At 39.4% G+C, this 267,244-nt stretch overlaps 1 protein-coding gene and 2 pseudogenes across 1 annotated transcript; all 3 read right to left on the bottom strand.

Annotated features, from left to right (window-relative positions):
- Nucleotides 1-15,175: 15,175 nt before the first annotated feature.
- Nucleotides 15,176-16,897, bottom strand: LOC139302507 (galactosylceramide sulfotransferase-like; annotated as a pseudogene).
- Nucleotides 16,898-105,751: 88,854 nt separating this feature from the next.
- Nucleotides 105,752-243,712, bottom strand: LOC139296676 (zeta-sarcoglycan-like). Its single transcript, XM_070919152.1, has 7 exons — nucleotides 243,503-243,712; nucleotides 197,214-197,315; nucleotides 167,905-167,992; nucleotides 146,161-146,283; nucleotides 144,222-144,294; nucleotides 121,703-121,826; nucleotides 105,752-105,958 (listed from the first exon to the last, which is right to left on the bottom strand). The coding sequence occupies exons 1-7, from the start codon at nucleotides 243,710-243,712 to the stop codon at nucleotides 105,752-105,754; spliced, it is 927 nt and encodes a 308-aa protein (XP_070775253.1).
- LOC139281817 (U4 spliceosomal RNA) lies at nucleotides 211,410-211,533 on the bottom strand (annotated as a pseudogene).
- Nucleotides 243,713-267,244: the final 23,532 nt, after the last annotated feature.

The raw sequence follows: 267,244 nt of genomic DNA, 5'->3' as shown, positions 1-267,244 counted from the left end.
TTCCCGAGCCTCCAGAAGAGTAGGCTCTCCAAGTGGAACAAAAGTAGTCGTATTCAGATGACTACTTTTTATATTTTCTACGTATGTATTTTCTTATCTCTACTTTACATTATACGAGACATGCATGAACCTAAAGACAAGCACAGACATGCACACAGAGTTGCTTTACTAGACGTACCCTCTCTTAGTATTTTGGATATCAGTAGATGACAAAAAATGAATGCCCCTCTAACAAAAGGTCACGGCAACATTTCCTAGAATTAAGAAGAATTCATATAACCAGCATTGCAGTATGAGTGTGTTAAAATGCACTCCGTTCTCCACTGTCTTGTTGCCTGCTCGGTGGATGTGTCCCAAAAACTTTTCCACCCCGCTGAGGGCGGCTAAACAATGACAGACTGTCTTCTTGAGCATTTGCCACTGGGTAACTGGACCGCTCTGCTGTCCAACAACATGCTATTTAGGAGCAACCGTAAACAGAGGCATTTTCCCTTCATAATGATAAAGTGGGGGTCAAGACGGAGAGGGAAACATGTCTTGTGTTACACTTTAATGCCTGCTAATCATCACAAAGGTTTGCAGCATGTCATACTCCTCTCCACCATGTTATATTACGGTACCTTATGACCCTGCACTGCATATTGTGGAGAGAAACACCTTTACAAAACATTTAAATCAACACACAGCCAACCCCACACTAGCATAAACTTTTTCGACTGCACTGTTGACAAATCCTCAGAATAAAGAGCAGCATTTCACCTGAACAAAAATCCTATTTGTTACTGGATAGCTTTTGTGGATGTTTGAATAAAGCTGCAGGAGCCTGATGTACAGTCGAGGCTTGCTAATGTTCACAGAACATGACAACCATCTGGCAGCGATTATCTGGCCTGGTGTGCCTCCTCTGTCTTTTATTCTGTTCTCTTTGCTTAAGGGTGCAATTAGTTTAAATATAACACAAGTGACGGTGGACAGCAAAATCCTTCTTTTCCCTTTCCTTTTCCACCTAAATCTGTAGATACCAAGTGGGGATACTTTATAGAAAAAAGGAAAGTGCTTAAATTTAATGCCAATTTAAAAATCCCACCATTTCCACTGTATTGTAGTAGCCTATTTGATATATATTCTCTACATAAACATTTTTCTGCTTTCTGACTTTCCTGAAATTATCTAACAAGAGTATTCACCATTCAAGCGCCATAAAGTACATGTTCTTTGAAACATTGCAACAAGTGTTGACTGAGTAAACCGCAGAATCATTACCCTTTGAAGTTTCAGCTGAGTTAGCTTTAGAAAATAAGTGAACATGATGTCCTCCATATAACTGTGTTTGCTATAGCGAGTCCTGCCAGCTGAAATAAGATGAAACAAAGTCTAGGAAAAGGTAAACTTGGGTTATTTAGAAACCTTTTCTCCTCCACTGTGGATACAGTGGTGCAGTGAGGTCTCTCAGTATGGGGCCTCATTAAAACAGGATCCTCAATCTGAGTGATTCGTCATTTTATCCATCAAAGACGCTCCAGAACTGTCTGCATGGATGAAGATGGATTGTGATAATCCGAGATGACTGATTTATACAATAGCTCATTTTTTTTAATCTGAAGAATTTAGGGTAACTGAGGAAAATTTAAGGTGCTGTCATTTCAAAATGTTGAATTGTACTCATGCCCCACTGAAAATAATGAGTTTGACAAACCAGTTAATGATGTAGAAATGGCTACATATTACACACATTACAGAGACATGAATTAATTCTAATACGAAGACTAGAAAGCTCACAAAGTGTTTAAAGTATGAGTTTATGGCCTTTTCTGAGAGGTTACACAGTTTTGGTTATTTAATAAGGGCCAGACTCGTTCCTATGAAACCTGGAGTTTCTTCGAACAATTATAGACCTCCTCAGAGGTTAAATCTAATCAGCTAGTTAATTGGTTCATTTACAAAGTCATTTACAAAGAGACTGATTAAATCTGCACTTAAATTATTCAATTGAAAAAAAGAATAAAAAGTGATTAAATAATCATCAAATGTTCGTCGTAATATTTTTATTTCATCATGAAAAATCTAAAAAAAACAACTATTAAGATTGAAATCAGAACAATGTAATAATTCATGAGTTTCTTTTTCCTGTCGCCACCTCCTGTCCTTTCAGGGGGTCAGAGGTCACTGTCAGCAGCTCGCTGGAGCTAACAGGCAATCATTGTCTGCTGGGTCCAGGACATTTGAGGACACAAAACTGCAAGAATGAAATTGACCAAAAATCACATGACAGATTTAAAATATTGTGCGCAAGTACAAGGTTTTCCCTTCTGCCCAGTCCGGGACAAAAGTTGGAGACATGGAATGAAGGCAATAATAGTCCATTTTCATCAAATTATACTGAAGGGATGGAGAAAATTGTGTGGCTATAAAGGCTCTTTTTTTGTAGAGAGTTCAGTGGTTCACATCTCATCCATTGTGATTGCGTGTAGTAAACTGTCAAGTGCAGTTATTCCCACTGGCTGGAGAACAATGGTTTGTTATGGCTGGCACAGCGTGAGGTGGCTTACACGCTCGGGACTGATGGGATCACTAGACTGTACCCGCTCAGGATGTTAAAACACTCCGGGGATGCTTTGGAGTTTTGTCTGCAAGAGTATGAAAATGAAGACTGTGGTGTTCAAAATGTCATTTACTTTACTGATACATGAGCACCACGACACAAACTTACAGTATGTTCGAACCAAGTGGGCTGCATGTCTCTTAGAAGAAACAGCTTTTGTATACAAAAAAACACAAAGGAGATTGCAGACTAGGACTGTGACTGCCTAAAGGAAGTTTTTGTGTACTACATAGTGTAATTCGACTGCTTCAAAGGTTCACAGATATAAGGTAATTTGGTTAGGGGACATACAGTAAGTAGGTGGTGAGCCATGAGCCATTATTATCTTTCACCAATAAAGCAGTTGAACACGTTGTGTGGTGTTATGTATCAGTCTAAGAATGAGTCAGACAAGACTTAGAAATATCAACGCAATTACAATTACATTTAAAGGCAGGAATGTTAGATGACTGAGGTGGGATGTGTGCTAATTATCAAGACATCATCAACCATTAACCAGCTTCATGATCTTCACACAACAAACTACATTTTTGTTGTGTATATATTAACGTAATCACAAGATAGAACAATTTAACAATATTGTCATGTGATGATATTGTCATTTTCAGAGATCAAATAGTGTGTTCATGTAATCCAAATTGGATTGTCCTTAATCTAAAGGAATTGACAAAGTCAGTGGACCATGAGATTTTACATTCATAAGCAGCCAAAATACAATGTTATAGTGCACTCGAAAAACGTGATTATAGGAAAACAGATGTGAAAACAATCATGGGCATCCATGGCTGCCTCCAAAATCTTTGAATTATACAGAGAACCATGCAGCTTGGCCAGGAGCTACAAACCAGACATTTAATGTCTGTGGCCGAAGACTAATTGCAGTGATTGAGTCTGCTGCCTTCAGACTTTTTATAATGCAGAGTCATAGCAGTTTCTGAAAGGTAGACATGCAACAAAAGGGCCACTTGGCTTTTCACTTCTATAAGACAAACCTTCATTTTGAACTTAACCACAAGCCCAATCATGCAATCTTTGTGGACCCTGACGTTTTTATAACATTTCTAGGGGGATAAATGACGGTAACAGTAGCACATCTAACATCCTGTAAATTGTTCTTGGAACTGCGTGAGAGTACATTGAGAGCAACGCTGATAAAGCTGATTCTGATTCCTCATTTTACTGGAGGACCGGTTGGAACCAATTCAACGCACCCCTTGAGAATCAGTGACTAACGTATTGAGTCTGCGTACAATCAGAGGAAATGAGAAAATGGTGCACAGTGGGACTTTTTGAGCTGAGAGGATAAGGTGAAGAAGAAGCCTCTAATCTCTTTCTAAGAAACAGGGCTTCTAGGTATCTTATCAATACTGGATCTTTGCCTATTGACAACACAGTTGCAGTTTTGCACTGAAATAACAACCTGTTGATTCACTTCTCTTATTCAGTCTACTGATCACTACAACCTTTATTTTTGTTGCAGGGATGCATTTACTGTGACTCGATTTGGATGCTTGAGTTCGTTTCATTTTTAAAACGGGAGCAATGACGGAAAAATGTGTATCAGCTTCCTCATTTTCACTTTGACCGATAGTAACCGCGGATAGAACTGAGAGTGTGCAACGGTGTTTGTTCTTTGTGGGAATAAATTAAACTGCAACCTGTCTTAGTTTTCCTCTGGTTTTTCCCCCGTTGTCGAGCCCATAAAACTGCGTCCTACATAGATGTATCACCCAAACAACGAAATATAGAGAGGCATGTCTGGATGATGGCAAGCAGGATGAGAGGAAGAAGAGGAGGACGATGGAGGGTTTGTCCGAAGGTAACCCCAGCTGAGAGAGTGAAGGAGGAGGAGAGGTTTGTCCGATAGTAACCCCAGCACAGAGTATGATGAAGGAAAGCAGGATAGGAGGGGGGATGGTGTACGGATTGCCTATATTTATCTCTGCGCTGCAAAAATGTGTCACATCCGTCTGGTATACCGAAAAAAAATGACAGATTGTCCTCGAAATGCATATGTGTCTTAAAACCACTTCCACATCAGCCTCTCACACGAAGCCTGTTTAAAATCTGTGGTTAATGTCGCAGTGAACATCAAATGAACTGAACAAACGATGGGAAATATTTGGCGAAGATGTCATGATACTGATATATGATACACAAAACAAAAACGGTGTTCGATAAACATTGGTTTGTGTCTCTCCTCCTGCTTGCAACGTCGGCACTTGTGTGGCTTTCAGGTACTGTCGGGGATTTTGCTGATGCAAATGAACGACCAGAAATCAAGAAAACAGTGACAGTGATCAGCCTGACTAAAATGACAAAACACTGGTCTTCATTAGAATAGCATCATAACTTACTGGCCCACAGGCTAAGTCTCTTTATTATAATTGTGTGGCATTTTATTTTGACCATTGATGATCACTTTTTGACTTTTGGTTGTCAGGCAGTTTTATTTTCAAATAAATGTAGTACAATAAAATTTCAATGACATGCTTGATGCATCTTCCCCTTTCTTCAGTGGAAGGGCATAGGCACTCAACACAACATACATAGTAAAACTTCCTTTTTTAGTCTATCTGCCTTTTTCATATTTGTAGAATTATCGTAAATCGCTCTTTTCAGCTTACATTAACAAGTTAAAAGACAAGTACTAGCTTTCTCAAGACATAATTAACTGGTTTATAGGTTTTGTTGTTGCACATGGAAGTCAGTGTATTCACCAATACATCACAGTCCAATTCACTTAAGACCTCCCTCTGTGACTTTTTTTCTTAAAATACACTGACATCCACTAAAAAAATGATCTAGTCATGTGATGATTATTTACATTATTTATTCTGAGCAGAATCAATCCAATTTTCTTACAAGTCTTAACCTTACATCTCGGATGTACGAGCTTTTGGGAGAACCCGTGAATGTATCGTGGTTTGACCGCTTGTTACCTCGTGCTGCAGCCTTCAGAGAACTGGGTGAAAGGGGAATGATGTCACTGCCTGGCTGAGGACGACTGAGGAGAACAATGAAAGCTCCGGAGGTACTGGAAGTGGTTACTGGGCAGAAATACAGCAGCGAAGAAGAGGATTACCTTAGGTTTTATTACCAAATAAATGTTTTGTCTATGAACAATGTCTGAATGTTTGCCTCACAAATTCCTTCAGCGAAGTTAAAGGGTGCATTGTACCAGCACCACCAACACTATGAGATTGACAGTTTCTGCAGCTCCTTTTTTTTGTTTTGAATCTGTCATGAGTGATGGATCAGGTCAGCAAGTGGCAGAGTTATCCAGGGACATTGAGGAAGCTGTTTGAATGATTGCCAGCAAGATTTCCAATAAGATTTAGTGACGGATTTCGGAAAAAATGGATTATATTACTCTGTGTAAGGAGGCTTGGGGGACAAGAAATAACTCAGCTGCTGTTAGCTTTAACGTGGCAAGACATTCCCAGAGGTCTGTGGCAGTTCTATGTCAACAAGAAAATATATGGCCTCTACGCATTATCATTTTTTTCTTTTTCTTTTTACATTTTCAAGGAAGAAGTCATCAGATAAGAACATAAGTGACCTTAAAATGCCAATGTACAATCTAATCAGGCCAATGCTTATGTCATTCATTGACTATATCATTCACCGTCACTGTGTGCAGCATTTTGTCGCATGATCTAAGATTTGTGTATGTGCTTTAATTCATGTATGTGGACTATCGGCTATGACATAGACAACTCCTTAATTAGTGACAGAATTATTATAAATGATACAGCTTTTGTCCTATAGCTACACTGTACACATACAGTATGTGTGACCTATGGGCTCATATTGATTCATGATTTCCCCTGTAGTAATGAAGCTCCTTGGCTACTCTGGAAGTGTCCTACTTATGCACTGTTGGTGAATGAGGCCATTGATGCAGCACAGGGTTTCGACGATTTTTTTTCTGTGTATTACTTAAGAAGAATTCATGCTCATAAGTCATGACCGTAACTGCTTTCTGAACTGTTATGTGTGCACTCTGTACTGCTACATTTTTCATTTGTAAATGGGACTTTTGTAGATGAGATGTTTCACTGTTTGTGAGAGTCAACACAAACAGGCCCCTTACAACATTACAGAGTTCACACGCTCAGTTTATGTGGTACACATAATAGCTGTACAACAAATGCTCTTCGTAGTGTAAGTCTTTAATTTTTAAACTTTTGTTTACATTTCGTCAAAGAGGTGTTGAATCAAAGGTAATTTTGAGGCCATAGTTTGTGGTGGCGTGAATGAAAGTTCATAACTGACTTTGGAAACAGTTGTTTAAAAAAAATAAAATTAACTGCATCTCATGGTCGTCCTCAGCGCATGAAAAGACGATATGTCTGGTTCTGCTTCATCGATTTTGAACGTTTTTTTAACTGTCCATTGTGAGTCTGACACTGTTACAGGAGTGCAATGCGAAATAGGTGGAATACTTTTTTAATGGCTGACCTAATTCAAATATCAAACAGATATTGTCTGATCCCATCTGTCTATTACAGGGGCTGTACTTTCGGTCTAAACTGGCGAGAAGAATTCAAACATCAACCTGTCCCGTTTGATAAAAATCTCTTTATTTCTCGATTTTAAAAGCAACATTTAAACAGACAAATAAGTTAAAATATAGAGGCCTATGTCTTCACCTACAAACCTGTGTTGACCTCCAATGGACAATGCTGAGCTGACTTAGCCTGATAGCTGGTCTAGGACGTCCAGGACTGCATGCATTCTTCATATCATGGGTGACTTTGAAGATAATACCTCTAGCAGATCATATTACCCAGGCCTCTATATGTCAGACGATCTCGTTTGGCATGTCTTCAGGGAAAACACTCACAATGTTTTTATAGACATGCTGAATTTTGCATTTGATCAAATTAAATACTTGCATCAGTTCTGCTCCTGACACTGTTGTGATGTGACATGTTGTGCTCTGAACATTTCACTGGCTACATCATCAACACGGCGAGGACAAGGACACAAAGAACCATAGTTATAGTTGTGAAAATAACTGCTCCATATATGTATGTATGTATGTATGTATGTATGTATGATGTAACTGCTGTGTGCTGCTCCTTGTGATCCCAGAGGACATACTAACTGTTGAGCAGCAGTTTAGCACGACCTGTGAACACACTTCAAAGAGATATTAATGTGTTGTGGCCAGCAATTTGTTTCACATTTCTGTGGACACAGTGCAATATATTACCACTCCCTTCATCAAACACACACTCACATGCTACTTTGTATTGACTCATGAGTGTGTGTGTGTGTGTGCAAGCATTTGACCATGTGTGCGTGTGTGTGCATTTAGTCCCCAAGGTGTTGACATCAGCAAACATCCTGTTTCCTCCAACAATATGTGTTGAAGTGCAAAGTCTCTGAGAGAGTCATGTGATGTGGGTTAATGCTGAATTACAGGCCCAAGTGAGCACAGTCAGTCAGGAATGAGGTTAATTGTTTTCTTAAAGGACCAGAAAGTTTTCATTTCATTATCTACAGTGACATCACTTGTGCCTTTTATAGAATTTCAAAGAAACAGTCTGAACTCAAAGGATGATCCTTTAAAATTGTTTCAAGGTGTAAATATCATAATAGTGCCGGATTAATTAAAACATTAATAGACCATTTCAACAGCAGACATTTTGACTTGTCAGGAAAAATATCATTAATGGTGGCTACCAGTGAGTCATCATGCACCAGAGAAGAGCCCTGAAACTGGCAAGACTAAGTGGGATGCAGCCTTTGTTAATGTTATTAAGTATCTGCGTTTTTCCTGCTGTGAAAGATTATCTGCCGTGTAAAAGGTTGTTAATCCCTGCTGGGATTACTGGGTCACTGCATGATACAGCAAAAAAAAAAAATTCATGAGAAAAGTTTTACACATAGTGCGACTGACAATTTAGTCAAACATACTGAACATACTGTACATGAAATAAGATCTAGGGTAACATTATATATTATATACAAATGCATGGTGCTAAGATATTTAAAATGTGTCAAGTGACCAGTGCAAACATAAAAATTTATTAATTTGTGCTCAATAAATCACCAGCTTTCTGCCATTACCTTAAATCTTCTATCAAGGTGAAATTATTTATTTATTAGTTTTATGTGAATGTAGACATTTCTCATTGTTGTGTCACATTTCCAGACTACCAGGAAACAAAGTTGTAAATGTTAATGATGGATTGATGAGTCACGTCATGTCAAAATGAGCAGCCAGTAGAGCTAACGACCCTCAGCTCCTCAGTGGCCTGCAGTAAAGGACCGTGTTTATATGAGGCTAACGTGAAGCCAGCCGGGGCCAACGGGACGTCATAACATGCTCAGCAAGTTTTCAATAAAAACATATTTGTGTTCAGCTCTAAAGAGCATTACCAAAAAAGCTGATCACATGTGTGCTACAGTTGACCTCAAGATGTTTTTTTTAATGAAAAACCCACTTAACATACAAATGAATACGAATGTAAAGACTCAAGGGAAGCGTGTAAGTGCTGCGTATAATGTAGAGTTTAGTGGAGGTGAAAGTTGTGTGTTGAATGCAGTGTGTTGTATAATGTGCTCATACTGTGTTGTCAGTGGGCGGCCATCGTGAACCTACAACTGACCTGACCACTGTGTGTTTGTGTGTGTGTGTATTTGTGTGTATGTGTGTATAGAGCATCTGTTAGTGTTTGTATCTGAGTGCATTTAAGGTTGAATGTGTTTGCATCAACTCACATCTTTGTGTGTACGTGTGAGTTGGTGTTTGCTTTGAGTGTGATTTTATCTGTTTTCTAAATATTGGTGTGTGTTGAGAGGTTAGATAAACATGTTTTTTTAATATCGTTTAATATAAACGATTATTCCCCGATAAAATCTCACTCATCTGTTTAGATAAGCAGGAAATCGCTCCACATGTTCTGTTTTCATTTCGTCTCCATCGTTAACGCTCATCTCATTTTTCACTGCTGAGATGTGCACTTCATTTTTTAGAGACTGCATGTTTTTGTTGATGAAATTCACTGCTCATGCAAACCACACATTTATTCTATTCTTCTTCAAACAAATCGCAAATGTAGAAGAAGTGCATTACTTGTGCATTAGAGTATATTACCTGTGTAAGACCTACCAGATCTTAGTCTGAGCAATGCAAATGTAAAAATATGTCAAATGTAAAAACACAAAGTGGATACAGTGTGTAAAATCTCACTGATTTGTATTTTAAATGTCCTGACTTACAAATGATTTCATGTCAACCATCAGATTGTTTTTTTATTTTGGTCATGTGAGTGTGCTCTCTAGCCTTTCTAAAATGTAGTGTGTGTATGTGTGTGTATCAGTGTGCTGACTAGCCATCTGCCACTCTCTGTTCTACATAATGGTCTATTCATCTCAAACAGCTGGCGGCCACACTGACCTCTGTCTATTCTCTCTCTATCTGTCTGTCTGCTGTTCCTTTCTCAGTCTGATTATTCAGGTCTCCCACTGCTTGTGGAATCCCTGAAATATCACAGGATCTAATCATGTGTTTGCCAGACTTGGAAAGTCACAGGCTTTGGTAGAATATTTGGGGGAGTTCAGAAAATATCACAGTGGTCGTGATTTTCAGTCCAACTGTGCGGGACACAAGAGTTTGATCACTTTATATAAAAACAAGTTCACAACTTTATTTTCTATGTCAAAACGAACTACTAACTACTGTGTTACACAAATACAACCAAACAGGGCATAACATTTTAGCCAACTGTAAAACATCAACATCAGTATTTTGTAACTCATAATAATAATATATCTTGCTGCTCTTCAGTCTGCACATGAATAGCAGTATGAGTTGTTGTTGTGTTTCTCTGACAGTCTTCTTCTGCTGTGTATTTGTGTGTTACAAATACGTGCATATGTGTGTTTTTAGCCAGCAAAAAGACGAGAGAAGCTACATTAAACCGGCGTGAAACAATGTAGGGATGTCGATGATGATGTGGGAAAATTACACAATGCAACAAAAAACAAAACTGAACCAACCCAAACACCAAACAACCCCAAATGATAGCGACAGAGATCAAGAGACTGGCTGACTGACACCAGCTCATGTAATGTAGCAGGTGAACCATATTCTTTCTGATGGCCCTGAACTCTGTCCTCCAGGTCATTACATTGTGTGCGTGTGTGCATACAAGGCCTAAGAGGTAGTTTTAAACTGTATACTGTTGTGTTCTGCGCTACCATTTTGGACCAAATCTGACCCTGAGCAGTGTCTTTGTACAGACTTTGAAAGCATTAAATTGGTCACGTTAATCTGTAATCTGCCTGTCGACTTTCAGCCATTTTAGGAATCTCTGGTCTGTGTTTGGAGAGAGGTAATGCTGCCATGTGTTTGTCCAATTACTCACTCTCTCTCTCTCTCTATTTTCTGACTCTCTTGCCCCACCACCTGGAATAGTTGTCCCATATTTTTCTTTCTCTCTCTTTCTGCTGCCATAGTTGTTTTCTCCTGTCGGGGCCTCTGTCTGATTTGCTGATTAAGCAACATTTTATGGCCTATGCAAGTTATTCATGTACACACACACACACACACGCACACACACACACACACAGGAGGACATGCCATGCTCAGAGATGACTGTCAGCATTTAGGAAATCTAAATGTGATGAAATCAAGTTTCCTAACAGGTTCTAGTTGCAGCTCTTAAACGTCTCCTGCAGTTGTTGAAACTTTGATGGCTTTTGTTTCTCTCTTAACCTCCAAATGTGTAAAAACTTCTCTGGTTGTTGAAACTAAAGCACGGGGCCTTCAACAGAAGAGGAGTCGAGCAGGTTGAACATCGCATTGAAACATGAAATATGAAGGAATAACACATGCACATATATTCATGCTAATGAACACGGCCTCGTCCTTGTAGACATGGAGTGTGGTACACACACGCGTGCACACACACACACACACACACACACACACACACACACACACACACACACACACACACACAGATTATTACAGCAAAGCTCTGCTGTAGTTCCCAAAGGAGAACCCGTGGCTATTTTCAGCCGTGTGGAGGATTTAATACCCAGCAAGAGAGGGAGTTTATAGGAAAGGGATTGAATAACACAGGCGATCCTCTCTAGACTGAAGGAGGACCAGGATTATTGCTGGTATGTTCATGATGACATGGCAAGACAAATCTGAATTTTAAAGGAAGTATTCGACATTTTGGGAAATACGCTTTGCAAGGAGAAAAAAAAAGTGATGAGGAAACAACTAGCCCCGTTCTGTCCAAATGGAAGAAAAATCCACCTATTAGCAAGCTCACTAATTAACACATTTTATCTTGTTTGTATCTGTACAAAAACCGCAGTGGAACAATGACAATAAACAAACGAGATATAACATACAGACACAAGAATTGTATTGATCTGCTCCCCCAACTCTCAACAAGTGTATTTCCCAAAATGTTGCACTTTTCCTTTAAGGTTGGACAAATGAAATTATACTACATAACAGTGCTCTGCTCATGAACATTTGTCCCATTCTGGAAGAAACTTTTAATTGAATAGTTCAAAGCTCTCAGTGATCCTAAGAGCTCCTCTGGAGACAGTGTCCAACTGTCAGAACCAGAACCAGCCTGTGCTTTTGCAAAATAATATGTTTCAGCAGCTTCTGCAATTTTAATGCTAAAATGGCTTCAACTTTAACCAGCAGTGCACTATACAGCTGGATCTATTATTGGACAGTGGTCACGTCGAAAAACCATTTATCTCAGAGATGAAAGGAAGCTCTGGCAATGAGACACATGCATGCACAAAATTAAAGGTGTATGAGTTCTCTGCCAGCGACCTTGAAGGCAACTCAAAAAAGCAGGAAGATGAAAAGAAAAATGATGATGAACAGGATGACAAGCTGAGGAGTGTAGAAAAGGTGAGAAAGGAGAGAAGAAAGATAGGACAGCAGAGCAGAACAGCTGCCCCAGTAAAGAACAGATGAGCCTCTTTTTTCGTTTCCCCTCATGCTGCTCTCGCCGCATACACGTGAGAGAGGAGGGGAAGGAGGGAGGAGGCAGCGAAGTTGGGAGGAGGAAGGGGAAGAGGATCAGGATTGATGAACACCGCTGCATGGCAATTGTGCTCAGTCCTTTAGCCAAAAATCCAGCTTCTTGTTTGGTTAAATATTTAGTTGTAAAATTTAATTTCATTAAAAGCAAGTGAAAGAAATAGAAATTTGTTGTTGTTGTTGTTGTTATTATTATCAGGAGCACTACAGGTATTAAAAAGAATGTTACTGCTATTTGAACATTTTGAATAGACAAAAAAACTTACAATAAGACAAGAAAAAACACAATCAATATCATCATGCATTATCAAGAAATATCATGACAATTGTAGACAACAATGGGATAGGAGGAGACTAATAAGTGTAATCAAATAAAGATGAGTGAGGAAAATATTTAAGAATAAATAAATATTTAGGAGATCAGGTTTGTGTAGTAAAAAGACACAGTAAAGAGGGTTGCAAATGAACACACACACACACACACACACACACACACACACACACACACACACGTGCTTGGACTCAGGCTTGTCTTGAGAACCAGAGTAAGCTGGTTTGGTGATTTTCTTGTCTAATGACTTGGAGACTCAAAATCCGTTATATGACAGTTTTGGCCAGAGGAATGCTGTTCAATCTCAAAAAAAACCTGGATAGATGATTCATCCTTGTGCATCATGAGTCCCTCCACATCTTGGAATTTATAAAAAAAAAAAAAAGGGTGTGAATGTGGATGAAATTCAACATATTGTGTCTAGATTTAGGTATGCGTCTTATTTAGGAATGTGACCCAGACTGAATCCACACGTTTCTCTAATTGGTGATAAAACTTAGTCATGCAAGCAGTTATTTCGTGGGAGGAGGCCTTTTGCTTCAAGGAAATGGCCGATGTCTCATTTGGAAATCTTTTGAGACCTGCCTCAAAAAGAAGAACAATGTTTCAGAAAATTTAAGAAATCCCTCATTCCTTCCTTTTAGTCTGGATGTGAGCCAAGACGTGAATCAGTGGGGTTACCACAGATACTTCTTGGAGAGAAACGTGTTATAGTCAGCTGCTTGTCTCTGCGTGTGTGTGAGTGAGGGAGAGACCTGTATGGGATTTTTCACCATAGTTATTTGTGTATCTGTGTTACCCCCTGCTGTCATTAGCAGTGATCATCACTGGTATTACAAAACTTAACTGAAAAAAACATCCACCTTGTATGTTTTGAAACTATTGATACGTCCTTGTTTGACATAACACATTAATTGCATCTAATAGGCCTTTTTCACTCAACAGTAATGATGGCTCGATTCTATTTAAGTGTCTCAGTGAGACATGACAGTGTGACAGTGAACCGGCATACACAGTACCAGGACCCTGAAACTGAAGCAGCTAAATGTAATTCAGCCATCATTAATGTAATTATTTACATGTGATTTTGGCAGAAATTGCGTCTGTGAGAAAGACTTGTTTGACTTAACGAAATAATGGCTGCTTTTCACTTTACCTGATGATGATGATAATTCACTGATGCATCTCATTACATCAACATACCACCGTATGTGGCTATACCTGCATCATAACTAGAAATGTCTTGAAAAATGTTCATGTTATAATCTATCTATTCTGCATTCATTTAAGATATTGCCACTCTTATTTGAAACTAAATTCTTGACATTATGACTATGACTGGCCAGTCTAATTTGAATGATTTCTTACAGAACAATTTTCTCCTCTTCCTCTTCACCTCCTCTACTTCCCCCTCTCTATCTGCACTGCCCATTCTAACAGCGTCTTATTCCTGGTAATGTTGCGCTGGCTGCGTTTCCCATCATTGCTGTTTATGTATGAAGGCCACATTATCTTCGTATAGGCTGGTCCTATCTGAGCCTTTGCAGTCTCAGAGGGACATTATGTCCTCTCTCTGTGAAGGACAATGTTTCAGTACACGTGGGTTGAGCATGTGTTTAAGTGTGCGTTCTTCTATCTGAGCCATCATTCTGTGTGTCTTTTCTTTTATTTGTGGGTGTACCCAAATATGTTTGTGTGAGTGTGTATATGCCAGTGTCCATGGCTGTTACATAATCACATTTTTACCAAAGTCACTGTGTAGGACTGCATCTGTGGAGGGACTCATCCTCTTCTCCTTGGCTAGCAGCAGCAGCAGCTGCAAAGCTGGACTCTAGCGCCATCTATTGTACTGCCTGTGGAAAAGCACCTCTACAAGACAAAGCACATCTGTTTTTTTGTCATATTACTCATTTTGTCATTTACATATTTGACATTTTACAAATTTATTTTGTGCTTTTTTCCCCACTGCATACACGCCTCCCCATATATCAAAGTTCCCCATATACCTCAAGGTATGATGGGGCAGTTATTATTTAAAGGCCACTTGATTTAAATATGGGAAAATCACAAAAATGGAAATTTGATGCTCTGCCCATTCACTATTACCATTCATATGTTTCTAGATGATAATAAGCTGCTTCAGTTGACATGCTGAGCTGACAGCATGCAGGCTTAAGTGATGCATGGTCAAAATTAGCCAGAATTATAGAAATATTTGCCCTCTTAAACTCTTAATTTTCTGCTTAAAATTTCTCTCAGGTTTCTGTAAATGCAAGTTTCTTCCATAAGCCTCCACCTTTTCCCAGAAGGCCAGATTGAAATGTTTGTAAAGCTTCCAGTCAAAGTCATTCCACTGCAGGGCCTTCGCCCTCAGCTCAGGGGTCAGTTTAGATACAGTCGAGTCTTTACGGGAGTTGAGCTTGAAGAAGACGAGGTCATCCATCTCCCAACAGAGAGCAGGATGAGTGATTCCTCAAAGTGCTCCATTAGCAAAGTGAAAACGCTCAGCAATGACCTTGAAGCTCCCCTCTACACGTGGGTCGTCTGGATCCAGGGTGCTGTCCAGCCCAAAGTCAAAGGACAGCAGGTTCCTCTGGTAGAAGGAGTTAAATCCATTGGGGCAAAGATCTGGCAGGGTTGTGATGTAGACGGTGTCTCTCGGCAGCACTTTGGCCACCTCGGGTGCATTGAATTGCATGTGTTTACACATGATGTTAAAACACATTCCAGATTTGTAGCCGTGAACGTGTGTGTGCTGAAAGGGTGAGGGACAGAAGAAGTCATTTCTGCTGCTAGGGAAGGCAAATTTGAGTTTGTGCTTCTCATCACAGCGGAACAGGATGTTGAGGAAGGTGCTGCAGGCCGTTTTATGGGTCTTCATAAACATGATATCCACTTTGGGAGCACAGATGTTATTGTCTCGCTGCGAGCTGTTTGTGGTCGGCTGGGTGCTCTGTGGTGGCCTGGTTTGGGAGCACAGGAGTGAGGCACTGGATGCCAAGAAAAAGTCAGCATGGGCAGTTATAAAGTGTCATAATTTATCACATTTACAGTTCTGCACTAAAAACTATAATGTGTACTGGTGTTCAACAGATACAATGTGTAATACGTCTTTCCATGTCATAATATTTCTTGTCCTATGCCAAAGCTTACAGTGTGTTGGGAAAGTCTGAAGCTATATAAAACAATCATACTGTCACTAAATTATTATAAAAACCCACAGATAGATCTGTACTTCTTGTTCTGCACCGCATCAGCTGTCACTGCAATAGTACACATGGTGCACTTAAATGCTTTGATACATTTTGTAATTGAGCTAAATGTAATAGAGAATGGCTCAAAAGTGGTAAATACATTATGGTACGTGAAATATAAGAGATATATAGTTTCCACTGTTATTTGTCACTGTTCATTTAGACTTTTAGGCACCATACACAACACATACTGTATCTATGACAGATCTTAAGTAAGTTAAGTAAATGAATATGCTATTTACACTTTCAAATATTAGTAAAGTAAATAGTCAGGTTTCTTGGACTTTGATTTCAAAGTATATGATTCATGGTCAATCATGAGGTAAAATCATTTTTTTAAAGCATATTTTGAAGGTCTACATGTTTCATGTTTGTTGTTTCAGAAAAACTCATTGAGTCAAAGTCAAAAAACTCACTGGGTGTTACATTAGCAAACAAGCAATTAAAATATGAGTAGATAATGCTCAATGTTTAGGTTTAGGCTTTCTGAGACTTACTCTGGTGGATTGAAGTTGATCTTTAATGTTGAAAGAAAGTAGAGCAGAGTCGTACTCATGAGGAGGCAACCCACGTTTGACTGGGAGCTGCCAAAACTCCCTCACACGTTTTCGGAGCAGGGAAGTGAAAAAGATCAGGAAGAATGAAAAGACAAGGGGAAGGACATTATTCATTATTTTATATATAACATTATTTATAACACTTTGTATTAATGGATCAGTAATGGATAATAATAATAATAATCGCTCCAGTATCACGTCAATCAAGCGTCATAGCTGCCTGATCAAATGTCAATTTACAAAGCAGACTCCAAATTCAAAGATAGAATAATCTAGACGTTAACAGGTAAATGCAAGTGTATGAAGAAATATTATGAAACACTTGATCCAGGTGGGGAAAAATATACAATGCAAGAAAAAATGTGGTCCAATCCATACAAAGGTGCCACGTATATGACAAACACATGTAAAATGTTCCTGTAAAAGTAAAGAACATTCAGTTATTAGCCTATTATCAAGAGTGTATTATTTATCTGCTAATTAGCATGCAATCTACTCATTAGCATACGGCCTAATAAAATCCAACTTTGTAGTGATAGAAATTCCCTCATAGCAAATAATGTCGTAAGCCTTACTGGTCACATTTGCTTCTATGATTTTGCCCTGCTTAGAGACACATAAATGCAACATCTTTATGCTGGTCATAAATTAAATTACACTGTACATATCATGTTGTCACAGAAAACTACACAGTCCATTGTATTAACTTATTTCAGATCATTTGAACTGACTAAAAATAATAAATCCATTGTAAACTTTATACACACTAATTGTGTTATTTTATTTCAGCCTCTATTTTAGTTTAATTTTTATGGCTTTCTTCAAGAACATAAAATACAGAACAGCCATGCAAAAAAACTTAAAGAATGAGTGATGTGCTTTGAAAATTTAAATCCACAGATGATAATGAAAACATCACTAGATTTGCAGAGGGAAAAGAGTACACTTACTGTTTATGTGGCATGTCAGTCACTGGGCTCTCACATCGAATTTCTTCCTGCCATGGCCAGTACTTTATATCTTATCTTTTTATGGCCTTGTTTACCTTATTGTTGCCTGGATGATTCTCACCCAAACTTTGTCATCTCCACAGTAACCAAATCAGATAATGTGTTCCAGGTGTGGAGGAGGAAAGCAAAGAAAAAGGCAGGACGCAAGCATCCCAGCTGTCATGCTTAGCTGCAGTATCCTCTCTTCTCAGCAGAGGCCCTCGTCTCCTGGTTCAACAGAGTATTTGACCAAACAGAAGTGATCTCACTCTCACTTAAACGACTCCAAAATGGAAACAGAATCGATTTTATTTCATGAATTTATTTAACAAGACATTTATTCTTAGTCACTTCTCGGTACAGTGAGTGGAGAGGCTGCTTTAAAAATGGATGAGACAATTGTAACAGCAATTGGTTCAGCTCAGTGCAAAGTCTGCCGTGCTGATCTGCACACTCACAATTGTAAAAGGACAACCCTATAATGGAAAAGATGCTTTAAAAAAAAAAAATCTAACTACACTTTACAAAAGCAAAGAAACAAAATCCACAGTTTCCACTTTCACATTTTGCATATAGTGTAGATTTCTATACTTGACTATAAAATAAATCATAAACAAACACATTGGTGTATATATATTACAGTAATTAGCCCCATTTCAAAATATCTGTGTATTCCTGATAAAAATGATTTTTTCTTGTTGTTTACGACATGCAGCTGTTAGTCAATTCAATTTAATTTAATTTAATGACACGGCAGATGGTCATTTTTATCAAGTACTTTGAATAATACAGCACTTCCAAATAACGTTTCTCCTATATGAATAAACTGCATGGGGCGGAAAACTACTTTTCAACAGTGAAGACTTTTTTTCCATCTATTGCATCTCTGTGTGTTCAATGTGTTCAGCAGATATGTGTCAGGGAGGTAACAGTGACCTCTAGTGAAATAATTGTGTAGCAACCTGGTCATGAATGACCAAGGATGGATTTTTGAGTCACTTCAACATGAACAGTTTGGGAAAAGGCAGAGAAGCAAAATGTAGTAGGGGTTACTCTGACTAATGAGGCTACCAAGCCAAGCAACCAATACTTGCAGCTTTCTTTTGCCCAAATCTGGAGAACACTATTAGAAATTCACCAGTCTGAGCTCCATTACTGGAGCCAAAAGTTGGGCTTGGGAATTAGTTTGAGCCACACTGTCAGGACTGTTGTGGTTCCCTCAAAGTCCCGCTGTGCCAGCACTGCTGCTCATTAACTGCAAAGGAACGTGGTGTTCCGGGCTTGTGGATCTGTAAATGTGAAACACCATATTCCTAAAAACAGAATAAACAACCCTTGTCATCTTGGCAACATACTGCTGGATAATTAACAGTTTCAAAAACGAGTCTGTAGCAGGCAGAAGCAGTTTTACAGCCACAATAATTATTTATTTCTTTTAAATAAGAATATAAAGACGGTGTTTATACAACATGTCATTAAATTGAATTCAGTTTCATTTGATGTAAAAGAAATTTGTGGCAAACATTTGTCTGTGGTAATGAATCCACATCGAACGGTAGATCCTTATTCACTGCAGATGTTGTTATTGTTTTGTTATTTCACTGTTGACCATGAACTAATTTCAGGAAGAATAAACAGCATGACGTGTTTCATGATGGGTGCGTAAAAATTAGGAACATGCTTTGAAACACACAAAACTGCCAACTGCACTATCTATATACAGATATTGTTACACTGTCTTTGTCCAGACATGGATTGTCCCTTCACACCTCAGATATTGTGAGCCAGAAGACTCGATGTTCCTTTTAGACAGTATCCATCCCTTATTACTGCATCTCATCCAATTTACTCATGATGTTGTGATGTGTGGCGTTTTTGTTCTCCATGCTGCTGAAAGGGCAACAACACTGCCCACTGCGGACTTGAAGTTTCAGTAGCTTCTTCTTTGGATACAAACCATGTTGATGCTTTTTAGGATTTATGGACCCCCTCCCCCTGCAGGCATAACCTGTTCCCAGGGCAAAAAAAATCGTTTAGCTTACAAGTTCATTAAATGCACATTTATTTAAGACTCTGCACCATGTGAACATAATATCAACTGAAAAAAACACATTTAAAACTAATGAAAAAGAGAAAACACACTTTTTGCACAGTGGTTAACTACAGAATGAGCGTACAGTCAGAAAGAATAAACCACACGTGTTGGTGGTGACTACAAATGAGCAGAAATTGTGCTGCTAATATTCTTAAAAAATATCCTTTATCATATATTTCTATGTACTAAAATGTATCAGTGATCTGATCAAAATATATTGTTATATACTGAAAGTAGATTTTGGCACAGGGCCCCTCAACAAACCTTCAGGATAAGGTTAAATTGCAGGAGCCACCTTGAGGGGAATTACCACAAACTACCACACAGTGAACCACAAGTGTCTGGCACTCTGTGACAGCTTTTGGTAATCCAGCCTTGAGGAAGCAGTAGTAATGATGTTTGACAGCAAGTCATGCTTTTTTTTTAATGGCTGAAGCATTACAGCGTGTATTTGTTGTGTTTTTGTGATGTTTTGAGGGCAAGGTAGTGGTTTGAATAAAAGATGATTGATTCTGAAATTGCCCTCTATATACAAGGCCAGTGTATACCAGTGTATTACAGCCATCTTTTTACAGCTCCACAAAATGCATTCAATTTCAATCTAGTTTGTGCAGCATAAGCTGTGTTTTATGGACAAACAACTGCCCTGAGGGTCCAGCAGGCCAATATTTACCTCAGTATCTCCTGTGCTCTGGTGGCCTGCAAACCAACAGCAGCCGGCATTCACTAAAGCACTGTAGAAAGCTGAGACGGAGTTACGAGTCAAAAAGGTTTATTTGTTGGTCCCATAAAATTTCAGTCAAGCTTTGGCAGATATGGAGCTAAGTAGATAAGATATTTGAAGTATAGTGAGAGACATATATTCTCTAGGGCTTCCTGTATCTGCATTACGCTGTATCGAAAAAGAAAATATTGCACCTAAGGTCTGTGTATAAGGTGCATGCGTTTCCTGTTATGGTGGCGGCATTGCAGCAGACTCCACTGGGTGCTGTGGGGAATGAATGAGGAGATAAGATAGAGGGAGGATGGGTGATAAACTCCTACTTGGATGAATGCTGCAAATCTCACCCCACACAGCAACAGAAAAGGAAAAATAATCTCTCACTAGCAAACCAAACACCAACTTTGCATATGAATAGTGAGAATATTAGAAATCATAGCCATCGCTTTTTAATAACTACATCTGGAACATGAATTATTCAAGAGGTATACATCCCATACAACGAGGCCTGTGTGTGTCTCTGAGGGAGCGAGAACATTGTGGCCCGTATGTGATATCTCCTTGCCTCCTCTTCTGTTTTCTCATTAAGCAGATGGATGAGGAACATTATCAAAATCTTAAAAAGTGTTATTTTTTGGCAACACTCAGTTGTTTCCTCTTGCTGTCTATTCACTCTAAAATGGGCTGTTGGCATGGGTAGAGAGAGAAACAAACAGGCTGTTTTTTGGTTGAAGGTGCAGCAGTCGTGATGACAACGCGGGCTGACGTTTACTCATCTTGGGAATGAAAGACTCCTGACTTTGCAAAGGATTTAGAAGTTAGACAAGCATGTCCAAACACACATACACACACACACACACACACACACACACAGACAAATAAAGTCGCCTCTATTTCTTCTCTTGCCTGTCTCTCCTTCTGCCACTTTCTCCTTAATTAGTTCGCCTCCCCTTGTTGTTCCCATCTCTCACCACTAGTTTTTCCTCACCCCCTCGCTGCCTGTCCTGCTTTCAAGGCAACATTTCACTTTGCAACAATGAGATTTCACTTAGTTTGAAAAGGGGGACATTTGAGTGCTCAAATTACTAAGACAAGAAACAAGTTGTTTGTCCCAGAAGCTCTGCATGATAGAGCTTTGAGATTTATCAGAGTATGTTCAGGGTGATCGGCCCGCTGTGTCCACACAGAGATGTTTTTATCTTTAAATCCATTCAGAGTCTGCTGCCCAGCTATTTGTTTTTATATATCTCAATCACATGGTGGAAATTATTGTGATAGTTTCAGGAATTGTTTTTTTAATCTGTCCCTGAGGTCCGAACCGATTGAGGCAAAGTTACCTTTATGGATTGTACTTGCTGCAACATGATTGAAAGCTGAAAATTATGTTTGTTTAAAATGATAAAGAAGGAAATCGTAATGGATGACTTAATTAGTGCATTTACTTTTAGATTGAAATAGGTTTTGACCCTGTGAACCCGCTGGCTTTTACCTGGTGGGCTGAATTTGAGATATCTCATTCAGTTTTAGTTGTACAGTCTTGTACTCTCTCTTCATGTGGTTTTGTTTGTGATACTCTATTCCTCTGAAATAGAATTTTCTTGTTCAGGTGCATAAAGGGGACCTAAGTTGCCCACAATTTATTGCCAGTCTGATTGCACAAGGAAATTTAATAGGGGGTTGATAGGAATATTGATCGATATTGAATTTGCACTGGCTTGTATTCCACTAATGAGCTCAATTATGATAAAATGACTCCTGCAAACCCTGTTGATCAGAATAAATTCATTCAGAGACAAATCGTTCCAGTTGAAAGGGCTGGCTTCAAACTTTTACAATCAATTCAAATGAGAAGAAAATCACATATTTTTTTCTTATATTTATGTACACATGCTTCACTGGGAGGATGCACCTCTCTCCTTTCCGATCCTTGTCATTTACGATTGCTCTTTTTATTGAGTGGTGCATTTTTCTCAGGAGAACTATTATTGAAGAGCTGACGTGTTTAGTTTCTGGGAAACTTTGTAGGCCTGCTTCAGTACAAAAACACAGCAGTAAAACAGGAATTGTATTAAATGATATGCTTGTACTTGATGAGGGTCCATATTTTTCAGAAGAATTCCTGATTTGCTGTATTGGACACTGTTAGATTGCTTAATGTAAAGTCTGTGAACAGGACACCTCATCTGGATGTCTCCTTCGTCCTTATGAAAATATTACATAGTTGAAAATTGCACTAACTACAACTACTGTTGCGCTAACTCACCTGAGGCACAACATGTCAAGCTGCAAATGAGATTTGTGTATTTGTAAAAAGTAGCAGTAGCTCAGTCTCATGCTTTGCACTAGTTCTTATGAATGTTGCCACCCGATAGAGGAGTGACCGCCCGTCACCCTAAAACAGTTGTGCCATACATTCTGTTGAATAAATGACAGCTTGTGTTGTAAATATAATGCTCATTTTTTTAAATGTAATTTTAATTTTATTCTATTCATCCAAAACACGTTTTTTCCTGCAAGAGGACATCTCAGAAAATGCTTCCAGTAATAGTAGCAAGCAAGTGAGCTGCTGATTATGAGCCACTCTGAGTCTATAAACAGGCAAAGCTATAATTACTGGTAAACTTCAGAATCTCTTTTTAAAAAATAAAATAAAAACCAAAAATAATCAGATGGTAACTATATACTCAAGCCTAACACTTAGACTAAAGCAATCCAACTTATTTTAGCTATTGGTATTGGTATACTTTTCAATAAAAATCTAGCCTTATAATCATACTGAATTTCCATTTTGTGTTTCACCTCATTCTTCAGCGATTTTCATTGATGATTCACTATTCACTTTGCTGAAAGAAATGGAAGATGTGAGTAGCAATTTTGAGGTCTGGAACTATAAAGCTCAACTTGATTCAATTATATTTTTGAAATGAATCATTATTTTTTGGTAAGTAAGTTAGTGAGTAAGTCTAACTCAGTCAAAACTTTTGAGAAAGTTCAAAAGAAATGAGAGCAAATGGAATAAATAGATCATTATATCACACAAATAGCATCATCATCATTATCACCACCGTCATCATTATCATCTCCATCATCATTGACTTTCAGACCTGATTTGGGAGGATCTGAAATATTCATAGCATCCCAACAGGTAATCAGAGCTGTAATCAGGTTATAGGCAACACACACACACACACACACACACACACACACACACACACACACACACACACACACACACACACACACACACACACACACACACACACACACACACACACACACACACACACACACACACACACACACACACACACACACACAGGTTAACAGCTGCTGAACACAGGGCTGTTAAATATTTTAGGGGGTACATGCGTTCTCTCACCAGCCCGCCTCCTCTGCCGGCGTACTGGGAGGTGTTATGCCCAAAAAGCATGTCCATGACTTATTAATGCCACAGAGAAGCACGTCGAACGATGGAAGGAAATAAGAATTTGCGCTCATTGAATTTGAATCATGTGTGTGTTTGTTCCAGTTTGCTCATTAAGACGAGTTAACTCAGTTCCTCAAGTTACTTCATTAAACAGCAGTAAACTTCACTCAGGAATTCAGGTCTTTCTTACAGAGTTCATCTCTTGTGTCTCTTTCCCAATATTTCTTTCATGCATCATTTCTACAGATTTTTATTTGTTTTATTTCCCATTTGTGTTTAAATCTGTCCTATTTAGATAAAAGAATGCTCAATTAAGGAGATTTCTTAGGATCATTTTTATCTTAACGATTCACTTGTATACAACCTTTCCCCACAGCTCTGACTTAAAATTTCCAGGACATTTCAGACTCCTTCCTGATTATAGAATTTAAACTGCCTGTAGGTGTGACTGTGAGAGATTGTCTGTCTATAATATAGACTGAAGTCCGTGGTGTAGATGGTGAAGAGGAAGGGGGAGAGGACAGTCCCCTGCGGGGCCCCGGTGTTGCTGACCACTCTGTCTGACACACAGTGTTGTAAGCGCACATACTGTGGTCTGCCAGTCAGGTAGTTGACAATCTAGGACACGAGGGGGGCATCCACCTGCATCTCCATCAGCTTCTCACCCAGTAGAGCCGGACGGATGGTGTTGAACGCACTGGAGAAGTCAAAGAACATGACTCTCACAGTGCTCGCCGGCTTATCCAGGTGGGCGTAGACGCAGTTGAGCAGGTAGATGATGGCATCCTCCACTCCACTCCGTCTCTCCAGGGTCTTCATGATGTGGGAGGTCAGTGCCACGGGTCTGTAGTCCTTGGAGCCACTGGGTCGCGGCGTCTTCGGCACAGGAACGAGGCAGGATGTCTTCCACAGCACGGGGACCCTCTGAAGACTCAGGCTCATGTTGAAGACGTGGTGAAGTACTCCACATAGCTGGGGGGCACAGGCTTTAAGCACCCTGGGGCTGACACCATCAGGGCCTGCAGCCTTGCTGGAGTGGAGTCTCATCAGCTGTCTTCTAACATGGTCGGCAAAATGCAGTCCTCTGATGTTACCTTGTCGATTTTTTCTCAACGGCTCTTTGGTACAAACAAAGGGAACTGAGTCGTATTTGTCATACGTGGAAAAGGGATCTGTATATTAAAATGATTGACCTACAATTTACAGTATAGCTTCTGGAGCTGCTTGAATGGTGGTCATTTTTATTCCAGTGCAGTACTTCCACTTGTAACAAAAAGGCTGCTATAAGTTTTACTTACTTGGGCTCCCATTTCCTCAGTTGTGGGGGTCTTGAAGACCTCGCTTTGTGGCCAGATAGATTGACAGAGAGAATTGAAATTGTGAAAAAAAGATTTAACAAAAAACGCTATACAAATAAGGAAGTTCCCAAAAAATACAGATGACCCCAAGAAGGTTTACAAAAGAAAACTACGAGATAACAAAGAAAAACAAGGAGAAAATAGGAAGAGGCTAATGTATGTAAACAAAGCAGAGTAGACCAAAAGAGTAAAACACAACAGAGCGGAGTAGTTATAAAGAGCATTGTACATCTGAACAGAACAAAATAGAATAAGACAGAAGAGAAAAGTAGGGCAGACGAAACATCACACCAGAACAAAACAGGAGACTATAACAGAAGAGAGTAAAGTGGAACAGAGCTGAATAGAAAAGCAGAACTTATTATAAACAGAACCACAGAAAAAGGAAGCTTGAATAGAACAGAGCAGCACAGAATAACAACGCGAGTAGAATAGGAACGAGCAACCAGTAGAACAGAAAAAGGGTCGAAAAGCCTACAACACAGCAGGAAAGAGGAGAATAGTATGACTAGTACCACCTGACAGGGTAAAGTAGTTTTAGATTTCAAATGTTTCTAATTATTCACTGAGATCCCTCTCCTCCTGATGTTATTTACCTGCATCTTTCTCTTTGTCTCTGTCTCCCTCTTCCAATTTCTCTCTCCAGTTTGTTGCAATGGGAGAACAGACTTGAGCTAGATGGGAAGATAGAACAATGTCAACATCCAGACCTCCATGACCCTCCAGCCACCCCACTGACCTGCTGCTGTGATGTTTACTGAGGTCACTTTTGGAGACATTACATGGACTTACATTAACTTCCCTACCCCCTATTTGTCCAACCCTAACCACTAACCCAAAAATCTACTTTTTCCCAATTGAGGACACCTCTTTTGTCCCCAATTGGACAAGCCGTCCCCAATTGACCGGTCTTCAGTCTGAAATGTGTCCCCGAAGGTAGCCCAAGTCAGAAACAGAAACACACACTTCTGACTTTTACCTAGATAATAGTGGATGTTGAAAGAATTAACAATTATATATATATAATTTTTGTTGACTAGTTATGATTGCATTAAACAAAAAGGAGAAGGGCCTCACACTGGTCTCACCCTTGTCTATAACCTTTCCTCTTGCACCATCATCAGGTCAAAGTTTTCATTTGTCTCATACCTTATGAACAAATACCTGAGAACTGCTATTCAGCAAATTTTAGCATGCTAACATGCTTAACTACAGATGATGAGCATGCCAACCATTATACCTGCTAAACGTCAGCATTGTCATTGTGAGCAAGTTGCCATGCTGGTATTAGCATTCAGCTCAAAGCAGCACTGCACCTGCAGTAAGTACAGCCTCACAGAGCCATTAGAATAGCATTAGACTTTTTGATTTGGTGAAAAGTTCCATTTTGTAGTTTAAAGCCACCGTTGTTTATTAATAAAGTGCTTAAGAGACAGTTTCTGAGGCCACATTGAAAAGTGACCTTTTTTTTTTTATCTAAAAAAGGTACAGAGGTGCTAATAGAGTGCATGACTGAACATACTTTAATGGCACGCTATTGAAAATTAAAAATGATCTGGGTTGAGCTTCTCTTCGAGATTCTGTCCATCATTCAGTTTCCCTCGCTGACCTTTAATTTTCAAGCCCATTGGCAAGTGAGAATTTATAACTCGGAACCCAAATAGAGTGAATATAGCCTGTCACCCGATGGAAGTTTCATTCCAAAAAACACACTCTTCATTTGGAGACTCACCAGAAAACCACCTGACTCCACGACTATAAAACAACTCATTTTCGGTCTCCCGAGGAGAAAGAGAGACGGTGTACAGACAAAAACTATTATAGACTGAACAAATGTTGACTGCATTTTTACCCTAAGTAAAAGCAGCTGTTTGCTACTGTGGCTAGTTTGGGAAAACATCCAAAATAGAATTTGTTTAATGTTATCTGGATGATTACATCTTTAATTAGATCTTTGTTGTCGCTTGTTCCTCAGACTCAGTCTATTCCTGTTGTTATGTTATGTTGTCGTCAGTGTTAAATGCCAGCATCAGCTCAGACTAATAAATGAGTCTCACATAATATTAGCTGACACTGTGTGGTCATTTGTCTGCCTGGTTCGCTCTGAAGAATACATATCGTCACAGCTGGAGGGGCAAAGTAGCAGGACGCATGGGGAAGAGGACCTAAATGCAGACACAGGGGAGCTTGATGCAGGTAAAACGTTTATTAGCTAAACCAGTGGGACAAAGACTTACTGAATGGTGAGGCAGGCAGTGGTCAAAAGCAGGAAAGCAGTCCAAACAGACAAACAGAACAGACAAGGAGCAGGCAAGAATCAGAGTCCAAAAAACAATCAAAAAATAAGTCCAAAAACACTGGAAACACTGGGAACACTGGGAACGCAGGGGAAACACGGAGCCAAGACAGGTAACACACAGCAATAATATACAACGAACTGGCACTGGAGAGAAGGAAACACACAGACTAAATACAGAAGCCAGGTGGGGATAATGAGGGGCAGGTGCAGACAATCACACAGGCGGGAAACACAACAAGGCAGGAAGTGAAGTAGTCCGAAACGAGAGGAGAGGTAAGAAACAAAATAAAACAGGAAACATGAAACATAAATGACTGAACTAACACACATAGGAGGCACTGTGACACATATTTCATATCGACCCAGTCACAGTGAGAGGAGAACATACATGCGGAGCGCGCAGTCATGGCCACAGTCCACTAGACGTGTTTCTGATATGTTCAACTCCTAAGAGGCATCAAGAGAAACAAGTAACGTCATGAGCCAGTTGTAGTTCAACTCAGTCTGTGAAAAGCCACGTAGCTCTAAAGACACATCTGTATTCCTGCTGCTGTCCACACTAACTGATTAGGTTGGTTTGTTACGTTGTGCTAAATGTCAGCATCAGACCAGACAACTGGTTATCTACCTGACTAATGAATGACCAGCACCTTCCCGCTCGTTGTTGGACATGGTGTCACAATTGGTATGTGTGTGTATGAGTGGGAGAGCGTGTGTGTCTACAAAGTGGGGAAGTAGAGAATATACTGTATCTGTGTAGGCGATAAGCCAAACGCTCCATGATTTCTGATTTCCTCTTACTTAGAGCTCACAAAACTCTAGTTATTAATGGTGAATGGCAACATTTACACATGGCTTTCTCTTACTACTTAAAATGTTGTGCTTCGACATATGCCAAAAAACAAAAATAATTTCCCGTCAGCTAAATGAATTACAAATAGGTGTATCTTTCATATCCTCATTAGCTCACTGATTTAACTCATCAGACTAATAGCAAATAACGTGTTATCTATGTTGTTAGCTGGGTTGGTTTTGTTTGTTTGCCAGCTTGTTGGGTTCAAATGTCCCCAAAAGAGTAGAAAATAGCAAAATATCTAGCTTGTAGGACAGTTCTGATTTATGTATGTTGGGTCAAAGTATGACAGAGATGATAAACAACACTGCAGGAGCTGCACCAAGGAGCCATTGGTAAAACACACACACACACACATACAGTTCCATGTACATGTATTGTGGTGTGAGGACTGCAGGTTGTATAAACAGCAGGATTCAGTTTGTGCATCACGGGTGGGCTACACACACACACACACACACACACACACACACACACACACACACACACACACACACACACACACACACACACACTCTCTCTATTGCTCTCTCTCTCTGTGTCTCACCTATTGTCTCTCTGATAAAAGGAAAAGGGTCTGCTTTATTTTCCTGTAAGAGTTTGAAATCCTTTCTACTGTGAAATGTGTTTTTTTTTTTTTTCTATGTGGAAGATATGCTCTTTTCTTGCTGATTTCTGTGCTTTTTGTTTTCAGCAAATGAGATAATTATTCAGTTTGACAAAAGGTCTTAGCAAATAAAATCCTTAATTAAACTTTAGACTAATAACACAGTGCAAGCTCTGGCTGCAACTGGGACAACTTAAACAAAAAAACTCCTTTTGGCTCAGGAAGGTGCACAAGATAAAAGCCAACAGACTACAGATAAGATATTTAATTTGTGGCTACAAGCTGGTGGAGTGAAATCTTGTAAACTGCCGCTGACAGACCAGCACACTAAAGGTGGATTTATGCCTCTGTGTCAGTTGGTTATGTCGACCCTGCTGTATGTACCTTTCGGAGTGAGAATTGATTTATATTTCACTGTAAGTTGGTTGAAGATAAACCATAGTCTATGGACACAAAACACGTGTAGCATTATTGAATGGGAAGACTACAGAGCCTTCCATAAACTCACTTGATGTTGTCTATCAACAATCTCTACTAGCACTGAAAGCATTGTAGGAGAAAATATTTGGTAATATTTGAAAGGATGTAGTCCTCTATAGGACTGTATATTATATATCAAACAGACAACAGAATAAATAGATACCATAAAAAATCTGAATTGAAGCAGTGCTATACTGTCTGCTTCTGTATCCATGTCAACCGTACAGTCATAGGAGGCCAGCTGTCTGCCCGACATCCTTTCCTCTCCTGTGCTCTGTGTACATCTGTCTGCTCATGTGGTTCAGTGTGAACAGCTGAAGGGGAGAAGTGAAAGTCAGGCTGAGATTGAGACGGGCAGAGATGTCACACAGATAAACTCAAAGTTTCGCTCTGGAAGAGGCAGAAAGGGAAACAAACACTGTCAGCAAGGCCAGTGACAGTGATCCATATTGAAGATTCTGCACCTCGCAACTCGCGTCATCATCTCGCCAACATTAGTGCCAATGCATGAAAGCAAGCACATAAGGCAATCTGTAGTTCTGCAGAATCGTCCAACATCGTCGTTCTTGTCTGGTGGTAGGATTGATGAGACACAAGTTATACAAAACTCCAGTATTTTCTTTAAACTTTTCACAAGGTTTTCATAACCTTTCAAGCTAGATGGCTTAACTGACAATATCTCAACACACACCTGGTCTTCTGAGGAGGCTGTGAATGAGGCAGGGTGGTCTACCTGGATGTTGATTTATGAGATGCAACACACTGGAAATATAAGTAACACAGGTGTTGGTGGAGGACGGCAGTGTTGGATAGATATCGGAAGACATACAATTTCAGAATTGCATCAAATGTATTTAAGGACAAACAACATTTTTTTTGGAAAGCAGCAACTCTCCAAGTGAAATCAATCTCAGGGAGACAACTATAAGGTGTAGCTTATAATGTGATGGACTTTTAATTTGGACACATGGTACATTGAATCCACAACATAAATGATAGGGTGGGCTGGCCTTGCAGAGAATGAGAGCTGGTGGGAAGAAACCCAAGAAGTTATTTTAAGCTGTGTGTTGGTGGAACAGAGCAACATGACCACTGCTTCCAGGCCATTCTCAACAGCTTCTTCCGTCCTTGTTGGTGATGTAGGAAAATCATTTTCTCCTCAGTGGTGGTGGTCGGAGTAAATTATTAATAGGTTCCACACTGCTGGAAGTTCTCAAAGCAGCAGGAGAGGCAGGACCAAGTGGGAAAAAGAGAATACAACAGAAAAACACCAAACCACTCATCACCAGGGTTCACTCTCCACACTTTCCACACAAGCAGTCCTCTAATGTGAGAAGAAGTTGGTTTAATCAGAGCCCAAGTAAAGCGAAGTTTTGCATGATAATGTTTCTAAAGAAATCTTATCAAAGTGTAAAACTGACTTAATTCAAGTGAAAGTTCAAATCAGAAACATCATTCGTTTCTTCATCTTAAAACCCTGACTGGGCAATCTCTCACTTACTTAACAGATCAATTATTAGACATGCCGATTAAACTTCTATTCATTTATGTTTTTAATGTGAAGTTGCGATGAAATTTTATTCTGATTTAAACTCATGTTTTCAATGCCACTAATGTTGCTCACCACTTTTTAAGATTTTATCTTTTTACTATGACAAGTGTCTAGTTTATATTGTTAATTTTCATATTTTGGGGATTCTTTTTATCCATAAACAGATTTATTTTGTTTCCCAACCTTTTCCTCTGTCTTTGACTTTACTTCTTTCTTTTGCTATTAAAAACAAGAACAGATTTTTAAACATGACTTGTAGAAATCCATGTAAACAAATGAATTTCCTCTCTCTAATGTTTGTATTGTGACTAAATGTACCAGCTGTAAACCATAACCATGTTTCACAACTGGAATTTCAGTGTCACTACTTTTGATTCTACTAATATTCTTTGTGATGTCCTCTTTTACCATGTTTTCATCTGCATTGTATTCACACTTGGGCCTTTCACACACAAATCAGCATACTTTTGCATGAAACATTTAGACACTGCCAGTGACTCAGGGTGAAGCCTGCCCTAGAAAATACACAGTGTGATGCAGCATCAGCCATCATTTATTTAACACAACCCCCAAACCCCAAATATCCCTTTACAGGAAGATCTATTCAGAGCTACAGTCAACTCAAACATAATCAACAGAACTCATCAAACAGCTAAAAATCATTTCATTTTCCTCCCTAAACCAGGCAAAACTATTTGACAACATACTTATTTTGATAAGGGTGGGTTTGTGCAACTCAATGAAGACTTTTAAAGACAGATGATACAATTTCCAATGAGGCTGCCCCCAAATCCAGGTGGAACTGCATTTGTCATAGATTGATTGAAAGATAATCTCTAGGAGACAGGGTTGCTATACTTAAAAACCCTGAGATATCCTCTTGTTATGGCAGTGGCACAGCATTAGCATTCATCTTTTAAATCAACGTGAAACTGATCATCTTGAGGCAGACTCTCTGACATGAAACTGCAGGGCCTGCTTTGCATTTTCTCATTATACCAGTAAGTTGACTGAAGATGGATTTGACTAAAAAAACAGTAGACTTAAGTTCAAACGAGGTGTCAAAGTTAAAGCTTTGACAAAGAAAGTATTTCTTATCAATCTGAGCATTAAAGACAACACTTCTTGTGCTGGATACATCATGAAGGTTTAGTGAGCACTTGTGTATAATACTTATTCTACAGGCTCAGATTTAAAACTAATTCATGTTTAGTCTCAAACATCTGGGTATTTCCAGTTCTATATACAAATAATGTCCTTTGATGTACTGTCCAAATAATAATAAGACCACACTGTCACGCTGTCAGTGTGTATGTCTGGGTTTTAATGCATCATATGAGTTCAAATGAGATGTAAGAGGGCAGAAATGAAAAACAGCTTCTGTATCTGTCACGCCCACATCCTCAAATGGATCTGATTGAAAAAGCTGGATATGAAAGGAAAGTGGTGGATGTATAGTGTAAATACATAATGTGCGTATATGTGGGTTTATAATGGTCACAGTACCTTCTAGAAAATGTTTTTTTTCCGAGAAAAATAGAAAAATACCAAAGTCAGGCAATTTAAAAAATCTTGTACCAAAGAATTGATGTATCAAAGATTCAGCCTGTTTGATCTAAATGTACTGCAAGCCTAAATGACATGGACCAGCATGCAAAGCATTTGGTGAAAGTCGCAGTGCTTATTTTATCACTGCTGATGCAGTGGAGTTGTCAGATGTACCTGATGGTGAAGCAATCTACATTTTAACCCACTCAGTCATCTGATTTGCTTGCCTACATTTTTATTTCAATGTGCTTCTGATATTCACAGACATACTGAACCTAAAGCTGCGCTTGTTAAATCTCTGCTCGCTGTGAGAGTTTGAACAAATGTTGCAACAAGTTGTTCTGTCAAAGTTACAGGTACACACAACACGACCCTTTGAGTATATGGTACAGTGCAAGTCAGAGTTACATGCTGTGCAATGAGATCGACACTTTGAGGGAGAAGTGTGAGATCTCAGTCTTATAGTTGACTGTCAAAAGAAGGCTGTCTTGTAGTGGTCTCAGAGGACAAGTAACAGTTTCTAAACCACTTCTCAGGAGGGGAAACAAGGCCAAACGTTTGGGGTGGGCTAAAACATACCAGCATTTTACTGTGGATGACTGGAAAAAGTCCTATTTACTGATCAATCCAAGTTTGAGATGTATGGCAGTAACAGAAGGGTGTACGTAAGGAGACGAGCAGGAGAGAGAATGATACCGCAGCGTATTAAACCAACAGTGAAACATGGTGGTTTCTCAGCTCTTTGAAACATTGTCAAATCATGCAGGTATAACATGGGTCACCATCAGGTTTTTACTAAGATACTCTAAAATTCATGTAAACTTTTCAAATATTCAACTTGTTCAAATTGTTGTGCTGATATAAGTGGTCTGTGATCTATAGCGGCCACAGACTTTTGGACCCCACTGTATATCAATATGTGTAGTTGTAATGAAACAGTGTCTTGCACACATCGGTATATGAAAATAATCCTGATCATAATCCACCCCTCACATGGTGACATGATAAAATCTGCAGTGAATGACGAGTGTGATGGTAGCAGTCCCACAGATGGTGTTTCTCCTCTAAAACAGCGAGAATCCACACAAATAGGTGGAGATTCACAAATATATTTCCATTTGTGCATTGTGTTTTACGGGTTACCTAACCTGACATTTGTTTGCAAATACTATTGAGACTGTTTTAAACCCATACTGTGGGTGTGTAGTCAACGACCAGAAGTGTGAAAGAATAAAGTTTTTGTCTTGTCAGCAGGATTCTTGTCACTCTAGTGAGGGTCAGGGCAGCTGTTAAAACACTTAAGCTGGCAATAAAACATACTGAATGTAGTTTTGGACAGAGGAGTGGCTGTAGGAGATGGGGAGTTATCACAGTGCCAGAGCTGATGGAGTTTGAGCATGAAGAAAATGTTTCATCTTGTTCTACATGATTTTTAAAGGGTTTGAAAGACTTTAATTTAACCTAAAGAGATGACAAAAGAAGGAAAAAGAAGGGCTGAAGGAGGTAGCAGTATTACACAAGTTATATACAGGAATTTGTCTCTATAAAAAAGGGCATCCTGTGTGTGAAGGATTAGGAGCTGGATGCACAAGGCTGTATGTCGGTTTTCTCTGCTCCATTCCCTCTTCGTCCCTGTTCCTTCCATCTCCTTCTTTCTCTTCCATCTCCTTTCTCTTTCTTACCCCATCTTCACTCCCTCTTTTATTGTCTTATTTCCTCTTGTTGCACTCCTACAGTATGCAGTACCTCCCTCTTCTTCCTCTCTCCTAAACTTCCCCCTCTCTTTATCTCCCCCATTATCCTTCCTGACTATCCACCTCTTCTTCTCTCTTTTTCTTTTTACTCCAGTTTCCCTTGTTGCTCCTCATTTTTTCTTCTTCTCTTCTTCTTCTCTTTCTCCCTCCAGCTCTGTTTCCCACGTTCGTTCCTAATTTTCCTCTCTGGATCTTGCCCCCCACCTCCTTGCTGTAACTCTTCCACAACCTTCTTCCCTGTTCTTCCTCTCCTATGGGCCATGGTGATTATGGTGTTTATGTCACTGTTGGTATCTAGCAACTGTCCACAGGTTTTGCTTGGGCGTTTACCCACAATGCTCTCTAGTACAAAATAAATAAATAAATAAATTTCGTCTTCTTCTTAGAAATCCAGATGAAGTAACCTGGATGCTTCTTTTGGATTTGTTTGAAAAAAAGATGCTGCTTTAAAGATATACTCTTCTGTGAAAGTGTGTGTGTGTGGCGGTACACAATTAAATAAGCAGCATTAGTAGTACCAGCATACTGTAAAAAGAACTCTGCTTAACCCATTCATTTAAATAGAGCTAATTAGAGGAGCTGTCTGGGGAGAAGGCCCTCGCTGGGCCATATGTGTGTGTGTGGCAGGTTTTTCACAAGATAAATGAATGCTGCTTAACAGCACAGTAAATACAGAGGTCTCACAAGGGTATTACTACTCTCGCTCTCTTTATTTTATGTGTAACTCTCTCTCTCTGACACACACGCTTACATTTGGTCTACCACACCCTCTCACTTATTAATCCTTTAACTCTTGCTCGCTCTCTTGTTTCAGCATGTCAGTTAAAAAGTTCAAGAATTTTAGTCCTTTTTAATATTCAACTATTTACAGTAATTTCTCATTGAATTGGCTAATGGAAATTCAGAAACTAAAAAGGAGATTAATTATTAGGAGGTGTGATTAGTGTTTATTGATGCAGATACTGCTTATGTTGCACCTGTTTTCTTTAATCGAAGAGCAGCCATGAAGCGGAAAGAACAGTTAGCTCAGTGGAAAAAAATAAGACCCCTAATAACTGTACTGAAAAGAGGTAATATTTTTAAAGCACAGCGATTTATCTTAGTATCTTAGCTCTAACACATACTTTGCATTTTTTGTTACTCTTTTCTGTCTTTGTGACTGCCTCTTATTGTTTTTTTTTCAGAGCCATTCTTTCTTCCCTTTGTCTAACATTACCTTAGTTTTTCTCTCTCTCTGTCTGCGTCTCCTGTTTGGTCTGTTCATTTATCTTTTAACGATATATCGTCATCATCCATCACTGTGGATGGTGCTAGTAGTGAATTGTGAATGTGGCATATGAGCATACTTCAAAAAGATATAGTAAAGTGGAGTGATAAAACAATATCAACCATTATTGATGATGAGAACTTGGATGTTTAGAAAGAAAGCGAAACTTTACTGACAGCACAAGTGCAGAAATGAAGCGATTAATCAGTCCGGTATGGTGAGTGCATGCATTCATTTCAGTCTGCCACTTCAAAAGCTGCCACGGTTGAAAAAAAAAGGATTGTGTGAAAATAAACAGCAGCGTCAAGATGAGATGAATCGCCGAAGACAGGTAGAGTGAATATGAAAAAAAAGAGGAAAGATGTGAGGAGGAAAATGTGACTTTATTCTTCAATCAAAGTGGCAGGCCGTTTGGTTTTTTAATGCAGGGAACAATTTCAACTCAATTTAGCTTCCCATTAAAAATGTAATTGCTCCACCGGATGAGAAAGTGATTCAATCAAAACTTCAAAATCAAAACTAAAATGATACGAAAGAAATTATAGCCTGTTCTTTGCAATGGATATGGAGAGTGGCTGGGTGTTTTATACTTGTAGCTAGAAATCATTTTCATGCCAATCCAGGAACCCTAACTCACCCTCTCTGAGCTCATTTGTTATCATTTTCTTTAGCTGCCACTGCAATCAATATTTTCATCATTTTGTATCGACAGGCACATGACAGACATTTTTTAATCATATCTTATGGTGTATCAGAGCAAAATTGGTTGAACAGACAGAAATAGCTTTGGTTACAGCTTACAGCTCCCACTTCTTTTCTTGAGTTTGTTAAAAGTTACAGAGCTTACTTTGTTTCAGCATGTTCACACCTGGTAGCTGCAATCGCCACCAGTGGCAGCTCGGTAAAATCATCACTTCCGAAGTTGTTCAGCAAGAAGGTTACCTAATATCTGTAATATTCCTTCATTTATCAGTGATTGAGTGAAGTGTGGCTGATCAATGTCAGTCACTCTTCTGTTAGTGGCTGCTGAGATTTCAAGCTGTCTGTATTAGCTGAAAATACTCAAATCTGCCCTAAACTAACAATGGCTTGCTCTACACTTTGGTTTGTTTCTCCAAAATCTGAGTAAACATGCTAGCAGCATTTGAAAGATGGAGGAAGCTGCAGACTTTGAATATCTCATATCACATTATAAATACGTCCTCCTTTTTACAATTAATTAGTTATTACCCATTGCTTTATATCGTAATGAATAAAATGCATTTACATTTTAGTTGTGTTACACAAAACAAGCAAATATTACTGTCACATCCCTCGTCATGACTCTGAAAATACCTTCAACACTGCAGGAAAAAAGGATGATTAGCTCTGTGACTTGAATGTAATGATAATATGTATATGAGAGGCACAAGCTGGGGCTACCTATATTGCAGCTTATGATAGCCACATGAGCTAGCTAGCTAATATTTTAAGCCTTCATTGGAATGGTAGAGTAAAGAGTAGACAGAAAATTAAGGGGGACCGAGATGGAGGACGACCTGCAGCAAAGTTTCTTTGTCGTAGTTCCCAACAGCTACCACTAGGTGTTACTAAAGAGCCATATTTTACTGAGAGCACTTCCAATCCCAAAGTCTTCCCAGCCTGTACTGTGAATCGAACTTGTGACCTTCCAATCACAAGCCGGCTTTTCCAATCTCCCGACTACAAACAACCCAGTCTGGCCCTCACTGTGAGCCACATGACTTGTGGATAAATATAGATACTACATGCCATGGTGCAGTGTTTGCAAGTGAATTGATTGTAACAACATGAGACAGCTCCTGGTGGACTCAGCGGTCAGACGGTAAAGCAGACAGAGCTGGACAGCAGCATGCGGTAAACATTTCTTGAACCTTGCTTTGATTTGATGCTGAGGATACAGGGAATTATTATATTATTATTATCATTTGTTTGGGGAATCCAGCCCGACACACTTATGTTACATTCATTTCAGGTCACTGTTGCTACGTTACAAACAGAATTGGAGATTCAGTGAGCAACCATTGCAGTGATGCTTGAAGTAGACTGTTATGTAAAAATACACTCATCTAATCAGCCCAAATCACGAAGTGGGGCTTCACACAGAAATAAAGCATCTCATTCCTGCTAATTGAGACACTGCAGAGTCCTATTTAACCAAATGAAACTCTGATATGGAGCAATGTCATTAACAAACAATGTTCTTTGCGCACAAAAAAAGAAAGTGATGAAATGAAACCGTTTCCTCAGTAGCAACAAAAGCTGCACCTTCATCAGTGGCACACTGTGAGGAAGTCATTTAATGTACTGACATCATGTTTTAGGTTTTCTTGGTAGTGATGATGACCTTCTAAACTTCCAACCAGTTGTCACTTGGGACGTCCGAAGTGCAAACCATGATGTCAAGGGAGCTGTGTAAGAGGCAGACAGTTAAAAGTGTAGGCCAGTCAACGATAGGCAGGGAAACAGAAGCCTATGGGAGAGTTTTTCAGGAGGAGGAGAGAGGAGAGAGGGAGAGAGGGGAGGAAAATGAAGAAAGGAAGGATGCAAAGATTGCACTACAGAAGCTGTTAAATGTCTGCATTTGCCCATCACTCATCCCCCGCGGTGTGTGTGTATGCCTGTGTGTCTCGTCCATTAGTCACTGAGAGCTTCCTTAACGAGGTGCTCTTAATTGCCGAACTCTGCTGGGAGTTACTTTTCTCTTTGTATCTCTCCCCCACTTCCCCCCTCTCTGTCTCTTCTTTTTATTGCTCTCTCTTTCTTTCCCGTCGTTTGTCTTTGTCTCAGATTTTGTTCATTTTCAGTCTTTGCTTTCTCTTTTGCTTCACAGCATCTTGAGGTTGTTTTTACCCTGTGTGTGTGTGTGTGTGTTTCTACAGCTGCACTGACCCACAGGGGGAGCAGAAAATATGTTTGGTCTAATGTATGTGTGCATTTGTATTAATATCAGTGTTGGGCAGTAAAGTGTTACTCACAGCACTACAGCAATATGATAACCTTTTCAATAATGTGTAGTGTAAGGGATTACTTGAAATTCAGTAATTACATAACAGTTACCAGGGCTGTTTTTCATTATATGCATTATAAGCGACTGCCCCGTGTGGTGGTGTTTTTTTGTTTTTTTTAGGGGCATTTGCTTTTTAAGGGATAAGCTCAACTCTATATTGTGCTTTATTTGTTAATTGAAAGCTTTACTGATAATAAAGTATGCCTTGTCATTCATTTTCATTCAGGTATATTAAAATGACAGCGGGCCTTGAAGCCTTAGCCAGAGGGGTGGTGGTGGTTTAGGTTTGGAAGAGCCCCAGTGTAAGATGTCGCTTAGGGCCTCAAAATGTTCCGAAGCGGCCCTGACAGTTACTAATCCCAGCGACTCTACGTTACTTCAACAATTTTGGGGGTCGTCTTGTTGCTGATTGCTGATTATCTGGAGTTGGGAGGAGAGTTGATATCAGTTTGGTCTCCATGTGTTCATGTGTTCGCTTGGCGCAGAGGCTCAAGGTGTGGGCAGGTGGTTCGCCCCTACCAAAAGAGAAAGAAATGTGAATGCTGATAACTCCAAAGTTGTCTTGTTTACATAAAGGTTCTTCTTAACTGGCTCAGTTGGCTGCATGATAAATCTGAATTCATTTTCTATTTCTACATGTATTTCCTTGTCTCTGCATTTCTGGATCCATCCGTTGTTTCCTGTTGCAGGCAGATAAACCAGGAGTGTGTGTACCGTATATGTGCATGGCTCACCTTCTTAACTAGCCAAAGCCAAAGGTCACCGACTGCCTGTCTGCCGTGATAGCACTCCTGTATGTGCATTTCTATGCCATAAGTATGTGTGTGTATATCTGAGCATGACTATGGGTGCACCTGTGTGTGTGTGTGTTTGTGTTACTGTATGGGTGTAGAGAAAGTGTAGAGAGTAGATGGCTACATTGTGTTATTGGTCTGCCTGGCTGACATTCAGATTGTCTGGAGATATCCTGAAGCTGCTGCAGAGAAATGTAACCTGAGTCACTGCATAGGACCTGGATATAATGTCGATTACGAGAGGGGGAGAGAGAGAGAGAGAGGTTGCCTCTGGGTTGAGCTGTCAAAGGGACCTTTAGAGGGAAAGGTTTTGAATATTTTTTCTTGCCTTATCTCACCACTACTGTCTTCTCGCCTCTCTCCTGCAGAAATATGCAGGGCTCGTCCATCCTGCATCGTTCCTACATTCCCACTGCAATATTCTACAAACTTGGGGGTGAATGAATGGTGCAATATGGCATAAAAAAGAGCAACTAACATGGTAATATATCATTAATCAGTAGCTATCTAGATAGCAGATAGTACCTGTGGAAGATTGAAAATGCCTAAATTATAACAGATCAAACAAAGCATTGATTAGACAGTTGGTTGTCTTTCATTTTCTATTGCATTTCTATAGTTTATTTAGTTGTTTTCTGTGATGTGATTTGATTTTAATGTGACATGGAAAATTCACGTCATAATGAAAAACAATTTCTTCGGTTATTAAAGACTAAAAGCTAAATAATTGTTCTTTTTAGCAAATGTTTTATTTAATCATAACACAGTAAATTCACATAAAAGTGAAATATAACAATGTGTATTGTATTTCACTTTATTTCTTTTAAGTTGGATTTGGGCATTTTAAATATCCCATAGCACCTGCTAATTAAGTGATGAACCCTGCTTCAAAGGTCCCCTGCTGGACTGGGAAAATAAACTATCAATTACAACTGTTTTTTAGTCTTGACCACAGTCTTGATCAGATATTTCCTAAAAAAACAGATTGTTGGTTCATATTTGTTTTCCTGTTTTCTAATGTTAATGCTGGGGAAGGCAGTTTTCTGGAAGAGGCACAAAGAACGCTAGAATTTGAAAATGCAGCTCTCCCCTCCACACAAGCTTGTTCTTGGCTACAGGCAACCGCCAGCGAGCCAGCCCAGGAGTTAGTTGGGTCAACCGGTTGCTTTTTACGTAGCTATAAAGTTACCTTCAACTGCCATGCCAACTTTTCCTGCTGTATTTTCTGCCATTGTATCAGACCTTCTGAACGGCCATGCACATCAGGGACAACAAACTTCAGATTCCCAGTTCTATTCACCACATAAGATGAAGCATATTCTCAACAGCTACCTTATATAAATTACATGCTGCAATGCCATCTGCTATTCAAACACTGGAGAATGCCAACAACTGCTATGATAAACACGTTTCAATTTCATCTAGGTTTCAGCTGGGAGGGGACCTGAAGTCACATAGGCTCTCCGCCATGTTTTGATAACTTTACCCTAGAGATACCACACACAAATGAGCAGGTGCACATTGTCAGTACCAACAGTCTCTTGGACAATATTGAAATATCTCAGGTTCCCTATTCAGGTTTCTCCTAAGAGCATATCTGGTTTACTTTAATAGGTTTTTGAAAATTGACGCTTTCCTGCGATTGCCGGTTTCTTCCCTGTGGCAGCTTCATTGATGCTGCTCAATTCAGATTAGTTGCCATTTCAAAATCAGTGTTCAGGATGGAACTTGATCAACTTGAGGGTTGGACTGACAATACACTTCCCTGCTCAAGGCTAAAAACTGCACACTTTGAATATTAGTATGCATGTGTGCATGAGTCTTCAGATGCTGACGACTGATTTGTTTTGCACACTATTGTGTTTGTCAGGGTCTGGAAACCCAATCATCTTGCCCCAGGAGCTGATCACTTGGATAAAGTGCCTTGCTGAAGGGCTCTTTGCCCTGACTGAAACCTTTGTAATAGTAAGTTCTTCTTCCCTCAAGGCTTCTCTTGCTTCATGGTAATCTTGGTGACCCCTAACTTGACTTTTTACTTTCAAAGCAATGGTGGGACTCTCATTCTTCCATATCTCCCTCTCTCTGTCTCTGTCTCCCTGATGGAGCATAAATCCTAAGCCAGCATCACTGTATGTTTTTAATTATAATAAATGACATAGCAATGGTAACTCTTGAAACTCTCACTGGGGGGGGGACTTCAGATGGAGCCAACATTCAAATTACTCTTGTTCCTGCAGCAAGAAAATGTTGCTCTCTCGCTCGTCCCCAAGTGCAGTTGTTTTGGGAAAATAATTTTAATCTTCCTCTCATTTGTCAGAAGTAGAAATGTAATGGGAATTACAATGTGGGTGAATCATAATAAGCATTTGGGATTCGTCATGAGGGAAGAATCCTCCAACAGAAGCCAAGTTAAATGTGCTGTTTTCTCCTACCCACTATATATATGTATTATTTCCATTAAGATTTCTGACTGACCAGAAAGGTGCTGTAAATCAATATCTGGATGACCTGATTTACATGGACTTCACCCGGACATGGCTGGCCCAGTCAGTTACTTCACAACATTTTAAAATGCAGCCCACAATGAGTAGCGATCACTGGTCACAGCAGTGGAAAACATAATGCACATAAACAACACTAAATTTAGCACCATCATTTTCATATTCACACCCTGAGAATATTCTTCCTTTAATATGCATGGTTCCATATGGCTCGAGAATACTCGAGTGGATGGCGTATAGAGAAGATGAGTCTTAGCAGCATAAATAAAAGACACTGGAAAACAACATCATTATCATTAGGACTTCATCTCTATTTCACAGTCTTCATATTGTCATTCCTCTCTTTAATGTTTTGTTGTTACATTTCCCTTTTCTGTACAGCACATTGAACATAAACATGGATTTATTTAAGATCCTTTCTCTTTCTGCCTGCACACACACATTTATTGTTGTTTAATATTAACTTTGATCCCTTGGTCAGACAAAACAACATAATAGGACAGAAAAAGTCATACAGTACTATTGTCAAAGCAATCAATTTATAATATGACCAGAAACTATCACCTATATTTTTAATTGAACCTTTGCCCCTCGAAAAGGCCTGTGCACGTCGCTGACAGAGACAGACTGTGAGACAAGTTGTAAACAGCACAGAGGTCAGCTACAGTTCATTTAGCTTTGCTGTTGAAGTGGATGATGTAAACAACAAAGGGACTCATGGAGGTTTTTATTTGCCAGCGGCATTTTAAAATGCATGCCAGAGGGGAATGTCTCAAATGAAGACTGGAGGGGGAGGAGGGCAAACATACCACCGAGAGCTTTCTTGCGTACAGCTGCTTTATTATATGACACAAAGAATTGAAGGATGCTATAATCTCACAGTAATTCTACACACAGGGGACACAACACTTGTCAAAGGACAATATTTGTGATTACTTTATATTGAGAAAATTAATAAAACACTGTCACACTGTAACTTTCTCTCTGCTATACATTGATAAATTAATAATGAAGGACGAGATATTCTGATATCAATAATGGACAAGGTGACACAATTTCCTTAACTTCTTTGGCTAATTATCTCTGATACAACCTTTAGTTAGTTTTACGGCCTCTGTAACATACCCTAAAGCATAAATATTGTTGCCATGGTTACTTGCAGTCAAATGCAGTATATTATCCATGAGCATCAGTTTAGAACAGTGATAGATCTGTTGCTCACAAACATGTTTGAGAGGTTCAGATATACAGTTTTAATGACTACAGAAAAACAAGTATTTGTTGTTCTTTGGCTATGTCCCCACGCACCAACCATTATTTCTCCCTGTTGTCAGCGGGGTTAACACTGTTGTACAGATATACATTTAAATGGCCCAGAGGCTAATACATTAGCTTTTAAATTACATTTTTAATCTAAATTAAACAAAAAGTAACAGTTAATGCAAGTCTAATCTGACAAAAGTGTCTCAAACTATCTTCAACCTAACTTTTACAGAACAGTTTATTTCAAATTTGATGTTAGGAACATTTCCATTAGACTGAGTCTAAATTGTGTCAGTTTGTGGCAACCTTTAAAAGCCATTATCGCACCTCTGTCTGACTTCTTTTTCTCTGACTCCGACTTTTCTCGTAATTTAATTGACTACAGCTAATTGGACATTTGACAAAAAATGTATTTTGGGAGCTATGACATATAACAACCTGACAGTATATGCTGATGACATTTAGCAACCTAATTGTGAATTTGTTGCACATTCAGAACTTTTCCAAGAAAACAGTCCCAAGACCAATTTTTGTCAGTGTTGTCATTCTCCAGAGTGGAAAGCTGCATCACAAAGGTCCGGTGGTCCAGTTTCTACAGCGCATGTGTGAAACCTGAAACATCTTTCCTTCACCCTTTTCCTGAACCCTGACACTGAGAAACACCTTGCAGAATTTGATACTTTGGAGGGATTTCTTCATTTTTCTAACCTTGTGAGGCCATTTGGAGCTTATAAAGACACCACAGGAAGACACACACACACACACACACACACACACACTTGCACCTAATCTATCTCAGTCTCTTAATTGTTTTTTCCTCCCCCCTGCACTCTCTCTTCTTCCAATCACTCTCTCACACTCTCCAACACTACATCTACTTTAGACAATTAGTGCTGACTGCAGTGCTGTAAAGAGCAGTCCAGTAAAACTCTGTTAGCGTACACACACACAGGCAGGCACACACACACAGGCAGGCACACACACACACACACACACCGGTGTTGGTGGGGGGGGGCAGTGGGGAGGACAACAGCATCAGCTATCTGCCAACCCCCCGAGAGGCACAGTAAACTTCACCTCTCTCCCATATACTATATGTAGGTAATTGCCACAGAGTGCAGGCATCTACAGTCTACTATAATGAACTCCTAACCCCCCACACTTCCCTCTCTTCCCCTTACCTCCTCATCCATCTTTCCCTTTTTACCCTCTCCGTTCTATCTCTCATCTCTCTTTGCCCCTTTTCTTATACATTGTCTCACTCCTGCTCCTTCATCTCCTCTGTCTTCCCTTCAGACTTCCTTTCTTCTTCCCTCTCCCTCATCTCCTTGTCCCTCAGCTCCCTATTTATCTTCCTCCCTTCTCTTCTTAATCTGTGTTCTCCCTCCCCTGTACCTCCTCTTTTTCAAACTTATCTGCTCCTTCTTTTCCTTTTCTCACTTTTCCTTCCTTTCTTTGCTCCCTGTCTCCACCATCTCTAACAACATATCGTTTTTTAACTAGCCCACAGGGCTAATAGTCTCTGATTACATTGATCGCTTGTGACTCTATTATATATTAGAACACTCACTCTTTCTGTGCCTGTCTATTTCTAAGTTAGCAAATTCAGCTATTTAAAATGCTGAATAAACTGAACAATTTATGGAGTTAACTCAGCAGTTGCATATACTGTGGTGTCAAAATGAAATACAAAATGCATGTGTATCAAGATGGCTTCATCAAGGTGACATTTGCAGAGTTGAGTTGAATGTGGCTCGAGGCCAAAGTTAGAATTGGTCCTGTGTCCTGGATTTGGTAATGTGTCTAAATAGTTAGTACAGGATCATTTATCTCAATAAAGACACCCCTCCAAAGACGTTCTTGCCCTGAGACACAAGACGAGGGGGGATATTTCTGGCATATTCTTTGTGGAGTGAAATGACAATCAATAATTGATTAGGTTGGTAATTAGCTTTTTAAATTACCAACGAGATGCAAAAGGTGGTTAAGTGGAACTTGGAGTGGTGGAGTGATCACTGTCCAGGGAGGAAATATGATAATGTAATTGTGTGTGTGTGTGCACGCACCTGTGTACTATGATACGTGCTTGAAATGCCATGATATCCACGGGGAAGCCAGAACAAATGTAACTGTCCTACACACTCTCTCTCTCTCTCTCTCTCTCTCACACACACACACACACACACACACACACACACACACACACACACACACACACACACACATTCCAATCTATATCAGTACTTTGTGCTGAATCAGAACATCAGAGCCTTTTTCCAAAATATCCAACTGTCTGCTTGATGTGTTTCTATATAAAGAAATGAAAGTGAACTTTTCCACCAACACTCCCACGCAAACAGAGGCACACACAAACACAGTGTGACAAACACAGTCTGAAGGCAAAACTAATTATTCATTGCAGGCGGCAAACATATTCACATGGAGAACACACAAATAGAGGGACATCACTGGTGTGTGTGTGTGTGGGCTGACAGGCATGGGGCGTCGGTGGCTGGTTATGAACAGTGAAAGAGGAACACAAAGTGAAAAAAACTGAAAATGAAGATACTTTGAGTGCAAGTTCAGGAGTTTTTTTTATATATATATTCTAGTTTCAAACACTGGAATCACAAAATCGTTACAAGATCACAAAGGCAGAGGATTTGAGGGGCTCAGCAAATATTCATCACACACGGCTAACATTGATCACACATAAAGACCTTGTCAATTGTCACCCTGTGTATGTGGGGGCAAAACCTAGTCTGTCAATCATTTCAGACAGGCCTTTTGATTATTTCTGAACATCAATCAGCAGACTGTATATATTAACTCAACTCCCCCTCTCCTAAAAGCAAAGAGTTTAACCTTGATTGCAATATAAAAAGCAGGTTTTCTCCTTGATCTTGTCCATTATGAACGCTGTCCATCACGCCCCAGTTTACAGCCAAGCTGTCGTCCTTTTGGCCAGGGTCTCTTCTCCTTTGTGTTTTCAGTCGGGCCAATTTTACAGACCACCTGACATACATACATGACATTACATACATTTTTTTTTCTTTCTTTGCTTTTTGTGTGGCTATTGAATAGACGTGACTGTGTAGAGATAAGAGAAAATCATCCAACAAGAGAGTGAATTAAATTCCTTTAAGGTTTTATTATCTCAGTGTCAACACATTGCCTACCAAACTGTCACAGCAGAGATTGAATCAGCAGGAGGCAGAAGGACAAATACATCAGTATTAAGAGTCAAAGTCACACTGAGTACTTTATCATACAGAAGGACAATGACTTGGTGAGCCTGGTGCTCCTCCACGGTAATAAAATTGCAGGTTTATGCAATAATTAAGGACTCAAAGGACATGGAGCACCTTAGAGTCTAACCCCACTTTGACGGTCTATCCATCTAGTTTGCCTAGTGTGTGTGTGTGTGTGTGTGTGTGTGTGCTATTTTACGAAGCGCAGGGGCATTAGCTGTCCCACCTTTGAGCTAAAAGGCTGTGACTGTCCATTTATTATGAGTGTCTCTATGACATTAATCTTTAAAAAAAATCAAGGTGGAGTTTTAGTTCAGCAAACATTTATACGAGGAAGGAACTGTTCCAGATGCAAAAATGAGCTAATTGGTTGAGTAAACCTCAATGGCAGTTCAGTGGCTAAGTAACATAAAGTTACAGAGCGATAGGAAGCATCAGTGGATGCATCTCTTTTGATTCGCAGTGTATCAAGTCGGTTCTTCACTGTAAGTATTACAAACAGCAGACAGCAGACAGAGAAAGTTTCTGCAGGATTGAGAGAAGGTGTTGAAAATCTGCAAGCGTAGCAGTGGGAAAGAAGTGTTAAAAGTGGAGTTTGAGTTAACATTATGCAAATTTCAAGCGTCTGGATCAAATGTTCACAAAATTTAGCGTCTGTTTGATTGACATCTCCTCATAAATCATCCCCGTCCAACTTTCATCTGCTTCATCAGACGAGGGAGACATCAGAAGGAAACATAATGGAGGAGAAACTGATCCTCTCCAGGTTTTCTATCTCCAATGGATCTCCTTTTAGCTCGGAGAAAATGTAAAAGATGCAGCAGAAATTGTGGGGGTAGAAAGTGGAGGAATGAACATTAGAGCAGTGCTTGTAATGCTGGCAAATGTGACATCAATTTAGTAAATGGAAGAACTGTCCATCCTTGATGGGTCCAGAATTAGTCACTGTAAGTCAAATGTAAGGACCTTTGTGAGTGGTAATTCTATTTTTTTCTTTTTATTTATCAATCACTGCTAGTGCTAACTTGAAAGTCCCATTCCACTCTAAAATATATTTTTTTCTTATCATTACTTCACTTGGATGTTTGAGCTTCGCTGTGATGTATGTGCAGTTTGACACCAGAAGGCTGTTTTCACATTCATCTTCTGAAGGGAAAAATGCTCTCAATGCTCACTTGAAATCTGAGTTCAAGGCGTAAACGTACGAGATGTTTTTCACACAACTAGTTTGGAAGCCAGCTGTGGTTCAATACGCAGATTATACAAGTGTGATGCGGGATCCTCCGGTGCACATACACTGAGAATTGACTTGACAGTGAAGTAGGAGACAATTCAGCAATTAAACTTTTGAAAACAAACAATATTTGCATAGTCATATATGCTGGATTTTCCAATGAGGTAGAAGGAATAGATGTGCTTTTAAAAGCTGGTTACTAGTTAATTTAACTATTTTTGCGGACAACCACAGCAAACACAAGTTATTATTCAAAGCTTTTCCGTATATCTTACAACATGTCTGCAGGGGATCTTTAACCCATTTTATGGCTTATTTTTAAAATCCTAAATGATCCCAATGTTTTTACTCCTTTGCACTTGACAAGAAAAGCAAAAGCAAACAACAAAGCTCTGCTAAGCTGGTCTTCATCTCTATTAAGCCCAGGACAAATGGAAATCCAAGAAGAAGAGTCTATTTAGTTGCTACAGTAAACTTGCAGTTGGCTCTGCTACTGTAAACATTATGGTAGAAAGCTTGAATTATTATTACATTTTTGTTATTATTACAATTAATTGTACAACCTGGTAAAGACAATACCTCAGTCCCATTTGATCAACCTGAGGTTTCACCAAAGTGGCTGTTTTCTTTGTTTTTCTGGTGGTGGTTTTACAGAGGCAGAACAGTTGCAGAACTCTTTGGAGGATTTCAGTGCTTGTTTCTGCATAATTCTAACTAAAAATCCAGTGGGTACAGTTTGGCCAGTTCACAGTTCAGCCCCACCAACAACAACAGCAGCAGTGCTTCTCTGTCTCCTAAAGTGATTTGGGTGATGAGAGCGCTTGTTACTGTGTTCTGAGCCCATTATTTTCTGCCCTCATTTCCAGTCACAAATAGCCCAAATGCCCGTGACGCATTTGCATTGTCATGTTGTTTTACCCATTGTGGCCATGAGGTGGCAACACGAACCCAGATATCAAGCTTCAGCATCTTATCAGGGCCGCTTTGTCCAACCTTCTCCTGTCTTCCCCTCTCCCTCATCTGTATCTCCCTCTGACACCGACCAAAGATTAATTTTTACTTTAGCAAAACCCAATCAGCTGTACTGGCATGTATGTAACACCAGTATGATCATTACATTTGAGAATATCACATCAATCCAAGCATGCTCATTATTAAAATCACATGAAATCACAGAAGTGAACTCCAAATTCAGCAAAAGAAATAAAACATTACAGGACAAGAATGAATCTGATATAAAGAATTTAAACTTTATAAATACATGAATGTGTTTAATCCAATAAACAAAAACACAACAGAAGCACATAATCATAGAGATTCAGGTTAAAGAAAATAACAGTCTTCCTCTGGCTTTTGCAGATGACATTGCAGATGTGTTCAGTTCCATGTGACCACTGACACCAAATCTACCAGGGCCATCCACTCTTTGGAGCCAGTTGCTAAGATATTTTGCCAGCTTGAGTTGAGCAGCAGGGGAGGTAATGGCACTGAAACTTTCCATGAGCTGCCGTGTCAGCTCTACACTTGGTCTATTAGGCATCTGTGGAACACCACCGACAACCAGTGTACACCCTATCAAATCTACAGTGAAGGCGTACACTCCTCACAAATTGCCCGATGTTTGTTTCATAAGAATTAGTATTTTATGTGCTTGTTTTTTTTTCCTGCCTGCAGCTTTAATTTCAGTATGTAAATTTGAGGAATATTTTGATTGACAGCTCTTTAGTGAATTTCGCCTGCACAGTCCCACATGTGTTTTGCAAACAATCATACCTGACAAACCAAATATGTATTATTCAGAGCCGCATGGAGGCGGAATAAAAAGTAACTTTTACTTGAGAGGGCTTTTAACTTCAGACATAGATTTTTTTTAAATCTAACACGATGTGGCTGAAAACCGCTTGCTAGCTATAGAGAATTTCATCATCCTGTCCTGCTGGCTGTATTTCACTTTCAATTTTCACTTTGAGCATCTTCTGCAGTCTTCCTTTTCATTTCAGAGGCGCTCCTGAGGACTACGCACTGACCTATAGAAAGTGAACATGTGCTTTGCTTCTACTGTACCTACAAACACATGATCAGACCCCCACAGGAGTTTTCACTTAATCTGCCTGATTAGACTCCTCCGGACTGTGTGGGCACGTTCAGACTGTGCTTGATGGACATCTCCATGACCCCCCTGCTGACCCTACCTTTTTTATTCCCATTGGTCCATTGTGTTTGGTGACATCACACAATTCTTGGCATAGCTCTTGATTAGCAGAGGTCTAATCAGCCAGAATAACTGAAAACGCCTCTGTGGGTGTGCGGTGCCTGTAAAAAACACTGACTTAACCATTGCAGACATATTTACAAATGCCATTGCCAACAGTGATACAGTGCAACAGACCCTTTTCATGCCAGACATAGCAGGGAAGGCACAGGTGTAACTGATGGCTGTGTTTCATTTATGTGTCCCATTAAGCCATACCAGTGAGCCAGGATGCACAACAACAGGGCCCTGGAACTGGAACACCTAAATGGGCCGCAGTCATTATTAATGTTATTAATTACACCTGTGCTTTTACTGCTATGAGGTGTCCAAACATCTGCTGTAATGAAGGTCTAAGGAGTGAAGTTGAGATGAACAGTACATCTATGGGCTTTATCTGCAGACACAAACAACAAAACAATATGTTTGTGTAATGGTTGTTGTTATTAATTACTACATTAATGATGGATCTGCTCCATTTAGGTGTCCCAGTAGTGAGCTAGCACGTATAATACAAGAGCTCTGTAACTGGAACACCTAAACAGACTGTAGCCATCATTAATGTCGTTAATGCTCCAGCTGACATGTCAAAAATGCCTGCCATTAAAAAAAGCAATAATAGTGAAGGTTTTGCTGCCTTAGCAGGTGTAACAAAACCAGCAGGGTGGCAGGGGGGGTGGGATAGGGAAATGTCAGTCAATCGGGTCACAGGAAGAGGTCTAATCAGGCAAAATAAGTGAACAACACCTGTGCGGGTATATTGAGGCTGTATTTGGGCTTAAAATCAGAAAATGAAATGTCAAAAAAAAAATTTAAGTGGTTCCCATTTCCACAGCTTGACTACTGGTATGTCAGTAAAGCATATTATTGGTTAGTGCTGACATGGTTATTGTAGAGCATAATAATTTGGCATCTTTCAGTTCTTTAAAGAATGAAAACTCAGGATCCTTAAGCAGCGAGGGAACAGCGCCTCCCCTTTTTTTCTGCTCAGCTGTGTAATAGTAGGCGTTAAAAAATAGGAACATGTTAAATTCAACTTTCAGACAAAAGGGAGCGAAACACACCACAGGGTGGAGATGCAATGGAGGGTAAGCTTTGTCCCTCCTTAGGGAAGTTGTATCCTTGTGAAAAGTGTGGTTGAAACGTTGGTTATACAATATATGTCATTGCAGCATATAAACTGAGGTGAGCATTCACCAGAAACCTCATGTACGGTATAACTGGCAGACATCTCTGACTTCATCATAATCCATTTGCTTGTTACAGTAGCAATCCTTCGCTGTGTAGATATTGATTTAAACATGTCAGTGATTCTTGCTTAATATGTGTGGTTCTCATATCATTTTTCTCAGCGGGTTGAATCTCCTGAAGGACACTTGCATTCATGAAGCTCAAACGTCCAGTCTGCTTTCAAAATACTTCCTTATGGCTGGAATGTAACTATCTCTGGTGGTCATGAAACATAAATGTAAATTGTGTAACACCTAAGGCAGCATACACACACGCACGCACACTTGCATGTACCAGCACAATTGGCACAGTGGACAAGTGATAGCAGGGTGGCCTTCAATGAAGCATGCTGGTTCATTAATGTAACATTACAAGTGTGTCGAAGGGCGCATAATGAGCCCTGTGCTTTGTGGAGCCATTGATAATGCTGTGGTTTTCATACTGCCAATAATATGATCAATACACTGAGCCCCTATTATCACATGTAGCTTCTCAAGTTGTTTAATTAATCATTTAAAGCTATGAGAGAGGGAAGGCTTAGCAGTCTATACGTTTTTATCAGGTTGCTAATAGGCCTTTTGCACAGCAGAGTCTATATATATATAGACTTTGATAACATTAGCGATGGCTCTGTTCTATTCAAGTGTCTCAGTAAGCCATGAAAGTGAGCCAGCATGCAAAATACCAGGACCCTGAAACTGAAGCAGCTAAATGGAATTCAGCCATTATTTCACATTTTATTATTCACACCTGTGTGTTTCCTACTGTGACATGTCAAAATATCATCTGTGAAAAGGGTATCCGCTACTGTCATATGAAATGAAATCGTACTTTTTACAGTTTACACTATGTCTATGGGAGGTCTTGTAATAATCAAAGTGTCGTGGTGCAATGTGGAATGATAGACACGCATGTGCACATCAATTATTAGATCGCACAGCAAAGTCTTCTATAGGAAATGTTTATGAAAAGCTGAAAAATGTGTCACCCGGGGACCACAAATAAAAAAGACAGTGTGTATGGTCTTTATTTTAGCTCGAAATCAATTCTTATTTCACCAACTGCCTCTTGCCCCCCCCCTCCCCCTCAGAGGCACTGTGTGCACATTCATGTTCCCTTCATTACAAATCTCAGCAGGAGCGAAACACCTTTTTGATCATTTTTCCTGCAGAGCATGTGTTTAATGTGTGTGTGTGTTAGCAACATTCAAATATGGTATGTGCTTATGTGCACTTGTTTATGTGTGAAAGATTGTTCTGTTAATGCAGCTCTGTGCGTTGGGGGTCACACCGAGGCTGATGAAATGAATGAAAACTGTTTCTCTCTCCGTGTGTGTGTGTGTGTGTGTGTGTGAGATGTAGTCTCATTACCGCACTTTTAAGAATGGTTTTAAAAACTTTTAGCTGATTTAGCTTGTTGGTTATTAAACTGAAAACACTCCCCTGACCTCTCTGAGAACTCCACTTGTGTTGTTTGCATGTGTATTGCTAGCATGTGAAAGTTTGCATATGTATACATTCATATTGTGTGTGTGGATGAATGCATTTGCATTACTAATAAAAAATGTCTATGGATGTGTGTGTTTGTATGCTTGAGTGCTGTACGTGCTAGGATAAAAACACAAACAGGTTTATTTGTGATTGTACGTTGTGTGTCAGTGAGTGCCAATTATTTCCATTTTGCATTGCCAGTGTGTCTTTAAGTGAATAATTTAAGTGCGGTGTGTGTATTTCAAGTGAACGCATGCTTGTGTGCTGTCACATTTGTGTGTGAACAGAGTGAGGGGGATAAGAGAGATAAATAGAAAAGGGAGCGAGAGATGTAGAAGGATAAAAATGACAAGTGCCAAATGTCTTCATTAAATTCTCATTTCTGGATTGTGTCATTCAACTTTTAATAGCATCCAATGAGTCTCTGCGTCTTTGTCTGTGTGCCAGCCTCTCCCATATTCTCCAACTGTGTCTCCGCTGTATTTTCCCGACTTTCTTAACTTTGTTTCTGTGTGTTTCTTTCTGGTCACACTGACATGCCGCTCTTTTCCAGACCTTTCTCCATACTTTATTTTCACTGTGCCACTGCAACAAAATAACCAGGTTGAAAGCACTGTAGAGTTCAGATGGTGCAGAAAATATTTTTCTTTCGATTACCAAGCAACCCATCATGATGACGATGAAGTTGTTATGGAATCGTATTAAAAGACTATAGAGCCTTTAAGCTATCATCTGAACAAATCATAGATTGCACATTCTTGTTCCTGTGGTACCTGCACACATAGGAACAGATCGTATCACTGAGCAAAACAAGGTTACATCTGATGCCAGGAGGACAAAATGATGACCCTTGTACTAACAATGAGTGCTGCTGCCTTTTTCTTCAAATCAAAATGTTCTCTTTCTTATACAGAAATATAAAGGGTGTCATGTTTAATATCATAGATGGAAGGCACAAACCAGGTCGCTATTTCATAGGTATGGTTATATAAAAAGTAATCATCTAATATTGGAAATCGAGACTGTCCTAACAAGAAAATCCACAGCATTTGTTTTTTCTTCAGATGCCTAGAACAACCTGTGTTTACGCTTACCCAATAAGTACCTCTCGAGGCCATCTAGTAGGGAGAAGGTCACAGTGGATGGATGGGTCAACAAAGTCTGTGACTTGGACATGTAAAACCATTGTTTGTTTCCGCATTTTCTACCGACAGCCAACTCTTTCTTTTAACCATGGTCGCGACTTGTAACCCAAACTACAACTCTTTTCTAACCTTAACCAAATAGTTTTTGTGCTTAAACCCAACCAAACCATAATGGTGGCTGGTGAGAAAATGGTTGCAACAGTCATGTTTGTCATGGATTTGTATACATTTTGGACAGTACTGACAAACAATTGGCATCAGATCAGAAAACGCTCATATGTGTTGTTTTCGAAGGCAATCACAAACAACATATTTGGTTGTTCATAGTGCATTGACATCATATGGGATGGATGGCAGAGATGTGAAAGATTCCCATATTAACAGTTTGCAAGTGTTCACATCATCGAGACTGTTGTATGATTAGAGTTGGTTGTGTGAGGATGGAAATCCTGTGGATTGACATTATAACACCAATTTTGTTTAAATATATTTGTTTTTATTACATTGAACAATGGTCTGTGGCTGATGTGAGGGATCCATATTTGTTAGGCTTTTAGGCACTTCTGTTCTAATATGTTAGCACTGATCCTTGGCCTCAGCCGTAAGGCGTATTTGCACATAAAATTTGATTTGTAATGTTTTAGGTTTTCACAGGATTCTGCTGACAGACAAGCAAACAACAGTGATGAGACATGACCTCCTTGAGAAGTTAATAAACCAGTCTTATTTCTCCAAAACAGAGAAACAGCTTACTTTAAGTTCAGTATTTGAATCACTGATCCAAAAGGGTTGATTGAGATATCAGGGTAAGAACTGAAGTCTGAGCAAACAGCCAGAAGCTGTCAGTCACTTTCTCTCTACACTGGTTAACCACGTAGCTAAATAGAGAAAGGCAGGCTGAGAGGGAAAAGCAGGCTAATGTGATATATACTCACCTCCCACTCCTAGATCCGATCAAAGTGTATATTTTAAGGCTGAGCAAAAATCTAAACCTATATTTAAGCAATAAGCCACTCGACACAGTGTTGTAAACTGATTCAAGAAGAGCAAAGACACGTTATTGTAGAGCACACAGAATAAATGTGTAAAAGCTTGGCCTTGAATGGATTATTGCTCTTAAAAAGGCAGTAAAACGCCCTGGTTTGAAAACAGAGAGAACATAAATGTTGAATACATATTTATTTTTAATGAGTGATATCAAAAATGGTCGCTAAGCAACACAATCTGACATTGCCAGTATGCTTCCAGAAAAATTTGCATCTCAATTATTTCTTTGCCCTTTTCCTTTTCTGTTTTCCTTTTCTACTTCAAAAGTGTAATACATAAAACATCACACTCTTAAGTACATGAGCGACGAGTCTCATTCTCAATTATTTTAAACTTTTAAGTAATCCAAACAGAACTTTTCCTTTTGAATGTGTGTTTCCCTGTCATGGTGTTGGGTGCTCAAACTGAACAAATGTTACGGATATCTGAAAAGCATCTGTAAAATCTTTGTGTCTAAATCCTTCTGGTTCAAGTGAATAAAGTGGCAGAGGAGAATGTGCGTATTGAAAAAGGGAGTCGAATCTACCAGGTAAGTAACGTAATGCCTATATATATATATATATATATATATATTTATATTACAAGTAAAAGTAAAAGACCTGCTTTCAAAAAGTAAAAGTGTTCATTATGCAGAATGGGTGCTTTCAGATTGTTTTATTATTGCAGAATATTATATTATGGTATTGGGTATTATTTCTAGTTAATACATGGAAGCAGAAATTTAATGTTGTAGTCCTTCCATGTGGAGTAAATTCTAGGTGCTTTATATCCTACTGAGTAGTTCAATAAAATAGCACTGAATTCTATTCTATAAACTCTGAATCTGAAAAGTAACTCCAAGCGTCAAGTAAATGAACTGTAGTTGAGTAAAAAGTACTATACTTACCTCTGAAATGTAGTGGAGTAGAAGTATAAAGTAGCATAAAATGAAAATACTCAAGTAAAACACCTCAGAATAGTACAGTACAGTAGTAAATGTGCTTAGTTACATTTCACCACTAAGAACTCTTTTGACAAATAATATGGAGTTGTGTCAGGCTTTGCAGTGCCTTCCATCACTTTGGCTTTCCAGTTTACAAGGGTAAATCCCTGTGAAAACAGCCACCAGAGAAGACTACCATACAAGCAATCTTGCTTCAAATGATTTAAAGTATTCTAATCTGATGTTCTTTTTAGATGATGATGATGCTGTCATTTCCAGCATGACAGAGCGGGGGAAGATTTTCAGTCAGCAAATAAGCCTTGCAGGCAAACACTTCATTTCCCCTTCTTCAGAAATTCTGTCAGCGGCTTGTTGAGGTTAATTCTTATGCAACCATCCCATCTTAATGGGTGCAAAGGTAATTTCATGTCTCTGATTTGTTTGGGGTTTGGTAATTCTCAATATGTTGGCGAATTTCAAAATGAAGTGACTATTTTGTGGGGCGGCGGTGACTCGGCAGGTAGAACGGGGTCAACGGTTTGATCCCCAGCTCCTCCTGTCCACTGGACCCCAAACTGCTCTCACTAGTTTACATTGTGTGTGTGAATAGGCGAATGAGAGGCAACTTGTGCATTTTAGTCCATTTTAAAATTTATTGAATGAATGAATTTATGCTGCTGTTTGCTGCAAAACCACACTCACCAGTACACTTGTGCACACCCACAAATGCATGCAGACACACTGAACTCACTAAACTATTTCTACATTGTCCCTGCATACACTTTTTTTATTCTATTCTATGTAAGTCAAAAGTTGTTTATTAGATGTCACCCCTTCTGCATAGACAAACACACAAAAAGCAAACACACACACACGCAGTCTGGCTGATTGACAGACCATAGTGACAGACACACACTCGCCTCTTTGTCAACGATCAATACACTAAATTAAACAGCAATCCGGGGGATTAGATGAAGAGAGGAGAGATGTGAAGGGCACACACACACGCACACACACACACACACACACACATGCAATGAAGATTTCCACACAGCAACAAACATACCCACTACCCATTTTCCAACTCCTACTCTGTCACGCTCACACAAACACACACTTGCATACATGTGTGCATACTTTGGTCGATGTAAGACAGGAGGTGATGTAACAACCAGGAGAGGCTATTTCAGCTGCAGGCAACACACACACACACACACACACACACACACACAGACAGAAGGAATAACGGCAGATGTACACACAGACCAGCACGTTTTTGTTCCCCCTGTCTTTCAGGCACACACACACACACACACACACTCTAATGGCCTAGTTTCAAACTGCTGAATTAAGGACTTTAGTGACTTACAGTCTCTTTGTGTTTTCTGAGAGACAGCTGTGGGAGAGCAGACAGCAGCAGACAATCATCATTCTTCACACCATCCAACACACACACACACACACACACACACACACACACACACACATACACGCCACAAAAATATCCCTTCTCTTCCCTTTCAGTCTGACGGTCCCAGTCTGTTTGTTAGATAGAGAGAGAGAAATAAGATCAGGCTTATTTTTAACCTCGCTGATGTCAAACAAGGCTGCCCTAATTTGGCTTTACACCTTCCAAATGATTTCAGAGAGTGTGAAGACATCCTTTATTTGGTGAGTTTCAGTGTAATTACACCGTAACTGTATCTCTGCAGGGATTTTGAGAATACCTACAATGGGATCTAAAAAGTATCTTGAAGATAAAAGACCCACTCGATCCATGTGTCAAAAACTTCTTAGTGGATGGCAAAGACCACATTTTTATCCACTCAGTTGTAAATGAGTGCAAAAGACAGATGGAGGTGGCAAAGCATTTTTCAATGGTGGAAGCGGATGTAGAAAAATAATGGAATCCATGTCTCGTTGTGCATCATCTTAAGGAAGACCTAAGGGGTAAGAGAATCAGATATGTTGCTGCCGAATGTACAGAGAGGGTTGAGAAATATACATCTTTTATACATGGTATTTAATATATGGTAAAAAGAGGAAAGGGGGTGGTTAAGAACTCTAACACAAGAATAAAGTAAACTGCCAGTAAAGCAGCTTAGTGTTCACAGTATCTACAGGGCACATATACACTGCAACCCATTCATTTTATACCTACTTGTAAGGCTTTAAAAGCAATCATAAAACATCAGTTTTTTTGACTGACTTCTATGTAAATTCTACACACTACACTTACGCTTCTGTTCCAGTTATTTTAGTTTAGGAATTATTTTTAAAGTCATTATTGATTTATTTGTGCTTTCCTAAACTATAGGATTATATTATATATAGGACTGAGATCATTAGAGGAGGGCAGGAATCAAATGTTACGCTGAGATCATGCCGCCTACATGGCCGCCAGGATGTCTCCAGATCTGCTGTTAAATCTCAGAGAAACGTGTTGTTTCTGCTGGTGTGAAATGGGCCCTGTTTGCCCTATCCTTCACCAGATTAATTGGATCCTGTATCTCTTCGCCTTTTTTGTATGTTTGAGTGAGCCTTTGTATTCCTGCACAGGGCCAACCTGAGGTAGTTGAGGTAGTGGATTTCAAAAGAGATGCCATTATGGTTTTGTCCTTTCTTTGAAAATGATCTATTACAGTTTGGGTCTGTTGTGTTCCTGAGAATAGCATTTCTAAGGGTGCCTTCTCCTGAGGCACTCTGAAGTGCTTTATTCAAACTGGTAGTTTTACTCTGCTGGTTTGGTTTGTTTGGGCAGAGGAGATCGATGCTACAGTATACAGACGAGGCACCAAATCAACACACTAAGATGCTTGAAAATGCAAGTCGCCATTTGAAGTAAGAATTCCACCCACACCATCAGGAAATAGACCAAATATACAATATTGTATGGGAATGTTGTCATGTTTCAACCGATTGTGCTGATCTGTGGCTGCTTCACATTGTTTTCTATTGATTGCTTGCATTGTACATGTTCGACTTTGCATGTCTCCCATCTTACTCCGTTTAGCTTTTTATCTTCTGTTTATGTGCTTCATGTTTTGCTGATTTTCTTCTGTTCTGATTTTACCTGTTATTTGTATTGTTGTTTTAATAGCTAATAGACGAAAATTAGCCTGGCACTGGCACATTTACAGTGATGTTGATTAATGTGTATTTTCCTTGTTAAAAAAAATACACAGACACATAATCAATGTCTGGACCACAGTGTATTTCTTATTTTATTTTTGACTGCTACACCTGAGAAGAGTCTGTCGTGCCTAGCTAAACTTAAATCTGTACTTGAACCTTGAGAGCAAATATAAAATCTGTAAGTCGGAAGTATGGTGTCCAGAGTCCATGTGACATGTCTGTAATAACCCTTGTTTAAAATAGGGTTGTTTGGAACTGAACACACAAAATATAACAATTCAACAAAGTAAAGATGTGATTTCATCCTATCATGTTGGAAACTCTCCTTTTCCCTCATTCATGCATCTTCTTTGATACAGGGCAGCCAGCAGCAAACGACCCTCTCAGCCTTTCAAATGACACTCCGTAGTGTAACCCTGGAGGAGGCAGAGCCATCAAAGACTGTGAAGCATGATGGGAAGGAGTTCTCAGTGATGGATCTGGATCAGGATATAGTGTGACACATTGTGCAGAGCAGCTGACACAGGGATCCCATTCCTTGTCGCGCACACATACAACATACACATGCATGTATACATGGATACACACATCGAGGATGACAAATTCAACTCATTGTCTCATCTCTCTGTCTGGCTGTGCTTTTTCAAGTGTGTCTGCAAGAGAAAGAAAATGCAGAATAATCTCTATAAATGTGTGTGTGTGTGTGTGTGTGTGTGTGTGTGTTTCTCTGCATATATGTGCACACCTGCAGACTTGCATGTGTGTTTGAGTGTCTCCTGTGTCCAATCTCACGTCATCAGGTTGTAACATCATCTCCCACTTTAGGGAACACAACTGTCAGCTTCACAATAAAAGCCCCCTTCTGCCTTTTTGATTTGTTTGGATACCATCTGAGCCTGTTATATAAAGCTCTCCTGGCGTTCTTTCTTTTCAGCCTCTGTCTTTTCAGTCCCGCCTGCAGGTATTTCTGAAGGAGCTTCCTCAAACAAAGAACAATGCTGAATGTAGAGGGAATAACCACATCAGAAAGCTTTTGTTTCTGTTTCTTTAAGCAAAAGAAAACAGAAAAAGGGAAGTGAAAGTCAAAAAAAAGGAAAAAAAAACTTTGGGGGAGGTTTGCTTGATCTACCTTGCCATCTACATTGGGGAGGAGTGGAACAACCCCAAGGGTAAACTCCATCTCTTAGGAAAGATGAATTAAGCACACCTCCGTTCATCTCTCAAAATCAGCGAAACGTGTTTCAACCTGAGCTTTCTGTATATGTCTTTTACTTTTAGTATGAATATCCTGAATGTCAATTTCAAAGAATAAGGCTGGCAATTTTCAATATGTTTCTCATTTTTAATAAACCCCAAGCAAAGAGCAAAACCAGCTGGCTGACCAAAACAATGAATTAATGCTACTGACAAGTGTTGTCTTTGTAACCAAAGCCTGATACAACATATTCCTGTGTGTCATAGACGTTCATAGTTGTCCAAAAACTTTTTAAAATCACATCAAGGAACCACACTGTTGCAGTGGGTGACATATTCCTTTATTTACCATGAACATGGCAACCACAGTTTAATTTAAATCATTCTCCCAAATACTTTCCTGCAGCTGTAAATACTACCATAGTGTATTAATCCGCCACTGAAAATAGTCTCCAACAAATGCACTATTTCCATCCGTTTGAGTAATGTTTGCTGAAATGTCCAGCTGTTTTAGTAAATTACCTTTTTGAATATGAAACAAGGCTATATACTTAGAAATCCTTTTTAAAAATGTATGTCTTCAGTAGAAACCAGTGAGTTTGGGGCCACAGGCAGGGCAGGGAAGTCAGAAAGTATTAAGAGACCGTCATGGGATTTGTTGACAAAAACAAAAACACGAGAATAACGCCTGGCTTATTCAGCCATCTGAACCTTAACATGCTGGTTCCATCTTTCCAAAGATTTCTTTGGCCTGCTGTCATGTCACTGGCCCCTGGGAACACACACAGAAAAATAGAGGAGAAGAAGATATGATAGAAATAGAAAAAGGGGACTGTGCATTGTTGGACTGGCCATCGGTAGCACCAGGAGTTTTCCCGGTGGGCCGCTTGACAATTGGGGCAGATGAAATGCAAAATATAGATATTTTTTAAATAACCCCAGGCAAAAATAACAAAGTGGGCATTACATATGTCAGCCTCTCTCTCCCAGCCAATTACTTTTGGTTCTGTCCATATTAACTTTACCTTTACTTTCCATCTCTGTCAATTACATTTGCATAAAGTGGAGTGAAGCAAGATGGACAAACAAAAAGAGAAAAAAAATGTGGTGCTGAAAAGCTGAGAGAGAAGAGGTTGAAGCCCCTTGAGGCTGAAGCAGCCAAATGTTTTAAAATAACAAATTATTAATTTGGCCCCATTACCAGTCAATCATCTCAGCCTAGTGAGCCTGAAGGCACTGGCAGCACAGAGGAGAGAGAGTAGAGAGACAAGTCCTCTGAGCCCAGCAAGACCAGTTCAACTGTCAGTCAAGGTTTTGCAGCTGAAGTGGTAAGACAGAACAATAGGGATGAGACAAGCAAGGTTCGAGTTTGGCTTGCTGGATATTGAGCTATATCAGGTGCCTTTTGTTGAAACATGTTCAACTTTTCATAAAGTGGATGTGCTCGTCACTTTTTGTGAACCAACTAATCATAGCCTGGATGGGGCAGGACACAAAAAAAGGTTGAAGTGCTACAGTAAACTTTCGATGTGCTCCTTCAAGAACAGCCTGTTCCCAAGAGCAACACGTTCTCTATTTTATTAAAGTTATAGTTATAAATATGGTTCAGTAATTTTGTTTACTGTTTAAGTGTGGATTGTGTTGTGTGTGTGGTGGAGTATGACTGAATATGTGGCTGCAACTAAAAGTAGTTTACATCACATCTGGGATTTTCTGTGGTATACTACTTCTACGGGGGTTGTCTTTTCTTGGTATGTAAAGATCAAAATTTAACGAAGGCCAATGCTGATGTTGAAGCAAGTGTCAGAGCACATGCCAGCAGAAATTCTATCATCAAGCAGGTTTACAAAGAGATTGGACTTAATGTTGGTCTAACAAATCAAAAATCAATCAGAGACAAAAAGGTTGCATTATAGGTATGCAACAAATACAAACACAAATCGACCAAGCACGTTGCAAAGCCTGTCTTTGTTGTCTTGGGTGAGAGAAGTCAGAGATCCCAATAAGCATTAAAGTGGATGCTGACATAAAGATCAGAGTTTTTCTTAAGTGAAAATGAACACTTTGCTGGAATCTTTGCACCACTTTGTTTATCTTACTCGAGCTTAGTCAAACTTGCACACTGCAAGCAGATTACTCTGAAGATACCTGAATGATGACTGGTACGCACACAGTGTGTAATATCTGAGACAATATTCAAATTAAAACAAATCTTGATGGCTAATCTTATCCTGTAATTACTTGTGATAATAATAATAATGTCTTGGCGTTTAGACCTTCAAGCTGGCCGCCCTGGTAACTATCTACCTTGGAGTTCAGGACGCAGTGAGACGTTCGTTGGTTGTACTATAACTCAACCCTGACTCCTAGAAATTACATTTGCATACTACTAATTTGCTACAGCAAATACGTTTTGGTAAAAATGTAATTCCGACCAGATCAATTTTTATTGACATTATACGGAAATGTAGTTGATGAATGTATCTGCCAAGTCGCAAAATGCTGATACTGAATATATGTGGTAAATCTTCATCGGCAACATATTTCATTCGTTTTCCCTACAATATCCACTCTTGCAATATCTGCTTGTAGCAACTAAAGCATGGTTTAACTTTTTTATGGTTATCGTTTAGGCACTCACAGCACCTGATTAATTTAAAGATAGTGGTGTTTTTTCAATATTAAAAAAGTCCACAGTGACTTGAAGCAACAGACAAGGAGAGTTGACTAACATGTAAACCATCCACCCCAACTTCCTCCTTATGACTTGGGTGCACTACAAAAACGTAGCATCCCCTTCACTAGAATGAAAACATGTTGCCAGTGAATGTAATTCAGGCAGGAATAATGTTTCCCATCAACAAATTAGTAGTAGTAGTAATAGTAGTAGTAGTAGTAACAGGGTTGTATACAGTGCATCCGGAAAGTATTCACGGCGCTTCACTTTTTCCACATTTTGTTATGTTACACCCTTATTCCAAAATGGATTAAATTAATTTTTTTCCTCAAAATTCTACACACAACACCCCATAATGACAATGTGAAAAAAGTTTTTTTGAAATTTTTGCAAATTTATTAAAAATAAAAAACTAAGAAATCACATGTACATAAGTATTCACAGCCTTTGCCATGAAGCTCAAAATTGAGCTCAGGTGCATCCTGTTTCCACTGATCATCCTTGAGATGTTTCTGCAGCTTAATTGGAGTCCACCTGTGGTAAATTCAGTTGATTGGACATGATTTGGAAAGGCACACACCTGTCTATATAAGATCCCACAGTTGACAGTGCATGTCAGAGCACAAACCAAGCATGAAGTCAAAGGAATTGTCTGTAGACCTCCGAGACAGGATTGTCTCGAGGCACAAATCTGGGGAAGGTTACAGAAAAATTTCTGCTGCTTTGAAGGTCCCAATGAGCACAGTGGCCTCCATCATCCGTAAGTGGAAGAAGTTCGGAACCACCAGGACTCTTCCTAGAGCTGGCCGGCCATCTAAACTGAGTAATCGGGGGAGAAGGGCCTTAGTCAGGGAGGTGACCAAGAACCCGATGGTCACTCTGTCAGAGCTCCAGAGTTCCTCTGTGGAGAGAGGAGAACCTTCCAGAAGGACAACCATCTCTGCAGCAATCCACCTATCAGGCCTGTATGGTAGAGTGGCCAGACGGAAGCCACTCCTTAGTAAAAGGCACATAGCAGCCCGCCTGGAGTTTGCCAAAAGGCACCTGAAGGACTCTCAGACCATGAGAAACAAAATTCTCTGGTCTGATGAGACAAAGATTGAACTCTTTGGTGTGAATGCCAGGCGTCACGTTTGGAGGAAACCAGGCACCGCTCATCACCAGGCCAATACCATCCCTACAGTGAAGCATGGTGGTGGCAGCATCATGTTGTGGGGATGTTTTTCAGCGGCAGGAACTGGGAGACTAGTCAGGATAGAGGGAAAGATGAATGCAGCAAAGTACAGAGACATCCTGGATGAAAACCTGCTCCAGAGCGCTCTTGACCTCAGACTGGGGCGACGGTTTATCTTTCAGCAGGACAACGACCCTAAGCACACAGCCAAGATATCAAAGGAGTGGCTTCAGGACAACTCTGTGAATGTCCTTGAGTGGCCCAGCCAGAGCCCAGACTTGAATCCGATTGAACATCTCTGGAGAGATCTGAAAATGGCTGTGCACCGACGCTTCCCATCCAACCTGATGGAGCTTGAGAGGTGCTGCAAAGAGGAATGGGTGAAACTGCCCAAAGATAGGTGTGCCAAGCTTGTGGCATCATATTCAAAAAGACTTGAGGCTGTAATTGCTGCCAAAGGTGCATCAACAAAGTATTGAGCAAAGGCTGTGAATACTTATGTACATGTGATTTCTCAGGTTTTTTATTTTTAATAAATTTGCAAAAATCTCAAAAAAACTTTTTTCACGTTGTCATTATGGGGTGTTGTGTGTAGAATTTTGAGGAAAAAAATGAATTTAATCCATTTTGGTATAAGGCTGCAACATAACAAAATGTGGAAAAAGTGAAGCGCTGTGAATACTTTCCGGATGCACTGTAATTTACTCTAGGTACCAATATTTAAGTTGTACTGTTTATTTGAAGTCTTGCTGTTTCTTAAATCCTAGTCTCAAACCAAGAATGGGATTTGATGGAGTGGACTGTAATCAATCAGAGGTAAATACAGTATTTGATTTGTTTCCTTACTGATTGGAAAGTAAGTTGGGCCACAAAAGGCTTCTCTACTGGCTTGGAGGAACTAGCAGTTTAAATTAGTAAGGCCTTAAATCAAGTTTGGTGTAAGACCCTGCCATGGTAAGGCAGATTCTGTAGTTACAAACACAGAGCCTAATGTTCACTTTCAAGGATTACCAAAGGACACAAAACAATGGAGGTTTCAGTATCAGGCAGTGCAATTAGTGTCAAGAAATTTCAAGAAAAAGAGATTAGTGTCTTCAACCATAGCACATATTAATTTCTGCTCACTCTGTTATGAAAGATTCTTTCAAATAAACCAAGGGCAAAAGATAAAATTCCTCTAATCATATTATGTGACAAAACTATTTGGCTTTCAGAATAAAAATGATGCCCATGGATTCTTTCTTTGCCTCCATCAGTTGCAAAGTACATAGAAAAACTTTTTATCTTTGTGCCTTTAAATGCTTGTCAGGACCTATGGACAAGAATTTCTCTCAGTATTTATTATACACATTTAATACACACTGTGTTTGTGTATTCATGTGCCAAAATGTTTGTGTGTGCCCTTGTGTATGCGTGTCCTCATGTCTCTTGCTTTGCAAATAGGGGCGAAATTTGCTTTTTGTGTGTCTGTGTTTACTCCAGTGCAAACAGGGAGTGTTTGTTTGTTTTCTTATCTACAGTGTGTGTGTGTGTGTGTGTGTGTGTGTGTGTGTGTGTGTGTGCCCACAAACCATATAGTGTGTGTGTGTCTGTGCATGTGTGAACAAGGTTGTAATTAAACCCAAATCCACTACATTACAGTGGGGAGGTTTTCAGGGGGATTCATCTCCACAAAAGCGCCGCTTACACCTCCTCCTCCAATCCTTTTTAATTTGACTGATATGTTTATCCATTTTTGTGATAAATTGCAGACAATACATCCCTGGCGCTGGCACAAATGAAAACTGTAATTAAAATTGACGCAGTGGGTTTTGACTATTCATAAAGCCATCGTTGCATTTTGTTCCTCATATACATACGTGAGTCATAGTTGACAGAATGCATATGTGTCAAAAACATCACAAAAAATATTTTGCTTCTACTTGTCTGACCTTTATGCATAACCAAGACAGATTATAACGTATCAGATAGACATGAGACAACATGCTTACAAGGAGACTGTGCTTTCACAGACTTTTAAGGTTGCAACAGGGATGTAGAGGTAAATTAAATGCTGAGTAAGCCATGAATTCCAAATAATAATCAACAGCAACATAAACAAGTACAGTACATACACTACATGAACTAGAATCTGCGGTTATATGTCTCTGGCAACCAGTCAAGTTGCAGTTTACATCCATGTCTGTACAGATACATATAAGATATGTAGTGAATACTTGGAAGGAATTGAATAAAAGGTATAAAGTGTATTTCCTCGCCGAATGGAAGTTATCATCATATTGATGATATATATGTATTATTCCAGTGAATATACAAATGATCAATGAAGGATTATCATAGATGTTTTGGCTAAACAGGTCCACGTGTACTTATATGTGTACGATTATTACGTAAAGACGGATTCTTATAGAGTATAGCTACTTTTGTTTTCTCCTGGCATTTCACAGGATCACGATTACCTTGGCGCGCTCCAATACCAAATACTAATTACTAAAACTAAACTACTAGTTTGCAGTCACGTGTTTCTGATGATGCTCAAAATTCAGAATGTGGCAGGAAGTGAAAGGCAGAATGGACGAGATGGAGGAAAGCCCTTACTGTGCTACTTATTGTTTATTCATTGTGCCGTCCCAGTCAACATCTGTGTGAAATCTGGAATCGCCCAATTCATTCTTACATTACAGCTAAAAACCTATTTTGACGTCACAATGACCTGTGACCTTTGATCTCCCCTTCTGTTCCTGAGGTGTTGAACCTCAAAAAAAGGGTTTTTCCAGGACAAAAGATGTCACAGAGTTGACCTTTGACCTTTTGGGTAAAGAATTGTTGTATTGCATTGTTGTATCCCATTAAACATGTTTTGTCAAATGTTGTCATAATTGAGTTATGACAAAAATGTGTTTGTCAGCGTCATTTTGAGGTCACAATGACCTTTGACCTATGAGTCAAAAGTGTCACCAATTCATTGTTCGACCGACTGTGAAATATGGTCATCAGTTCTTGTGTACTAATTCAAGGCGTTCCTTGTGCAGACCAGATTATGTTTTCAAGTCACAAAAATGTTGATGCAGAATGTATCAGTAAAATGTTCACTGACAACGTATGTAATTTGTTTTCCACCAAAATATCTGATCTTACAATACAATATCCACTTATAGTGACTGCAGCATTATCAAAAGTGTTCATGTTATGTTTAGGCACTAAAAGCACTTGGTTAAGGAAAGGTCACAGTCTGGTTTAATATAGACAAAGTCAGCAGTGACATTTAACCAAAACCCTGATCTTCCCCCAACCTTAACCAAAGTGCTTTTGTTGTCTAAACCTAACCACAGACCAGAGTCTGGATGTTAAAGTCCACCCTGACCTCCTCCTTGTGACTCTGGTTCATAAATGTAGCGTTTCATTCACTCAAAAAAACATTGCCTCTGAACATAAACCTGGCAAAAATTAAAATTTACTTAAACTTAACTGAAAAAACAATTTAAACATAATTTCTAGGAGGATGATTTAAAAGTGTATTACTAATTACTATGATGGAAACTATGAATGTAGGTGCTGAACATTTACATGTACGACAGCCCCTAGATATGGATAATATTTATCCTGGAAAGAAAACCATGTAATTTCACCTTTAGTGGAATATATAGAGGCAACAGGGGAAAGACAAGTATGAAGGGTATGACATGTAACTTAAGTCCTTAACTGGAATCGAATCAGGAGGTTTGTTATATATAGTGTACGGTAGGCGGTATAAAGGAGTATGCATGCCCCATGACAAACATCACACATTACACATTATTCTCTGGTACTGGTACCCTTAAAATGACTCATTTTAAAAATCACAGTCATAAGCATAATAAAAGTAATTCATCACGCCTTCCTACACAAAGTGTGAAGTGCTTTACAAAAAGATGGCAGGAGTTAATTCAGTGATAAAAACAGAGAGGTGATAAAGACAAAAAAGCTTCACACGAAAGAGATTGAGACATTGAAAGCAACAAAACATTTTCTCAGACAGCAACACAAAAATCATGTAGCTTTGGATTTCTTTTTGCTGGGACCAGTTCAGCTGTTTAGATTCACACGTCAAAGCTGCAGAAGACAAAGGAAACATGACACACTGGGATTTAACTAGAAAATGTACTGGTTTTCCACTCCGACACCATAAAGAGTTGTTTTAGAAATGAGGACCAACTCTAAGAGAGGGTTATCATTATTATTATTATGATTATCACTAATAACATTAGTATTAGAAGTAGTTGTATGTTATGGTATTGCATCTTTGCAACTACCCCAGTCCTCTGCCATAATCCATCTTTAAAATTGTTCTCATCCATTTTATTTCAAGCAGGATGCAATGTCTATTTCAAAAAAGAAATCTTGTGGAAAAAGGAAATCAAAAACTGAAGTAAAAATGCACCTCTAACTGAGTGCCCTGTTGAAACTGTTGTGTTTTCTAGCATACATTTCTTATTATTCATCTTTGCTACTGCAGTAATCTATCCTTGTTATGTCTGCCTGTGGTACTGTGAAAACAATATGCCAGATGCTCTCTCTCTCTTTCTCTCTCTCTCTCTCACACACACAGATTGCTCTGTACCCAAATATACACCTTTAGCTTTGTAACCTAAAGAAAAAAAACAAGAAATAGAAAAAAGAAAAGAAAAAACCCACAAAGAAATCATTTGTCGAACACAGGCAAGTTTCAAACCTTAATAAGAAAGTTTTGCAGCGGCAGCAGGAAATGTGGAAGGGTTGACATGGCCTTCGGCTGCGCTAAGATTAATTATTGCTATTTTTCTTCGAGGGGACGAGGTAACTCTTGTTTCCTTTTCTTGAGCTAGAAAGAGCGGAAAGACAGATCTACAACAACATAAAGTTCAAACCAGGCAAGTCAAGGCTCCATTATCATTTCAATTCAAATCCAGGCCTGTATAACATTAGCACCAACCTGTAGATCCTAGTACACAATGCGCAAGTCAAGGTGATGGAAAGAAATGAAGGCCTGTGCATGTAAGGATGATGAGAGGAACGCCTATTCTGGTCTTTGAAGAGTCTGTTTGCTTTACTTCTATACACCGATGGCAGCTTGATATACCTGTATGTTCTACATCTGTATGTACATTTGTACTTTTGTTTGCCAATGTTGATGTATACAGAAGGTATTTCAGGGGAAAACATATGTTTCATAGTCAGTCTAAGTCAATCCTTCTAAATTCTGAGCTCTAATTGGAGAAACAGTTTTTCCCAAATAAACTGGGATGAAGCCAAAGTGGCTATTTCTGTGACATAATTTTTCAGCCTTACCACTGAGAATGATTTAGGAGATTGAGGGAATGAGGGGTGAACAACAAGAACATGCAAAGTGTATGTCACATCTGGAAGCTAAGCTAACTTGAGCAACAATGCTGAAAGTGACCTCACCGCTGCGGCCAAAATGTCACGAAGTACAGAATAAAGATGAAATATTCTGACATGAGACTGTTTTAAGCATTCCTGGTTTGCAAGAATTACAAAGAAGTCTCAATGAGAGTAATTTAGGTGTTTCTTTGTACAATTTATTTGCACATCGACCCCAACTTAAGTTGGTAAACTAAATGAGGAATCAGAATTGGTGATGGTACTAGCTTGCACCCTTCACATTTAGACAACAACAAGCATCAACATACAATCAGCACAATTGAGTTTCCAGCTAGAAATGACTGGAATGTCCTCCATCTCCATTTGCTTTCATTTTATATCTCCAGTCATTTTATTTAGCTTTTGAAGTGGGGTTTTCGTCTATTATAATTCATTATCCACGAAACGGTAGCCAGTTATTGCTTAATATAAATAGGGACACAGGTATTATTCAAAAGGACATAAAACAAGACAAGAGTGCACAGCTCTGAAGCTATACTCAGCAGCACTTTGAGTTAAATGCTAACATCAGAATGCTAAGATGCCCAAAATGACAATGCTATCACGCTGATGCTTAGCAGATATAATTTTTACCATGTTCACTATCTTAGCTTAGTTTGTTAGCATGCTAACATGTGCTAGATAGCACTAAACACAAAGTACAACTGAGGCTGATGATAACATTAGCTACCAGAGTTCCTTTGGTATTTGGTCTTAAACCAAAGTGTTGGACAAATTAAAATTTCAACCTGCTGATGGCACTAGATGAAATGTCAAGGGATCACACAAGTCATTAGGACTCATCCTCTAGGAACCATGAATATCTGTACCAAATGTCATGGAAATTCATCCAATAGTTAATGAGATATTTTAGTCCTACCCAAAGTGGTGGAGCGACCAAAGACATTGCCATCCATTGAGCCACGCTGCAGGGGCTAAAACGATATAGAAAGAGATGGTGGATCTGTGTAGTTAGTGTGGGAAATAGCTTATTATACATGTCTCATCCACCCATCTGCAGAATATACTACACTGTATTGAACAATGAGCAGCACATCTGTATAGAAATGTTTGACAAATGAATATAGGTGAGGCTAATCTCTGGAGAAAACTTCAGAATCAGAATCAGAAACTGTTTATTGCCAAGTAACATACATTACAAGGAATGTGCCATGGTCTGATGGTGCTATTGTTTTGACAACAAACATGTAAATATAAAGGTAAAAAAAAATAAAAAATAAGATAAGATAAATAACAAACAGTGCAGTGACCAAATAAAGTGTCAAGTAGGGGGCGGGTGCATTAATGTAACGCAGGGGGGACAGGGGCGGTGTACGTTAATATAACGTATAACTTGTGTTTGTGTTGGGGGGGGGGCTGTGCAAGTCTTTGGCCATGTTCGTCAGGTTGACTGCAGAGGGGAAGGAACTGTGTTTGTGGTGGGAGGTTTTGGTCCTGATGGACCGCAGCCTCCTTGGGTAGACTAAACAATTTACTAAACTTGTATAAATGGAGGTAGTATCTAAATTATCCTGCGATTAAAGCTTACCTTTGACATCATCATCAGACAGCACACCATAGTGGTGGTGACATGGATTGTGGTTTAATTACTTGTCCTCTCCTGCAATGACAGCAATATCGTCCAGCAGAATCTCAAACACACATACTATACCACATGTGCCGCTGTATGCCTCTTGTGAGGAACAGATTGAAACAGTCTTGGGTGCACCTTCACGTGGATTTTGTGCTCATGTCTTCATTCATATCCATCAAACTGATTATCTATGGAGGGGTCAAAACACAGGGCCACCTACAGTTTGAGATTAAGGGCTCAAGTATCGGTAGGCAGTATACACAACAAAAAAAATCAGTACAACATTAGTCATACAATTACAAGCCAACAGGGCTCTAGAGATCAAACTGGAAACCAGCAAACAAGCACATGTAATCCTGCTACCTCTCCTCCTCCAGACGAGCCAGAAGAACGGCCTAAACCAGGATTATGAACCAACTGATTTCCTGTATGAATCACATTCAGCACCACTCACATGTAGCACAAGGCTCAATGGACTAAAGGACATTCTGCATAGTTACTGACAAAATTTAGCATTTCTACATTTTTGAAACTCTTTCTTTTTTGTCTTTGCTGTTCAATGCTATTCAACATGACTCAACATAATAAGATACATTTCCATCACTTGTTTTGTACTTTTTTCCCCTATATTTAGCATAATAAAACCTGTGTGGAAAGGCCAACACTTGGTTAAATTGGCAATGCTGGAATAGCAATAACAAGAAAATGCATCAAAGGCTGACAGGAAAATTAATTTTCAAATAAACAATGATGTTGCAGTAATTGCCCCTGCTTCTGCTGTAGACAAAGAACCCAGTGTCCTGCTGCCACTCACTGCATACCCAAAAAAGGATGCAATATATAAAGAGTCTGGGCATGAAGAAACACAGTGCTCTAGGACATATAGTGCTTAACTGCCATATACCATTGTGGCTGAGGATCCTTGTTGGTTATCAGTCCCCTATTTATCCACACAGCAGCTGATAAAAACACCACACTGTATTTTTAAAAGTTTTACAACAGCGATAAACAACAACTACCAGTACTGTTGCAGCAATCCACATATTTATCAGATCATGTAAGTTATTCAGTGTTATCATCTGATCGAAAGTACTACATGGCGGTTGGGTCTGCAGAGCAAGAGCGGTGTTGAATGGAAGGAGGATGAAAAAGTTGAAGTATAGACAGAAAAGTATGAGAGAGAGAGAGAGAGAGAGAGAGAGAGAGAGAGAGAGAAAGATGGTAAGAGCGGAAAAGTAGGTCTTATCATCCTTCTCCAGCAGCTGACTGTCAATCATTTGCACTGATAATGAGTGGAGGTGTATATATATACACACCCAGACAAATACACACAAACACACACATCCACAATGCAGATAGTGTCAATAAGAGGCAGACAATATTGAAATCTTGTAATACCAAACTTGCTTTATCTCTGCACATTCCCTTGCTAATGTGCAGTTCTGTCCTCAATTCTTAACTGTTTTCAGCCTTCAGCTTTCATAGCTGAAAGTCTCTGCCTTTGTTTTGTCGTACGTTATACAGTGGACATGTGCACGGACAGTAATCACTGTTGAACTAGGATCTAATGTTATTTGCTGTAGGCCAGGCTGGCCTGTAAGGACTAGCTTTTAGCTAAGGATTGCCCGCTAGCTTAGCTACCACAAAGGTATTAGCCCAAATGACAGCTGTGTATGAAGGGTGGCATCTACCAGTGGTGAACCAGTTTAGATTGGCAGCCCGTGGTACGGTGGAAAGCAGTGTCAAGCCAGGAATTCATCAGACTCTCCCGTGTGCCAATTTCCATTTTGTGGACATTTCTTTCATGTCCTCCCGAAGAGAGTACTGTAATTGAAAGGCTCTTCGTCTGCTCTCTGTCTCTGTGCTTCCTCCCCGAAAACTCTCTGTCTCCACCTCTTCTCCTCTCCTTAACTTATTTGCCACCAGTTCTTCCTCCAATACTCTTCCTCTTCTTGGCTGAAGACCTTACGTAACTCCATCAAAAGAGAGAGGGAGACGTGTGAATAAATCATGCATACAAGTGAACTCAACTACCAGCATGAATCTGATTACATTTTACATTATTTAACATTGACTGACTCTCTTTGTCTAAGTACTGGATGTGTGTGTGTGTGTGTGTGTGTGTGTGTGTGTGTGCGTGTGTGTGTGTCAATCACAGCCAGGTCCCCTGATGCAGAGAATTAGAGGATGGTGACAATATAGCCTTTGAAACAAGTATCGTTTTGTGTGACTGCATTACAAAGTAGGAAAGTTGAATATATCTGCTACTTGAAAGTTTTGCCAAATTATATCGTTGCCATGGTAACACATTGGCTTTCTGAGCTGTACAGTATTTAATCCTATAAGTAATTACAACCCTGTAAACTGCTGGTTAAGGCCTAAGACAGTTACATGTACACACATGTCTGTGTACATGTACTTCCTTTTTCGGTATATAGTCTGTTATCTAGCTAGCCAGATAGATTAAAAAAAACTCAAATTTATTGGTCAAACCTTTATCTTATTACATTTATTTATTGGAAAAAGATGACAATGCATTCAAACATTTAGATGGTGAAAAATATGTTATATATTTAGGCATAAATGTCCAAACTGCTGTGCTGTGACCACTGTAGTAATCGCAATAACTTGCCTTCACAGCCCCTGCTGACAGTGTTAGGGAATGTTAACAGAGGATTATGGGAGTACGAAGTGTGCCGACATTGGGGAAATTGGTGCGTGACGAGGCCAAATTCTCTACTGCTGTTGTTTGTTGTGCCATTTTGCCAACACATATAAAAAGATACGCTGGCACACACACCCTTAGATACACAATATACACTTTAATTCTCTCTCCCTCACACACACACACACACACACACACACACACACACATATAGATAAGTGCGCAAATGTCTCACAAAAAGAGATACACACACTAATACACAAAGACAAACCCATCGAGAACAAACTTAGCAAGGTAAACATATGCACATCATTGCACATGCAGTTTGAAATGCATATGCACACACACACACACACAGAGTCCCTCCACAGCCCAAATCCTCTCTGGCTTGTTTAGAAAACCCACTGCTTTCCAGTAAATCCTGAATAAGCTAATCCCGGAACATCAACAAATGCAATTTTCAGCTTAGCATAAAACACATGCAAATGTAAGGCAACCTCTCTTCGCCCTCAATATGAGAATGTGTGTGAGCATGTGGATGTGTGTGTTTCATAACGCTGGAGGTATAGTCAGGTAGAAATGCAGGAGAGTAGATGAGGAGGCGGATGAGGTTAAGAAGGTCAGTCATGCTAGTTTCAAAGGGTTGAGAACAATACATTGCCTGGCTTGAATAACATAGACGGATGATGTGTGTGCTCTCTGTGTCAGTCTATGAGGTCAATTTTTAGCACTGCTAACCTGTTACAAAATACTTAAGCAAAGATCATGACAAAGGCATATGCTGAGGTGTGAATAGAAAGAAAATGTCCTTTTGAGGGAAATATCAAGTAGGTAGTGTTACAAAAAGCACACTTCAGAGAATGCCAATAACTGGGGGCTGAATCAGAAATGTAAAGAGGTTGTTTATTTGCTCACTGAGTGCGCTCCATATTTACACTGTATATAAAGGAAAAAAACACATTTTTATCTCTTTTAGGCTGGACACTGGACTCCCCAGTTTGACGAAAATCACAGACTAAACCCTTGATTTTGTACACCTCTATGCTATTCATTCATTCCTTTTCAAACTGCAAAGGGTACTGGAGCCTTTCCCAGCATATGTTCATGGGAGGGCGGCCTTGAATGGCTGCCAGTCGTCACATTGCTAACTATCACAATCCCATTCCCAAGTACGGGATAATTAGAGTCTCTTGTCCACCTCACTCTTCTTTAGTCTGTGGGAGGAAACCAAGGTGAAGGCAGAAACAAAAAGCAAACTCTGTACAGGAATCAAACTGTGTTTGTTGGCTGTGGAGAATGTGATGTGGTACTAGCTCAAAATGTGCAGGATAAAAACTCCTGGAGTGACTGCTGGTATAATCAAAGATATTTTAAAATGTGGCGAATAACCCCAGACTTTTCCTTCGACAGCGTGTTCCAGCCTACAGTACATCAATACAGAATGGCTCAGTACGACGTATTTTTACATTATTTTCTCAGTCAGCATTTTGCTCAACAACATAAAATGAAATGAAATCACATTTCAGATGGACTGATGTTTACTAGACCCTGCAGGTGTAAGGGAATTTGTGTATATTTGTGTCCATGAACGTGTGTATGTACCAGGGTATGAGCTTCACTGTCTGCTAGGGTTATATCTGTGTGTGTGTGTGTGTGCGTGTGTGTGTGTGTGTGTCTGTGTGCGAACATTAATCACCAGATAAACATTAATCATTAGCCTCACCATATGGTGTCCACGTTGATCAAACTCCCCAGACAGGCAGGGCACCTTACTCCGGAAAGAGAACACACACGTCCAGGTTAAAGCCCCCCCAACCACCACACACACAAACACACACACACACACACACACACACATAGGTGAACTCACAGAATCCTAAAGCCCAACAAGAAACTCAATCTGTAACACAAATTCCCCTTCCTGCCACCTTTGGGTTCGCGTTTGCCAACAGTTGTAAACAAGAAAAGGAATAAACTAGAGTTATTATATTTCTTTTTCTCGTTGAAAACTGTGTTTGTGTTTTCTGCCACACTCGACATTTGATGCAGATAAAAAATTACAGATATATATATGTTAGGCAGGAACATATATTTCATAATGTTATATGAAATTTTCAACATTGTAAGGAAATCCCCAAGAAATCTGTATTTGAAAGAAACAAAGTAAGAAAGAAAATATATATTCAATGAATTGTCCATAAATAAAAGAAAGCGAATACTCTATAGTGTAATAGTAACATAATAACATTATGATAAAAATGTTAGACATGATACATCTTCTTAGTCTTCCATTTTAACCAGCTCAGCTGTCTAGCAGCCGTGTCACAGCTGGTACTTGACTCATGCTTTATGCACATAACTGCAACTCGAAACATCTTCATTCAGTAGCTTCAAGTCCATGTGTTATCCACTTAAGCGCACAACCAAATGTATTTGTCCTATTCAGCCACAGCAGTGCAGCCACTGATGGTGGAGGAAGGTGGATGATAGAGGACTGCAGCTACCTCTATTTGGCTGCTGGTGTAGAAAAAGTGTGCTTGCCAATGCAAACAGGAGCTTGATGGCCAACACTACATGCTGGAAGAACACAGGCAGAAAATAATTTTTCCCTTTCATTTCCAAGTTATGTCTCTGTCAGACCATCTTTCCTCACACAAACACACACACACACACAAAGAGGTATTTCTGTTGATTTACCAGCAGCGCCACTGCTTGTGTTGTACCATTAGGCACACAGATTATTACATTTAATCACACAAAACTGGAAGCACACTCACATATTTCAAGAGCAATATTTCAAGGGATTTTCTGTGATGCAACCATTTCACATATCCAATCTGGGACAAACACACACGCATGCACAAACTCACATGAACAATGCATGACGATCTCTCTTATTCAGCCTATTTATTTGAATAGTAGCCATACCAATTGTTGAATAGCGTTAATTTACCATTTCTCATAACTGCTTTAATTACTAACGTTAAATGTAGATAAATCAGTGGTGAGCCGTCAGGGCCAGCAAGGCCTTCTCTGCTGGCCTAAACATCATCAGAACATAAATTTCATTTTAATATTTTTTTTCATAAATATGTATTAAATTATTCCTCATTTCTTTTCCCTTCATTTCATAGCTTTCCTCTTGGTTGCGCTGCTTCCAGCATTGTATATTTATGTTAGAGCTTTCATCCAATCATATTTCAGCTGTCATGTGTTGCCAGGCTCCAAGAAATCTTCCCGAGGCCTTCAGAATTAACAGTGGGGGCGCCTGTACACTTAAATGAACTGAAACAGACAGATTGTGATAACCAATCAGATTTCGAGTTGGCGACATCAGGGCCAGCTAGCAGGTATCACGTTGAACGTGACACGTTCACGTTCTCTGATTGGATACGCACTAGTGAGAGGCAGCGCTATTAGAGTGCAGTTAACCAAATGGAAGCTGGTGTCCCGTTAGCGACTCGAACGAGCTAAAACTACTTAATTCGCGTTAATTTCGCTGTTTTTTTTCAACCCACAATGGCTGAAGGAGGAGAAGAAAACTGCTTTGCGGGTGCGACAATGTGCTGTTTAGTGGACTTAAAGCTTTGTAGACTGATTGCCTTTTATTTTTAAGTTGTGACAGTATCCAAGCGAACATATAACTTTTACTTTACTACTCTTAATTGTTAATACGGGTGTATTGATTTTAAATGCTCCGGAAATAAAGTAGTTGTACTCGACTATGTTTGGTTGTATGGTTTCGAGAGCCATGGCGTCATAATGATGGTATTAAGAGGTGGATTCATTCAGTGTAGGACATCACTGAAGGCCTAGGTGTGAAATGCACGGCTCGCCACTGAGATAAATAGACCTACCAACAATACAGAGTGGCACTAAACAAATGTACTATAAAGCATCCATTATTTAAATGTTCAAAAAGAAATTTTACCTCCAAAAATAGGCTACATACAAAAGAAAATAATGCACATTCAAAAACACTTGTCAAACAGTTGGTTAGAACTTAGGTTGGCAGATCGCCAATCATAGTTCAATCAGGAGAGACTTAACTGAGTGACCAATTATTTATTGACATGCCCATAATAAAAATAAGACATGTGAAAGTCCTTGGCAATTAGACCCCATCATGACGCCATCATAATTTAAGGGGGTATTGAAGCCTTAGTATAGGATACTCCCTGATGGAGTCTAGACACTGGTGGTGGTGGTGGTGAAGGGATGGCTGAAGATCTGAATGTGATGAGGAGTGGTCTTCTGATGAGCTCAACCCGGACACTGAATGTGATGACTGGGGGTGAGTGGGGTGGAGGAGGGTCGCAGCGATTCCACACTGAAATGACAGCTGAAAGCAAGCAAGTGGAGAACAGCTTTAAGTTTTGGCAGCAGCAATATGATTGGCTGATGGAGATGGTGGCAAAATCTGGTTGGCTAGTGAGAGAGCCCATGATCAGCTGATTAGAGAGGAACGAGAGAGAGGAATGTGAATGAACAAGCAAAAAATGGTCTTCTTGATTGAACTTATGCTGAGCTTCATTTTAGGATAATGGGGTGGCTAATCACATTTCAGTGGTGGTTAATATATATTTTGATATATATTTTTTCATTTGGGTCTCAAATTTTTCCTCTTAATTAATTAAAAAACACGATGTTTTATTAAGTTAATTAACTGACAGGAATCTCAGCCTTTCAGACTCACCTGTGTTGTTGCTCTTTGTTTGTCCGACCTCAGGTTTACCCAGGCTGTTACCTCTTTTCTCAATTTCGATATTCAGACTCCAGTAATTGACGAAGATGGAGGTAAGCAGTAAATCCAAATCCACACTTCAAAATATCTCTCCTTTAGGTTTCTTCAAACATATTCCCTTATGTTAAAGTTACGATTAACAGTGCACTTATTTCATCTGGAGGAATTTGTTGTCTTTGTGTTCTTCATGCAAATAGTTGGGATGACAAACCATTGTTACCATGTTTGCAGCTGACAAAAAGCAAACAGGTGCCATAATGAATAATTTGAAGGTGTCTGATGCAGAAGATGTCACATATTCATTCCAGTTTTCCTTTAACAAAATACAAACCCGTACATTATATTCATCTGCCAAAGCCTTGCACTGACCCCCCCCCCCCCCCCCCCCCAAACCCAAATTATACGTTATATTAACGCACACACCCCCTACTGGACACTTTATCTGGACACTTTATTTTGGTCACTGCACTGTTTGCTATTTATCTTATCTTATTCTTTTACCTTTATATTTTTACATGCTTGTTGTCTGTCAGATTATATGTTAAAAAAAATGTTGCACCATCAGACCACGGCAAATTCCTTGTAATGTATGTTACTTGGCAATAAACAGTTTCTGATTCTGATTCTGATTCTGATCTGTTGTATTAAACACAATGCTTTCAGGTCTGAGTGCGTGTGCACCTAAATGTGTGTTATTGCACATGTGTGTGTTCCGATACATGGGTGTAATAGTAAGTGTATCGTTATCTAAATGGATATGCACCTGTGTGTGTGTGTGTATGTGTGTGTGTGTGTGTGTGTGTGTGTGTGTGTGTGACCCGGGCCTAGTTAAACAGAAATAGCTACAAGAGCAATAACATCCCCAGCTAAGCAGCAAGGGATTCAATTCCCGAGTCATTTTACAAAAGCGTGGTGTGATTGAGTCGGTCTGCCCATTGAATTCCGTATTTAATTTCCTCATGGTCCCATGAGCCGTGTCTCTGTTTCCAATTTCTCCTCCTCATGAGATCAGGATGGGGGGCTAAATGGAGGGCTTTCTCTTTCTTTTTCTTCCCTTTTTCAGTCCAGCGTTTACCTTCATTGTAAAATGCTGAATGCTCATGTTGGATAGGAGGGGACAGGTTAATGAGTGTTCTTCATTTCTATGTCACCTCTTGCCTCTGTTACAGCCTTTATCAGCTTGAATCCTTGTTTCTTTTTCTCCTGCCATCTCTCACCTCATGCTGTCACTCTCTCTCTGCTCTCACACATCTCCTATGAATACTGATTTCATTTTTGTTATTTTTGCATGCTATAACATGCAAACAAAAGATGAGACAAAAGATGAGCCAGACAGCTAAACAATGAAACCCACTATAAGGCTCTATGTGGAACTGCAGATTCAGGCAATAATTCTCTGTACGTTCATCACTATAGAGCAAACCCTTTCACACTGTTACATTGTTTTAACATTGTCATTTGATATATTATTATAAAATTATTGATTATAGCTGCTTTAATTAAAATGACAGTTTCAAAGGGTCCAGCGTAGACAAAGGAATTCCCCCCATCCCAGAAAAAAATAATATAGCCATACAGGTAAAATTTGATAATGAAACGATGACTGAATCATACCACTACAGTGTAGAGCAGCACAAATATAAGACAAAAAATATTAATGGTCTCCTTTAACTTGCCCCAAAATTAAATTGATTTGTCCAAACACCTTCTGCAGCACAAGCATTTAAAATCACTGTTTGCTCTTCCTAGAATTTCTTTGAGTAATGAAGAGGCTTCTTGGGATCACAGTAGCCAACTCACTGAGTTTGGAGAGTGAAGTGTGTTAAAACCTGAACAACCTACATTCACCATCTACATAATTAACCAAAACAGAAGATTAGTTCATAAAATTACTCATGCACGTCAAGAAAGCATTGAAGAAAGCAGTGGTACATCTACTCAAGTGCGTTGCCGAGAGTAGGTGTAACTATTTAGCAAGATTCTTTGGGAGTGTGATCCCATTTTCTGGCTCAGGAATGTTGTCACTGCTAAAGAGGTAATCTCATTTGTGTTTGAAATTCAAAACAAAGCAAATATGACTGGTCAAACAAGTTGTTCACTAATGTATTGTCTCTGCAGAGTCCAGCAGAGACTCTAATACTCCTGGTGGACACAGTTGCTTGTTTTTAAAAAGATAAAAACAATCTGACCCCATCGTTTTATGCTAAGGACTTCTGCCTCTTAAAGCATGCTTTACAGAATAAAGGATGCACAAAGACAAAGACAAACATTTTTCTCTTTATTGCAGAGGATGTTCTCTGTGTGCCTCTGGTCGATATTATTGACCGAAAGCCAGATGACTGCTAATGAACCAAAGATGAAAACACAAATGGCTATTCAATCACCAGAGGATGTACTTGCAATGCATCACAAACCCTGTTACATAGCCGGCAAAATTGATTCATACTCCGCAGGATATACCTTAAAGTCATTACCCATCTATACACATGCACAGATAATTGGTATTCCATTGCAATAGGTAGTAACTGGGTTACAAGTGCCACAGAGCCAGTTGTAACTGTATTAAAACCCACGAACAGAAACACAAACAAACCCCATGGAAGGTGAGTAATTGAATAAGAAGAAACTGTTTTAATATCACCTTTATTCTTCTGTTGCTTTGATACCTGAGACAAAGGGACTAACCCCCCCCCCCCCAAAAAAAAAGCAAAAAAGGCACCCTGCGGGCTGTTTGCTTCACAAACACTCCCTATTTTGTCTTTTATATGACCTCCTGGAGAGAGAAATTATGAAAGGGGGAGATGTGAAGGTTTGGTATCACAATTTACCCTGCGACCCCCCGGGGTGAGTCACGGGGTGAGCCCAGCACCAAGTCTCTGCAGGAAAGTGGCAACTTGGTGGCGGAGTGGAGTGGACAGGTAATTCAATTTTCCCACCAACACGACATTTTACCATGGGGGGTTGATGGTTTTAACAGAATAAATTCGAATAATGCATCAAAGAATCAAAGCAAAAGAAAGCAAAACATGGGGTGCGTCCCATGAGCTATATTGCATTATGTCTATTTTCGTTTTTTCCTGTTCTCTTCTTGATGAGCAAAGTGCTGCAAGTAACAATGTGTATAACTGTAGTTTGTGCAAAAGAGCACAAATGTTCAGCACAACAGCCATGATGTAGTTGCCATGTATTGTATGTAATGAATTTGTAGGTATGACCTTTATAACCTTTATCATTCATTGCATGGGCAGCAGCTCAGTGTGATTAGTTAGCTGCCTCAGCATTTTTATTACAAGTATGAACTGTGTTCATGACTGTTACGAAATGAACAGTATACTGTAGGCCTTGAAAATCTCATTAAAAATACAATCAGAATCAGAATCAGAAATACTTTATTGATCCCCCGGGGGGAAATTACACAAAAAAAGTCAAACAAAACAAAAGTTTGCTGAAAGCCATTGTAAAAATTCCCATCATGTATCAATTCTGCAATTGTGCTGCATAGGAGGTGACATAGATTGTTTTCTTGCTGAGGCTAGTTGGGCCCAAAGAATACGCGAGGATGTTTGAAAGTACAGAACACACAAACAATAATGGTCACTTGTTTATATGCCTGAACCTAACCAAGCCAGATTTATTTTTCAGCAGTTCAGTTTTGGTTATGTGTCGTTCTAGAGGGCATGGGCAAACAACATATTTTATCAATTCATTTTGGGGACTTGGGTGAAACTGAAAAATGAAACCACAAAATAAACTACACAGATCACATCTCAATAAACATGCAACACAGCATCAGACTCCGGCCAGGAGTACTGCTCATACCAGCTCTGAATGAAGTGTCTTTGCTTGTTGTGGTGTTTTTGCAGGGGGTACTTTTTCATGACTGGGCACCGGGGTCCCTCCACTGGCTGACGATCGGCAGCAGAGGAGCTACTGTAATTGTCACTGGTGGTCTTCCCTTGCAGTTCTAACTTGTGTTGCAGGAACAATTCAGTACAACACATACAATTAAGAAGCAACAGTCCAAGTCATTAAAAGTTAAATAAAGCCCCATGAGTTTCCCATCCTTTATTGATCAAACTAACTATCAGCTGTTCATACAGTTTCTTTCACTATTAGCATTCACAGACACCAACTTAGCTTATTAGTTTTAGGTTTGTGATTTTTTACCTTTAAAATCAACCCAAGTCTGTGAGATAAAAAAATGTGTATGTATGTAAAACACAACCATCATTCACAAATACTCCAGCAGTGCACTCTCTCTAGTGCATTTTCTCAGTACATTTATTTTGTAGACAAGCTTTAGAGAAACCCCCGCTGTTTTCTTTGATATCTCAGTGCTTTTCTGTCAGCATTTTTTATCCACCAGTAGAAGCTTTTCTGTGAGTCATCATTTCAGTAACAGCCACACATGAGCTGGAAGAGGTAACTACTGACTTGTAAAAAAGTTCTGTTCTGACAGTGACAAAATAAAATGCACTCATATTATAATGATTGTTGATAGAATAGTTCTATGTATTCTGTGAAGGACCTTCGGCTGCTTCTTTGCATGAAAGCTGCTATACAAATACAGTCCTTTATTAAATAATAACATTATTGTATAGCGAATATATGACAATACTTTTGAAGCAGGGCAGGCATGTTGCTTGAAAAAATATAGCCAAAGAATCAGTGTGCTCATTACAATTCATAATAATTTATCTTGATCTCTTATTATAATGAAACATCTAACTGATGTGTCAAAGCTCATTACATCTCTTCATCACAGAAGGATTAAGTGAAAAAAAGCAGAAATTAGATACTCAATATTCATCAAGTACAAACCATAGATTAGGTATATACTGTACATAGGAAAGCAGAACAATTGATGACAAATTATAACTTTTTCATAGTGAAATATTAATTTTTAATTACACCAGTGCTGAAGTTGACCTGTACAGGGTTTAGCCTGGTGTGCAAGACTCGCAAAAGACTGCACAGGAAAGGAGGTTCTCTTTTCTATAAGACATCATAAAATTGTAAAAACAAACCATTCTGCATGTGTTTCTTGATTCACCATGCACCAAAATCCAGATTTGCATATTATCTAAGGTCATAAAAGAATGCAAGACGGCAGTCTCAAATTTGTGACTCCATGTTCAAGGTGCCACTAATATGCTAAATTAACACAAGAATCCATTGGACGAATCTGCACCTCACAATTTATTTCCAATGCCAAAGTTTAGGCAGAGGCAGAAAGAAAAGGTGTGGAGGTCAGGTGACCGTAGTTTGCATCCCATCAAAGACCTGCCATTAATGTTCACCCATTTGGTAACCATAACTGTGACCTTTCCCTAACCTTAACCAAGTGTTTTAGCTGCCCAGCCTTAACCATATCTTAAATATTTTGCATTTATTTGCCATAACTACAATATTTCCCTAAAGTTAACCATACCATAATTGCCATGCACAGATGTTGTATGAAACATTAGCATTGGACATGAAATACTCAAAACATTTCAGGGTTTTGCAGAAATGTCCAATATTGATGTTCTTGTCTAGAAATACGGTTGGTTAAGACATAAAGCTGAAGTCACACTAAGGTTTGAAGGTTTTTAAAAGAAGAAAAACTTTACAGAACATTAAAACTTCATTCATAAGAGCGAACTCAATGTCATAACTAGGACATTGACTGTGGGTTGTTGAAGTTATTGTCCAATCTACCATTCCAACCACAACACTATTCCTTTTAAACTCTGCGGAGTTAATGTTAAACAACGATCTGTTTGAGGACATGGTGGTCATTTCACAGAGTTCATGAGATCAGGCAGTTCATTTAATGAATCCAACACAGACATGAGGAACTTCAAACTCTGAAACTCTCTCCATTACTACTCCAGACACCTGAAAGCTTATGCAGCGCCCCGAGCAGCCATCTCTGTCTTATCATTATCTTGCTCAAGTGAAGGTGAGTTTAAAGTGCCCTAGTATCAAGAGAGAGAAGGCGCACAGGGGCGAGTTGGAGGAAACCACATTGGGCTTTGATAGCTGCTAATAACAGGGTTTGAACTTTGAGAGAGTGATGTGTTTTCATGATGTCGATTCGAATTTTCAAGGATCTGCTTGCGTGTGCCAGAGAAACCCATTGTGTGAGATGTATAATTGGCTAATGGGTCTGCAGAATCCAGGGTGGCAAAGGAAAGGTAATTGGATGATTTGACTTTGAAAATAGCTGTAATTGGCTAACATCAGAAGTGCAACTCAGGGCGGCCAGATTGTAATTGTTAGCTTTGACTTTAGAGGCATGGTCAGGGGGTAGAAACTAATTAGTTTAAGGCACTTTAGAACCCTAGGTATGCTCATAACCTGGTCAATTTGATTTCAGAGCAGAAATTGGAAAGGTTTTTAATTGGCTAAAGTCCTATTCCATCTGACGTACAGTATGGGAACATCCAGAATGATAGGAACCTTTCTTGTCCACGATTACATCGATAGTGTGTTGTGCGACTCAATGGGTTTGCCAATCCCACACAGTCTTAGTTTCAGAGGAGGGTCGTCCTGTCATTGGCCCTAATTGTGTTCCATGCAAATGTTGACCAAGGTAAACAAATGGCAGTTTTATGACTGAATAAAAGATAACTGTAAAAATCAGTACTCTCACTGATAGAAAAAGAAAAGTGTGTCTGTTTAGCATGTTGTTTTTGATTAATTCAAAATGAAAGAAAATTGTTTAATACAACTTCGGTTTTAATTATGTAGCACCAACCATCAGTTCTATTGGTTATGATAGCAATGTACTCACAAAGTTAATTTCTGAGATCTCGGAACACGGCAACAGTGCAAAAAATAAGTACAACAGGGCAAAAAACACAAATGGTCAGACGGTCCTGTGGGTTGTAAACAAGCTGACAGTTTAGCCAGATTATATAAACCAGGTGAAACCGGAAGGGAGCACACATGTTGCCCAAAATCCGTAATTGCACAGGAAAACAGTGAGTGAGCACAACTAGTGTGATGGATTTCTAAAATGGACAGTTTTGGTAATAAGTTTATCATGAATTTGTCCTTCCAAATTAATCTCACTCATTTGGATAGTTTGGTTTGTTTAGTTGATTGCTGACAACCTATCAATCACGCACAAGAGACAGCACCAATAACTGGAGAAATAAAAATAAAACCCAGACTGTAATAAACCGTAGTTTTCCTTAACATTACATTTTGCTCATGCCCATCAACTTTAGTAGCTCAAACTCGTAGACTGCCTGCATTTAAAGACACATGCACTTGCATACCAACAGTGCTACCACTTCATATATTTAAGACTGTTAAACAAACTTTCCCCACAGAGTTGTGAACTGTTTGAGTTAGGAGGATCTTAATACCTTACTCTAAATTCTACACCGTGCTCCACCATAGCAAAGCTATGGCCTCCTGATGAGCATGATGATCTCCCTTAGGCTGTGTATCAACTGGGCTTTATTACTTTAGAAAAGCAAGCCGGGGATTCATACTGTGCGATGTTGGGGAGGGGTTGTGTACGAGTTGTGTTCTTCCAAAATGAATTCTCCCAACTCACAATATGTTATGTTATATGAGCAACAACACAAGCCCAGTTTCAATTAATCAAACAGATATAATTAGTTATGAAGTAATAAAGACAAGCATACTGCAAATGTCTGTGGTAACAAAATCAAAGATAGTTTTTCCTCCTCACAAGTGCTGTGCTTGTGAGCATTACATTTGCTGCTACAACCAGAGTTCGACAGAAAGACTGCAATTTGTTTTGTGCAATTGCTTTAATATAACTAAACATGAAATATACACCCTTGAACTGCATCCGTTGATACATTATATGAAAATATAATCTATATAGCAAAACAGACAGAGTGTAAAAAGTCATCATTACAGAAAAATGCCAATAGAAACACGTGGATACTAAGATGCTTTCTGAAAATGTGTCCTGACTTATACTGTGAGTGAGGCTTTTTCAAAGCCAAGGAGCAACAACGCCAAAGTCTTTTTACGGTGACAAATCCAGCAACAGAGAGAATCTTCTCCTTCTATATTCCTCACACCTCCCTACACAGAAGTCGGCGAGCCCCCGTGCCCTGAGGTCTAACTAGCTAATGAAAGAACCTCTCAATCACACATCAAACGCACCGCTCAGGGAAGAGCAATATTTCATTTTCGGTATGACAGAATTTGTCCGTCTGTGACCAGTGTGCAGGAAATAAACACCTGGGAAGCACTGGCATTTCAAGATGTTGACCACAAAGCCACCAATACAGTTAGCACATTTTTAGTGATTTTGAGCGTTGACTCCTATGTCTTTGATCTTTGATGTAGTATTTCATGAAGCATTTTCAACTAAAATCAGACCCTATATTTGTAAATGTTTAGGAACAGTCAAATGGGCTCAAAAGCCATGAAAGCCCCTACACACTTATACACCCAGACATTTCCCTCACTCTCCTGTCAATGTTGTTGGACCTGTTAGGAAGGGACAACTTACATCTTTACAGTTGTCACAGTTCCAGTTACCCAGCATAGCTACACTCAATATCGACATTAACAGAGGTCTAATTAGCTGCAATAAGTGAAAACACCTGTGAAGGTGTGCAGGACCTTTAACAAATAGGCCCAGTAGTGGCTACTGTCATCTGCCTGTAATCAAGTCAATGTTTTGGAAAGATTTAATGGCACTGAGGTCATCAAAAAGCTGTGAAATGGCTATAGTTTCACAGTTAAGAATTAGACACAATGTCTATCCTATCCCTCTATCCCAAACCTTGCCCACAAGCTGTTTCCATCTCACTCTCTCCATCATTTGTTCGATTTGCCATGTACTACACTTCAACGTCAAGTTTTAAAAACAAGCAAAACCAGTGAAGTGAATGTATTTGTGTGTGTGTGTGTGTGTGTGTGTGTGTGTGTGAGTGTGTGTGTGTGAGTGTGTGAGAGAGAGGCAGAAACACAGAGAGAGAGAGAGAGAGAGAGTTGGCTAATCCTTTTCACTTAGCAGCAGAGTGTCATTGACTGTCATTGACAACAGAGAAGACACCCCAGGCCACCGCACTCTTCCCCTGGTGGCCGATATACACAACAACAGTAACAACAATAACAACGACATCAAGCTGCTCTTGCTCTCTGAGCCTGACAAGAAAAGCTACTGGAGGGCATTCCCGCTGCCAAGGTGACTTCTGCTGGCTGAGTGTGTGTGAGTGCGTGTGTGTGTGACAAATTTTAAAAAGAGAACGTGGAAAGAGAGAGTGAAAAAGACAGATACTGATATAAAAACACACCAGAAATTCAAACATTTGCGCATTACCTCAACATTAATCATTTTCTTGAATTGTTTCATTACTTATTCATTTATGACTTGCTGCAATGCTCTTATTTATTTTTTCCTACAGCCATCAAGCCATTAGTCTGTTAACCACGCATGTATTTTGATAATTGTTCACATTTAGCTAAATGTGTCAAACTGCAAGGTACTGTTGCCATAATTACCTATGACTAATGTAATGACTAATGGCATGAATAGCTTTATAAATGATGGTGCTTTCACTTAGTAGTGAATTTCATTATTATGTGTTAAACTTCTGCTCTCTAACTATTTTCAGTCACCCAAAGTAACGTATTTATCACATAGCAGCCAAGGGCCTAGCAGGGACCCAGCAGGGATCAGCCACGGATCAGCCATGGATCAGCTTGGGCACTATCATGGCCCAGCCGGCCATTTTAGATAGCTACTACTGTACCATATCAAATGTAACACAATACAACATGCTTTAAATGCAAAGACAGGAAGGTCAAGGTAGGTCAACATTCTGGAAATTTTCCAGAGCCTTCAGCTACATCCCCTGACCCTCATCAGTGGACTGTGTTTGCTCGGTTGTCATTGAAATAATTCAGTTGTTATTATGTTCAAGGTTCGAATACAGGGTAGCTCCAGAGAGCTCGGCTTCCCTGAAAGACACACAAGCTCCCCAGAAAGCCTAATTTTAGAAATTTAGGGGGAGCTCTAACGTATCGTAATTTTTAGTATCACTTTTTTTCCGTATAAATGTATGTTTTCCTCTGTATTTTGGTTCCTGAAATAAATAATAGGCTAATAGTTAAACACTTCTCAACATGTGTGTTTATTCACGCATAACAATTTCCGATCATTTGTGTCTAATAAAGAGTGATAAACACGAGTGATAAAATGTTGTATACAGTCTCTTAGTTTTATCACGTATATGGGCAAGAATGTATGAATTTATATGTATTGATAGTATGTTTTTGCACGAAGATGGGCGCATTTATGTATGCACGTGCATGTGAAGAGCAGGCTACCTTCCCACCCCCAAAAATAGGGCTCTCAAAACCCACAATGTAATCGAGCACAGATTACGTCATCACAGTTGTTATGAGGTCATGTGATAATAGGTGGTCATGCGAGATCATGCCGCAGTGTATCTTTTAAAACTACCACCTGATAGCAACTGGTGGTGCAAGTGGCCAAAAACTAATGGCAGCTTTACTTGCCAAAATAATCTATTATAGTACAGTACCAAAAGAAAGAAAAATCTGCAGTGTTTGTTGCTACTGAAAGTTTTGATTAAATGTTTTCGGTGGTACATGTATGGAGCATGAACAAGGGTGAGATAACATTTCTGTGGAATGATGCAGTCAGGCTGAAGGCTGCAGCAGCCCAAAAAGGCACGATAGCAGGGCAGGAGCCTTCTACTCCTCACAGGACAAGGAGGGTTTCATGGCCTTCTCTGCGTCTAATGACTACAAATGTACATCTGCTGAGCGAAAGAAAACTTCACACTGACTTAGATTTAGTTTGTCCCACACTACAGTAAACAAGTACTGTTAACAATGGCAAGCTACGCTAAGGATGATAACTACTTATAGCTAACTGTGAGGGGTAGTGATGGGAAGTTTGGCTCTTTTCAGAGAGCCGGCTCTTTTGGCTCAGCTCCCAAAGAAGAGCCGGCTCTTTCGACTCCTGAACGGCTCTTAATTTAGGATTTTTTGTCGGCCTTTATTTTACCATAACTTTGCAAAAATTAATGGTTTGTGTGTTGAAAACCCTTTCATGTTCAGTGTTTTTATGAGAAGCCTTATAATTGCATTTATTCTGTTACAAAACCATTCTTTTGTTTAATATTTTAATCAAACATTGTATTGCACAAATTAATAACACTCCACTGCAAGTTAGACACTGTCTAGCGCCCCCCTCTCTGTTTTCAAATAATGGTATGATCCTATATCCTCACATCTGATTGGCTGCGATGCTGACCAATCAAAACAAAGTTAAAAAACTGGGAGCCGGCTCTCACTCGATGCTAGCTGGCTCTTCTGATTCACTACAAAGCATCGGCTCTCAGAGCCGCATCTTTTGCGCATGACACATCACTAGCGAGGGGCATCATAAAGTTTTCACACTTTCACTTTGTAGGAGTTTAACTGTGAACCAACACCAGTTGAAGCTGGATTAACTGTCTGTACACACTGACTGTGGGCAGAGTTTGCCCTGATGTGAAGTGTTTTTGGATCATCTGTTCTGTTGTCAGGAACATCAGAGAAAATCCTGAGCTGTCCCCTTATCTGTAATGTCCACTGAGATGGAAAATATGACATTGACAGTGCTTCAAATGATAGGTTCATCCAAATAACATCTGACAAGTAGATGTCCTCTGTCCGCCGCAGGCTTGGTCTGGAAAGCCGAACCACTCCTCATCCTGCCCCTACAAGGGCTCCCTAACAGCATTTACAAAACTGAATTAAGACACACCACATCTACTAAAAACGTTGGTGTGATCCTGTTAACATCTTCTGTGTCCTGCGAGACCATGATCCTGCGTATTAGTTTAAGTCTTCTGGTTCAGACTCTTGTCATCTCGAGGCTTGTCAACTGTAACTCCCTGATTTCGGTCTTCACTCTAAGCCCAGGAAAATACTCTAAACTAAATTGAACATGAGTGCTCTCCGACTGCTACTTGAACACTGTACTATGAGCAAATACCACAGTAGCCTACTATTCTCACTACGACTAAAGGTCTGTTCGTTCAGCATCTATGACAGATGAAGAGAGTCACAACGAAAACGCAGGAAGCAAAGTACACTAAAACTACGACAACATTGTTCAAGTAAACTAAACAAGAACCAATCACATGGCTGCTAGTATGTAATTACAGTGATATGTTGTTATTATTCAGTTCATTATTATTATTGTTATTATTCATTGTTCAGTATGTTTCTACAGTCTACCTGTTTCCCATTGCTTTCTTGATACGAAGCATGACAGTGGATAACAGTACAAAACTCAGATCAACTCTCAGATTTAATGATTATACAACTTAAATCAAAATGTTCATCAAATATAAAAAGAGATGCAAACCAAAGTGTTTCACAACAAAGGATTGAAAACAAAGGATAGAACTACTTTTAGTTTCATATGTATACCACTGATATGTATGCAGTATTCTGCATGTCAACAAAGCTCATCATGTAATACAACGTTTGTTCTCAAAAAGAGCTTAATAAAATAAGTGTACCGTATTATGTGACTGTAATAAATAATGAAATAAAAAGACAGCAGTTTACGAATGGGCCAACTCGTGTAGAAGTAAAAGTTTACAACAAGACACAAATAACTTTAAATTTATGTTAGAATACAGCTGAGGATTATTGATATTAAAAAGAGAAACACAGGTGGGCTGAAAGTGCCTCACATTTCAATAGTAATAGATTTGCATTTAGCGGTCCGGTGTGAGTTGTGAAAGTAGAACAGTTGTGGGCTGTATAATGTGGCTTTGGGGAAGCAAGCCTTCTTCTGAGTGTCCTGATATAGAAGAAGCTCCATCGCTGTTCTACTTGACACGTGACAGCAGCAAAGGCAGATACACCAGAAGTATTGCTGGATGGCTGCATCAATTTCCTGTTGACTCTAATAAAAGCATGACTCACTGTCAAGCTTTCCTTTTGGTGTGTTTAGCTTTGTGTCTGCAAGTGAAAGCAGCCTAAGACACATTAAACAAGGGAAGTAGACAGAAAGAAAAAAAAAATGTGCTGCTGTGTATAATTTGCTGGAGATGTAAAGCACTTGTGAGGAAAAATATTCCAAGGTCAACTGCACAGTGTAGAGGATATTTAATTTCATAAAACATCTTCAAGCTTTATACTGAAAACTATATCTCCAGCAGTGTCAAAGGCACTGTGACTGAGCTTCATAAACAATATTTCAGTGAGAATGAGTTTTTGTGCACTGTTTTGTCTGGGTGCCTGTAGCTAACATGATGCCAATTTCATAAAGTAATGTAAAATTAAAAGAAAGTTTCAATCACAGTAGCCATATTCAGGTGGCCTGTGTTAGCTGGGCCAGGGAATACAGAGAGTCATCTTCGTTGCTTTCAGATTGATTTGGGTCAGATTGCCCAATGGGTTCAATTGGCTCTTTGGGGAGTTCAGCAACAGAATACACCATGTCAAATTGGGGATCTGTGACTCTGCTCTCTGCACATGGCCCCCTTGAACTGACCCCAGAGCTGGAACCTGAATTTAAATAAACATTTGAACAGTTATCACCACTCTCAGCTGCTAATTCAGTGTCTTGGTGGTAGGAATAATTAGCATAGAGACTGTCTGGTTCAAAGTCAGCGTTGGTTGCAGAGACGTAGACGGTAGAAACCACTGCAGGTTGGCTCACACTTTGCTGGTTGTCATATACAACATCCTTGAAATAGAAACCAGCGAGAAACACTGATTTAAATAACACAGAAACAAGCACATAAAAAGGTTGAACAGTGAAGCATTAAAAACATTAACACCAGTAAAATTGAGACACAATTAAAAATCTTATGTTGTTAAAATAAGTCACACACAGCAAATTAAAGATAACTTTAACACTTATTATTGAAGGTTCTAGTCTGATCTCTTCAGGAGGTGATACTTGAGCTGTAGAGCCTTTAAAGTAATTCACCGTAATTACACATTGTTGATATCATCTTCTTATTGAAGATGGCGGCAAGATTTCGGCTGTTTCTGAAGTGATATTGGAAGACATGGAGACAAGGTTTATTCTGAGTGCCTGCAGTGTCTGGGCCCATACTGATAACTTCTGATGTGTCTGAATTCGACATCCAGTTTTGGATGTCAGGGAGACAGTTGTGTGGGTTATCAAGATGGACGGTCTTGTTAAGATCAATAGAGGGATACAGCTGTTTGTCACCACCATGGCGATGAAACCCAATATTGTATGTCAATTGAGTGTGGAAACGAAAGACCTTGATCTTCTCCTAAACCTAACTAAAGGCTTTCTAACACGTGGTCAACATTGTGAAACGGTCGCAGTGTGGTTAGGTTCCACCCCGGATGCAAATAGCACTGTTTGTAGCCACAAATTTGCCTTGAAATGGCAGACAAAGTGTATACCAGCGGCAAACTTGGACTTGAATTTTACTTCAACACATGATGCTGCTGGAATAACCAAATTATAAACTGTGTTAAGTGCTGAAAACAGACCCGGCAAAGCACCTCTACTCCACTTTTTAATATGCAGGGCATGAAAATCTCAAATTTTGATTTCCAAGATTGGCTGTTTGTGTGTGACCACAGAATTTATGTTTAGCTTTGTAGAGATAAAATTTGTGATTTATGATACACACCTTCAGATAATCATCTGCAAACTTTGTGTAAAAAGAAGAAGAAGAAGAAGAAGTGGAAGAAGACGAATTCAAAAGTTAGGTCCTGTGCAAATATTAGAGTAATAATATTAGCTTGTACTCACCTCTTTAATAAATTAAACATAAAGTTAACCCTTTCCAACTTTGCCTAAAATAATTTTACTTTGATATTGAACATACTCTCTAGCAAAATCTCCTCAAATTTAATTTGGGATATTGTAGCCTTGAGTCCGATCAATGACACAATCAGACTGCCTCTGTCAAAGTGATGACTAGTGGCTGCTGGGGTTGGATGAAAAATGGGTTTTTAGAGTCGGACCTCAATGGCTTGTCTGGTAATCCTAAATTAGTCTAGGTGTTCTTTGTGTTTATTAGCTGTGAGCATTGTAATGGAGTCTAAACGGCATTAAAGTAAGAAATGAGAAAAAAATGCCAGAGCTGGAAGAGAAAATGAGAGTCTCACACAAGCTGAGGGAAGGCATGTGTAAGTATTTCAAGCAAGCTGTTTCTGTGGGAGGGCCAACAGAAAGCAACAGCCCTCCACATGGTTTCAGAATCAAAATAAACAAAACTCACCTCTCGTGTGTCTTCTTGTGGCGTTTCAGCATATGACACAACTTCTGAAAACATAGGACAACATTTGTTATTGTGTTTGGTGGAGGCTCATATATGCCGAGGGTGTGGTGGTTTGTGAGTCTTACTCAGTTGTTTCTTCATCATTTTCCTCATAAACTTCATCAGGACAATCAGTGCGGTTATTATGACAATGACACCTATAATCAAATATGGTACACTTCCTGCCCAAAGAAAGAGAAAGTGGAAGAAAAGCATTATCACACTTCATCGTACACATACCTCACATTCTCTTTGCTATAATTTAATCTTTTCATGATCTGAAACTTGATTTTCACAGGACACTTGAATACTGACACTTCAAAAATTTGAAGAAATGTCAAAAGGTCTGAAAACAGTTATTGTATTATTATTTCAGCAAATTTACAGAGACAATTTGGTTATTCCTTCAAAACCTGTAAGCAGGATACTGTCCTAATGTATATTTGTTCATTTGCTATTACTGCAATTTACAGGTTAAATATATATATTTTCATTTATCAATAAACCATGCATGTTTTCATTGTGTAATATTTCACCACCTCATACTTCATAAGTGTAACGTCAATTAACATCATTAAAATGTATCCGTCAATAAATGAGTCATATATATATTAACAAATGTTAAGTTCAGATGACTGCACTTCATACCAGCTCGCTGTGTTGCTGACGCCGTAGATGTTGTTGTAGAATGGATGATGTATGATGTAGACATATCATTAATAATATCTGAGCTGCTTGAAGACATAGAGGAGCTGTTTGTAACAGCAGAAGTGAGTTTTGAAGCAACAACAACGGTTTTTGGAGTTGTCTTGGGACTGGAGGCTGACTCAGCTGAAAATAACAAACACTGAAAATTTATCTGTTAACAATGTGGACAGTTATTACGTTTTGACAAAGGAGTTTAAAAAAAATGACGAGCCTAAACTTACCATCTGCAACTTTAAGCTTCACCTCTATGAATGCATCAGGGCCAAATCTGTCCACTCCGCAATAATATCTCTTAGAGTCTGACTTTTGGAGATAAGTGAAGGTCACAAATAAACTTTCTCCATTGTTAGTTAACTCTATTCGCTTATTATGTTTGGTCTCTCCAGATGCTGCTCTGAGGATGATGTGTTTATCTTCTGAGCATGGACTTTCACAAAAGTACTTAACATTAGATTTTACACTGATCCAAATGTTCCAGGCTGAGCATTGAAATGTCACATTTTCCCCGACATGTCTGTTTATGTCGAGAGGCTTCACCTCCACAAAACTCAGATCTGCAAGTGGAAACAAAGGAAACATTTTTTTATCATTACCATAGTGTCAATGCATGAAGGAATTCCGGTATACACAGTTCTTTTAATATTGATCCATTATATTAAGGATGATGGAAAAACCTTTAAAAAGTACGACTTGATGACACATTTAAACAAACCAAAAAACGGCACATCAACCAGCTGCAGCGTTTATACACAAGTGGAGCAAACACAGAAAATACAAAACAAATAAACTCACCAGAAAGAAGACAAGAGAACGTATAGATTTGGATCATTGTGAAAATGACAGGGAAAGAACAAACAAGACAGTGAACATGAATTATCAGGTCAGTCCAACCTTCTTAACTTCCCCTTCCCCTTCCTCTTAACACGTCAAAGGCTGAAGCTCCTCCTTGTTCCTTTACACACAAACACACTCTCGGCATAATGTCTAAGACTGTGTTAGTGTGTACAAAACAGCAAACCATATACATAAAATGGCAAAACATTACTTATTCAGAATTTGAACAGATAGCGAAGCAACATGCTATAATCAAACGTAAAGGATGTGTATGGGCCCAAATTTGACACTAAAAACCCACAGTGGCACAATGTAAAGAGTGCTTCACCACATGCAAGTGAAGCCTGTCAAGATGCACCAACATAAAAAGCATTCACAGCGTTCTCATCTCAAGTTTACCATCTTTTTTTGTGATATGCAATTCAATTTCAAAGCAAATAACAAATATGACAGCCACCTTCAGTCTTTAGAATTATTACTGCATTATCAGAGTAAAAAGAATCACTTTCATACAAGCAAGTAATGGATTTAAAATAAATCTGACCTCTTTGTGAAAAACATCACACATGCCATGCTTAAGTCCAACCCTAACCTTAGCAAAAATCTATTCTTCATCCTTTAATTGAATAATTTCCACCTGTTCCAGTCCAGCGCCAGATCTGTCAGGGGTTCCGGTGGAATACCACGACTTCGGTGAGGTTTTCAGCAAGGCCAAGGCGACCTCCTTTCCTCCTCATCGACCGTACGATTGCGCCATCGACCTCAAGCCCGGCACGGCTCCTCCCAGGGGCCGTCTATACTCTCTGTCCGCCCCTGAGAGAGACGCCATGGAGACGTACATCAACGACTCCTTGGCTGCTGGCATCATCCGTCCGTGATTCAAATGCATCATCTGCATTTGAATCAACATCTGTCTTTTGAGATACCATTTCTTTTCTTTTTTTCAGCTCAGTGAGTGTGGTAGTTCATGACAAATTGTAAAAAAAAAATTGGACTATAATTACATTTGTGTATTCCACTAAATTCATGTGTTGCTTAGATGTATTCTTATGGCGTGGTTGACAATTTTAGCCTTAGTCTTTCAGCTGCAAATGGACTTGAGAGCAAATAAAAACTAAATATAAAAACATAATTCAAAGCAGTGAGTAGGCTTACTTTCATATAGTACAACAAGTACAAGGCTTTAGTGCTATGAAATGTACGCATAACTCATTCCCTCCGACCAGAATCTACATCTCTGCCCTCCTAAGAGACCCTCTCACGATCCGTGCCCCAAGCTCCACGGGATCGTCTATGATTGGTGATGCCGTTTTCCAAGAGAGAGAGATTGGTCAGTATCCGCTGCGTATAAAAACACAATACATCTATGCAACACATTAAATTAATGGAATACACAAAGGTAATTGTAGTCCGATCTCCTCATGTCCTAATAATGGGGCAGTAATATTATAAGGTTTGCAGCATGAGTTACCATGGCGATTTAGCCCCGTAAGAAATGAACCACTGTCGTAACCCTGAAAACCCAGGGTTAACCCTGAAGTTACCTCACTAACCTCAAATCCTGCTTCGTAGTACAGGCCTAAGGATAGGCACCAAAACATTTCCTGTCCTATTGTTCAGTTACATCAGTTTCATAACACAGCTTCCTCATTCCAGTGAAGGTGACATTTACGTTCACTTCTCTTTCTATTTTACTTAGATGTGATGATGAATCATTCGTTTCCTAAACAGTTTTCCCATAAAGGAAATAAAGGAATGTCTTGTGTCTACAACCCAGAGGAGAAATGTGCAGCTCACAATTGCTGTTTCTTTGTTCCCTTGAGAAGTAAGAGAAATATGAAGCAATGGCAGCAAAGATATAATATTCTACTTAGATCTAATTTTATCTGACCTACGTGAGTCTAATATATGTCTTCTGGTCTCTAAATGAATGAATATTTCAAATTATATGCAGAGAAAACCAAATACACTTTTTTTTTATTAGTGCAAGTATGATCCTCTATAATCAGTTCTACCATAACCTTTCAGTGCACTTGACTCTTGAATAACAGGTTGTGTGGCCCAGGTCCTACCAATGTCTGGTGGTGCCTGGAAGTAGCCAGACGTTTTCATGGACCAATATTTGATATGTTTACACTCTCTTTCTCAGTAGTGTCATTTTTCTATTCTTACTATTGTTGATAGATATTTCACACAGTTTCTGAGTTTATAGACTGCACATCAGCACAAGTACAGCACATGGACTGTAACATCCTGTGGACGCAGTAGTAGATCACACAGATCATCAGGACATTTTAAACTTTTATTTCCTCTCCACATCGCTGAACTCCCTCAGGACCACCATACTTCACTTTGTACTATCCTCATCTACAAGGCCAGGTTCCTGGAGCCACAACAACAAGATTTGATTTTTTATAACCAAAATTCAGATTTACATAAATCTCTCTCTCTTGGATCAAACTAAGTACAAAATCACTGCTCCAGTCATGTAAACGGCTTTATTTCGGGAAGTCATCAGTTTATGCATTCATAAACAGATTATTTCTCTTTTCCTATTAGTACCATTATTGTAGCGTTATTGCATGCTTGCTAACATCAAAGACCAAACTTAATCAAACATAAATAAGCAGAAATGTAACTGAGTTGTTTGTGCATGTCATTGCATAGAGAGAAGATGGCTTACGGGGTGTTTTCACCTTATAAAAGGACCATAAGCAGCCATGTCACGTTTGGGAATCCATACAATCGCACCTGTTTTCTTTGTATTTCCCAGACCACATTAGGACACTTTTTCCTTCATCTCTTAGGTTTGCCAGTTTGGACAGGATGAGTGAAACTGATTAAAGTAGCCATGACCGACGCAAGCCCTCACACACACACACACACACACACACACACTAACTGATGATTCAGTGCTCCCACTTCAACCTATTTCACATTTGTGCCTCTGGTTATGAAATGACCAAAAATCTGTTGGCCATTCACAGAAACAGAGCACCTTATCTCACCTCCACCTCTCCACCGTCATTCCTCCTCTTTCCATTTCATGTCCCCTCCCCTCCTTTCTTCTCTCATACATAGTGATTAACCAAACCATTCTCCTCTGCTCTGTAATGTGTCTCAACGTGCAAGGAAATGAGAGAATATTATCTCTGTCTTCTGCTGGCTTTGACACTGCTTGTCAGTCAAATACACACTTTCGTCATCCACAGACAAAGCTGGGCCTCTGTTTTGTGTGTGTGCTTATGTGCAGTAGTGTCGTAGATAAGGAGAGGTTTTTCAGGGCAGCTCAGTTAATGCTGCCACTTGACACCACAACACAATGAATCAACCACTGCCATACTATCATAGTAAAGTGGACAATGTGTCTATTCATCAATAATGTCTTATTTATACTGTATACCTCCCGGGTGTTGTTCACACTAAGAGTAGAAAAATCAACAAGGCACATTTTTTGATGACACAGCTCAGCGACCAAGTGAACCAGTTTACAGATTAAGGCTGCATTCTGACCGAATCCGGCGGTTATGGCGGCAGTGTGGGAGTGACACTACGTGGCCCATTTGTGTGACGTTATGTTGTTAACTTTAACACCCAATCCAGAGGGTGGAAGTAATGCACTTTGCCAAACAACAAAAGCTAACTTTAGCAACTTTAACCCCTGACCTGGGCTGCTAGTAAGCCGGCTTGCACAAGTGGTCGTCTGTCTCCATCAACAGATTAAAAACACACATTTACTTTCAGTAAAAGTTAAGGTAAGGTACTTTTAGTGAGCGTTTTCCGATCTGATTGGCAGCCTAAGTGATTGGCCACTGCAGTGTGACGTCAGGTTGCGTTGAATCCGTCTCAACTTTTCTGTATTTTTCAGGGCCCCCACGCGGTTACCACAGCCTAAACGCACTACCCTCATTTACAATGAATGGGAGGACTAACTTCCGCTGGATTTGGTCTGAATGCTGCCTAACAAAAGTTGGCAGCAGCTCGGCTGCTTGTCCAAACACCAGCCAATCAGAACTATGTGCTTCCCTGTTTCTCTGCAATTTGCAATTTCATGAGCAGTGATTTCACCTGGCAAATGGAAAATGGATGAGAACTTAATTTTAAGCTGCTCAAAACATTTCCAATTTAATCACCATTCCCCTGATCATTTTCTTAATTGTTTAATCACTGACAATCTCCCAGCTTACTATTGTAATGTTTGATGGCTGTCAACATCATAGCTTATAGCCCATAGCTCTTCATATGAGAAACAAAGATAAATGTTTCTTTTACCTTGTTGAGCGAATTTAACATGAAATGCTTTAGAAATGTCACATGCTGTCCTACAGATTCGTCATCCTTGATGAAGACCAGTCAATCTGACTATTCTTGGTCATATATTAAAATATTAGCTATCCTTCTTTACTAATGCTCTTCATTCTGCTGGCTCTGGGTCTCGCCCATCTTCTTCAAATCAACTTCTGTGCTCAGAATTGATTTCCACATCATCTTTCCGCTTCTGACATGTCCTTCTCTTCCATATCACTAGCTGTCTCAATCTCTCGTATTATTAGCCGGGAGGTCCTCTGAGCACACAGCCTTTTGCTCACGTTGCTGGATTCCACGGACTGTGTGAATGTGAAGATGATGCTGGTGGCTGCTCCACTATGTGTCAGTTAGAAGAGAAAAGAGATTAGTGTAGTGTCACAAAAGGTTTCATCACATTGCTGTCTGTTTTCACACCGCCTCCACCCTTTCCTTGTACTTAAGGTAATCTGACACAAAGAATAAAGACTATGATTCATGTTAAAAATAATCATATGAAATTTTCCATAAATTAAAAATGAGACAAGGTAATTTTGTATCTGCATCTGGTCATGCAGACACTTCTGGTTTAACCTGTCCAGGTTTTGAGGCATCTGTGTCTGAGAGCCGCCACCTCATTACCACTGAACACCCAGTCTGGTTCACAGCATTGTCTGAGAAATAGGAAATAACTAACATTAACCAACATTGACATAACCGCCTAGGACAGTACTTAAAATATAGGAAGGAAAATGTTAGCTATTGTAATGAGCCATCCCACTTTTTTCTGTTAGGCAGTTTAATTCTCGCTAGCTACCTCCTCACTGCTAACCTTCCTGCCACTCAAGTGGCTTTTAAAAAAGCTATAAACATGTGTTAATACAGTAAATTATTATAGCTTCATTGTCCACCTAGCTAACTAAAAAAATTGGCGGTATCTTTGCTGGTTGAGTCTCATTTGTTTGAGATGACATGATAGATGGGCTCTCTATGTGTTTTGCAGTGAAAACCTTTCAGCTATTACAAATGAATGCCATGCTTCTTATACAATTTGCCAATTCATTGGTTTTAAAATTTGCAAGATTGAATGTGCAAATTAGAGTGTCCATGGATACAATTAATATTGTCAAGCAAGAGAAATTCAATGGGTTTTACTTTATGTCATGTCAGTAGGCAAGACTGACTTTTGGCCAAGACTAATAAGGAATACAGGGACATCACCACAATAGCACTGATGCAAAACCTACAGAACTACATGCATTTTGGTCCATGCCCCCAACACCCATTCTTTGTGTGTGGATTTTGAATACCAACACTTGTGTCCAGCAAGTAGGTGTTATTCTGTATTAGCCTGTGATTGGTTGGCTCTGTCTATCTCTATGGTTCTGCCCAATAAGCCCTTTTCACAGCAGACATTTGAAACTCGTCTTAGTTGGTGAGATATTGTCCATTTTGTCACTCAGGATGCTCAGCATGTAACTGAGTATATTTTGTAGTTTGATGAACACTGATGTTCTATATGCAGCACACTTTTTCCACATGTGCACCTCAAAAGCAAATAATACTTTAAGACAACAGGTTTTTTTCCCCTTATATCTATCTATATCTACATCTCAACATAATTTGTGTGGTAAAAGCTGTCAAACTAATTTAAATGGCTCCGCCTGGAAATAGATAGAAGAGATCATAATTTTAGGAAAGTGTAGGAAAAATAAGTTTAAACACTATAAAGCAAAATTATGTAAAATTAAATGGGGACGGGTGCTGAGGACAGAGAAGGTCTGCATGTTACAGTAAAGGGGGGAAAATACAGCTAGCGCTCACTTTTATAAAGTTATCACATTTCAGTCAACAGGCTTATGGGTCAATGGGCAGATTTAAAATGACAATACAAGAAAGTGCTGGCCAGTGAATGAAAGGAGAGAGAGAAACAGAGGAATTCGTGTTATTGAAGAATGAGAAGCGGCGAAAGCTAGAGGCAGAAAGAGAAAAGCGAGATATTGAGAAAACATGCAAAGAAGAGAGATGGATTAATACTTATCTAAACCTCTGTGACATTATCTCAAGTAGATAATAAAGAATACCAAAAGGTAGAGTGACAATAAAAGGCAGGGAGAAACAAAGAAAGAAAAAGTCCTGTGTGAAGAGTTCTGATCGACATTCCAAAGTTACAAGAAAAGAGAAACAGCGAGAGGGAAGGTGGGAGGTTGTGTGCTGTAAATCATCGCTGTTTTGTTATTTTCCACCAAGTCAAGACTTTTGCAGCCCATAATAACAACATAACAATAGGCTGAGTTGAAACCTATTATATGTGCAATCTGTTGTATCTGTAGGTCATGGAAATCAATCAATACATTCTGGGCTTTTATAGTGGCAGGTTGTTGTTCATACAATAGTTGATGGCGGCTGCTTTGTGTTTGTGGAGCCGCAGATACATGTGATATAGTTGGGTACACTTCACTACAGAGTTTTGAAACTGTAAAGGAAATCAAAGGAAAGAAGCAAAGAAAAGGCAGGGGCTAATAATAATGTTAAGGAGGGGTAGAAATGAATGTTGGGTGGTGACCAATTAAGTTAACAAATGAAACTTGAGGGACTGTCACTGTCTGACACTGTATCAACCAACCCTGTCACCCTGTAATTACATTTCAGGAAAGAATAATAAAAAGTATTGACATAGTGCACAATAATAAGTTGAAGAAAATGAAGAGTCCTGGTGATTACACCCCACCATGACGTCATATTATAAGAGGGTAGTGATGCCGTGAGCTGTGCAGGAATATCCCCCGGTGGAGTCTGGACATTGTTGGTGGTGAAGGGCTGAAGAGCAATGGCTGAAGGTCTGAATGGACGAAATGTGGAGCGGGACTTCTGGAGCAGACAACTGGGTTGTGGTGAAAACCGGAGGTGAGTGGGGTGGAGGAGGGTCGCATCGATCTGACACTGAAATGACAGCTGACAGCAGCAGAGAAAGGAACAGCTTCAAACTTTGACAGCAACGAGATGATTGGCTCACAAGAGGGTGTACAGTCTTCTGATTGAGTTGTTATTAGATGATTGCAGTTTTTATTGGTTTGGTTTAGGCATTCAAAGCATTTGGTTAAAGTCAGGGAAAGATTTTGGTCTAAATGGTTTGGTTAAATATTAAAGACACTGCCTTGCCTTTTAATGGTCTATTAACAAAGACTGCAGCATATTTCCTCTGTGAACTTAAAGTAACAACTTTGTTTATGTAAGTGGGGCAATTACCTCCCCCACAATTGCACACATCATAGAAAGAACACAAGGAAAATGGCAAATATCAAATGATCTAGAACAGCTTTAATAGTATATCTAATTTCCTCAGATATTCTTGTTCTTTTAGTAAAAGTTTGAGAATTTAGAATGTTTTGTCTGTAAATTGAAATTGTGTCAGGACACCTCTGAAGCCAACAAAATATTAAAAGTGAAATGAAATCATGTGAAATAATGTGGAGTTGTCAGCAACGTATGAAGTTATTTAGGTTGTAATAATCAGGGAAGCATTGTAATTTCTCTTGGGAACACACAGTTTAAAGAAAATGGACTCCAGTTAGAAACAGAAAAGCAATAATTACAAATTTCACAACACTGAAGACTCCAGAGATTCTCTTTAAAAACAATATTATTTTATTTTGTATTTTATAGGTATTGTTATATACATGGCATAATTTGTGCTTTTTTATTATCAAGAATAAAACCATAAGGGAACACATCAGAAAATTAAACTTTAAACCAGGATTGAATTGTTCTTTTTTCAGCTGAATATACTGAGAGTTCTACAAAACCAGGAGAGAAGGGGAGGAAAAGACAGAAAACTAAATAGATAGATAGGTAGATTGATAAATAGATCATTTTTCCAGAGACACTTGCAGATGGTCCACTGAGGGTAGTGTGAACGTTCAGACTGTGATGTGCTTTTACCAACAGCAGCAAAGGCACCTGTGTATCACTTTGTTTTAAAAAAGAAAGTACGCCTCAGGGCCTTAATCGAGTTGAGTCCATACACATACAACCAAATCCTTCCATAATTTCCTCCTGGGGGATTTCTGCCATACAAATTTGCTGGTTTCCAACGATTTCCAGCCATTGCAGAGGTTGCCAACTTGAAGCCATTCACACTGATCCCCCCCTTCTGAGACTGATTGAATATATAAAAAATAACCCCCAAAATAATATTTTGGACCTTCTTGACTTTTGATAGGTTGCTGTTGGTTTGAAAGGGGGCATAGTGTGGGGACATGTTTCCTGATATTTGAGTTTGGGATGGCCAAAGGAGATAAAAGAGTGAGGAAACAACAAATAAGATGTGGATCAAGATATCAAGATGTGTCATTTGGTGCGTGATGGGTAAGAGACGAAAGACAAGATAAAAAGATAAGACAAAATCTCGAAATTTAACTGCTGGAAAGAAAATAGAGAGTGAGGAGGAGGCTGAGCAAAGAGTGATGAGATGAGAGGTAAAAATGCTTCAGTAAAAGGAGGAACAAACAGGAGAGTTAGAGCAAAGAGCAGAAATGTCTCAATGACACTGAAAACAGACATGACTGAGAAGCAAGGGCTTGGCAAGAAGAGCAGAAAGGTCATGCAAAAATAGTGAAAACAAAAAGAGTCTGACACACAAGGAACACATGATAAAGATGTATAATGTACTCCATAACAAGACTAAATTTGGTCTGGCCATCACCGAGTGCTGCCTCTGCCTGACTGGAGGTTTGGCCCCACACTCTAAAATGGTTGGTCTGTGATAGCACCCACCTGAGCCTTAATTTAATGTGAGACTTAACTCACTTTCCTCTTTTTTTTTTTAGTCCATTGGCTTTCTGTCTTTGACAAAAAAAGCATCATATGCCCAAACAGAATGGCTCCCGAGAGACGGAAACCAAAAGATGAGGGAACAGACTGTGAGGGGGAGAGACCCTGCATCTTGTACAGCTGTGATGGTTAGTATAAAAAAAAACAGTCCAGTGGAAGAAAGACGACAGAACAATGCTTTCAGGTTTTTTTAACCAGACCAGGGGAAGAAAGTGGATAGGCAGAATAATGTTTTCTTTACCAGTCCGGTGCAAGTAGATGCATAGACAGACCAAAATAACTAGAGCACAGAGCAAAGAGAGCAGCAGCAAAATATGGAAAGATAAACGATTACAGAGATGTTAAAGGGGAAAAGAACAGGATACCAAGATATAACAAGTAGAAATTTGATTTGAAGAAAAGAGAACTAAAATAAAATAAAAGCAGATGTGAAAATCTGGTGAATGCAAGGTTGTAGCACAATTATTTGCATTAGTTATCCTATGAAAAGTGGGGTCGGAGAACATTTCCACTATCAGGTGTAGATTAATGCGAAAGGGTCACACGTCAACGTTTGGGTTGAAAGACTAGAGGGGGAGGAGGGGGAAGGCCTTTCTGGTATAGATTGGTCCGTTAGCTAGCCTCAGCTTCCCACTTAGACTAAACCATTGTCTGATTTACTTGTTAGCTACCCGCAGGGCTAAACCAAGGTCCACACTGATGTCTGTTAGCCAACTGAGTCTTTGTCCATGTCCCTGCTGGCAAGTTTGCAGTCCATCAGAATATCTGTTTATCCTAACAAAAGCAGGAGCAGGACATTTTGGTCATACACTGAACACACAACTCACTTTTATTGTAAGAGAGTTTGCTGTTCTCAGGAAACCCTCAAATGTAATCCTTGTGACTTTCAGAAACCGTCATGGCAGCAATTCAACAATGGCAAAGACAGCCAACGAGAGCCCCAGAGTGAGGCTGTCCATCCATGTCCATGAGTGGTCATAGCATCATACCCACCAGCTAACCTTGTTGGCTTTTGCCTCCCGCCAAGTCATCCATCCTCTTGACTAGCATTAGCTACTGACCAATCCATATTAATTTGGTCGGCGAGCTGGCATTAGCTTCACACCAAGCCACAGTCCATGTTGATTTGGTCTGTTAGCAAGCATTAGCTTCTTGCCAAGCTGTAATCCATATAATTCGATTGGTTAACGGACATGAACTTCTTGCCATGCTACAATCCATGTTGATTCGGTCTGTTAGCTGGCGTTAGCTTCCCAACAAGCTATAATCCACGTTGATTCAGTCTGTTGGCTAGCATTAGCTTCAAACTCTAATAGTCCATATGTCCCGGCTGTTTGTCAACCTGCCACTTTCAGCTCCAGAGACAAAAGTTACTGGTGGTTTGGCAGGTAGAGCCCTTCTCAGCCGGGGACAGGTAGAGCTTGCCGTTAGCGCAGGCACAAAGCTCGTACACAGTCTGTTTGGTGTAGGTGGTACCTGCTGGTGCCCCCTCCAGGGGGTCCACAGCACTGCCGAGGGGAATGTTGCCCAGCCTGATGGTGTTGGCGTCTAGAAAGATCTGTAGAGATAAAAGAGAGATGATTTAGAAAAACTTGGATTTGAGAGCAATGGATGGAGAACAAAAAAAACAACAAACAAAAAGAAAGGAAAGAAGTCAATAAAATAATATATGAGACATGAAAATGGATACACAGAAGTTGATGTTACAGCTGTAGGGGACTGAGCTCTCATGGATTGTCTTGGTGCCTAAAATAACACAGAAAAACAGAAGGGGAGAAAGTTATGTTTTTCAAAAAACGAATGAAAAAAAACTGGGGTAGAGAAAGAGAGAGCACATTGCCATAGGGGATGACTATACTCTCTGTGGTCGGCTGGGGTTGTCATCAAGAAAGATCTACGGAGACAGAGAGGGAATTTCTATTTAGAACGGGTCTCTTTTGATGAAGAGGCAGAGTGGGAGTGAACGAGGCAGAGGGCAAGACAGGTGAAGAGAAAAGCTAGGGAATCAGTTGGAGAGGAGTAAGGGGAAGACGAAGAGAGAGGGAAACACAGACACAAGGGAGAGCATGCAGAAAGAAGTGATACACACTGCAAACCAAGCCAACTTTTACACCCGCTAATCCGATACAATATCACATTTATCATGTTTTCCTCAAAACCAGTAAAAAACTGCCAAACGGATGAGATCACTCAACAAATTTTAAAAAGCTTTTTCAATTTTTTGGGATCATTTCTTAGAAACAAGTGGCTATATTTAAGTAAAAAGCCAAGAAGAAGACATCATCCTCTACATAAAATCAAGCAGCTTATTAGTATTATAAAAACACTTAATTCAAGACATTTCTTTAGTTTATCTGCGTAGACAAATAAATTTAACTCTTTGGTCATTTTTGCAGTGTTTGGACTTATATATGAGTGCAGTTTTAGCTAACGTGATTTTCAACTAGATCTTCAAGGCACTTGGAGGAGTTCCAATCAGTTTGGACTGAAGGGCGGGTCAAGGGGGTTTAAATTTTGATTGCGGCCAATGGATTTGATGTGCCCAGTCAAGTTTATCTTAAATTATTGCGGTAAAACAGACAATGCCCAAACAAACAATGACAAAAGGCCTAAAAATACTGTTTTAAGACCTTTATTATTTCAGTTATGTCAGATATTGTTCTTAAAAGGTACACATTCCTAAATAAATGTGTGTTTAATCACATTACCACAAATCCATTTGACACAATGCAAACCTCGGGGGTAAAATATAATACATCTGGCACGTATAGTCTCTTGTGTGCACAGTATTTGATAGGCACACAAAGGCAACTTTATTTAGACTATATTTTAATTTTGTTTAACCAGGAATTCTCTTTAGATACATATCTTTTTCCAGGAAGACCTGGCCAAAAATGGAAGACCACAGACTAGTTACCACATAACTGGTTCAATTTTTGCCAAGGGCCCTCTGTTGGGTTTATCTAGTCATGGGAAGATGAGAATAATAAGCAGAGACAGGTACAGTACATCTGTTCCAGCGAGGAAGGAGAGCAAACTAAAATTACGCTGAGTTACTTTTTAACATTGAGACAACTGTCAATGAGAATGAGAGACTGTCCGATAAAAAGATGGACAACTTAATGAAAGAGAGAGACGAGGAAAGATACGGACAGAGCCTGAGAGACAGAAGTGATTTTCTTGTTCTTCAAAGACCTGCACTTTTCCTCTCACTCCCAATCATCTCTCTTCCTTTCCTCCATTTCTACCCCCCACTGGCCTCCATCCCTCCTGACCCTTACTTCTCCCTGCATTCCTTCAGTCCACTCATCTTCAGATTGATACAAGCTGAGTTTCAAATGAGAATCATTACACAATCTTGGTTTCTATTGACTGCTTCGCCTGCTTATTTATTTACTCTTCAATCTTCAATGTTCAAGAAAGCTCTGCTGTCTTGCTTTCCCTCTCTCTCTCACACACACCCCAAGGCCGAACAATAATCTGTATCCCTATTATTCATCTTCCTCATTTTAGAAATGAGGAGACGGGCAGTGAAAAAAATGGAGAATAGCAATGAGTGCAAAAAGACAGAAGAAAAAGAGGAAAAGAAAGAAAGAGAGACAGAGGAATGAGAGGGAGTCAGATGAAAGGATGAGAGAAGGATGACAGAGAAAAAAATGTCAAATCAAAAGTGGTTGGAAGAGGAAGGGGACATAAAGGGAGGGAGATAAGATGAACGAAAGAAAAAAGGAGAGGAGAGGAATGAGGGATTCCAACAACGAGGAACCAATTAGTATAACTAATGATTTCACATTGGCTGACGGGGCACATCTCGATCTGTATAAACAACATCCACACATACAGTACACACACACACACACACACACACACACACACACACAGAAACTCTCTTTCTGCATGATGGAGCAGAGCAGAGGTATGCTCATGTTGCCTTTAAATATCTGTGCCGCTAAAAGCAGTACGTCAATTAGCCATTACCTTACCCTGGAGATAGATAGGAAGGTAACCAGAGCAGTTATAGACTGAGGTAACCTTAAAGATGGTGTCATCCCTAATAGCCCAGAGGTCCTCACTCCGTGAGACACTCAAACTCTACAAGGTCTCATTGGTGTTCTAAATATATTATCCATTATTGTCCATTAATTAATTGGATGATTGATGGAAATCTAGCGAATCTAGTTGTACACTGTGCAACCAAGGAGGCTGACTTTGGGAGGGGGGGGGATTGACAGCAGGTGTTAATCCAATGTTTTGAATTTTGGTGTCTACATACACTCCCCAGACAGGATTAACATCACCAAACAGAGCATGCAGTATTGAAATCACTAGACCTCCCCTTTGGAAATAAATCTTATTCAAAACATCTTTTGTCTTAAAGACATAATATTTGGTGGAAAGCACAATAGCCCAAGTACTAAAAAAACAACAACCTGTATTTTCAGTCTACTACAAAACTAGTGATGTGTTTCAGCTGGATGAGTGAAATGATTTTTATAAAAATAGGGTTTGTAAAGCTCTAGGAGGCACACGCTACTCTCCCCAATTTAAGCTGTTTTGTTGGAGGCCACATTTCCTGACTCTCAACAGCAGAGGTGGTAGGTGCATAGTCAGCATGACCAATAGTCCGTTTGGCCACGATTACAAAAGAAAAATATCAAAAATACAAAAATTTTCCTTTAAGCTAATTAGCCATACATTTGTTAGCCATACCTTTTACCCTACACATGAATGAAGTTAAGATAATCCTTTAGTCCATATACGAATATTAAAATAATTTTGGAGCTGTCCGCTGATAATTTTAGATGCCACAGAGCTCATGTTACTCTAGATATAAAAAAGCTGACTACTTGTGCATTATCTTCATAACAGTCCTGTCTCCACACAAGATTCAGACACAAGAAGGGTTGTGTTTCAGAGTTATTAAAAAAAATGACCCACACAAAAAACAAAAGAGGCAGCATAGTGTGCCTCTTTGAAGCTACTGTGTACAGCTATCTCATTAGCCCACCATGTCCATTGGTTTTAATAAGACATAGTAACATTGACAACAAGACACTTTAAGAGGTAGTGAAAAACAAATATGTGCGCCTCTCTCCCCAGGTGCTGGGCAAAGGAAAATACCACACAACATCTCTAAATGTCAAGGTATGCCGTTAACAGGTCCCTGGTGCACACCTGTCATCTTCCCTTTGGCTCCCCAATAAAAGCTGCCAGGGCTCAGTTATAGCTTTACAGAGGAAAGGACTCAGTCACAGTTGGCAACATAACCCTAATCTAATTCCAACAGCCTGCTTGCCATAGCAACGAAAACCTAAAATGAACTTGGGCATGGCAATGGGATATGAGCATGAGGAGAGATGGCTGCATGTTTATGAAAGGAAATGGCAATGAAATTACTGGTTTCTCTTCCATAACATTGGAAACATCATGGCAACAAACTGAGGGAAAGGGAACAGAGGGGGGAGGGAGGGAAGAAAATAGAGTAAAGATGGAGGTAGAGGAGGTGGAGAGTAGGGATGGATGGAGAGACAAACAAGGAGGCAGGGAGAGGATGCTGATTATGAGATTGGAAAGAGGAGAAGGCGATTAGTAGGTAGACATGATGGTTTACAAAGAGGGATAGAGTGAGGAAGAGATCAATAGAATAGAAGCTAGGTAGCAGGCAATAAGCACAGTAGAGGAGAGGTGGTGGATGGATGGACGGATGGAAAGAGGGAAGGGAAGAAGACGAAGGGGAGAGGAAGTCATTTGTTGTAGCTTAAAGTTGGATTAGCGCTGACATTCATCCCAAATGAAAGTGTCTGTAAGTATTAGGTTGGCCTGATGTTAGCAGTATGTGAGGGTCTCTACACGGGAATGTGTGTGTTCGAGAGCGAGTCTGTGTGTAAGGACATGTGCCTGTGAATATAATAGTGTTTGTGAATAGGCATGAAGGAGTGCTTCTGTGAAAGAGTTCATACACGTATTCAACGACACACCTGTAATGTATCTGCATGATCGTGTGCATATGTTTGTATGTGTTCTACTTTATCTCTCAAGTCTAAAGGCAACACAATTGTTTGCCTTTACATTACGTCTCTTGAGATCCTTTATAGCGCTACCAGCCAGGAGCAAAAACCCACTGAATGCAAATATAGGGTGAGCACTTTTCTTCTCATATTTTTATTTTCATTACATCATTAGCAGCAGTCCACCACACTCATGGATGTTCTGGGCTCCTCCTCAGCATGTTAACCTGGTGTCTGGGAAGGCCAGGAAGGCAGCCTGAAACGTGTGTAGCAGACTCTTGCTAATAATTTACTAAAAAGAAAAAACTTCTGTCAGATATCCATCAACTGTCTGTTTTAGAGGATTTAAGAAAAAGAGCCTTGTTCTCAGCCTTACATGATAATACATTTTATCAGATTGGTTTTGAAAGGCTTTTAAAAACCAGAAGAGATGTCAAAAAAATTCCTCAAAACACAGAGAAATGTAATCTTTCATTTAAAATGAAATCCTAAAAGTCATCCTTTCTATTGATTTTCATTCCACATGTGTATATATGCCAACTGCCATTTTTGATCTATTGTACCACTATTACTACTACTCTACTGTAAATGTGCATATACATGTCGCAATGTGTCCGTGTACATTTAGAAAGATACAGGCCGCGTACAAAATCATAGGAACACCTTTCAATATAAAAACACTGTAAAGTTCTCCATAGAGTTGAATCTAAACCTCTGTGACACAGTCCCAAGATGTGTGTGCCTGCCTGTGCCTTATATGCCTGTCTCTATGTGCATGTGTCCATTATGCTTTTAGCATAAAAGTACAAGTTTGCGCGAGTGGCTGGGTGTGTTGATACAGTATGAGCGTATGTATGTGTGTCTGAGCCCATCTCTCTCCGACATCAGTTTAGCAAGCATGTGGCTCTGGCATTACGGAGGTGGAAAACATGCGGGAAGCTGCAATTACGGAGGGTCAAAACATTTTTCATGGATGATTTCCTTTGGCACAGCTGAGGAACAGGCGAAAGAGGGTGGGAGGTGAATGAGCTGCGAAAGAGGAGGAGAAGGAGGCAATGAAAGGATGAGCTTTTCCTGGGAGGAAAGGAGGAGGGAAAAAGACTGCAGAGGAGATAAGAGGGTTAAAGTGTCTTTGGGGGGAGATCAAGAGAGGAAGAACAAGTGTTGGGAGTGTGTTGAGGAGTTGTTTAAGAGGAGAGAGCAGTGTATGAATGTGTTTAGGAGGAGATCGGGAAGGGGAGGGAGTTTAGTCTGGGAGGACAGAGAGGAAGAGAGGTGATAATGAAGGATAAAGGGGGTGCAGAATCCAGTACACACATTTTTAGCATTATTTGCTGTAACATAAGTCAATGTAACGGTGTCATCTAACTTTTCCAAACTTATATATATATTTATACTTTATACCCAAAAGACACTTCAGCTTAAGCTTTCACATTACTGCATCTTTCTTTCTCACATGTAAATCTGCAGCACTGTGCAACCAAATCGTGGGTCAATATGTGGTAAAACAGTGTATAAATAAACTTTTTGTAACCAAAGCTCGCTCTTGTATGCCTGTGTAAGCTGCAGTTGAATTGTATGGGATGTTGAATGAATGGACGCCATTTTTAATTTCATAATTGAACTTTCTCAGCTTGCATTAGGTATCTCCATGAGTTTTCCTGGACTCAATTACTGTTTTAGAAGTAGAAAATGTAAATGTGATGTATGTCCAGTTAACTTCCAAATTACGTTCCTTGTGGAGGAGTAGACTTTCTTTCTTCATTCTTTTATTTATTTTTATTTTGTTTGAAGAAATACCCAAGAGTGCATGAATACAGTGTGTATTAAAATGCTGCCTAAAGCGGTCAGTATGGCTGCCTCCATGCTAAAACAAGGAAAAGCACAATCTCAAACATGATGAAACCACATTCAAGTTGGTCTCTTATGATTGCCTGACAAATAATGCAGCCTGTGTCCCTCATGTTATCAGACTCTTCTTCCAGTCGTGTAGGGTCCAATCAAAACTTTGCACAAATTTAAATTATCCTGACCTGCAACCAAAGTGGACAAGAAAGTGTCAACTTTAAAGTCTTTGACTAAGAGGATGGAGGAGTAGAGGGGTGATAGGAGTAAGTTGTGACAGAGGTTGAAAGGACAATAACAGTACAATCTCACCAGCACACACACACTCGATAACACACAGAATTCTGCACACACAGTTCAACCTCTGTGTTCGCCTACTTCACGCTCACCTTGCCTCCCATTCTCCTTTTCTTTCTCTCTCTTGCTCCCCCTGCATTCACACATGGAACACACACACACACACACACACTCCAACAACACAAATAGGTGGGAGGTTGTGAAGCTATCTGAGTGTATTACACAGACCATTAGGCGTGTTGAATGGACATAAGCTGGAATGGGAGCTGACAATGGACTAAATGACAGAGGCTGGAGAGAGACTGAGAGTGTAGCAACCCAAATGTAGCGGGCACATAAAGCGATATCAGTATACTCTACTGTACCATACACACACACACACACACACATAATACACACAACTGCAGACACCAGCAACAAGGTGGACAGGAATAGAATAATTGCAGAATAACATGCACACACGCTGTTACAAACGGTAACACAAATAAGAGAGAGAGACAACAGACAAAACTCCCACACACACCGAACGACTGAGACAGAGTTACATCAGACTGACGGAAACACAAACACACAAACACGTCTGTGACGATCGCCTCGGGCAGTGTGAAGTATAAGCTAATGAATTTTCTGACGTTAATCACACCTTTTGAAAAGCATCCATTTCTCCCAGCTATTGGCAGGTATCTGTTAATCTGTTATCTCTCTCTCTTATAAACACTCACACACACTCACGTAGATGCAGACTCTCAAAGAGTGGAGCTGGACGATGACGTTTTGAAGTTTTGGAAGTAAACACAGAGGCTCTAGAGACTGAGAGAGGAGGGGACAGCTGTGGCAATGTGCTGTGAGTGCACTGTGTGTGTGTGTGTGTGTGTGTACACCTGCGTATATACACACACATATGTGTGTTCTCATGTGTCATTTTTAGGTGTTTGAGTTGTTATGTGGGTGCATGTGGCTGGATGCTTGTATGTATACATCCAGTGTGTGAGTAGGTGAGCCCATACTTTTGCTGTTCTACCACTTTTTGAGTCATTATTTTGTGTGTGTTTTGCATATATGTATGTGCGTTTATATATTTGCAAGACTTCCACAGCATCAGCGTGTACGACAGGGAGTTACCCCCTGCCAGCATTCTAATTCACTCACCATCCTGCCTTACCCGCAGGTAAAACAACAAGCAGTGAGAAAAAAAAAAAAGCCAATCCCAGTGTACCAGCCCAATAACACCTCCAGGCTACAGCGTCTTAATAAACCCCAGCATTGTGTCAACAAACAATAAAACTCCATGGTAAAAGTTTCTGTAGTTAACCTGATTTCACCTTGCAGCAGTCAGCAGCAGAATAAAGGGAACTCAAATGTTTTTTTTGTGCATATCATTATGAACACATAGATCCAAAAGTGCCATGCAGAGCAAGAGTTTAAAGTAATGATGACACTTTGCCAAACAAGCTTTTGCTAACATAAAATCTCGTGTCAAAAAACAAAAGCTCTTGATTGACTATTGTTTTTTAATGAGGCTGACTTTGGTGTGTTGTCTATTTCTTCTGCGTGGAAACTACATATCAGCTTCCAACCCCATGAAGGATATGCTACTGTCCTGTTTTCATGCCTTTGTCATCTCAGAAATGCTGCATTATATTTAGACTCACTGCTTTGATTGGCACATCCTGACTACTGTATCGTCCATTCTTCTCTTGTGAGGTGATCACATATCTTCATCTGTAACTTCTGTTCTGAGGTGAGAAATTCCCAGGTAAAATAAAACTAAAAAAATCACGCATATCTGCTATATATAATATAATACTGTTGATGTGCAGCACCACTTCCTGTTGATGGAGGTGGTGTCAAGCGACCATGACCAGGTTCTGAGGTTTGTATATAGTATAAATGTATTGTCCTCACTTCTGTGTTTGTTAAATACAGAAAATTAATTGTTAATTGCTAATTGTTTTGGAAGAATTTAAAGACCTTTCTACACCCTCTACAAAATGTTATATGTTCTATATGGCGAAAGGGAAAGTCACCAAAAAATCTGCACATTTGCATTTAGGGAGAACACATTACATATGACATGATAAATAATGCTCTACATAGAAAAGTTTTCAACGTGATGTTGCTCAGTCAGCAGTGGATTTTCGCCTCCACTACCAAACTTCTCCAGACATATACCATCATCAGAAAGTGACCGAATCATGTCTGACTGGCATAAATACTGATTTACATTCACACGTAGGAGATTCCCAGTTAAACCACAAACTACAGAACTACTGTTACTCTATTAAGGAAGAGAATATTTGATTTCTTACTCTATGACAAGGATACTATTTCACAGCTGGAAAGATGGTCTTTTCATAAAACTGGGCTATCTATGCAGTAGAAAGACAAATATTTTTTAAATTGGTCCTACATGACCAGAAAAAACAGCCTTTTGCTCTATCGCAGCAGCACCACCAGTTGTCCCTGGCATGGGGAAGCTCCAAGCCACTATCCTTGCCGGCTGGCGGTTCTCAACTCTCGGCTGTGGCGGCCTCTTCCTCCTCCATACACTGTAATTCCTCCGCACTGTACTGCGGCTCACATAAGTTGGCCCGAATGTCTGATTCCAGCATTACACTACTACAATAGTTTTCTTCCATATCTACAGGAACATTGCACCAGATGGTGTGGAGCTCTGGGTGCAGGCAACACAGAGGGAAGTTAAACATTGTTCATTTGCGTAATACTACCCACATTGTAATGATATAAAGCTGGCTGAAAATTGGCAAAGTTTCCTTTTAAGGCTATAACCCAGCACATACTCCGTCAGTGTAAATAAAAGTTTACTTTGGTCAGCCAACTTTCAAAATCTTTGAAACCAATTTCTCTGACTTTCTATGGCTGACAACTGGCGATGATAGAAACATGACTGATTTTCACCAAATGTAGGTTCCATGTTTCAGTTTTCGAGAAGGTCGATTCTCTAAAGAGTTGTCTGTTAAAACGAACGGCGAGTGAGGCGAAACAGCTTCTCAAATACAAAGACAGAAAGAGGATGAGAATGAGTGATGCACAAAAGTTGCTGAAAAGAGGTGTGGGTGCATAAAGCGTAAATGATGAGAAGAGTAGAGGAAGGGATGTATTAATGAAAAGTAAAAATGATCAACAAAGAGATGAGTGCAGAGGCAGTGAGAGAGTGACCAAACTTGGAGAGAGAAGAAAGTTGATGGACAAGAAAGAAAGAAGAGTGAATGAATGTAGAATAGAGAGTGAGACGGGGAGAGAAGGAGAGAGAAAGGGAGTTGATAAAAAAAAAAAAAGCCAGGAGGACTGCAGGAATCCTGAGCGGATCTGTCAGCTCTCGTTGGCTTTGATTTTAATGGAAGCCAGCGCTCCCTACCTCTAACCCATTTGGCCCTAATTCTAGCGCTGCTTTCCAAACTTTTTAAACTTTAATGGCCCCTTCTTAAGTGCCAGCTGCTGACAACATTGATTTGGCTTTAAGCCTCGCTGTCCCGCACGCCTTTATTTTCTCCTGCAAAATCGACAGAAACATCTATTTTCTGCCATCCTCCTCCACCTCCTACTCATCCGATCCTCCTTCTATCCTCCCTTCATCCGCTCTCCTCTGTTCATTTGATGGTGTCAGCGGTTGGGGGAAAGCTTGTATGAGAATGGATGAAAAGGAAACGCTATTTGGATAAGCTGTTCTTTTTAGGGTTGTATGTAGGTTTTTTTTCCCCATTTATTATAAACAGGCTGGGTTGGCAGACAGAGAGGTGACACTTCCTTTTGCAGACTGTGGGTGAGAGGTTTTTTGGTGACATGCTACACGTAAATGCAATTACATGGTGTTGTGGTGTGATGTTCAACAACAAGAGTATGTAAGCAGTGTTACTAAGTGTTCATTGCTGTGCTGAGTTATTGCACTTTACAAAGATAATATCTAAACTAAATAGATATCCTGTCTCGTCTGTACCTCTGGACTTCCTATTGATTAAATTGTAGAAAATACAAAAAGAATACAAAAATACTTTGTTAAGACGAGTTTATGACCTACCAATTCAACATATTAATTGTCCTACTCATTTTTGACTTTGACTAGCCAAAAAAGTCCAACCCTGCAGTGCACATACTGTATTTTCCCTTGCTGGGAATGTTATTTGTCTTTTGGTCACTTTGAGGAAAGCTTAAGCGTTAGCAGTGGGAATCATGCACAAGCTTAAGCAGATCGACAAAGGCAAGTGTCATTGGATAGCTCCCACAACCCTGATCATGCTAACCTTGGACAGTAGTCACAACAGACATTATAAATAATCCACTTGAGCTGGACAGGTAAGCAGGAAGGTGCTTTAGACGGTAGAAAGATCAATCAATAGTTTTAAACCTATACCAGCTGAAATGTTATTTGTTATCTCTGCAACAGCTTGAAATTGGACAAGAGACAACAGATTTCATTTTGTTGTGCTTTAGAAAAGTGAAAGTGACCATTATGTGATAAAGTACACTGTGGGTTAATTTCCCTATGCTATTCAAGTCATAGTCTTGACAAATCTTTATGTTTGCAAGGGGCACATTAGCTGGATGGCTGCAGGTGGGGATGTGAAAAGCAAAAGCTTCCTTGAACTGTCTGTAATGAATCACGGATGCGTTACATCAAGCAGTCAGAGGGTATCAAAATTATATGAAAAAATAAATCTGAAAATGTCAGATTATTATAATAATTTTCATAAATGTCAGAAAAAATGCTGCAGAGTTGAATCTGTCACCTCGGCAGCAATCAAATGTGTGCCTCTGAGCTCGAGGATAACACGTGTCCTCATATAAAATGGACCCTTATGAAATGGATTGCCTGATGAGGAGACTGTGCTAGACATTGCGTCATTGGGCACTCCTGTCTTAAAATGGTTTAGGGCTATAGTGTGATCTCTAGAGAAGAGCCAGCACAGGGCTAAGTCATGTAGACAGATAGAGAAAATGTACGAGAAAATAAAATAGTAGAAACATAATACAATAGTTGCAGTGATGTATATCTGGCTGCAGTGGGTACTTTTCTGCCTGAATGCCAGTTTCTGTTTGTTGAACTGATTTATCTGGCCTTCAGGTTGCTTCTCCTGCTGTCTCTTCATGTCTGTTTGTATCTGTCTGTCTCTTTACCTGTCTGACTGTTTTTGCCTTCCTGTCTCCATGCAGTGTCTTTACAGATGTCCCTCAGGAAAATCAGCTTTTCAAATGGCTGAATTGGACATTTTTTACAGACAAACGGCAACAATTGTCGAGATAATGATCTGCACCCAAAGTGCAAAATGACATGCAGACGCATAATGCGCAAATAATGTAACCTGGATCTGTTCTTTGTGTGGTGCCAGCATCTTTTTGGTATTTCAGAATTCAACTATATGCCCATGAATAAGCATATGAATAAGAATAGTTACACAATAGAAGTGAAGGATTAAAGTGTGTTAAAAGTGTCTTTCCCTCCCAAGGACGACTTTCACATTGGTCAGATATAGTCATGAAAAAGGCGAGAAGCAAATTCATTTACAATGCAAAAAGTTAATGTTATGACATCAGATATTGTCTGCTTTTATTTACTGACAAACAAAGTGAGAGAGCAAAGTGACCTTTAAAGTGTAAGAGAAGAGGTTCTGGTATTAATGTGCAATTCTACAAAAAAACAGACTGTTCAGTTAAGGACTGTTTGAATTTCAGATGGTATTTTGTTGGATACTGGAGTGCCTGAAGGATTAATAAAAAGAGAGAATAAACCAAAAAGATGGGATTCCCCCTATTCCTCCCATTTTAGTAATTAGTCTGTTTTACTGTATAATCATATATTTTGCCCTTGACCCTTTCCATTCATTCATTAATTCATTCACTGTATTAAAGTATTAGGAAAAGTGCTCTACAACTGAAGTTTATCGCATTAATGTACACATGCTGATAAAGCATCATGGAATTTATAAAGCTGTGCCTTAGTGAGAGAGAGAGGGTGACAGAGCGAGAGAGAGAGAGAGAGTGAACAGGAGAGAGAGGGAGATAATGGATGAACAATGAACAGAAAGAGACAAAAGAATACATGAAACTGAGAGAAAGAAAGAAAGAGATGACAGAGAAGAGGTAAAAATCATAATCCTCCCTCCCCTCCCCTTTCCCAGGGAAGTGACATCCACAGTGATGTATAACCCTGGCAGTGGAAAGTTAATTAGATAGGCTGTGTTACTTAGAGATGAAGGACTGAGAGGCTGAGAGGGAGAGGAGGGAGGAGGACGATGAGAAGAACATGTAGAAGAAGAAAGTTAGAAAAAAACAAACAAAAAAAAACAAAAGAGAAGAAGGTGGAAACTAGGGGAACAAGGGAGAGAGATCGGACAGAGAAAAGAAACTAGAGAAGGAGGGACATGGGGTAGAGGGGAACTTTAAATAAGAGGCAAAGGGCCTTGTTAAAATTATTCTTGCCTTTACATTTAATTCAACTGTAAAATGATACAATCATAACAATATGAAACACAAGCACCACAATGTAAGAAGTACTGTGGGTGCAACCAACAACATAAATTATTACAACAGCCTCAGTCTCTCTCTGGCAATGGCACCCACTGTGCTTGGCTCAAGGACACACTTTAACATGTCATGTGCACTGCTGAGCAGGTGATTGGATGTCTGCCCTCCATCAGGGAAGTGCATGACGTAAACCAAAAGAATAGGATAAAAACAATTTCCATCAGACCTGCACACTCAGGCAACTATCTGCGCCCAAAAATGTTTCACCGGAAGACAATACCCATTCACTGGAACCAAGACTAGCCTTGGGATATCAGTGCCTCTAGACTCTCTTTAACCTCCTGTCCAACTACCAGTAAACCCGCTATGGTTGCCACAGAGCCTGTAGATGTCACAGGGAAAAAACTCCCCCAAAGACGTAATTTGTACCTTTAAATCATAAATTCATCCATCCATTTATCCATGTGTCCGTTTTGTAGACAAAGTATCTTGTTCAGAGTTACAATGAGCAGGAGTCTATCCCAGCATGCACTAGGTTTGAGGCATGTCAACAATCTATCACAAGGCAACACATACAAACAAACTGTCACATTCACACCTACATGCATGTGTGAAGATACCAGAGCACCCGGAGGAAACCCACCCAACCACATGGAAAACTATAGAGAAAGGGCCAAACTGGCCAGCAGCTAGACCCACAATTACAACACAACACACGTTGTGTGCCTAAATACTTACTTTGTTCCTTCAAGTAATTGCTCTCTCAAATGTATCGTTTTATTCTCTTTGTCATTGACAGTCTTTGACAGACTGCTTTGATTGCAGTTGTATTTTGATCTTGGACTGATATATAGCATCCATAGACCTTTTGGCTGTCTTTGACATCCCTCAAAAGTATTTTATGGGATAAGAAATTGTTTTGGTGTAAAAACCTTGATACTGTGGATATCATCCTGTTCATAAAACCACAGCTTCAAGGTCCTGGGGTTCTTCGTGGCTTTAGATGGAGCTTGTTACTGTCGTCAATCATTCTGCTTATACTCAACTGCCAAGAAGGTTTTGCATCAGACATTAAGGTAATAGTAAATAACATCTGCATAAGACTTTAACAAGCATATGGGACTAAGGTTTGCTAACAGTAAAATACATTGACTGTTTCCTTGTAGCTTAGTTACAAAATCTATCGATCCACATGTATTTTTGGTGTCTGATGGTGTTTCTGTGACTATTGTACTGTACTGCAAGTTTTGACAACTACAACACTTTCTTTGAATACAATTGTGCAGTTCAAAATTTACTCCTTTATAACATTTAACTATGCATTAAACACAAGTTGGAATTCAGAAAAATAAAAGTACTTTTACTTGAGGAAGACATTCTCTTTTATAATTTCTCATATCTCATAATTTGTGTTCCGTATTTAATTAGTTTAGTACAACTACCTCACTGGGTCCAACATTGCTCTCGACACACCTCTCCACAGCTGTAATACACTGTATGCCACTCTGCCTGGCTGCACATGATAATTATATATTTGAAAAGTCCACCATCTATTGAAAATCTGACATTCTCCCTTATTATTTTGTTACCAATATACCAGAGCTGTCCCAAGAGTTTGGTGACCTCTGTGCTTAATTTAACTTCTACTGTCTGGTCATATGGATGAAGTTGTTTACTTTTCAAAAGTAAGGCCCAGTGGACAGAAACAAGATAAGGAAATGAGAGGGAAGAAGAAGGGAGGAGAAAAGAAAAGAGAAGGAGAAGAGAAGAGGAGAAAAAAAAAGATGTGATAGAGGAGAGGAAATGAGAAATGAGTTTAGAAGAGGAGCATCAAACTTTTACTGTTGTTTTCAGAGACTTCTGTTATCTATGTGTGTGTGTGTTGGCGTGCAAGTGTTTGTGTGTGTGATTGCGGGTGCACGTGGGGCTGTGTATGAGTCAGTGAAGACAGTGTGTGTGTGTGTGTGTGTGTGTGTGTGTGTGTGTGAGAGAGACTGACAATGACAGTGAATGCGACGAACGAGAGGGGGCCATTCTTCTGTTAATTACTGAGTTAATGACACACTATGCTCCAGCGGACATGCAACATGGCAGGCTGATGCACACACACACACCCAAGGATAATGGCTGCTTCAGTGCTCACGTAACGTGGCAGGCTGCTATGCAAAGAGCTTGACAGTGAGATAGCAGGCTAACAATGATACACACACACATACAAAAACACACACAGAAGCAGCAGCAACTGACAGGGAACCTCATCAAACCAGCTTTAATGAAGTCACTTCTCCCAAACAGAAGAGGGGAAGAAAGGGGGGATGAGAGGAGGAGGGGAGAAAAGGAGGACAAGGTCGCCTGGATTGATGACGCTCATTAGCCTAATAAGGTACTTTAATGAAGCGGGCCCAACACTATAGAGTGCCACAGAGACACACACACACCTACCTCACTGTTTTTTCTACTTTGTGTTGTCCCTTGTATTTACACAAGAACATAGCTATTTTTGTCGGTTTCTCTCTTCTGTCCCCCACACACACCACAACACAGAGACATGCACACATACATGAATTATATACTCAGACATGTGAAGATATACTGATCACTTCATTCTCACAGACACTTTCACACACAAACACACACACAAAAAAAGTAACAGATGGAAATACACTCACCTCTCCTTCTGAGGATTGCAAGAGGAGGTCTTTCCTACAGGACGCTGTAAAGTCTCCCACTCCAGCATTGACCTCCACCCCTCTGGGGGCCTCCAGGGTCAGGGTCCGAGTCGGGGACTCCAGCCTGAGAACCATAAACACACTTTAGGCTGTGGAAACACATGTGAAACGCGCTGTATGAACAGACAGGGTGGTTTTAGGCTGATGCTTTAGCTACCAAACAGGGTCAATAATGAGTTGACTGTGAACAAGGTTCTCAATCTCCCAGCTGCTCCATCAAAAGCAGCAGAAGACAATGGTTGTACAGGTAAAGCTAATATAACAAAGTAAAAATCCACACTTGGTAATTCAACGTTTAGTCTGTTTAGTGGAGTACAACTTCCTGGAGTTACCTCTTGAATACACAACTTGAAGCTAAAGAGATGAGCACATTTGTAAAAACTGTCTGTCACGATTACTGCCTCTTAAAATGACGTACATATAATCGTGCAATTGAAATGTTGGATAGAAAGCCAGTAAGATATCAATGTCATGTTCTTAAGAAGTTTAATACATTTTGATAACAGCATTAAACTTGTTGACTTGTTAGACCATAAATGCCTAAATAATCAGATTCCTAAGGGGCTCAGTGACATGATGAAACCTCTCAGGGTTTCTGGCTCAGCAACACAAAGTAGTTTGTTGAACTGGTCGGGGCCCTTTTAAAAAAGCTTGTTTGAACAGACTTCTTTCTGTGTTCTGGAGATCAATACATTGAACTCCTTACACAGAGAATTCAAAATGGATCATGAATGGGAATAATTACGTTTTTATGGCATCACAAACTAGCGTAGGCTATACATTTTTTCCAGAATTGCCTAGTTTTTGTTTAATTTCTAATAGTTTTACTGTGTAGTAACCCTTTCCTGTCTTTTGAAAACCTACGAGAATGAATATGAAGAATGAGGAATTGTTATACTGCACTGCTCCAAAGTGCTCTGGCCATGGTTGGCATCACTCCCCTTGGAGCTTGAAGGGTCAGTAGCTAAGTCTGTAACTCATTAAACAGCTTGGTGTTGTTAGATAAGCACAGCGCTTCGCTCAAGGGCATGTTGGCAAGTGAAATTAAATAAAGAGCGCTTTCGGCAAAGCAGACAGAATTACAATTTATGAAGTGGGAATATAACACATTAAACAGCACACTCACAACAAAGATCATATAAGGAAAATTGCTTTGCCAGGGCAGTTTCCCAGACAAGCTTTGCTCAAGGGCACTTCAGATGGTTGGTTTCCCAATTCCTACTGAGAGGTCGAAGGGATAAAGCATTCAAGCCAAAGGGTAGATTAACTGAACTCATGACGTGCGTCCAGTCTGTGGCCAAACAACACAGACACATAAACAAGCATCAGTGCCTTGGCCAAAGGCACTTTGGCTGGGAGTGATCGTACCATGCTTCCTCTGTTAATGTCCCACCCTTCACTAGAGTCCCCAGGATGCAGAAAATGTATATTCTCCTCACAGGCCCTTTGGTGAGGAATAATTCCACATTTCATGGTTTCAATCTGAAGAACTAAACATTAGCAGACAGCAAAAAGCTCCCTTGGCAGTGGTTTTCTATGTGTGGTTGCACCCGAGTAATGAACATGCACTTTAAAAGATATTTCTGTCTCAACATTGCTCCATTTCTGCTGCTTTTATTTTCAGGGTGTTTATGCTTTATTAGTTGGTTCCTTTATTTTATTGCTGTTCACCTTGAGAAGCTATTTAGTGTTGCGTTTTAAAATACGTCTTTTTAGACCAAATAAAAAACATCCACTAATTGACTGAGTTAATTCTATTAATTTCAAATACAGATTCATTGGATTTTAGACTTTTCCTTCATTACATTGAAATAGACTTAAGTAGAGCAGATCACTAGTGTCGAGATAATGTCACTTGATTTAAGAAAAAGGCTGGTTTGCATCAGTTAAGTCATCTCACCCCACTAATTTGATACTCTTATTTGAATGAAAATGGGAGTTCATGAGTCCATATATTAATTACTTAAAATGTGCTGTTTACTTTGTTAATGGAAAGCTACATTAGAAAAACCTGTCAGCGTTTCAACAATGCCTGCTACAGTTTTATCTGGCTTTTACTAGCATTTAAATGTCATCAGATTTGTGAGAAAAGCTTCAACATATTGAATTTTTCAATACATGTATGGTTTATTATTACAGTTTATTAAAACCTTTACAAATCAAACAATTTCCTCTGTCAACATGTCTGAGTTTGCTGCTTGCTGTCAGAGCTAACTGTGGTATTTATTCTGGGTTGAAGGTAAAGGAATTGGAGGTGTAGCGGAGTCGTGAGGTGGATTAAAGGTGAGGGAAGGTTTTCTACCGTGCAGTGCTGAGCATCCAAGTGATATAATAAGTGTTGGAAGCAGACACTTCACATTGGGCCTGACTTATTGATCTGTAAAAACAGAGTGTATGCTGCAGCAGTCGGAGGTTAAGAAGAAGAGAAACAAAGAGAGGGACAGACAGACAACCGAACAGACAGATAGACAAGAGATTAAAAGAGGGTTTGTTTTATTCATTATCCTAACGTTTTGCATGTGCATTGGGAGAGAGAGAGAGAGAGAGAGAGAGAGAGAGAGAGAGAGAGAGGCCTAGTCAACAGCAGTGATGTGAGGATCTTCGGCTGGTTTGACAGCTGAGGCAATTACAGTGACGCTGCTGCAAGCTTAAACCAGCTCTGATGGGCAGGCACAGACATACATACTGACTATCTATCACTCTATGTCTCTCGCCCTCTTCCTCCATCTCAACACAGCACTCCCTGTTTGCTTTCGCCTCTGTTTTAACTCACCTGTCTATTCCCTTCACAAACATGCCATCTATCACTTCCTTTACCTCAGTTTTTCTTCATTTTTAAATTGCCCATATAGAGACCTAATGTAGCATATCTGCACATTTGTCAGGTGCAAAGCTCATATCTCCAGCACGTCAACTCTTCTGTTACTCAGGTTGACCAACATAAACTTTTGAAAATGTTATTATAAATGCATATGGTTGCACAACATTTTTGACACTGAAAATGTAATGTGAGCAGCTTGAGGAGCCGGAGGGAAATGGAGGAGTGTCCGAGCGAGAGATGCTGTAAGTTGTATGATAATTTGTTAAATTCTTAAACCACAAGAACAAATCAATTCTGTCACTGTCAGTAGTTGGCAACAGAAAACCCCAGAAAAAAGTATGACCAGGATGGATGGGTTTCATAATAAAATTGCCATGAACATCGATTACCAGCTGAAAAATTGGATTTGAGGTTTCATAGAAGTTTCAACTTGATTAACTTTGTATAATTTATGCGTTGGAGGATAGTCTGGAGGCCAGTGTTAATGCTGTGTATTTTATTGCAGTTCTTTGAATGATGATGTTCTTAATTTAAGAGTGTGTCTTGTGCTCATGTACTTAAGGTATCAGCATTCTCACATGGGCCTCGGAATTACTTATTAAATTGTGAATTTGAGGAAAATAATCTCTTAAAAATGTTCCGACAAAGAATGGATGGCCATGAAAGTTATTTTCAGGAATTTGCTTAATTTAGGAGTCAGTAATGATGACAAACCTGTAATGGAAATTTGTGTTAATACTATACTATTTATAAAACAAATCCCCAGGATTCATGTACATCGTTGTTGATAATATAACCTGACCAATGACTATTTCTAGCCATGCTAGTGGCTTGGCTCTTTGCTCAGCATTGTTGGTCAGTCCATCACTTTGGTCCCGACTGAAACATCTCAGCTATTGGATTGCCATGGAGTGATATGGCATTCATGGTCCCCAGAGGATGAATTACAGTGACTTTGGCATCAGTATGTTAACATTGCCATTTTGAGCATGTAAGCATGTTGATGTTAGCATTTAGCTCAAAGTGGAATCCCACAGAGCCGTGAGCATGGCTGTAGTCTCTTAGTCTTGTTAAACTTTCACATACACACACACACACACACACACACACACACACACACATGCCCGTATCTTCATGGTCCTTCACGGCACTGAGGATCATATCTCGTGACTATCAACTATCAAAGTAAAACACATGATTCATCAAATCAATTGCTCAGTCTCATGTCTACAGCCTGTCTAAGTCCCTCAGTAACACACATAGACCAACCCATGTAAGGTTCTGGTCAGGCCCCCATGTGGCTGTGTTTTTTCATGGTGCAGATAGCAGGAGTCTGCAGCTAAGCTGTTATCTTTGCAATTCATTATTATTAGAGAAAACTGCCTTCCCTCCCTCTCTGCTTCCAATTCTTACATTATTTCTCCCTTTCTCTCTCTTACATTATTTCTCCCTTTCTCTCTCTTTCTCTCACACCAACCCCCCCCCCCCCCCCCCCCCCCCCCCCCGACTCATAGATCTATTTTGACCTTCAGTCGAGACAAGGCCATTTTGAACAGCATCCATATTTGTCCAACCTGACAAGATAAGGACAGGACAGAAATACATCAACATGGAATGGTTTTTATCTTAATTCATTTGTGGGGGAAAACAGAGGAAGAAAGGGGAGGGGAGGGTCTTAGATATTCAAAAAGAAAGACAGAAGAAGAAGACACACAGTTTTACATATTTTAAGAAAAATTATATCTATCTAGTACTAATCTTCACTGAATGTATTCCTAATTTCAAACCCCCTGGATCACATTTTCTAGACTGTCCGACACATCCACTTGATGCTGTTATGGGTGCATACAACTTCAATACATATCAGCATTTCAGTGACATCAGGAATGTTTAATTTCATGCTGAGAGTTCATAATTACTAAATGTGGAAGAAAAGAAACAGAAAACACACACATCAGCTGTGCATGAAGGTTGACTTGAAGGAATTTCCCTTGAGGTCATAGATCTTACAATCTTGGTACTCTTGCTATAGGATGAAAATGCACTCTGTCAAGAGAAATGACTTCATGCGGTGTATGTTTGAAAGCAGTGTGGGGGGAAATCTTGCTGGAAATGTTGAAATTGGGGCTTTTTAGTGTGATTTATATTTCCCAGAAGACTTGGCTGACATTCATCCTGCCCTTTACCTCTTCAGATCCATTGAAAGCCACACCACCTTATCGCCACCTTGCCATTTGGGACGCAAACCTTTAACCTTTTCACGCTAAATGCCCCGTCATCTGCCTCAGTGCCCCTGCCGCCACCATCCAACCCCATCCAAGAAGCACTTTAAAAACGTTTTAAATTTTAAAAAATGGTGCTAAGTGATGCATTGAGACAAGACTGAAGACAGGAAAAGCGACAGCCTTTGACTTTTAGAGAGTTAAATCGAGACAGAATGCAGAAATATGGCATTTCTAAAGCCTCCTGACTTTTGCAGTGAGCCTGTGTCTGGGTGAGGGAGGGTGAGGCAGCGTGTTTAAATCGCCCCATGAATCCTGCAGGTGTAAAAAGAAAAAAAGTGAAAAGAGAAAGCCTTGGGCTGTTTTAAAAAGTTATAAAAGTCCCCACTGAATTACTGAGGTGGGACAGGAGAGTGTCAAGGTACATTAGAGGTTTGTCTTTGTGGAAAGAATGTGTGTGTATGTTTGTGTGTGCCAGAAAGAGCAGGAGACAGAAGTGTGTGTGTGTGTGTGTGTGTGTGTGTGTGCAGGTGTTAAAGAGGAGGTTATGACCACTGAAGAGTAAATGTTATACTTCAGCAACTCTGGATGCTTAAATTTGAATTTCAACCAAGAAGTCTGTCTGTGTGTGCAAGTGTGTGCGTGTCTGCTGTATATATGTGTGCATGCATCATAGTGTGTGTATATGCACAAAGATTGAGCCTTAGATGCTAGAGTATGATCACCAGCAGTCACTTTATTGCACACTTCTCAACAGTTTGCGTGTTTGCACAGTTGTCTTGTCATGACGTTCAATGTCCCGTACATCTGGCCACCTTCACACAACACACTGCTTGACAAATCCTTGAGTTACTCCAAAACGACTTTCAGAGGCTCTCGCTGTCCTCCTCGCTGTGAAATGTAGCCGAGGAAATGGCTAATGGCAGAGTGCGTAAGGAGAAAAAATGTCAAGCAATTTCATGCCTTTGTGCCTCCGATGGGGCGCCAAGCTGATAATTTAATCAGTAGTGAAAGACTAGCTTCACTCCTCCGCTACTTCAGCCATTCCATCCATTGTTCATTGACTTGTTTTTGCTAGAAAGGAGACAGAGTTGGAGACAGAAATTTACATAGAAAAAAAGAGAGTAAGGAAAAGAAAGAAAGGGGTGGGTAGATAATGGACGGGCGAGAGGAAAATGTGTACTCCAGTGGTGAATATGGTGAATAAATGGTACACTTTGTTCTGACCAGCACATTGTTCTGTTGTCTGTGTCTGGATTCATGAAACAATGGCTCTTACAGCACGTTTTGACAATAACTTCCTTTACTTCCTTTTACAATATTATTTCAAAGGTACATCACCAGAAACCATGATGAGGTTTGATAGTGTCACTTCTGCCTGATGGATCTAATTTCTACCTCATGATGTCCATGTAAATATTTAACTTAAAATGTATGGAATGTACAAAATGGGAACAATAAACCTAAAACACCTCCATATAACTCTGTGCATTATCCATTATCTCTCACTCCGACAAAACTTTTAACAATGAAGCAAAACTTACTTTTCTTGTGTAACTGTTGCAGTCCTACATCTTCATCTTTTGAAGGCCATAAACTAATTTGCCCCATGAGGAAAATAGATACACTGCTGAACTATTTCAACACCAAGACACCAGAGTTGCTTGCTGCTTTCAAACAGAAGAAGAGAAACACAAAGGGGTCAGAACAGAAAAAAAAGTTTCCTGTTTTTCTTGATGCTCTACCGCATGAACAAATAGAGACAAATAGAGAAAGGTATATATGTGTATTTGCTTTGCTCCCAATTGTAGAAACGAGGTCAGAAAAACAGCGGGACAGTCTATGCTTTGCTTCATTAGCATTGTCTCAGCATTCCATACAGCAGAGCCTGGCAGAAAACACATCTGAGTAGAGAAACATTAGCGCTCCGTCACGAAGACAATAAAAAGACTACAGTGCATTTAGTCTGTGTAGTGTGTACGTTGTCTTTACCCATCTGCGGTTCACGCCTTTGGTACATAGCTGTTTTTAATGGTGTGATAAGGAGAAGGAAGTCTTCGGAAAGCTGAAAACTCACCTTTTTCAGGTGTAAGAAGTCAGATATGAAGATTGTGATTTGATAGAAATAATGTTCAGCTAACTCAAAGGTACAATTTTGAAGCAGTTCAGTTGTTTGCATAGTGATCAATCACGTTGGCAGACTTGAGGCTCAGTGTGACACTGGAAAGAGACATCATCTTTAGAGGCAGCTACAGGCCCTTGCCGCATTAATGACATCTGTAGCAATTGTATTACACTCCTTGTTATTTAATATGCCTTGTAAATGGTGATATCTTGTATTTTTCTAAAGATTGGATGAAACTTTAATGATCCCTGTGGGGAAGTTGGGTATTTGCCGCAGCATAGAGAAGGCTATAGATAAGAATAGAACAAATAGAGAGTGCTGAAGATAATTCGATAAGTAATTGCCACAGCAGAACATACCGGGATTAACACAACAGATAAAAAATAAGAAGACACTGTGTCCTCACCGACAGATTTACAGGTTAGAGGCGTATCTGCAAGTGTGCAACTTTAGCTGTTCACATTATTGGTTATACAGATGGAAGAACATATGTTGGGAAATGAGATTGTGAATGTCACTCTGCTCCCATAAAAACTGATAAAGTGCCCCTGGGAAAGGCACCTAACCTCACTGTTCAACTTTTATGTACAGAAACCACTGCCTCGACTGCATTTTGTGCTGATTATATGAAAAGAAGATGGGGCACGAAGTGTAAAAAGAATAAAATAAAACAAAGGTAGCAAAACTCAACAACATAGTGCGTGTACTGCGTGTTGCATTCAACACAGGTTAAGGTATTTCCTATTGATTTTCTTATTTTGTGACCATGGCAAATAGAATACTCTGCCAGGCCTTTTGCCATTATCTGTGGCTTAGAATGCATGAAACCTCTTAGTGCCGGTAAGTCAAATAAAAAAGCTGACACTTTCCTTGAGAAAGACAGCTGCTTTGCTTAAAGCAGTAACTTGTAAATCACTCGTCACTGACTTTTATTGTGTGTAAAAAAGGGTTGTCACTTTAAACAAGCACACATGAATACAGTCCAGCAAATACATTTTAAATCTGTTAAGTAACAATGCAAATGTATTTGTGAGCAATGTTGTTTAGTTTTTACTTTTTGGACCGTCTACCTGTATAGGTTGAGCCTGCAAATTAATACATCTGTGATTTTTTTTAGGGTAAGTGAGTACGGACCCAAGTTCAATTAGTGAGGAGATAGTGTGTTTCAAGAAATTGAACCTTCATCTTCTACATCTGTCAAACATGAAGTGCAGGGAGATGTGACTGGCTTTAATTTAACTTTAGTGAATATCAGTGGAAAGATGCATCATTATTTTAGGTTTTATTCAAAGCTGATCAAAGACAGATATTATGTGTGATACACAGATGGACAAATGCAGGAACCGAAGAATCCACATTCCTGAAACATGTATATAATACTGTAGACCACTTGAGAGAAGGGAGAAAAGAAAGCGAACCATAGGTAGATACATAGATAGGTAATATATGGTAGTTCATACCCTCTAGTGGACAGAAAGAGAAGAAAGGAAAGACAAAATGCATGAAATGACAGAACAAGGGATTGGGAGAGAGAGCATGTGGAAAAAAAGAGAAAAACGGGGAAGCAGAAAGAGTGTGTTGAGAGTAGGAAAACAAAGCCTAAGCAGAGACAAAGACAATCATAAGATCAACTCTGTGCTTTTCTCTCTTTCTGTGCCTCATTGCCTGCCCTCCTACAGTGTTTCTCTCGCCTCCCGGCTGTGCTCGCGCTTTCTCTCGCAGCTGAAAAACGTACAAACAGAGAAGTCGTGGTGGTAAAAACACCTCCCCAACTATTTCTCTTCCTCCTCTCTAATCTTTTGTTTTCTTTTTCATCCCCCTTTCAGTCTCTTTCTTCTCATTCCCTGTCATATTTGACTACAGCTATGTTTTAGTCTACTCCTCTCAATTTCACTCGTTCTTTAGCTCTCTCAACTCTCTCCGTGTGTCATCTCATCACTACAAAAATATGACCTTTGACAAGATTGGTTAAATATTGAATTCTAGAGATTTCTTAAATGAAGTCTATCATCTATCATTCTCTTTCCAAATGAAGATAACAGAGTGACGGTGGCCTTTTCGAGTAACAATACCAAGGCTGGTCTTTGTCAATGTGTTCTACTGCATTCTCTGGATGTTTTTTTTTATTACTTTATTGCCTTGAATTGGTACCATGAAGTCAGATGTTGCCATAATAGTCTGCAGTACAATACAGCTGCTTGTTGCTGTGTTTGGATTAGGAGCATGTGTGTGTATGCATACAAGGTGTTTGAATATCTGTGAGTGTGTCTGTGTATTTATGTGTGTGTGTGTGAGTTCTGTGTTTTCTAATGTTATTTGTCTGCTGTGATTTCAGTGTCTAGCCAAAACAGCCTCTAGCCATTTGTAATAGTCTTTATCCACAGTGGAACATTTGGCTCTGTTGCAAAATCTGATATTAACAGCCGTCTATCTTTGCAACCCACACACAGAAACACACAACAGCTGAGCTCACATACACACACACACACACACAGACTCACACACACTGAAATTCACACGAGGAACAGATGCGTGGCAATATGGTGCGACTGTTGAATATTTACTGGGTGTTGTTTTCACATATTCCCCCTCAAGATGTGCACAACAGCATTCAATGATAAACAGCAGTTGATAAACAATAACTAACAAAGATAAACAACAATCAACAAAGACAAACAATGACACAACAACAATGTATATACCGTTTACTGAAGCGGTGTTCCAAAGCTCTGTGAGCTAATTAAAAAATCACTCTAATAGGAAGCAATGACTTGTTTGTTCCAGAGGAAAGGATTTGTCCATAGTAACATGGTAAGGGCTGCACATTTACTATAACACCCTTAATTCCACTGTTGGTGTTACATTTTAGACCTTTGGCTGACCCCAATCATCAGAGCAACTTACACCAACAACTGTGTGGAACCTGCATGAGGATTCCCTCTGCAGTGCATGTGTGATAACACTGTGCTAAGGTTAGAGAAAGATGGTTGGTTTTGGTTAAATGTAGAAAAAGTCAACCAAAACCGAAATCTTTCCTAAACTTAACTAAGGAGCATAAACATAGCTCAAAAGGGACTTAAAATGCAAATCCCAATCTCTGGCATCAAAGTCCTGCGCTTTGTAAGCCCACCATCCACCCTGACCACCTACCTGGGACTTGCTTACTGTACAAAAATGTAGCCTTTCCTACACTGGAAAAAAGACGTTGCCCCTGAACATAATCCAGGCAACAATTATGTTTCTCTCAAAACATAATTTGGCAAAACAAATTGGTAGTACATAAATTGATTTCTAGGAGACATGGTGGGTACATCCATAGGACAGAAACATAATGGAAAAGCCGTCGCTAATCTTAATATTGGAAGTTTGAGGTGTGCCCGAACTGTAAAAAGCTTCTGTTTAGTACCTCTTCATCTTACCACCAAGTGTGGCTGCTTCTTTTTCTTCTTTTTGCTCACAAACAAAAACAGAAATGCGTAACCATAGCTCTCCTTTGCAGTGTGATTTTTAATCCAGTTACTAAAACTTTCATGATAAGATATAATTCTAGTCCTCACTAGTTTCTTTGTGCTTTGTCTGAGATGCAAACAGTTTCGTCCTTGCAATGTTTTAAAACGAAGTCACTACCGAAAGTTCCTTACGATTATGATAATTTAAAAACGCTGAGATGAAGGCTATGCAGATATTAAATTGTCAAGTATATTTTACCTCAATTGGATTGACCCAACTATGTACGGCACAGCTGTATTATATAAGAAAATATAAATATCAGATTGGTTTGACAAGTAGTAAACGACTACTGACATGACAGGGAACAAAATATTTGATCCGGACATCCCCACCAGCCATATTATTATCACATCAGCTTGTCTCCTTAAAATTTAGGACACTTATTTCCAAACGTCATCATCTGGGAAAATAGTACTGCTTCAATTTGTAGAACACGACTTTCTAACAAATACACAAAAACACACACAGAAATTCAGATACATTATGGATCGTTCCCATAACCGGGTCCGCTTGTTATTCGGCTTGCCTTCCCTCTCTCTTTGTTCTCAATGATTTCCCTGTGTGTCTAATCAATAAGAGACAGAACAGAGCAGGGAAAAGCTGATTGTCCTTGTTGTACCAAGGAAAAGGGAGGTCTTAGATGCATCCAAAATCCAATCGCAGGACAGCAAATTGTAGGAAAATGTCTGTGCTTCTTTAAGGAGCTCAAATGTGGTTTGGGTTTAACCTGATTGCTGACAACTCCGGTGTTTGACAGAAAAGTTGCATGTATATTGGATAAATAGTGAATTTAACATTTTATCTACAATCAGCACCACAACCGTGGGAGACAAATGGTACTCTCTGAATTTCCCTAAAGACAACACTGCTTGTGGTGATCACTGTTGAAAGCATGAAAGGAATGAATGAGAGAGACACAGGATGAGGACGAAGCCCAAAGGTTTTTTTTCTGCCAAACTTGCAATTGATTCCTGTATCAAATTGACCCTAAGCATAAAAAACAGGCATTGTTCAAAAACCATCATGCCAGTGAACTGCTATTCTTTAATGGGAACTCTAGTGTGAAGAGAAGCTTTTCCCAAAGGCACAGTTCAAAGAGAATGCGGCTCATCCTAAATTTTAATGATTTCCAATTACTTTGACACAAACCCCAACTTTTTAATCAAAAAACAGCTAGGGGCGGGCTTACTCTCTGAGTTCTTTTTGGAGCTAATTAGGTGGTGTACTTTGCCATCCCACACCATGCTCCTCCATCTGGCTGCTTATAGGAAAAGCTGGTTAAATCAACTCTGCTCTGAGACTCCTTCAAAATTTGCGTGGGAGGTGGGCCTAATTCATATGACATTGTTGTTTCTACTAGGCATTTGAGGATTGTAACCTCAATTAAAACGTAAATGTGAAGCGCACTTCTCTAAGGTGAAGGTTCGAGACACTCTGGATTATTTGTTAAACCTCTGACTTTGGGCCATTTAAGTATTCAAGATAATGAGTGTGCCACAGCCTTAGAATCCCATATTCTTTTACTCTTCCTGTCCGTATCAACTTGTTTTTAGTCTATTCAATAAAAATATTTTTTTCATAAAAACAAGTAAATTTGGTAATTAAAGATATTTGCTGACCTAAACATCAACTTTAGTTGGAAACTCAGAGATGAGTGAACTGTTGGATGTGTGGGTGAGGGAGGAGAGATAAATGGAGGCCACAGGGTGAATAATTTCCCCAATCCCTACTTCAAGGACTCGTAAAATCTTACAGTCTGTAATTGGGTTAAACTGGTACCCCTAGGACCCAGGGCCAATAAGTCCTGTTAGTACTCTTGTCATTTAGAAACCTACTACAGAGAAACATGTAAAACAACTTTTGGTCAAAACTTTGAATCATAAAACTACAGTTGTGTATTCACAATATGGAAGGTTATGAAGAAGACAGTGTTCAGTACGCTGGAAGAAATGGATGAGCACAGCTCTCTCTAAATGCTTTAATCTACACACAGAGGTCAGTCTTTTACTTGCTAGGATGGAGAGATGAATGGCAGAAACGAGGGCAGAGCAGGATGCCCTTAATTTTGTTTAAAGCAATGGATCTCTCTCTCCGTTTCCAGGACTCAGAGCCCTGCTGGCTATCATTCTTGCTGTTCAGTCCGCTGCTGTTTTACACCTGGGACACCAGGTGAATGCAATTAACAGCAATTACCTGCCCACTCAGAAAAAACAGCTGCACTCCTGAGGACCGGGATTAAAAACCACTGGATTAGACATTGAGAAGGGCAGAACAATGGGACAAAGACAAACCGATTCACTCCACCAAAGCTATTTTCAGGGGTTGACCTCAACATGGGATATGGTTTAATTTGGATGGAAACATACTGTAGAGGGATGGACACAAGGAAAGAGAAAAAGAACAAATTCACAAAAGCCTGCAGTTGTTGCCGATGTTCTCTGTGTCTCTGGGGCGCAGCTGCAGAATCTGTTGGCAGCAGCGCCATCATTTGACGTGAACAGTGATGTAGTTGGAGGCAAGGAAGAAGTACAGGCTTGCTGGCTTGTATTGCAAACTAACTACGTTTCCAACAGCGAAAATGGCATCCCAAAGTATGAGTACAGAGGATGCTATGGACGAGGATATATCTGACAGTGTATTGGCCGACACGGATATTAAGTTGTGTAAATATAAGTCAGAGTATACGGCCGAAGAAATGCAGCAGAGGGATGCCGAGGTAGCGGCTGCAGGAGGATATGGCCGGCGGGGACAATCCAGAGCCTGCACTGCAGAGAGCAAACAGCGACTGGTGGTGCTTTTGCTCACATTGCCCTCCGATGCCAACAGAAGCTGCATCAGTTTTTGGATGGATTTGGGGGTTGGGCGTCGCAATGCATCCTGGTACGTTTAGGCACTGCTTTCGGTCAATATAGTACACACTGAGGAATTCATTTCTTCAGTTGACTATATTTACCATCAACACTGATTAGACATCCACAAAAAATGTGTCAGAATTTCCCTTTTAAGAGTAACACCCTGAGGGAGTACTTGTTGAGGGGAGGGAGGGTTAAACACATGCTTAGTCTTATAAATTACTCTCATTGCTCTGTGTTGGGTGTTTTCCACTTGGGAGAGAATGGACGGATGAAGCAGTTCTCCCCAGCCAGTTATGGGGGTTGATCTAGTGGTTCACAAACTGGGGTTTAGGGACACTCAGTGCTTCAACCGTGGTTCCCTAAACCCCAAAGAAATTAGAGACCGTTTTTGTTACACTAATGTTTGAAGCAATTTTTTGTTTTCTCTTACCCTGCAGAATACGATGTATAGTTGACAGGTTAGACAACTCAAGATCAAAGACAAAAATCGCTTCTATGACCTTCCTTAAACTTGACCTTGTCAGACAGGTGTTGTGGTGTAATGGGCAAATTTGTGGAAATTCATTTCAGAATTTTGAGGGGCAGAGGCATAAAACCTTGCGTGGACTCTATTAAAAATTCTTGTAGACACACTGTGTGTTTAACCTTGCCTGGATATATACAAAACATCAATCCTCTCCTTAAACTGCAGTCAGAACAAAAACAGGAGTGTTTAGTGTGGAGTATTGTAAACATAAACTGCAGAAGCTAGCGTGGCTAGTGGGGTAACAACAGCAGTCCACAAAGTTGTGAATTCTACAGTGTTTTATCAACAACTTACAGTCATCAACCTCTGTCACTGTCAACTCACTGCCACCAAGCAGCATCCTCTCTTCTCTGATACTTGTTAAATTCGCAGTGCAATTATAAAACAAGAATATAAGCCATCAATATTTCCTGCATCAGAGGTCAATCCCACCACCTTTCTCAAAACCAACTGGACTGGTTTGGACTGAACTCTGGAGCAAAGGACGTGGGACAATTTGGGAAGCAAATGTGTCTGGCTTGTTCCACATAGAAATGACTGGGAACTAAATCTCTTGTATCAGTAACATTCTCTAACATCTTCAGCACCAGAACCAGAAGATGATGTATCACAATAATAAAGTAATTCTCGTATGAAACTTTATTCAGACCTAATATGAAAGTAAAGTTAATGAAAAGGACTGATATTCCAAATGAAATGTCCCCTTTTAATGAGATTTTCCCTTTCTTTGCCACATTTCTAATAGCAATCTGTAGTGTAAATCATGTAGAGATATGTACACTGCACTTTGTGTGGAAAATGGCGTGTGCTCCATATCTGAGGAACTTACTGTCCTAAGCCCACTTTTCAAACTGTTACCCTACAGTATTCTACCCTTTTCTAAATAAAATCCTTTCCCATGCCCCTGAGTCTGATAGGGCTCTGAGTTCCCTCTGCAGTCCTCTTTAACTTTCTCGGATGGAAGGATAGATAGATACATGGAAATAGAGAGAGGGAAAGGGGGAAGGGGGCACAGAGCACAAATCCTTCTCCGATGCCCTTGCCTGTGTCAGGGCTAACTCTCCCTAGAGAGCCTTCTCATGACCCCCGGACTTGGATAGAGGAGAAGAAGGCACAGAGGGAGGGATAAGAGGATGAAAGTGTGGATAGAAACAGGGAGATATTGACTGTGCAGCAGCTTGTTTCTCTCTGCTGTGGGGCCAAGCATCAGATGAAGTTAGAGACCTGAGGTAACCCAATGTCCGCTGGCGTCAGCGCGGTGTTGCTGTGTGAGACTCCTCAAACTTTTTTGGTCAGTTAATTGTCGATTGATTTTTGTGTCTCTGTCAAAGTAGTGCTTTTCCTGCAGTTGTTTTGTTGCAGTGGTGCTGCCCTTAAGATGCAGGCACAGACCAAAGTCGCCTGCTGGATTATGCACCCTTGTGCATGCTGTGATCAAGGTGACTGCTGTATTGTGAACTCAAAGACTCCTTTTGACTATATATCTGTTCTGCTCCATTCAGTTTCATTATTTAACCTGCTACTGTGTGATATTCTATCATTTGCTATTCCTGTACTGCCCATTCAGCACCTATATTTGCCCTGGAGGACTGTTTCTTCTTCTGTGGTCTACCCAAGACATCTCCAATTTTCCCCCTCACTTAACTTCTTTGGAAGGTTTTACTTACTGCCCAGTTGAGGGATGTGTCATATTGTCCCTTTATTTGATGTCATCCTGTGGAGCTCCTTTGAGCCAGTAACTGTCCTTAAGGCCAACACAGATAAACTTGACTCCTTTTCTTATTTGATCTTTCTGTTTCTGAACTTTTGGTGACCTACGCATACGGTAAGATGAGATACATGCTGTGAAACGTGAAGGTTGCTGCATTTTAAAGGAAAAGGATGCAGTAGGGAGTTTATATATCTGTGTATAGGTAATGTTGGTGTGAAAATACAGATGTACAAATATTGTAATTTTTGCCAGTGCTTTTCTCCAGAGAAGGGAACAACATACAAAACTTAAAACTTCATCAGCAGGAATAACTGTCATTACTGCCCATACTGCTTGATGGACAAGTGATTTCTGGGAAATGCAGAGCCAAAACATCAGAGCTTAACACCAAAGATGGACACAAAAAAAGAGAACCTTGGGGATTAGGACGTAGATAGTAAAAGTAAAAAAAAGGATTTAAATTAAAAGAATGCAGATTACAGCTCCGTCAAGGACGTCTGGCAGCCTGACTGTCAATCTAGCTTTCCAACCACTCATCTGTCTGTTTTGCTGTCATTAGTTTTTTATAGGCTGATTGAAGTTCTTCCCTCTTTACCTCAATCTCTGTCTACACATTTCAGGACTCATGTCACTCAGTTTTCACAAACATTTGTATTTGACACTAACACATTTACACTCCTTTTCCTACCACATCTCAAGTGCATTTCAGTGTGACCATTTTTTCTCCTGTCTGTAGCCTCTCTATCTCAACTCAAAATTTGGGGACAAAAAGTGACGTCCACCTTACCAACAATGATAAGAACAAACAAAGTTTGACGTTGTCATCAAATCAAAGCATAGGATATGAAACTGTCAAATGTATGAAAAGAAGACGAAACAACGGATATGAAATAATGTGGTTCATGAAAAAGTGTGAAAATGTTTAAATGCTGTCGATCAATCAACCGATGTCATGAGTGAGTTGCATGAGAAAGAAGCAAAGGCGGTTAGAGAGCAAGAATGTTAGGATGAGAGAGAAAAAAAGTGTTCAAAAACAAGAATTGTGAAAAAACACAAGATACAGCATGAATCGAGGTTTTTTCTGAGCTAAGAAAACAATATTGAAAAAGGATACACACACACACACACACACACAATCATGGCGGAAACATCAAAGGTTACACAGTACCTCAAAGATAACAGACAAAATTTGTGAAGGTCTGTTTATGGCTCGATTTGTCTTTGATTTGGTCAAAATGCACCAGTTGGTGTTGATTGATGTCAGTTAGGCCTGAGTGCTGGTTTGATTAAAGCTTTGTTCAGACCAACAATAGCACTGCATGGAAAAACACATGCCCCTCATTCAATTCAAACAGACATCTGTTTCAATCAGCCCTACCTCAAATGATTAGAAACTACTATGCAATTTATTCGTATCTGAAAAGTCTTCTGGAAAACCTCCTGGTTTTTACTTTGATCTTCCACCAGTATCCTGAAGCCAGATTCCCTTTGCATTATTTTGCTCAGGGCCTACTCTATGTCTAAATGCAAAATCATTAACTGACAATGATTTACAGACCTCACTGATGTGTGATATATCAGGATGTATAATGAGGTAAGAATTCTGTAATTACTTTGCTCATTTACCAAATTATAAATGGCTGCTATCATTTAATTGAACCAAGACACTGGTTAAAGTAACATTTAGAAAAGCTTCACGGAGAAAAAAGAAGAAAAAAAAAGAAGCAAAGTCATGATGTTTTCTGTCTTGTAACCTTCATCAGATACAACACTGAATAGATAAAAACAATGTAAATACTAAAAATCTAGACTGAAGTTCATCTTACAGTACTAGCTGTTTCTGTAAAGTCCCTGAGTATAAACAGATGAAATAGGAATAAAGCAGAGGAGGGGTGAAATTATGGATAAAATCTTCTATCACATTAAGAAATTCTATATCACTCAAACTCATGTTGTGGTAAATCATCTGTGTAATTATAGATATTGATTAATTCATGTAAAGATAAAATAACCAACTGGTGATATGTTTTTTTTTACTAATTCATAGTCATAGCCCCCAAAACTGACTGAGACTGAAAACTGACAAGTTATCTTCTTAGACAACCTGTCTCTCTTTATCCCTTTTATATGTCATCCTTGCATTTGGGAACTTTTCCTGTCTACCTATGGTTGCATTCACACTGTTGTGGTTTTTGCAGTTAAAGCGCTGCCTCAGCCACATGTTGTGCTGATAATGAAAAGCAGTTTTGTTATCACAGTGACTTGCTGGAGTCACCGCTTCTATCAGTAAACTGTACCAGGCTGCAACTCTTAAAAATTAAGAAACTCACAGCCAGTGTGCTCCCGTAAGAGAAACATCCGCTACCATCTTTTCTACAGCTACTTCCTCCATTTTCAGTCTGTTTGTTGTTGTTGTTGGCTGCCTACGTATTGTCAATCTTTTTCATGTTATTTAGTCAGTCACTGTCATGAATGCTTCTCTAAGATATTGAACTGTGCTGCTTAAAAAGATGCCAGGCACAGCACTTTTTCCAAAGTGACTGCTTTCTGTCTGCCTCCCGGCCGCTCCCCGTACACTTTCAAGTGGAAAAGCAGTTTGAAAAAAAAGCAGAATGGTGTGAACACGGCTTACAGTGGTGATCACACCAGAGGCTTTGAAAACGCATGTCATAGCGTTCCTGGAGTGTTCTCTGGAAAGCAGACTGCTGAGCATTTTATTTCTGTGTTACTAGCATAACCCAGTTCTTGCACTGTGTTGTGCATTCATGTCTCTTTAGCTTAAGTCACATCTGCTATCCACGGCCTGAAGCATTTTAAACGACAGATAGAAATCTTCACTGCATCCCCCACTGGTCACTGTGATTGGCATATTACATGACCTCAGGCCGGCCTATAGTTGCTTCTTCTTTAGCTCAGTCACACCGAGGTGATGCAATTACAAATGCTTCCATGTTTGTTTTTGCTGCAGTTTGTGGTGGTGCAAGTGCTCTCATCTTTACAAGATTGTGTTTAACTACAGGACTGGAGAAGTGTTTGATTCTTTAGTGCTTCTTCCCCACATTCCACTTGCCATCAAGTTCATGTTTGCCCAAATATAACTTGATGTTGAGTATCTGATCCAATCGTTCATCTTTCTTACTCTTTTCAGTCTTCTGTCCCCTACATACAATGAAGCAGAATACTTACAACTATGTGAAAATATTAGCTAATGACTGCAGTATGTAAGATGCAGATTAACTATGCACTATCTTTCTTGATAGGATTTTCTTGACCTGTACTTTATCATATAAAGTGTGTACCATCTATCTTTGTTTCCCTCTCTCCCTCGCACACTGTTTAACTGTAAGATAGATCATTAGCTTTAAATGGACTTCAATCCGCTCATTACATGTCCCATTTACCTTCACTGCATAACGCTCTACTTTTCATAACGAGGCAGAAAAAGAGGGGGAGATTGAGGCAGAAAGATTGCACATGTGGGAAGATCTAGACAGAATGAGAACAAGAAAGACAAAAGTGCGTATGTGAATAAGAGAGTGAGTCAACTGGAGAGAGTTAGGAAGCAGAGAGATGAGGACAAAGATATCATGAGGAAAAGACAGATAGAAAGATAGAACGTTCCAACCAGAAACGCATTCAAATCTTGGATGAAAAAAATTGTCTGTGAATTCAGAAAAGAGAAGAGAACCTGCACTTTATTTTCATGTTAACACAATCCCTACTTGTAGTGTGAAATATATGCATAATGAATGCACCTCAATTAAAAACTGAAAAAAATCATCATGATAATGACTACACTCCAGTCTGTTGTTTCTTTCCCTACCATTTAACAGCTAATGACTGATGACAGAGAGGGGGAAGTTATTTGAAGCATGTAATCGCCGTTTTATCAATTTTATTTTTCCATGGTTTTCATTAACCCTGCAGTAGGTGATGCAGTGGAGAGGTCAGTGCAATGTGTGTGAGTGTCTGTGAAGGTTTCACTTTATGCATGTCACTTCCTGTTCTTGATGTAGTCATGTGGTTGCATTGAATGCTATGTATGGGGTGAAAAGTGGTTTCACTTCATGTATGACGTACGTTTGTGTTTTAATTCATAAAATTGTTTGTGTGTTTCCATGTGTGTCTGTGTTTGTGCACTTTAATTGGTGGGTTGTACTTAATTCGTACTAGGTGTGTCAGTTTGTTTATGTTGCATTGACTTGTATTTGTTTCACTTTATGTGTATTGATGCAAGTGTTTGTAGATGTATGCATGTTTATGTGGGTGTATTTTGTGAGCATGCATGGTTGAATGTGTGTCATATTTGTTTTCTATGTCCACATATTCATACTGCCAAGTGGTGACAGTCTTGTTAGGGATGATGCTGACATGGTAAATTCAGGCTAAACTGATGTATTAAGTGCTTTTTAACAGCAATAATTAGTTTTTGGGCACTCCACAGATGAGATAATGACATATAATCTAATGAAACTGATGCAATACAACAAAACTTCCCAAATGGATTTGCCGTGTGAATTTCTAACAACAGTCTCTGGAGTGCTTCCTTTTCTCTTTCTTCACCTTAGGCCTTCACCACAGGTTTCATCGCCTTGCTTATCTGCACTGACCCGTCCATTGACCTAATGTTCTCGCTCCTCCTTCTCTCTGTATCTTTTCATCCCCACCTAACCTTACACCTCCCTCTTTCACTTCTCGGTTTCTTTCAACTAATCTAACTCCCACTAGTTCACCCACTCCTCAAAATGCCTCCTCCCTCTCCTCTCCTTTGATCCCTCAGCATGTATGGGGTCCTATTTCCTCTACTATCCGTTTTGCTTTCAACCATTCTTTTGTCTCTCTCTCTGTCACGTAATTTCAATTTCTCTCTTCTCTGTTTCTGAACCTATTTTATGTCTTACACATTTTTCTTTTCTTTTTTCATCAAAGCTTATTGCGTGGAATTATACAGTGAGAAGAGAAAGGGGAATAGTGGGTAAAGAGACTGAAGACAAACCCAGGATTCGGCAACCAGGGCATCCCTTAGTTACTTACTTCCCATATACTAGTTGGACTCTACATTGCTACATACAAAACACAGGGAATGAGATTCAAGGTAGTGTGAATACATGCAAACTAAAAGAATGGCACACCTAGAAGGAGACAGCCTTGGTTCAGGCAATGCTAACTAAAACAAGCAACCACTTGAGTGAGCTATATTCAGCATCAATTTGAGCAAGCGATAGTCAATGCAATAAAGTCAAAAGAATATTAGCTTCAACCAGGACTCTACTGAGGTGTCTGTAAATGTTTTAGACAAAGAAGCCATTGATGGTGCAGCTGCCAAGCTTGTGTGCAAAGTGATTAAATAAAAGATATTAAATACTTAAGAAGAGTATCAAGCAACCAGCACTGTCTTACAATTCCTCACGTTTAAACATTCAGAATGGCTGACATGTCATGTGGTGTCACCAGCACACAAAAGCACACAAATAACTTTTTTAGATAACAACTAGTCTCATAGTTTGATTAAATGTTTTACACTCATCTCAAAAGAAAGGAGCTGTGGCTATTTTGCACACCCTGAATGCATTCATATTTTGCTGTATCCCATTATCTGCTACTGCTATGACTCAATCTCCCTGCAGGAGCCGGTTCAATTTAATGTATTCTTCTAGACACTAACTTTCATGCCCTCCTCCTGAACTTTTTTTCCTCTGTCACCCTCCTCTGCCCTTTGTCTTCTTTGTCTTCTATCTTTTGATTGTCCTCTTCATCACCCATACCCCTGCCCTGCTTCTTCTCCCTCTGTCCAGTCAATCTCTTCCTTCCTTCTCCACTTTTTCCCTTTTACAGATCTTTTTTCACTTCACCAACTTCCCCTCTGTTTCTCTCTCTGCCTCCATGTCTTTCCATTCATCTCTCTCTGTTTGTGTTGTCCTCCCTGGCCAAAAGCCATTTTAGCTAAACACTCTAATAAACCCCAAATGAGGCTGAGACGTAAGCAATAAAGGAACTTCATATGCGCCAGAAAGACACCCACAACACACTTCAGGAGAGGGGACGAGGAGACAAATACACACATTTAGCTGGTGTGGCCCATTCAAATGCAGTGACAGGAGATCCAGCAGTCTGAACTGTTGTTATTGGATGCAACATTAGATCACACTGAGCTGAGGAATGTGAAAGCATTATTGAGGAGCAATTTTTTTCTACCCTATTTGTAAAAATAAAAGATAAACCATAACCTTCCATTAGTTATCATCTTGAAAAGACTCTGACCTCATCAGTTTGAAACAACTTGGTCTGATGCAAACTGTGCCTTCATATAATTCAGGTAACAGTTAAAAAGGTAATCAACTCTCTAAATGCAAATAAGAGAAACTGAGCAAAGACCCTGCACTACATATGATGGTAAGTCATGAGCACACTGTACCATGTGGCTAGCTAGTTTGCTAACTCAGCAGTTTAAACTTTTACAGAACACATTTTTCCCTAAATTGTTATTTGTGGTGTTACTATCTTAGTAATTATTCACAAGAACATGCACTTTATAAATATTACTACTACTACAACTGAAATATTAACAACAAATGGAACTTGTGAAGTGAACCAAAACCAGGCTGCTTGTCTGACACACACACACACACACACACACACACACACACACACACACCCATGCATACTCACAAAACAATCAGAGTACTTACTTTAAGTCCTGGAAGGGTTCTGCCCTCACATGTGATGTCTCTACAGAATGGCTGAACACCACGCCTTCATTCCCTGTAGAGAGGGTAAGAGGGGATGAAAGGAAGGAAAATAAAACACATACATCTTTTGTGTGAAAGCCTGCACAATATTGCATCATACATCAGTTCTTGGAGGCAGACACTTAAAATGCTTGACACAGTGCTCAGATCTTTCATGTGTCGTTAAAATTATGTTCAAATAAGACAATATTCCCAGTGGCAATACATACATTTACCGGTAACGTGTAGTACAAATGTTGTGAGTAGTATGAAAATGGGGAGGATGGGGAGCTGGGTGGTGCAAGTGTTTGACCTCAATATTGGAAACAGGGGTTTATATCCTGTCTCACGTGGAACTCAGTGTTGACTTAAATATTTAATCAAAAGTCTAATCTTTCCCTAGCCTTAACACACTCATTTAAAGCAGTTAATCATACCTCAATCATCCATCCACTGTTTTTTTTTGATATGTTGATAAAAATGTCACCCAGGTGGAGTTATATTCCCCCAAAAACACATTTTGCTAATGCAAAATAGTTGCATGCAGTATGAACACAAAGGCTGGCTCTGATATAATGCAGTGTTTAACCCGTCGTGTACAGCAAGCACCTCTGCAGCCCTGAGCAGATGCTTGGGGGAAGTCCTGGTTATTGGGACCGTAGAAAGCATGTTGGAAACTCAACACTGCTACTAATAATTTAAAACAGGACAAGGCAACTTTGCTCACTGGCAGGCCCACAGATAACAAAAAGTTATTTGAATTGTTGTTTGAAACTGAAGCAGCACATGCCAAGTTTAATTTAAGGAGGACCTGGAGGGGGGGGGGTGAGGACCACAGCTCCAAAAAGGTGCAGTTGTACTTCCAAAGGACCTGCATTTGGAGGGTACTATTGCATTTTTCAGCATTCTTTCTGTTTCTCTGTTTTCTACTGTATCGCTCTCTTCTTCTAACCTTTCCTTTTTCAATTCAGTAAAAACTGCTCTGTTAGCTGACCCAAGTCTTGTTTGGCTGCACTCATCAAGAGCACTCTGCATGTACTGTAATCTCAGAACGTCCTCAAGTAACCTCGTTACTCAACACAAATTAGTCCACCACAGTATCAGCCCCTTCATGAATCATGACAATTTCATGACTGCAGAAAAGAGCGTGGGAGTTTGTCAAAACTGCCACCTCTACAATGATCTATACTTTATATGTATGTGGAATGATTTACATTCATTTATAGCTTCACTATGATACACTGTGATATGATTGATACTGTCCTTTTAATTACAATTCAGACAGCAGCAAGTAATGATGATGTCATTATTATAATTATATGTCAGATATCTGGATGCAAAATTACTTTCAGTGTCAGACAATGAACACGTGTCACTTACGAACCAATGAATCTGTACTGCACAAAATGTTAGGGATATAAAAACTGCATTCAGTGTTACTCACCAAAATGCACTGAGTGTAGCTTAAGCTCTGAGGACTGTGTTGAGTGTATTTCCTTCCTCATTAAACATTTGTAAACTTTAAAGTAGTTTAAATACAAAGTTGTATACATTCATGTTTATTTGCTAGTAGTTTTCTTTTTCCCTGCTTTTCTCTGGAGCATTGCTGCACATCTTGGCGTGTTACCGCCACCTGTTGATCAGTAATATGTGTGTGTGAAACCATTGGCAGGACTTTGTACTGTGCAACACACATGCACACATGCTAGCATGAGCTTCCTCGTGCATGAGATAAAGAAAAAAGGGACCCAATCATAGAAAAGCTGCTCCACAGCGCTGCTAGAGGTAAAACTACTACATGGTACCTTTAAAGAAAAAAAACCTGCACTATAAAACCACATTTCTCATTTTGCGTATATATAGTACAGTATGTGTTATAGTCTTTGTGCGTACCCCCTACCTGTGACTCTAAGTTTCTCTGTGCCGATGCTGATCTCCTCTTCATCTGCAGAGAACAGAACTCTCTCTCCATCTGTACTCCTCACCTCAAACCTCTGACACTGAGCCTCTACCATTTCTGAACCTGAGAGAGAGAGAGAGAGAGAGAGGGAGGGGGGGGGGGGGGGGGGGGCGCACCGGGTTAAAATTTATAGCAGAAGAAGAACATTAATACATAAAACACCATCTGGTAGATGTTTTTAACCAAAGCTCTTTATAGGACCATTCGAGCATGAAGGTTTATTTTTCAATGCTTTTAGGGCCACACACTTAATTCCATTCATTTGAGTTGTACTGCTCTGGCAACATACATGTCAGAGGGAAGATCTAAAATCCTTAGCATACAAAACCATAATCTGCATGGCTCAAAACTACTATAAGTAAGACAAATTTCTTTTTGTAACTTAGGTGAAGCAACCGTTTTAAGCAGCTTTCATGAGTTGGTTATGTAAAATCTAGGATACTAGGAAATAGCCTTTAAATAATATGAAAATGTTGCAGATTATTATTCCATACATTAATTTTAATTTTCTATGGAAGAGTGTGTGGGTAGGTGGTATGCATATACCCACATTGCCACAGTAAAGATGAATTGTAAGCTGGGACTTCAGAAGTGAAATGTTACATACAAAACAGCCAAAAAGGACTGCATTGTGTTTAGAGTTTGTAAAGTCCCTGTACTAATATTTAATTACATTTCCCTTTATGACTTTACATTGAGGACAAAAAAAGCCTTTGAAGAGAAATGCAGGCTGTGTCAAAGCAAATTTGTTGTGTTATGTTGTGTAATATTTTGAACAAATGACTCAGTCTCAGTTTTGTACGTACTCATTTCAGAAATTCCCTTTTCACAGTAATAAACACATCTCCATTCTATTTACACATGGTGAACAGTGTGAAAAGTACATTTTCAAAGAAGTGCAATACATAAACAATGAAAATGAAGTAGACAAAGAGTGAAAACAGGGAGGGAAACGACTCTGTATTAAAGAAAAGAGAAAAAAGGGTGCATTCAAACCGCATCTTCCTTAAAAAAGTTGAAGGGAAATCAGTTCTCTTCAGAATATTCACATACACTGGATGAGATGCTCACTGAGACCAACAGATTAAGGTCACATTTTCCCAAGAACTTCAGTTGAAATTATTTATTTGATAGTTGAGTCCACAAGGAAGAGAGTGCTTTGGTAACCTGCAGGAAACGCTGTGTTAGTGCCACAAAATGACAAAAACAAAATGGAGGATCTATGCTGGTGTAAAAAAAATTTCTGAAACCAAAAAATTGAAGAACTCGAAAACAAGCTAACATGTTTTGACTGACATGTTAACAAACAAACTGCTTTCTTACACAGCACACAGAGCAACACTACCATCCCACTGGAGCCATGTACTGTAAGTAAGCAGTAGTAGTAGTAGTAGTACTGCTAATAGTAGTAAGTAAGAAACACATGAAGAAATACTTGAATATTGGTCTAGGCCAATTTTAGTTACAATTTCAATTTCAAATAGGTTGAATCTCCAGAATTTGCATAGAAATATATATATCATTCCCATTGTTAGAGGAGCTACGTGGCTATTGTCTATTAATCAGCCATCTAATAGCTAGTATTGTAACACGCATCAGCATCGTCTATTATTCATTGCCAATTTCTACAACAGACAAAACACTGACAGTGCTCCAAATAGTTGGAAAACTCAGTAGATTTCTTGTTGGTGCCTTTTCAAGAAAAGGTTGGCAGTGAGGTCTGAAAAGTAGATAAATCTACTGACAAAGTTGCCAAATTACCAACAGTGGTCACAATGGCAGTTTGCCTTCTGTTCATTTTGTTCATCCACGTTTTCCTTCACGTTGTGATTTGGACTGTGATGTGCTGCTATTCCAACTCTGCTGAGCTCAAAGAAAAGTCTCTCTCTCACTATCCCCTTCCTCCACTGACTGGACTCCCAGGCTATTACAAGTGTCAATTAGAAACCCAGAGTGCCTTGTCAGTAATGATCAAACTTTATTAGCAGCCATCAATCTGGGATTAAGTTCTTTTTGTCATCTCTCTCTTGCTGTCTTTATCCTGTCTATCTCCCTCCTTAAGCCTCTCACTCCTTCACCGACTGTGTGAAAAAGCAATCGAGATTTGTGTTGTGAAAGGCTCACCCTAGAGCAAGGTGTGTGTGTATGTGTGTTTCAAATGTATGCAAAGACTTAGGAGATGGAGTGGGGGCTGGTTAGAGATGGGAGAAGTATGGCAAGAAGGAAATGAATGAAAGAAAGAAAAAAAGAGTGTTTAAGTTGGGGAAGGAGAGATAAAGAGAAAGTGAGGCTGGTTTAAATTGGAGTTGTGCTGCGCTTGTTGCTGTCTCAGACATCTAGCCAGTTCTTTTTGGCTGTTCAGCTCTTGCAATAATACAGCTCGTAGTGCAGATTTCCAAAGATTTGTGTTTTATTCACAGAAATGTGTCTTCTTGTCTCAGTGGGGGTGTAACAAAAGATCCTAAAACAGCAGACAATGGGCAGCTGCAATGATAGTGAAAACTTCTTGTGTACCAGACACATTTCAGACATATTGAAGAAGAGCAGTAGCATCCTATAGAGGACAATTTAATGCATATTTACAGCTAGGAGACAACAGCTGTTAACAAATATCTAGGCCAATGTCAGGCTTTCCTCAAAATAATACAAATCTTAAAATGATCTGGTCTTTAGCTACAGTATTATGACTCAATCTTCTCTATGTAATGTGGCTATAATGTGTGATTGCATCAGAATTGTGCCTTTGCCTTTAATGCTAAATTGAAATGTAAGAAAACAATGTTTATGGACTGAACACAAAGCAATGTGGTGCTCTACATGCATGTGCTCACACCAGCAGGAACAACATGAGATAAAGTGGCCAGAAGTTCTTTTCAAACGATCGCTTGGAGGAAAAAACTGACAGACAGTGGAAGCATCTCCGACGAGCAGTTTTACTTCATGCAAATGAACAGGGATGCAGTGTTGCAATGAAAAATTTAATGGTAGATGTGTTCCCTTTATGTTTTTTTTATGCTGCAAAACTTCTTTTGAGTTTAGTTCTAATTGATGTGTCAGTCAGTAATCCTCTAAACTGCAAAATGGAAGAAAGGCTTATTATAGCTGTAGTCACTTCCAAAATGTTTGTTCTGAATGTCTGTTAACACTGACAACAGTGGGTAGAATAAAGCATAAAAACAGCAGCAAACCTAATACAATTTTGACACTCTGAAATTACATAACTTCATTGCGTTACATGTCTCCTGTAATTGTACACATTTGACACATTTAGTTGTCAACAACATGAGTTTGTCCAATAATAACTATCTGATCTTTTTGGTTCATCTTGTTAGCAATCTGCAGGTAGATAATGTTAATTCTGTGTAAATGATGTGCTTTTGGTCAATTCATTTGCTCTTGCAAATGTCTCTCCCACTGATAACACAAAGTAATTCTGCTGTCACCAACAACAACAGGACTCCTCGTTAGGAAGACATGTTAATTGATGCACTGATTTAAATAATCACTTCCTGACAGGATCTCCTCTGTTGTCACAAGGGCCTCCCTCAGCAGGATCCTTCAGTAATAATAAAGCTTGTAGAATATCTCACTGATGAAGAGAGGTGCTTGAGAAAGAAACTGTGAAAAAAAAGAAGCACTGACTGAGGTCCGGAAATTTTGAACTTTTTAACATCTCAACATGTGACATGAGCGTCAGTCTGCTGAGCAATTAGGGCCCCCTGCAGATAACACATGCATTTTAATGTTTTAACCCTGCAGCTGTAGCATTGTGTTTGGTTCATTACCACTTTCAAATACAAACACTGCATTTAATTTGGAATAATGGATGCATGATAAACTCACTTTTGCCTTTTCATACCAGCCTGCGGTCATAGACTAATTTCTGGTTGTCATGGTTCACACAAAAACAACATTTGTTGATGTTGAGGTCATTAACAATAGTTTCTGAAATATTTGTGAAATATTTGTGTTTACTTTAAAGCTCCTCTAATCAATATTTTTATATATTATACAACAACAGGTCACATGACTCTTTGTAATGCGAAAGAGGTCGTTCATAGTTCACAGCTACTGCCATCAGCTTCCAGATGGAGCCAGCTGTTTTTAGTGAAAAAGGTAAATCCACTGGATGCACCAAATGCCAGACAGGCGAAGTTAGCAACTGGCTGTTGAACAGAGTGGAGCATTTAGGAACTATGAAGCCAAGTTAATCCACAATAAATTGGTGGAAACCAATACATACAGTGGCCAGAAACATTACTTCAAAAGGATGCTCATGTTACTTTGTGTCTGCTGGATGTGTAAAAAGGTAATTGTTTGGATCGGTGGTGATAAAAGATGGAAGTAGGTCTCCACACTAGAGCTGCAAGGAATTGGCTATTACAGCCTTGTACTATTGGGCCTGTGAAAGCTCCAGTGGATCAACAGAGGTTTCCATTACATGTTCAAGGGCACATCAACGTCAGTTTGGATGCTGAGGCTGGAGAAAGTGCTTCTAATTCACCAACTCAGTGTTACCCACCAGAAGCATGATTCTCTAAACTAGGCTGCCCCTGAAGGTCACGTTATGCATTTATAGGTCCCTTTCATCACAACTTTCAATTAACTCTGTCCTTCTAGGATAAAAACAAAAGAAATTATTGATTAAACTTTTCCTATACTTCAATGCAATTCTGAGTTCTCCAATTTGTATTCTGTAATTAATGAAAAGAGGACATTAAAATGGTCCCTGCGTAACTTTTTTACTACTGCACATTAAAGCATTGAGGCCATAATAAAGTTATATGGGTTTGCTATCCTGGATTTTTAATTCAAAGCTTTAAATTAGGGCTTCTAGCAATGATGGGATATGACGCAAGACGACACCGTAAAAGGAATGGGGGATAGGTACAAGGGAAGAGTGTGGCTAGGCCAAGTAAACACTGCACGCATGGTTGATTTTCCCAAACAGGTCAAGATGAATTTTTAATTAAAATCAGCTTCAATGTGCTTTGTGATTATGGCTCCACACCACCTTTCTCTCAGTATCCTTCCTTCTCTCACACTCCCGGAGATGAGAGATCACAGGAGTGGGTGAAACAGTATGTGACATTCATGTAATTATTTGTTCCCTATGTGTGTGTGTCTGGTCTTGAATAGTTTTTGCATGGCTATGCATGTGAATGCTAATATATTCTTCAGCCAAGAAATACTTCAAAAATTAGGCAGGTTTTGTCCTTTGTATATGTAGAGAAAGTCCATCATATTTTTTGTCTCTTTTAAATCACTCTATAGTTCTCCTTAGGTCATTCTGGCAACATGCTAAATGCAGCATTAAGGCTCTTAAGTAAAAGATGAGGTTATATAATTCAAACTTTAGCGTCCTTGCACTGGTTAAATGTGGATTTTATGGCTGTTTTTAAGATTTCTCTTGATGCTTTTAATGCTTGGCTGGGTCTGGCCATTGGCTAAATCACTTTTCACCTTTTATGAATTGAAGTACATCCCGGGATCTCCAGGCAGGGCCAATTCAACAGCTACACAGTCTAGACTAAAGGTTAGGGGGACTTCAGGCCTCTTCAGCAGGAGCATCAGCAAAACCTACTTTGCAAGGGCGTCTTTAAAACTTTACATTTACCCCTGCAAAGAAATGTGTGCCTGTGACATACTCCTTACTGTCCTTTATGGTGATTCTAGTGAGAAATTATCATTTTCATACAGACTTATTAAAACTTATATTAAAACTTAAAAATATATGCAACTTGTGAACTACTGATAAATGTTAAGCTATGAAGACCTTGTCTTTGGATATGCACATTGTGTTGATTGTTCACTGTGTGTACAAACAGAAAAATAGAGACAATATTTAATAGTTTTTTTACATTATTTACATGTGTGTATGTGTGTGTGCTTCTGAGAGTTGGATGGCAGCATGTGGTGAGTGCTATAGACATGAGTTGTTTAACAGACACTGTGCTACAGCATCCAGAGATGCAACTGCCGGTGTCTGTGCCCACACATTCACAGTAGCCCACAAACATGCACAAGCTGGATATATATTAGCTCTTAGGAACACACACATATGCACACTCTTGCACAAACCCAAAAGTTTCCTGACACCAAATCAGACACTAAAAGACTTCAGGCAGGCACAAATCTGTGTTTGTTTCCTGAAAAAAAAACTTTGCTAACAGTGTTTTTGTAATTTCTGTCAACTCAACACTTGCAGCAAACTCGTAGATGATATTGGCATTAAGCCTCCCTTTGGCTATGCTCCAATGATTATCAACCCGCGCATACACACACACACACACACACACAAACACACTTGCCAAATTAACTCTCCTTCTTAGGGCTGTGACCACAAGGAAGGTTTCTTATTCATGTATACATGTATTACATTTCACTGTGATTGTATCTTATATGATTACATGTGACAAATAAAGTTGAATGATAGAAACTATTGAATGTGCATGTTCACATTATTAATAATCATGCCGACAAAGAGCAATAAACCAGAGAAAGCAGAAATACTATTACAGCTACTGTATGCTATACAACATGTGAGGTATGGACAGAAAAAATATAAATAGTGATTACAATATACAACAACATGGATAGTATGAAAAGAGGAGACAATGTGTGTCATTTTGTTTTATATCTACAGTTAAAATGTTCAAACAACTCAAAACAACTTTGTGTCAGGTGAATCATTTTGGCTTTGACTGGATTTCACTCACTAAACTTCCTGATTAGTTATTCAAACATGGCAAGGCTTATCAGTGGATTAAGATGAGCATTCTGTTGAGTGAGTCGGGCTGATATGCTTGTCAGTTCTCCTCCTGTCTAGAATGTCAAATTTAATGAATATTCAAACGCCCAGTGGGCTCTTTTGTGTGTTCTGCGAGGAAAAATGTTCCTAAGGGAGGATTTGTGCAAACCACCTTACGCAATGCGCGGCACATGTGTAGAAATATTTAATCAAATGTTGAGGAAAATTTTCTTTTTGGAAATAATAACGCTTCATTCACACTGAGCAAATGACTGGGTGTATTTGATTCCATGTAAGCAAGGAAATAACAGCACGGGATCAACTGAAGCTGGAACTAAACAGCCATCACGACCGATTAACAAAGTATCGCTTTACCTGTTTCAAGAAGGAGAACGTCCAGAAGCAAACATCTAATGTGCAATGTACAAAATGTAAAATTATGTTCAGTCCTATGGAACCTTTCCCCTTTTGCTAGATGCACAAATGAACCATTGCGTTTTATTGTATTGGTTTTTTACTTGTTATGGGCCCCAAAATGTCTCTTGAAACCTCAAATGTTCCAGACAGCATGGACTCCACACAGGCTTTGGTTTTGAAGGTGAGACTTTTCCTACCTCCTTCTACACTTCCGAAATTGAGCAAATAATAATACAATATAATAAGTAATGAATAAAGCAAAACATGGTGTGGGATACAAAGGTTGAGGTCTGGGTGGCTGATGAAACAAGATTATTCATCTGCTGTTAACTTGATAAAAGATCACTTTCCAGTCACAACACATTTTACTCAAAAGTGGTAATAAAAGGTAGCTCATACACCAGAATTAAAAGCAGCCTACAGAATATTGTACACTTTGATGAATGTTTTCATTTTTTTTTTGTTGCCATTTCTGCCCTTATTTGATATACGACAGTTTGCAGATAGACAGGAAACATGGGCGAGAGAGCGAGGGGTATGACATGCAACAAAATCCCTGGCTGGAATTGGAACAGGGATGTTGTGGTTGTATGGTATGCCAAAACTTGTGTTTGATTAATGAGCAGTGTCAACCCAAAACAACTAAACACACAAAAAAACTATATCCCTCCATATACACTAAGCAGCAGCCCTGCACTCCTATAATACTTGTTGCACGCCAATCTTTTATAAATGCTGGTATTTGCTTCTCCCTGGGACTCATTTTATACACCAGAGATCACCTGATGAGCCATACTGTAGTTCCCTCAAAGTGTCTTTGCTGGCACTTTTTGTCAGTTAAGTCCTATCTAATTGAATGTTACTGCTGTTCAGCTGAGTAAGGTATCTCATTATCTCTTTCTCTTAATGAAAATGTCTGCTTTTTACTCCTTTATGACATACAATGTAAGTTGACCTTACTTTTATCTGTGTTATTTCTTCAATAAGTATGTTGAAATTTATATTTTAAGACGTTTTCATACTGTTATTTGTTAAATGCTTAGGCTATGATCATGCTGAGTTATATATATTTATATATATTGAGTAAGTTAAGTAAGCACAGTACAACAGCTCTGCAATAAATCCGACCTTAATGAAGCTTATGTTGTTCAGTTGTGTTGAACCGGAAATATGTTGATTCAGTTAATAGTAGCGTTGCATTATATTGAGAGTTGTTTCTATTATTCTGCCCCCCGTGTGTTTGTACATGGGGATGGACAGAAATATAATGAAGTCCAATACAATACCACCTCTAAAATGACCATAAACTTGAATCAGGCCGTGTGTGTGTGTGTGTGTGTGTGTGTGTGTGTGTGTGTGTGTGTTGGAGGGGGGGGGGGGGGGTTCTTATGCATGAGGTAGGAGGGTTCCAACAAGGACTGTGGATCTATCTATTTTTTTTTGGTGTCTGTGTTGTCTTTTCACCAAAGATATAAACACAAACACCAAAAAAAAAATAGATAGATCCACAGTCCTTGTTGGAACCCTCCTACCTCATGCATAAGAAACACTACAAACACACAGTTAGGGGTCAAGTTCCTCTCTGTAACTTTGAGAGATGAGTGCGACACCGCACTGTATGAGGAGCAAGACGATAAAAGAGGGAGAGAAGGGGACAAAGGAGAAAGCAACAGTATTATTGTGGCCCTTTGAAAGTAAACAGCATGCAACAAGGCCATGATGCAACAGCAGGAAACAAGATGGTGACCACATCGCTGTGCTTCTACCAGTCAAAGAGACAGACAGGCCCTCTGCTGCGCCACAGCACACCTTTAATCTCTTCAAGGTGTCTCTCAAAAGAAACAGACAAAGATAAATGAGGACAAAGATGTGAAAGGGAGGAGAGGGAAATAGTGGAAGAAACTGCATTGCAAAGCACTTTTTAATTCAACTTTTGAATTTGCCACAGGTGGGAGGATGAGATTCATGCACTGAGGGACACAAATTATTTATTTAGAGTTGATTACAGTCATTAATATAGTAAGGGAGGAGAGAAAGAGACAGAGGGAGAGATAAATGAGTGCCGTTTGTCATCTACATTAATCAACCTGATCTCGGGAGTCAGGGCTGTGGGATGGAGGGAAGATGAAATGGTGGAAGGTGCAGATGAAAAGACAGGAAAGGTTGAGCCACACAGCTCTACATATTCCTATGGAATTTAAAGCCCCTAACACAACCAAACAACTTCTTTCAGCATTAACACAATTATTAATATTGCTAGCTTTGAGAATACTTCTACAGAAAACCTTACTTAGTAAACTAAATGTGATTTGATTTAATTATCTTTCCCTACTTAGCTTAAGATCGACTGAAGATTTTCCTTTAAAGGGAATCTTATAAATGTCATAGTTTGCTTCATATGTGTGTTTAGTTCAGTCATTTATGTTTTCATGTTTCCTGTTTTGTTAATTTACTCTCCTCTTGTTTCGGTCTACTTCCTGTGCATGACTTCCTGTCTTTGAGTGTTTCCTGTCTGTGTGATTGTCTTCACCTGTCCTGATAAGTTTCACCTGCCCCTCATTATCCCCACCTGGCCTCTGTATTTAGTCTGTGTGTTTCCTTCTCTCCAGTGCCAGTTTGTTGTATGTCATTGCTGTGTTATTTGTCTTGGCTCCCTGTGTTCCCTGACCATCCTGTCGGTCTTTGTCCCCCTGGTTTTGCAATAAACCTGTTTTACCTGCATCAGTTCTGCTCCTGTGTCTGCATTTGGGTCCTGTTCCCCGTCTTCCTTCCTGCCGTGCTCCACCAGTCATGACAACAAATTCAAATCAGTCCTGTATTGTGCACCCCATGCATAAGTTTTCAATGTGTGTATTGTTCCTTTGTCTAGACCATAATGATGTGCAGCACAGCCATCACAGTGAGTATGTCTACATGCAGACTACTGTTGTGATTATGATCAGGTTCTTGGAGCATCTGTGTATGTGTTTGCTCAGGTAAATTTCATAACCTGGTGACAGAAACCAGGAAATTATTTTGTTAAGGTTTTGTTTTATAAAGGAGGATGAGAAAAGGAGAGCTCTTGATTAAATTAAGTCTGGTCTATTAATTTTTTGATCTATTAATTCACAATTGAGGACATACAGTGAGAGCCTTCAAACAATCATCTTGGGTTCAAGTTTTCCATCAATAATATACTCACGTAGCGAAGAGCATTTAAAAGCACAAATGTTAACTACTGTGAATATTGTGCACATACTGTACTTAGCCTGCTGAGCTCTGTATTTTACGTGGGAAATAACCGCAGTCTGTGTCACATTGATACATTTGAGCTGCAGTTGTGTGCTTCACATTACACAAATATGAAGGACTGCTAGAAGGAAAGGAAACGTTGCATTATGTTGCTAACTGACCAGCTTAGCTCAAGATGAGGGAAAGCCTGAAAACAAACCTGGCTATAGGATCAGGGTTGTCTGGAGAGACGCATGGAAACTTAAGTTGAACTAAAAAAATGCTTTATGTAACATATTTTCACTTATATGAAAATAGGCCTTATTTAAGGAAGTTGAACTAAACTGGTAAAACATCCTTCATGACAAACTACTCACTTCAGGTTCTAGCGCTGCCTGATGCCACAGGTGACACAGTAATCAGTCATAAGAACATACAGAAAATACAATGACAAAATAATATACTAATCTATCTGTTGGTATGAAACAAAAATGTAGAGTAGACAATCTGGAGTTGTTTTTTCCTGTTGGAAAAGTTGCACTCGTGGCCTAGGGTATATCTGATCTTTATGGCTTTCTAGTGACTTACATGCCCCTGTGAACATAATTACATTAATATCCTGAAGTCATGGCAAATGCAAGCTGCAAGAGATAATAATCTTTCATTTAAATATGCGTTAGTGAGCCTTAACTGAGACATTTTATTAATTGACCTTTTACATTTGCAATAAAAGCCTAGTGCCAACTTACAGCACCTGCTTGTAGGCAGCGTGGTGCTCACATTAAATGGTTTTTGCAGAGCATAGATGATGTCTGACTTAACTTACGACATGAATGTTCCTCACACTTTTATGACTCTGTAAGTCGCAATTACAAAGATTTATTAAACATATTCCACTATTTGCAGTTAGAAAGTCCTCCCCTGGATAATAGCATCAGCCTAGTGTCTAAAATGTAAACGTAATGGGCAATGGTGCCTAAGGGGATGTAGTGGTGTTCAAAATTGAATGCAAGTCTAGCAGGGAGCTTGGGCATTCTATCTTTTTATTTAAAATGCACACAGTTATAAATGTTTGTTTTCCAAACATGCCTAAAGGACAACTGAGTCATTGCTTTGACCTTGTGGCAGATTCTTTAACCATGGGACCCTGAATTATTCATGTTACAAAACAGACAGTGCAGAAAAAGAAAATGCTATTCGACATTATAAGTGTGTCCCAAAGAAAACTTTTGGTCAGCTTGCACTATTGTTGGTTGTAAACTTCTGTTTGGTTATCAAGCTTGACTTTAACACTGTATCACAGCTAGGGAATACTAACCAACTAACGTTTTTAGTTGAATGATTGCAAATTCAAGTTTGCATGGACAGTAATGGCATTATTAAACTACTTTTCTCAGTTCCTGTTGAAGTGATTTTGTGCAGATGTGAAGCTGGGTGGTAAGACAGAGAGTGACAGTATATTGTTGCTTTATGGCAAACAATAAAAGGGACGTTTTCTGCTGTTCTTGCAATAAATATTACACGCTCATAAACACACATAAAGTCTTCCTTGTTGTCTGAAGGTGACAGTATTCTTATTTGACTTGCATCACAGAGCGCCGTTTTTCTGATGTTTTAATGTCCTTTTTATTAAACACAGAAAAAGCAGATGGTTATTGTTGATGGTCATATAATTATATAAATATAATAATAAACAGTAAAATAATCTTGTAGCTTTGCCATGTCCTATTCAAGACATATTTAATCAACGGGTGGCCAAATGTGATGCAGCTGCAGACAGTGGACAGAATTAATAAAGGTACATCTTACAATATAATTCAATCCAATAAAACAACATCACAAACTATCACATCAGAAGTTACTACAAACTACAGTTTATAAAGAAAAACAAACATTGTAAGCTTTTTGAAGTGTTTATTTAGTGCAAATCTACTATATTCAATTGCCCTATATTGTCAAATTTGTCTGTTATCAAGTGTGTGAACTGGGTTGTTAGAGGAACGGAGACTATGTGAGATATCATTAGAGCACTTCCAATGGTGGACGCTTGTAAGGTAGCTGAAAGTGGTTTGATTACTAAGCTGCTTTATTAAAAAGGGGGAAAAAAATGGAAATAGTGTCTTGTATTTATTATACTAAAAACATTCGCAACCCATTCCACACATCTTCTATTGTTTCTGCCTGCAATACCAGAGGCAAGGGAGTGCTATCATGCTTGAAGCGCTATGTATCTGTCATTTTATTATTGTATCCAACCACCAGCAAACACTGTGAAGCCTATAGTTCACTGGTGCAGAAGGATGACTTCATATGGTCCATTAAATACATTCCTCATGACAAACATGCCCACACATATGAACAAGTGATGAAAACAATATTTGCCATATTGCAGCCAAAACAGTATGCAGACAATTAGCCTTTGTGCAATTAAAGTGCAATCATAAGGATAAAGGATAAATGACAACAATGGCAGTAAATCCATGCCTTTATTGAGTCCTTGATGGCCCCTTAAGTGTATTCCAGTTTGTTAATGCTCAGCTCTATGTATTTTTAATTGCCTCATTAAAACCATTGATTTGATCATAGAGAGGCAGTATAAAATGACTAAGACGTGCTGTCTGAACTTCGCTGATTGGATGAGGGAGACCGATAAAATTAGACTACTTAGTATCTCTGTGTTTCTCAGCCAGCCAAATCAAGCCAGAAAGATCTCACTCTAGCTGAAAATGTGATCACTGCGAAATATGATTGTTATGTACATCATTTGTTTCTCAGAGGGGGATTTGCAAAGATGTAGATTCATAATTAGACTGTGTGTAATGGAACAATTGAATTTTATGCAAGGCTTTGCAAGTGCTCACTCCGCACACTAATCAGAAACCAATTTTAGCTGACATTCAACTGTTTAACTGCTAGAGCAACGCCATGTTTCTGAGAATGAGTGAAAACAAAATATGATCAAATTTTATATATTTTTTAATTTCTACAGCTATAAATTCACCACTTTTACCACAAATCATTAACCATCTATTACTCTTTATGGCCTTTGCCTTTCAGTCCCCTAGTTTTGCGGCTTTGATAATCCACTTTTTGAGATACATCAGCTGAATGCACGAGAAATGAGGTGAGTGATTCCACCTGATAAAAGGGAACATAATTAGTGTAGGAGGGTAAAGATAATGAAGTGATAAATGTAAGCCAGAGTTAAGGAGAAGGTAACAAGGTCAGCAGGGAATTCATTGGTTTAATAAGAGGTGAGGTCCATACATGATTAAAAAAGGGGGAGTGAAAGGTAAAAATAACACAACAGAGTAGAAGAAGAGAGGGATGAGAAAGGGAGCAAAGAGGAAAGAGAAGGAAAAGGGCAAGATAAAGACAGAGGGAAAGTGCGTGTTGAATGAAGGATGAAAAAGGGACACAAGGAAAAATTGTGCACTGAAAGTCACTTTTAAAGTTGGAATCCTCAAGATTTCAGACGTGGTTGAGTTGGCGACACCTGTGGTTATTAGTGGTAGGTCTAACAGCAAACTATGATTTAATACTACAGCTCACAGAATTCTGGGGGCAGCAAAACAAGCTATTGTCGTTTAAACAAAGAAGTCAGGCAATAATTGGCCTTTTTTCATAATTTTGTGAGCAACCGAGATCTGATTTTATGCTGCACACTGCATGAGTCTGCGAACAGCAGGGCACAGTGAAAGGAGGTGGTTAGCTCACTGAGAAGTTGGAGGTGTGCAGCCTGTCACCTGCAGCTCCATTTCCACCATCATTCCCTGCAATATTTCAAACTGATCCGCTGTCAGAAAATGACGCATTTTTGATAGGAAGTGTTTGGTTTGCATTGGCAGTAACTTAATTGAGCATTTTTTTCAAGGTAATGTTACCACAGACCAGTTCGTAATACTGCAAATGCAGTATGGCTTTCATATGCTTTCATCAGTGGGCCAAAGGCTCAATCACCATTTCACAGACATTTAACAGACATTTATTTGAATGAAAATCTTCGAGATTATTACTTTAAAGTTGAAGGGGTTGTTTTTATGGCAGGTACTTTATGAATGACCCTCTCTCTGTCCAAAGCACAGTCTCAGACACACACTAACACACACTCTCACTTCCCAAAATCAAACCTTTCGAACACACATGCAGATACATCCACATTTGTCCTTACTCTTCCCAAAATGCATTTGGCTTCTGTGGCTACACTTTTTTTAAAATGCCCCCGGTTAAAATAACCCCCACATATGCAAGGGTAATGAGTGCTACCAATACCTCTGCTGCTTGGAGAGAAAGAGCATTCATTATCAGCACTTAGAAAAATGAAAAGTCAATAAGACAGCCAGAACATAAACACACACTCATGGAGGCTGTAATGACTGCCAGCTTTGCCAAAAGACAGACACACAGGTAAAGACACTGGGAATGGAGAATAAACAGGGAACAATAATTGAGCTGGCCAGTTTAAGCACTTGTAAATATTGTGCTCTGTGGTCTTCCAAGAACGCAGTTTCACTCAAGTTTAAACCAACATAAAACTATATTCATAATCTTTAGTGTTTGTGAAAGAGGCATTTAAGGCTTTACTAACAGTGGCTTTATAACACACAGTGTTTCTGACATCAACCTGAAACATTGAGAAAGCATTTTGTGTGCAAAATCCAGTCATTAGTAGGGAAAAAAGATTAATCTATACAATTTACTAATACCACCGCAAATCACTGTAATTTTATTTCTGAATGATTTCCAAGATTGGTAGTCCAACACATTTGTACTATATATTGCAAAACACAGCAGTTAGTGTTTTCTTGACTTTTTAAAGGAGAAGACAACTATAACTAGCAGTCTGACGTGTGGTTATAAGGTTTGTGTCATTTTATATGAATATTTTACATTTTTTTAAGTTGCTCAGCCAATCAGAAGTGAAAGAGGAACATCTCTGTTCCGTTCATGATGATAACCCCACCGCTTGCTGTATCTTCCTCCAGCGGATGCCGTTTCGACGCCACTGCACTGCCTCTAATTCTGAGACATCATCACCGAGGCGGGCAAAAGGGTATGGCTTCAAAACTCCAAGTTCACTCATCATCTTTATGGTGGGCCATTCAGAAGACAAAGATGACAGGCTCTCACTCACATTAACGAGCTGACAGCGACAGAGAGGAAGAGAAGGGATGGAGGGATGAAAGAAAGAGAAAGAACAATAAAACTGAGATGGGAAGCTCAAGGCCAACACAGAGACCCTCTCTATCGAAAGATGGGCCCACAGGAAGACACAAGGTGTATGTGTATGTGTGTTTTTCTATCTATTTATTTAATGATATTAAATTGAGTGTGGCAGTATGTGAGCACTCAACAAGTCCTTTTTATCGTCACAATGGAGACCAAAAAGATCAAAATACAAATTTGCTATCCTTTCGTGTGTTTTTCATAGGCACCGCAGACTGACCAGGTTGGAGACCAGGGGAATGCTCTGAGTAGTTTATTGACATCACCCTGCAGGATTTCTGGCTCTCACAGTGATAAAAATTCAACATTCATCAGTCACCTCTTGATGCTGACCTGCATAAGCAATCTCAAGCACCAAACAACAAAAACAAAATCTATTCAAAGCGCATTTAGGACTAATGTTCCACCCACACTGATATTTTGGTGACCTATGTGTAATAATTCATAGTGATCAATAAATCATATTGACCTCATAAAAAAGAAAAAAGATAGTATCTTGACAGTTGTTCTTTAATTTTGTCCTCAGACACAATGGTTTTACCACAGCACTGGGATCTATCTCTCCTTCCTTTACTCCATTGCTGCGCAGCTCAAATTAGTTCCTATTTTACCTGTGTCTTAAATATGTTAATGTACTAGTCCAAACGTTTGTGGGCATTTCACCTTTCCATACCACTGACCGTGATGACCCGTACCCTGTTGTACAAGCTAGAGCGAGCTGTTCCCGCACTAATAAGGGGATTACTGAGGTGGAACTTTTCTGTTTCCGATGTGGCAAGTGTCTGGTGAGGAGAAGTAACTGTCTTACTTTCAGGATTTCTGAGTATCCTCATGAGGATAATGAAGAAAGAGAGAGGAGGAGAGTGTTTGTGTGTGTTTGTTTGTGTGTGTGTGTGTGTGTGTATGTGTTAAAAGTGCTGCTGAGTCAGCACAGAGGCAACAGGAGGCATTGGCGGGAGGAGACCAAGGGATTTCCGGAGCCCAAAAGAAGATGCTCCTCAGGGGGATCCATTCTGTCTCATTCCATCCCATCAGCCCGCCGCTGAGGTCTTTAGTGTGTGTGTATATATGTGTGTGTTTGTATGTCACAGAGTGGTTATCGATGGAACTCCTGCTGGCTTGGCAGGTTTCCCTGTGTCTGGGGAATCTTAGCCCAAAGTTGTAGCTGCTGTGTAGGTGTACGAGTGTCTGACAGAAAGTAAGGGTTTGTGTGTAATTTGTGTTTCTGTGACACAAAGAGCGTATCAATAAGAGAATTCAGTATTTATGTGCAAGTGCATGTTCACCTTGTGTGCACTCGACGTCCATAACCACGTCCAGACTGCACAAGTTAGGTCGCACAACACTCTTCATGTTGTCGTGTAGCAGCCTGACCTAAGTTGGCTGCAGTAGGCTGTCTAGCTGTCTAGTTTTAAAACAGACTGATTCTGCTGACTGCAAGATAGACACGCAGACACACTCTCACTCAGACACACATAAGCATTAAAGTGCTTTTCTTGGTGAAGAAAGCAGCTTTAGAGAGTTTTAACAGCAGGAGGTGAGCTGTCAGGGATTTCAAACCTTCCAAGTGTCAGAAAGGGAAAGACTGTGTGTATAAAGACACTAGAAGTGCCTGGCCAGCCTACAGGAGATGCATATCTATATGCTGCATTCAGATCAAACAAGAAAGACAGTGGAGAGGAGCCTTTCTACCTGAAAATGCCATTTACCTCACCTGTTGTAAATGCTACTTGGCAATGATCTTCTTCCTCTGAAACATCCTGAATTCTGATGTCACCACTTTGTGATGGCAACTTGTATACATCCTCTAATGTTAGGTAATATGAAAAAATATGACCCTAACCCATAAATGACCATTCCAACCATGATGACAGATTTGTTCCACTGTTTGTTGTTGGTGATCCAAAGTCCTTTAGTTTTTTCAACATAAATGTCTGCTTCCTTGAGTATTCAAGACGTCAGGTTCCCGCCTGATTAAATAATTAATTCTGAATTTGCAAATGTTTTCAGTAAGAAAGCAATGAAAGGCTGAAATACACCGAGAGGTAATTTGATGCGTGTCATGTTTAATTTCCTAATGCAACCACATTTTCCACTAGCCAGGCACACACTGGTAATATTTTGTGGCTCATCAAATCACACGCTGAATGTGAAACTGTTTCTGACGGCATCAATAAGCAGCCAGATTTCAACAGCAGTTTCATCCAAACTAAACAGACGTAATCACAGACAAAAAAGACTAACCACTTCATTTTTAGGGGCTAAAAATGCCATGAAGTGGAGTTAAGTCCCTGCAAACGCACTATAGGCCAATATTAAGATGACAGTGACACAAAACATAATGAAAGTCTGCAAATACCTCATGACATAATTTAAGTACTGGGCAATTATGTGACAAGCATTTATGTGCCAGATAAAAAAAAGCAGCTAAGCGGCAGGAATTCCAATCATATCGGATTTGTCCTTTAAAAAGTCACAGCAGTACAAACTTTGTGGATCTTTCATTTGCGGTTAACATTACAGTGTTTTGTTTTCCTTAAAGACATGAACTTAAATAACTGAGTGCGCAGTATGAAAAAGCTAATCAGAAGTAATTAAAGCCAACAAAAATTGTCAATGGTCATGGTTAGGGCTGCCCCCTAAAAGTCGAAGATTTGAATCATCAGCCGGACACCCCTCAGATGACTGAGATTCTTCAAATCGAGCTGTCGTTTTTTCTCTTTGTCAGAAGTACTTGTAGAGTGAGCACTCCTCACTTTCACGCTACTCTCTGGGGTAAAATCATTCCACAACGTGTACAGGCAGCTACGGCCCCGGACCCAGGGTGAGCCTGTGTGAGACGATCAGTGCCCGTTCAGGCTCCGAGATAACGTAATCTTGTGCCTTTTGCTTAGAAGTGGTGAATTTACATCTCACAGCAACTTAATACGATATAGTCATTAATGTAGTTAGCACACATTAGCTTGTGGAACGTCGCTGTCACCCTGAACATCCCGCCGAATCCCGTTCAAAACTCTGGCAGTTCAATAAAGCGTTGCTTGATAAATAAATTGATGAAATAAGGAATAAGGAACGAATAGTCGAATATTCGTATTGAACAACCAAATCGGCACAGCCCTAGTCATGGTTTCCAACTGGTTCAAAAGAACAAACACTTCTCAAGGCAATCATGAGGTTGTACAAACCATGTGACAGTTTTTCCCATATCATGTGAGTATAACGGCACTCTCCTCTAACGTACCTCACAACTGTTTGCAGTTCTGTAACGATACAGACAGGAATCCACCATAGAACAGGAAAACATACCTACAATATCTCTACAGTCCAGAATGAATTCAAAGCAAGACATGAACATCAACTCTCACTCACACTTTCTTCTATCGCTTTCCCAAACTACATATAGTAAGTATAGTAGTAAGTCCAGTCCTATTCTGAGGGAGCTAATTAAATTGCAGCATGACTACTACAAGGCCCTCACTGTGACACTTGTGAGCCTAAAAAAATCTTTGTGCTTTCTCTTTGTGTTCCAACCCGAGGAAATGTTCAGAGGGCTTTTTAGTGCTGACCAATGGCTAATGAACTTTTGTAATGAAGAGACAAAAAAAAAAGACAACATTAAATCCCAGCTTTTTACAGCTATCTACATTTTACATTTTACATTTAACCTGCTCTGAACTCCAACCATTGCCCAATCTCCGCAACACACCTCATTGAGATGCATCAACTGCAACTTAATTTTTGTCCCTGGGGGGCAATTGGTTTTTCAGCAAGGCATAGTACAATACATAAAAGAACACAGGCATACAGTGAAATAAGGGGGAGGGGAGGTGCCCTGAATACAGTGGGCTAGAAGTCCAACAAAAGTAGTCACTGGTGCACAACCTTTGCAGTATACTAAATAAAATATAACATCTAAATATTACGAGACAAATTAAATAAGTAGAATGCAGAATATGACCATATACATACACAAGGAGGGTAAAGTAAAGTGCATACTGACCAGGCACGTTGATTACATAATCAAAATCTCTGCCATCATAACACAATCGCCATCATCTACGACATCGACATGACATGTCGTCAACACCACTGCTCACTTTCTAGTACACACTGCACACATCATTACATCTGTACCTGTTCTCTATAACATGATTCATTCTAACTTGCTTTCAAACAGCACAAGTGTGGTTTTATTAAAATTTATTTCATTTACATCTAAATCCTTCAACGTCTTATAATCAACCATGATTTTTGTGTTTTACGGCATTGTGAAACATAGCACAAATTGGAGAATTATTGTCATTATATGCCACTGGTATTTATTGTCTCCTGGGGCTCCATGCTAGAATTTTATCAGAGTTTCTGTCGGAACTGGTAACACAAACTTGCAATACTGTAATTATAGGGGGGTTTTAATATTCATGAGAATAATGTATCAAACCCACTTAACAGGGCCTCATTAATTGATTTTGTTCAATTTGTTCATGACCCTACCAACTGGCTTTTCATCCTCGGCTTAACTATCTCTTCAGGTCCATCCCTGAAAGTCACCACTCGATTATCCTGCTACAAGTGAGATTACGTCTTTCTCATGTTTCCAATGACAACTACACCAGCCAGCATATTAATACCTCCACCATCACCACCATCACCTCTCTCACTGAGCAGCTGCTGATCAATCTTTCCCTTGACAGTATTACCAGTGATTTAATATCCTGTCCAGTACAAGTGACTTAATAGCTCATCTAAAAACCAAAAGACTCTTCCACAACAAATCTGTGCCATAGTTGTTGAAGACTGAACCACAACTGACACACCCAAAGTAGCAGCACATTGTGACGCTTACGATGCCAACTTTACAAAAAGTAACTGTTAACAGAAGCTTGAATCCTCATTGATCACATTAAATCCAAATCAATAAGACCAACCCTTGCTTCTTTTTCACAAAGTTGCTCAACTTTCCAATAACTAACCACTCACTTGTTTCCAGTGAGCTGATTTCTTAAACCTCATATAAGTGCATTCTCCGATTACCGCAGTAGCCTGGTTTCTCTGAGTATTCGGTGTACTTAAGTGCATGTAAGCACACTGCATACTTACTTCATATTACCACTTATCAGTAAATAGTGTTCATTTTAGTGTTACTGTAGGCTAACAGTTGTACGTGTCAATTGAACCAGTGTGTCATAAGCCTTCTAAAATGTCAAGCTTGCCTATCTGATGTTAAAAACTTAAACTTAAACACTGATAAAACAGAGCTACATATTACTCAACCAAAACAGCTTTACTGAAGGCTTTTTTAATAGCCTATGCTTTGATGGTGGTACATTCGTAAGAGCTCTACAGTTGAGTTAAGACAGCTTTTTACCACCTCAACACTATAACCAGAGGCCAGCTACTCCCTGTTTTCTAAATTACTGATATTCTGACACTCCACATTATTTCCCTCCAGATTTGGTTATTGTAATTTTCCCTTCTCTTTCATCAAAAACCTGAAACTTGTTGAGAACACTGCTGCTATAATCATAAGCAGAACCAAGAGATTTTAACACACTGACCCTGATCTCTCCCCACTGGTCAACCATAGAAAGATAAACATGACAAATATTCATAAAGCCATAATGTACACACATATTTTCATCACTCATTCTTCACTAAGAATTTCCATGAGCAAATCTTACAATATCTGATTTGTTAAAAATCTTTTCATTCATGTTCTTGAACATTGTTTTGTTATTATTGAGCCCTACAAGAATATGTCATATTATATATGTCACATGTCCTCTGAGTGACATCTTCCGTAAGGCACTGGGCCCTCACTAATCCAATAAGAGCTTGGAAAAATGATTTAGTCGGGAAAACGGCATGGCTGCCAGCCACAGTGAGATACACTAATGGAAACAGATAGCATTTAGTTTGGTAAACAGAAGGAGGTAAAATGCATTTAGGAATTCAAGCACAAACAAAGCAATATAACTGACTGTCTTGAAGAAATGATCTGGTTTGGAGGTTGTTTTGAAAGAAAACGTTTACTGCCAATATAGTACGTGTGGACGTGTGTGTGTGTGTGTGTGTCTTACCCACGGTTAGCTGACCGGTCAGTTGTCCCTGATCATTCCTAGCATTGACAGTCACATTTCTGTCTGACTGGAGGATCAATGGACTGTCCTAAAAAGAGAGAAAAAAGGAGGAAGATGATTAAGACATTAGTAAATTGTATATTTCTCACACAAAACAAATCCATGTATACTGATGCTATACCTTCAGTTTCCATACCCACACATCTCCCCTGTAGCCCCTGCCCTCACCCCTCCGGGCACCAGTCAATACTGCATTAACCTGTATAACCAATACTGCCTCAGCCTGTATCAACCTTCACAGTTCACACTTGACTCCCTCACTTCTGCCAGTCTAACACACTCTGCATTTAATTTGCATAATCTATTCAAAACAGCATCCTGTCTGTGAGTGTGTGAACGTGTCAGACAATTGTGTCTGTGTGTGTGTGTGTGTATGCGTGCAAAAAAAGGCAATTATTCTCAACCTAAATGAGCTAAATGCAACTGTGACCCTGACCTCTGCTCTCCTCTTTAAAGTCTGATTGAGCCACACGCTGTCCACATTAGTTTACATTCAGTGGATGTGTGTTGCAATGAATGCAAACCCTATGTCTACCATTTTCATTAAGTTCCAAACTGAATCGAACATCCCACTGTCTCTCTCTCTGGCCCCTCCTCTTACTCCGTCTTTCTACTGTGCAGTAGTCTGGAAAATCATCCTACTCAGATTCTTAACCAACTTTTCCTTCCCTCTTTCACTGTATCTCTGCACTTACATAATTTTCCTTTTATTCTCTTTCCCTTTACTCCTCTCCCTCTCTCTTTTAAATTGCTTATTTGTTTTGGCAGCGTGAAATGAATAGCTCACAGGTGACCCAATTTCTCTGTTGATTTCCCCAAATTAATATCTTGCTGCATTCCAGTCTGAATTCCAAATGAGAATTGTGTTAAAATTGGAAAGTCGTTGATCCGTTGAAATGGAAAAATCCTCTTTTTTTCCCCTTTTCACTCTCAATCTCCCTCTCTCGCCCCTCTCTCTCTCTGTTTTGCTATTTGTTATGGATGGATATTCATTGTTTTGTGGTCTGCTTACGCGAGTCGAGACCAAATTTCTAATGTGTCACACCTGTCTGTGCTCTGTTTTGGAGCGTCCAGAGACTCCCGGGACGGGCTGATCACAAACACAAACACGAACTGACGCACAAGCGTGAGGGACAAATACAAGTTATGGATGCACAGAAAACACACACAAAAAAGCATGCACAAACACAACACAAGCAGTGACAAACAGGACTTGTGTGACTACAAGTGGGTAACACACACACCTTACACGCTAACATCCAAATGAGTGCTTAGGTGTGAGTTCATACACATCCCAGCCTCTGTGCACGCACACACAGACACACACCACCCACTCATACAGAGTCAGGTAACAAATTTGCCAAACAACAAATGAGTGCTCCACACGGTTTATTGTGCATTGCCTCTCTCATCTGTTTCCTAACGCATGTGTGCTGGATTAATTATTTTCAACGGGGCGTGTGATAGGCTTCACTATATTATCTTTCCACCCTGTTTAAAGCGATGGGCATTTGTAAAGCATGACAGATGTAATGTGCTTTGAATCATTCCAGCTCAATGGGCAGTGTGCATGAACAGGCCGGATCCTATTCACTTAGTGCAGGACTCTGTCATTTAGAAGTATGACCATAGATGGAAAATCTTATTTGATTAAGCACTCATATGCAAATGCATGGAAATAAGGGCTATAAATAATTGCTGCATATTAAACAGCTGCTAATTTCTATTTGCACAACAGCTGAATGAAGCCAAACGATCTGATTGGTGGTGCTTGCGTGAAACGTTGGAGAAGGTAACAATAATGGCTAGTCCCTCTTAATAAGAAAATCGTCAATTCTACCCAGAGGCAATCAACAATAATCATAGTTCACACCGTCAAGTGCAAAATGAAAAGCTCCCTATCACCTTGGTTACCAATGTCAAGTAGCATAATGTATTCAGAATATACGTCTTCACACAAAACTGTTGAAGAATGAACAGTGTCTGTGCTTGCTTACACTCATGTTGGCACGCACTACCCTGATGAAACCCATTAAGACGTCGCACATACTGTTGGCAACTCGCTTGTAAAATCCATAATGTGCAGTCTTCACTATGATTGCGGGAAGTGATGTGAAGAGCTCTTCATACAATGCTGGGCGCTATGTGATTACTTCAGGATTTGTTCACACAGTTAGAAGAATGGGCCATGGACACTAGCTTCATATGATTAAAAACCGATGTACATCTACAATACAGAAATACATATTTTTGAAAAACCGACTTATAAAGAGCTGCTGCTTATAAATACCGATTAGGTCATTTTCAGTAAAGCTATTGCATAACCCCCCCCCAAAAAAAAAATTAATTAATTATTGATAAAATTGAATATACCTTGTTTAGTTTGACAAACATACACATTCTTCCCATTTATAATGGCTAGGTCTTCCTCGGTGCCTCTCCAATGCGGCCCTGTTTTTTAAAAAACACACTCCAGCTACTACTTAAGCCACTCAACCTGGGCTACAGGCAGGGGGAGGTGAGGCTTGTGCTGACAGACTCACCTGACCCACTCGTACAGAAAACCAAGGTGCTAGTTCGTACAGGGCGCAAGCGGAGGGCCGAACAAGCAGTTGACCAGGCTATCAGCCAGCTGAAACACCATGTTCCCAAGATGTGGTCCAAAGCCACAAAGAAGGAGAGGAAGGAGTTGGTGGTCTCGGAAGTGACCAGAATGGAGAAATTATCAAAGCTGTAAGTCAACAGCAACAAGGGAGATTCAATTGGAAGCAGTCACCAACAGGGCCATAACGTGGGCCGGCATGTGGAAGATCCCTCAAGCAAGGCTGAGCTTCCTCATTAGGTCCACATACGACACCCTCCCAAGTCACACGCCTTTGGTATGGCTCCGAAGAGAACTGCCACCTCTGTGATGTCCAGAACACATCCTGTCGGGCTGCAAGTCAGCTTTGACCCAGGGCTGGTATGGATGGTGCCACGACCAGGTCCTGCAAAAACTGGCAGAGGTTTTGGAGGCACGCAGTCACTGTCCCGTGGGAGGAAGGTATGGAGGCAGCCTTCCAGAGAAAGAAGCAGAAGTACAACGAGCTGTCTGCGGCATGCACAGAAGCAGGGTGGAAGGCATCCACCTACCCTGTGGAAGCTGGCTGCAGTGGCTTCATTGGAAAATCCACCCAATGATTCCTGAAGGCTCTTGGAAGTACAGGGTCCAGGCAGAAGAAGGCACTCAGGGAACTGGCTCAGAAGGAAAGATGCAAAGTGGGGTAAATATGCATCTTAGGGTCAGCTGCAGGGAGGTCTCCCTACCGCTGCCCCACTGTCTTGAGATGTTCTGTGAAGGGTGGCTCCCAGGTGATGACCCTGCAGCTGGCCCGTTGGCACCGGCGGAGGTGCAACAGGCAACAATGCCCAGCAGGTAGTAAATACCTGTGCTTCCATCCAGGTTCCTTTTTGTTAGTTTAGTTCAATTAAGCCTTTATCTGGATATAAATGCTACACAAACAACATTACTAAGGCATTGAAATAAACTTGACCACAATATATTGCTGTATATCAGCTGGTTTTCTGTGACATTAAAGGTTCCAGGAAAGTACTTCTGATCTTCAGTGAGGTTTGCATGATGTTTGATGATGGTTTGATGTTTTCACATTTCAATGTTAGTTTGATGTTGGTTGTGCTTTTGGAGTTATACTGAAAGGGTTATTGCACTGCAGAATGGTAATCGTTTCATTTCTTAGATATTAATCCATTGGGTGATGCATACATCATCTTTAACATTGTTTGATGTTAGCAATCCAATCTGTGTTTGAATTATACGACACTCTGGGCTGTGTGCGTGTGTGTGTGTGTGTGGGCAAAATGTGTACATATCTATTTTCTTGCCATTTGCATTGACATTTACATATACTACTGATACATGACCATATGGCACTGCTACATCTTCATACCAGTTGCAGACTATAGCTGCCCTACATGGCCATGATGAACACATACACATACACACACTCTTATAGTGCCAACAAATCTTGCTGTGGCCAATTGACAGCAGCCTCACAATGATTACAGATTCCCCCCTCAGATACGTCTCAACACCATCCAACGCCATGTTCACAAACAATAATTATGCATAAGCTCACTGATTAAACAATACAATATGAAAGCGCCCTACAGCATTTCCACATAAAACACATCACACATTTCTACATTAGCTAGCCTGTGTTATAAGCATTATTGTAATATAATTCAAGTCTACAGACAGAAATATCCTCGGGCAGCCACAGGGAGACGAGTGTGTAGAGTCACATATTTAAAACAAGCTCATTTTGAAATATATAGAAAACAATGGAATTACAATGAGCAACAGTACATTATATTCAAAACTATTTATTTTGGGACAATCAGGGTAATTGGCAAGATATGTGATACAACTAGATTAGACTAGATTAGTACACCGAATTGTCTGTAGTAGCAGAGAGAGAGATTTAAGGCAGGATCATGCTCAAAAAGATGTAGTTTCTATGACTTTGGAAGTGTTCCCAGTATATATATATATATATATGTATAAATATGAGGATAACAGCACACACTTTTGCACAATCTTTCCAGGAGGGTTTTCACGGCGTTGCGCTTGGTTGTACACATAAAAAGTGACAAAAATAAAGTAAATAATGAAAAAGCTCCTTTCTCACCTCTGCACAGCTCGCCAATTACCATCCAGAGAAATTTACCTGACAAATCAAATCCTTGGATACATAAAATGCATACGTTAAAGGCAGTGGTACTGATAGCACCAATAGATAACAAAAAATGTCAAAATATGGTTTGGTGAGCCCTTGTAGCATTTCCTCACATGTACCATACATCATATGTGATGTCTACTTTATGCTCAGTTCACTTCTCTGTTTATCTTACTCTCCCGCTCTCTGCATTGTCCCTCTGGCTTTTTTGTTTAGTGTCTCGCTCATCAATCTCCCCTCATTGTGTGAAATGTGCACATGCTCATACTCTCTCTTCTGAGCTGACACAACATACACCACACCACCATTAATTCAGTTAATAGTTTAATTTCACTGATTATAAGTACAGGCATAGGGCTGCCAGCCTGAGGTAGCCAGTGTAATTAGTCAGGTAATAATAAGCTGTGGACTGGTGGCTCATCATCACAGCCTCCAGCCACCAGTACAGATGGGTCCTAATAACAGCTTTCAGCTCGCCTGTCGCACTGGCTGTCTCACTAACTGACGCCTGTCTGTCAGCCTAAAAAGCTCTGGACTGAATGTTCATAAGTGATATGATTGGTTATTTGTGTTTAGTCATCGCTCTGATAACAGCTTTCAGCTGTTACGTTTGTCTCTTATGGTCTGTCTCACTAGCTGTCTGACTTCATACAGTATCCATCTCAACAGGAATGTACACAAGCCTCATACAAGATACATTTGGTTGATTCACCTCTGCAATAAGCTTTTCGCTCTCCTGACTATATCTCTGGTATTGCCTGTCTCACTGACTTTCTATCTTTTTAGGCAATGGACATGCACTTAACAAGAGATACTTTTAGCTGTCAATTTAACAAAAAGCTTTCAGCTATTCTGTTGCTGGTCTGTCATTCTCTTCCTGTCTCTCTGAATGTCCAAAAAGCCACCACCTCTTCAGCCAATCTGCCTGTCTATTGGGCACTCAATCTGACTCTGTGACTGACTCATATACTGTACGTTTTTAAACTATGTAATAAAGACATTTTTTAAGCCTTCTCAACACCCACATAATAAAGAGTAAGGTGATTAAATGTTGATTACCCATCTCTGAAATGTTTTTTTTTTTTTTTTTTTTTTTTTACATATACAGCAGTTTTGTAGCAACATTATCAATCATGTGAAGTTGTGTTTCTAGTCACCTGGCAAATGTAAGTCCAATATTCACCTTCTATTTTCTATAGTGTCTGTCTGCTGTTTGAACAGGTAGTTTTCACTGAAAACTGAAGCTGAAAACTGAAAAAAATGACATTATTAGAGCGGTGAGAGTGAATCAAAACAGTATAGATGCGGGATGCACAGATAAACAATGAGCTGAAACTCACTTTAAAGCTCCATAAAAGCTGATTGGAGCTGCAGATTCAGTACGAGCGACATCTTTCACACTGTCACATTGTTTTCACATTGTTATTGATACAATATTATAAAAACATCAATTACATCCACTGTAACTTTCTACAAGCTGATTTTCATACCATACAAACATGAGGAGGCACTGTCGGCTACCTGAAAAGAGGGGAATCAAGACTTTGTAGTCCAAGCTTTTATACTGCATACTATGAACAAATTATTCATATCTGCCTATTGAGAGACAATAAAAATCTTAATTTAAATGAGCAGTAGACCTTCAGATACCTACCTATATACAGTATCTGATTATTTTTAGTCGGTATGTCTTTTTTTCTGTGTTAACCTGTGAAGAATCCCACTGTTATAAATTACTAGCTGTTACTAGGAATGTGCGATGAACATCAACGGCAAGACAGAGATGATAGAGCAATAGTGATAAGACATGTTGTAGAGAAAAATGGTGAATTAATTAAAGTGTGGGGGAGTGAAGGCAGACAGGGAAAGTTGTTTAAATGTATCAGTAAAGACAAGTTCATAGTATATAGTCAAAGCAAAAATAGAATACCAATCAAACAGTGGGTGATAAAGTGCCTGCGGTGTCCCTCCATTCCTCTTTCAACTTTAATTCAGCTAATTAGCAAGGACTGTTAAATAAGTGATGTGTTTGTTGGTGTGCGGTGCTAATTTGTTGTTTTCAGTCCCCACGGCCATGTAACAACACAAAATAAACTAGGGTTGCTCACAAGCTTGCTCTCCAGGTACTTGGATTTAATATGTTCAAGGGTATTCATGTGCATTCAGGGGCCTTATCGTCTATTTAACATATCATCAGTGTCCTGTGCAAGCCTTGTGTGAACAGTTTTGAGATCAGTTTAATCCATTCAAATCTCAATGTGACAGCTGGCATGAGACTGGGCCAGTCAAGACATGCCAGTTCATGTGTCTGCGTGTGTGTGGTCCTCTGTAAATTACTGCAATTATTTTAGACCTCTATGTCAGAAACATTAAACAATCATGGTACTGCTTGATTGAATTGCTGAATATCAAGTCTATTCACAGTTTCTTTATATATCATTTGAAATGGAGTTGTACTGAGCTATGTTAAATTACACAATTGATATCATCATTTGAAAGGCAGATTTACAGCAAAGCTACAATCAAATTGTCTAATATTGCTGTCACAGTGAGTATAAAACCTTTTCTAAAATTGAATTCAATATTTTCAAACGAGGTTGCAAATGGAATATTATCTGTTGATAGTGCCATAAATAATGTGCCATAGATCTACCAGTCCTACTCTTCAAAGTATAGCTTATATCCCTAATTGAAAACCACAGCATGTGATGTTCAGCAGGGTTCCATGTTAACCATGCAGAGAGTAAAACATATTTCTGATGAATATTTACCACAGAATGATTGAACTAAGCATGATATCCATCTTAATCAATCAAATCCTTTTGGGGGGGGGGGGGGCAGACCCCCTGACCCCCCGCTTTGTTGTGTGCCTCCCACTTCTCAAACCAATGTTACGCCCTAATAAGTTACAGAAATAAATAGGACTTGATATCGAACTTCAGTAGCCTGCTTTTTGAGCACCGGCCCTTGACAGATCATTAACCAATCCAAAATGTCATAAAGCCTTGGTGATGAATTTCAAATGATAACCAGCCATAGAAATAAACAGTCATTTGTCACAAGCTTTGTTTTTCATCTTTTTGCTCCATCTTGGTATGCAATTTAAACGTTAAACGTTGAATCAGACAGCTGGGGTGTGATGTGGGGTAACCAATCAAAATCCTAGGCAGACATGAAGAAAGAGTAGCACTCCAAAAAGATTTTCTGAACCATCAAGTTGGATGTATAAATGGACTGCTGACTTAACACTGACTTTATGGCTGCATTACGGTCAAGAATATTAAGGTCAGGAGGGATGTTACTTTGGAAGGAGTTGTCTCAGGGCTCTGCTGAGGTCTGGCGCCAGATAAAAGTGTAAGAGAACATGTCTGCATTATCTGCAGTAAAACCGAGATGTCACTCATTGTTGCACTGACGTAAAAGTACTATTGTAGCTCCACCTGCTGCTTTTACTCATGTTTCATTCAACGTGTTTTAATAAACATTTTTGACAACTAGCTAACAGAAACTCTGATAATTGTAACATTTTCCTCTTGGCAGTTTTTTGGCAACAAGGTTAAGTATTGTCCTTCCAAAACTCAAAACATCTCAGATAATCAGAGGTGTGCTAAGTCTGCCTTCAGGCATATTCAGACGTAACTAAAATAATGATCACATTCATTTTCTTGTGACACAGATGTCAGTTATACACAGCAGTTTCAGTTGAACAGGGATCGAAACACTAATGTAACCACCAACAGTGCTCCATTTAAATAAATTAGACAACAAAGTGTTACAAGATGTGCGTCTGGTGCCTCTAAAAACAGATTTAATTATTTTTATATTTACATTTACAGTGCAGTAAGCTTCTATTTCACCACAACAAACACAGGTGTGTGCTATTTGCAAGTCTCCAGACACCAACCTAAAGCAACTGAAACCATTAATCCAGCTCTAATGCTAGATGAAGTTTCAGACAATCTCTTCATGATCCATCTAAAATAACCTTGCACTGTAGCATTGTAAAATACTGCAGAGACCTGCTATCTCAAATTTTTTATTTTACTGTAGTCCAATAGCATTTCCAGTGAAAGGAAACAATATCTCTATTCTGCAGCCAAACCACTTAAATAAACCACACAATGTTAAGATTTTATGTGACATTGTAAATTGCTGCTTTTGTTCCTATTTCTGAGAAGTGTACAAAAAGTGTCTTTGTAAGACACTGACAAATGTTTTAATGGGTGTTCTAGTAGCGTTTCTGGGGTATAGGCTCCACTGTGAGACCAACGGCCATTGCTCTTTCTGCCAGACAGATACCCAAAGAATAGATTGTTTAATACCAAAGAAGGAAATTGTGGAAACGGATACAGAAAGGCAGAAAGGGTGAGAGAGACGCAGGGGTGGGAGTGGTTGGCTTGGGGTATGTATGTAGGAAAAGGAGCACAGAAAGAGAGAGTGGGAGGGTGGGAACGAGAGGTAAAGGTAAGCAGGGACCTCCCGGCTTCAGGCTTGCAGAGCGATAAATCTCGAAACTAGCAGAGAGGAAAAAAGGAGGGAGAGCGAGATAGAGATGGGAGGCAGAGAAGGGTAAACCACAGAGCATTTGTTTTGGAGATAGACACACCAAATAGATCTATAAACAGAAGCCGCTACGTCAGCCCTCTACTTTCCGCTTCTCCACGATAATGGATGGTACTTCAGGGACCAGTCAACAAAGTCACACAGGAATAAGGAAAAAATGCCAGCTAAAGAAATACTAGAGGAGATTGAAGTTAGAGGAACCACTGTGATTTGTGCATCACAAATCTGAGGTTGTTTATGTCAAATATTTATTACTATGTGTAATTCAGGTTGTCCTGGAAAAAACATTGACATATATACAGAACATATGTATACTTTTCCTGTGTTCATCAGCTACCCTTGCTAAATCTGTGATTTGCTCATGGTTGCCTGGAACAGAGGGAGGCTACTCTCGCCAAATAATTTGACTTGCCTTGTTCTCCCCAAGATCTGAACATTTCCGAATAAATATAAATGTAAGTATATTAATGAGATTCTTTAAATACATTTAATCTATGGTGACAGCATTTTGCTGTAGCCTCTGGTAAAAAAAAATGCTTGGAGTTTCTACCCATGTATTCCATATTCCAGAGATTTGCAAAAACTATCCTGCAAGTGAGGTTTTACAGACGATACCTTCCAACCTGAGGGCTTAGAGATAAAATACATCTGAGGGATTCTTACATAACATTTCAGATTAGAGCTTTGGAATACATTTTCATATAATGGTCTTAAGCACACAATCCGAGGATACTGTTACTTCTTTTGTGGCATTAGTCAAATATTTTTGCTAGAGTTTCTGCAGAGGCTGAACTGCCTCAGGACATGATAAGAACTATGAGAAAAAAATAGGGAGAGACAACTATGTGCATGCTATCAACTGCATACAACTTTCTTTAACTTCCACCTGGGAGTCATTTCCCACATTAATGCATATTGGACTGGTATTGTTTGGTGTTCACAGAAGGACAGCTGCAGTATTTGTTAGGATGCTTGTGTTTTATCCAAAATCTAGAATTATATTTATCTTTTCATTCTTGTGTAGACAATTTGGGAACACAAACAAATATATGACATGGCAAAAGTCAGGAAGCCTAAACTAATGAAATGCAAGGATATAAATAATATAATCTTAAATATTTAGCAATTTTAAAACAAGTACCGTCTTTAAATATGATATTACCAAGCATCCATTCATATTCTATATCCTCTCATTCTATGCATTGGTGGAAGGTGGGCATCACAGGGTTAAAGCACAACAAGCACACATTCACATTTGTGGACAGTTTATTAAGGGCAGTTCTGCACCTGGAAGAAACCCACACAGGGGGAGCATGAACACTTCACATGGAAAGGATCCAGCTGACTAGCAGGTTCAAATCTCTTACTGTGAGGCAGCAGTGCTCACCACTGAGCCACTGACCACCATCTTAACACACATATTATATCAAAACATAGTAACATAATTCTCTTTTCAGTCAAGGCAGGTCAGCTTCAATGCTTGTCTGAGGGTACTTCCCTCATCAGAAACACCAGCTTTCGTATGCACACTTTGCTGAAGCCCATATTTTAGTATAACCCCCTGCACACGCAGTGAAAATTCAGCAATGGCAAGAGGCAGCAGATCTATGTGTCTCACTGGGTACAGTGTAAATGCACATCATGAACATCATGCCATGTCTGCTGTGTGTCTGTTTTAAACATGCATGGAGGCAAAGTGAAATCAACTGTGTTGTTATGGCAATGAAGCAGGGAGATATTGAATCATGATCCTGCACTGTGGGACTACAATAAGAACCAGCAGAACTAATCCATGATGTAAAAAACATGTATGCAGGCATGTACGCTCACACACAAAATACTACATCCACTGGTCTGCTGAACACATGTACTCACACTCAAGGTCATTATACTTAGACATTCAACATTATTAAGTATGCAGTTCACGCTCACACATTAACAAGCTTAGGGAACTAGATTCAGAAATCTCACTTAAGCACACACACACAAAGTACCGAAGAACCATATCAACATGGACAAACGTCTATAGCTACATCAGGCCATATTTGTCTCTATAAAAGCAAATTTTCCCTCAAGTCCTGTGTCCTGTGGCATGGTTGAGGAAAGGATAAGAGACAAGATAAGTGGAGAGTACGGAGGAGGAGAGCAGAGCAGAGCAGATAAAGTTGCAATGCTCCATTTGCCATGAAATATTCCCCTGTGGTACAAATACTTGAGGTGAAAGACAAATAAGTTAACTCTGGAGAAGTTTGTGTGCCTGAAAGAGATAGCTTATGTGTGTGTGTGTGGAAGGAGACTGCCCTGTGTCTGAGGCAATGTGTGTATGTAATGTATGTGTACAATTGTGACAGTAGTTGACCTTGTTCACCTGTGTGTGTCTAAATGTATAAGTGCTTGTGAGTGTGTGTTTGTGTGGGTGTATCAATGCCTGCCCACGCAGACATGTCTTGCTACTAATAGACTATTGATCAGGGTCAGTTTCTGAGACCTGTACTGGCTGACACACACACACACACACACACACACACACACACACACACAAACACTGACTTGAAGTCAGTCCTGAATACTATAACTGAAAACAACTACTCACAAAATGTGTTTTTGTTTCTTTCTGTTTAACATGACATTGGCACATTGGCTTTGGGACGGTGCTGCGGAGTCATGGATTCCAAATAGCAATCTTTGGAATGATATCATGTATTTAAAAATTCATTTAACATCTGATGCTATTCCTTATATATGTTTTATTGCTCTGCCCCTCTGTCTCTGTCTCCCCCTGTAGTTTCCTTGCTGTGTCTGTTCCATCCAATTCCCCAGGGGATCATAACAGATCCTTTTTCATTTGTACTGAACCCACGGGTATGTGGGTGCTTGTGTGTGTATGTGTGTGTCTAAAGCCCATTTTTCCTTTAATGGCTATACAGACTCTTCTCTTTAACCCTGTCACCTCTACAAAGTTGGGACAATCCATTCCATCAAAGCAAGACAGATCAGATAGCTATCATAGCTGGCAGAGATAAATAACACTTACATTACTGGTCTATTACTAGCCTAAAGGCTGCCCGTTCCAGCACTAATCTAGATCACAGTTATCATTGCTAGGGGAAATGTAACACAAGAATGCACTGGCTTATCCTTTGCCTCAAGGTTATCAGTTTCAAACCTGATCTACATCACAGACAGTGCAGTTGTAGTTAAAAGAAATGAAACAAAGTGAAAGAGGGAAGACACCAGAATTGACAAGGATACAGTTATTGATGTACAGCGAAGAGAGAGTATGACATGCTGAGTACCTAAATGCATCAACATATGTTGTGTTCAGTGACCAGTCAATTAAATATACATATCTCTCTCCTCTCCACACTTACTTGTGTCTTTTTATCCAGCTCAGCCTCACCAGCTTGTTATCCCATAGTCATAGCTATTGAATAATGTATGCTGGGCCTCTCTCTCCCCCCAAAGGAGCAGTATTGGAAGGGATGTGGCTGCTTCAAACTGAATACTCTGATTCACTGGGGGCTTGAGGCTGGTGGGAGTTTTCATGTTCTTATTTCCTATAAAGACCCAATCCTGTTAAATAGTACAAGAACAAAAATGTTGTGTAATTCTTTGTCTGCTTAGAAACACTTTGAAGAGGGAATTGGGCAGATATTTCTGAACTTTTTCAGATGGACAAAAAGTTTTAGTGTTTGTCTTACTGGATTCTTGAGAATTCATGCTATGCCAAAAACCAATCAAGTGCAACAATTAGCTGTCTAAGTGTGAAATGATAAATCACTAAGCTTGTTTAGCCGTGAACATTTCATGCAATTTTATCACTCTTTGCATGAAGACAATCATACAAGGAAAATAATTGTTTTTTCAAACCTCATCTTTAACATTCTTTAGTGGGGCAACCTTTGTGTTTGCATTTGGTTTCCGAACTGAGGGTTTCGTTAAAGCTCCTCTGGGCTTTTTGGCTCATTTTCTAGCGTTTCAGTATGTCTTGTGGTTTGTTAGTGTCTCATTGCTGTGACAGGGATTTCCTGATGTTGGCATCTCTGCAGAGCTCTCAGCCATGTGATGAAATCCCCAAGCTGCCTCCATAATTACTGGGACTGGTTTACAAGGGCGGGACATTAGAAAGATGAAGTGGATTCTCTTGATGGTGAAACATTGCATAAAATAGGGCTTAGGCTGACAAAGATGAGAAGAGAGTGTGAGAAGGACAACTGGGAATTGGTCTAAGGGATAGGACATGATGGAGATAGAAGAGACAGAGAATGGTTCCAACACATGAAGCTAAATGAACCTGTTGGAATGTAATATTTTTATATGATATGCAGTGAACATGGTGCCATTATTTGCTAGCATGAAAAGGTTGGCCACATCTGAATTTCATACAGGTATCACACATCAGCAGCCAAGGGACTAGAGAGATGATGATGATTATTTGTTCCTGATGATGGGTTTTAGTGGTACATGTGAAAGACATTACATTGATATATACCAGGTTCTGAGTCTGCATACACACATAGTGAAACTACAACTTACAATAAGCAAGAGAACTTACAATAAGAAATTTACTCTTTCTCCAAATGACAAAGCAAATGATTCAAAACAGATCACACATGACCTTAAACCTGCAATAACTGATTTTTCTGGCCACTTGAAGGCAGCATAAAACCACACCATCAAAATATCATCACTTTTACGTTAATATGTTATACTTAGCAAACAGTTGCTTATTTACACATCCAGCAGTTACGGAGCAACATTATCTTTCATTTGCAGTCCTGTTTCATCAAATGAATGTAAGTCCAATATTAACTTCTTTAAGCTCTGTTTTTGGTGTCTATACCAAGTCCACAGCGAAATATCTGGCTCTTTAGCTGCTAAATGCTACACTATGTTCACCAGTTAGCCGCTAACTTTGTCTGTCTGCTGCCTGGTGCTGAGCAGGTAGTGTACAGTCAGTTTTTAGAGCTTTCTCGCTGAAAACCGCAGCTAGAAATGATGCCATAGCAGAGCAGCGAGAGTCAACCAAAACAGTAAAGGACAATGAACTCTCGAGGGGAGCTCGAAATATTTCTCTCTAATTTCATCACGAGCGGCCCCTTTCACTTTGTCACATTGTTTTCACGTGGTCATTTGAAACATTGCTATTATAAAAATATTGATTATGGCCACTTGGGTGGTTAAAATTTGAAGTACATACCACATATGCTACCATAAGGAGCGTGCACAACTACTGATACAATCACAGTGAACTTTAAGTACTTAAGCACATAGCTGTTGACTATTTATCTGCCATCGAGTCTCAAGAGTTCACTTGAGATATAAAAGTAAGCACTTCAGACTGTGCACAGATTTCCTCAAGGGGAGGTGCTGAAGGTGAGGGCATATTAAAACAATTAATGAATAGGGAATGGCAGGGTGGTGATTACTGGTTCCCAATGTTGGAACAAGGAAGAAAGTTGAAGGCAGGACCAAGTAAAATTATTCTTAACAAAGATGTAAAACACTTGTCTACAAGAAGTAAACAGTGTCCAAGGATGGGACCAGGGTGGGACAGGAAAAGCATGTGCACACATCATTTTCTCTAAGAATAACGTACAAAACCACGCTTCTTTCATTTCTCTTTTTCAGTCATTTTTCTTTTTACTTTTTCCTTGATCTCTCATTCAAGTGTCTTCTCTTCAATTAATTTCCAGCACAAAGTTTTTCAGGCAACTGAAGATCCCCCTGTTATTTACATTCTTATTATATCAGGCTTTGATCTCCATCCAGAGATTGGTCTTTAATCTTAGTTACCTCTGCTGTGTTACGTACCTTATTGTACTTTACTTTTCTATACCTGTACTCCCTCTGAAAGATCTGCACGGGCTGTCATTCAGTATTTCTGAATGTGCCTTTCAGTTACAGAGAAGTCCAACTGAGGTGCTCCTTTCAGTTACTTTACAGTTGTGTATGTATCTTGTAATCCTGTATATTTACTTTGCAATTCTACTTCTGTTCATGAAGATCTTTTGCATATCTGTCCTGAATGAGGGTCTTGTATGCTGTGCATATAGAAAAACCCTCTGCAACAGATTTGTGATTTGAGGCTTTATAAATTAACTTGATTTGACTTGAATTGATATAACTACCAGGTTGGGAAGAGCACCACTGGTGCATTTGTCCCAGATGTGACTGGTACCTGTTACTGTAATACCCAAACCGACCATCAAGAATTGTTGTAGAGGAGTTACAGTTTGAATTTGCTACCTGCCTTGCAGGCTTTTACATCTCTGGCTCTGGATTTACAGTTTCAAGAGACCTTTTCAATTATTCTCCTGTATGTTGTGATTTCAAAATACTGGTTTAAAATAATGTATGTTCCTGCATATGGCAGGACCAATTACCTCAGCAACTGCTTACCAGTTTCAACTTAGGCAGGGGCCTGTTGGCTGGAACGCTGGATTTCCCAGATGTCATCTTTGGAGCAGAGTATCCTAGAAGCTTCCCATTGTTAGTATGATAATTGGCATGCTGTTGTACAGTTGTGCCAGGCTCCAACATCTTAAGGGAAAAGAGGATCTTCAATTATCACCTCAACTATGCCAGGATGACATTTCAATACAGCACTGGGAATCTCTCAGTGGCAGATCTGTTGCTATATCATTGTGTGGCCCCTGAGATAGTGGACCTCTATGTCAAGGCAACCTTAATCATGGTAAAATCATGATTTTACAAGGAACAACAACAAGACTTTACAGCTAAAACTTAGGAAGAGGCAAGCCTGATCACTAACTCTCTCCCTGTTTTTAATGAAGGGAAGCAGCTTCTTGAATTCTGGCAAAACACGTTAAGAAATTGGACTGGGGTTGGCAGGGTGGATTTTTCTACCATTTGAATGCGTCCCTCACGCTCTAATGGTTTCTGCAGCTTTCTTCTGATAAAAGCAGAAATTAGTAATGGTTGAATTCATCAAGACTACTACTTTTGTGGACAATATGGTTGGATAGGGTTAGATATGTGTCCACTCCACCTGTCCCACAGACTACAAGCAAGGTAAGCTGCACACACGCTGCTTCATCTGCCAACTGTTTGTACAGAAAAATGGCTACAACCCAACACTCCCGACACAGCAGTTTCACTGTTTTGGCAGGTTCAGTAGAAAGGAGCCACATGTAAGCCACCACCAGAGTGCTGCCGCTGTGCTACTTAATCAACAAATCTGGTGCACTGATGTCACAGTACTTTCCTCACTAGACCTGGAGCACTTAACTATTAGGTGATGTCCCTTCAATTTACCTCAGCTCTACAATTATAAATGTATGAGAATAATCATCCTTCATATCTGCTGTGAATCCCAACTGACTCCAGCTGCCGTCCTTTGTGAAGGAACTAACTATTCTAGTGCCACCTTTTGAGCCAACAGGGGTTGAGCGTCTTACACTCAAAACACAGGTGTTTGGTGGAATATTCCTTTAGGGAAAGTTTCAGTAGAGACAATTATTGCAACTGTGAAGGCTCGCCTTTAGAGCTGAGTTAGCATAAGACGTAAGAATTGCCGTCATGTGGATGTTACACCAGAGCAGCAGAAAATGAAACCTGCTTACTTTGCACTCACGTTCATGTGACTGAAATGCAACTGATCCACTTACTGTCTCTTTTTTGTCATGCACGTCCTCTCATACACACACACATAGAGAGGAACAGTACAATATGTAATTAAGGCTGAACCACATTGTACCAATGATATGCACGCTGGTAATTAAATCTAATCTGTGTGTGTCTTCTCAGTGCAAGCGTGTGTCTTTGCGTGCGTGTGAGTGTGTGTTTAATGTCATAAGGCCAGAGCAGTGTAATGCCACACTCCCGTCCAGTTAATTAATTCAAATGTCCACCCTTAATTAATTTCACACAGTGGATTGTGACCGTTCCCCTGGAAACAACCTGTGAATACATAATACCGGCAGGGACAAAGTGTGTGCTGGGGTGTGTATAAATGCACTGTCAATGTCAGTTTGGTGTATTTTTGGGTGTAAGTGGGAGCGTGTGTTCAGCATGAGCACGTCAAAATGTATTTTGCTTTTATGCATGTCAAATGAATATGTATATTTGTTTAAGCACATAGGAGGAATATTTGTGTGTTCATGTGCGTACGCAAGAGACAGAAGTAACTGTGCAGTACACAAGGTGTTTTTTCTGTGAGTGCATCTGGTCAACAGCATGTCTAAATGTCAGCTGGTGTGTAGGCAGATATTTGCTTATAAATGTGTCTGTACATTTGTGTAAAGGGAGGTGTATATTGACAAAGTGAGCTGTTAAATTTGTTATATTCATTTACATATAACATTGTACTGTCATTCAAAGTTGTGTGTGTATATGCTGTAAGTGTATTCATAATTATGTGCCGTATATGCAAATTCTCTCCAGCCCCTGTAACAATGCCGTCATGTCCCATGGCTTCACTTTAGTCACAGTAGAGTGATTTGACTAGATGAGCTGAACAAGGAATTGCCACCACTTAATCTCTACCTACAGCATGAGGAGGAGGTTAGAAAATTGTTATATAAAAGAAGAGATGCCATGTGAGAGGAGAGACGAGGAGGAGAGATTTATGAAGGAGCATTAGCACCACTGTTAGGGGAAGAAAAAAAAAGAGAATATAGTTGAAATATTTTCAGAGAAAAGATGTAATAGTACGAGATTACATATTTTGAAAATGCAGTTTTAAATTTTACGGGGGAAAAAAGTTGTAATTGCAATTTTAATATAGATAAGAGCAGTCTGTCAGCTTCTACATGAGTAATGAGTAATGTTCTTGATGACCTGAAGCTACAGGTTTCACCAATAAGTAACTTATTATCAGAGATTTTAGGATATTGATCTGAAGATGAGCAGTTACATGATGTATGAGTCAATAACTCAGCTGTTTTGAAGTGTCTGGAGCACAGCAGAGACAGACAGCTGAGACAAAGAGCGCAGTCATGGCATTGAAAAGTGATTAAGGTCAGTGGGATTTATGAAAATTATATGAAAGGCAGCTAGAATGTACCTATATATAGTATGTTGTGCATTATGTTATGCTCTACGCTCACCTAGCCTCATTTGAGACTGTCTCTGAAGGAACCCAGCTGTGTGCTGCTCTTCATCAGAGGTGGAGAAGTTAACAAGATGTACATCCATTAAGCCTCTTGTCTTGGAAAACTAAAGCAAACTGTTTGAAAACACTTCTGATGAGGTATAAATCTCACCTTTGTGTGGCTATTGTCCACACAAATGTTAACCCCCCCTCACTTCCGTTAAAGAGCAGCACACAGCTGCTTCACTAAGCTTTTCAATGGGAAGCCTCCTGGACTTTGAGAGACAGTCCCAAAAGACGTGTCTGTCTTCAGGTGGTGACTGTCCCGGGCAACTGTGGAAAAGCCAAGCAGGGGGGGAACCTGAGAGGTGACATAAAAACATGAACCAGAACTGTATAGGCGACAGTTTGGACAATCAGGAAGTGCAAAAACATGTAATCCTAATCTAAGCATAACTTGACATTTTGCACTCGAAGCAACCTATTTAATTCTATTATGACTTTTTTTTCTGAAAATACTCAGAGTTCTTCTCGAAATATTCATGGCAAATTCAGATTTTATACTCGCAAATGTTTTTTTGTTTTTTCGTGGCCCCAACAGAGGCATTTATACTGCATCGTAAAGGGCACAGGGCAGAATTTCCATTCCAAAGCAAGATATTGATTTGTCACTTAAAAAGCGGTACCAGCATGTTTTGCAAGGTAAACCCTTTATCCAATCATTGCTCTAGGTCTTAATTTTAAAAGGTCATGTGTAGTCTTTTTTCAAATAAACATACTGTATCCAGTTATTGTGCAGCAGTTAGTTCAAAATGTTAGACTCATAAATTTGAATATGATAAAATGCAATAGCTATATTATATGAATCTCAATTTGATAACTACAACATATTATATGGTGAAATATAAATGTTAGTAGCAGACAGGACAGTAGGAGGTATATATGCAAATTATAGTTTATGCTAGACCAGCATTGGTCATTTAAACTTATATTCACTTATATACTCATCAAGCTGTGATTCATGTTATGAGTTTGAGCCAGTGTGGTTAACATGAATCCCTCTCATGTTGGAGCACACATTCTACACACTTAATTTGACATGGTAATTACACTGAACAGATGCTTTAACATACTTCAGTAAATGCATAGCCCTGGCTGTGGAATGAAACATCTTTGTCTTGACTGTCCCTTTACCTAATATAGGCTAATATTACCTAATTTTCCCACTGATGCTATCATTGAAACTAGCTGTGGGCTAAAAGATAAATTTGTCTGTATAAAGCTATCTGATCATTATGCCAATTACTGCTACAAAAACTAGCGTGGGGGGATTGAGTGGGGGAGGGGGGTATTCAAACTTGAATATACAGAGAAACCTCAGCTCTACACACTTCAAAGCGAAGCATCACAATTCTTCTTTCTGCTTTAAATTGTGGCTGTCATATCATAGCTGAGGCCATGGTTGTTACAGAGGGATAGGGCAAACACAGTGCTATATAGAGCTGAAAGTATAGAGTAACTTTGGGTTTAGGTAATAAAGTCTAAAATAAAACTGCACTCAAGAAGAAACCCAGCCAACTATCAATGACCCTGAGTGTGTGTAGTTCACTAAATCAAATGTTAAAGTGCTGGCACACAGCTGATGGCCTTGTGCTCAATGGTTACTACTGTCTTTATGCCAGCAATGCGGCATTTATGGATGTGGAGGGATATGCTGCCTAGAGCCAGGATTAGTTACAAGGAAGGGAAGATGTTCAAGAGCAGGTATTGCTTTTAAAAAAATTTGTTTATTAAGAAAGGCATATCATCTCATGGGCATCCCCACAGGGTGGTGTTAGAAAAGAGGAGAAAACGTATTTTCTGTTAGTACAGGTTTAAATAATAGAACCCAAATAACATAAAGCAAAAAAAACTCACTATACAAGTGTTAAGTAATGAATTACGTATTTTCTTTTTCATGAAATTCATCCTGACGGCTTCTGTAGTTGAGAAAACAGCCCAAGTATAAAATATTACGTCCTGTTAGAAAAGAGTGCACAGTGCAGTGTTCTGCATTGGAGAATTGCATATAGTATGTTGCACTGATGACACATGAGCTGAAGGGGTTTCATTTACTCTGAGGCTGTCAACACTAAAAGTATGTATGGAGACACATTAGGACGGTCCAGCACTGTTATGTTGGCAAATGCTTATACTTGGAGGGGTTTCAGTTTGGTGCCTGAAACTCTCAAAGAGTGAGGTACAATTGGGCTTGACAAGGAAATGGCAAGCATATTTCGATGGACTTTGGGTGAAGCAATATCCATTTTAATGACAGCATTATCAAAATTCTTAGATTTAACATGGTACGGCATGCCTGATGTGCCCTTTTTCTTCAGTCAAGTTTTGTGATGAGGGGATTTGTTGTGGCTTTTGGGTGACGTGGCCTCTGAGACAGAAGCTGGAGGGTGGGATGGAATGATCTTTTGGAGCAAGGGATTAATATTCTTATTCATTTTGTCTCGTTTCCTCTCTCCCCTCTGGGGCCAATGTGACTTTCATTCTCCTGACATTCTGAAAAATGCTGTTAAATGTTAATGGAGACTATTTTTACATGGGTCGCGACCATGTCTGGCACACACGTACATGGCGGACGCTCACACATCAGAATTTTGGACATTTGCCCACGCAGACAATCAAATATGCAGACAGTCGCACACACATACACTCCCACATGCTCAACACACCAATCTAAGCTCAGTCTTGAATTAAAAAAATTATGACCGTATTCTTGCTTTTGGAAAAATGGTCAAATAATCCCCACTTCCCCTGGCCTCACTAACCTCTGCAAACCTCTCTCAGTCAAACTTTTCTTTCGTCTTTTGTCTATTATCTCCAATTCAACTTCAGTGGTAGCACTGACTTCTCATTTGATATCTTTTTTAATGTTGTGGGGGACACGGAAAAAGCTTAGACATCTGACAAGCACTCTGCATGTGTCTGCTTGGTGGAGCTCTCATCTTCTGACGTCGACATTTATTATCACAGACAGCGTGTCTAAGTCATTCCTTTCCGCAGGCTGAAGGCTGGAGAAATTCTCATGTAGACAGTGCCACCCGCTAAAGGTGACATGCTGTTTAAATCAAATAAACTTTACATTTGTTGGACTTGGAGATGCCACACGTTGAGTGTTCTTTTATGGTAGACTGGTGAGTTACACTATAGGACAGGGAAATAATGAAATATAGAAATAGAAAGCAGCAGCTCACTTTGTCTTGAAGCATTTTAAGCTGGTGGATAGAAGCTGGGAGCGATCATGTAATAAGCATCACAAGTCAAGGCTAGCTCTAGCTCAACAAACACTAAGAACTCAGTCCTGATCCAATTCTGTAGTGTCAGCCTTGACAGATGTGTTTTTATAATACTGTAATGAATCATTGTACAATAAGTCAAACATTCCTCTCTTCCTGTAACCCACTGCATTATATTAGAGCTATTTGCATGTTCACAAGAGAGGCTAAAGACAAATTCCCTAAAACGCAAAGGCATGGTGGTTTACTCGCTTTGTTTTGAACAGACTTTATTGGCATTATCGACCGGGACAAGTGCCACCAAACGTGCCAAGCAACATTTCTTTTTATCCATAGCAATTGTCATCTCAATAGTACAGAGAATGTTTTTTTTGTAGAAGATAATTCACCACACATACTGATACGCTGACAGTATGTAATATCACTTAAATTGCACCTCACTGCTAGAGACCCTTCATGTGGCACATCACAGCCACCGAGGATGACATGTAATTCGAATCAAATGTTTTCTAGCAGTTGGACTTCCTGTTGACAGTGTGTCCGGATTTTTTTTACATGAGAGGCATCACCTTCACTAAGATGAAGAGCTGTGGACATAAAAACATGCCACTCTCTATCCTAGACATGACCACAAACAAAGGAAAATAACATTAAAAAAGGCTATTATTCTGAGAAGACACCCACTAGCATCACGCACACCATGCGACACACAATTAAAATCAAGTGTGCTTGACAGTTGGACTTTGTGGCATTCTTTTCTTTATCACAAACAAAAGGCATGAATACAAAGTCAAACAAACAAACATTACCTGCTGTTATTCTTTAGAGAAAGTTGCAAGCGCAAGCCACCCCAAGTAGCATGCCATTAAAGTCAAACAAAACCACACTGTAACAGTTAGAGTTGCCACAGCGCAACAGTTCCGCAGCAATAGCCCAGGAATTATAGCCTATACCAAGGTCTGCATCCGTTCAGTTACATTTACCCCAGATTGTTTACAATGCTGCAAAGTCAAAATCAATAGGGCCTGCCAAGACGGGAACAGCCTAATGTTCCATTAGAACTCTCTGCTATTCAATTACAGCTCCAGAGTTGGAGAAGTTTCAGCTAGCTCAGATCCCCAGAGGAGAAGCACAGAGAAAGTATGAGACAGAGAGAGGGAGTAATAAATCTAAAACTGACAAACAGCAAAAATAAAGTTATGGCATCCTCCCACCTTCACCCACCCCCCCATATTTTTCAGTCTTCCTTGAAGCTGCAGTACAGGATATGGATGAGAGGAGTTCTTCAATTATTGTTGCTTTTAACTTTTTCATTATGTTTCATTCATTATTGTTTTTCAATTTCACTCATCTCTTTTGTAGTTTTAATTATCCTTTTACTGGCCACATGCCTTCTTTTATACTTTACCTCTCTCCCGTTACATGCATAAATCCACACTCTCCATCTATTCAGTACATCCAGAGATTTCTTTTTACACCCCAGGAAGTGAAGCCCTTATCCAGGCAGTCTCCTGCACATAACTAGGCCTGTCTCTGGGGAGCCAGTATCACTACAGGGGTGAGAGAGAAAGACGGAACAGAAACAACATAGAAAGAAGAAGAAAGAAGACAAAGAAATGTCATAGACAGGGGGTAGGGGAAGAAAAGGCCTAATAACAGGGAAAAGAGCCACATAAAAAGAAAAGTCAAATCAAAAAAATAGAGAGGGACAGCAAGAGAGCAGAATAAATGAAGTTTTCTTTGTGCCTCCTGTGGTGGTGATAGGTCGTCATGGGGTCCCTATGGGGACAATTATAGGGCCTAGTGGCAAGAGTCAGTGTTTGTGTGTGTGTGTATGTGCATGCGTGCTTCACTAAAGACAGGCCTTTGTGGGAACAGAGCAGAGAGGGCGAGACATAGAGGGAACATTGCATCCACGGTGTGCCTTTTAAAATACACCAATACAAAACCCTACAAAACCTGCTGCTCTGAAGATAATCCCACAGCCTCTGGTTTACAATAGAATCATCCTTCAAGTAAATGCATACTATTACATACAGTACATATACTATGTTAATTCCCCATATACAAAGAAAACACAAAACATGCGGAAAATCATGCACAACAAGAGCCCCTAAACGACATATGTTTATGCTCAAGTGAGAAAGCCCTCTAGCGGCCATAGTAATTATGACTGGAGCAAAGGAGAAAGTATGGTGATGTTGTTATACAGCCACAAAGTCCACGTAGGGAGGAGGTCAGGGTGACTGGATGGGTCAACAAATCATGAACAAAGTTGTCATTTTAACCCAAACCATGATCTTAATCTCCCTTAATAATCATGTCCTTTTTGTGACTAAACCTAGCCAAACCTTAACCATAGCATAGATTATAAGAGAGCTGTGTAACGGTTTTCAGAGGAACAGACAAACTATGCGTCGTTCTAGAGGGTGTGGACAAACAATGTATTTTGACATTTGATTTGGAGGACTTATGCCAAAGTGTAGGCTCTCTTGCTTACTTGCTCCTGCACCTTTTACCTGCCTGAACCTGTGCTGACTGCCTGTATCTTATCCTGCCAAATCCCTTTGTTCATCCGATTCAGGCTTGCCTGCCTGTAAGATCAATCAGCAAAGCGTCTTTTGCCCAGCCTGTTATGTCTGCATCCACACATTTTAGTTGATCTCCGCCACATTTGTTACAATATGATCTGTCCACAATGGGTGCCCTGGATTTCCCATAGTAAATGCGACTGAGCTGTCCTTTGCCATGTGGCTCTACACATATTGTCAGAACGCATGTAGTGTGCTGTGTATGGTATCTTCCAAGCGCTGGCTTGTGATGTGGCTCCCAGGGCTGGCAGAGATTTTGGCTGCTTATCAGCTTTATTGTGTGGCCACACAGTCATTGCTCCAGGTCCTGTGTCTCTCAAAGCTTCCCTGGTGCCATCAAATGCCTGCCGAGTACTTTGCTGAGCTTCTCCAGTGCCTTCCAGTTCCTGCCTGGTGCCTTAGAGGACTTCCTTGCCAGATCATCCACGTTGCTCAAGCTACTCCTGCCTGCTACCTGTTATGTGTTTGCTTGATGCAAGCCTGAAACATGTCTCTTCATATATTTTTCTGATGTTCTGCCTGATGACTGATTTTGTGTTTGTTTATTTGACTCAGACCCACCCCCTAACAGTGACACCACTAGTGCTTGTCAAAAATGATAAAATGTATATTTTGTACTGGTTCCTTTTAAGCTTGGTGTGTACTAGTAACACCCTACAAGAGGTAAACAGGGAGATGTACAGTGCCTTACTTGAGCAAGGGGATGGTGTTGTGATTGTGCCAGTAATGCTGTTTTTCTTTTCTGTTTTTCTCTCTATATGGGAGGGTATTTATCCGTCGGCTATGCATACTGAAGAATCAAGAGAAATATTTTTTTGATAACAACTTGCAGGCACACACACAGGTAACATGAATCACCCCAAAAAAAATCTCAGAACTTCCTTCAAAAACAAATCCAAACATGTTTGGGGCAAGGCTTGTTCTGCCAAAATTACTGGCAATGTTGATATATTTGACCTCACACTCAAACGACACGGTAATCTATTTACCTGCAAGGCAAGTAAAACTAAACAAACAAAACAAGACCATAATTAAACCATCTGACCCTTCCAGCAGATATGGAAATTAAGTCCACCATGTAAAAAATGTGAAACGCAATAATGACTCTTAACAACATTAAAAATTTTCATTTTCAAAATTTGCCAAAATTTGCAGAACATGTTGGGGTGTTTAACCTGTCTTTATTCTACCACTTTATTCTACACCAGTTTCTCTCATCCTTCTTCTTTCCTTTGTTTCTCTTTTCTCTCCCTTATCTTGTATTCATACCTTTTCTCCCATCTCTTTAGGTCTGCCTCCCTCTGACTTCTTACTTCCTTCCAACCTCCTCCTCCTCTCTTTTTTCCCTTCCCTTTCTCTCCACAGTTATCGTTCTCTCTCCTGCACCCTGTCTATTTCCCTCCCACCCAGGCAATCAAATTTCTCACTGTGTTGTTGTTGTTGTTAGCGTGTGGTTTATATGCAATGTTCTGTATTTAGCTCTCTCTGGGAGTCACAATGTTCCATTTACCTTTCCCACAATGCATTGCTGGGGGATGGCCTCGATTATGCAAAATGCGCATGTGTGTGCATGTGATGTTTTTGAATAAGGCATAATACAGCTGCGTGGGAGGGATGTCATCTTCATACTCTCATCCATTCTCCTACATCTCTTTATATCCTAAAATGTATTTTCTCAAAATGTAAATCTAAAAGAGCTTAAATATTTTTCATCCTTATTTTTGTAATTTCAAGTGCACTTATACACTTTAATACTTTTAACTTTACCAGTTTTTGGAAATCTTAACAACAAATCATACTTCATACATAGTGACATGAAACTGAGGTAAGTGTGAGGTAAGACTTGCAGGGCCGCAGCAATATCTCCTTTCTCGAAATGAAGGCCCAACAGAAATAATTTGGGAACTATGGCTTTATGACAACAAACTTTAAGATGTCGTTTACCAATGTTTTTGTTTAGCACTACATCACTTGTCTCAACTTATTTATTGAAAAAATGTGGGTTTAAATGTCTGAAAACCAAATTTAACCTCTATCTCCTCTTTACTGCATTATGCTTTGAATCCTCACAATTTAGCTTGTCATACCTACTGTAGGTATGTGTTGTTTGAGTAGGATTCTGGCATAATACTCTAAACGTCTTAATAATGGTAAGATTTCAGATGATTTACACTTAATGTTAAGCATATATAAGGTGTAAAAGCCTGACTTATACTGATGTTTGTGGGTGAATTCAATTAAACGGCATGGGGCCTATATAAAATCCAAGGAGATAAATATTCTTCTTTGAATATGGTCTGGATTGCTAGTCCGCCTCTCTGCAACAAGGATCTCGGTCCTGAACTGTTGTCGCTCTATGGTTCGGTCTTTTGTCTCCTCTTCTCTCTATAGTATGTCTCTTCACAATACAAGCAGTAGACTGTTGTGTCCTCAGGGAGTTTAGTGGATACTTCTGATTCTGCATGCTCCCCACAATGCAACCACACTTTACAGTAAAGGCACAGTGACTGTCAATATCAAAATAAGGGCATACCTGCTGTTTGGAAAATGTGAGGACGACCTGCTGTCTGCTTTCATGTAAGAAGATAAGTGCTGCCTCATACACACACTCAAATACACACAAACATGCACATATACACAAATTGGCTCCATCACAGGCACAAAATATCTGCTCGAAATAAAGTAAAAAATAAAGTTTTGAAAGCAAAAAATTTCAATAGATACTTAGGCTGGCGCATGCAACCCTCACACACTTTATCACACATTCATGAACACAATGGTTGACACACTTGCAGAATACACACATACAGTATACAGATCAAACAAGCTGTTATCACACAGTGTGAAGGTTTAAAGGAAATAAAACCACAATGTGAAAAAAAATACACAGTGTAGTTTCTCATCTTTTTGTGTCATTCTCCCATGTCTTTATTTTCCTTGTTTTGGCTCTGATATTTTGTTTTTATTGATGACATAGAGAGTTACAGTATATAAAAGAATAGAAAATGAATATGTTGTGTCGTTGTGTGCAGTATTACTGTAACTAGACCTTTAGACCTACGCAGGGGTTTCTATCCAGATTTAAAAAGACAGCATCATTTGTAAAAGGTTGATCAAACATTCATGCTCACATCTGTCTTTGATGAGTTTAAGCCATTTTATTGACACATATTCTTAAATTTGATTTAAGCAATGGTTTGATTCTGTTCACTATTCAGGTGAGCAGGGCAGAGATGATTCACATGAAATAAAAGTTTAAGTTTTTGAAGACAGTTTGTGGTGATCAGACCCACACATTCGCACAATCCCGGTGATTTGTCACGTTGTTCTCAGTTAAATAACTCCAAGGTTAAAAGTCGGCAGTGGTATATTATTTACTGCCAGTTTGGAAGCAATACACTCATGTTTAATCATGTTGTTGTGAGAGTGTTTCTGCATACACACATATATATATATATAAAATTGACTTTTAAGTTGACAATGCCATTTTATCATCACAATATGACATATATTCAAATGCACAGTGAGCTGGTGTGTAAAGTTTTTAGTATGCATAATATGAGTAATTATGAATACGAATAAGTCTAAAATCATGGCATTTGGCAATATTAGACATGCATCACAGAGACTTTCAAGACTGAACCAAAATATGAGAGTTTCTCAATTATCTATTCCACTCATGATCTACACAAGTGTTTGTTGATAGTCCTTTTATCTCCTCTTACAACCCTCTTTCTGCTTTTCCTCTTGCCTCTCTTCTCTTCCCTAATTACTTTTTCCTCCTCATCAGCCTTCACTCGTTCCACAACACCTCTCATCTCACTTCATTCCATCTTCTCACTGTCATTCTTCACTGGTCATCATCTCTCTCCACTCTTATCCCCAATTCTCTCACATCTTTTGTATCTGGTCATGCTTTCTTTCTCTTATTTTGTTTTTATCTTCACCATCCTCCTGTCCTGTTATACCATGCATGTAAATATTAGCACATCCTTTCCCGGCGCTCCTCATTTCTCCTAGTCACAACAGCAATAAGCTATGTTGTGAGCGTAAAAGCTTATGCTGTGGGTAATGCTTCTGTGCACTTCTCATCAAAATTACTTGCAAACCATACACGTCAGTGCAAATGGTGTTTCAGGTTCCTCTAGATGCTTTACAAAAATAGAAAGTGGTAGAGGAAGCAAATGCTAAAGTAGTATTAGATAAGACAGACGGGGTCGTAAGAAGAAGAATTAGCCTTATTAAGGGAATAGAAGCTATAAGTACTGCAGGAATTTGGTATTATACAAATACACATTTAGCTTCGCTGTAATGAAAAACAACACCACAGCTGTATAGAGTATTACATCTTTCATACATTTCCTGTCTTTCTATTCTACTCCATCACACCATTAATCTCTTGCTTTTCAATTGAATCCCCCCCCCTTCCCCCGCACACACACACACACACACACACAGTGACAGCATGACACTATTGAAGTCAATCCCCCCCGCTTACTATTCATTCATATGAACGCACACACACACGCTCAAGCACACATACACACAGTGTCACCAGGATTGTCCCATACAGAGTGACATAGTGTCCATGTTGCCTCAGCTGACGGGATCGATGGTAATTCTGGGTGTGATGAATGGAGATAGAGGAGTGCAGGATCATATGCAGCGCTATAATGTGTCACATACATGATAAATAGACCCTGACTGCTGGGAACAACATCTGATTTCTGCCCATTATAGGGGTTGGAACATAAGGGCATATACACACACACACGTACATCCTCACCACATAACTTAACAAAGGACACATGAAATATAATATTCAGTACAACATATATGAAAAAAATATGAAAGCAGTTGAACCTGAAAAGATTGAACTGACTGAAGCATGGCTACATTTGCATGAAAACACACAAACTCACAGTGAATAGTCAAACAGTGCATAGGTTTTTGTTCTATAACACAGCTATATAGGAACACACACACACACACTCACACAGACATGTGGTCTTACCCTTCGAGACTGGATCTCTTTGACGTATAAAGGCAATAAGAATTCGGACACTCCCTCCAATCTGACACCTTCTTTGGTCACCTGCAGATTCCCCATACCATCCTAAAAAGACGGAGATACATACAGAGAGAGATAGAGAGAAATTCAGTGGTTATTCAGAGAACATATAAATAAATAAATAAATTTGTGCACATATAGTTTCCTCATCTCTGGTTACTCCAGTTACTACAGCGGTCGAATAAATAGTGAAACAAAAAGCACAATATTTTCCTCTGAAACGTAGTAGAGTAGAATTACAACGTATCATAAAATAGAAATACTCAAGTAAAATACAAGTACCACAGTACCTCAACACTGCACTTAAGTACAGTATTTGAGTAAATGCACTTGGTTACTTTCCAGCACTGATGAAGACACAAAGTTGACAAGACTTTACCCATCAGAGTATTTACCCATCAAAAGTGGCTTAACTTCAGAAAATACAATTTGGGAACAATTTACCTGCTGTCAGTCCTGTTCACACATTATATTTATGAAAATACAAAATTGATACGTATATAATATATTTACACTATTGAAGGTCTTAGGTTTAAACTATTTACAGCAGCAGTCTTCAGTTATCTACAGATACCCAGAAGTACTTAGTATTAAAATCATTCATACAATCAGTCATTGATGAGCAGTGTTGTATTGATGTGAGACAAGAATATCATGTATTCACACAGGTCTGCTTCATCTACAGTCAGATCCTGTTTTACAGAGAACATTCTTCACAGTCTATTAAGAATATATTGTTACTCATTACTAATTACTAATACATACAGTCAACATCAAAGAGCATCATACAATAACCATTATACCTGAAAAACACAGAAAGGAAGGGCAACGTGAGGGGAAATGATAAGTTACATTCCATGTACATGTTGCGCTGACATTGTTAGCATTCGGCAACATATCCCAGGAGTCTTAGCCATTGGCACACTGTCAAAGCCTCATGAGAGCTGTAGTTTTGAATAGCTGTTTTATCTTTCACCATTTAGCTTACAATGCAGACCGAAAACCCCAGGAACACATTTCAGCTTGTCAGACAGATGAAAGAAACCCCTGCTGAGAAAACCCATTGAGTTTTGAAAGCGAAAGCAGAGAGGTTAGCTAGAGAAAGGTGGAGGAGTTTGGCTCTCCATGGGGAGCCTCTTCAACAAAGGTCAATGCACTAAAATCACACATTACACATTTTAAGATAAAAATCCTACTTACATCAGAATTATCTGAAGCTTTGACAGGTTTACATTTTCCTTTATTTTTTAGACCTGCAGTTTGCTGTGTTCAAAACAACTCTATTTCTTTCTTTATATTCTTATTAATCAACACTACAGTTAACCAAAAAGAAAGGGTTTGATGACGAGGACTCTCTCAGCCTCATGGGATCATCAAATGGTCAAAAATGTTTATATTAAAAAACTTTGGATCCGACTAAAGATATCCCTAACTAATGTTGCTGGTGTTGTAATGCAAAACAATATTTTAATAAAAGTGATGATGAGATTGCTGCATATATAAATTTACTCCACTGCTCTGACAAGGACTGCAGTCTTTTTTACAATTTCAGAAAAACTAAGAAAAAGACTATGAGCTAAGAACTAAGAAAAAGACTATGAGCCTTGCAAAGTTGTGTAAAACACATATTTACAGTAAGTTGTGTGCTTTACATCACAGCACTTCTGATCAGCTGGCCAGCTGTCTGTGATAAAAAAAAATGGCTTTGTGCCGGTTTGTGATCAGTCGAGCCACATTTTACCAATTCCACATGAGTGAATGCTTGAAAGATTGTTGGATCAGACTTACATGGTAAGACTAAATTCCTTTCAACCAGCCATGCAGGGTATTAGGAGAGTAGGGGCTTTTACAGCGCAAAGAGGCGGCTACTGTACCATGTCAAATCGGAGCTTAGGAGAGTGACAGTGGAGGAAGTGCAACAGTGCAAGAGCTGCTCTGACCATGTGCTTGGTCAGAGTTTGGTGAGGATTCTGGGTATTGTAGTATGTTTCATGGTAACACAAGTCTGTTGATAAAGCAAATTTTTAAGATAAAACTTTCATAGACACTGATATCATCGCCTTGTTTATATAATCAGCCAAGCTGATAAGAGATCAGTTGTAATCATCAATAGAATGGAGTTGGTTGTTTGACATTTCAAGGAAAAACCATAGCAGCAGATAAGGCAGTTTTATGGCCAAGATTTTACAAAAAAAGAGTCCTAGAATATAGGTTAGGGAATTGTAAACAAAGTAAGCCTGGTTGTCCGATTTATATAGGCAATGTTATTTTCTTATTTTCGTTTTTCTTTTTGTTATTAAGAAAATGTTAATGAAAACAAGAATGACAAGTGTTTTCCTGGTTATTTTGAAACAAATCTCCTCAGGGCAAACCTTTTCAGGCTCAAAAACATGTTACTAGTGTAAAATAAAGTTCTTTTGGGGGGTAAATTGGAACTTCCACAGAATGTGTCGCTCGATGACAACAAATTAGTCTTGCTTCCCTGGTTCCCAGCTTTCTTTTCATGTTCACAAATATTGATGAAACTGTCCATGACGATAGGAATTCTATTCGGAGTGCTGCAGCAAATTATCATTAATTGTTAGGTGCAACAAACCAACAAAACCTTTCAAATTAGAAATGTGCTCAAGGCATGAGAGAGAGAAAAGAAAGGGAGAGACATTGGGAGGATAAGACAATGAGGAGAGCAGGAAAGGAGATGGATGAGGAGGAAAATAAGTAAAACTGGGGAAATAAAAAACCAAGAGGAATAAATCATATGGAAAGAGAAGAAAATTGGAGCAAAATGATACTAAAAACAGGCAGAGTCAAGCTCATCTACTGAGATGAAAATGCCTGTAGCATTGGGCAGTGGAGGTGAGCTGGGGGAATGGAGGAATGTGGGGGTGGACCAGCCAGCTCCACATCAGAAGAAAAAATAGCAAAGCTCTGTATTTTAATTAAAATGATGTAATAGTTTATTACTTTTAGACAATATTAAAGTCGAAGCAGTGAAGAAGATATTGCAGGAACAGGAGAAATAGCATACTAAAACATAAGCTCATGTATTTTTCCTTCTGCTGCTGCTGATGGTTGCATTGCACTTATATTATATGTGTTTAGTATACTTTTGTATTTCACCAATTTTCTTTTTTTGAGAACTGTTGTAGTAAACATTGTGTAAATAATGTGTTCTGGCAGTATGCAGGCGTTTCCTACCTTCTTTTGCATAACTCCTAAATTGAACACCTTTACATGCATGGATTAAAAGCAAACAACAACTACATCTTAGTTATTAATGTTTAGCATATGTATGAATACTACAAGCTAAACTTGCTGAATGTAAAGCAAGTTAATTGGAAATGTATTTTTTTTCTGACAGGACAACCAGAGTTTAAGACATTGACAGTTCAACATTAAAAATGTATATAGACCACGGTGTAAGAAGGAGCGCTTTAACTGCTCATAAATCTGCACAATTTGTACATAATTTATATTTTTCCGTGTATATATTTATATTTGTCCCTCATATTTTTTATATCTGTAATTATTATTTGTATATTGTTTTTTTTTTTTTTTAAATACTTCTAATTCTTATTAACACAGTGCTTGTCTGCTGTGCGTTTCTGGACCTTTCTGTCTTTGCTGCTGTGACGTGTAAATTTCCCCGCTGTGGGATTAATAAAAGTCTAAATCTAGAGGGTACTGCTACTTTAATGGAAAATAATGACCCTCATTCATGGAAATGTATGTGAAAACTAAACAAAAGTTTGGATTAGAATTTGTTCAGGGTAATGGTTTCCCACAGATGATCAGCATTGATCCATTTTATTACATCTTTATTATAAATCTGTAATCAAACAAATCTCATCAGAGGCGGGCACCTCGACAGTCTGATGCATGATTTTTAACAAAAAAACAATCTTAATCCCATATATTGGTCTATATGTAATCCACACACACACAAACACACACACTTACAAATGGGAGCATAGCAAAGCGATAAGAGTGTGTCAGATCGATAAGTTAAACCAGCCAGAGGTTTTCAGTGTTGTTGTTAGATCTATAGTCATTACACTGAATATATAGTGGAGCATGGAATTTATTCAATAAGCCATAACACAACAGGCCTGGGGAATCAAACTCGCTCACTCCCTGAGATACAACAGGAAGTTCATATATAGAAACACAGATACTGCCATAGAACATGCGCGCACACACACACACACACGGCATACATACAGAATTATCTCAGTTTGAACAAATTCACACTCGCTACATTCCCTGCAATGCCTCTCTAATCCTCTCTCTCTCTCAGTCACACTCAGTCTCTCAATTCCAAAAACATGAAGACGATGATGTTAAAATTAATCAGGTGGTTTTATTCTACCTCACTGCTCCACTGTCCAACACTGAAGCCTCACTCTGATTGAACATGACAGCTCTCCGTCTTTCTCTGTATCGCACACACTGCTCGTCTTTTTGTTTCGTTTTCAATCCAGTATGCATCATTGGCATGGATGGTACATGAACAATATTGCCAAAGCCTAGAATACAATGGGAATTCATCAACAAACAGAGGAAAATGAGTAAATCTTTCCATTCATTAATTTATCTCTCATTGTTCAACTCTCTCTCTCTCTCCCTGAATCTGTTTGTCGAGGCTTTTCTTCGTCCTACTTCTCTCCATCCCTCTCTTCATCCGTCTCTCTCTTTCTCAATGTTAAATTAGTTTTGGAAAACAGATCAGAGGTTGTAATGCGCTTTTTAGCAGGGCTGGGTTCTTCTTGAATTAAGAGCACACTCTGGTAATCATATGAGAGGCAAGAAGTGGTAATAAACCTTTTGATTATTCATAATTAAAAGTTACAAATTGACCTCAGTTCATTTCAGCCACCTGGATGTCAGGGTGAGTAAAGGATAAAATAAATACAACAGGGTTTTTAAGTGTATGTCGTTTTAATATGTTCAATCTGCAGATGTGGTAACTGTGGTTATACATAGCCAAGGTAAGAAGCCAACTGGCCGTTTGAGCAAGACATTGTGTGTGATGCTGCAAAAAACTTGACCAAGACCACTTGGGACACAGATAACCCCTATGGTTTCAAATCTGTACCAATGTAATAAATAATGGCTTAACAAAAGAAAATACTGCTTATACTTTGCCGTGTATCTGTCATTACTTATTTTATTTATATTAATTGTATCAGGCTCATTTTCATTTCTGATTTGCAGTTTTTTTTTAATTACATTGTTCATTTATTTTCTGTGAAAGCAGTTGTTTTTACTTTTGTGTGTGCTTCTTGAGATCTTCCAAATATTGATTTTCGATCTTGAATCACAGACTTACTCTCTATCTCTATCCAGGCTTTTCCCATTTAATTGTCAGCAGTTGTTTTATCTTACTAAGCTCATTACTGTTTTACCTCCTGTGTAAACTGCTGCAGCCTAGCAGGCTTGTGGTCAGTCCGCATTTGTGCCCGTATCTGGCTACTTGGTTTGTTGTTGTGACTGTCTGTCTCATCTCATCTTATCATCTGTTGGAGACTACTTGTGGTTGGTTATTTTCTGGGGATACTGGTCTATTGTGGCGTGAATCTTTTTGCAAAAATGTCTCATGCTGTCCTTGTGAATATATACAATAGCCTAAATTCTACTGAACGGATTTTGTATCTTATCTTTTTTATGATAAATAGAAGATTTGGAGCTCCCACAATTCACAAATAATTACAATTACCAGCTTCCTCAATATCTTAACATGTACTTCATTGCCCCTTAGTTCCTTGTTTGAGGTGTTTAGCCTTTCTACTCTGAACAGCACAACAGTCAGTCATGATCTTTCATTAACTATTAGGCAGCCTTTAATTTAGAAATGTTCACTGCCATTAAAGTACAGAAAGCAACTGACAGGTCTTAACAATCCCGAGCCTTACTTATTAAATCAGCAGGTAATGCTATTGCACCTCCACTGACATATCGCTTTTAATTTATCTTTGGCCTCAAATGACATTCCTCTTATCTGGAAGTCACTTTTTGTCCCTCCAATGACTACAAGCTAGTGACTCCACATTGTTGAATCATCATTGGTACATTTCCAAAATGCCATACCCGTCTACAATCTCAAATCCTTTTTACATGAGCAACTAAACTTTTTTTTATCCACTATTAATCTTTTATCTGGTTTTCAATATATAGGTTCACCATTTAGACTTTAGGCATCACTGAGCAGCTTTTGACTTCTGACACAGTAACCATGCAATCATGAAAGAGATACTGCTGGTTTGTGGCATAAATCCGTCGTTGATTTCAAAACTTATCAGGCAGAGTGCATACAAACTGACAGTATCACCAATGACACTAACTATTGGAGGAGTCAATCCTAGGATTCTGCTGTGTTTACTGAAACTGTCTAGGTCAAACTGTGACTGATGCAAATGTTCACTTTTATGCTGATGATACTCTTAATTATCCGTCTTCTCTACACAAATGCAGACTCTCTTTCTGCTTCATCATGCCTTTAATTTTCCAACATTTTAAGAGAAGCTACTGAAATCTATTGTTAAGTTGAGTGTTATTCTTCATAGAAACTACCTCCATATTGTCCATGACTACTCTCTTTCTTTCCAGTCTGAAATTAAGTAAAATAAATAAAGTAAAGAAATTATTTTATTTAAGAAAGGCTTGCATCTCTGCTATGGGGGGGATGTGTAGTACCCCCCAATAACACCACTATGCTACTATATGTATGTACACTGTGCATAAAAAATATATATACACAATATATATATATATGAAATACAATACAGGATACAGAACAGCCACACACACTCTCTCTTTCTTTTTTTCCTCTGCCTTTTCTCTTTTGCCATTTCAGTTTGGCAACAATAGCTGAACTGAGTACATATTTCTGGCAATAAAGAAAAATCAACAAATAAAAATAATCAACATAATAGCAGGCTAATCAGTCAATTTGGCAACAATAACAACTAATCAGAGAACAAACTACCCTCTGCTTGGCTTTGTCTGCATGTCTGTTTTTCTTCCTCTGCCAATTGAAATGGGCTTCATTGGTTTGAAAAAGAAAAATCAAAAACTCCCAGGACAATGATAATGACTATAAACACAATAGTTCATCATCAGTGTATAAATATATTTTGTGTCCATGTCACTCATTTGTGTGTCACAGTGAGTGTCACACTCTTGAGTATGTTTATGATAAAAAGACATCTGTCAAATGTGAATAGAATTTGGGTGAACAAGACAAACATTGCAACATACAAGCTGCACAACTTGTATATAGAAGTGGGACATTTACACTGTATGCTGCTGGAACAATGCAAATTTCCCCTCTGAGGGATTAATAAAAGATTATCTTATTTCATCTTAAATAACCTTTTTCTTTTTCTGTAAATCTACCACAATAAATTATTCTATTTTGTTTCACCTTTTTTCCATTTTGTGATGTGCGTGCACACAGTCAGAAGTGTGTTTAAATTGATGCTGCATTACAATTGTAACGGAATTTAAAGTCTTACTACATTATCATTGATAGGTTCATACTGTATATCCCAGTTGTGCTAACTTCAAGATTGGTTTACACACATGCATTATTTGTTTGTACGCAATGTTAGAAAATAAAGGAAGGCCCTGTCTGGTGTAATGTATGTGGGCACACAGAAAAATACACCCAAGAAAATAACTCTAATGCACACAGTAACACATATACACTCACACATATGTACAGTGAGCATGCAGATACAGTATGATCCCCCTCACCCCCTCACAGAAACTGCAGATAGCTGCAGAAAAAACGAATTGACTGGAATAAATCCATGTGGCCTAAATTATGAACCATGTTCCTTTTTCTCCATAGGTGGTATTCCTTTTCTCTTAAACCCTAATTCATTCTACCTTGCTCGCCCACATCTCTCAGCCCATATTGAAAGGCACCTGAGGGAGGTTTTCAGAATTACTAAACCCTCAAATACAAAGGCCCTCAGGGTTAAGTTGGAACAAACCAATACTACTTACTTTGGAGCAAGAAAGAGAGCGGTGAAAGGCAAATGGACAGACAGTACAATAAGTACTACCGCAGACGAACTCTTCCTGATAGATCACACACACTCTTGACAAAGCAATAGCTGTGGTTTGGAATAAAAACTTCTTGTAAAATAGGAACACTCATGATTAACAGGTTACCTGGTGGCAACAACATTGCTTTCAATAATGAAAAAGACCATCTCATTGGTGCAAAAAGAAACAAGTAGTCATTCATTAAAAGCATGACCGAGACTTCACACCATGCAAAAAAGTGTGTTTCCAGAAACAATTTCCGGAAAATAAGCAAGATGAGGTCTTTATAATATCAATTTAAAAGATTTAAATATTATGACCAGGAATTGACCTGTGCTGCAAACTGCAATATGGTGAGTGAAATGCCATTTATACTATAAATCTAACGCAATCACAGACAGCACACATCTTAATGCCAGCAATAAAAAGGGGCCTGTGAGTGTGTTAGCTTTGTATGTGCAAGGTCAACAGAGTGTGAGAGTGTGTGGACGTCCTCTTCGATGCCGTAGTTTTAGAGATAATGATGGATTCCCTCATCATGGCGAGGTTAACTGGCAAACTGTACCATTAGGTGAAAGTATACCATATGCAAGGTTATACACACAGAACACCCACACCAATCATATACAAAGTACCGGCAGGTTGATCGCCATGACTTGTAAGTGTCCATACACACATGCATACACATAAGAAGACACACACAAACACGATAAACCCATGTGTCCCTGTGGTGATGGATAGGATGGGGAAGTATTTTGCAGGCACTTCTAATATTCAGGACTGTTGTAATTTTTCACACAACCTTTTATGTCAGCCAGTAGACCCAAAGTGAAGAGAGAGAAAGAGAGAGAGAGAGAAAGAGAGAGAGCAGTGTCACCTTTGCCTAGGGAAAACAGCTGTAGAAATGGCTGAAGGGATGTACAAATTAGGAAACAGAGAAAGTCCTTTGGTCGTCCTTTGCCTTTTTGACCATTTGGAGACTTTAGAGGGTCCTGGTTGAGAAAATGACTTTGGGTAGTTTTTTTTTGTAACGTTTCCTTGTGCTAGTGGATTTAGGTTGGTCCTTGAGAGCACTTTTATGTTGAATTATTAGTGGATGACAGTACAGCAATGAACAACATTTCTATGAACAATTAGTTAACAATTAATTTCTACGAAATATAAAAAAACAGTTAAACTTATGTAACCTTACAAGCAAATCACACCTTCTGACAATAGATGCATAGCCATTTATTCATTTTAAAAGGAATGACTGTACTTGAGCTAGAGTGATTGTCATTTGAACTATTCACTCAGTGATAACTATGAAGGGGAAGATCATGATTATAGAATGATATTGGAATGAAAAAAATATATCACTTCACAAGTTCCATTTTCATACACTAACTTACTCTCTTGTTGCTACAACATATTTTCAAACACAAGGTTTGCTGCATCACATACCATTCAGAATTGAGTGTAATGTAGGATGGGGAGAGTCTTGAATTAACTCCTTCTGGAAATTTCAACCTCATACTGGTAGTCTCCAAAATCTATTTTAGAGGCAACCACCTTATTGACAGCTTCACAGGAGGTAGTTTGCTCAGAAAGTCAAACTAGCTTAACAGTTCCCTCAGGGATGATGTATGCCAGCAGCTAGTGGATGCATAGCATGTTTTTTCTTCATCTTTCTCCTTTCCCTCTTCCACTACAGTTCTTATCTTTCCTCCTTGCTCTTTCCTCAAATTGCACAACTTCCTCGATCTCATGGTGCTCTGGCATGGCACCGACACTGCCAGAGTTGGATTAAGGGATGGATTCTAACTCGGTTAAACCATGTTTAAAATTAAAGCAGGCATGGTATGCCGTGCCATGTTATGTAGCCAAAGTAATTTCCTGTACTGAAAGTTTAAGGCGGGTTTAAAAAAAGATTTCTGAGCTCGAATTAAGCAAGAGTAAAGCTGTAATACCTTAAATTCTCAAATACTGCCCAGGTAGTGAATCAGGCTTATTTATCTCTTATTAGAGACATGCCTTTATGTGTAGTTCCCTCTGTTTAAAAAGTAGACACTGTGGATCTGCTCCCATATGCTGTGTTAATTTGCTGTTGCTGCCATTTGCTGTTAATGCAAACGCAGCGCTTCGTCCATCTGTTTCACATTAAAACACTTCCAGCAGTTCAGGGGGTAGATTTCCTTCACCTCCCAATAAGGCCTTTTTTTGTGAAGCATCAACAGGAAGTTTTTTGCTTTTTTTACTTATGGTTCTTTGATCATGTGTGTTCATGCATGTCTTAACCCTTATTTTGGCATTTCAAAGTATAAACTATCTGATGTAGGTGTGTTATTTTGCTTAGACCAGCAGTGAGCTACTAACGACTGAATGAAATGAGCTAGAAAAACAGGAGCAACAGCGATGGTAGAAAGCAGAAAGAAACAAGACTAAGACAGGAAAACAAAATTTACAAGTTACAAATAGGGCCAATAGAGGTGCACAGATCTGTGATCGAAGTCTATTTCCTTAAACATTGGATCAAATAAGATAAGACTCATCAAGATGACTGACTGAGAAAACTTGACCCACTGTAGTCTCGCATAGTCAGACCTGTCCCCACACTTCATTTTGGGAGAAAGGTCTGGCTCAACCCATTACCATTTTTGGGATAGGGGAAAAAACTTTTTGGCGTGTTTGTATTTCTGTTAACTAATCACAATCATCTTGGGCGACCCTAAGCACAGGATGCAGCAACTATGACCTTGCAAAACGGTAACATGTAGATAGAGGAAGAGGAGGAGAATACTGACTGAAATAGTCAGCCAATGGCAGACTTAACCCAATAGCCAACATCCGGTGAGTCAGACTAGTAGTGATGGGAATTCCGGCTCTTTTATATGAGCCGGATCATTTGGCTCAGCTCACCAAGAAGAGCCGGCTCTTTCGGCTCCCAAACGGCTCTTCATTTTACCACTTATACCTTTCATAATTCAGCCAAATTTAGTGCTGTTTTGACTTATGATTTGTATGTGTACACATATATCACTTAAATTATTCAATACATCCTTTGTACTCAAGTATTCAAAAGTAAAAATTACATTTTCTAATATTGTAGGAAAGCGCCACTGGTTAGGAAATTTGCAAACAATATGGGGTGTCTTGTCAGGACACGGGAGGCAGGGATATGCTTTATATGGTTTATTTCTGAAGCAGGCACTTTAAAGGCAGATGCACAGGCACTTAATAGAAATCGCTACAGTAGGTGTGGTTTTGCTGTCACTGACGCACACGAACTGTGTTAAACGAGCTCAATCAGCTGTTTTGCCGTCTCCGTGGATCACGAGTGAGAAGTGGGAAAACGAAACTTAACTGTGCCTGCAGACTGGTGCGAGCTGTGTGCAGAGGGCGTTGCCTAACAACGAGGTAAGCATCATTGTCCGAGCCTTTGGCACAAATATCAATAATCGTCATATCATTCTGCCTTGTATTACTTTACAAAAAAACCCCGGCTCGGTCGCGGACGGGAGCCGGCTCCCATCGTTCACTTAAAAGAGCCGGCTCGTTCGCGACCGACACATCACTACAGACTAGACCCGCTGCACATCTGCTGTGTAGAGGGGTAAATGGGCATATCATAGCTTTAAATATATTGTAGTTTGAGTAGTCTGTAAAGACACCTGACTCATCCGTACTTCATTCACTCATCAAAAATGCGTGTTAGTGACGACTATGACCTTGAGTTTCTGCCATTAGGATGCAGGATATTAGTCCTTCAACTGAAAACTATATGAGTAATCTACTGACTACAACAGCATGTACTGATGTTTGTTATAGCAGTGAAACCTACTGCAATATCACATTGTTTTTCTGTGATGTGTGAAAAGTGTCCCCGCTGTTGACATTTGCTTGCTCTGTCCTGTGCTAAACATATTGGCCAGTTGGCTTGATTTGTTTTGACTCACATTCAATTGTTATTTCTTCTTCCTCCAGGAATGTGTTCTTGCAATGATAGTAAAAGTAAGAACAGACAACAATGTGCTTTGCCATCAGTCACTTTTACATGGTACCTCCATCTGGAGCTCTTTGTAAAAGGACAGCTACAGTTGCAAGACAAATCAAATTATTAGATTAGGATAATAGTAATTTTCTATACACTAAGACAGATACTGTAGATATTTAATACATTTAATTAATAAAATTACATGAATACATTTCAGAATATTCTGAGTTAAGTTAGCTTGTATGATCCTGTTCTATTTCTATACATGAAAAAAATCCCAATAAGTAAAAATACAAACAATTCTAACTATATTAGTGATCAGAAAGTTAGTTACACTAATTAAAACGAAGGATATACAAACTACGTTTGTGACCATATTCAATTATTAAAATGCCATTGTTAATATAAATGATGAAAGAAACCTTTTATTCTTAGTGACCTGCAGGGCTCAAGTTACAGTCCACAATTTATCACCCCATTCTGTGCTGGTTTGTTATCATTGTGAGGAGGAAAAGAGTGAGACAGATATATAACTGAGGCCTCTAGCTGTGCATATAAGGCCCTGTTCAGACCTGGTATCAACATACGTCCTGGGTGATCTGATCACAAGTGGACAGCTCCAATACCAGGTGTGAATGCACCCAAGATGCACTGAGATCCAATCCCTGAGACCACATTCGGAGGTGTGTGTTCTGTCGGAGTTTCGTGGTTGACAGATATCTTTACTTGTTCTTAAAGTAACCGCTAACTGTAGCTGTTGTTAGTTGGCTGTGCAGCTAACACTCCGCTGCCCGGACTGTGACCTCAGAGCACCAGCTAACTGAGCTAATGGAAGCTACAGTTTGCAGCTACTTTAACAACAAGTAAAGTTTCACCAAAAGTAGTGAATAAAGTTATAAAGTTGTAGTTTTGTACAGTAATCAGTGAGGCACAGCCCCAAGAAACACTCTGGGCATGTATTATTTTCCAACGTATTTGGTCTTTGCAAACAGAAGTTATGTACGTGTTTATTTGCATATAGAGCGGGGAAGTGAGATCCGATCACAAGTGGTCACTCGAGACGCATGTGGAGACGCATGTTAATGCCAGGTGTGACGTACTTGGAGCTGTCCACTTGTGATCGGATCACCAGGACGCATGTTAATACCAGGTCTGAACAGCCTCTAAGAGAGGGTGTGGGAAGGACATCTTTAGAGCCAAAGGATGGAGCTGGACTGCAGATGCAGTTGAAACAGAGCACTAAAAATGATACTTAACACGAGCAGTACTAATCTTCCACCTACACAGCACATGGAAAATAAAGTTCTGCATGATACCTCAAGGCTCCAGATCAATACTCAGCATTAAAACAGATAGTGCCAACAATGCTTTCCAGTTATGAAGAGCTAACAACAGTTAGACTAGCTTGTACCTGAACGTTTGTTGTCAAATAATCAAGCAAAAGACTTATGTGACAAATTGTCTCATTTAGGATTTTTTAAATAATTTTAATCTGAAAGTGTATTTCCAACTTCTGTGAACAGCTAAAAGGGGCGAGAACAGATTTTCTCAGTGATGTCTCTATTTGTAAGTGTAAGTTTCAGTGAAAATGATGAAGCTACACGGGAGAGACTACATGATGTGTCAGCTATCCCAGGAGGACGGATATTAACCTTTCCAAAGTACTGGGCTGTGCTTTGTGTTTGACGGCTATACATGAAGGGACAGCCCTCAGTGTCCACAAACGGAGCACTCACTTGTCTCCAATGTATGAGCCAGCGACTGCGTCCCGAATCACCTCTGACTGACAAATGACAGCGGAGAGTTTCCTGCTGCTTTGCTCGCTCCACACAAACCACTCACCCACACAAATCGCACACAAAATCACGAAGGAACGACTTGACAAGTGCAGTTAACATCACCTTGCTTTCACCAACAGCTGTGTCCCACTTCACCTCAGCAGCCCGAGAGACAGTCTGAATGACAAATGACAGCAAAGGTCTAATGCCTCTTCCCACTTGTGTTTGTCTGCTTGCTTCACCGCCGTCACGCCAGTCTTGTCGTAAAAAATAAAATCAATCTCAAATGTCAGGTCAATGGGGAGAGTATGGAAGTAATTCTGCAAGGCTCAATACAAGTACTTACTTCAGAATCAGAATCAGAAATACTTTATTGATCCCCGGGGGGAAATTACACAAGTTTTCAACTAGCAATAATCGCGCCTCGGATCGACCTCATTGGCTGCCACTGCGCAAAGATACTTGTACAAATAATTTAAAAACTTTCCAGTGACTTTCATGATGTTGGGAGGAAATACTCAAGCACTTAAAACTGCTTCAAACTGAGGCCACACATATATTGTTTTGTCAAGTCTAGAAATCCTGTTATTGTATTTTTTAAACTGCTACTATTTACTCCATATATTTAATGTCCTTAATGTGTCTTTGGAAGTTCAACGCTGACTAAGGTTTCAGTTTCGACTTTGCAACAAGATACCTTTAATTTGTTTTTAATTCAGATGTGTAAAACACATTTATCTAATCTTGATGTCCATTGTTTCATTCACTGAGAAAAGATTATTGCCCACAGTATGTTGTTGACTTAATTCTTTGCAGAGTTTTGGATGTCCGCCGCATATTTGTGCTGTAAGTGAATGTAAGAGTGACAGACTCAGAAAATAGTGACAGGTTTTCTGTCAGTATCTCTCTGTCTACTCGCTTCAGTGCGTCCTCTTCAACTCGTTCTGAGCTGCAAAACATGTTCTAAGGCACAATGGGAAACAGGTTGAAACACTGATGTCAGAAGGAGAACCAGAACAGTTTTATGTCTGTTGGATCAAACTTACACTCTGCCCTCAATACTTTGAAAAGTAGATTCTAGTATGCTTACTAATGTTGAGCAGTTTGGTGATTATAGTATAAAGAGTATAAAGGTAAACCTCTGCAATGTACTCATATTGTACACTCATAACCCATATTGTGGGTTAGTGTCAGATTTACAGTTGAATGGCTCAAGCTGAGTGATGCCAAAATTAAAAGAAAGATTCCTTTGTGTTACTTTGCATTAAAAGTAATACCCTAATATTTTAAGCACTTCTCAAGTGGAGGAGTGTACTGGCTGCTGACTGACAGTGTCATTGATTTCTGCCATTATTGCAGCCGTGCTGTTTTGTCACCTGGTGTTGTCAAAAAGATAACTGCAGAAGTGGCAGTGGCACGTATTGTCTGAATCCACAGCGACTCTTCTACAGGTTCAAGGGTATACATTACGAAAGCAACACACAAACCCCAACAGCAATCCAGCCCACACATTCATGTTCTGCATTAGCAGAACAGTCTGAACAGGGACAATTTAAAAGGTGACAAGTGAGAGTGCTAATATTGACTTGCTGATATTCAGTACGGCTGCAGTCATTTATTTGCTTTCCTAACAGGAGGATCACATTTAATCCATAATGCATCCGCGTTGCTGAATATTGCGTACAAATGTGTTACACAAGGATTCTGCAGCACAAGCATATTAATAATTAACTCACATGAAACATTTTTATGGTATTACTATATGAAATCTGTCTCAGGTCAAATGTTTTCACTGCAAAAAAGTATGCATTGAATTTGTTCAATGCACTATCACTGTAAAATGTAAAGTCAAATGCATACTTCTCTATGTCACAACAATGCATCAGCAACAAACAATGTGAAATGTGCAACAGTGATGAATTTTCATTGGAAAAAAAGAACTTTATTTCAAGAGTAATATATTCACCGCAACTGTGATTCAGTGCTGGCGGCCAGACATCTCTGACTTTTATTCAACAATTTCAGGGACCTAAATTGCTACAGTAACGGGTTTCTGGCACTGCTTACAAATTGCCCCTAAGTGATACATAAAGCATTTTCAAACTGAGCTGAGTGAGCAAGGGTCTGCCTTGCTTGCTTTCTTTCATTTCAACAACTGGACACTGATCTCCTCTTAGTCTTATTCAAGAGTGCAATCTTCAATGATGGGGCCAGGCAGGGGCGAAGTCTACTCCCGAATCTGCTGCCATGACACCAATTCCTCTCCACCATCACCTGTGGAGACTAATGATATTTTCAGCAGGGTTTTCCCAAGAGAAGATACCCAAGGTCCAAAATACTGTAGTGAATGCTTGTCAAAATCCCAAAATGAACAACATGACCACAAACCAGTTGGACTTAGGGTTAAAGCACATCAATTTACAGTTTAAATTTAAGGCCTGCCTGAGCAAAACATCAGGTAAGTCTTCAGTACTACTACTACTACTACTACTACAAATATACAGATTCCACCTGTGTATAAACAAACAAAGCAAATTACTTACAAACTAAGTTCTCTAAAATAATAAGGATTTCTGCTATGTATCAACAGAGGCCAACAAGTCTTATCCACTTTACCCCATCACATCATCTATGTAGGTGATTTCAACACCAACAACCAAGACTGGGGATACCACACTCAGTGGTCAGTCAGACTGATCTTCAATGAGTTTCAATCATGGCCCAAAACAAGGAGGGACATTCCATTAGATGAGGTGTAAAGAAATATCTGTGCTGATTAGCTCCTGACTATTTTGCGGTAATTCTTTATGACCTCCTTCTAAAGTCCTGCACTGACTTGAAATTTCTGTCCTCGCCCGACCTGACCTGACACGTTGTTGGCTGTTCATATGAAAGACTTTGCCCAGCCTGGCCTAACAGCTAACCACATTTTCACATTTAATAAGCTGATAGCAGATCCTAAAATCGATTAACCAGTAAGCAACTTCTTAATAAATTGAAACTCATTCACTGCTTTGTCATGATGTAAGAAGAAAATCAGGACAAAATGTAAGTCCTTTTTCACTTGCCAGCTAAATCCTCAAATGCAGACTTCCCTAACTGTTTTCCTTTAACTGCTTTAAGCTTTATATAGTCTAGCATCACCATCTCCACACTTCGGAGAAAGGTCTGGCTCATCCATCATCATTCAGGGATAAGGGAAAAAACGCTCTGGCTTGTTTGTTTTTCTTTAATCCAATCACAATTGTCGTGGGCGGCGCTAAACCCAGGATGCAGCGACCATGCCCTTGCAAAACGGTAACACGTAGATAGAGGAAGAGGAGTGCCAGTGGCAGTTTTATCCCAACAGCCTACATCCTGTGAGCCAGACTACTCTTTAGATGGCCGTGACTAACCATTCAATATAGAGTCAAAGTTGACTAGGTAGCAACTGAGTTGTTTGTATTAAAATAAAAAATAAACAATAAGCAAGTACTGCATTATATCTGCCTCAACACTTTGAACGTATCATTAGGAACTGACATGTCATGATGTCTGACTTATGCACCCAGAGCCAGAGTGTCTGTCTGCATCGCTCATGCACACAGTAGAAAAAATAAACCGAGTGACCCAGCATCTATCTCATCCCTGCTACCAGATATGTGACTGGTATAATGGGTTTTGGGTGACAGATCATCATTGCTGGATCCTGTGTCCACCAGCTCCCCTGTCTGCCAATCACTTGCCTCCGAAGAGCACCCACACAGAGAGTATGTCTTCTCCCACTATTGGGATTGTGCCTGAGTGACAAGCATAACAAAAATACATGTTTTCATCAATAGGGTCTATATTGATCCATTGCTCGCAAACAGGAAGAAAATAAAGCAACAAAGTTAAGTCTTTTTAAGTATCTGTGATGCTTCAAATTTTTGAGTGCCAGATAGAGCGACAAAACATGTCTGGCTTCACCCATCATGTATTCATTTTTCCCTGTCTGTCTGGGAAGTTGAAAATGCACACTGTCACCTCTTATCCAGGTGTAATAAGTATAAAAAAAAGTATAACAAAAAATAAACAAAGAGCACCTGAAAACAGAAGAATTTGTGTGTTGTATAATTTATACATTTGTGAACAAATCCTAGCCCTTACTATTTCCCTGATGTTGATACATTATGACTAATATAATATGTGACAGTGGTTTTCTTGAGGGACAAGTGAGTGACTGCTTATGTGGTTTAAATCTCATGCCAACTACTTGGTCACTTGTCTGGTTGGAACTGATATGACCTGAATACCAAACAGGGTGGAAAATATCATGACTGGCTACACTGCTGATGGACAACTTATGATAGATGTTTGTGCGTGCCTGTCCACATGCATGTGTCCTTCATCTTCTGTTATGGACAGACGAGGACCCACCTAAAGTGACAATATTTTGTGGAAGTATGTCCTTGTTCAGGGATACAGATATGGTCAAGATGGCCAACTCTGTGTCCTAGAAATTACATGCATTTACAACTAAATTGCAACAGCAAATGCATTTTCAAGGAAACATAATACTGGAATTGAGAAATATTATTATTTAACATATCTGGCAAGTCACAGAAATGTTGATACTGAAGGTATCTGTAAAATGTTCCGTGACAATGTAATTTATTTGTTTTCTGCCAAAATATCCAATGTTGCAATACAAGATCCTTGCATTATTACATTTGTGTATGGTTATGTTTAGGCACTGGCAGCATTTGGTTAAAGTTAAGAAAAGGACACGGTCTGGATTAATACAGAAAAAGTCAGCAGTGACTTGAAACACAACGTGTTTATTGAGATTTAAACCGAAACCTTGATCTCTCCCTAACCTCAACCAAAATAAAATAGAAATAAAATACTCAAAAGTGATATATAAAATAGCAGAACATTTAAATAAACGAAGACATTTTGGAAGTAAAATGGTGTGCTTTGCATTAATAAAAGCTTTTTTTGATGTGATTTGTCACTGATGCTGCAAGTCACAGATCTTGAAGCATGGAGTTCCAAAGCTGCCACATAATCCAGGCAACGATAACATTTGTCACCACAACATAATTGGGAAGATTTTGTAAAATATAAATGTAATTTCTAGGACACAGGGATGAGATCAAGGACAAGACAAGTTTTAAGATATCACTACAGTTAATATGTGGTGACTGCGAAGGCCAGAGCATCATTTTCATATTCTGTGTTCATCATTTGGTGACACACAGGTGATGCACTGGATGTATGGATGCATCTGGATCCTTTATGCTTCTCAACTCATTTATTCAGGCTTTTATTTTAATTTGTCTTCTGTTTTTTTATATGGATGAAAGACAATTGATAGTGTCTATTTGGCAGACTAGGTTCAAAACAAATATATATTGATATGTATTCATATTAATATTACTGTAAAAGAAGAGAAAGAGTCAAAGTTAGACCTGGTGTAATTTGTTCATTACTCCTGGATTTTTCTGTTTGTGAGACATTTAAAATAGATTTCAGGAATGAACTGAAGCTTTTGAGTGTCTGTCATAACATTAGATTTAATCTTTTGGTCACTAACACATATTGTATCACAGTGCGGCGTTTTTGAATGACCAATTTTCAGATATCATTTGGCAGCAGAAACAAATGAACTACGATGACCTCTTAAGCAAGTTAAGCCTTGGAACAAGATAAGCTGAGGTTTTAGACGTGCAGCACAAATGGTTAACAATAAGAAGTAGACAAGTGCAGTAAAGTGTGTGTGTGTGTGTGTTTTTGTGTAAAAAACCTTGTCTGTTGAGCATTGAGTGACATCAGGTGATGAGGTTATCAGATCCATGTCTTTCCATCAGCACAAGTGTATGTGGCAGCGCTATGTGCAGATAGGGAAAGTGTGTGTGTGTGTGCGTGTGTTGCGTATTTGTGGGTGTGAGTTTGTTTATGTGTGTGAATGCCTCTGGCCAATCAGTGCAGTGTATACATTGCAGCGTGTAGACAGATGTGGAAATGTGTGTGTGTGTGTGCAGTGTATGTCTGTCTGTGAAAAAGCATTTGTCAATGCACAGCACTGACGTGGCGCGTGTATTTAATTCTACATGAGAATTTAAGTGTGTGTGGGTGCCTTTGTGTGTGCAAATTTCCTATATGACGTGTATAATCATCTTTCGAAGTGAGACTATAAGTGTGTGTGTGTGTGTGTGTGTGCCTGTGCGTGTGTGTGTGTACGCCTCTAGCCTACAACCCAAGAGTCTTGTTTGTATGCTGTCAGTCACTGCAGACAGCCATTGGCTAAACAACACGAGACAGAGGAATTGAGAGAGATGGAGATAGAAGTGGTAGGAAGGAAGAAGAGATGAAAGACAACAGGGAGATATACACATGGGAGATAGAAGGAAAAAAGCAAGACAAAGGAAGTTGAAGACAGATAGGGAGAGCTGCAGGGAGAGAGAGAAAGAAGGGGCAACAATGGCAGAGAGCAAGAGCAGAAACTGAAAAAAATAGAGAGAGACATAAGGAGTGTGTGTGTGTGTGTGTGTGTGTGTGTGTGTGTTGGGGGGGGGGGGGGGTTCTCAGGGGTGCATGCTCCATACAGTATGAAGGACGATGAATCATGAGTATTGAAGACGCATGCACATACACACATACACACAAACACATAATATCTATATATATATATAGAGAGAGAGAGAGAGAGAGAGTCACCTTGGCGCTATCAGCCTCTTTCCCCAAGGTCTACTTGTCTCTTTACAAGAGGTGTGCTTCAGTGTAAAGCTGTCACATAAGCTGGTACAAGTCAGCCAGTGGAAGAGAAAATAGTGCACCAAATTCAAGGCTTTTGCACAATATGAACCAAAACTAAACAAAATGGTATCATGGTATCACCATCTAAATAGAGCCTATGAACATAAACCAGTCATAAATTTAAAACAAAAGTGATTTCAGAGAGTGCAGATCGTCTCATGCTCTTAAATGTTTTCCTTTAAAATGAAAAATGTCACAACTTCGATGGAAGAAAGTGAGAATTTACACAGAGTAAATGCACAGATTGATATCAAAAATCCTGCTTGATCCTGGTGGATTTGAGCAAATACTTATTGAATGTTTGAGCAGAACGCAGATTCCACATGTTCTATAGGTAAGAAAAAGTAAAGTTTAACTTGCACAGTTGAAATTTTATAGGATTTTTCCATTGGCCCATTTTGGTCCGCTTTAGTCACATCATGCCGTGCTCACAGCAGATGATCGCTGCACCGCACTACTGTGGTCCTGCTTGGTACCAGCCAACCCTTAGCTGTGTCCTCAGCGGCTAAACTTTGTGTGTCTGTGCTGGGGACTAGAGAGAAAGCTCTGTACAAAAGTCAGTAGTTTAGTTACTAGTTCGTTTGCAGATTCAGATTGATAATACAAAATATCAGAACAAATCAATAATGATGTATTATTATAGGTTAAAACAAGATAAAACTTAATTGATCCCTGGGGGGAATTCACAAGCTACCCAGTAGTGTATAAGGTTACTGAAATTAGCCCCACATTTCCCAGCATCATCGTGAAATCTTTTAACTTTAAAAATTAAGAGGGCCACGCCTCTTTAAATCAAACACCACTTACTTAAATACCAACCCCAAGAAATCTTGTCTCAAGTGTCATCAAACAATCAATAGCAGTTTGACCAATCTATATCTCTCTCTGGTGTGGATAGTTTCAATATTGTTTATACTAGCTTGTGCAATTTTGTTCACCTTTCATGGCACACAGTATGCCACCTCCCACAAAAGGTGCTGATGTTGTCTCATAGCTGGAATCTTTACTTACTTTCACATACAAACAAATCATACACATCTCATCTCCTGTTCACAAATTGTCTACTTGCTGACAACAAAAATCAATTACATTACTTGTCACAGAGAAAACAAAACTCATCTTTTGTCCACTCGTTAGGCACAGATGGCAATAAAACGAATACTGTAGAATGAGTAAATCTATTGGAACACGGTCTTGTGGACATTTAAAAGAGATTCCTCTGACAAATGGGAAACAATTGGTGGATGGTATTAAATTTCTAGCTGTATCTATTTTGTCCCTCAGTGTGATTGTAAAACAAAACAGCGGCGGCATGTAATTTTGCTCTTGGAGGCGGTGGGTGGTGTAATCCAGCCTGGAGTCTGTTCCAGTGACAATGAACGAACAAAACAACCAGAAAGACCTTTACAGCAATAATGAGGAGGTTGTTCATAGAGGAGGCAAGAGATGTCACATTCTCTCTCTCTTTCTCTCTCACTATATCTCTCGCCTTTACACACACACAAGCTTACATACACATGCAGATTGAGTGATGGCTGTTATCAGCATACTTTGGGCAGAAGTATAAGCTCCATCTGACCTTAACATGTTCAATTAACCTGCAGTAATCCCCAGAGACTGATGGAACAGGCTGAAGGCTGGTTGTCTATTATTGTAAATGGGGAGATTACCATTGCAGTCTATGTTTGTGTGAAAACTAGATTCACAGTGTCCTGTGACTCAGCAGGACAAAAAAAACAAAAAACAAATAATGTTTGTGACTCATGAAAAGGAATTTCACATCTAAAGCATCATAATCATAATATCTTGTTTAGGTTGGATGCCAATTAGCAACATTTCATCAGCAGGTCATCAGCTATGACCAAGACAATCAGCACTGTGACAAGTGAGCTTTCAGAGGAACATAAGTACCATTTTCGCCAGAGATACTGAGAGACATTAAACTCTTACCAGAACTTTATTCTGTGCTTATTTTGTGTAATATATTTTCTGTAGTTTAGCTAGATTGGTTTCAGACCTCTGAATCACTGCCCACACCATACATTTGTTCAGTGATTCTAGTCGGTCTGATGTTAAGTCAATTGATGGCTTTATCCACCAGTTGGAGAAACAGTCGACCAATCAGAGCTTTGTAAATGGGAGGAAGAAGGGTGATGTCATCTTTCTTCATGCTAGCTAGCTACCTAGCTACATTCATGAAAAATACTATATAATGTTAACTGCTCCAAGCAACCACTAATGCAACATATGTATTGAACGAAAATGATGTTGATGGGACACATACGTACGTCACTTGCCACAGATGTATGACAAAAAAGTCAGCTAACATTAAGACAACGCCAGGCTGACTGGAACAAGATGGCAATTCAGCCTGGTTATAAGGATATGGTTTAGCAGTGATGTGGTTAACATGTCACAAAGGTTTCACACGAATGGGGTCAAACACTGATTGAACTGATTCAGTAAAGGTCACATTAGATGTGTTTTCTACAGTATATGAAAGCTTTATGAAAGGGCTCCAAAGAAGTCATGTATCTAAATGCATCACTCAAAAAACTACCAAGTCATTCACAGAATGATAACATCATGAGAACATCTGCCAAACACAGAAAAACTGCATCAACATAAGGCTATAGAAGGCAAAAGACATACATACATTATGTAGATTGACACAAACTGCTAAATGAAAAGGTGATTGGTGCTTGCAATAGTGTTTTAGACACGTCAGTGTTATGTTCTTATTCATAAACTACTTTGTAAGCTAACCTTTGATTTAACCTCTAACTATAGCATGGAATTGTAGCTGGCAAATCAGGTATCATTTACTCTCAATGTTAGATGCAAAAGCTAAAGGAGCTGTTCTCAACAGTAAACTATATAAATCCAGTGCCCCACCTCAGACTTAATAAATTGAGGTTGTTTCTATCAAAAACCAGCTCTTCATTAACTGAGAGTTAAGTTTTCAAGGAAATAGTTTTGACATACTAGTCGTGTAACTTCCAGATTAGTCTGATGATTGCAATCACTGCAAAAAAATAAATAAATAAACATACTGAATTGATGAAATGCTGGTTATAATGTGTGCTGTGTAAAAACGTGCAGCCTTGCAGGCTTAGCAGAATGTGCTGCCAGACTGAGCAGGATGACTTTTTTCGATTCTGCTGCTGTGACTTCCCTAAAAGGCACATAATACAGATTGATGACACCAAAGTTTATAAAGCGGTTCATGACTTCTGCAGCATAACATCCCTCCTTTCACACTTTTCCTGTCACTCTTCACTGGCTACTGAAGAATGGCTGTGAAAATAAAATGATACCATGAAGATTCATATTCAAACCCGACATAAAGAACTATGTGGCCAATGGAGATATCTAGGCTCCCCTCTTGTGGGCCAAAACTGGCTTTTGCTTAATTCCTGGCCTTTATATTTAAGTTATAACCTAACGCTGTTTGTTGTTTTCAGTGGGGATTCTCTCCAAGGTACTGATGATATTCAACTGTGACTCTGCCCACATAAGCAAATAACAGGTGTCTGACATATAAATACCTAACAGAAGGTGTCAGTAAGGCAGGTGTTCAGAACAACAGCCACTATCAAGGGACACAGAATATGGCAGTATGCAGTACACCTGGAAAGAAAGCCAAGTATACCAACTCATGCAGAACTACTGTTATTTCGCAGATTATTTACTAAAGTACAAATAGCTCCTGTAAGAACAGTGACAGTAGTTTGTTACCTCAACCTATATAGTAGGAAGATTTCCCGGGTTGTTATATGCAGTTTACTTGATAAACAGAAGGTATGTAAGATACTGTACCATAGTCAAGGTTGGCTCCCTTACACAGGAACTCTGGGGATACATGTACAGAGGCCTCCTGCTGGGACTGTTGCAAAGGTTTTTTTCTGTCTGACCTTGCAAAGATTGTGTCGATCCCTGTCTTTTTTTATCCATAACCTCTTTCAATCCCTCACTCAGTAGTCAGTATCCCTTTCTATCTGACGTAAAAGAAAATATATATGATGCCAGCAGGTGTCAAGAAGGATCCTCCTTCCTCTCTCTCTCTGTCTGAAATGGTAAGAAATTGGATGGCAAGATGCTCCCTGTTGGGTGTCACAGGGGAGTATTTTTATCATCTGTATCTGTCAAATGAAAATGCCTGGTCTCCAAGGTCCTTTCCAAATGGCAAATATGCTGTTTGCCCTATACTGTATTGTTTTGCAGCAAAGTCAGACCGGCACAGGCCATTTTAGAAGCAGGGGCAGCTCAAAAACTTTAATCACTGGAAGTTACCATGTTGGAGAATCCTGTTTCAGTGGGGCTGAAATGCTGGGACATCAACAGTCACTCAGGCTTTATTGCACTAGGAAAAACTTGATTTCCACTACAGGGCCAAGCAGGGCTAACCTGGTTTGGACCACACAAGCAAGATAAGCAAGCCTCTTTTCCAACACAGATCCAAAGAGAACTAGCCTGGTTTCCACTTCAACACACAGGTTTAGCCATGTCTCCTTTACAGAGTTTTAAGCCCAGTAATCTGTAATCACTGTGCTACAGAATTGTGCAGCACTAAACCCAGTCAGATGTGTAAGAACATGGCTGGAGCAAAAACAGCAGGACAGGTGTCACTTGAGGACAGGGTTAACAAGTGCTGCACTGCAGAATTAAACAGGGCAACTCCTTGCCTGGTTTCCAGAGGGGATGAAAAACACCAGCCCAATTTCGATTATGTAACCAAGAAGGGCTCATCTTTTTCCAATACAAGACCATACTAGAATAGATTGGTCCCCAATATCAGATCAAAAATAAAGACTACTCATTAGGCTGGTTTATATTTCCCATTTCCATTTCACAGAAGGCCATTTGGCCTCATTATTGTGATTTTCCAGTATTGTCTCTACAGTGCTTTCAAGGTCCATTGTACTAAGTTTGCATTGTAATATAAGATCAATTCTCCCTTTGAACGTTACCATCCAGCCTTTGTGACAATGCGAAACTAAGATAAATTAGAGACAGAGAGAGGAGGATTCCTCTGATGACACAAGCAGCTCCCCTGTAAACAGTAATTTTATCAACTTAACCTTCCGCATCCAGCGTCACTTAACACGTTTGACAGTAACAGATTTATAAACACACATTTAACGTTTGTTATACAACAGGTGGTTCCACCCAAGCAATCTGATTGGTGACAAACATTGGTTCCAATCACTAATAATTCACAGTACATACAGTTTTATGTCTGCATTGGTTGCTATGCCATCCAGTCATGTTGTGTCTTTATGATTTGTCTCTACATACTGTATGTGCTACATCACCATCATATCCTTAAACAAATAATGTCATTCTGACTCATTAAATGACAGTCATTTTCTTGTTATGTAAGGATCTCTGAGGAACATGCCTCAAAACTTAGGAATGAAGGAGACTGGGTTATTACCTGAAATGGAATAAATAAGAAGATTGGATGATTAATGTGCTCACATATGGTCCATGGGGCATAACCTCCCTTCTCTTTATGTCACAGCAACTGTGATTGAATACAGCTTCCCAACAAATGTAGGGAATCCCCATTAGGCAGCAATAGACAATAAATGTCAACCTACCCTTCTATACAAAGACAAAAGAAGAGGTGGAATTCCCCATGATGACACCATCCCTTCATTCTTTTAGCCATCTATCATCAGTATCTAGAAATCACCTGTCTTCTGCAATTAAAGTGTTTTTCTTCTTTCTTACTTTTAAATGTTACAAATGAATCAGTGGTAAGGAGATCAATTCACTAACTTCTAAACAATGGCAAAGTCCCTGCATCTGTCTCGCAAGACAGTATTACTGTTTGGTCATAGTGCTACATTTTTATGTGTACTAGTTATCAAATTAACCCAGAGGAAGCATACGTACAAACACACACACACACACACACATTTTTTTCATTATATTAGTGGCTTAAGTTTAGACAAGGTTTTGTGAGTTTCACACCGTCATTGAGAAATCAAGTATTCTTTTTCTTCTGTTTGTGGGCTTCTTTGTGGGATTTTTTGTTCATACTGTAGCTGAAGTGTAAATTAAAAACATGCATATGCACAGAGGATCTTCTGGTTGGCAATAGTTTTATGGATTTATCCATGTTGGCCTGCTACATTCAAGAGCCACGTGATGAACAAATAGAGTAGCTGCAAAGTGCTGCATATGAGGAGATTATGCTAATGCATATATTGCATAATATCAATCAGTATGCTGGACAATAATTGTAATAATAATATTGCAATTATTATTTTTTGGTAAAAGGTATGTTCTAAAAAAGGCTAAAGCCCAAATTTTAAAGGTAGACCCTGCAGGGCAAAACTCTCTGCACAGCAGAGGCAGGTGTGTATTTTGTGAGCAAAACAAAGGAAGCACAGAGGAAATTGACTACAGAGCCAGTTGAAATCAAATGCTTTGTAATCTTTTCTCAGGGTTTGTTCCATTGATACAATAGATGCAATCAGATCATCACTTTTATAACTTTTCATCTTCCCTCATCATTTCATCTTATATTGTCTCTCCATCTTCTCTCTTTTCCCCTCATCCACCAATTATCATTAGTTCTCTTCACTTCCTCCATTCTGTATTTCTTTAGTCCTCTCTTTCCTGTCCCTCATCGTCTCTTCTATTCCTCACCCCTCTCCCCCTACTTCCTCTGTTCTCTAAAATGGCTCCTTTCTCTTTTCCTTTAATTTTGTCTTATACATCACCTCATCACCTATGTCCCCTCATCTTCCAGTCTTCTCCTCCACCAGAAGAGGGCATATCACATATAACTCTCCCCTCTCCTCCTCTTCTTCCTTGCAGAGAACGGAGGAGGAAAAACAGGAGGAGGACCGGGAAATGTTATATTTTGATTTTCAGGCAGGAAGTCTGGCAATCTACCCTACACACACACACACACATATTTTTCCACAGAGGATGGGTAGCCTCCAAAGACAAGAACGTCGAGGGGAGAAAAAGCAGAACGATGAGGGATAAAAGACAAGAAAAGATTAAGCATGAAAGGAAGAAGAGGGGAATCTACCATGGGGCCCTAGAAGGGAAGAGGAAAGAGGGAAGAAAAGAGGAGTAAGGAGAGGAAGGGGGGGGGGGGGGGGGTGGTGAGGCAGAAGTGAGGGGGGATTAAAGTTGCTGGGTGAGAGAGGAGAGATGAAGAATGCAATAGGAAGATAAAAGACAGCAGATGGCAAAAGCATATCATGAAACTCAATATAAAATGATCATGACCACAGCAGATGCTTTGGCTTACACATGGAAGAGAAAAACATCTTTGTCCCAGTGCTTGTGTGTGTTTCTGTATACACTTTCATTTAAATATAAACATGGTTGTTATCCCACGCTGGCAACAGCCTTTTTTTTGCAGAGCAACAATGTCACGGCAAGCTCTATTGTGCAGAGCTAGATTAACTACTGTGGGAGCTGTGTTTAAAATCAGTACTGTGCATCTTTACAACCAAGTCACCCACTTAGCCATGCCTCTAATTATATTTTGTCAGCCATGGCTTCTCGAGAATAGAAAGGTTTTGAGAGGGAAACTCTTTGCACTGTTGTGGACTTAAACTTAAGGTGCTATTTCCCTTAATTTTTGTTTGGTGTCCTCCAAAATATCAGAACTACAGTACAATAATGAAAAATATGACAATGTGTTTTATTAACTTTTGTCTGCTTCTTGAAGGTGCGTCAAAAATAATGAATCACTCTGCCTCAGTGTTTTTTGTATAAAAGCTAATTGTCAACAAAACCTTGGATTTGAGGCTTCTTATTCATCTTAAATTTGGGTGAAATTTTAAATTCACACTAAATTCAAGGCACCAAGTGAGGTTTTAAACTGGGGTTTCTAAACTGTATCTGACGGTATCTTGTTCATGATGTTCCTTCCAACTTTAACAACAGTTACACATCACCATAGTATAGACTGCATGTCAAAACTATGCACATGATAGGGCTGCAACTAGTGATTTGTTTTATTATTGATAAATCAGCTGATTGATGCTCATCACATTTTCCAGAGTCTAAGAGGACTTTTTCTAATTGCTTGCTTTGACAGACCAAACCCAAGATATTCGATTCACGATCATAGAAGACTAAAAAAAACAGTAAATATTCAATTTGACAACCTGGAACCAGTAATGTTTGGCATTCATGCCTAACAAATTATTTAAAATGACATGATTAAATATCAAAATAGCAAAGTAATTGGTGATAAATTTTTGACCATTGCCTTGGTCATAGCGTTAACATCATATCACATAAACAATATTTCAATCGCTGTTTACAGTAAAATGATTGCTGTGAAAGGTTTAAAGGTTTTATGTGAACCTATTTGAACTGTATAGAATCGTTTGGAAAGGGGAAACCCACTGCTGAAATATTGGACCCTGGCAGAATGTAGAGGACTGTTAAGTTACTTTCTATCTTAAGACCCTTGCTTTGTAATGGCTCCTGGGAGAACACAATTCCCACCTCGATGAAATGTTGGAAAAAGAACATCAGGTGATATTTTTTCAAAAATGGATGCACCGCATTTTGAATGAAGTTCTTCAATTACTTTTGACATAAATATTGCTGGACTCTGGACAACAGCTCTGCTGCATGAAGAGCAGAGACACTGCAGCTGTGAGTTAAGTGCTGCACACACACACACACACACATTGGATGAGAGGAGTAAGGGCAGGGCAGTAGACTGTCAGCTGTGTGTGAGACAACCTTGGTGGTCCTTATGTGTGTGTGCTTGCGATAGACATACACAGATGGATATGCACACATTGTCTTTAAAATGGCACAACAATGTACACATCAACCCAGTGCCTTCTATCCACACACATTTCAGAGCAGTGGGGCGTGAATCAACACCAGTTGAGACCATCAGGCCTGAGACTGAACTGGACCGACAGGCCATCACTCACAGAGACAACTGCTGTATGTGTGTGTTGTGCGTGTATGTGGCTGTGAGTGTGCGGGGGTGCACAAATATCAGTGTTTTGTGGCTGTATGTCTGTGTATGGGTGACTTTGTGTGTTTGGATGTGCTTTTGTGATCATTGTTGTGTACATTTGCAAGATTTTGTGAGTCGGTGTGTGTCATGTGAATGGGTGTGTGGGGTGGGGGGGTGGGGGGGCTTATTAGTCAAGTAAGAGTGTGGTGGGATTCCCTTGACACTGACCCACATCTACTACCCCCAATACGCCCCCTACTTCTCCTATAGGGCAACGACCTACCGCCTTGTACAGAGGCCTCCACAAACAGCCAGGAGGCAAGCTGGACTTCATGTCCTTATTCCTGTTTTGGTAAGTAGTAGAATGAACACGATGCAAAAGATTTATCAAATTTGACATCAAGTCCTTGTCACCCACAGTCTGTCTTCAGCTGTGTCACAAATTTTAGATTGTCAGAGAATGCATTTTTATGAGAGAAGCTTGAGTGTTTAAGAAAGGAGGTGGAGCTGCCATTTTGTTTAATAATTATATCCAGTGCAAGCAGATATCCTATGGAAAATGTGCTTCTTTTGAACTATCTGACTAAACTAAACTAAAAACTCTCAGTTCTTTTAAATCAGGGCTTAAAAATGGGCTTTTCTGTTTGCCACTGCATTTTATTAAATATGGGACTTTTTATTCATACTGTAGCAACCAGAATTTAATTCCCTCCACAGAGAATTGAGTAAATATTCGCTACCCTTCCTGTTTACAAGGCCAAAGGTTTACAAGAAACAGGACGGTGGAACTCACAGAGGGTGACCAAAGGAATGCTTAGTTCCAACTGGTGATGAACCTAAACCAACCAACCTGCAATTTGCAACCTGCTTTCACAGGACGTGCCTCTTACAGGCCCAGCACCGACCTGGTAATCGCCAATACCCCCACAGTCCATCAGCAACTGCTCCACGAGAAACAAAGAACAAAGGAACTGATGGTGTAATTCAAAAGTGAATGTTTGCTAATTGATATGGTATGCTCAGTTAACACAATAGGAAAATTACCGATGATACATATACAGTATATGACATGTATTAATTTTATTTTACTGATTCATTTGATGATTCTATGCATATGTATACATATATGTATATACAGTATATAGATATATGCATGTGCTGATTTTATATGTAACCTCACTTGTCATGAGGGCAGACATTGTGCATAATTATTGTTCATGTGCCAATCACAACTGTCTATCAGGTGTTACTCAGTGGCATAGATGTGTTTGTTCCCCCCAACAGCCTTGAAGGCCGAGCTTTCAAAGATGGGAGAATTAGATATGTGTATGTATTATTTGTTCTTTAAAACAAAAGTGTGACAAAAAAAGAACTCGACAGGAGAGACTCAGCAGGGGGAGGTGTAAAGTTTCGCTCCATGGGAATACTGCAATCTTTGCTTCAGTCATCATTGCATTTATTCATTCATTTGGATGCCCATTACAAAAATGCTGTGTGTGCAGTTAGTAGTTAAATAAAGCTTTCATTAATAAAGTAGTTGATTACGTGGTTTGTGTGTATGAAGTACTGCGGTCACAGTTTATGAGTCAAGCTCTCACACCACCTCCAGATCTAGACTGAATTAATGAATTGGCAATCATTTTCCTTTTCTAAGAGTGGTGACCCGAGGTGAATTTAATGCATGTTAAATTATTTTTCTCAGTGTAAATACTGATTATTTCTGATAGCCCAAAGTGAGTGTCATCACTCTACTTCATCTTTTGTGCCAATTAATGTATTTACGCTAATACCTTTCACTGCACTGTAGCTGTACTGCATTTTTTATTCTTCTGTTTAATCTGTGATATTCTGTTTTGGCTCATTTTTATCTTCTATTTTATTCTGTTTTACTCTTTTTAAAAAAACTGTCTTTTTATATTGTGATTTTATATTGCCATGTGTTTCTTTTGCACTTTGAATTGCCTTGTTGTTGAAAGGTGCTATACAAATAAACCATGTTACCTCGTACCTTTTGTACACTTGTGACTGGTGTATTTCCTCAGGGAGTAAATTACTTTTGGTCTTAGTCAGTAACTTGAAGTACAATATTTTATTTTTGACTTTCTAAATTCTGATGTCACCATTTCTGGACCCAAGTATGGGTAATGTCTTAAATGTTATTGTAGAACAACTAATTACACATGTTCTTTATGACTGACACCAACATTGTTAATGTCAAACATGTTTCAACATGTTATTCAGTTGTGTTTCGAGCTGAAAGCAGAATGACTTCTGTGGGTATAAGAAACTGTTGATTTTCCCCAATTAGACTAGATTAGACTCTCTTCTCTTGAAATTCAATGACTAACGAATCTCATTGTAGTTTATTATCATTAGGTGAGGGTGAAATACTTAGACTGCTTCAGATTGATCCAAAGGCAACAGTGTTGTTATGTATTTCTGCATTTTATATTATCTGTTTATTAATCTGCAGCAGTTATTCTTAGTCAAAATGTCTCAGCTCTGCAGTAACTTCATGAATTTGTTCAGAAGTGAATGTGTGGATATTCAGTGGTAAGTGGTGGAGAAGGGGTCATTAATAATCTATAAGCAAATCAAAGTCTTGACTTCCCCAGTGCTCATTTGCCAGTGAGAACAAAAATGTGGCTATAAAAGTATAAATTCTTCATTTTATTTAAAGCTGGAGTGTGGAACTTTTGTCTCCCCCTTCTTGCGTATGCCTACAGGTTTTTCCATGGCCCGGAGTTGCGTTCTCTAACTAATTACCAAAAATCACAGTTCTGTTTCTCTGTATTTACCATGGATGTATTATATTTACGCATTCTAACTGCCCGCCAATTCAGCTTTTTTTCTGCACTTCTGGTGCAGCAGTGCAGAAATGTCTCCACAGACACCAGATTTAAAAACTCTCTGTACTTCGAAATACAGAGAGATTGGCTTCATCAGAATTGTGTGAAGTCGTTTGGCAACAGCGTGAATGTTGACGTTCATTTATATGTGAAAGTCCCACAGACCAGGGCGTCCTGGTAGCTCACTGGGTAGAGTGCGCACCACATACCTCCTTACCGCAGCGGCCCATGTCCCCCACCCCCACCGCATTTCCTGTAATTCTTCACTGTCACTATCCAATAAAGGCAAAAAATCAAAACACATCATGAAAAAGAAATCATACAGGGTGAGACATGAAAGATGTATAAAAGTACAGAATCTGCAAGTGTGTTAATTAATTCATTGATTTTACTAACTGCTAAGTCCCAATTTTGTACCAGTGTAACACCACAGAGATGCAGAAATGATTGTCATCAATTGTCATATTTACTAAAATGTTGATTAAATATCTGTCTGACACACTGAGAAAACTGTTAAGTTTATAAACTGAAATTATAGATACAAAAGAAGGTTTAACTGGGAGACTACAACTCCTAAAACTGACGTAATGCCTCTGCTATAGAAAAGACATATCATTCTGTTGGAGTAGTTGTAAATACAGGAACACTCCACTCTAATTATACAGTCGTGTCACAGCGTGAAGTCCAGTCCCCACTCGAATAGTGTTTCCCTTCCGTTACAATTGTGTTTCCCGCAGTGTCCCCCTTGGAGGGTGGGGTTAGGGCTTAGGTTAGGTTATGGTTAAGCATTTCAGAAATTGACTGGTTGGGGGATGGGTGCAGGTTAAGGTGAGAGGAAACACATATGGACGGGACTTCTACACAACACCAGCTTGCAGAGAGCACAGAACAATACTTAAGACTGAAAGAAAGAATTACACTACTGTTAGAAAATAGAGCAAGCATCAGTGTTTCTACTATAATAGCCTTTATTACAGTATTGCATGCACAGTTGACTTAGTATGTACTATGACAACTAAAATGGCCACCCCAGGGCCCACACACTAGTCTTACACCACTATAAGAGAATTTTTTTTAATTTTTTTTAAACTGTGTTAGCAATTCAGTGAACCAGATGAAGACTATTATGGTGTGAAAGCACTGATTTGTAACATTAAAGCTTGGTCCATTACTGTTGACTGAATTAATTCTTTCATCCCTTCAGCTCACATTGACTCATACATTCTGGAGGATATGCAGCCTTGCACCTGATTCTCTGATATATATTCTATAAATTCATGTTAATCTTCTGATACATATTGTACAGAAGAGACCATGATTTTCTTCCTCCTGCATATTTTGTTCATATACTTTGATAGCATGTTGTTTATCCATATTCTTTGTATTATGCTGGAATTCATATATTATTATTCATATGACTGCACTGAATATGTTGTAATGTTGAAATTGTCTGCTTTGTTATTTTTGATATCACCTCATTTGCTCTATTCTTATTTATAACCTGGTCTTTTTCTTTGCTGTATCTTATTTGCCGCTGCAACGATCCAATTTCCCCACGGGGATCATTAGAGTTTCATCTCCTCTAGTAATCATTTAATGCACAATAGAACAGAGAAAGCATCTTAACTCTTTGTGGAATACATATGATCCGTAAAGGCTGTCCAAACAATAAAAGGACTTGAGCTCCCTGTAGGTTTTAGATGGCTTAGTCTAAAGCCGAAGAGGTTAACCATCTTTCCAGTGTTTATATACTGCTAATGCGTAAAGAAAGACATACAATGAAGACAAATTTACCTACACGACAGCACATAAATGCACTGTTCCTCCACGTCAAACTCAGATATGCGCTAGTGCTGGATGATGGAAGACCTGCATATTAGTTAGCGAACAAAAAGTGGTTAGCAACTCTGCGAAGTAATGACTCTTTCACAAGAAGATGTCAGATAGCATATACCATGATGTGGAGCTCCATCAAGAAGATGATTACACTTTGTACTGAATGACTGCTGTTCCACATTGGTTTGAGAGTATACCGAGGAGGAAATGGTGCTAGGGCGAGCAGAGTGAGACAGACATCTGTCATGCTAACCGATCTAACATGTAACTACACAGAAAAAACATGAAAATTACTCTAAGGATGAAGATGTCTTACGAGTGAAATCGTTGGCACCGTGAGATTGAAATGCAGATGTGTTTTAGTGGCCGAAGCAATGAACGGAAATTCAAACAAAAATACAGCAGGCAGTAGTCCCCTGAAATCTATGTTCCTTTGATGAAAAATGATAACTACAATGTCCTACCACCAAAAGGTCATGTAAAAACAGTAGTGGTCTGACATTGTGTTGTAAGCAACATTTTCTAATGTACTGCTTAGAAAAGGTTGTATGTGAAAGCTTTTCTTTTGCTTTTCCATTATACCCACATCACATTTAATCACAGCATATAACTATCATTTCACATATTGTTATAGGCTGCAGCAGAATGGAAGCTTAAAGAGGTTTGAGGCAAGGGTTTCTCTGACTGAACAACTCACTTGGGCATTTTAACTCAGAGAGCAGAATCAGAGTAACAGCTGAATGCTTTGAACTAAGGGCCATCACAAAGTGGCTATTTGAAGATGAGTATAAGATAGCTACATATACAGTGAGCGTGTATCTGTGTGTTCATACATCCCTGGCCTTCACTGCAATCATTATCTACATCAATACTGCAGAGTGAAGGTAGAAACATTGTTTGTGCAAGAGAGATCTCATCTCATCCACCTCTCTCCTCTAATGCATGACCACCCTTGCTTCATTTGCTCCAACAAACACTTTTAAACCTTTTTATTTCAAAAGAAGCAAGCAAACAGGGAATATGTATAATGAACTGAGACTTATGCAAAAATGTAAATATGTACTATAAATGAGAGTAACTACGCAAAGACGATGCCCACACAGAGGCTTGTGTTGGGAGTGATTTAAGTTTCTTTAAAGCAACTTTATGCAACAATTGTTACTTTATGCTACCTGGCACCCCTACAGTTTTTGGAGTGCATTTCACCCTCATGGACAGCTGTGCACATGCATTTGTTGACAAGCTGGAGGATTTGGATTTGGTGTGCTGACTTGGCTCATGATCAAAAACTAGCAATTTGACAACTTTGCTAACACAGCCAAACATCAAGCAAGTGCAACAATACAAGACATAGCAAGCCAGCTATTACTTACCAGTAATAGTGCTCTGTCACTCTCTCTTTTTCATTTCTTAGCTTCCTCCGTCTATGTCCTCTTCCCCTCTGCCATGATGTCCATACTGAGAATACTGAGCTAGACCCATGTGTGGCGTAGTGCCATAAAACATTTTGCACTACTCGCGGGAGATGTTACCCGTTCAACCAAGTTACATAGTGCAAGAAAAGGCCTTCGGGCCGCAGAGTGGGAATGAAAGAAGCGCCATTCCCCCTATTACCAATCAGTGTACCATCTAAATGATATTGCAGCTGTTATTTTAAGGTATAAGGTAATGGTTACATAATGTTGCTTTAAGTCTTCATGTCTAATGAAACCTCAGCATCCCATGTACAAACACACACGTACACACACAAGCCATTTCAGCATGAAAGCAACGGCTATGTATATCCCTAAAGACATTCACACAAACAAATATTCCATTTGATTGTCTAAACACAGTATACAGTCTCTTGTCCAACAGGCATACACACACACACACACACACACACACACACACACACACACAGAGACTCCATTAAGATGAGTGTGTTCATTATTTATCATTGTTTACATCTTTGATAGAGTGCCAGTGGAGATAACAAGGCTAAAACTGCTGACTGATGGATATTTTGCCTTCACACATATACAGTACAGACACACTTACACACTGGATTGAACACCTCCTGCTACGCGCACACACACACACACACACACACACACACTCACAGTGAGCTTATAGAGCTGTACAAACTGGCAGGGGGTCAGCTGTTTGTCTGTGTTTGTGTGTGTGTTCTTTATTTATCAACATTTGACACATTGCCACTGGAAATAATAGGACTAAAGTGCTGACTGATTCAGATTTAGGTGTCACATATACGCCCAGACACTACTTGGTTGTCTTACACACACACACACACACACACAAATACCCTTGAGTCGATGCACAGAAATACATATCAAAGTGATTTAATGTTAAAGTTCTTGCCTCTCTCAGTGAGTTTAAACTGAAAATGTTGCTGACTCCATAAAAAGACATCTTTGTTTTGTGCAGACAGAGATTTAAAGTGGAAATCCTTCCCTTTTTTGTGCCTTTTCTCTTTGGTGATATATATTCATTGCTGAGCTGGTTTTGGCCTGCATTCCTCAGAGATCATCTGTCAGTCAAACAGTGTGGGTGGTGCTGCGATGTCTTGTTTGAATTTTGAGTTTGAGTGACACTCGGCCGGTTGGCTATCACTGCCCGTGTAATCTCATCACCACTCTTCAGAGCTTGGAGGACATTCAGGGTTAAAGGCAGAGTTTTCAATGCAAACATTTTGGTGTTGTTTCTCTCCATAGTACATATCCATAAGGCTCAACAAAAACGTTCAAATCATTTCCCAGTTGATGAAACATATGCAAAGCCTTTTTGGATGTTTTACTACATGCTTTGTCTTCTTTTCCCATTTTATTTGCACAAAACTGGCCACATAACTGGTGTATTTGTGTGACAAAACACAAACAATAAAAGGACTCGCTCATTAAAACATTGATATTCAGCTCCACTAGCAGTGAAAAACTCCACAGGATAACACCTTGACAGTACAAGAAGAGCAGAGACATCCTGAGATACTGCATATCAATATCAATAAAACCTGTGTTGTCTTACCTACAATATATTTGCTCCATGATTACAGTATTACCAAATAATATTTTGTACTGTAGCCACAATAATAATTCCATTAATCTTACAAAACCACCACCTCATCTGAAATTCATTAACATGACAGGATAGCTTTCTAATTTCAGGGTAAAATTAAAAATCTCTCAATATCTCAGGTGCTTGTCAATACCTCAGGGAAGACATTTTGTGCTTCTGCAATTGATTGTGGTCATAAGAGCCTTGCATTTGTCCAGTCTCCAGCACCATTGAAGGGGTGGTGATAATTACAGCCACATCAGGGTCCAAGTCAGTTGAGGAAGCTACAGAACACTTCAGTTATTCAACATTGCAAACCGTGTATAAGCTAAGTCCAACTGGAGGCAAAGGGAAATCCACTGAGCTCAGTGTAATGTGTGGAAAAATGGAAAATTCAATGCTCCTATGTGTATCGTATTGATGATGTTCTAATAAGACCAACAGTAGGCTTTCAGTTGGTCTTATTAGAACATGATCAATTACCTTATAAGATTAAGTAGGACCCACATGGCCATTCGGCATTAATCTACACATGTGGTGTGACATATTAGTCAGATAATCTGTTTCAACCTAAATACAAAAGTCCAACCCTGTAATTAAATAGTTGAGATTAAATTTAAATACAAGCTGCTTAAGAGATCCGTTGCATGTTAGTCGAGCCTAACACTTATTTTCTTCTCTCAGGTACCATATGGATTTTCCTATAAAAATATAATCAAGGCATCATTAAGTCTCCAACGTAATGAACAGAGTCTGGCATGTTGTTAAATTGGTGAGAAAATCAACTCAATCAAGTATAACTCTCATTCACACAAAATATATATCTCAAATCACTCAAATATCAAAGCCTTCTGTTGTCTCTCTTTTTTTTCTGTGTGTGCGTGTGTCTCTGTGTGTTTGCACAGCTATGTGTGTGTTTGCGTGTGTGTGTGCACTAACCATTCAAGCGATTAACATCAGGTGTGTCAGCACTCTAAGTCTGATGGATACATCACATTAAGCCCTCTCCACTGTGTGTGTGCGTGTGTGTGTGCATGTGCATGTGTGACACATGAGGACAGAGTATTTCACGCTGGACTCTCCCATTATCTGAGGTCAGCACTGTTACTGACAAAGTGAGAAAAATGTGTGTGTGTGTGTGTGTGTGTGTGTGTGTGTGTGTGTGTGTGTATATGTGCGTGTGCAATAAATTACAGACTGCAGGTGTGAACAGCCATAATAACGGTGGCTGGTCTAGACGAGGAGCTGAGTACAGCAAGTTTGGGAGCTCATACTGCCTTCAACAGCACATTTTACCCTCCCTCTCTCACACACACACAGACAGTCATGCACATCAGCATACACACAGACACACAAACAAACACACTCATACTGAAAAAGAACAGTAAATGTGACCTACCACATTATGACATGTCATGCCCTTTAACCTAATCCATGCAGTGGTCACATACTTGGTTATATATATATTATTATGATGGATTTCATTTTAACACAGACGATGAGTTATGATTGAATTTACTATGCTGGGTGAACCATTTTTATGATACTTATAATACACTTATGAGCATTTAAATTACAACATCGTTTTTTTTCAGGCACTATTGCTCATCACCCTCAAATTAATCACTGACCTCACATTAAGTGCATGGTAATGGAGAATACATAATTCCCTGTAATGCACAATAAATAACACTAGATGTTCTCACTTGTTTTACATGGAATACTAAACTAAATGCAAGTTTTTAACAGCATGGGCAAATTTGCTCCCATATTTATATTCAATCATGCTATTTTAGGTAATGACGATGCAATTAAGTTGCCTGATAATTGTTTGAGGACAGACTCACTAATTGACTAAAACAGGGGTTTATTATCCTCCTATGTAGTTTATCCTTGAAAACCAAACTATGTACTGTATATAGTTGATAAATTATGGTTTAAAGAGTAAAATTGACAAATTAACGCATAAGTGAAACAATGTATAGATACAACAAAACATCAGCTCACGGACCGTAGGTTTGAAGGGGCCCTGAACTAGAAGATGGTGAAGGTGACAGTCCCTCGATGAACACTCGTAACACTCCCACAGCCACACATCAAACTGCACACTCTGCCTGTCTCTGCCAGCCCATCATCCACTCACTTCCACTCCATGAGGCAGTGAAACAGACACCTCTCCAAGTCCCTATGGACCCCAGAGGCAGAGGACAGGAGGGAGAAGCTGAGCGTAGATGATGGGACACACTATTTAAACCACACACACACACTTACTCCCATCATTCCCTCTCCCCCCTTTTTCCTCTGTCTTCTTCCATGCATCATTCACCATCCTCCCTGCTCGCCTCCCTCACTCCAATCTCTCTGTTTTCCACTCTCTCTCTGCCTTTACCACACCGATCTCTCAGATTAGTTTATTTGTAAAGAAGCTTAAAGTTACACCAGGCAAGGCTTTTATGTAAAAATACACATATTTCTTCAACATAAATCTCAAGAGCAGCTGTGACAGCGAAGAGCACTCCATCCGTTAATTGAGATCATGTACCTATCGCCCTATTTGCCTGAAGGAAGTGACAAATTCAAATCTTCCACTAAACAGCAGTGAGTAAATGCTCTACACGCAGAAAGCTGGATCTTTCTCCTTGCTCTCTTCCGTTTAATCTCCTTTGGCATAAAACATCATAATATCTTGTTTTTACAGCTCAGTATTGGTACTTTCTATCTGTAAGGAAACAGTAAGGTAGTAAGAAATGTGCTGAATTAAATTACCTTGACATTTTAATTTGGTAAAATGCTCAGTTCATTTGCCGGTAACAGATTTTTAAGTGCACATTAACAACAGTTTATTTTGAATTGTGATAATGACATTTACAATGTTGAATTGGATTTGCAGTGAAATTCACTGCAATTTAGTATAATTCAATACAAATATCATTTACAATAATTTGCTTCCTTGGAGCTGAATTAAGGACATCTCCAAGAAAATAAAAGGTGCACATTGAGGCAAACATGCAAATTCACACTATGAATTTATACTTTATAATTTATAGAATTTATAATTTTGTCTACTGAGAAGTTATGCTAGAGCGATGGTTCTATACAGGTTTATGTGTTATGGGTAACTGTAGGTTGCACAGGCTCGCAGAGTAGCTGATGTACATCACTCTCAAATCTCATCAAGGTATCATGGGAACCAAAGCATCAAGCAAGCTGATTGGTTAATCCAGCTCCTATTGGTTGGTGGGGTCCTTACTTTTTGCCACAGCAAGAAAGTCAATTTTTGCCCTTATTCAGGTTATATCTCAGTGTACTTATATAACCACAGCATATGAGGCTTAAGGTTAATATAAGTCACATTAGATGGTGTACGTTCTTTGGTGGATTGGTGAATTGAAGAGCAACATTCAATTATTGTTCATTTTTATAGAAACCTGTGAGACATCATTAAGGATGCTGGTGAGTCACCTGAACCCCAGTTCCTGAGACACTGACCTGTAGTCATGAGAACTGACCGTATCCGTCTCTCTTGCCTCAGTTTTATGAGCTACTCATAAGCCAGATTTGTTTTTGCCTGTTTTATTCCTGTTGTATTTCCCTGTCGCAACCCTATTTTACGCAGCCATAACCCCGTTTCTAATTAATGTTGGTCATTTTTATTGATTTTCCAATTGTTGTTTTATCGTCTTTAAAGCACCCTGTAACTCTGATCTGAAAAGAACCACAAGAATAAAGTTTTATTTTATGCCCCACTGGTTGGCAGCCAATCAGGATTTAAAAATAAAAAAGCACACTTCACACACTGCCAGTAAAAGTTTACCATCGTCACCTATGTCGAAGAATACCCAAAGGAATTACAGACCACCGGCAGTGTTCTTGTTATTCTTCTCCCATTTATCACTTTAATGTGCTATTTATAAGTTTGATGTGGTTAAGTTTTAAAAGTGCACAAAGTTAAACAGAGGAGTCTTTCTTCCTTGGAGTTTAGATTTCGCTATAAAGACAGATACTGCTATGTTCCCGTAAGTACTGAGGAAAGTTTGACACCCATATTGTGATGGTGGAGGCAGAGTTTATTGTAGTGTAAACACAATTCTAAATGTTGATAAATCACATCTAGTTTGTGACTTCAGTATACAAGAGGAGCAGTATATGCACATATTGTAAGAGGCCATGCCAGGATGCAGAGCAGCACACCATAAACCTCATTATGAAAGGCCAAAACACTGTGGATTGAGCAGGTATTGAGATGATAAACACACATTGCACAAATTGCACACTTTAACACACACACACACACACACGAACACATGCACGCACACACACATCATAGTTTAGTCCAGACCAGGAATTAGGCAGGCTGATTGGTGAGTGACAACTGAAATTGAATTTCTCTGCAGTGAAAGCCCAAAGGGCTCAGGGGAGGACACACACACACACACACACACACACACACACACACACACACACAAATGTGTGTATAGACACAAACATGGAAAGGCACACACACTCGTACATACACACACACATCAGCATGAACAATTGCCGAATAATTGCTGGCACATGTACGTATACTCTCTCTCAGTTTCCCTCTCTCTCTCTCTCTCCCACAAACACACATACGTAAACTCCTATCCCCACAAGTCCCTGCTCTCCAATTTACTGCCAAAGCTGTCTCTTCAAAAGCAAATCTCTTTTTCTCCCCACACCATCACAATGGGAATCGCATCTGGTAACTCCAAACAAAACAAAAAGTTTGAGAAAGGCCTTCATTACAATGCAGCTGGTTAGATGTGATTTGAATGGTGTCGATGGAAATGACAATCGTGGAGCCATAGACGAAGCTACTCCCTATAGCCGCATGTGAAATGAGAAATGATGAAGAAGGGAAATGTAGTTCTGCATTTGTGTTTGTGTGTTTGTATGTATGAGAGATTTTATTTTGAATGTTCTTTGCCTTTAAATTAGACTATGATGATAATGATGAGCTATAATGAGTAGCTGGGTGTTTGTGATGGAAACCTGCTACACAAGGAGGCCCTTGCATCAGAGGTGTGAAGGGGCAACAAGCAGTGCAACAACAGTAAATTGAGAAATAAATTACTTAATGCAAATGTGCTACCATGCACAAGAGTCACGTCAGACGAAACAATTGCACCTGTGTTGATTGCAACAGAAAACAAATGTGCAGCAAAGTAGAAAAAAAGGCCAATCAATTGGAGCTGAACATGTTGATCATGTGCTGAAGGTAAACACGCCAGACCGATACAGATGGGGAGAGTGAAAGGATAACGACAGCCTGCCTTTTCATGTGCACGTATGTTAATGCGTGATTAGAGGTCTCCAATGAACTCAATACATGATAACAGGACTGGTGCTTTGTGTCTCCAGTAGTTTGCTCTGCATTGTGCACATCTACAGCTCCAAATAAAAGTATGCCTTCTCTTGTTCTTTAAAACTGTGGCTCCAAAAACTTTTTCTCAAAAGAAATAAAAGTTAAAAAATCATAATGAAACTAGGGAAAGGACAAAGGAGCCAAGTTGAATTTTATTGAATTCCATGTTGTCTGATGGTGTCTTCCCTCATCCTTTTGTTTTTGGGGTTTGGCCAGGCCTCCCAACGCCTGCAGTTTTGGTAAACTTGTGGTATTTTTTGGTAAATAAAACAATTTAGCTTTGAAAATAATCCTCGGGTATGGCGTCCTCTTTATATGTTGCTCATCACAAGGTTGAGCCCAGTGTTTTTCTGGTAAGTAAGTAGTAAGTGTGTATGGAGAATGCACTGCATGCTTGTTTAACCAGTGCAGCAGCCAGAGTGGGGTTCAAAAGAAACTATATGTTTGGGTGGTAATAATGTCTACTGTGATGAATTTAAGCTGAAATGACCACTTGTATCCTTTTGTCATATGACATATGGAGCATGTCTGACATATTGGCTAATCATGGACATCATGGTTCCTTTCACACATAAATTCTTCACCAATAAAGGAAGTCACTGCTTCACCCTACATGGCTTTCAGTGATATGTATAGTGCATAGACACAACAATCTTCAGCTCATCCTCCGAAGTGGAAAATTTTTATGTTTATGTGAATGTATCGTGATGACCTCTTCAACCTCACACGGCTACTCAAACTCCAGACTGTCTCCGTCAAGTTATCATCCACTGACTTCCCCTCCATGGGGCAGTGAAATAGACACCTCTCCCAGTCTCCGAGGACCCCAGAGGCGGAGGACAGGAGGGAGAAGCAGAGCGTGGATGTTCAGACACTATATTTAAACCATGTGTAGACAGACACTTACTCAACCTTATCAACCCTCTCCCTTCTTTCCTATTTTCATCTCTTCTTCACCCCATCATCCCCACTCCGTGTCCCTCCGTCCTCCAGGCCTCCATAACAATCCAGTCTTTCTCTGCTCATCTTATTGTTTTTTTTTTGGTTTTGTTTTTCCCTTCTCTGTCAACCATACTGATCTCTCCCGCCAGCTACTCTCTTTCAAACTTCACCATGCAGCTGTGCTAGTGATTAGATTAATAGCCAAGCGGCTGAAGGGACTCTGTTGCAGGATAACACACGATATTAATCTGTACAATATTTATTTCAAGATCACTCTAAAGTCTGACAGCTGACAACAGGGCCCAAGAGAAAGGTCAAGCACATTTTTTTTTTGGCATCATTGTGTCTTCCTTCTTTTTCTTGCCATCCCAGGAGTCTATTTTACATATTTGTTTCTTTCTCACATTCTCATCTCTCTTTCAATGCAACTAAAATGAAAAAATGTGCATATATGTGACTTTTTTGCAGGACATGCAAGGGTACTCAGATTGTGTTCTTCATTCAAGAACCATCTGTAAAATGTCCCCTTCCTGCATTTAAAAAAAACATTTTTCATTTTGTGAAAACCACTTGAATGATTGATTAAAAATAGGTAACACTGTGGTCAAGGTCAAATGATGAAAATGTCTGAAGTCCCTTTTCACTGACTACATGTTTACTGATGAATGCAAGCAACGAATGTAGATGAGTTCATTAAGAATTGTAAGGCCTAGCAGACAGAATTGCTTATTGTTATATCATGCATATGACATAATAATGTCAATTACATTCATATCTTCCCAACTTTCTCTATACAGTATTCACCATACATACTCAACACTCCAATGCAAATCATACACTTCTTTCTGCATTGATGAAAAATGCATGGGCATTATTATCATTTCATGTATCATACGCACTTCGAATATAACAAAAACAGTTTCTCTACTTAACTTCTGTACTTCTATTCATGCACTGTTATTTATTTATTTTTTAAACTTTTTCAACTCCCTCCCTGCCTTTATAACTCTGCCTGTCTCTTATACGGTCTCTGTTTTTCACACACCAGGATGTCGCCTATGAAATATCTTGTGCTCTTTCATGCTTAGCCCTCAGGCATATTTAGCTATCTTTTCCCCCCACCTCTCTTATATTCTGAAGTCTCTCTCGAAACATAAGGCATGATGTGGGGAGGCTTTACCAGAGGTTTGCAGGGGTCAAATTCTGCCTAATTTGCATATATACTATCACAGGAGTTCCTTGAGCCCCAAGGCAATATGGGATGTTAGATGTATGGATGCTGTAACTCCTGGATGACATGCTCAGAAAGTCTAGGTTGGAAAAAAAGATGTATGAACATATACAGAGGGAAGCATTGACTAGGGATGGATAGCATAAATATTGTTATATATATATATATATTATACTATTTTGTGCTAATGTTCAATATTTATAAAATTAACACTTTTATAGTATTACCTACAGTGGATGTCACTGCTTCACTATCTGTTCCTTTTCCCTCTCAGTCAAGTCAAATGTACTTATTTGACATTTAAAAGCACAAAGCCATTGTGTATCAAAGCACTTTCCAAAAAGTTGCTTACAAAGCAGTGCGAAAGGAGGCATAGCCTGGACATCAAAAGTAATAACAAAACATAATGGGAACAAGGACGTAGTTAAAATCACAAAATAAGAGCAATAGAGCATAAAAAAAGCATGTCAGCCACATTGAAATGCCAATGAATAAAAACAGGTTTTGAGATGAGTTTTGAGTATTTTGACTGAATCAGCTGATTTCAGTGTTTCACAGAGGCTATTCCTCAATGGCAGTGGAGTCACTGCAAAAGCCTTTTGGCCATCAAACCACCAACCTAAACAACAAATACGTCCTTTGCCATTGCCTTCCAAAGCAACACAGACTGTATGATACATGTGGTTACAAAAATAAATGATATGGCTGCATCTGCTTGGATAAAGTTAGGGAAAGATGGCAGTTCTCGTGCCTTTGCTGTTGACAGACAGGAGGAATAGTTCATACTTCCACTTGAGGTCTTTATCAGTTAAAAGTGAACAGGCCATGGAACAAAAAAGCCAAAGCTAAACCAAGACCACCGGAGAGCCTAAGAGGGCGAGCAAAGCAGTTTGGCAGTATGGACGATGTGTAACATCCCCTTGTTGAACAAAGAACTTTGAAGTAAGCTCATTTTGTAATGCAAGTCTTAATTTGGACAGGACAAAATTAAAAAAATGCATTAAAAATATTAACACATTTTTCTCCAGAAACATGGTCGTGAATTGGTGCACAAAAAAGAATAACATGAGGAAGAAAAGGAAGAAAGGTTGCTGAATTACTGAAAAAATCTTATTATTAAAAAGTTTCAAATAATTTAACTAATAATTGGACACTATCGTTTTAAATCAAAGACAACATCTACCTGATATATTGGTGCAACTAGTATACACACATGCGTATGTGTACACACACACTCTCTCCCGTTGAACCTCTGTTGATTTTATCATCACTCTCATGTTGTGTTACATTACAGCAAACCTTTTAAACCACATCTTATTGCTTTCTCACATAAACAAAAAACCATATAACACCCTGGCACTTTAATGACATATACACGCCTCTCACCGGAGTGAAGTTCATGACTTTGAGAATCCAGATGGTCAGCGCCAGGTTGACGATCATGGTGACGAGGAGGAGGAGGATGAAGAAGTACAAGCATCTCTTCCGCCAGCCGTAGATTCCCACTGCTGGGTAAACCTGGGCGCCGCACACCGACGCCCCACGCTGGTGGAGCGGGTTAGGCTGCGCCGCAAGAATATACTGCTCCTGGGTCATCTGAAAGGGACACAAATATGGAGAATATATGTAATCGCACATTTTTTATGAGACATTTCTCTTCGATTTAAAGTTTGATCTAAGAATTCATCTTTAACACGGCGCACTGATTTTGAGGGAATAACTTAACTGAAATATATAATTTATTAATTCTAAATACAGATGAGTCACTTGTCATCATTTGTCAACTGAGATTACCTTAGTAGTTTCACTTAACAATTGTTCAGCTCTGCACAGATACTAGACATGCGTAGAAGTAAATATTTCAAGGGGAAAAAGACAGAGAAAAGATGTCATGTTTATTTCTCCCTTTCTCCATCCATGCAGTGAAGACTAATGTAAGGCAAAGAGAGGAGAGGATGAACTTTGGGGGTTTTGGTCATTGTGGTGGGGAGGATGGAAATAGTATTAAATAAAGAGGAAAAACAGAACAACAGGAAAAAGAGAGAGAAAGATAGGAGCAAAGTGTGAGCAAGCAGGGGTGAGCGTAAACGAGAAAGACCAAAGGATGATAAAAATAAGATAGAGGTGGAGCGGTGAAGTGGAGAGATAGCACAGCATCGAGTAGTCAGTGATAGAAAGGGAGGATGGAGGGGGGGGGGGCAGATAAGACGGCGGGAGGACAGGGTCCATTAGTTGTAGTGCAGCAGGAGAAGTCATTGGTGGCGAGAGATATGGACACTGGCTGCAAGGCACTACTATATCTGGCCATCTCTGACTCTCTAACTCTCTCTCACTCTCCTTACCTTGCTCCATCTACCTCAAATTTTCTCTCTCACTCCTTAATTCACTTCCTATCTCACTTCTGCACCTCTCTCTCTCTTTATCAGTCTCTCTCTCACACACACATTATGTCTTTATTTGCTGAGGCTGCATGACCTTAACACCTCACAGACTTGATTTTTTTTCCTCCCCTGCAATGCTTTTTCTCCATATAGTCTCATATGATGATAGCAACAAGCCTTGATGGGAAACAAAAATGCTGACTCTTGCTTTGCCTGCAGAAAAAAAAGAGAAGAAAATGCAGACCTGGCCTGTTCAGGTTTTGTTGGGTTTCCAGTGGAAGAGTATCAGGAGCAAATATCAACCTGTAATCTGTGTCGCCACATGGGTCCTGTTTCTTGTACACAAAAAAGCAAAACCCAAGGTCTTATTGAGCTATTGATGTTCTGACAATGCATAAACACCTTCAAAACTTAACTAGGATTTAGATTGCTGTGTATGGATATTGTGGGAATATACAATCTGACCAAAGATATTGTAGCCCGACTTTAATATGCTCCCATCCTATTTAATAGTGAAAATATATTGGTTCTAATCACTTTATGGTTAAGTCCCCTATCTTTTCAAAAAGCTTCAGTACCTTTGATGATATTAACAGCATCTCACTAAGCAGAAAACGGTCATAGGCAACCCGAGGCTAACCTATCCCACCCTCCCATGTGAGAGTCCTAGAATAATCAACTAAAAGCTCATAACCTCACTCCAACAACACCAGTCTGACCAGCCCTACAGTGTGGTTGTGTGTTATAGAATCTAACACAGTGGTTTGTTCTCCTTTACACTCGAGGAGACATTTTCCACCTGAATTAACAAGAGATACTGGGTGGCTGAACTGTGATAAGACAGAGCAAAAACACATCAAATCCAGTCAGAAATGCACCCAAGATGCAATGAAGACCCAATCAACCAAAACATCTCCGGAGGTGCACAGAAATACATTTGGCTGCATTAACTATGAAGAGTGAGTTCAATGAGTCCATGTATAACAATGATCAAAACTTTAGCAGAGCGATATATTTGCTAATAATGGAGAATTTAATATCAGATTTAAAAGGAGGTGATGAAAGGATATGATACTGTATATCACAATCTGCTTCTTTTGGTGAAGGAAAGATGAAGCTACTTTTAATGTGCATAGAAAATATGCATTCAATATTTGGTCTAATTGCAATCCAATTAATTAATATCTAGGCACAAGCTGGATATGAGACACATATTAATGTCAAGTGGAAAGGGCGTTATGTTTAAAGAACCATAAAGAAATGATCCTACGACATTCTCTGGCTCATCTGTTTCACTTTTTGGTCTGTTTAGTGTGTGCAGATACAATGCATATGAATCAATAGTAGGGTATTGCTGTGGAAGAGAGCATTGGAATGAGCTGCTGATCATTTTACTGGTATCTCAGTATTTCGCGTCCACACTGTATCAATAGCAGAGTGTGTGTACCTGTGTGTTGTTATGTTTGCTGTGATGCCCAGGAATGCTAATCATTTTCCTGCATGTATCAACAGTCGGAATCAATAGGTGCATACATATGTCTGTGTGTGTGTGTTTGAGTGTGTGTGTACCAGTTTTTGCATGGGCTTTTCTCAAGGGCAAGCATGTGAATTAGCCAAGGAACCAATGTGGCCAATCTGCATGTGGCATTGAATTACATAATTCAGTGTCACTTCTAGATTGTGTGTGGTCAGTTTTTGTGACGTTTTCCAATTACTGCTATCCTCGCTGATGCTCTGTGACTTACTCCTGCATTGTCTTACATCTGTATTTGCGTCTTGTGTCTCATTTCACTCACAGCCATGCACGGTTATCAATCAAACTCAGCATCTTGACAAAATATTATTTTCTCCTCCCCCATAGTTCCCCAAATTCAAATATCTTATTTGTCATACTTCTCCACACAGACTTGTCACAGAAAAGGCCCCACTCCCTGCCCTTCATCAGCCTTTGCTTGCCACTCACTCCTTTCCTTGGCTCGACCCTTGCTTTCTTCCTTTCACTTCATTCCTCTTTCCTTCCATCTTTTTTTTGCCATTGTCATTTCTCAAACTTTTATTTCCTTCCCTCTTGATACAGATCTGAAACACCTTTCTGTACTTGCCCTCACTCAATATCTTAACTTCATACTTCTCTCCATTTCCACATTCTTTCTACTCCTGCTTTCCTCATTCACTTCAAGTCTTTCTTCCTTCAAGCTCATCACTCTTAACAATCCATTTTGTTCTCCCCTTTTTCCTCCCTCCCTCCCTCTTCCAATGCATTTCTTAGATTGAACTGACAACAGAGTCATCAATCAATCCCATGGTGCACCAAAGCCTGGAGGCCCTGCACAGCGTGACCTAACTTTATTAACATCATAATGTCTTGACAACCATAAAAACAACAGCTACTAGAGCCTCGTCACCATGGTTACCATTAGGGCATACCATCAACTGTTGTCTATCCATGAGCTCAGCAGAACCAATATTCACACACCTGTGAGTAAAGCATATAAACGAGAAACTTTGTGCTTACCTGATGATGCAACAACGATGTAACAACGATTATAACAACAAACATCGGGTAGATGTCAACAATGAAGCAAGCAATGCTGATCACGGATTCAGGATTATCATTCGCCAAAGGGAAGACAGTCCTGCAACTTCACATGAGTATCGCACAGTAACGTTACAGCAAACACAATCATTTGATAAGAATACGCAAGGAAACACATATCTGTGATATAAACCACATTTGGAAGATCCATCTTGATACAAATATAGTAGGTATTCCACACACATCGATTGTTTTCTTCTTCCTGGAGGCGGGCCTTACTACGCACAAGGGCTACTGTGATGTGTGAAAGCTGTCATTTTCAAACTGGCAGATTCCCTCACAGAGATATTAACATTACTGGATGTAAACGGTCACCCAGTGGGTGGTACAGGTCACGCAGCTTGTTTGTCAAATCACATGTTTTTATTTTCAGATCAGTTTAAAAGACTGGCTGATCAAAAGTAGAAAGAGAAGTGATGCTCAACATACTGCATACTGTACTTAGGCCTCAAGAGCCCTTCTGGTTTCGTCATACACACAGAAACCTCTCGGCAGGGCGCACTTTGTAAGTTCACAAAGCATTTTTTCACTTGCGCGTGTGCTTCACCTCCACTGTTACAACTCCATAAGGGAAACACTGAATTTGCCTGACTATGTGCAACTCAGCAAAATGGAAAGTAGCACATTAAGCCACATAAAATGCAACATTTGTCAATTTATAACACCTCTTAGACCCTTTTAAGCATTTTGCAACATTTTAAGGGTTTAGTTTTCACTACATGATTGGTTACACTGACCATCAGGGTAACACATAAGCAACATTACATGAAATCAAATGCCAACATGATGAGGTGGTTAAAAGTCGGTAGTGGACACACAGGTGTATTACAAATCTAGATAAGCAGACACTCACACACAGTATCCCCATGTGACACCAGACTCAAGCTCAACTCTTTACTTTGACGACTGGATGACGAGAAGATGAGAGGAGATGAAGAAGAGCAGGGAGAAGAAGGAAGAGAGAAATGAAGAAAAGAGAAAAATATGATCACGATCCGAATACGTGACTTATCCATACCCTCAACCCCCCAAAAGAGAAGAACAAAATAAACAGCATTACTTTAGTAAGGCTAATAACAGGCGATGAGAGTACAGGGGATATTACTTGAAATTGTCTTTCATCTTTCAAGCTCCAGTTCACATAAAAGAAGTTCTTTGCAAATTCATTATGACAAATAGACAATCACAAAGTCACAGGGGTTCTTTGCAGTGAATAACAGATCATGGTTTGTTCAGGCTCGAGGCAGTATGACTCAGGTTATCATTATAATGATGGTGAATATATATATGGTAGCTGTCAATGTAAAACTTGATTATAATTTTAGTTTCAGTTGCCTGCTGTGATTGCAGTTTCGTGGGCAGTTCCTTTTTTGATGCTTCTCAGCATGTCCAGTAAGAGACATTTCAGAAAGATTGGACACTGATGCACAGTGTCATCGTCGCTCATTATGTAACTAAATTAATGTTAATGCATGTGGGATGTGATGTATGTGTCAAGTCAGATTCAGCTCGGTGGACGTTGCGAATAAAGGCACAGAGTGGGAACAGATATACACGTGTGCTGCCTGATAATGTATGTGAAGGCTAGATAAATTGACACACGGGTGGATATGGATTTCATGTGGACACATGGCTAGATAATGAATAGAAGGATGGACGCAGGGACTCGTAGACAGAAAGTCAGACAGCTTACGATTCCCTTTCATAGCTGGAATCCATATCAAAGTGTAATTAGTATGCGCGCGGCCATATGTGAAGCTGCTATATGTGAAGTGCTGAGGGCGATCCAATGTATCTCTCAGCCAGTATCACACAGCCCCACTCTCCTCTCATCTGCTTATATTCAATCAATACCACTGCTTCAATATCACTCCTCTTCTGTTGGGCTTGACATTCTATCTCTGCTTCTCTTTCTATTGGCTTCTTTAATGTGAGCTACCAAGGAAAGCGTTAACTATACACAGGTGAGGGGTAAAGATCAACCACTGTGAACATATAGATTTAAGGTAGAGGAAGGAAAAATTTTGAATCAATATTCAATATTCTTTATTCAAATCTGACCTTTTTTTTCAGCAAATTATAGAAAATGGTAAGGTAGAATTAACAGAATCCTACGGTTTCATTCATTCAGACCATCCTGTGACACTTCTTACATGCAGGACAGATAGGATACATTAGATTAAACAGACACACAGAGCTAAAGATTACAGCAGAGAAAAACTCTTCATATTTTAAGGGCAGAGAGAATGAAGACACAATTTGTAGCTATTGGAAAAGTAATGTAATAAATGATGTGACACATTACTGCACCTTGGGAGTTCTGGTTATCATTAAAGTAGCAATGTTGCTTCTTTTTTTGAGTAATGAGTTTATTATCTATTAACTGGTTGGAAATAGTTGAATTACAGGCCCTTCTTTCTTATTTCCACATTATTGGCTAGAACGTTATTGTGTTGAAATATGCCTTCAAGATCAAGGATTTTTTCAGCTATTCAAAGGAATTTGGTACCTCTACTTCAAGACAACCAGTGCTCTACTTCTTGCACTCATCACTAATGATCAACAAATTTGAGCTAATTCTTCCATTGTGTATTAAATTTAATTCTGTATGAGTGGCACCTAAATGCCCAAAGATAACTATTTTATTAATCCATTTTTTTTCACCTTAACAGAATTAGGTTTTGCTTTTTTTAAACCTCCACTAAAGTTTCTTGCTATGTTGTAAAGTGTGCTTTGTTCTTGAATTGAACATCCTGTCAATCTCACAGTGAGGTGAGATTAGATTAGATTAGATTAACCTTTATTGCCTCCTTTAGGTGAAATTTGTTTTGGGCATTCGAGAGAACACAGTTGATGTAGCAGCACGCATGTACAATCAAACTACAGTAAACATGCAATATCACACACAGATCGATAGACATGTTGTTACCTGCTCGACTCTTTCCCCATTGATTAGGTTAGGTTACAGAGGTTACTGTGACATATCATTTCTTGGATGCTTTCTTCAGATGGCCATGGTGGCTTTAGCTGCTAATGCTAACAACTTCTGTTGAGGGTTGGTGGAAATAAAAGCACTGGGGCCACTCAGGCAAAACACGAGTATTTTGCATAATAATAATTAATTACAATGGGATCTATGGAAAAAAACAACTGTGGTTTTGTATTTAGGACTTCATCAGAAAAACTGTGATAATACAATACAATGGATTTAATGATTCTACACTTTTCACAAAATGGAAATGTGCGAAGCAGTGCATAATTGTGTTTGAGTGTTTGAGAGAAACCAGTCCAAAGTCATCCGAACATTTTGTTTATTTCCTTTGCTTTCAAATCAGACGGTGATGTAATCATCTAATCGGTATCTCTCAGATAAATGGACAATCATTCATTATCACTGTAAAATAAATTGTGATGATGAAGAAATATCCTGTTCATAACCTTATTTAACTTTGTAAATACAAATTATTTCCACTTAATTTACTTTGTAAGGGATTTGGTAACCTTTTGTAATCACATTTCGAGAAGTTCTCGAATAAAATGTATCATATATTAAACATATATTATCACATTATTATACGTAGAAAGAGTCAGTTATCTGGGTCAAGTAAATGTTAAGATACACAAATAAAAACAGGCGCAACACTGTAGGGGGATGGTGCGCATACTGTATGTGTGATGGAAAACTCAACAAGGGATTTCATGTCAAATACTTACACATGCAACAAACTATTGGTGTTTCCTAGCATGTACATTTGTTTTTCATGTGTGTGTGAGCCAGTGTGATAAAACACTAAGCCAACTGAATTGGGAGCGCTATGTGTTGGCTGTAGGTTGTTGGTTTGGACAGCCTGCCATCCCTCTCTGTCACTGTGGGCACTCAGGTGTTCAGCCAGTGGATGGATCACACACGCTCTCACACACACACAGTACAAGAAACTCAAACACACATGCACACAAAAAAATCACCACAAGCAAGAAGCAAACCCAGGTATAGACAGACAAAATCACACTGCAGCTACATGCACCAGCAAACACACAGGAACACCGGCAAACAAACCAGCGTACACACTTGAACACACACAGACGCAAACACACAAACAGGGCTCGAGTGCAGTGAGGTGTTCACTACTCCAACAGATTTACGAGGTTCTGCTGCAGGCCTCGTGTAAAAAGAGAAGACTTAAAAGGACAACTCATGCCCCCTCTCTCTTTCGCTCTCTCTCTTTCTCTCTCTCACACACACACACACGCACAAACACACACACGCACACAAACTAACTAAGCCAAAAGCACAACAACTGTTGCCATATGACCAGACAGACAATGGGATCGCAGCATTAGAGAGAAGGACAGAAACTGAAAAAGGAAAAGAGTAAAAAAACACAGGTTCATGACCTGTGTTGCTGTGTTTTGGGTGAGGTATGGTGGCCTTTGTGCCTAAGTGACCTTCATGGGACAACCCATGTTACAGTGAAGCCTCATAATACTAATACTAGCCTAATACTACAGCAATAATTATCCCAATACTAATAAGATTTATACGACAGACTATCAAAACAATAGATAGACAAACATGCATAAAAACAGAAAATATATACAGTATATATGTATACATATATATTATTTTTTTTAAACTATAATAAAAACAGATATTTTTAAGTCTAAGTTATTATTATATATTGTATTCTTTATAACATACAATAACATGCCATGTCCAACTTCTGGAAACAGCAGATATATATTTTCTTATCCTTCATCAACAGGTTTCATTGCTAAATCACAAATATGTGATCCAAGCAATCCATATGACCATTTCTGGTCTACACCCCCCATATGTTTAACGTAAGCTGATGTTTAAGCAAGTACTACTTGGTTAAGGTCAGACAGAGATTGCTCTTGAGTGTAAAGGAAAAGGAAAAGGAAACCAAGTTGACTGTTGGTCAGGGGCAGAATGGGAACCCTGGTCTCCTTTAGTTTTTGCTTTGTACGCTCATTCATCCACGTTGATCTCCACACCCTTCTGGCTTCACGCTTTGGCACTAAACTAAAGCATGGGTTGTTTTAAGCTGTTTAAACGAACAAGCTGTGGTTTTCTGAAGAGTACAGCTTCCTTCATCAGTGTGTTCTCCTGTTCATCTGATGTTTGTTGAAACTCTGCTTTGGTGCTAAAGGGGCTGAGTCTACTAAGTCTCTATTTATAGAGGCTCCAGAGTAAAATGTTGTTCTCATTTGTCTCTGTCTAGGTTTATCTCCGTCCAATGATGTCTTTCGTTTTTTCAGGACCCATGAGACTAATTAGTGGATGATGGAAATGGAGAAGGCAAACGCGAGAGGCCAGATGAGAGAGCAATGCAGTATAAAGAGAGGGGAAAAAAGCAGGTGAAGCAAAGGAAAAATAAAGATCCTGATGTTGTTGTTTGATTGGCAGGTTCACTGCCAGCATTGGTCCCCAACCTGGTCAGTAGGAAAGTTTGCCCACTATGACCCAGCTCTCATCTCACGGCATTATCTAATCATATGCTGATATAAAGGATATTTTCCTTAATAGGTAGGTTAAGGAAAAATGTTTCTCAAACTGCTTGTTTGCTCAAAATTGGTTACAAATTGATGGCTGAAAACTGCAATGTTTTGCCACTTTCCAACAGTAGACATAAGTGCATCATGGCAAATACATGCTCATACCTACTATCAGGAGGAAAGGTTTAGCAAACAACACAATAGGGCAATAGAGCAGTGTTTTTAGATTCAATTTTAGTTTCATTATATTATTATAAGTGAGACTGATGGCTGGACTCAGCAACTACAGTACCTGGATGGGCTGTGGCTATGAATTCTAGTTAAGGAGGCTTGACATTCATTGAGCTTCTCTCTTGTTCATTTGTATTTGGTGAAGACTCAGTGGTTTTCCCACACACTCAAGACCTATTCATAATGACACACTATGACATTTCAACTATTGAACATTCATAATAATGTCTCTTTCTATGCCTTTACCAGGAAGAAAGTGTGTATTGATAATCTGTTCTGTATGAGTAAATTAAGCAGATAATATGTTAACAATTGTGCAACCATGTCTTCATTTGAAAAGTTTTATACATAAATATTCGTTATTTAGTTACTTTGATTGCTTTGGTGAGTAGTCATTTGTAGCACTCTTTTGAACAGTGCATGGAGTCACAAGTTCTGCATAACAAGTGCTGGTTCACGGCGGTATTTCAGAACCATGGACAGCTCCCCAGTCTACACAGTGCTGGACAACAAGAAGCTCGCCATAGTGCTGAAACAGCATCTACTGTGAGGATCTGGTTGTTAACACTTTTCCAAATGTTCACAAAGTGACAGGCCTGCACAACAAAATGTGTGTGTGTTGAATAGATGCTATGTAGTTACCCATGGCCACACAAAGTCTCCTGTTGCTACCGCATGCACTAATTCGTACACACATCACACATAGGCATAAGACAACACATTGGCAGTGTTGTATTGGCACAGTGTCCACAGCGTCACATATCTTCATGTATACATGCAGTGAAGAATAATAGTGCAGTGTCAGTTTGCTTGTCATTATGTGTGAGTAAGATCTGCAAAGTAACACTGCTGTTCAGTGCTGCCTCAAATAGATATAAAACCTTCCTGGGGTTAGCAGTTTCTCTCTCTCCTCTCTCTCTTTCTGTTTCTCTCTCTTACATTAATGTTTGTTTGTCTCTCTCTCCCCTTGAATTCTGTTTCAACCCCATTCTTGTTCTTCCATTATTATTGACGTCTTTTTCTCAGCTTCCTTCCCTGTCTTTCCTTCTCTCTGGCATGCTGCCTCCCGCTGAGTCAGTATCTGTCAATCAACAAGGCGCCACTGTTAAACACCGCCAACAACAACAACAGGCTTAAGCTCGGGTTTTTCCTGCTCCTGAAGAGATAGATGGAAAGCGTCGTGGAAAGAGAGCTTGCTGGCTGCTTTTTACAGCTCTTTGAAACTCAAAACAAAAGCTGATGAGTGAGTATGCTGTTTTTCAGGTGTGGTGTGTAGCGTGGTACCGCATCAAATTACACAACATATACATATACACATACAAACACATACAATACAATGCTTCAGTTTTGCACAATTTCCCAATTACACATCAATGCTGGATTAATTAAACAATCGGAAGTGTGCATTTTCAGTTCATGCATATGATTAGTCACAGTTATTGTAAATGGGAAAATTGGAAGTGTTAACTTCATTATCACTGTGAGACCTCAGTTATCACTGATTAACATAATGGTACCTCCTATGAAATGCCACAGGTGATGGAGAATACTCATCACAGCCGAGGAGTGAATTTGAATGAACTAAAACAATAATTTCTGAAATAAATAAATATATACATACACATCTCTATGGCATTGATACATGCCATTACCTACTCTGCTGTTATTTATTCATTCAAGACATGTAACCTGCTTGGAAGTTTCCTTGAGAAATCCTCCGAATACAGGCCTTTTTCATCCAAGTTATGCAACCATTTCCAACCACAAAAACATGTCAACTCATATCTCCACTGTCACACACAGTCAACTTTTGTATTGAAAGCCTATTACAAAACATTTGGCGCGCAGAAGAAGTATTCACTCCGCTAAATCATTGTGTAAATAAAGCTAGTGATGTGGTGACAGTGTTTCAACAGGGGACGTCACACTTCAGTTACAGATCGGGAACACGATGATCGGCAGAAAGGACAGAAAGTGAGAGCGAGAACAGAAGTTACACTGAGGAATTTGTGTGTGTGGTTTGTTACAGAAGGGAGAATATAAGCACTGTGACTTTGAGAAAAGGACGAGAAAATAACTGTTTGTCTCTCCAACTGTGTTATTTCTTAGAGGGGGTTGAACAATGGTATAGATGGGTGTGTGTGTGTGTGTGTGTGTGTGTGTGTGTGTGTGTGAGAGAGAGAGAGAGAGAGAGAGAGAGAGAGAGTGACACTTAAGAGAGGGAAATACAGGGAGGAATCACATGGAGAGGGGGAAACAGACAATTTCCAAGGGCAGGCACGCTGAGAGATGTGATGGACGCCTGCTGTAAGTGCGTCACATGCTTGTGTGTGTGTGTGTGTGTGTGTGTGTGTGTGTGTGCATGTGTGAGTAAATCTTTCCTGGTGACAGAATCAGCACACAGGCTTTATGACCCTGCTCAGTGAGCTGGCCTCCTCCATCATCACCCCCCCCCCCCCCCCCCCCCCTCCAGCACACATTAATACACACACACACGATGTATGTGCCTCATTTTACCCTATCTCCATGCTTACTCTTTTGGCATGTGCATATCTCTCTCTTTCTTTCACTCTCAGTTTGAAACTAAAAAACACACAACATTTATTTACAGTATGGTCTTATTTTTAATGCCAAACAGAACATGAATACTGGATGAACTTTATCTGAGTATTCTGCCATGTCCTCCCATGCTGGCTAAATACATCATGGTAGTGGTTAAGACCATATGAATGCAACATTGTACATATCCACATGTAATTTTACTGTTGTCGGGCCCCACTGCTCTAATAGTCTTCTTACTTCATTTCAGCTCCCTCTTCAGAGTTTAAAGAAATAAACCTTCAGTGTAAAGTTCAGTATGATGCCAGGCTGTTGAAATTTACACTACAGGCTTAATATGTTCATAGTAACTGTCCATGGAAAGACGTGTGTGGATCACTTGTATGCTAGAGTCACCATGGAGACCATGAAGCTCAATCTCATACACTAAATTGTTAGCACAGTTATTACACTCACCACAGTGTATGCTAAGGTGTCAGCAGGCAGCATCCTCCATCCCACCTTGTACTTCTAGTTTATCTGTCTTTTACATTACCTACACGTCTCCCTTCCTCTCACTCACTTTCTCTTCCCCTCCTCCCTCCCTCTCCCCCACCCTTCTATCTCTGTTGCCATCATTCACTCTTCTTACATTTCTTTCTGACTTCTATCCTAATTGAGTTGTGTGTTGTCAGCCCAGCAGCCCTTCTCAAAGCTCCCTTTCATGGCTTAGACCACAGAGTTTTTATGTGTGAGTGATGTGTGTGATGTATGTCCAGCAGTCGCTCATGTCCAAGTCCCACTATGGAGCACTCATATATCAACCTCCGAGCCCTGCAAAATATAATGGAATGAGCAGAGACTGGCTGACAAAGAGGGGATGAAAGAGGGAATAAGAAAAGTGCTGGGGGATAAGGAAATTAGTGACAGCGAGACAGCTATTTGACTGCATGTGACTCAGGGTATTCACGCCTCCCTCGCTTTCAATTTCCTTATCTTTCTTTGTGCCATTGTAACCTTCCACACTCCATCCAAAAAGCATCTCTGAGCTTCTCCATGAAATGCTTTTGCTTTAAAACAGCTACTCTAATCACTTCCACACCATACTCTTACTCTCTTTGTCCACCTAATGGCATTCTCACCATTACGGGACTTTCTCTCTTATTCTCTCGTCCATACTCACACATAAACACAGTAAATAGAGTATACAAGTGTAAAAAGCCTGTCTCAGACACCTCATGGCTTTTTTCAAAGAATAACCTCTCACATATGAACTTAAAATTCTTACTCATATAACCTGTATCTGTAAGATTTAAGCCTGTACACAAAGTACATGTTGCCAGTGGTTTATTGACACATATTCAGACTTGGTTGATTCCTGACACTTGGACTGTGACTGAAGTCCAAGTCCTTGAACTTGCTGTTAAACCTTTTCAATCCTACATTGGCATGTTGTTGAATAGGGTTAGTCCTTCTCTCTCTCTCTCTCTCTCTCTCTCTCTCTCTCTCTCTTTCTCTCTCTCTTCATCCTGCTGGAATGCAATTTTAATTTTGACGCTTTTCATCAGACTTTAATGCCAGTTCAAATAAAAATTAATGACCTGTTCACCTTCAAAATTAGCCCAAAACAAACACAGTAATTATATATGCTTTGCAAATAGAAATATCTCCCTCTAGAAGAGTAATGTACCGAACAAATTCAAAATACTGAGTACTAAAGTGCAACATTTAACTCAAAAAAAACCCAAAAACCTAAGTTGCAGCATAGTATGCCCCTCATCCAAAGTCATTCACATGGACGTATCAGCAGTCTACTTTCCAAAACACAGACTTTAATGTTGTAATACTTTATCAATATGTAAATATAAATCATCTATGCTCAAACTAATACCATCTAAGTGTGAATGAACATCAATTATTTAAATACACATCTTTTGAACTCAAAATAAAAAAGTGTGTCTGTGTTGGACACCCACTCCACTCTCTCCACATCTCTCCTTCCCCTTTTCCATCTGTTCAGGTGGTGCTGTGAAGCTGTAGACATGCCAAAGCTTGTAAGTACTTAAAAGTCATTTCCAGATGTCATTACATTTCTCTCTCTTTCTTTCTTTCTCTCTTGGCATTTGTATGTGCTTGTGTGCAGCTTTGAGGATGTGTTTCATTGTGTTTACAGCATGGGTGTACACAGGTGTCCCTACTCTCACCATGCACTCTATATATACGGTCTTCTTCAAGGACACTCTGGCCGCTACTGCTGTATTGGCTTTCAGCCAGTTTGACTTAAAGCTTTCTGCATAACGCTGGATCCTGCATACTGACAGTGTATGGGACAGTACATCAGGTTAGAAGGGCATGGACATTACATACACACGCACATACTGATGTATGGAATCGCTGAAAACTCAATTGCTGCATCCACACATTACATGGGTTGCTGGTGTGTGTGTGTCAGCAAAGTAGACAGAGCTGAGTTGCTAGTTTAAAAGCTGACGTGGGGCTATGGCCAGATGGACAGAAATAAATTAGCTAAAACAGAGGTCAGGAGAAACCGAGTGTGGATAGAGGCTTGTGTACTGTGCCATCACCTTCAAACATAAAGTTAAACACCGACAAACACAATAAGATACACATCTTACTAAGTCAAGTGGTTAATAAGTAGATTCACTAACATAAAATAAGATAGAAGCATTCAGGACAATATTCAACTTGTTGAGAACACAGATTATCGGGTGATTCTCAGAGATCATTACCTTCAATACACTGTACCAATACTTGTGTTATGCATGTGTTATAAAGCAACAAAGCACTATGGGCGTTATCCAAACTAAGAGGATTGCACTTTTAGACTGTGCCTTTTTTGTACGGCCTACAGTATAGATTTGGTTCAGCTAAAAACATAAAGTACTCATTAACTCAATAAAGTGGATATAACTAAGCCAGATTTCTATAAGATGCACATCCATTTTGCGGCTTTATACATCTGCTACCCAGTAATTAGCTGTGCTGTCTCTCATCAACAACTGCCCTCGTCGCAATATTAGTTTTGTATCATATTTCATTAGAAAACTACAGTCTTGGCCTCATCAGATTAAAATAATTAACTGTTGAGATTTAAAATTATGAATTACTTAGCTTCAAGGCTGCAACAACCTAATTTTCTCACATTTGAACAATGCGCGTGCAGTGTCATTTAAGGCTGCAACTAATGATTATTTTTATCCATTAATCTAACAATAATTTTCTCATTTAATTGAGTAATTGGGTAGTCTATAAAACATCAGAGAACTATGAAAAATACCCAAGTTCATCAAATGTTTTGTCCGTCAGGCCAACAGTCAAAACCCCAAATATATTCAGTTTACAATAATGGAAAAGAAGGAAATTCTCACGTTGTAGAAGCTGGTTTGGCATTTTTGCATTAAACTTACTTTACTTTAAACTTACTTTACTTAAAATATTAATCAAAACAGTTGCTGATTATTAGAGCCCACTATCATCTATCTAAGTGCACTTGATGTGATAAGCAGTTAGCATGTAGCACCAGAGTCAATAATTGACCAAGGACACATGAATGAGTTTATTTTACAGTAAGACTATACTCTGGTCACTTCATTGTACATACTTTCACTACAGGTGATGCCAGGGCAATCTTCAATCAAAAAACGTGTTTTAAATTTACTGTGCATCCATCTCTTCACTTAAACTAAAAACAATTTTCTCAAACACACACACACACACACACACACACACACAAATACACCTGTTTCTAAAAACAACAAACAGATGCCTCTTTCCCAGCATGCAGCATTGACCTGTGCCTGCTGTTACCGTGGTGATATGATTTATTAATTAGTCTGCTGTTTGATTGGCTTGTTAAAGGACAAATCTAATGAGGTACTTGTAGATGAGAGAGGTGGAAGTGATTTATCTCTGACGTCAATCATCCCTCATACAAACACACAAAGATGAGAGGTGCTCACAAGTGCACATAGACATGAATGAACACACACACACACACACACACATACAACATTGATTTGCCATTCCAACAATGTTGACCCTGAACATGGCCAAGGTGTTCCTGTTTCAGTTGCGGGGTCACATCAGGTGCCCCAGGTATGTATCTACAACATGATCTAGCCCAGCCAGGCCAACAGTTTAGAAATAATTAAACAGCAACGTCTGACTGAGGAAGATAGCGAACTGCACTGTAGCATAAACCATGAGACCCAGTCATGAACAATTCCGCAATAACACACTGAGGTGCTACAGCCCTTTTTCTCTGTAGTTTTAAGAGTTTTAAGAAAGAGGTTGCAGCATGAAGAAAAACCTACAGTTTTCAGCTTTGTGAAGATAAATATTTCAGGAGCACCTTGGTAGCTGAATGGTTACAGCACATGCCATATTACCAACGTTGCCGGTTTGACTCCAGCCAGCGACCTTTGTTGCATGTTATGCCCTTCTCTATCCCCCCATTTCCTGTCTGCCTTTTCACTCTCACTCTGTCCAATATTAGATAAATATTTCAGATAATCCATTGGGTTTTTCCAATGGTAATTTTCTCAACCCATAAATGACCACTTTATACTCCAGTACATCTAAAAAAAATTAAATCTCTGAATTTGGAGGCTCATGGTGAGAATTGCTGTGAGAATAGCTGATTGCAGTGACATTGTGACCTTAAAATTATATCATGCATGTCAAACTGGTATTGCTGTTGTGTCTTAATTAATAAAATGTTAATCATTTGTGTGGTAGAGTGTGGTAAAGGGCCATGCTTGTTTGATGGCATTGGTTGTGGATGACAATGAATTCGGTTTGAAACCGAGCCATGCTCTGGAATTTCACACCACATTTGCAAAATCAAGCACAAGCCCACAAGTGTCATTTGAAAGCACTAAAAAAACCAATACCACCATAATCAGTTAATTTCATTTTGTCAAAAGCTGAACAGGTGCAGACATGATGACATCATATCATCTTAAATCTGCAATATGATCCCGCCAAAGTAAAAATATTGAATTGTCACCTAGCCCTATTGTTTACTAGAATTGTACACTAATATGACAATAAGAGTGCAGATTAAAAATGAAGTCTTCATCCATTTTTCAGCATTCAGCATTTTTTTTTTCCTTTTGGAGTTTGACAACAAAGTTGGAGGTTAAAGTTACACTCAATAACGGTCAAGAATTACTTTGAAACCACTCAAACATTTCTGAGTTACTATACATTCCTCCTCTTTTTCTTTGCTACTCACCTCTTTATCATCCATCTACTTCTCCCTCTTTGACATCGTCAAACAGCAGAAATCCCCCAAGCTTCTCTCTACATTCCACTTTCTCTTTTATTTCATTTTCAGAGAAAAAACACACAGACTGTCTCACACACATACATAATACATACAGATACATACACATACGGTGATATGTAGATATACACACACACACACACACAATGTGAATCCCTGTGCTGCCCTTTGAGTATCAAAAAGCCTGGGAAATGCTGATTTCAATGAATGGCTGTTGAATCTTAATAGTTTTATTGGCTTTTTTCTCTCTTTCTCTAGTGGCCAGAGAGACATGTTGGGATTTGGCAAAAATAAAAATAAAAACCAACCTCTGACATGGTTTTGTTCTCTCTCAGCCTCCCACTGTGAGAATGTACAGTATGTGTGTATGCGAGTGTGAATACACTTTCAGCGTGCCAGCCATTGACTGGATACACAGGCTCTGTGTATGTGTGAGGATACACAAATAAGCATGTGAGGACGTGTTAGTACATCTGTGTGTATGTGAATGTTGGTGCATGTTTGTTAATGTGCATCTCTCCTTGTATGTGTTCACTCCAGGAGGTTGTGTCACTGTGTTGCAGCATAAATTTGTGTGTGTGAGTGTTATGTCTGACAGGGCTTATTGTCAGTTATTTTAATTAAACTGGTCCCCAACTGAGAGGAGAAACAGAGGAGGAAGAAAAAAGACAAGAACAGTTGAGGATAAAAGAAAAGGAAGGGAGGAATGAAACACAAGGAGAAAAGGAGGACAGAAGAGGGCAAAAATAAGTTGTGACATGCTGGAAAGTGACAGAAAAACAAACGATAAAAAAAGAGAGAGAAGGTATGTGACGGGTAGGGGATGAACTAAAAGGGGAGCAAAGATAAAATGATGCAGATAGAGGAGGCAACAAAGGAAAGAAGTCAAGTGGAAAGGAGAAGACTAACAGAAAGGAGAGGAGAGGAGAGGAGACAAGAAGATAGAATACATCAGAGCTAAAGAGCTGGAAGAGAAAACAAAATGGGGAAAGAAAAAAAGAAGATTGAGGATTGAAAAACAGACTGCGAGATGGAAGATGAGTATTAACTTCAGGTCTACTCCAGCACTGTCAGGGCAGAAACCGTGCGTGTGTGTGTGAGTGTGTGCGTGACAGCCATGTGATCTAAGGTCTTCAGTGTCACTACACTGCCTGTGCTGTGATAGCAACCCATTCATCATCTGAGCATCTGGTGCCCTTGCAACAACACACACGCATGCACGCACACACACAAGTGCAATCACATGCATGCACGCACAGACACGCACAGACAAACATAAACGACATCCTGAATTTGTTATCTTTGCCCTCCTTGCTACATTTGTGCATTTTACTCCATCATGCTCAGTCCATCCAAAATGTCCCTTTGAGCCTTCCTCTCAAACTGCCTGCGTCTCTCCTCTTCATCAATAATTTTATGATAGACCACAACATGCATTACCACATAAATAAATTCACACACCCTGACACAGATGCACAGACATGCACAACACACTCTCCTGGCTGACATAGCACGAAACAAAGTAAATATTTCAAAGAATTAATAATAAAGCTAAAAATAATAATAAAAGTCCAATGTCATGTTTAAATTAAACTATACAGTAAATTAAGACGGAATGAGACACAGCAAATTAGATTTAACAGGTTTAAAAGTTATTAAAAATGACTTACTTAATATTTACAATAAGTTAATGATAAAATAATTGATTCAACTAAAGTCTTGTTTGTGGATTTACAGTGTAACAAGCATACATTTAAACAATTCAGGATTTAAAATATATTTTAAAAAGCAACTTTGCAAATGTTTTTTACTGTAAGGAAGAAAAAGCATTCAGCATGTTGATTAGGCTTCAAGGAAACACAATGTGTTTTGGTGAGAGACATGGAAAGTAAACATAACTTTGTTTGTTTACAATAAAACTCCAGAGAAGAAAGAAATCTGTTCAAGGACAAGTTTTGAAAGGAAGATCTTCTGAGAAGCTGATGTTTGGGAAAGGAGAAGAAACAGCTCGGACTTGAGTAAAGTGGAAACAACAAATTCCATGTCCATAAGAGAAAAGTCCTACAATGACAGTGAGCTTGTCTCAAACAGTTATTTATATGAACCAAAACTGTTGATCGACTTGTTGATTGGATTGACTTTGACAAAAAGTCCTGAAAAATCTATACAAACTTGTCAAAACTACTTTCAAGAATCGAACAGGATTTACCTTTACCTTACCTTTTAGAGGATGGGAAGAGAAAGAAAAACAGGCTGTTTCGAATGAAGATGATATCCATGTCTGCACAGCGAAGTATTACAGAGGTAAGCTTGTTGTAAAGTTAAACTCCTGCTTCTTAAATGTGACATATTATAGAGAATAACATGGGCTCAAATGTCAACTGTCTTATTAGCATCCGTTCTGTAGGCTGCCAGTGCCGCTCTTCTGTACAGTCATCGTATCAAACCCGCCCCATATTAGATGAATGGTTGTGATTGGCCCGGGTCAGGTCAGCTGGAAATCTGTCTGAACGGGAGGGGAAGCAGGACGCGTCTGCTGGAGCAAATAAAACATGAGCTCGCAGATTCGTCTGGTTCCCAGGCTACTGAATTGGCAGAGGTGTAAAGAAATTGACCTTAGCGAATGAGAAGCTGAACCTTTGCGGTAAAGAGAAGTTCCACTGGGTTTGTACTGTTACCTCTACTGAGAAACATAATGAAAGTAACAAGCAGAGAACTTGGTGTCAGCCCTCAGATGGGATAGCCACTTGCAGGAGGGCACAACTGCATTCAACCCTTACATTTTCCACCACAGCGTGATCCTACTGGAGAGAGTGTTGAGAAGAATGGAAATCTGGCTGAGGTGTGCTGAGATGAAATGCCAGAATACCAGATTCAATAGGAAATTAGTCAAGTATCAAAAAAAGAATGTAATCCAGTTCACTCTGCCACTTATATGAAGGCTACAGTATAAGTGTGAATGCTACACACACACATGCAAGGTGTAAATACAACACACATTACATAACATAACATCGTTTAGACTGTATTTAGAAGGTTTCGAATGTGTTAAATGGTAATGATGAAGCTAAATGTGTATTTATAAGACTGGTCTGATATGTGTCAAAGCAAGAGTGTAGAGCACATCAGAGAGAGCAGAAAAATGTGTTATTTTGATGTTTAAGTAATAATTTTTGGAGCTATACAACTACATGACCAATACATAATCAAATTCTGCATGGAATTTCCATTGTACTATAGGAATGCACTACAATACTCTACAATGTATTGTTTTCTTGGTTCAATTTTTGTAAGTAGGTTTCAGACTTGTATGCTTTATTTTAGGGAAATTCTTAAAACTGCTGTAGAAACACAGGATCTTTGCGCTTCGTCCATGTGTTTTATAAAAGGCAGACTCAGTTGTCAGTACTACAGTAAATAAGTGGTTAAGTGTGGTGGTTCCAGTGCAGAGCAAACACCGGTTTATGCAAATGTTTAAAACACTCTTAATAACTCTGAGATCTTCACCTTTTAATTAAAAACTGTATCCTTTTAAATAATTTAAGACAAGTAAACTATGAACTCATGAACCTGATGAAGCAGCCACACAAAACCTTTCTCATTCCCACCAATGTTTTTACTTGCATTATAAAATGTTATGGAGATTAATAATTGAGACACATTGGTCTATGGGTGATTAAGGATGCAGCAACCCTACAATTTTAATGACCTTTGAGTTCCATGTTCCCAGTGTGGGATGTGGATGGATACAGCAGCATCCTGCGTCCTCATGGTAAACAGTTAACCTTAAGAGGAGTATCAGCTATCAGTCTGATTTTATTTATTCTGATCACCATATTATGAAAAATAAGTTGTTTCACCAACAGGATATAAGCATACAAATATGGACAGCACTTTGTCATACTATATGATCAAGCCAAAAGTAACTTAAGTTTAGGAACATTTTGCCAATATTTTCACTGTCAAGTGCATCATCTATGGCTTCTTCTGGCAGACTGATGCTACCCTCAGATCATATGGGAATAACTGTCAGAATGTCTTGACAGTAAAAAAAAAATACAGCTTTGATATCAAACAAGCCTTTGAGCTTATTTCAGGTCATCAAATATGACAAAACAAAACAGTTTTGTGATTCATAGTTAGCTATGCAGTTACACAGTTCAGAGACGTCCACTTAGTGAGTGCATGTTCTACAGAAAAACAAGTGTTTCAACTTATCTAACTGTTACATTCCTCCAATTCAAAACACAGCAAATTGCAGTGAGTTCTACGGTTAAATGGAAAGTGTTCAGGAAGTGCTCTCTTCATAGGCAAATTTACTGGTTACCACGGCCTATAAGTCACTACAGAGAGTTGTAAAATGTGAATAAATATGATCTTCCAGAAAAACTGTGTCTGCTGATTTGATTCAGTGTTCAACTGTTATGATTGTGTTTATTACGAGCCCTTTCATGTTCATGTTATTTTAATGGAAACAAAAATGTCTCCATTAGTGTGCATTCATGACATGCATTTTCATAAGTATATGTTTTTGTGTCCTTGCATGTGTGATTCAGTTAGAATATGTTTGTATGTATGCGTGTCCACAGCAGCGACAATTACAGTAGGTAGATAAGAACAAACCTGAGTTTGACAAAAATTATGGAAACCCAGAGAGAACTCGTAAATAAAGACCCACAACACTCATATGCAAGTGTGCACACACACACACACACACACACACACACACACACAGAATTGACTGAGTGCTGAGAGGGTTCTTGGCATAACACCAGAGACAAGAACAGAACGACAAAGAGACCAAGAGGAGGGAAGGAGTGATTTGCTGTCCTTAGAAGGGACATTTATCACACAGCTTACAAACACACACACACACACACATGCACACAAAACCAAATACAGACATGAATGTTATGTATATCACATGTCTAGTGGAGAACAGTCCAACTATCAACATGTAGAAAAAAGGAGACAGCCAAGACATAAGGTGGACACTAACAACACATTGTGAGCTTTAAAAAGGAACTCATATAACCAAAGTTATACAACTCAGCCTATTTTGCAGTCAGAAATTATACCAAAGTGAACTTCTACAGAAACATCTTAAAAGATATATTTAGAAATGTCCCGTTAGCCGCTAAGCCTCTGAAGGGTTCAGGCTGGTGTACATGTTTGACTGACAGCAGAGCCAGCAGCGGCCCAGAGATACAACAGAAAGAGACTCGCTCTAGTAAGTGTGGTTTACAAGACAAGGAGCAGACAGTGTAATGTTAGCGGTACTGTTTAAAAGACCACACCATTTTTCGTTAAATCTGTGCGATCTTGACATTTGCAGGCAGGTTAAGCTCTTTGCTGCTACAAACTGTCTGACTTGCAAACTGACCTGCAAAATGAAATTAGTTAGTACACTTTCCCAGGTGGATATTTCTTTCCCTGCCTATTCAGAGGCGCCTTCATGGCATATATGCTACAGAGAAATTAAAGCTTTTCTGTTTTTTTTTTCCTTTACATATTGGGATCACTTCTCAGCATGCATTGCATCTGGGTTAAACTCCACAGTTAGCTTTCCCTCTCCTCCTCTAGTTTGAGTAAAGTTACATCATGGAGACTTGTCATGTGGCTAATCATGATGAAGATTACTAGTTCAGTTCTCTTACAATTTTGTGTCATGGCCTGCTACGATTAGTAATGTATGTAATGATTAGGTATGTTTATTGAGTGTGTTGGCCAGATGTAGCATGACAAGCTCCATGAGATACCTTTACCAAATGGACAGGTTTATTTAAAAGTTCATAGTATGCAGCATGCAGCCAAAAGGCCATAATCATCCAAGTTATTGGATTAATTGACATGGGTGAGATGGCTGTAATGAAAATAATTTTCTCGGCCTGTCCCTGAGATCACTGAAGTGCCAAACTAATTCTGAAGAGCGTCTGAGCATGAGCATGCAAGGCAATACCAAAAATGTTGCATTCATTGTATGAACCCTTATCATCAGTCACTGTCAACAGAGCATCTCCTTCTGGTGATGAAAGTCCTCGATCTGTGTTTTTCTTGTGCACCAAGACAGGACTTCATAATCCTCAATATTAATGAACATGGTCCCATGAAAGAGGTTCTGCTTAAACAATCTGTATGTGAGATGTTACACAAAGCCATTTTTTTATTAAAATGAGCAGTATTTTAAACAACCACTGGGTTGTGTTGCTATCACTGTAGACCAGCTTTGCTTGCAGACACCTGACTAAACAGAAATACCCACATAATTACTCACAAAAAAAGGTTTCTTGGCTGTAAATAAGAAAGATAATGTCCAGTCCCAGTGCCCAAGTGCCCTGCTCCACATAAACATTGTAATTAATGAGGCTAAATGTGGCGCCATTGTCTGGTGGTCTGGTGTCATTTTGCCTATAAAAAAAAAACTTGAAACACCCTCTGTTTAACTCAAAATGAATAAGTAGTTTGAAAGCATAATGGCTGTTTTCCGAACAAAGTGACACGCTGGAGGACAGTGTCAGCCCGTTACAGCTGGTCCCTCTCTTGTCAGACACAAGCAT

Source organism: Enoplosus armatus, chromosome 2 (genome assembly GCF_043641665.1).
Source record: "Enoplosus armatus isolate fEnoArm2 chromosome 2, fEnoArm2.hap1, whole genome shotgun sequence".
Classification (NCBI taxonomy): Eukaryota; Metazoa; Chordata; class Actinopteri; order Centrarchiformes; family Enoplosidae; genus Enoplosus; species Enoplosus armatus.
This window is presented reverse-complemented; position numbering and strand designations above follow the sequence as displayed.

Bases quoted from the DNA above. Each gene is read 5' to 3' on its own strand.
- LOC139296676 (XM_070919152.1), bottom strand. From the start codon at position 243,712: ATGACCCAGGAGCAGTATATTCTTGCGGCGCAGCCTAACCCGCTCCAC. The intron at 167,993-197,213 runs GTAAGACCACAT...CTCTCTTTTTAG, and splicing joins AAGAGATCCAGTCTCGAAGG to GACAGTCCATTGATCCTCCA. The intron at 105,959-121,702 runs GTGAGTGTATTT...TTATCTCTACAG, and splicing joins TGCAATCCTCAGAAGGAGAG to ATCTTTCTAGACGCCAACAC.